The sequence below is a fragment of the Thermobia domestica genome, chromosome 9 (assembly GCF_964235325.1).
Source record: "Thermobia domestica chromosome 9, izTheDome1.hap1.1, whole genome shotgun sequence".
Taxonomy (NCBI): domain Eukaryota; kingdom Metazoa; phylum Arthropoda; class Insecta; order Zygentoma; family Lepismatidae; genus Thermobia; species Thermobia domestica.
This window is the reverse complement of record NC_137462.1, coordinates 234,967,159-235,255,516: the sequence shown is the minus strand read 5'-3', so window position 1 is coordinate 235,255,516 and position 288,358 is coordinate 234,967,159. Positions and strand designations below refer to the sequence as shown.

Genomic DNA, 288,358 nt, shown 5'->3' with positions numbered 1-288,358 from the left:
CTATCAAGCATCATGGCGAACATCTGTGCTTAGTATTCGAAATTTCAAATGCAAATGGTGTCATGTTACATGAGGGCTAGAATTTTACCAGAAATGCTGTTGTGCGGTTATTTTAACCATAAAGAAAATCATTTCGAGTTACCGCTTCTAAAAGTTTTGTAGTTATGCCTTTAGGGGCTAAGCTAGCGTTTCGTGGAGGCGGGTGAGATTTTTGTTGCAAAATTTGATTACTATTTCATAACACTGGTGCTAATAAAATTATTTTATAATAATAGGGCTACGTTTTCGAAAAGTAATGTTTGAAGCACACTTCATATTGTGCTAACTTTATATTTTCTGCAAGTCTATGTAATTGGTTGTTTTTTGAGTCAAAAATTTATTGACGAAAGGTAATATTTGGGGCGTTCAGAGCACAATAGATCCAAATCCATTTTCAATAAACTTCAGTTTTCCTCAGCAAATGAATTCTATTTCAAAAAATAATACTTCGCAGTCGGGAATCCAAAACAAATGTAACTAAAACCATGCGAAAAGGCGTGGGATAGTTTCATATGACAGCCGCTAGTAAGGGCGTCAGTGGAACAGGAGGGCAACCACCCTCATCCGCACCCTGCATTTCAGATTTTGGGGACGGTATGACAGTTTTAGAAATCTTTTGATAAGCAAAGTCCAACAGAATAAGCCTGAGGTAATTACACCGAATAAATACGAAGAACATACAGATGATTAAAACTGGGAAGTTGCTTAGGTCCAATTTCCTGAATTTTAAGCAGGCCCGAAACTCGAAAGTAGAGCCACCTTTAAAATCCTTGGGTAAAAAAATTATACAAGAAAGCAATATAGGCCTATAGCTCCTTACGGCCAATGATCAAAATCCGTATTTATTCGGTGCAAGGACTTCAATTTTTAAATGTTGGACTTTGCTAAGCAAAATGTTTCTAAATCTGCATTACTGCCCCAAAAATCTGAAATTCAGGGTAGAAGACGGATGATTTCTAAACGAACGCCCCTATCTAGCGGCAATCATACAAAATTCTAGATTCCTTTTTTTCAGGTAGTTTTTCTTTCTTTCATCTCGGATTCGTGGTTGTGAAAATATGACATTTTACGTCGATGTATTCTTTTGGACACATTCTGCATTTATGTAACGTAATTATGCATCATTGACTATGACATTCGGAGCTTGACTTGTTAATCATTCCAACGCTGCAACATACACAATACAAGTATAATGTTAATATCTTAAATGTATGAGCAAGGAGGGGGAAGGGAAAATTAGCCCTCCTCCCCATTCCGTCAACGCCCTTGTCTAGCGGTTGTCCTATGGAACTCTGGTCCACACGCTTTCCCGTGTTTTTTGTTTCATTTATTTCATACCCTATGCTACGAAGATATTACGTTTGCTGAGCAAAAGTGAACCTTTCTGAAAATAAACTTGGATCCCTTGTGCTCTAAATGTTGAGTTGAAGCCAAATTTATCCTGCAACCCAAGTTTGTTCGAAACATATAAAATTAGTTTGTTTAGTTTGATTGATTACATCTTGCATCAGTAGCAAGGCTATATTAGACAGGGCTTTTTGTTTAAAGTGGGATCTGACCCACTAATTTTGAAATTTTACGTGGGATCGCAGTCAAAATCTATACAGCAAATTCCGACGCCTCGTGTCTCTATCCTCAAAAATTAATGTTAAAAGACTGAATATTGCACCCTGTAGCGTGGCACATACATACAAACAAACAAATTGAGATCAAATTGTCCCAGACCTTGACGTTCAGCACTAACGTTATAATAAGTATCACACTTGGTTAGTTACACGATCGACTGCCATACCTTGCGTTTCTCACCTAGTCTCTTCATACAAGCTATGCCAAGTTGTACAGTTTCAAAGAAAATTTAGAACTGTGGTGGGGAAGAGGTACGAAATAAAATTTTCATAATATAATGAAAAATATATTGTTGATACAAAATTAGTTGTTACCTGAAGTTTCCAGTTGCATCTCAGCCACACCACTGACGTTAGATTCATCAGAAGCAATTTTCGGATCAACATTTTTACTATTTGTTTGGGTTTCCATTTTTACCAAGCATTGCATTTTTCATAATGATTTTCGTTCTTGGAACTAAACCACCCATTTCTTTCTTACACGTTTTGTGACAAACTCGTTTGATCGTTTACTTACCTGATTGAGTTTGAGTTACTCTAATAAATTTGTATCAAATCATGTCCTTCTTTTCTTCACGCATAATCCATGTTAAACGATTCCATGTTGTACGGAGACAGAACTAACATGTACTGTACAAACGAATGCTTGCGATATTTTAATTTCAGAACCTCAACGTCGCAATGAATACAACACAACAGTTTGTTTCCGTGATAATTATTTTATTTATTTTTTAATATCAGTTCTATAAGTAGTCCAACCTTCGACTACGACACTTTCTCGCAAGTTAACTGAGAAGCATTTAAACAATACAATATACGTTAAAAATAAGGGGGGAAAGAGAAAATAAATTGTAGATCACCACATTGACCTGCTGTAGCCACGAGAAATCAAACCATTCACATGGGAAGAAAATAGTCTTCTGATTGGGGAGCACTTTTGGACAGTTCTCTTGCTCTGGAAGATTTATTTTTTTTTTTACGAACATAAAATAAAATGCAAATAAACATATGTTTAAGACAAGTCTTCAAAATAAACGTGTTTAAAACATAAACAAAATTTGTTTTAAACAAAATCAATTGTTAAAAAAAGTTTTAATCATTTGTTTTAAATATTTTGTTTTAAACAAAACAACCCTGGAAGTTAGTAAATTTGGGACGAAGCCCAAACTAGCAAAAACTTGAACTAATTACATGAACCTTCGATTGTGCCACCTGCAAAGTCTATAAAAGAAGTGACAATTCACAGCAACTAGGTAACTAAGAAAATGTTAAGCTAAGTCAATTGAACTTAACGGCAATCTTCTGAACAAGGAATTTGCCAACTTGATCAGAAGTAGTGGCTTTTGGGGGGAGGATTCTCCTTTCTCCCTGCTGAGACAAGACTTAGCTTTTTTGGTCCTCCTGAATAAGTCATAGTCCCCCAAGAAAAACTTCCTGGGTACACCCCTGTATGATTATTTAATTATATTTGTCACTATTTTATTTCTCAGTTTCGTATCTATGCACTTTCGATCGTACGCAGTTTCGACCGTACGCAGTTTCGATCGTACGCAGTTTCGATCCTACGCAGTTTCGATCGTACGCAGTTTCGACGCTACGCAGTTTCGACCGTACGCAGTTTCGACGCTACGCAATTTCGGTCGTATACAGTTTTGATCCTACTCCGATTTTTCCCTATATAACTTCAAAAAAAAATACTATTACTTAATATTCTGTGATTATAAAATAATTGTTTTTTTATTGTTCGATCATAAGACCTTATCTGTTTTCGATCCTACGCCGGTTTTAGTTTCGATTGTCCGCAGTTTCGATCGTACGCAGTTTCGATCGTACGCAGTTTCGGTCGTACGCAGTTTCGATCGTACGCAGTTTCGATGCTACGCAGTTTCGATCCTACGCATGTAACCCATGCATATAACATTACGACTCACAAGTAATACCTCCCAAGTGTAACACTCCAATTTTGAAAAAAATAGGCATGTAGATACTACACATAAAATAAACGTATACGTGTTTTTCTGCGGAAAAGTGGTTTTAGGGAGAGGCAAAAGCCCCTACTCAAAATTTTGAAAGTTGACGCCCGAAAGGCAAGAAGAAGTGAACCGAAGGGAACGAAATTGTGCACAGATATTGCAGACTTAAAATGAGGGAATACGTGTTTCGTATTTTCCTGGAAAAAATGGTTACGTGGGGCACAGACCCCCTCCAAACCTTTGATCACGAAATATCAAAAGTACTTATAACAGTATGTCAGATGTGTGTAAAGAACATGAAGAATTGCAACGAAACTTTGGGTGGGGATAATACGTAAAAAATAAATAAATACGTTTTTTATTTTCTGAGGAAGAACGGTTTTAGGGGCAGAAGCCCCCATCCAAAAGTTTGAAACTTGAGGCCCGAAAGGTCACAAGAAGTGAACCAAAGTGAATGAAATTGTGCAGAGATATTGTAGACATAAAATAAGGGAATACTGGTTTCGTATTTTCCTGAAAAAAAAAATGATAAAGGTTTGGGTGGGACACAGACCACTACAAAACTTTGATTGTGAAATATCAAAAGTGCTAATAAAAGTATGTCAGAAGTGCTTAAAGGACATGAAGAATTGGAACGACACATTGTGTAGGAACAATACGCAAAAAATAAACGAATGCGAGTTTATTTTCTGAAGAAAAACGGTTTTAAGGGACAAAATCCCCCACCCAAAATTTTAAAATTTGAGGCTTAAAAGGCAAGAAGAAGTGTACAGAATTGAATGAAACTGTGCACAGAATTGTAGACGTAAATTAAGGTAATTGGGTTTCGTATTTTCCTGAAAAAAAAAAAAAAGCGGTTGCGTATATCACGGACCTTTTAAACTGTTGATTACGAAATGTCAAAAGTGCAAATAATTATACGTCAGAGGTTCTTAAAGAGTATGGAGAATTGCAACGAATCCTCGTATAGGGACAATTCGCAAAACAATAAACGAAACGTGTTTTAATTTGTGCGGAAAAACAGTGTTGGGGCCTAAGCCTCCTCCGAAAAAAAGTAAATATTACCGTAATAGCGCAGGAAGTAGTGGACCAAAGCAAATGAAATTGTGGGTAGACGTTTTAGAGACCCTATGTAAAATAAGGTCTTTCGTGTTTCTGAAGTATCCCTATCCGTTTTGCTTCAAATTTGACACATCAACAGCAAACAGGAAATTAATCGACACGTGTTTTTGTTTATGCGGAAAATCATTGTAAGGGTTAAATGTGCCTCCTGAAATGCTATAAAATACACTATACTGTTTGTGCTTGTTGTTGATCTGCCAAATTTGAAGAAATCAGATGGAGACACTTGTGAAACACGAAAGGCCTTATTTTACGTATCCAATATCTACATACAATTTCATTCCCTTCGGTCCACACCTTCCGCCACTCAACGCCTCGGTCCGCTCAACAGTTTTTTTTCTTTTCAGGAAAATACAATATCTGTGCATAATTTCATTCACTTCGGTCCACTTCTTCTTGGCTTTCGGGCGTCAACTTTCAAAAGTTTGGGTGGGAGTTTTTGCACCCTATAACCCTTTTTTCGCAGAAAATAAAAAACCCGTGTTCAATTATTTTTTGCGTATTGTCCATACACAAAGTTTCGTTGCAATTCTTCATGTAAATTTAGGCACTTCTGACATACTGTTACTAGTACTTTTGATATTTCATGAGCAAAGGTTTGGAGGCGTCCGCGCCCCACCCAACCATTCTTTCTAGAAAAACACGAAACCCGTATTCCCTCATTTTTCGTCTACAATATTTGTGCACGATTTCATTCATTTCGGTCCACTTCTTCTTGCCTTTCGGGTGACAACTTTCAAAATTTTGGGTGGGGGCTTTTGCCTCCTAAAACCATTTTTTCCGCGGAAAATAAAAAACACGTATTTATTTATTTTATGTGTAGTATCTGCCTGTCAAATGGTTATCAAAATTGGAGTGTTACACTTGGGAAGTGTTACTTGTGTAGCTTCTTATTTCTAAAGGAAATTTTGAAATAGAGATTTATTCCGCAATTTTCTTTTCGATAAAACAAATATATGCTGAGATATTCAGAAAAAACGTAAACGCCTGAAAACTAAATGGTCACCTTTCTTTGCTTTCATTAATAATTTTACAAAAATACAGTTTTAGCTTCGCAGAAATACAGTTGTAGCTTCGTTGGTTAAGGAATCCACCTCCCAAAATGATAAACAACCCTTTAAAGAGCATACTCCCTCTTCATTTGCGGACAACATTGCCTCCGCATGGTCTTGTATTTGGTTTGAGACTTTGCAATGGATATCTTAAATGTACTGTGCTGTACCGAGAAAATTAATATGAAAGCAAAACTATATACTATATTTGCATAAGGAGTAACACTGAAATAAAAATACAAGATAAGTTAACAATTCTGGTTTGTCATACAACTCACTAATTATGTAGAAACGTCTGCCGAAGTTACACACTATCAATAGTCTACGAATAGAAACCAGACTTGTGGTTAACCTGAAAAGATACGTATATTCTACACGAAATGTTCCAACTTTCATCTTATATTTGTCAATCACTTTTTACAATGTTGCAGCCAAGAATGTGACTGTTTAAGAGTATTGTCTTTGGACACTAAGAATATATTTCACACATGTGTATTTTTCTATTCTCAGTATTTCTTCAAAGATACTTGACACATAATTTTTCACTTTTCTAACACAAGGGTTTGAATACCTAATATTTAACTTACTCAAATTTAAACTCCATTAATTTTAGTTACCGGTACTTATTTTAGAACTATTTCATTCACAACATGAAAATTTTAGATGTCATGTTAGCAGTTATTACAGCAACATACTTCACACTGCAACCTTTCCCTCACTCCTGTTGTTCGGCCATCTTGTTTTCAGGCGTTTACGTTTTTCTGAATATCTCAGCATTATTTGTTCTATCGAAATCAAAATTGCGGAATAAATCTCTATTTCAAATTTCCTTTAGAAATAAGAAGCTACTGTCATAATGTTATATGAATTACTTTTACTCTTCTAATAGAAACAAACCCTTGACTCCCAAGCGTTACCGGACCAAATGTTCTTTGGACGAAATGTGCTTTGAACTAAACATCCCTGGACGAAATGTCCTTTGGACCAATTGTCTTTTGGACGAAATGTCCTTTGGACCAATTGTATTTTGGATGAAATGTCGTTTGAACCAATTCTCCTTTGGACGAAATGTCCTTTGGACCAATTGTCTTTTGGACGAAATGTCATTTGGACGAATTGTCCTTTGGACCAAATGTCTTTGGATTAAATGTCTCTGGACGAAATGTTCTTTGGACGAAATATCTTTGGACTAAAAGGGTGGCCACCCGGTGGGCCAGTGTGAGTCACGGTGAGTGGTGTTTCGCAGTAGGTCACGTCCTTTTGACCCACGATCCACTGACCCACTCGCAAATCTTGACCTATTTCACCCACTTACCAACCGACCCATTTACCCACTCCATCTTTGATTTTAACATGTCTTGTTTCATTTAAAAGACGAAACATACATCCACATAATTTTTTCATCGATTGCGAAGGTTGACTTAATATCATAGTTGTAATGGTAATTTCTTCTTAAGGTGAGAAATTGATATTATTAAAAAGCCCATTTTGAAGTGGGTACAAATTACCTTCCAAAGTTATTAGAAACGCTTTCTCACCCCGAAAACTATGAATTCGACAAATATTTAAGTAATTTTTGATATTTTATTTTTAGCTCTCCCAGGCCATCATCCTGTGAAGATGGGGATGAATTTGGATGTAACCTCCATTGGGTGCATCACTATCCATCTCAACGACCGAGAAAATTATGGATAAAACACTAAGATCAGTCGTTTTACATTATTTTTACATGTCACACCTCCCAACTTCCGTAACTTCATACTACTACAATATTTTCTTCTTAGATTGAAAGTAATATGTCCCCCAAGTTTGGTAAAGGTTGTCCCAGACATTCCAGAAATACGCTGGAATATTCATTTATACAGGAACATTAAAATACATAGAGTTGTGCGAGCAATGCCTTCGATGCTGCCGTTGTAAATTCAAAATCAGGCTGACATGTTCGTTCAGAAGTGTTGCTATTTATCTCGGTGATAATGAAACGATGAACTCTACACTAATATTGGTCGTTTTGAATCATTGTATATGTTACTCCCTTCGACTCTCCTTAGATGTGCTGGGGGATCTTACTCCTACTGGAAGTTGAACTTAAACTTAAAGGTCATCAGAACTGCTCCCAATGAACTTGGGGACCACGAAAGATATGGCTTGTATACTAACATTGGTCATTTTCAATTATTTCTACATGTCACAAATTTCTCACACTCCTTCATTGTGTTAATGAGGGCTTAACTTACATGGCATCGGAAGTGCCACTCTTTATCTAAGAGACCTCCAAAATTATAGATTCGACACTAATGTAGGTCTTTTTTATAATTTTGATATCAGCCCCTTTCATTACTCTTAGGACAGCAAGCGGATACTGCTACCGCTAGGACTAAATTTGGTCTTAAATGGCATTAAAATTTCTACCAATTAATTTAGCGAACATGCTGCATATAGAAGCTCGGCGTTCCTACGCACTTTTGCTCTCGGCGCCCCCAATAACTACATATTTCTCCGCCCCTTGATCCCTAACTTCAAATAAAACTTAATTCTAATATGCTTAATTAGTGAATTTATTGCAGTTAAATACCACTTACTAGATGCTACAGCTACAACTACGTAACAAAAAATAAATGGGAAACATGTTCTCAATTATTTTCAGATTTCTTACGCTATCATTAAATATATTAGAATAGTAAAAGAGGATTGGTCATGAAATAGTATATTTGCTCTCGATTTTTTTAAACTTTTTCATACGAAGAAAATTAAAATTTTAAACTTTGCGCTCTTCAAATATGTTGCCCTCTAGGCACGGGCCTAGTTGGACTAATGGGAAATACGGCACTGAAAACTTACGCTTCGGCTCTAATATCGGTTGATTTCGATTTTTTTTTTGTTTTGTCGCTGCGTAACCACCCTGGGTGCTAATGGGAGCTTAATTGGACTTGAATTGAAAGTAGAACTGTTTACCTAAGCGACCACGAAACTATGGATTCGATACTAATATCGATCCTTTTCTAGCATTTTTGATATGTATCCCGACAGTACTCTTTTCCAGATTGTAAGAAATATGGTTAAAATTGCTCTAGACATATCAGAATTATGTCGAAACCACACATACATCCACTTTCATATATATATAAATACAGAGTGAGCGAGCGAGAAAGTGAGAGAGAGCGACCAAAGGCATCACCACTTCCACATTGCAAAAGCATATATCAGATATTGAATTGAAAATATATGTAAAGACCTTCTGCTGTGGCATGCTTCATAAGGACAATTCCAGTCTGCTCACGTGACCTTTGGGGTTCATGAATTTCTGGCGAGCGTTCCGACTTTGGATTCTCTGTTTACACCCTCTTTTAATGCCTCGGATATTTTTTCAAGAATATCAGTGACATGCTGTAATACGAATGTTGAGAAGTAACCTCTATATGACAAATAGCTGCAAATAAATACACTACATAATTTATTTATTGCGATGATATTATTTTCTTAATTTGAATTTAACATTCACATATATCATAGAATACCAACGTACTGTGAACACCTGTTATATTTTAAACATAATAATCACTATGTTCTGCAATGATTATATGTTATATATATACACAACTGACGTATTTTAATGTAATTATTTTATATAATTTTTCATGCATTGCGGAAAATAGAATTTCATAAAAAAACGTTGACTCAGATGGGAATCGAACCCTTAACCTTAAGATTTGAAATCCAACGGCGTACCAGTGAGCGCTCATCGGAGAATACTTCTAGTGATATATAGCTGTATTTAAGATAATAATTACATTCATATCCACTGCAAACGCTGTTTTTGTTCTACTTTGACTTTTATTTTAGTAGTCAGGAGAGAATTATGTTCTGTCTTACCTTTCACCATTCTTTTACATATGGAAAGATTCGTTTACGTATCTAAATGTTCCATTAAGTACCGGTATGGAGAGCAAAATGACAAACAAGCTTGTGCTCACATTAATACAAAGTTTCGAAATATTGTATCATTAAGAATTTCAATCCATGTTGCTTTTTATATATTATTGGTAACAAGTCTTATTATATTTAAAAGAAGAAAAACACATCTGCAAGATTTTTCCCGATTGCAAAGGTTGGCTTCGAGGTTCGAACCTGGTTTACTTTTTCCCGAAGATACCCGAAGTTGGACTTAGAAAATTTTTGCCTCGAAACAGCAATAAAGAATGCGCTCAACCTTTTTGAGACAAGGTGTACATTTGTATTATTGTTTATTATAAATTGTCACACTTGTAAATTATATTGTATTATATTTTATATATGTGTTTGTGGTAATAAAGGAAAACGTTTTACCTCAACTTAAGAGATCTGAAAGCATTACTATAAGGTGCAATAAACAGTACACACAGTATACATACAAACATATTTATTTCTCTAGAAAGAATAAAGCGATTATTAGGAAACTTGGAGGGTTTGTTAAATATGAATCAAAGTATACTTAGGTATAATTTTTATGTTAGTATATGCAAGGGGACAAGATCTTGGGGTGTAAAATAAACAAAAAGGGAAATTTTTGAGGGATTTTCCCGAAAATCCCTCTGTTACGGGAAAATCGTACGTGATGGAGAAAAACCGAGTGCATATTCGAATTCAGCGCAAAAAGTTCCTTTAAGAACAGGTATTTCCTTTTATGTAACAAAACCTTTGTTAACTAGTGTTATCAGCGTGGAAGATTCGGTTCGATTCCCGAGTGAACTCAGGTGGTTCGGATTCCACGTTAATCCGTAGGTCCCGTTTCATGTAGCTTCGCTGCTCAGAGAGACGTTAAACTCAAAATAAACTGAAATCTTTTTCCATTATTTAGCGTAATCACTAAGGAGGGCTCTCCGGATTCCATACTATCACAGTTCTTTATTCAACTCTCCTACCTAATAAATATACCCGTTACAACATAGCTCTTTAAACACTGACTAATACCCAATTAAGCGCAATGTGTGCTAATAGTATACTATCTAATAACAAGAACATAGAAACCTGTGTTCAATAGGCTTTAATAAATACTTCAGATAATCCCCTGAATTGTGAGTATAAGTTTCTTTTTAAAATTTTCGTAGTAAATTGAAGGTGCGAATTTGTCTTTGGAAAGGTCATGTAATTGTCACTTTTCTTTTGAAAGAAGTTGTAAACACACACACACACATGGCGCGTCCTCAGGTTGCGGATCGAGGACGTCCTCTAGATATAGAGGTTAGCTGCGAATATACTGAATAAGCAGAAGCGGACAGCCGACTAGGAGTGGTCCTTCAGCTTGGGGGTTTGGGTAAGGCTATCAACCTCATCCTGTAAAAAAAAAAAAAATTCACAGAAGCCTCGGGCAAGGACTGATAACTTGGCACGACCTCAGCAAAAGAAAATGGTCAGCAGATTTGGAACTTGGAATATTAGAAGACTTTATAGGCCAGGCGCATTAAAATCCGTCACGAGTGAGTTAGAGAAATACAGGATGAACGTAGTAGGAATTCAGGAAGTTATGTGAGAAGGAAATGGATCTGTGAATTCCGGAAATTTTACGCTCTTTTACGAGGAAGGAAATAAAAATCACCAGTTAGGAACAGGGATTTCGTTCACAAACGAATATTACCAGCAATTAAACGGGTTGAATTTGTTATTGACAGACTTTCTTTTGTTGCTCTTAAGAGACGGTGGTGTGACATTATTGTTTTAAATATACATGTCCCAACAAAAGACAGCTGTTACGAAGAAGTGGAACGGATATTTGACCAACTTCTGCGATACCATATGAAAATTATATTTGGGTATTTCAATGCGAAGGTAGGACGAGTGGATATTTTCAAACCGATTATAGGGAAAGAAAGTCTGCATAAGGAAAGTAATGACAACGGTGTCAAACTCGTGAACTTTGCAACATCCAGAAACCTAACCGTGAAGAGTACGAAATTCCCTCCCACATCACGACGTTCATAAATAAACTTGGACATCACCAGACGGAAAAACACATAATCAAATTGATCACGGTTTAGTAGATAGAAGAAGGCAATCTAGCATAATTGATGCCCGGTTGTTTAGAGGTGCTGATTGTGACACTGATCACTACCTGGTAACAGCGATAATCCGACAGAGATTATCGTTGAATAAAGGTACCATTCATTGTCCGAAAACAGAGAGATTTAATTTAGAGAAATTAGAAGAGAACCACGTAAGAGAGAAATACCAGATTGAAGTTTCGAATATATTCTCGGCTTTAGAAAATTCGGAGTGCACTAGTGTTGAGGATACCTGGATTGAAATTAGAGATAGCATTAAAATGTCAACAAAAGAAAAATTGGGAAATGCGGAAATATGTAAGAAAAAACCATGGTTCGACCAGGAATGCATTAAACTAACAGAGAAGAGAAAAAAGGTAAAATTACGATAGCTACAAAATTCGAATGAAATAACTACACAAAATTTCGCAGATATCAGGTGGAAGACATCCAAAACGTTTAGAACGAAGAAACGCGATTTTTTGAAAGCTAAAATTAAGGAAGTTGAAGATAATAGTAAAAATAAAAACTTCCGGAACATGTATGAGGGGATCAGCGAATTTAAGAAAGGCTATCAACCTCGCGCTTATATATTAAAAAATCTGATAGCACAGTTCTCACTGATACGGATAGCATCTTAAATAGATGGAAAGATTTCTTTGACAATTTGCTTATCACGCAACCAAAAACTAGTGTGCGTGGAGAAAGGGAGATGCACACCGCAGAATCGTATATTCCAAAACCCAACCGAATAGAAGTAGAAACCTCCATTAAGAAGTTAAAGAAACACAAATCTCCGGGTGTAGAAGAAATTCCGGCTGAGCTAATTTTAGCTGGAGGCGAAAAATTGTGGAACAAGATACACAAACTTATTCTCTTTATCTGGAACAAGGATGAATTGCCACAAGAGTGGAAAAGATCAATCATTGTTCCAATTCACAAGAAAGGCGACAAAACTCACTGTAATAATTATCGAGGCATTTCTCTCAACATTCTATAAAATCCTTTCAAATATTCTATTAGCAAGATTGATCCCATACGCAGATGCAATTATTGGAGATTATCAGTGCGGATTTAGACGAAATCGATCAACTATCGACCAAATATTTACCATTCGCCAAATACTCGAAAAAAGTGGGAATACAATACCCCGGTACAACAACTACATTGATTTTAGAAAAACGTACGACTCAGTTAGGAGAGAAACATTATACAACGTTCTTACAGAACTTGGAATACCGAGAAAGCTAATTAGATTAATTAAAATATGTTTAAATGAATCCCAAAGTAAAGTGCGGGTAGGAAAATTTTTATCCACGAGCTTTCACTTCGAAAATGGCCTGAAACAAAGAAACGTGTTATCGCCATTATTTAACTTTGTTCTGGAATACGCTATAAGGAAAATCAAAAATAGCAACCAGGGCCTAGTCTTGAACGGTAATTACCAGGTTATGGCATATGCTGATGATGTAATTTAATAGGGGATTATAGGAGAACAATAGAAACAAATGCAGAGATGTTATTAAACGCTTGCAGGGACATGGGTTTGGAAGTAAATGCAGAGAAAACTAAACACATGGAAGTGCGTCGGGACCGAAATACAGCAAATTATGGATGCGTTAAAATAATAAATAATGCTTTTGATAAAGTGAATAGTTTGAAATATATAGGATCAATATTAAGAGAGGAAAATCATATTCATGAAGAAATTAAATGTCGAAAAAAAGCAGGGATTTCTGTTAGTATTCGGTTCAAAATCTCTTGTCGTCGTGAATTCTTTCGGGGAGTTTGAAGCTTAATATATAAAAAATTACAATCATGCCTGTTTTTCTGTTTGATTGCGAAACATGGTCGCTTACTCTGAGGAAAGAACATAGTCTAAAAGTATTTGAGAATAAGGTCCTGAGACCAATATTGGGACCTAAGAGGAACGGGAATGGGGAAGGGCGGAAACGTCATAACGAGGAACTACATAATTTATAAGGTTTACCCAACATTGTTAGGGTTGTCAAGTCTAGGAGGCTTAGGTGGGCAGGTCATGTAGCTGGAATGGAAGAAAGTAGAAACGCTTTCAAAGTCTTGACTGGAAGACCAATCGTTAAACGACCATTAGGAAGACCTAGGCGTGGATGGGAGGACAATATTAAGATGGATCTCGCAGAGATTGGAATACAAAGTAGAAACTGGATGCAGTTAGTTAAGGATAGAAGTCAGTGGAGAGCTTTCTTGAACGCGGCATTGAATCTCTGGGTTCCATAGGCCATAGAGTTATATATATATATATATATATATATATATATATATATATATATATATATATATATATATATATATATATATATATATTCTTATAAATGTTATTCAAACGAGTCACTTTATTTGCATTAATTTCTCTCCAATGAAATAGTGTGCAGTAATAATTTATCTTTACGTGCTCACGGATCACAGTTTTATATTATCAGAGTATGTGCACTCTTCATTATTCGGAGTAGTGGGGGATTTCACCCGATTACCCTCTTTAATGCTCTATAATATTCCGTCATTATTGTTAACTAAGGTTCACTGAGGACAGATTTTGTAAAAGAAATCTAGTAGGAGCCCCGGTTGAAATGTCACTCGATAATAGAGTTTTTCCTCTCTGTCAAAAATAAGTATGTGAACAATGTTTTATTATGTTCTTTTGGTTTAAAAACGCTTTGTTCAAGTTTAGGGTAGCTAATAGAAGCAATGGAATAATCATGCAAAGTGAACAATGAAAATATAGCTGCAACGTTATCAGAAATAGTCAGAAATGTGATCTCCGCAAATCAATATTTTGATGCTCTTTATAAGAATACAGGGAGTCCAAAAATATTGGTAAAAAGTTAATTCCTCGCACGAAACCAAGACAAAAGTCTGACAAAACGTCGAAAAAACAATAGTGTTGCTACATGGCTTTAAAAGTGAGGGAAAAGGAATTCACACTTGGCTACCATTATGATGATAGGAGCTAGGAAGGTGTTTTATAGGAACTTACTAAGAAACTATTTCCTTTACTTGTTAAATGCATGTTCAAATTTGTACCATAACCGCGCGCAAGAAATTCTCGGTATCCCAAACAAATGTACAACAGAGAGAATGAAACGGTTCAGTGAAAATCAATCTGTAATCTATGGATGAAACCCGCATTTAAAATGGCCATCAAAGCAAATTTCATTAAGCGGGGTTGAATAACCTCTGCGAATGGAAACTTCTATATAAGCTTATGAAACCACGCCCAGTGCTTTTTGCTTATTGACTGCCATTTTCAATGTGCGTTCATTTATGTCGTTTCAGTTTTTACATCTTCACTGTTACATTTCCTTCTCCGTACATTCATTCAGTAAATTCACAGACTACACATGAAAAATCTTTGCGCAGATTATGACACAGATTTGAACATGTGTTTAACAAGTTAAGCAGATATAGTTCCTTGTAAGTATCTGTGAACTGTCTTCATAGCTTCTATCGACATCTAATGGCCAGATGCGACGTTCCTTTTCCTTACACTTTCGAAGGTGTAGGTCTTACTCACATCTGGATTTTTGGCCGATTAGCTTCGGTTTCGTACGAGGAATCTCTCATTTGAGTTATTATTATTTTTGGGACGACATGTACACTTTTCTTTACCATGATCCTTCTATCTTTTGTCGTAAACCGTCCACTTACCCTTCACATTTTCGATTCGGTACTATAAGGAAATGATCAAGAAACATAGCGTTTAGGGACCGAGTTCGTAGTTGAACACAAACAGGGGAGAGGATTAACGCAATGTAATACATGCCTAGAATCGGGACACATATTCACTGCTTCCCCACTGACAATTTATTCTGAATGGAATGCATGTCCTGTGAGTCTAGATTGTATTTGTTACTTATAGTGTTCATATGGTATAATGAAAGTTTATATTGCATTGGTAGTACATATAAAGCATTTTTCAAGTTTTCAAAGTGTATTTTTTGTGAGAGTCTATATTGTACCTATTACTATACTATGTTTTCTGACAATTTATTCTGAATGGAATGCATGTCCTGTGAGTCTAGATTGTATTTGTTACTTATAGTGTTCATATGGTATAATGAAAGTTTATATTGCATTGCTAGTACATATAAAGCATTTTTCAAGTTTTCAAAGTGTATTTTTTGTGAGAGTCTATATTGTACCTATTACTATACTATGTTTTCGTACGACATTTCAAGGTTCACGTTACATTGCGACGCTTTTTCAAACTTCTATAGTGCATTGTTCAAGCTTCCATAGGGCTGAGACGTATACCTCTGCCTTTGTAGTTACAAATAGCAGTGTTTCATTGTGAAAAAATATACACGAACGAAATTGCACATTTGTGGTATAAATTGAAACAAAGTTGCTATTCAAGAATAGAATACAACAGAGCAGAATAGTTCTTATACAAGGGCAAGATAATACTAATTTACTTTCTGTTTCAAGGCAAGTCTCCATTTCTCAGGACCAAACTACTTTACAAAAGCTAGAAAAATGAGTCGTATACACTATAAATGCTATATAGACTTTCTAGACATCGTACGAACAGCCACATAGTATAGTAATGAGCGCAATATAGTCACTACACACATCGTACGAACAACTATAAAGTATAGTAGGGGTACAATATTGACTTCCAAGGCATGGTGCTAACAACCATATATTATACTAATTGCTACAATATGAACTCTCGAAAGATCGTACGGACAACCATAAAATATAGTTGGAAGTTCAATCCAACATCTTTCCAACAGTAATATAATATAGTGAACGGTAAAATATGAACACCAAGGATATTGCATTACCAACAATGTAGTATTGTTACAATTGATATGTTGTATGGTTGCAGACAGAATATAAATGGTGAAAGTATTGTCAGTTGTACCATACTCTATGGTCAAGACAAGAACAATATATTGTAGCAGCAACAATACAGTGTGCTAGGCGCTACAATCGTCGCTCCATAGATATGGTATTTCTAGCAATGGAATGCTGTTTATGTTACAATACTGTATCGTCCTCACAGCACCACAGCTTTGCATTTGCAACTATATAGTATTGATGTGCGTATCGTAGGTTTTACAGATGTGGTTTTAGCAACAATATTGTATTGTACTTCCAGCTACATACTGCATATATAGTTGGAAATACCAGATAAAACCGTTGTTCATTGAACAATAATATAGTTCCTTTACCATAACTTTATTGAATATCACGGTGGCTCAGTGGTAGAGCGTTCACCTCTGGTTCTTGGGGTCCCGGGTTCGATCCCAACCCCCGCCAAGTGAACTTTGTGGTGGACAAACACCGTGCTCGTGGGTTTTCTCGGGGTACTCCCGTTTCCTCCCACTTTCTTCATTCCACCATTTCACTCATCTCTCATTATCACCGTCTCCTTTAGCCTAACCGGCATAACCGTGGGACGTAAAACTTACAGATTTCATTTACAGATTTCATTTTTATTGAATATCGACCTATATTATTTCAACAATATTTTATTGTATCAGTAGCCTAGAAGCATGGTCTCACTTTTTCAACCATGCAGTGTTGTAGTTGTCACCCATTTTCTGGCTTTTCTAACCATACTTGTTTTTTGCGTGCACCTATTCCCATTTGAAGAACCGAAAGTTTAATCCAATATGGCGGATCTAACATGGCGGGCGGGGTGGTTAAAATGTGTCAGAAAAGTAGTACTTGATCCAATTTGGTTTGCATGTGCCCACATTCATGTCCAGTTACATGTAACGAAACTAAATGGAATTTTGTATCCGAATGAAATAAATTTTACACGAATAACGAAGGGGCATTTATTGAATGTACCTTGTATGTGAGACAGTGATGATAGTATTGAAATCGTGAAAGTAACAAAGTGGAAGAATCTTCGTGAACTCTAAGCACATGTTTACTCACCATAAAATGCAGTTGATGCCAGCTGGGATGAACCGGATATGAGGTGAGCGTTCTACTTGTGATTAACCCTCGGGCTCCAAATATTTTCTCTTATATACAATTGTAATGATAATGATACTGTTGGTGAATAAATTCAATCACATTTTAATTTTAATTCCTTATACCTAATTTGAATTACATTAAAATTTTTGAAGTGGAGTAAGTTAAGAAATCCACATTAATGCATGTGAATAATCACCCTAGGGTGCTTCCCTGTCATATAATTAAGAACTTAAATATATTAGGAGTTTAGATATGTTTTAAATTTATACTTTTCTTCAAAAGTAGAAAAACGCAGACCTTTTTAAAAAAAAAATCTACTTCAAAAAATTCACAGCACAAACATTTTTCTTGTATTTAACCACATACATACCTACTGAGTATCGAAAGGGTTTGCATGTCCCGGATGTACAACTGGATGTCCATAGATGTAAGATCGGAAAAGCATTTAGTGAACAAATTTTCATTGTAATCAAAGGAAAAAGAAATTTTCAGAGCTACAAATTGAGGGGAACCATTGTCGTTTTGTTCTGAGGTCATACTATTTCAATGCTGTTGTGCTTTTTGCTGATTGTCAAATTCAAATTTTTGATGTCGTGTTTATTCACGAAAACAATTGATGCACTAAATAATGTTATGAATAATCAATAAAAGTCAGTCGCTTTGTTAAAAATTTGGAATTTTTGCACACCTAGTTACATCCTCACATATGTATTACTTAGAAGTCGTTACATGAAATTATGATTTTTAAAAACAAACATATAATCAGAAACAATGCTGTGACTATCCACGAACACCTTAACTCCTGTGTATTGTGGGTTTTGGGGTTGGACAATTTTGTTATGAACAAGATTATGCGTTCTGTAAAAGAGAAAATATTGTATAAACACATTCTGTGTGCAACGAACTCGATAGACACTTTAAATCCCTATGGACTGTGATGGAGACGTCAATACCGAATATCATAAGTGATGCCTTACTATTAAAGACATTACTTTGTACTTACCCCAGCTAGTGTAATGGGCGCCCAATGGTAATATCCTTAACACTGATTGTCTTCTTGTGTCGCTTCTTTAAGGCAATATTTCCCTAATTCAAACACATGAAGAATGTTCACGTGTATGAGAATATATCGTTCTGTGCTAATTTTCAAGATTAATATGAGTAATAATCCTCGTTAGTGCTCCACCCAATGCGACGCCCTTCAGGGACTTCCATTTGCACAGCTGTCAACAACAACATGGTGTTGTTATTGCTATTAGTTAATATGAAACTTCGTTGCGCTTTTGATTGTTCGACATGCGATTTCTACTTCTGTCTGTACAAAGTATCTCTTTTTAAATTTAACTAATTAAAAATAAAAATGTTTTTTTTTTTTTAGTTTTACATCACACGATTATGTCGGTTAGGGTAAAGGAGATAGTAATGATGAGGAATGAATGAAAAAATGAAACGAAATCTTCGAATTTTACGTCCCACGGTTATGCCGGTTAGGCTAAAGAAGACGGTGATGATGAGTAATGAATGAAATGTTGGAATGAAGAAAGTGCGACGAAATGGCACAACCCCGAGAAAACCATGCACACGCTGTTTGTCCATCACAAAGTCCACTTGGCGCGAGGTGGAATCGAACTATGGACCCCATGCACCTGAAGTGATCGCTTTACTACTGACCCAACGCGGCCCCAATACTATGTTGAGTGAGAATACGAGTTGAGCAAGAGTAACTATGCATGTTCAATAATGTTTAAGTCGAGAATTTACCAACAAACAGAATATATTAAACTTCATTTTTGTTCACGACGCAAGCATACAGCAGCTTATAGTTTAAGTCCACGTGAGTGCATTGTATAAATTTGATAGCGAGTAGCCAATAATCTAAGATAAAAGTATCATTATATTTTACGTTCCAACTCACGAAGGACATACACTGCTTCCCTTACCTTGAAATAGTACGTTATTTCTTGGTAACTACTGGCAGGATCTAAAGCAAAATTTGTGGCCAAATAGCTGATAGTCTAGGTAATAAAATTCGGTACGTTGGTGGCAGGACACGGCTTGGTTCACCTTGTATGTGGTGCTCTATTTTTTGTAACTATTAAATTATGTTAAAAATGATCCATTGCCAATGGAATAAAAATCGTTATATTTGGTGGAACAACTCGGTCAGGCATAGACTTGTCTCGGCTAGGCTCTATTTGTGTGTGGTATTATATTTCTCGGTAGCTACTGGACGTATGTGAACAAAATTACGAAGCAAGAAACCTATCGTCTAGGTGATAATAATTCCTATATAAAGTTTTTCAATTGCGACATAGCTAGGCTCGGCTCGGCAAGAAATGCCTTGCGCACTTGTGCGTTCACTTTTCTCGGCTTGTTAAATTGTTGATACTATATCAGCACATATATGAGTGGTATGCATTACCGAATTGTTATCTTGTAATACTTCGTTGTTATTATACAATATCATCTTTAACATACATCATCAGGTAATCTAAAACTTCCACACACAAACCGGCAGTACTTATGTCGTAGATTATGCTTTCAGCAGTAATAACAGGAGCAAATGAAATCACGACAGCAAGAAATGGTTACTCTCGAGTATAAAGTTAGGAAATAGGCGTTTAGACGGACGCCATACATAGACCAATATTATTGCTAGAAACTACTCGATGCATTCCAATTCTGTAATTACGTAAACTTCCTCACTTTCTTGTGCTGACTCTTAGCAGCTGATTGGAATAATGTGCGTGGCCTGGAAAGTCGCCAGTGACTGTATAACGTTGCCTTACATATTGCCCACAGTTCGTCTACATATGTTTAGTTATTACGTAAATTAAAAATATCTTGAAGAAATTTGCATCAGTTCAGAATGCACACGAACTCTATATTTTACCATAATAACGTATTATATAGCGATATTCAAATTTATGCATGTATTAACTATGGCGAAACTCACAATTATATATTATAAACTTCCCCTTAACAAGGGCTAACACCACCATAGTTACACACAAACAAACTATATATATCAACCTACTAAATATGTTCTTCTTCTATAGATACTGCTTGAGCACTGCTGGCCTGATCATAATCGAAATAAACAATATACAATGTAGTCGTTGTAATTGTCACGTGCTCAATGTCTCTCTCTAAGATTAAACTGAAATGGTTCTTCTGCCTGTGAGAGGGCCGCCAACAATTTAGTGCTAGTATTCGAGCTTTTTTCTCGACCCTTTCCCAGATCGTAGAAGAGATTTGGAGGTGAAACTAACTATAAGACTTTTAAGATAAGACACTGGTCGACGGAGAAAGATAATGACCTTGACGCAATGACATGTTGTTAAAAGTTGATGAAAATGCGAAACATGACAGCTATAATCATGAGTCTAACGATGAGGGTGGTAACATTTCTCCTGTTTCCGATAAGAGTCATTTGGAAAAGGACAAGTGGAGTGGGTGGAATGTTCCCCCACAACAAGTAACACGTAGAAGAAGATGAAGTATTGTTGTTCACGCAACAAGTATAATAGAAACATAAAAGTGTGAAGTCTGGAAGTTATTTCCGAGACAAAAGGGGAAATAACAAGCTACACTATCGATCATCTTCTCAGTACGAGAAAGGGCTGCAACAAGAACAACAATATTACTGATTAAAAATGGATGAAATTCGTGATTTCATAGGATTGCTGTAATTGGCCGGAGTTCTCGGCCTTCCCATTAAATAAGGATGTATTACGTATAAATATGGGCTAGCATTTGAATAATTTCGTCTCGTTTCGTTAAATGGTACCTCCAGTGAAAATTATTTACTAATTTTTGTTTGTTTGAGAAATATTCAAGTGTTGCGATTGGTTGTCTTTATTTGTAAGATAGTTGTTTAAATGTTACTGCAATATACTGAGGTTGTGAAAATTCACGCGATCTTCTGCTCTCTATTTAGAATTTACTTTAATGTACGCTGACCATTACATTCTTTAGAATATATTTTTATATATGATTTTCTTATATATCTTTCTCTAAAATATTACATAGAAAAGCTTAGTAAACGTAGTTAATACGGAAATGTTTCATATTTCATGTTTAAATAGTTTTCGAAAACTATCGATTTTCTGTTACAATGTGAAAAGTTCATATTCTCCAAAACATAAATTGAAATTACCAAATTACAATCATAAGAATAAAGTAAACATATATTTCGAACGTGAAAGCACGCAGCAGAAAATCATCTGACAGTGTTAAAATTATAACTGTAGGGGTTCAGCTAATCCTGATAGTAACTCTATGAAATAAAAACGTTAATAGCAGCACTAACTATCCATCAACCATCGTTTTGCTTGTTACATGGAAATTTTGCAACAGTTTGATATTTCTGTTTTACTTCCTTGTGGATTTGCTTACCAGAAGTTCAACCTAATACAAACTTTTGATCTCCAAAGGCTTTACTTTGCAAATCACATATCTTTGTATTAATATCTTCACCATTCACAAGGTAAACCTTTATAATATCACTGAACTTGATTTTCTACCCCAGCATGAATTTGTGGCTCTGACCATCATCTCTTTGTCGTTATGAGCACATGAAGATCTTGCTTATCCGCCATACAACCTAGAGTTTTGAACCGATGGTGACAACTCGAAGAGAAGCAAGTTTCATCAGTGGGATTGAAGAAGCTCGGAGAGGACTTCTGAGGATATCGTCACCAAATGTATATAAGCACAACAGGTGAAGCAGTCATTGATTGTACGTCATAACTGAAACAATTAGGAAAACTTTGAAACTTGATAAAAGGATCATTATTTCGATTGTAGTCGATTTATCATGCGTGGTGATTGTCAATTTACGAACTATGTAGTTTAAATCATGGCCCTAATTATATTTAGAGCATCCAAAGATGAGGGGACATACATTTCTAAAATTTCAAAAATATCTTACTTTATTGTTACTATTGATTTGTTCCTCTTTTCTAAATCATTAACTTTTATTTAATACGTTTGGTTATCCTTAATTTTAGTACTAACATTATGTCTTTTTGCAATCTTAAATCTTCGAAGAAGATATTACTTCCAAACTAGTTCTCTTCATCCCGACCCGACCCGTGACCCGAATTGACTGACCCGACCTGACCCGACTGACCCGAACCGTGATCCGACCTGATTGATGTGACCCGACAACCCGACCCGAGCTGACCCGGTTGACCCTACCCGACAACCCGACCCGAGCTGACCCAATCCGAGTCGGGTCGGGTCAACCCGATCCGTTTGAGAGCACTATGGTCACGACACTGGGTGAACGCCAAAATGCATTCCCATTGGGAATTAAACCCGAACCACGTGTACCGAAGTCTTACCGAGCCTTCATAATCAGCCACTGGAGTAGCGCAACTCGATGGAACAACTGCTTGTGAAGCATTGCTTTAAATTGTTGCCTTCGTACGAGGTAACTGCAGTTGCTTCCACTAAAACGGTTGCCGCCACCGACCGCTCTCGCGCAACTGTCTCGAGCAACTCTCAGTGTCCGTCACTCGAGAAAAAGCATTGCTTTAAATTGTAGCCTTCGTAGGGGGACACTGCAGTGGCGGTCACCGCACAAGGTTGCCAATGCATGTATATGTTGTAAAAAAAAAGAAAAGAAAAAAGAAAGAAATAAAAGAAAAAAAGGTGCTGATCAGACGAAAAATGCACACTTGATCTTTCCGTGCCTCCCCCTAGTCGCGGGTTTACTACCCCTCCCCGATGTAAATTTTTAACACAATAGAAAATAATAATAAAACACTTATTTTATGCATACCTTTATTTCAGTTTAGTATAAATTTTAATGAATTTTCATTTTACATATGTTGTGAAGAAGGACTTTAATTACTATAAATTCACGATCTTTTCTTCTTTGAAATAGTTACAGAGAATGATGAGTTTTACTATATGCGTTTACAATGAAATAAATTCGTTTTGAATTTTCGCCCGTAATAGTTTGAATATTCGAACACTAAGAATTTCATTAAAGGGAATAAAATAATCGGATTGTTGAACTTTATCTAGATTTATATTGTGACAAGGTGTTGAGGAGAACATGCACAGAGGGTTGCGAGGGAAGTGCTGTACACCATAATTACCCGCCTCTTCGCTAGTGTCTACTGCAAGTAGAACGTTAAAATTCTATTTAGCTTCGACGACCAATGATTAACGCCAATAGACTTGCTAAATCAATTATTATTTGGAGACTGTTTGACTTCTGTTATTATTATTATTATTATTATTATTATTATTATTATTATTATTATTATTATTATTATTATTATTATTATTATTATTATACTTTTGCACTTTTCTTCGTCTTGATAATTAAATTTTCATTCAAAGTGCTGCCCTCAAAACGTTGCGCCCCGAGCCTCGGGTCTAGTGGTAAATCCAACTCTGCCTAGTCGTCTATTATGTTTTGTTCTTTGGGCATTAGACATTTATATTAATCACTAGATTAGCAGCCACCCTTTATGCCAAATGAATCATTTCCGGATACGTTTGTAACTATTATTATTATCACTTAACGGGACTTATAATATTGTATTCTTAGTCCGTCCGTCCGTTACTCCTACGATAACTCTTGGACAAATACCAAATTGTTATATCCTGATTTTGCAATAGATGTGTGGAGCGATTATGGTATCTCGTCCGAGTTCGTTAATGGAGACGACTAATCAACCGGACGTGGTAAAAATCAACCATTTCCGGTTTTAACGTTGCCATTATAGAGCGAAAGCCATAATAGATTGTGAGAAGGTGTTTTCTCAAATCGATTAAGTGTTCCAAGAATATCTTCCATGTCCATCCTTAATACTATATTAGAACCGGAAGTAGTAGAAATCCAGTACGACTTCCGGTTTCAATATTAATCTATATAAAGAAAACCGATAAGAGAACAAGTTCGATTTCCTTGGAATCGACTTAGCGTTGTAAGAATAGTTCGCATTTTCTCTTTTAACACTTTATTCAAATCGGTAGTGGCAGAAATCAACCATTTCCACTTTCAGTGTTGATCGCCATAGAATAAAAACGATAATAGATAGCGAAAAGTGTTTTTGTAATCAATTTAGCATTTCAAATGTACTATCTCCCCTCTTAGCCTTCTATTTAAACCAGAAATGGCATATATCAACTACTTCCGGTTTAAACGTTGATTACTATAAGGTAAAAACGGCAATAGGTAGGGAGAAACGGTTTTCTGTAATCAATTGTGTTCCAAGAATAATATTCCATCTCGACTCTAATCTGTTTACTAAAACCAAATCTGGTACACATGTACCATTTGTGATTTCCAGACTATTTTTTTTAAAAAAATTGGCGCGCTCCTCTTTATTGTCTTTACAGACCCAAGAATTATGTATTATTATTATTATTATTATTATTATTATTATTATTATTAATAATAATAATAATAATAATAATAATAATAATAATAATAATAATAATAAATCATTAAGGAAACAAGTAAAGGATGGAAAAATGTTGTTGACAAAACCAAATATATATTGATGGGGTTTTTTTGTGGCTAAGTGCTTAGAACTTTGCTGCCCTTGCAGGAGAAGCGTTCGATTTCCGGTTGCAGGTACTGTGGTTTGTAGATCTACGTCCCATGTAGCCTAGTAGCGTAGGTGTTGAAATGAAGTTGAACTCTAAGTAATAAAAATGAAAAATGAAATAAAATCTTTAAGTTTTACGTCCCACGGTTATGCCGGTTAAGCTAAAGGAGATGGTGATGATGAGAAATGAATGAAATGATGGAATGAAGAAAGTGGGAGGAAACGGGAGAACCCCGGGAAAACCCACGAGCACGGTGTTTGTCCACCACAAAGTCCACACGACGCGAGCTGGGATCGAACTAGGGACCACAAGCACCGGAGTAAGTAATAAAAATATATAAACAAAAATATTGGTAAGTGGAAGAGTATTACTTGCGTCTAACAAAAGAATATAAATTGAGAAATTAATGATACAGGCCAGTTTGCAATCTCGTTGATAGCATAGGATGCACGGACATTCGTTTTTTCCCTCTACGTTTCTTCTTTTTGAGCAGCAAAATAAGAAGAAGTGCTTGCTTACTATTAACAGCCATTTCTCAAATTGGAATAACTTGAGACGGTGCAAATGCTTCTACGAACTATATGAACCGGATAGTCGCCGAATGGACACTGAAATCTCGAACCATGAACGGCTGTGTGTATGTTTCTGCGTGTTTCATGTATTTCTGTGTGTCCTGGCAACACCACTCATAACTTGGGCAATAAAGGGGGGGGGGAAGCAGAAAATAACAAGAAGCCTTGGTACCTGCTGTATTTTTATAAGCAGTGGCGCAACTCAGTGTTTCCACTCAGTGGCCGCGAACGAAGGGGACCTTACACGTTAACCACTAGCTAGATCAAGCGGGGGATTGTATATGCATCTTAATGAATATTTGGAACTATTGAGGTTTGGTTATTTCTTTTTATAACTGATACCAATGTCCGACGTGGGAGATTATTTTTCTTGCTTTAGTTCTATGTGACGAAATTTTTCTTCAAGGTCAGTGTTCTCACCTGCTCGGACGGCAGGGGGTCTTCTCGGAAGGCAGTAGCAAGAGTCTCTTGGCGGAGACCAAAGGAAATCGTTTAACTACAATGATAAGGGTTAAGGAAACAGAACACCTGTGATTTTTTCCAACCCTTCAACTTTCATTTCAAAATAGGTTCTTATGATTCCGGGACCCGTGACACTTTGATTTTTCTTTCTCGGTAATTAAAACGTATTTTACAGCATATATAGTTGCACGTAAGAAGATACATAATATGAATTTTGTAAATTAAAATTTAAAAATACAGTATGATAATTAATTATAAAGTACAAATTTTATTTCATCACTTTCAGCCCAACAACTGAAATTCAAACAATTCGCTCCCTGGGTCTTGGTCATCAATATTGCGTTTTATTCTTTGTCTTGCAGTCAAGTCTTGGTTCTGCATTTCGTAGTCTTGGTGGTCTTTCATGCTATACAAGAGCCAAGAATGCTCGCCTCATCGGTACAAATGAAGACCAAGTGTGATTTTGATTATGGCCTTTCATACTATACGGAAAGCAAGAAAATTCACTCATCGCTACTTGGTGATAACCACAACAAGGCCAAGAGCAAGATTACTATGCAATTCGTCTTGCATATTTAATCTTTATCTTGTTCTTGTATCGATGTCCTTCGGCTTGGTGAAATAAAATGAAATATTCAGTTTAAGGTCCCTCGATTCTGCACCGAGGCTAAGAGATACGGTGACCATGAGAAATGAATGAAATTGTGGAATGAAGAAAGTAAGAGGAAACAGGAGAACCCCGAGAAAACCCACTACACGGCGTTTCTCCACCACAAAGCCTACTTAGTAAAATCTGGGATCGAACCATGGACACCATGCACCAGAAATGAATTCTCTACCACTGAGCCACCGCAGCCCTGCTTGGGCTTGGTCGTCCATATCCAATCTTTCTTTTGGCCTTACTTAAACAACTTCTAGTTTTTTTCTAAATCCAGACTCCATATTGGTGTAGATATTAATATTACAGTCGATTGGTAAAATCAATCTTCAACATTTAAAAATTAAAGTAGACACAATTACAAAAATAAGCATTTACCATAAAAGCACTAGCTGCAAGTCTTCAAAATAGATTTATGATTTCTATAAAATCAATTGAAAATTGCTATTTTTAATTAGGCAGCTAGTGAAAAACAGCAGTTTTCGACTCCAGCCGAGTTTAAGCTCAACCTAAACTCAGTTGACCAAAGTAAACTGACTCGACTGACCCGACCCGACAACCCGACCCGACTGACCCGACCCGAGCTGACCCGATTGACCCAACCCGACCCGAGTTGACCTGACCCGACCTGACCCGTTTGAGAGCACTATTCGAAACAGATAAATCATAGTGAAGATGCCCCGTAATCGATCCCTATGCCGTAAGCGTCGGTGGACCACCGATGGGTAACTAGAGAAATCTCGACAAAAATTGGCGGCCGCGAAGCGACGATCCGCGTTGGCCCTCCTTCCGTTTTGAAAATTATACCACCTGCGGCAGAGACGCGACGAAACGCCAATGAACAACAAAATTACTCCCACAAAATATGTTCAATCGACTATATCCGTAATTTGTTTACATTAAGGTGAGTCTAAGAACACTAAAAATAAACCAAATGCCACGGGTGGGCGTGAACTACAAATCTTTGGATTACTAGGCACGTGCGCTACTGACTTGGCCACGAAGGCAATGGGGAAAAGGTCGCTTGTAAAGGTATAAATTGTTCAGGTCTTTTTAATTTGGCTAATCAGAGTGCTTTTATAAACGTGTATATTCGACGATAACAATTTGGGATTAGCATAAAATGCTCGCCATGTAATTTTACAACACATTGACGTGCGTGTATTTACATTATTACATAGTTCTTACTTATTCACTTTGAAAAGATCGGCCACAGTTGCCATCTAAATTCATACAATTATACGCACTCAACAAGATTTTTCACATCATGATGTAGAAGCAGGGGTTACTCTTAACACCCTTGCTCGCTTTAGGAACAATTCGTCACGAAAAAATAATATATAATAATAACTACATGCACATGACTGGCGATAATTCGTGTTGGTCTCTTCGCGATTCTCCGCGACGAATCGAATAAGTGCGGACCAAAACGAAGTCCTCGATGCTACGGGGTGGTAACTTCAATACCCCGACTCGAGATTTCTCTTTCGACTCGACGAAACCCTGCCACCAGTGGAACACTAGCGGCAGCCCTTCGACGCGTCACTATAACGACGATCGACATTTACTAGCAAGTGGGCCAGCGTTTACGGCATGGGGATATGTGTATTCTTATGGTTCCTTTACAGCATTTTTCTTTGATACTTACTGCATGGTATAAATTTCTCCACTCACCTCTTTGCTGTTAAAGTGGAGCCAATCTCTGTTTTGTGTCACTCCAGTAATTGTGATTTTGTTTATTGACCTTTCCGTGGACGAAAAATAATGCCTCATTACTGAAAAGAACACGCTGTGGAGACATAAGATCCTCCACACACCTTTATGTGGCCCATTCAGCAAACTGCACTCGCCTGTCTGGATTATCCATTTTTAACCGCTGCTAGAGTTGTAGCTTGTATGGGTTCTACTCGTTCACATGCAGCACCTATAGCACTGATCGCAGACTAATTCCTGATATGGATGCCACAGGAAGAGAACTGAGCTTTGGGATTTTCACAACAGCGCCCATCACTTCTGTCACCTTGTCGTCGGTAGTAGCGGTCCGTGGGTTTCCATCTACCGAGCCTGTCTCATGGAACTTCTGCAACAACTTGAATACTCCAACGTGTGAGATGTTATCTCTCTGTGAGTGGAATGCATTTCAATCAACCTCAATCATCTTGGCAAATCGTCTACCACTCTTCTCCAAGATTCATTCTGGGATTGTTAGCTACATATTACATCACCTGGAAAAACAGAGGGAAACGTGTTGTAGTGCAAAATGTTCACCATTTGTGACGCAATAACTTCTTAAATATTAGCGGTAGTTGAAAATGGACTCTACCACTGTTTCCTTGAGATCATGCCCGTGCCAAGTAATACCCCACATGCCCCTTTCCATTTAAAAATCCGAAGTTGAAGCCAAGATGGCGGCTTCCAAGATGGCCGTCATGGCAGCGATGACGAGCAATATGGTCCATTACCCACCCAAACAACATATACCACGAATCAAGTGTGAACGCAAAACTGTTCGTGTCCTACAGGGGTGCCAACCGACTTATGCCTAACGCTATTGCAAACAGGAGTTATAGGCATACTACTTCAAGTTTGAATATAGAATTCCTACAGTTTGGAAGTCTTAGGATCCCATTGTGAAATGAAACTCGCTTGTTTCTTTTTATAGTTTTTCATTCAAATATTTACCATATATATACACACACACACTCATATACAGGGTGGGCCATTTTAATCAATCCACGGAAATATCTGAAAAATGATGAAACATAGAAGAAATGTTTGAAGTACACGTTATATATTGCTAAGGGGGAAAACCAATTCCGCTAGAAGTACCCCTCCCCACCCCCCCGTAAATGGGGGTAACGGAGGGTAACTTTGAATTGTCAAATGGGAACATGGGTCGAGTAATACCTCGTTCGAAAGGTCTTGGAAAACTAAGTAACGCTGTATCAAAAGATGTTTCATATGGAACAATAGTTTCAAAATGGCCGCCATAATATGGTTCGGAAACTCCAGTACCGTAGTATGAAAACCATGGAAGGCAAATGAATGGAACAAAATTGAAATATGTAAATATCATAGGACATATCGAACGGGGGTGACATCCAGAAGTCCTAAAGTGCAGAAGTCCTAAAATGCAGAAGTCCTAAAAATATGGGCACTAGACCTAAATTTTAGGACTTCTGCACTTTAGGACTTCTGCACTTTAGGACTTCTGTATTTTAGGACTTCTGCACTTTAGGACTTCTGCATTTTAGGACTTCTGCCGTTTAGGACTTCTGCCGCGATATGATTTTTAGGACTTGTGCCTTTTAGGACTTGTGCCTTTTAGGACTTCTGCCTTTTAGGACTTCTGCCATTTAGGACTTGTGCCTTTATCATTCACTTGCTTTAGTTCTGAAATTCGCCACCACCACACGAAATTGGGACGATGCAGCAACTAGTTGGCAATAATGTTACGAACGTATCTAATTCAAACAGTAACAGCTATATTTGTACTACTAAGATCGTTATTATCACTATCTGTTCTGCACTTATACACGAATTACATAATACAACCTATTTCATTCTAAGAATTAATTACATAATTTGTTAAGAAATTCGTTTCTTTCGAATGGAGATACGAGAATCCCAAGACAAATTCCTAAAACAAAAATAAATAAATAAATAAATAAATAATAAAAAAATGTTTAAAAAGCATATTTTACCAAACTTCTGGAACCAAGCAAACATTCAGAATTGCAATATATACTGTGCGGAGCGTATTTTATTAAGAGTAGGACAAAAATCCACCAAAGTTTACTTAATTAGGACAAAAGCTCACTAGACACTTCACGAGTGAACATTAAATACCAACTGTATACATAAAGAACGCAGTAAATTTAAAATTGAGCAAAGAACATTTATTATGCAATACAGTGGGTGACATTAATAAGTCTTGAACGTGTAATGTAATTGTTTAAACCACCAGTATAGGATTCTTCGTTTGTTTACTGTAGACTTGAAGTGGTAATATCACCGTTGAACAGCAGATGGCATTAGTAGAGGGGAAAGAGTTCTGAAAGTGGTATTCAGCTTAGACAGCTGTTGTGATTTCGAACAACAAGTTACAATCTGAAGTATTGTGTCGTAAGCGGTTACGACATTCAAAGCCTTCAACAGGTCGTATGGGTCAGTTAGAAGTGATCTTGACGTGTTTTGTGTATTAATCTTTTATTCTATGAAGTCCTGTAATCGCGGCATAATTTGAAAAGCCAGAGACCTTTCTTCCCGTAAAGTGGAAGTTGTCAAAACACTTCTGGTGAAAGGAAGATATACACGACAAATTTCTATTAGAGTTGGGGTAGGGCAAAAATTTGTGAGTAAAATCTCCGTTGCGATGAGCAAGAAGCAAATGTGTCAGCAAAATAGGCTTTGGAACAGTGGGTGAGATCCAAAGCTATTGCTAAGAGGTATCAAAAAACTAAAAAAGATTGGCTCTGGGAAACAGAAACGCAACTTCTAGAGACTTAAACATTAAAATGGCTGATTATGGTGTAGACATTTAGCCTGAAAATGTTCGAAGGGTTCTTTGTGTTAAGGGAATAAAAGCACTCAGGCCAAGAAAGAAAGCAAAAATTACTCCAATCATTACAAAGAAGCGCCTCGAATGGGCACGTGGCAAAGAACATTGGACTGCTGATGATTGGAGAATAGGAGTTTCACTGATGAATCATATCTTCGTGTCTGATGTATGTTACAATATGTGCAACTAGTGTTGCAAAGGTCTAGAAAAAATAAAAAGGAAATTTTGGGTAAAAAAAAAAAACAATTTTTTACCGTTTTTCCCGAACCTGAAAAAACGAAAAGATTGGGAAAAATTGAAATATTCGAATGTTTCACACATTATGCTTTTAAAATGAAAACTACACTATTTTATATTTACTGCTTTACAGTTAAGATCATTGAGTAGATATGTTTCTTGTATTAGAATAGTGAAATTTAATGGCAATAAATATATTTACACCATTTCTTTAAAGTTAGCACGTGATAGAATGGAGTTATGGCTACAAAAAATTCTGAAATATAATCGAAGTTAGATTAAATAATATAGACGCATTTAAATTATCTTAAGTAATCTTATAAAGTTACCGTTTCATAGCAGGGAAGTGTTAAAATAACAGGGCCAGAATCATTTTAGTTAATACCAGTATGTTAAAATCAAATATCTATTTTATGGATACACGTATCTTCCTTGTGCTGTGTAAATTTTTGTAAATTTTGAACCCATTGGAAAAAATCTTTTGTTCGGAAATATTGGCAAAACCCGGATAATGTAATTTAAAAACTATTTATTCGCCTGATGCTAATCTTATTTGCTGTAACGTGTCTGCAGCATCTATACATACAACGTATTTCGCTAGGAGGAAAAATAGTTAAAGCAACATCTTTTAATTTTACTTTTTAGTTTTCTGATAAAAAAATACCTCTTTATTATTTGTATACTTTTCGAAGAACTCAAAAAGAGAAACGATTTTCTTTACATATACACACATACACCGCATAAGTGCGTAAATTTGAGCAGCGACATATATATTAAAGAATATAACATGTGAAACTTCCGTTCGTTATTCTTAAAGACTAGCAGATTACCCGTTCTTCATACGGGGAGAATAGTTTCATTTTCGGTATAAGGAGCGTCAACACTGTCACCGGTGAACTTAGGGACCCAAAACTATGAGTTTGACACTAGTATCAGTCATTTTCACTTACTATTACATGTCATCCTCTCCCTTTAGGAATAATAATGGAGGCTGAATTTGGATTTAAACGGCATCGGAAGTGTCACTGTTCACCTCAGCCACCCAGAAAAGTATGGATTCGACACTGATATCGACAATTTTCGACCATTTTTATATACCCACATCTTCTCCCGCCACAAGTTGCGGTGCTGAATTTGGATTTAAATGTCATCGGAAGTGTCACTGTTCATCTCAGGACCCCAAAAACCATGAATTCAACACTAGTATAGATCATTTTGGATCATATATATATCCGCCTCCAAGTTGCGGGGATGCATTTGGATTTAAAGTGCATCGGAAGTGTTACTGTTCATTTCATCGACTCTAAAAACTATGGATTCGACACTAATATCGGTCATTTTCGATCATTTTTATATATCTCTCCGCCTCCAAGTTGCGGAGATGAATTTGGATGTAAACGGCATCGGAAGTGTTACTACTGTTCATCAAAGCAACCCCAAAAACGATGTATTCGACTATAATATCGGCCACACACACACACACACACACACACACACACACACATATATATATATATATATATATATATATATATATATATATATATACTATTTCATATATATACCCCTCTCCTCTGTCCCCAGGTCACGGCGCTTAATTTGGGTTTAAACGGCATTAGAAGTGTCACTGCACATCTCAGCAATCCCAAAAACTATAGATTCAACACTAATATCAGTCATTTTTAATCATTTTTTATATATCACCCCCTTCCCCCTCCCTAAAGTTTCGGCGTTGAATTTGGATTTAAACTGCATCGGAAATGTTACTATTTATCTCAGTGGCCCTGAAAACTATGGATTCACACTAACATCGATTATTTTCCAACATTTTAATATACCACCCCCTCCCTCAATTTGCGGGGACAAATTAAATTTTTTTAAACAGCATCGAAAGTGTCGCTGTTCACCTCAGCGACCTCGAAAACTATGGATTCACACTAATATCAATTATTTTGCATCATTTTTATATACCTCCCTCAACTTGCGGGAGTAAATTTGAATTTAAACGGCATCGAAAGTGTAACTGTTCACCTCAGCGACCCCAAAAACTATGGATTCGACACTTATACCGGTCATTTTCAATCATTTTATACATCTTCCTCTCTTTCCTCCAAGTTGCAGTGCTGAATTAGAATTTAAGCTTCATCGGAGATGTCAGTGTTCATCTCAGCAACCCCGAAAACTATGGGTTCGACACTAAGGTCGATAATTTTTAATATATATCCGCACTTCCTTCCTCCAAGTTGCACCTTCAAAGTGAAATGATAAAACCATCTCAGGCCCGAACCTCATCTATGTTGAAAGTTTTTGTCGAGATCAGTCTGGTGGTTCAAGTGTTGTTAAGTTACAAATATAGTTACTTTCATTTTATATATATATATATATATATATATATATAGGGCTATATATAGAGTTACATTCTTTCATTTCCAGTCTAGTTAGTTACATTCTAGTATACTTTCATTTATATATATGTTTATAAAAAACTCAGCTATTGCTTCTGCACTATTTCAATGGTTCGTACTTTAAGACATCCCTTCCTCAACCATGGTTGCGGAATTGATTAAACGTAATGTTCTTGTATTAGATAAATGTATTTTAAATATATATTTCTCATTAATTTCAATTAAGTTGCTTTTCAAAGATCCTCTAAAATTTCAGTGAGGCAATATGGGCTATAAGCCATTAACTTCTATGGCCACCCTGCTACAAACTACAGACTTAAATATTCGATAAAGCATTTCAGTACTAAGTAGTTGCCACAATACCAATATGAACGTATTTAATTCCAACGGTAACAACTATGTTAGTAACACTAAAATTATTATTAATAATGATAACGAGTAAGAGTTTAGGATATTTCGGTGTAGGACGTTTCGGTGTAGGATGTTTCGCTGTAGGATGTTTCGGTGTAGGACGTTTCGGTGTACGGATGTTTCGGTGTACGGACGCTACGGTGTAAGGACGGTTTGGTGTAAGGACACTTGCTGTAAAGGACGTTTCGGTGTATAGCCTAATATTTGATTGCATTAATCATATGCTTGTAATGAACAGGCATGAAGTGTCATAGTGTAGCCACTCTGGAATGGTGTAAACTGATTAACATTGTTACTGAGTCTCATTGTTATTGAGACAGGATGATAATACAACACCAATCCATTCGCAACAATAATTTCTATTCAGAGATGTCCATAGGCGAGTTTTATAGAATAATAATCAAATTTACTGCAAAATATTCAGCATTATTTCTAAATTGAAATAAATATATTGTACAAAGTTCCTGAGACACAGTGATAATATATCCAAACTGAATAATACCTCAAAGGAATTTTTGGCGTGGGAGACCCGGGTTCGATTTCCGGTGAGAGCTCATGTGGTTCGGATTCCACGTTAATCAGTATGTGGACGTCTCATATAGCCTCACTCCTGAACGGGACGTTAAACTCAGAATCAACTCATCTCAACTCAAAGGAATTTTGTTGAAAAATATATAATTACATAGAATCACTCAACTAAGAATCTAAAATTGTACACAATTCCTTTTAAGACTGTAATCACATCGTCAGATTTGTAATTTTCACAAACGTTGTTCAGTCTCTTCGTAACATCGGCGTATTTTTTCTTTGTTCTGACTTCATATCCGCCAATTAACTTATTTTTTCCATTTGAACAGCACTAACAAGGAGACTTATGGAAGTGTAATTTACTGATTTGAATGAAACTTTGCATACTTGTAGAATATCAAAAAATAATCGTCACTTTTTTTTAATTTTATTTTTGGCAATGGCGCGGGTTTAAGGGTAGAAACCACTCTTTGAACGTTAGAGGTGGCCTCCAAGCATAAACAGAAAGCAATCATTAAAATAGAAGATTAAATGATACGATCAGCTTACTGTCAAGGAGGTTTTAGGACAGGTGATTCAGAACCTGACGTTGAAATTACAAAATTCAAATTGGCGGATCCAATATGATGATTACAATTACAAAGTCTTCTGGTTTGAAATGTTCTGCATTTAGCCAAGAACAATTATAATTGGCAGGGGCTACTGAGAGAAGGTGCAGACTGATTTGAAACCCCTTTTTGTACTTATTTTAACAGGACGTTTGATTAAATCTATAGCCAAAAAGCTAGAAGCCAATGCCAATGCACTTGTCGCGAATGTGAAGCAACACATATTGGAAAATTAAATATTTATAACTCTGATCAATAGGTTTAATTTTTAAATGCAGACGGGACGTACTCTAGTGTTTACAGGGACACAAACAGTAGAAAGGGTGGTTCAGTCAGTAAATTCTATGACTCGTAGCTACATCATACAGCCTTCAATTTCTACAAATAGTGTTTTGTTATCACCACTTTTAATTGTTTTGTAGGAAAACAATGGAACATTTGGTCTTATAGTCCAACACAACCTCTTTAAATTTGAAGATATCCTTGTAAAAGCATCAAATTCGGAAAAATTAACATCAAGTCTTGTGAGATCATGGTTCCAAGAGATTTTTCTTCAAGCGTCTAATGCAAAGTCCATTTTGTTATTAGTTTCGTGGAGTGGTCACAATTCAACTTTGACCTATTTTAAGAACAAAAGAGTAACTCATAATAGAAACAATTTCTGCAGGAACAACTGGTAGGATTCAGCCTCTTGTTGTGTTCTTTAGGCCGTTAAAAAATTTCTTGAGACATTTTTCTGACACTGTCCTTCTCTACAACTATAACATGAATTTACATCTCCGTAATAATATAATTAAGATCTCATCACTGATTCATAATTAGTTTTCTTTTCCTAGATTTGCTAATCTTATTGGGTATGCATGATATAAAAGCGGTTATTGGAAGAAAAACCATCTGTGTTTGAAAATTTTCTTTCAAAGATTGTGCAGCATTTTGCGATTTGTGCACAGTTATTGCCGTAATAAGGTGTGTGTGGTGTACACAATGTTTATGCATCACACACTTTTTTACTATATATCATTACCGTAAAACGTTTTCCCAATCAATTAATAATTATAACATTTGAGGATATAAGAAGTTCTGACATAGAGTGAAGCGAGGAGACTCACTATAAATAAGTAACCCTTGCCAATTACAGAAACATTTAATTTTTATTTTATTTATTAATTTATATATTCTACTTCGTGAATTTATTTCTCCCTAACGAATAATTTTCATTTTGAAGAGTGGACGTTTCGGTGTAAACATTAGAACTTTTACACCGAACCAGCCTCACACCTAAACGTCCTTACACCGTTAAAAATCCGTACACCGAAACGCCCTGCACCAAAACGTCCTACACCGAAACAGCCGTATCCCAGGAGTAGTTAATTACGAATATGACAATTATTTGCTACAGAAAGACTTCTGTACAAGAAATATATGTGTAAAAATAATTTACTTCAAAACAACACAAGGAAAGCAAAATTTATGACGTACATAACTAAAACACAATATTATGTCACTAATATGAAGTCAATGGTGTGGAAATAGAGAAAAAACAGACATTATGAAAGATCTGGGAATCACATTTGGTAGAAAGTTAAAATTTTGTCAACATAGAAATATATCATGGAAAGAGTAAGAAAGGACAATAGGCTTCATTTATATATTTATTTATTTATTATTTCAGAACGATAGAATATGTATTTATACAAATAACTTGTAAGAACTAAGGCTCTGTAATATGAAACAGTATATCTAAAACTTGACTAACAGATTGACAGTATTCTTCTTAAGGACGCGATGGTAGCGCCACAAGAGATTTTTAGGACTTCTGCACTTTAGGACTTCTGCCTCGGTATGATTTTAGGACTTCTGCCTTTTAGGACTTCTGCATTTTAGGACTTCTGCACTTTAGGACTTCTGCATTTTAGGACTTCTGCATTTTAGGACTTCTGCACTTTAGGACTTCTGCACTTTAGGACTTCTGCACTTTAGGACTTCTGCCATTTAGGACTTGTGCCGCGAAATAATTTTTAGGACTTGTGCATTTTAGGTCTAATGCCGTTTAGGACTTCTGCATTTTAGGACTTCTGCCATTTAGGACTTCTGCCGCGTTCCCTCGAACGGTGTGGTCCCTGTGATCCCAGTGGCCTCTCTGAAGGGGTCTTGGGGGCTAACTTCAAGATTTCAAATAGTAACATGAGTCGAGTGGTACCTCGTTCGATAAATCTTGCAAAATCAAACATCTTGCAGGAGAAAACGATTGAGGTGAAATGGCAGTGTTCTCAAAAGGCCGCCGAAACATAGTATCCGTGTCAGAGAAAAGGTTTAGTACCCGTAGTATGAAGCGATTGGAGGTAAATCAACAGAAGTAAAACTGGAGTATGGCACGTCGAGAGGTGTTATCGGGGTGACTCCACTGAAAGGTATTCGGGGCCAATTTGAAACAGAAGGAACGTTATACAAAAGAAGTTGTCGAATAATGCAGTTGGTGGAACTTACAAACGTGTGAATTTGCTAATATCCGTCGCCACAGAAACTTTTATGCAATGCGTGTTGGTTATTCGGAAAGCATTTCCGGGATATACGTACACACTGTTTCGTCCCTCAAGCTCACAATATGACATGAGTGCTAATAGTTAATCAAAATGTAACTGTGGCCATCCGCATTAACTCAGTGCACCAATTCTCTATCCCTGAAGTCTGCCTTCCAAACAGCATTGGGTAGGTCAAGCGTACGCCCGAACGATTCTCCGGTCGGACATTGAAATTTTGAAGTTAGCCCCCAAGACCCCTTCAGGGAGGCCATGGGATCACAGGGACCACAACATTTGATATGCCCTATGATATTTACGTATTTCAATTTTGTTCCATTCATTTACCTTCCATGGTTTTCATACTACGAGTACTGGAGTTTGCGAACCATATCATTGCGGCCATTTTGAAACTGGTGCTCATTATGAAACACCTCTTGGTACAGCTTTACTTAGTTTTCCAAGACCTTTCGAACGAGGTATTACTCGACCCATGTTCCCATTTGACATTTCAAAGTTACCCTCCGTTACCCCCATTTACGGGGGTTGGGGAGGGGTACTTCTGGCGGAATTGGTTTTCCCCCTTAGCAATATATAACGTGTACTTCAAACATTTCTTCTATGTTTTATCATTTTTCAGATATTTCCGTGGATTGATTAAAATGGCCCACCCTGTATATATATATATATATATATATATATATATATATATATATATATATATATATATATATATATATATATATATGTGTGTGTGTGTGTGTGTGTGTGTGTGTGTGTGATTCTGTGTGAATAGCTTAGCAGAATGTTCGTTTTATAATTTCTAGTGTTTATTTGCTTTAATTTGAGTTTTGTTGGATATATACATATTTTCTTCTATGTTCATGCTTTATGGATCAGATTTCTTGATCGTTCGTCGCGATGAGTACCGATCCATTCATCGCTCTCTTCTTAGATTTTCTGTACTATGAATATTAATGTCATTCATCGCCGGTAAATCTGAAGACGTAAATGACTTTTAACTTGAATCTGAAATAGATGTCTTCAGGACGTTGGTCCTAAAATTTCAATCACCCAAGATCATCAAGATTGCAATTAGTACATCCATCATATACTACATATAATAACTGCACATATAATAGTCCAGAAACTGCACTTTTAGTTAAAGAAAGAATCTCTCTTTCAAATGTAGAGTTGCATCCTAATGGTAGAATTTAAATGTTCAGGTTTTTGATACCATACTTATCTATGTTTATGAGCCCAGTGGTAACCAGTAAAGAAAGGAATACTTTGTAACCAATGAGGTAGCATTCTATTTAAGTGGTACAAATAATGTTATATTTAGAGATGATTGTAATTCAGTTATAGGTAACAATACGGAACCGACTTATATTTATTATTCTACATTTCGTAGATTAGTAACGAAGTTGTTTTTGGTAGATATGCGGGATTTTAACACCCATACTTACCGTACGATATATCTATTACAAACATGGAACACCTGCCTAGACAGGCTGCGTCAATGATAACTTCAACATTCCCTAAGAGAAAATTAAAGGGATTAAGCTATATAATAAAGTTCCATGGTTTCCAGAGAAAGAAAAATGATCTCTTACGCATGTGTTACAGGAAACAAAATATGAGAGGAAGAAACTATTCACTTCCCTAAGCGATGATCAAGGCTCTTGCAACCAACTCAGAATACTATTCGCAAATTATTATGACTATACTCCCGTTTATTTGCTACTAGTTGCGAAAATAAATTAATTGACAGTAGGTAGTAAATAACAAAAACAGACAAACGTCATGTGTTCGATCTGCAAAAGACAAAGTCGAAAGATCTAGAAGGAAATCTATGAAGAAAGGAAAATCTCCTGGCAACGACTCTTTTAGATGTTAAATGTTTGGACATAATTGGCGATACACTAACATTGATTGCCAATCAGTGGTTCTTTGTTCAGAAACTCTAAAACGACCTAATTTATTACGTCCATAATTTATTACGAAAAATGCCAAATTTTTAACGTGAGTCATAAACCTATATCTCTTCTTAATATGGATATCAAACATTTTAATACATCTATCAAAAATTGACTCATGGAATATATGGCTAGCCCACTTCATAAATTGAACTATATGGTAGTTAAACAGGAAAATACATGTCACCTTATTTAACTGTCAAAAGCAGTATTACTATTTTCAGTAATTGCGAATTGTTAAATTTATTTATATTTTTAAAGTACGATTGATAATATTGAGAACTTCTATGTGCTGTTTTCCGAAAATTTGGTTTTAGTAAGCAATTTGTAACATAGATGCAACACTTTTTATAAAGACAACCACAAAACGTTATATATATGTGTGTGTTAATTGTCAACTTACCAAATAGTACAATCACATTAATCTATCAACAAACCAAGGCCTCTCTTTTCGATGTTGGCTTTTGCTGTTAGCCTTGCCTCCCAGTTATATGCAATAAATGATTGATTAACCCTTATCATACCAAGGTAAGTTGATAAACGTTCCTAACCAAGGAGCGTCCCTAAGGGACCCACGATTTTTTTCACTCTATGTTTGTTTCATCAGTGTTACTTTGATGCTATTTCCCACGTTTTTCAATCTCAGGCTTCGTAGGATCTTCAGTTTTATAATTCTAGAAAAAGTGTATAGATACATATATACAGTGTGTGCAAAAAAAGTGTACCCTTAATAATTAAACATGAATGTCAATACTACTGCATCAATATCGATCACTGTTAGAAATGAAAAAATCCTAGAAATGAAAATTAAATGTAGGATTATTCATTTCTAACAATCATCGTTTGTAAAGTTTTTTACCTCTACACTTAGTTTACCCTATTACGTTTAAGATACATAAATAGTAGATAAGTACGTATATACGGGGTGTCAAAACGTATCTGAAGAGACACATCTGCAGCTTGAAACTTACTATATAAATTTTGATGATTTTGCATAGTTTCTTTATTGTACATATTAGCGTTTCTTATACAAATAATGATAATTTGTGCTACATTCTTATATATTGTATGATTTACTTTGATATCTATACAATAGATTATTACATGGTTTGTAAATCAAATACTTTACAACACTACATTTTACAATAATGGGACATATTTATTAATTTCTACTCTACAGACGAAAAAAACTGTTCACTTTCCTTTACAAACATGAAGTTTTCATTTTACGAGTTGGAACAACATTCCGAGGAAACACTGCAAGTTTGACCTTTCCTGTGATTTTTGCACATAAATCGATTACAATCATCACACTTTGTGTTTTCCTTCCTATCCAAATTTCGTGGACAAAGGCAGCATCGTCCTCTTTTCTTCTGCTTCTATACTTTTGGATTAGTTGCGACGCGATTTTGGGATGCTTGTAAACCTGTTGCTTCTATGGCCTGTGAGTATTCAACCAATGGGATCAGCAGCTCTTCGTGCAATGTTTCGATTTATTAGTTCTTTTCCCAGCTGTAACAAGAACTGGTATCTTTTATTATGTTCTTTCTTCTTCCAGTCTGGGTTTTACAGGAGAAAAATGATGAATTTAGTGCTGAAATGTCAATTATGTTCATAAAGAGTCCAAAAGGCCAGCTGGAAGTGCATCTAGACCATGAATATTCTCGAATCAATTCCTGTTGATTGTAATGAAGAATCATCATTAGAGTTTGATTTTCTTCATCGGACAAAGAATCATCAATGATTTGTGTTGATAGCACACGAACAACTTTACTTTCTTGAGTACGTAGCTGACCATGGCCATGTCATCAGAAAAGGTAAATATTGATGATAAAATCTCCCTGTACTTCGGAGTGTCCATGATTGGAGGTGTGTCTAGTTTCTTTGCTCTGAGTGTCCCAGTAATAGTAATATCCTTTGTCAACAGAAAATTTCCAGTTGGTACAGACGTAAGAAAAATTGTTTGTTGTGACACCTCTTCCTGTTCCGTACAAAGGTTCCATCATGTCGCATACAACGCAATGTGCCAAATTTTTCTGTGGAACATTTCCGGAGAGTTTCCCTGTGTACATTTGTAAACGGTTTAGATACGATGTCTTTAAATCAGCCTTGATTTTGATGCCATACTTCACTGGCTTTGACTTCATGTACTCGTCTACTGTTAACGTATTGAACGGTTCATAGGACTACTTGCAATTTTCAACGAAGTGGTCTCAGACATCCCTGATAGCTGCAAGCTTGTCACCCAGTTTTCGATGAGCACGTGTAGTTTTATAATCAAATTGTATGAATTGACTGATATGGTCAAATCTTGCCTTGGCATGGTTGCTGTGAAAACTGCACGTCGAATGTTTTCGTGTGTGCTCCACATTTGGGAAATGTTTCCTTTTCTGCAGCGCAGAGCTTCTGCTGTCACTAAAACACCAAAGAAAGCTCGAAGTTCAACTGGATCTACATTTTTCCAAACCTTAGCTTTTCCTGGAACAAACGTTTTGTTAAATTCGTTGATTGCTCCTACGGTTTCCTCATTTGTGTACTGGCAAATTATATGTATCATTTCATCGTCAACTAAGAGATTGAACACATCAAGAATGTTACTTGTATTCCATGTGATTCTTGTAGGCCCTGGGATCCCTTTCACAATATTACATCTTCGACGACGGGTCACAGGTGGAGCTGAAGTTTTCCAAACTCTTCCAGATTTTGCTACAAATTTCTCATCATTATCTGGAATCGTCTCATCATCATCCACATCACTATCTTCTCCTGTATTTACTTTTAAATTATCCTCAAGTTCTGAGTCATTCTGTCTACCAGGTATAAACTCATAATGTAAATCACTCAAAGTATCCTCTCCACCACTAATTTTAAGTTTTCCTAATAAGTCAGAAATTGCATCATCTTTCCCAAGTATTCTCTTTGCAATATTGCCCTTACAGAGCTGCCGAACGTTTATTCACAAACGAGTAATAAAATAATTCATCAAATTTAGACAGCTTTTTCTTCCGACTGCCTGCAAGATTGTAAGAACGCACAGTAAAACTTATGCCACAACCAACACATTTTATTCAAATAACCAGTCTTGTTTGTTAAAAAATTAATAGAAAAATCTGAGAATTATTTAGGTGTGTATATAAAATATATTTTATTGTCCAAAATCACATAGGACAAATAGAGCGTGGTGTGATCTAGCAAAGACATTTTAATTATCAGCATATTGAAAAAGAACATAAAATACCATGTGAGATCCTCGGAGAATGTTGTAGTCAGTAAGTCATGTACCTACCAACAGACAACGTATTTTTTTTTTTTTTTTTTTTGATCCTTGATGAGATTTTTTGCACTAATTTTACTGTGATTTAATTATAGCTCTGGGTTTCACCAAGCCTTTTTTCGTGGGTTCCTGAGGGACTTGGAGCGAAGGCGCGAGAGTGTGTTGTCGTACAATGATCACACTACTTCCTTTCAAAAACGAAGTTGTGAAAGTGTAATGCTGTATCCTCACTATCCTTGGATATTTGTCCAGCCTGAAATGGAGATTGTACCAATCCTTTCTAGTGTATAAAAACACGATTTTTATGGAGTATTTGTCCCGAGTTACAACTGTACAATTCATTAAATAAGTCACCTGTTTCTAAATGTAACTACTGAATCAAAGATTTATTTAAATATACACAATAAATATCATAAATACATTTCGAACATTATAATTGTATAAGATTATATTATTTTTCTTTTCATTAGTTTGGTCTATGTTATTTCGAAATATTCTATTCTAATAAAAAAAATACTCCAGATTTAAATGGAAGGCGTAATATTTCCTTACAGAAACGGTTGCTGTGAAAGTAGAAGAACTTCTAAATATGTATTTCTGTAAAGACTTCCTGATTTCTGTGGAGAAATATGCGCATTAGGTATATGACTTTCTTCAAAATGAAAAGCCTGGGGTGGCAAACAATGAACATTTGGCTCCAAACCTCAGAAATGTATTCGATTTTGTTTAATTGTAAAAAAAGCTCCCGCACCTACATTGATGTTGTTTTAGCATTAAAAGAAAATTCGTCTACTTACACAGTCAGCATATGGCACTGAATATTGTATACAGTATGTTAGCAAAAGGGTTTTAAATTTGTGAATTATTGTTAATGAACTTGCTGTTGAGATATTTGTCACTTTTGATAGTGTTGTGAAGCTCTTTCATCACTTTCACAGCTCGTTCGGCCACCATATTTGAGCGAGGCACTTCTAGCACAGAACGTTCTTTTACCCAGTCAGCGGAAAAACACTTTAAAGCTTTAGGTTACTTTAGGTCGGAGATAGCAGTATGCAGTTCATGCCCTATGTACAGTGCTGATTTGAAAACCATACCTTTGCCCATGTAGTTGCGATGAAGTCGAAAATACGTTGTAGCTGATGTCTCCATTTTAAAAGGAGAAAAAAGGCAAAAAAATGTTCCTAAATTGAACGTGAATTCCACCTAGCATTGTTGAGTGAAAGTAGCTTCTGCCAGTTCAACCGACACCACTTGTTCTCATAACATCTTCAATGAATTGATAGTTGAAGCTGGGTGACCATGATTTTATTAAGAACACTAAATTCATTCAATTCGCAAAACCAGGTCAAGAATATGGTGCTGACATTCTATACACTGTGGCTCATCGAGACCCATTTGTTAAAATTGTCTTTGGAGTCTAACAACAGCACCACTTTTGTGCCCTATATTCACTGCTGTGTCAGAGATGATCATTTTAATACTCATCCATGTATTACACTCATCCAACAAGGCTTGCAGTAAAATACAGGTCCTCGGCAAATCCGGTTTCACAAACCAAAACTCCAAGGGTAAGACTTCTTGCACAATTCTGCAGAGAAACTACTTGATAATCTTTACTTCATATTCTCTTCCCATCAAAATGCAAGCAGAATTCCTCTTCACCGAAAATTTCTTTCAACCGGTTCTTCATTTTTCAGCTTCCTTGATCACTCGACGCCAAATCCACGACTGTGAAAGTGTGGGTACATTTATCTCTTCCTCAGCCAAGTTCTGAAGAACTTTCGCTGCTTTTCGTGTTGACAAAGACAGTTGTGACACGAGCTTGGCTGCAGTTTTGGTTCCTTCATACTTGCGTTTCAGAGGGAAAGCGCTTCTGAAAGTTCAGAGTCACTGCTGATCTTAACTTCTTCAGTATCACTGATACTCATATGCTGCACATGGCTTGTACAAGGACCAATTAGCTACTTCGCCTTTTTGAAGGATGGATCGATGATATAGAGGCAACTTTCTCTCTAGTGTATCCGACTTGGCCTCCAGATTCAAGTTGTTTTCTGTACAATTCTTTGTCTTCACTGCAATATCAGTTTCCTTTTACTTTTGTAACATCAAAGATACTAATGAAAAATTTTTCAAATACCTCATTCCTCCTTTTTCTATATTTTACAAACAACTGTATCAGCTCGTCATCTTTTGCTGAAAGTTGCTGCTTAGAAAGCAAAGGAAAATTCAGCTTCTCCCAAAGTCTACACTGTTCTTGAAAGATCTTCTTTACTTTGTCCGACTGCCCTTTCAATTCATCATACAACTCCAAATATCAACCAACTCTGTTTCTGTTTGTAGGCATTTTATACATTTCACTCATGTCTGTTTTTATTTCTGGTATGCTGCGACGACATTTTCTATATGTCGTTAAATTCTGTGTCCATGTTCTTTCAGCTCATTCAACTGATGATTTTGATCTTTGGTTTTGAATGACATTTTTCAATTTGAAAATAGAAGAGATCACAATTAGAAATACTATTGAAGGAAGCACTGTTGCAAATACATATGAAAGCAAAGAATACTAAAGTTGTATCACCGGCTATTCAATCTGCTAGGCTCGCAATACAATAAAAGTGATTTGCAAAAGTGTTTATTGTGCATAGTATAAATTAAAATTTGGAAAATAACTTGTATCTATATTGCTTACTTATAACTTACAATAAAACACAGTGTGCTATTTGCATAGAAATCTTCGCGTTTCTGCGTGCCTGATAGATTGATGTGCAGACAAAGATCTGTACATTTTGATTGAAAATATACTATAAATAGATTACATTACGATTTATATTATACAAATGTCCATTAAACCATTCTTAGATGCCAGACTTCTTTTCATTATCATGTTTTGGAAAATCTTATCGCATATTATTTTTTCATTTACCTCGCATATGAAAATAGATTAGGTGCGGGACGTTTTCCCAACCCCGAACGAAAATAACACCAGAGAACTAAAGTATAGGCAAAAGTTCATTAAATACAACATCAGGAAAATTAAAATCTTGTAAAAAGTTAAAAAGTCATATCCCTAATGCGCATAAATACGTTATTAGTAGGGAATTGGTCATAATGTCTTTAATTTACAGAATTAAGTTTCTGAATATGTTGGCAGCATGCTCTGTGAATCCGTACCTCTATAAAATGTCTTGAAAGAGAAATGTCTTGACTGCTTTGAGCCGTGGAGTGCCTCCCTTATCTTTACTCTGTTCTTATGATTTGTCTAGTGATGTACTCCAGAAGTGGTCGCTCTGGTTGGATACTCTTGGCCGTGGGGTGATCCTTTACCATAAATAGATTCTATTCTGCTTTTTTGGACGGTTGAGCGCTTTTTATTGCAAGATATTTTCGACAATTACGATTCGTTGTTTATGAAATACCATGTGCAAAGCGAATATTCAACTGGAATAAAATACTTAATTTGTAACGTGATAGGTGCTTATTCGAGGTATTTATAAAATATATAATCTAGGATAGTATATGTCAGTGAATGCTGAAACTTGCAAGCCGAAAATTGCAAAATTTTAAAAATTAAGATCTACGCAAAAAAAGGATGGTAAATTACAAACGGAAAGGTGCCCTAAGCAAATTGTAAAATGACTCACTAATACTATTAAAGAAGCGAGAAAGATTGCCACTATTATTCGTTTCTGTACTTCAGTACGATTAGCAGAAGGGCTGTTTTAAGATAATAAAGTAACAGTGTAGGTACCCAAAAAGTAAATATTAAATATTTCTGAAGAGTATGGAAGAGGGTGATCTCTATTATTCTATACATATATGCATTTACTGATCTAAGATCTTAAAAGCCACCAGCTACCTTAGTTTCAAATTCCACGGAAAATCCCAGTGCAAAATTTTGAAATGCAATCAAGTTAGCAACAAGATGATGAAAAAGACTATTCGGATAAACACAACATTACATCAGAATTTACTACAATTCTGCGAAGGAAGGAGTAGTTATCATAAACGAAATGGTAAGGGATGTTATGCGAAAATAGGCACAAATAGATATCCGCTGTTTTGTACTCTTTTCGATAATACTGTTTTGCTCAGTTGCACATTGCGTCTCCTAAACAATCTAACATGGGAAGAAAATAAAAGGCCAAAGCTTAGATTATTTGTTCCTGGGCTATTCAGTCTGTTGTGATAGCTTACGTAGAAGAGGGATGTCGCTTGTTGAGAGGTTTACAGTCAACATTTTTTGCAACAAACATATCCTTGGAAGAACTCTAGAAACTGAATCATCCAATCAAATCACTATGTAACAACGTTGATCGTGAAAACAACAATTTCAACATGTTCTGATCAGAGAAACAAAGTGGATAAAGGACGCTCTAAAGAACTTACGAACCCAATGTTCAATCTGTGACACTTTTTGTGTGAAAGGAATTCAAAAGAAAACATAATGTACCTTGCATATGCAAATAAGTGAGAAGATAATGATCAATACATGTTATTTTTTAGAAATGTGTTAATAGTTAGGAAACTTCAGTATTACTTAAATAATGTGTTTGTAAACATATCTATATATTGAATGGGTGTGTAAGCTAATAGTATACTTTGAGACATTGAACAAACTTAACAGTGGAATATTTAGTATCGTAATTTGTCCACAAATGGTAATGTATTTGAAGGTACTACATTCCTTCAAAACAAATGCCGCTGAAACCTGTACCGGAACACATATTCGTGGTATTTCAATTAAAATAAAATCCCAAAACAGTTAATACAATTTTAAAACTCACACTTATTAGTACACCCTATTAACCCTGGAACCGTACACGGGGTACACCTGTACCCCAGTTATTATGAGAAGTTTAATATTAAATCCGTAGTTTGCTACACTGAAATCACCCTGCTGCTAGTTTCATTGTTTGAGTAGCCGGTTAGTTTGTTAATAGCAGCCAGTGTGTATTGTTGTCTGTAACTTCTGTGTGGCAATTTCGGGGCACATCTGTACCCCTGTGTACGGTTAGCGTATAGTGATTTTTGTTGTGATCTTAGTAAATAGCAGAATGGAAAGTCTCAACGTTCAGGAAATCCAACAGTGTTTGATGGAATATTCAACTGACACTTCTGCAACAGATGGTTCGGATAGTGAGGAGAGTATTGTTGTTGAAAATACTACGTCAAGTGAAGAGCCAACTGATAATGGCAGAGAAAAAGCTCCTGGGAATTTGGATCGTTCTTGAAAGAACTTTAGTCAAGGAAACGTCCATGTGAGTGAAAAATCAGGTCATTCAGAGCAAAATAACTTACTAAAAGTGTGTGAGACTCCAGTGAACCTCTATGGGAGAAATAAATACAAGTGGAGTTCATCTAAGCCTGCTAGAAGTCGAACGCCAAAACGGAACTTGGTTGTTCATTTGCCTGGATATAAAGTAGAGCTCGACTTATTACATCAGAAAATAAAGTTTGGTCACTATTCTTCGATGGAAACACAGTAAATAAACTTGTTACGTTTACGAATGCTGCAATTCAAGTTCAGCGTCAAAAATATAACTCTAATGACGCTATGGGTGGTAATGTAGGTCCAAGTTTCACTCGAGATACAAACCTCGTAAAAGTGAAGGCACTATTAAGTTTATATTATTTAGCTGGTGTGTTCGAAATGAATTCAATAAACATTTCAGAGCTTTTCAACAAAAACACAGGAATATCATACTTTCGCACAACAATGTAAGAAAAGCGATTTGGATTTCTGACAAACTGTCTTCGTTTAAAAAAGAACGAGCTAGAGATGATCGTTTTTCTCCAATACGAGATATGTTTGACCATGTTGTGAAACGGTGCCAGGAATTATATTGTCCTTCCGAATATTGCACATTAGATGAGCAGTTATTGTCCTTTAGGGAGATGTCCGTTCCGTATATATATTCCCTCAAAGCCAGATAAATATGGAATAAAGATACTGGTGTTATGTGACGCCAAACCTTTTTATATGGTCAATGCTGACGTATATACGGGAAAAAGATCAATACCAGGCAACGCACCTGTTTCCGCATATTACACCGAAAAATTGACATTCCCCTTTCAGGGTACAAACAGAAATTGTACCTTTGAAAATTTGGTTTACAAGTATTCCTACAATAAAAAAATCGTACCTTTCTGTGACGGTAGTGGGTACATTGAAAAAAAAAATGCAAACCCGAGATTCCGCCTTCATCTTTGTCTGTTAGGATCCGAGAGAGGAATACAGCTATGTATGGATTAAGTGGTGCCAACGCTCTCTTATCATATTGTCCTCCCAAGTCGCAAAAGAAAAGATAGACTTGATGCTTTCTACGATGCATGACCAACGTGACAAGAACGATTCTGTTCATATTCCAGAAATTGTTGATTTTTACAATACCACAAAATGTGGTGTAGACTGTTTTGATCAGATGTGCCATAAATACTCTGTTTCTCTCAAAACAAGACGTTGGTCACTGTGCTTGTTCTACGGGCTACTGAATACAGTTGGGATTAATGCGCTCATCGTATTAATGGGATCACCACAAAACAAGAATAAATCCTTGAAAAGAAGAACGTTTCTAAAGAATTTGGCCATTTCACTAATAACTCCACATCTTGAAGAGCGTTGTCAATTGCTACATTGCAATCACATCTCAAGGAAACTATTCGTGGGATTTTGAAGATGGACCCAGTTGAGGTTCCTCCTCCTCAACGGTCATGTGGATCCACAAGGTGTAGTTATTGCCCAAGGAGCAAAAGCAGAAAAAACCGTGTTAGCTGCAGCTTGTGTGGGAAATTCATTTGTTTGGAGCATCAGAAGAAGATATGCCGATCGTGCTCTAAATGAACACAAAAATGGTGTTGACTTACGAGATGCTCAGTCGTTGTTATATGTTTTATGTAAAATAAAATAATAAAATAACAATGTAAATAATATTCTTGATACCGGTCATTTCTTTTTTGGAGTACATTTGTACCCCGTGTACGGTTTGTGTAACATATTTGTTGTGTACCGTTCTAGGGTTAAGCAACTTAATAATATATTAATAGACGTCAAAATGGATTTGAGAAACGTTGGCAAAAGTGATCACCCATGCGTCTCCCGTGTGACAGATTATACCTTGTTTCTTCACAACATACTGATAGTATTCCGTGAAATAAAAAATCTTAAACTTTATTAAATAATTATAACACATTACACTAACAAATTGCTGAGATACAATCATTATTATATCACATTTAAAATTACATCACATTTTATCACAGTAACACTCTCAATATTTAGTTTGTTATACGAAAGTGATGCAGGACATAAAAATCTATTAAAGAGTGATATAAGTCCAATCATTTAAGCTGAAGAACATTTTATTATTAAATAATTCCGTGAAATATTTTCAGATGTTTCACCTGAAAATAGTATGTTCAAGGTAGTTGTATTATTTTCGCAGTGTGCTTCATGACTTATGCCATATAGAATTAATATTGCGTCTTGTTTATTTAACACCTAGTGAAAAAATATGAAAAATATTTTTCCATTATTAATTGAAGGGCTTAGGGGATATAAGTGTTATTTAACAAATTATACATTTAGGTAAAATTGGCTGTCACAACTATGTGTGTGTATACCCTTCATCGTTTCCAAATCTCTTGACTGGGATGTGGACTAACTAAATGGTGTGTTATGTAGCTTGAGAAACGTATAACACGTGCATGAAAATTGAGTATTCAACGTTTCGAAAAATCTAACATAATACTTTAATCCTGTAAGCGCTTCAATTAGTAAATACTGTTTTACAATATTAGAAATAAAAAATAATCTTGGTACAAATAAGTAAAAGCTAATGCTTTCCGTATTCTTTCCCACTATTTACTCACTCAGTCCTAAGTAATTAACATGATTACGATTAAAATTAACCTTTAAACTGATTTTAGATGTACACATGGCCTTTTTGAACCCACAACTCTAAATTATTATTCAATACAAATAGCAGTGAAAAGGATTTCTAGTAAATTACACTACAAATTTTGAGAGTAAATCACAGTAGCTGTATTGTATATTATTTAGGCTCAAGGTAGTTTTGAAATGTAGTCACATAATAACGTGACCTCCTAATCGGAATGAATCGGAAGAAAATCATATAGAAACAAAAGAGTTATTAATATATACTTTTGTATGCAAATGAGAAACGACCGAGCGCAAATTTGAATTATTTCAATATGGAGCCTGGAACCTAGATTTGTAACTAAGAAGATATGTATATATATAGAGTGATTCACAATATTTGATGTTAGCCTTTTTTCAAGTAGTCTTATATTTTTCTGTTGGCGGCCCTTTAAACTTCTAGGCATAAATACAATGTATTCACACGTTTATCGTGACCGCAAATGTCTTCCTTTTATACGTTCTTGCAGCGAGTGTAGGTAGCGGTAGAAGGAATAGGGTGGATCCAGCCTTTATGCTCTTCGTTGATCACTTATTCAATGAGAGAAAGGAAGGGGTTTATTCTATTTCTCGCGACTGAAAGACTGACTGCTTATGTGAAAGAAGAGTGGTCCCACGTGTTTTTTTTAAAGAATAATAAGACGCTCCTATAATGAACAATTATGAGGGAAAAATGCACATTACTATTTGAAAATTTAATAACCACTAATGTATTGTTTGCAAAAAGAATATAATAAGTGTATTTCAAAGCATTTTAAATTGATTCATGTTTCAAATATTGCAGTGAAAGCATGCATGGGAATATGCTAGTGTTATACTTTTAATACAAATTATTTGCAAGCAAATACAAATAATTAGTAAATATGAAAATATGGAAGAAACAACGTTTACAATTTAAAATGAAGTAAAGTATATAAACTGAATTTATCTTGCGTTTACAGACCTAAATGCCACAATTATTACTATTTCGCGTAATTGTCTAGCTCTATTGGGTATATTTTAGACGAGAAATATTCCCAGAATCTTAGTAAATTAAATCCTTCCTACACTTGCGATACTCCATGCATATTTTTAGGTTTCTTGTAGATATATAATCAGTATTCACGTCTTTAGGGTGGTCATAGGCTGATTAAATTCCGGGTTGTAATACATATAATTGAAGCTCTTTAGTTTTATGCCTTAGTGTTATAAGGAAATAGTCAAATTTATTACTCATTTTATTTATATAAGATTTGGTTTTAAATGCATTATGAGAGAATTATTCTGTTTCTCTGTTTTCTCTGTTTTCGACGGTAATGAAAATTATAGATACAAAAGAAATGGAATTAGTTAATTCTTGACTCTTAATTTTTAATACCCATTTCAAATTACATTCCTAATAAGTGCGTACAACCACCGTACATATGCTTATCAGTACGCAACAAAATAATTTTTACAAGATTAATTAAACAATTCAAACTAAAGAAATAGATACAATAATGTTGGCAACAGCAATCGTTTTTCATTTCCTGAATAGTTTGGATTCTTTTTACTGTCTCATGTACTTAAAATTAAGTTCACCAATTGGGTAGGTAGACTTGGATAATATTATTATTCAATGTCACATTTATATATTTTCTGTAATATTGCAGTTCAAATAAGAGTTTAAAGAACATATTTAATGTAAAAATAACTGATTAATCCTGGGTTAATCTGTTATGAGGAGAAGAGGGAAATTCGGCTTCACTGGCATTAACGATGTTGCTTTCTTCTTATGGAGCTCTCAAACAATCACTGCATATGATTCTCATCTTCATTTCTTTGAATAACACAATGGATTTATGTTTATCTTCTCCGTCTTCCAATCTTCTTTAGGTTGCAAGCAACCTTTATTACCACAAAGTAAAAGATCTCCATAAGACTAACAATGCTGAATCCAAGACATAAACCTAACACTCCTCCACAGTTAGCTGAAAAAAATAAAATTATAATCATTTTCTGAATTGTTTAAATGGCATGCAAATTCTGTGATAAGGTGCTTTTAAAGTCAATTATTAACATCAGTTCAAGTGTGTCATCTTGTAATATTTCAATTTAACACTCCAAAAGTATATTAAAATGAATACATATGTATATACGATGAGAAAACAGAAGTGTGAAAAATTCGTCGGTATATGACATACTTTATTATATTACTTTTATTCGTACAACACAAAATATAAAAAGATATGAAGATAAATATAACATTTAAAATATAAACATACAACATAAAATAAAATCATACAACAGTATATACACTAAGGTAAAATATGCGACATGAAATTATATGGAGTATATGGATTTCTTCATACTGAAATGTCAGTAATATATTGCATATTTGATAAACCCTTTATTAACCTCTTTCTTGGATATACTCGATATTCTGTTACTCGATTCTTTAATGTTTAAAGGCTTTTTGATATTCTCGAAATGAATGTGTCGCAAGAATATTGTTGCACCTAAGTAAAAGTAAACCCAAGTTATGTTGTATTGAATGTATTATATTTGCAAAGATTACTTTGATAAGACTTATTGTATTATAATATATAGAACTTTATAATGTAGTATACACATTGTAAAAGTAACAGAAATATGTGATTAAGATGCAAATTCCATTATTAATACTATTTTCGATCAATTCTAACTTAAGTACAGAACTAATTTGTCATCGAACAGAAGCATAGAACTCATTAATGGTTTTACCAGAAAAGTATTGTTATAAGTCACTCGTTTCTGCCACTGAGGCTTGGGTAGGAAGCAGAGATAATTTCTGGAGTCTGGTATTAACGTTCAATAACTTTAAAGTCTGTGAATTTTTGGGACAAGTAAGAATTATATATGATTCTGATCTGCGTGAAACATCGCTCGAATCTCCAGCAACATGAGTTCACTCATCTTAATTTTGAAAATATTAGTAACTTACCTGGTTGAACGATATGGACCAAACAATGAAAATATTCTCACATTGCACTTTTACATAATCACTGAATGTAAATGTCAACATAATCATACCACACACCAAATATCATAAAATTTCATCTAAAATCATGAGAGAGCCTACAGCATATTTACAGGATTAGATGATACATTTTGGAACACAAACTCCTTTGGAAATCTGCCACATACAAACACGCGGCCTTTAATTGAACACTTCAATGAATGTTTATAAACACTTCAACCGGATGATCCCGTTAAGAAAATCGCATCGGAGTTTTATTGTAGTAGTAAATTGCTACGGGTGATGATTGGCTTCGAATTCTCCACCCCATCATCACATACTGTCTATGATCCTTCGTGACAATCTTCTTCAATGCTCGGCGATTCAATTTACTAAAGTTTATTTTCTGTACACTATTACTCTTCGTTAATTTTGTTCTGCACTGACATTTGTATGTCGTTATCATATTCGGGACTATTCTTAGCGACACACTTATGCATAGATCAGTTCATATTTGCTCCAACTCAAAAAGTAATCACAATTTATCTTTCTTGTAATTTAGAATGGTTTCCACTTTACATCAACACAAACTTTTTGCCTCACGACATGCCTTCCTGCCTCAGAACAATACTTCACCAATAATTAACACATTACTAATAAAGGCCAGGCGTTGAAACATATGCTGAGACTTGCCAGTATGCATATTTCATACTGGCTGTTCCCATTATTTAAACAGACCGAGTCGTACAGTTCTTCATGTATGAGTGCAGTATCATAGGAAAACAAGAGGAAAAAGAGGCAAGTCAGCTTTTTATAACTTTACACAATTGCCCCTTTTTCATTGACATGCCTGCTTCTTCTTTTGTGAGCGAAATCTTTAGCATTAAATTTCTTAATTACTAACCTTCTTCTTAGTGTGGGATTTAGCCATGCAAACTACACCTTTCAGGCTACCTAATTCTGCAGTTAACTCGTTTTCGACAATTTCTTGACTTAACTACTTTTTCCCATGTGATCTTCATATAAAGCAACAATTAATTACCAACATTTTCTTATTAACGGCAATATTTAAAAACAAGGTGAACAGAGCCCAAAAGTGCCGGGCGTTAATAGCTGTGCAACACAGCATCAAGTGCCAAGCTGAATTGATCTCTATCCAAGTCTGTCCACCAAATCTATCGAGTTTTATTTACTAGGTAATGGACTACTTTTCATGACCTCTGTTCAGATCCGACAAGTAGTTATCGGAAAAAATCATATGCAAGACAAGACAAGCCTTTCCTTGGCCAGCTAACCTACAAATCACAGCAAGCTTTATCCAAGAGACGATTAGCTACTTGCCCAATGAACTTTTTATAACCAGTTAGTAGTTACCGTGAAACAAAGTACCATATTAGAGACGAGCCAAGCTAACCAAATATAGCAATCTTTATTCCCTAAACAAACTACGTGTCTAGCAAATTTCACCCAGATCCAGGTAATACTTACAGATAAACAAAATACCATATATAAGGGGGAACAAATCTGTCGCATCCAGAGCTTGACCTGTATATACAATATTTTTTCTTCCATAGGCAACGGGTTATTTTTCAATAATTTGGATTTAAACTCAGTCAGTAATTACTGATAAATAGAGTATTAAATACAACATGAGACCACCCTTTCCGTGGTCGAAAACAGAGGCAAAATATAACACTTTTTATTCCCTCTCAAGTGAGCTAACTGCTCACCGAACTATTTCAAATATGGCCAACAGTTTCTGAGAAATAAAGTGTCAGATTCAACCTGAGTGAAACGAAGCCGATTCTGCCTCCAAGCTTCATTTAGAACCAGCAATTAGTTATCCAAGAGCAAACTACAGCATAGATGGTAAGTTAGAAAAAACTTGCTGTGTTCTGTGGTAAGTACAAGACCGCAGGAATGAAATTCGGTAATTAAAAGTATACTGTGAGTACTACTGGATGCTACACAGAATAGAAAACAAAGTAGTTTGCAAGTAAATGTACAAGGTATGTTTCAGGAATACAGAATGTTTTAGTGAATTCATATCATGAGTTTAATCCGATCATTTATACTCAAAGTAGGAACAACAACATTTTGTTTACAAAAATGAGGTTGAATGTGTGTTGCAGTGAGTAGTTACATACAATATATTATAAAATGGATGATGGATATACATAAGCAGATATATTATTTACGTTTGAGAGTTGACATTTCTGACACTAAAGCGGTTTTGAAATATATTTACTGTGTCAGCACTGTTGCCTGTCTCTACTCAGACTGTGTACGACTCCAATTAAAGTTGTGTATGAAGATAATTAATATTTGTTACTGAAGTAATTGAAGTGTATTTTTACTGATGTGTATCTAAATAAGTGATAGTTGAAGTATGACTGTATGTACTGATAATTGAAGCATTGTATAACCGTAATAACAATCAGAGTAATTTAAGTAGGCAAATCCGTAATTTCGAACTTCATTCCTTTTTATTTTAATTTCACTAGTCTAATTATGAATTCTATTTGTGTCGTGTAAAAAATGTGTTTATGGTAAAGGATTCATTATAATAAATATACATAGATTTTCATTTAACTTCCCATTTTATTAAACACCTCAGGTGTTTATTTATTGATTTACGCTGTTACGGAGAATTAATGCATATATGATGTTTTGTATATCTTATGCTTCATTATTTACATATGAAATTATTCAAATTGAAATTAAATTAAAATACTGTGCAGTGAGTGGAGACAACGGATGTTATAATTAGACTCTAACTCAGACTTCTTGGCCCAAAAGTTTATTTCGTGATGAGTTGGAAATCCAGCAACCTGATTTCATTTCTTTTATATTTTAACAAGTGTTCCATTCAGTATATTAACGCTTTATGAAAAATAAGCGGAACATGTCTTAGAAGTTTTTAGATTTTGTTTTAGGTTGAGGGCATTTGCTATATATTGGAAATTAATAGTGAGTTGTGTTCTAAAAATAATCGAAAACGATCACTGTTATTTGAGAAACAAACTGAGAAACAAAAAGTGCAGTGCTTCTCATTTTATATCCACTTCTTTCTAATATAATATTTGCTGAAAGTTGTATTTAGTATGCGGAGCGTTCAAAGCATAAGCAATCAAATCATAAAGTTCTCAGAAAAAATGACATAAAATTTGTTCTGTAACCTTAATTATATGGGAACGTTAACTTTGTACAGGATGATAATTAAATGAAAACAATATTTTGTTTTTCTTTAGGATGATTTGAGACCTTACCTTGATTTGAGACTTTTAAATGTTGTCCTATTTTCTACTGAAAAGTATGTGCAATAATTATTTATGATAAATTTAAGTTACCTTGATAAATTATGATAAATTATAAATTAAGGACCTGACAAACGCTCTACCATTGTGTATCGTAAAGTTCAGATTCACTGGTGTTATAACAAGCCGTGCTTGAGCAATTGAATGAAGAAATTCAAATTCCAGTGATTGGTAATTTCATAGTCTTGTCTTATTACAAGTATAACCTCTGTAGTCAGTAGAGAGAAAGACGTGGGTCATGGGTCAGAGCTGATGACTGCGGGTTTTGGTGGGTCACAGTTGGTCGCAAAGAATCAAACTGGTTCATAGTGGGTGATGGGTCAAAGTGGGTTACGTTGGGTCAATAGGTAACAATGAGTGGTTTATCAAGTGTCGTGGGTCAGTGAGACATGATTCACGATACTTGGTGGGTCAGTGAGTCATGGTTCAAGTTTTCATTGAACCACGTCATCTCTACTTAAAATTGTACTAAAGAGGAGAGGCTCCGAAGGTGCATATCGGCAATTTTGCTCAAATTTTGCTCATAGATAGTACCCCGTCAGAAAACAATAAATCTGAAACGGCTCACAGGTACCACCACACACAAAGATTCGAGTTATAAAGATTTGCCTGCTTGTCTAAATTAAGACTTCAATGATTTATGGTTCAATAAGCGAGGTTTTACATTCCAAGTTCCACGGTTGTGTCCTTTAGGCTAAATGACGATCCCATTACGAATTATGAAATTTATATTAGAATATAGAAATTAAAGGGATGCTGGGATATCAATCTTCCTGGACTAGGGCTAGCCCTTAGTTGGCCAAAAGCAAAACGAACTCAAACTGTGGATATTGTTAAAATTTATACCGAACTGTCTCTTCTACTAGGAAATAAAACTCATCCATATTATACTTCGCATGCAACAGAAAAAGTAGAGGAAAATTAGGAGAAAATAGAAGAAATTATAGATAGGGAGAAGAGGGGTGCACGCGTAATTGTAATGCGATATTTCAATGCAGTTGTGGGGAAAAAAACAGGAAGGTAGTATCGCAGGCAAATATGGTTTAAACGAAAGAAATAAAAGGGGAAAGGGAATAGTGAATTTCTGCAGAAAGAATGCACTAGTAATTGGGAACACTTGGTTCAATCACTACAAGAGAAGAAGATAAACACGAAAATCACCAATAGACGCTGGAAGATATCAAATAGAGTATGCTATGATTCAGGACAGGTACCGGAATAGCTTAAAGAAAGCGAAGACCCTTCCCGGGGCGGATATTTCCTCTGATCATAATCTTGTGCTGGCCGAAGTAGATATTCAACTGAAAAATGTAGACAGGAGAAAAGTAGGTAACAAAGTGTTGAATACTGAAAAGTTGAAAAACGAGGAAATAAGAAAACTTTTCTTTGAAAACATTCGAGGAAAAATATTCAAACGAGTCAAACAACAGTTGCAGATAGTAACGCACAGATGGAAAACATTAAACTTTGCTTACAGCACGCTGCAGAAGAAGCAATAGGTTACCGCAAGCACAAAACGTCTAAGAAACCATGGGTTACAAAGCAGATGTTGCAGAAAATGAGGAATATGAAGAAGTGGAAACAGGTTGATACAGAAAAGGGCTGAAAGATGTACAGAAAGTTGAATAATGAGTTGCGGAGAGAAACAGACAGACTGAAGGAAGAGTTTTACGAAAGAAAATGCGAGAACAAAGAAGAACTAGAAAGAGTTAGGAAATATGAGAAAATGTATAAGGTGAAATCTTTGGAATTTCGGAGGAAACATGGGAGTACTACGATGGCAGTAGAAAATAAGAATGGGGAGGTAGTCAGCGACAGCAATTAGGTCATAAGAAGATGGAAAGAATACGTGGAAGACTTATATGAGAGTAGGGATAGACCGTATCCCCCAAACGTAGAAGTAGAAAAAGAAGTAGGCGAGGATGATAAAATATTTAGTATTCTTCGGGATGAGTTTGAAAATTCTATGTTCTAGATTAGGAATGGAAAGGCAAATGGGATAGATAATATACCAATCGAATTCATTAAAAATATAGGAGACAAGAGAAAGAAAGAATTGTCTCAACTATGCAATGAAATACATGAAACAGGGGAGTCGCCAAAAGACTTCCTGAAGACGATGGTGACACCGATGGCTAAGAAATTGACCCCAAATTGATGTGATGATTATAGAAATATTAGTCTCGTAGCTCTTGCAGCTAAAAGACGCTCCGAATACTGAACAGAAAGTTATATGGAAGAACAAATGAAGAAATTGAGGAAGAGAGGTTCGGGCTCAGAAGAGGTAAAAGCACAAGAAATGCTATTGGATTATTAAGGGCGATCGGTGAAAGATTTATAGAAAAAGAGAAAGAGGTGTATGTTGTATATATTGATCTAGAAAATGCTTTTGACCGCGTGAATTGTTAATTGTTGTTGGTAGTTCTAAAGAAGAAAGGGTTGGAATAAAAGATCGAAGACTCATAAGAAACTTATATATGAACCAACAAGTAAGTGTTACAATAGAGGAAGAACTGACGGAAGAGAGTGCAATTGAAAGGGGAGTTCGACAAGGATGCTGCCTCTCGCCAATACTATTTAATGTCCATCTAGAAGAGATAGTGAAAAAGAATTTACATTATGATGACGGCATTTCGGTAGGAGGTAGAAGGATGTGGAAGCAAACACGTTTATCATGATAGAGACGATTTACGAATGTTGGTTGCGAAAGGGCAAGGGATTTACCGGGACATTCCAAGCACTTCATTGAGCTGCAGTAAACACTTTTCGTGTTTTCGTTCTCAGAAAGAAATACTACAATATTTGTTGGATAAAGTTTGGCTAAAACAATCGGTGGTGTAGTGGTAAAGTACCAGATTTCCAAACGGAAAATCTAGGTTCGATTCCCCGTTAGGTAATATAACTTTTTCGCATAAAATAATGGCTGCAAACAGAGATTTATCTTCTGCTCGAGAACTTACAATGCATCACTGGCAGGAATTTGAATAAACAGTGTGTGCGTTCTTCATCATACACTGTAATGATAAGTGTTTCATATTTATATTCATATTTATAAACTCATGTTGCTCCAGAGATTACATTATTCTCACTGTGTCCTGATCATACTCAAATAACACGGAATTGTACAGCACACATTTCAAATACAATAGCCCAACTTACTGTTTGACTTGTCAAGGTCGCCATCAAACGAAGGATCATCAAATCTCCACATCGCAGCGCACCTCATTCCAATTGTAAGGTACACTGACGAACATTTGATGTTTTTTTTAGACGTGGTCGATATTATCCTGGATAAATTTAAACCAGGAAACATAAATCTCCTAACCGTACTTGATCATATGCCACAAACCACATCAAAATCGGACTTAAGTTAGAAATTCTAGACGTAAATGAAATTCGTGAGTTTTAAGAAAAACAGCCTGTATTAGGAATTCTTATTATATAAGCGTCTATTTGTCATCTCGTTGATTTGAAAAGAAGCATCCCACTCTTAGTTCCGGAAGCATATCTCTCTCACACCATATATATATATATATATATCAGTCAGGGTGGTCCTTAATTTTTGATTTTCGAATTTCTTTGGACTCACCCCCTAAAATGGTTCCATATGAGACTATATTAAGCCACGAGAAAAATTAGCTTCATTGAATAATATTAAATGGTGCCCCAAGCGACCTAAAATTTTGAATCCGATCACCGTACATAGTATATGAGAAAAAACTGGAGTAAACTCATGTAGTTTAGAAACGGCAAAAGGGAATGCGAAGATACCCTGGATAATAGAAATACATGAAGAAACATATCTAATTTTTATAGTACTGTCATAGCGGCCATCTTGAAATCCACTATCTTGGATTCAGGTCAAAATTTTCAAATAGGAAGAGAGTCACGTGACATATCGTTTTGAGGTAACGTTTTACCAAAAGCACAACTCTGGCACTATTTTAAATATAGTTTTAGTCGTGTAAGAATTATTACCCGTGAAAAGATTTCCCCTTTTCAGAGGTTATAATTCTTACACGTCTAAAATTAAAGACATGAGTTTGGCCCGAAAATAACGAAAAGGATATGCACGCCTTAGAAGAAAGAGGAACGCGAAAAAAATGCACTTCTGAAAATGATTTGTTTGAACTTTATACACCAAAAGACATGGAGCAGTTCAAGTAATGAAGAGGAACATCCAGTTGAGAATGTTGGAAAAAATGTAAATATGGATGCGTGTGTGCCCGGAGCCCCCAAGATATGTAAAAGGGGAAAAATTAATTTTATCACTCAAAGACTAATTTTATTATTGTGTTGCTCTTGATCGATAAAAGGACACTGCGAGCAGCAATACATATTCTGACAGCGACGGCAGAAGCATTAGCCCATAATGTAGAGAAACTAGTAATAAATGGCTCTTCCATTCACCAATGTTGAGAGAAAATTCATAGCGAAGTTGCACAGAACCACAAAAAACAATTTCAGAGTGCATCAAGTGCGAATAGTTGTGCATTGGAACGGTAAACTACTGCCGAATTTAACTGGCAGGGAGACTGCCGACAGGTTATCAATAATTATTACAGGAGATGGTCATGAGAGGCTAATTAGTGTTCCCATTTTGTCACCATCAAGAGACGAACATATTGCTTCTACTATAGTACATTCGCTTGAAGAATGGAACTTGATAAAGTTCGTGCAGGCAGTATGTTGTGACACTACTCCCTGCAATACGGGTCATGTCAACAGTGCTTGCATTCTGCTAGAGCAGTAGCTCAAAAATAACCTTGTATACCTTCCTTGTAGACACTGCATCTGGACCGGACGTTCTTTTATTGAAGTGTTTTTAGAACGAGTGGTAGAAAATAGATTACACTAACTTTATTCCAGGAATTGATGATGATGCAAGGAATAATATTTCCGATGCAAAAAAAATGAAGTTTTGAGTTTTACTATCAAACTTGTAGAAGCAGGACACCACAGAGACGATTATGGGGAATTTTCAGAACTGACCATCATATTCTTGGGTGGCATACCTCCTTGAGGATTTTTCTTTCGTTTTCTTGGAGCAATTCACCATGTAAGATGGATGGGAAAAGCAATCTACTATTTAAAAATAGTACTCTTTCACCAACAATTTCGTTTAACGAAGCAAATAGAAATGGGTCTTCGGAGAGTATGCATTTTCTGATACGACTATATGTTCAAGCTTGGCTTAAATGTAATTAAGCATCCCATTCACCATTACAAGACCTGCAATTTTTGAAAGGTTTGTACAGTTATAGACAAATAGATGCTGGATTATCTGAAGTGGCTCTTTCTAAATTTTCACGCCAACTCTGGTACTTGACGGAGGAACACGTAGCATTAGGGTTTTTTGATGATAGTGTTACAATAATGAAAAAACAAAAAGTGGTTGAAAGAATTAAAACTATAAGGGGAAACCGTGGAGCAGCAAAGAGGCTTGAGGCAAGAGATGATACCATAAACATTTTTGGAAAAGAGAAAACAGTGAATTTGTTACAACGAACATACGAATTTTCATCAAGCGAGACAAAATACAGAAAAGATTTCTTGAGTGTGATCCGATTTCATGGCCAAATAACAATGAAAAATGAAATTATTGAGTTTTACGTCCCATGGTTATACAGGCAAGGCAAAAGGAGACGGTGAAGAAGAGAAATGAGTGAAATGAAGAATGTGGGAGGAAACGGGAGAACCCCGAGGAAACCATCGCACATGGTGTTTGTCCACCACAAAGTTCACTTGGCTGGGGGAGGATTTGAAACCGAGACCCCACTCACCAGAGGTGAACGCTCTACCACTGAGCCACCGCGACCCCCACCAAATAGCAATGACTATCTTCAAGGAAAGACAATTCATCCATGTAACAAACGGTGCAGCAGAAAGGGAAGCGTAACTAATAGAAGATTACAACAACTGTCTTAGGAAAAATGAGCAGAAACCGCTTCTTTTGCAGATAGTGAAGGCCCACAGATAATCTTTTCCTAGATGCGACAAAAGTGAACTATGTAGCATATAAGATTCATAACTTACCAAAAAGCTACTACATAAATAAGGGTACCGCAATTTCTTCCAAGTTATATTTTTTCCTCATAATGGTCTATGAATCAACTTGATGGTAAAAGTTATTTGTAGTTCAAAGCGAAACAAGCAGTTTGTTTTAATTTATGTAAAAGACCTTCAAACGGGGAAAAAGACCTTCAAACATTACAAATCTGTGTTCCATAACTCCAATAAAATAACATTACATCGAAACATTTTGTTTTTCACACGTAATAGCTCTTACATGAATATAGGTAACTTGAAAATAATACCAGATTTGTGCTTCTGGTGAAATGCTACCTCAAAAAGATGTCACAAGACCCTCTTCCTATTTAAAAATTTTGACCTGAATTGAAGATGGCGGACTTCAAGATGGCCGTCATGATAATGCTATACAAGATTAGGTTGGTCTCTTCCTCTAGTTCCATTATCATTCCATTCTCTTAAGCCGTATCTAAATTGCAAGAGTTTATTCCAGCTTTTCCCCATATACTATGTGTTGTAAACGAATTCAAACATTTAGGTCGTTTGGGACACCATTTAAAATTCTTCAATGAATCTAATTTTTGTCCTTGCTTAATTTAGTCACTGGAACCATTTTAGGGGGTGAGCCCGAAGAAATTCCTAAATTTATTTTGATGATCGGCAAAAGTGCTTAGACATTTCACGGCATTTCCGACATCATGGTCTCTTTAATAGGCACATTTCTGCAATAGGCGAAATCCCCATTTTCAGCTATTATATACCAGGCGATGTAGATGAAATTGTGATACATATCAGTATTACAAATCAGTGCCGTGAACACATTCTGAAATCTGAATACATGCGTATTCATAATTGAATGTTTCTATTTGCGCACCCACAATGATCTACATCAAAATTTTACGAAACTTGTTCTGTAATAATATAAATAATGACTTTCCCAAAACTATGAAAGAAAATCAACTATGTATGACGCAACAATACTCTTATTTGAGCAATAGAGTATGATGATCACAATAGCATTATAGGAATCGTTACAGGAATTAAAGAAATAGTTGAAAATAGGCAAACAATAATTAATAACAATGAAATATTAAGGAATACGATTCTTTTTTAAAAATAAAACAAGTCAAAGGGCATCAATTTCATCGCACTTTCCTTTGTGGCAATCGGATACAAATCATCACAATTACAAATCGGATTATTGGAGGGGACATATCCTTCTTATCTGCCCCGGATATGTGCCAATGACTGAAGGGCTTAAGCTATCTTTGCGAGGGGCGGGGAGTGCTGTCTCTCTTGGCCTACCAGATCGGTGACCTTGATTCTAAGGAATGCTTTATATTTATGCTTGTCTGTGTGAGCTCCCTCAAAGAGTTTCTGTCACGCCACTGGACATACTATTTATTTATGATGAAGATTAATAGTTTGTCTTTAATTATGATTACAATTACGATGCATTTAATTACAATTAAAACATAACTATTTTTATAGTATTATTTACATAACCAACATGTTTCAAAAAGGCATTGAACTAACCATTTCTATTTTGTTCTATCTCCTTGATGTTAGCGCTCGTACGTTCTGTACAGAAACTATAGCATAGTTCAAAATATATAGGGTTGGATATACTTGAATATGACAACGGGTATACAGCCTATAAAGCAAAATGTAGAGTTGCAAGGGATGAGGAGAGTAAGAAACCAAGTGGTTGGGCATGCACATTCGACAGAAAGTAGAAGAAAACCCCGATGCTTGCAGTAGGCCTGGAAGTCTAATGAACATAGCATACAACAGCAAGAAAAACAGAAAACGTGCATTTTAGTGAAACGCATGCGTGGGTTCCTCTTGTCAAAGTAAGGCGAGCGAGCGAATCCAGAAGATTGTAGTTGAAATAATTGTGATAATTACAAGCAAACAATTTATATATAATGAAATACGTAGCTTTTTATTAACAGGGGATGCCGGGCATACCGGCATTCCCTTACGCTGCGCCACTGATACATACACCTGATTAAATATACATCTTTGTTGTTTTCATTGTTTTGCCTATCTAATAAATTTCACTGGAATTTTTAACTCGTTTTCGCGTAATATATCAAACGGGTAATACGCTCTCTTTTACCACCTCTCATGTGCTGTATGCAATATTAAAAACAAAGAAAAATATATACTCCTTGGAGTAGATTCGAACTCTTGTCCTTTGGGTTTGTAATATCTCGCCATCCCTTCCCTTTATTCGGCTTATTACTAGGCCCACGGTCAAAATAGCACTTACAGCGTATTTTCCTGAGTGAAGCCCTTTCTGTAGTGTGTAGTTTTTTTTTTTTTTTTTTTTTTTTTTTTTTTTTTACAACTTCTGCGCAAAGCTTACATCATCAGTTTAGTGTATCACGAAAGACGTATTAATTCGCTCAACACAGGTAAATTAACTACACTGTATACGGGAGCGTATTATTACGCCCGACACAAAATAAGCTACAACGACCAGGAGCGTATTATTATGCTGAGTACACTGAACAGAAGACCCCAGTCAGAAAGTTACCTAGGGAAAGGGTTAACCGCTACACCAAAATCGTTGCTTGGTGAGCGCTTGGTTGTTCGCATTTGTATTTTATGTTTCCACTTCGACAATTTCTTCTCTTTTATTCTCTGTTTACCATCAGTTTGTGACTTTCTCTTTCGGTGTCGTCCTTTATATACACCATGCACTATTCGTATTCACAGCATGTTCCCCTCTTCAATGTCTTATTCAGATTAGGCTTTTCTCCTTACCCTTGCACTTTTGATTAATTTAATTCTCATATTCTTCAGAAATGCCAGACTCAAAAAAATGTACATTTACTTGTATGACAGAGAGTACATAAAATACATGTATGGAAGTATGAAATATAGAAGTAACTGATAGGATATTGTTATAATCTACTTACCTAAGAAATCTGTCAAATTGTAAGATTCAGTTCGAACTTTCCCAATATATTCTCTGTTTTCGTAGTAGAAGGTCAGTTGTACCACACTGTAAAAGGGAATATCAGTAAAACATAGCTACAAGAATATTACTGTCCTTAATAATAGCAACAATATTTATTACCTATAATTTATTGATACATGAATCTAATATATATATGTTTGCTTGTCAAGAGAGCTACTTAATACATTTCGAAATAAAATATTTGTATTCATATCACTCATGTTGTTAGTTCTGATTCAATGCAGATTGACCACTAAGTGACTATGAATTAGCTATAAATGAATACGACACAAACACAATGAGAATATTCTGCATTCATCTGTCATCTTCCGCACTCTTTTCTCCACAACTATTTGTATTCAGTTGAAAATATAAGGAACCAAAACATACGCTATATTTGTTGTTTTGCCTCACAGATAATATAGATACTAGATTTTTGCAACATTCAAAATAAGTCTCAGTGAATTAAGGTGGATCACTACCCGGAAGTCAGTATATGCATTAGTTCATTGTCTTAACTAACGCGTAAAGAAATGGCACATATTATAAGTATTACACTATAAAATAGAGTTATGCGTCAGCTACAACATGAGATACTATTTTCTGTGCTTATGTATTCTGTTAGCTAAAAAAGTAACATATAAGAGAAAAACTTGATCAGTTTTAAGATGAGTACACAAGATGGCGCTTGCTGTTAGATTTTGCTACTCCTGTGCTCAGTTTTATGAAATTTTTACTTACAAGCATAAATTATTTTACAAGTAGTTGTCTCATTAGGGAATATGGATATTATATTACCGTTTTTCGTGTTATGTTTTACATTTTATTCAAATATTATTTTGTGTTTACGGAAATAGTTTTAGCGGCTGAATCTCATGCTTACGCAGGACGCCATAATGCTTCGTTGCCAAACTTACATGTGTACTGTTGCAGTCACAGTAGTAGGGCAATTCCTTGTTAGCGTTTGAAGTCCAGGGGCGAAACATGTGAATTGTGACAAAACTATTATAGTTAATAAAAGTGGAAAATGGGGAAAGGGAAGGAATCATATATATATATATATATATATATATATATATATATATATATATATATATATATATATATATATATATATATATATATATATATATATATATATGTATGTATGTATGTATGTATATGTATATAAAAGAAAAATCCAACTCTAAGTAAAAGATCGAAGAGCCAAAGAAGCAAAGAGAAAGGGAGAATAAATTGAAGAAACAGATAAGCACTTTTCAATTTTTAACTGTTTGTTTCCACGTAATACAAAAATAATAATACAAAGATAGTTTATTTTGACGATCATTTTGAACGTTAAATATGTAGCCTAATATGTTTTCTTTCTTTTTCTCTATTCTTTCCTTTCTTTCTTTCTTTATTTTTTTCTGAAACTTAATTTGCTTAGGTAAAATATTATATCTTCTTGAAAATAATCTATATATGTTTTTGAGCTTTCATACATACACGAATAATTGCCTGAACCCGTTAGTGGAAAATAGTAATTAATTCCACTTACTAGGGAAGGTCGTGGGGTGTTACTCTGACATCATATTGATACTATGCTCAGTCGACTCCTTTTTACATATGAAACAATTAGGCAACCGGAGAAATCCTCGATCGTAAGCTTGTTCGAGAGCGTTAAAATTTCAAAATTGAACAGATTTTGAAAAAATTTGAAGAAACCATTTTTTGAGATACATGCTTCATTTTTGGTACTGGGGAGTTTTTTTTTTTTTTTTTTTTTTTTTTGGTACTCGACGGAATGGTTAGGTCAAAACGTACGCATTTTGCAAGATAAGGGAACTTATTCAGGAAGGGTTGAAGGATAATGGCGTCTTACAACTTGCAAATTGTATCCTATTTGGCACACCAGATAAATAGGCTAATAAAATTTATTTGAAACCAACTGTATTGTCATTCAAATGTCACTTTCCCGTGTGGCCAACTAAACATTAAACAATGACATTTGTCTCCGAGAACGCTTAGCCTCGGAACTAACTTCAGCGGGACTTCCAACCCAGCCAGCCTCTGTGCATTGTGGAAAAAATGAAATATTTCAGTTTAACATCCGATGATTATACCCTTTAGGCTAAGGAAGACGATGATTAAGGAAGTGAATGATGATGGAAGAATTGATGGAATGAGAAGAAGGGAGGAAACAGAAGTACCCCGAAAAAATTCATGGACATGATGGTATTCATTGTGGAAGACGGTGTTTCAATATCTCATCCCTAGCCATTTTTTAAAATTTTCAACGGATTTTAATGGCGATTGTTTGAAAATAGTGGCCAAACTTCAGACAATAATTTACGGTATTTCGCGAGAAATGTAACCAAAAAACAAACAATCGGCTAGAGATTATGTATGCAAACAGCGGTTTTCTCGAGAATAAAGTCACCTGGTTCACAACTTTGAGCGTACATTCCCGCTAACCTTTTTTTTTTCTTCTTTAAATTTTTCGGTCTATTTTCTCGTTGAATATCTTAAAATATTTCCTGGAGTTTGACCAATATTTCCCCATAATCGACATTCCAATTGCTGAAAACTAAGCACATGGCTAGCGATAATGTATTCGAACACCGTATTCTGCGATGCATAAGCATAGGCCGACAGGATTCGGAGTACCGCGGCAGGGTAAGCCTGTCTGGCACTGCTCGAGCTGTTTGGACCTAGCTACAGAAGGGGAAGAACCAGGCCACTAGTCAGTTCAAAACTGCAGGGGAGCAGTAGAAGTTAGGGAGACCGATCCAGCCATGAAAATGAAATGAAATCTGAGTTTTACGTCCCACAGTTATGCCGGTTAGGCTAAAGGAGAGGTGACGGTGTTTGTCCACCACAAAGTTCACTTGGCGGGGACTGGGATCGAACCCGGGGCCCCAAGCACCAGAGGTGAACGCTCTACCACTGAACCACCGCGGCCCCTCCGATCCAGTCATATCATAGTTCATCACCATATTATTGTTCATTTGCAAGCTTTTCGTGAAAATTTTAGGGGAGCAGTAAAAAATTTAGGGGGAGCCCGGCTCCCTAGACTCCTCGGGGATACGGACATGCGAAGACAACAACAATATAGATCATCACAAGTTTAATTATGAATATCACGTCGTGCTTCATTGAATTTTGCACGCCTGGCAAAGCGTTTCCAAGACAAATGTGATTGTTCAATTTGAAGGTGGCCACACAGGAAAGTGATATTTGAGTAGCAATATAGTCGAATGGGGGTATCAAATACATTTTATTAGCCAATTGGCCCCAGGGATAAAAGTGAAGGAGAATGCGGGAACGCCGCACCCCCACCTCGAAAAAAATTAAGGCGTCCCCTCAGTTCCGAAAAAACTATAGTGGGTATAGATAGGCAGGGGGACGGCGTGGCGTCATGCCGCTACCTACCGTCCCCCCACCTTTTCAGATCCACTTTTACTGTTGGTTGGCCCAGTATGCCAAATGGGAGGCAATTTGCAAGGTGTAAGACGCCATTACCCTTCACACCATTCCAAATAATTGCCCTTATCTTGCAAAGTGCATACCGGTAAGTTTTGGTCTTACTACTGTGTTGGGTATCAAAACTGAAGTGTCTATCTCAAGATATGGTACTTCAAACTTTCTGCAAAATCTGTTCAATTTTGAACTTTTAACGCTCATAATTCGAACACGCTTGCGATCGAGGATTTCTCTAGTTTCCTAATTGTTTCATATGTAAAAAGGCGTCGACTGAGCATAATATCGAAACGAAGTCAGAGTAATATCCCGCGACCTTCTCTAGTTAGTATTGAAAAATTCATAAAGCCGCAAAGCTTGATTTTTTTCCTATAATGAAAAGAAAGTATTCAGACCCTATAGCTTTACTTGAGAAACGCAACCACTCATGTAGAAATGCAAATCCTTTTTCTACTCCGGAGCTGCAATGACTCCGTGGTAGAGCATTGACATCTTGCATGCGGGGTCACTGGTTCGATCCCAGCTTAGCCACGTGAGCTTTTTGATGGACACACGCCATGTGTGTGTGTGGATTTTCTCAGAGTTTCTCTTTGTGCTCCTACTTTCTCATTCTACTATTTAATTCATTCTTATCATCACCGTCTCGTTTAGCCCATATGGCATAACCGAGAGACATGAATGTTTTTTTTTTCTGTAACGTCCTATCATTGTGCTTTGAAGGAAAGATAGAAGGTGATGACAACGAATGAAATGGTTGAATGAAAGAAAGGGAGAAAACTCCACTTATGGTTTGTCCACCACAAAGCTCACTTGGCGCCAAAAACCTGATCCAGTCAAAAACCTGACCCACCAGAATTGAGTGATCTATGTCTAGCTCTTATTGATCCAATATTCTGACGAATATTGTCCGTGAATTTCGAATTCTAAGTGATATGTTTACCGCTTGCGGTTTCAACATAAGAATAAGGAGCGGAGATGGAACCCATGCTTGGGACGCTGAATCTATATCAACAAATAATTTCTTGCTATCGCTTAACGTTTTGCTCTATTGAAATGTAAATTGAAAGTGTGATAAGGGGCAATGCAGAGTGACTGGATGAAGTAGCTACAATCATTGGCATAAGTCACTATTCAATCTGTAACATTATCCACGCTGTGCTCAGATTTCGGAATGTTAGTGCCAGGATGGTATCACGCCAGTTGATAGACGAACTGAAGCAGCGATGTGTTGATGTGTCACGAGATTTTGCCACGCCGTAAACGAGAAGGTAGTGAGTTTCAGAAGAGATTCGTTACTGGGTATGAAACATGGGTGCACTATTACATTCCGGAAATAAGAAAGCGAGCATGCAATGGCAGTATCCATTATCGGACACAACCATCTACCGGGAAGTTAGTACTTTATTTTGGGACCAAAAGGGTGACATTTTGGAGCGTTACAGCATAGGGAATGCATAGTTAATAATATCTTGTATTCCGATCTTCAAAAACATCCTAAACTTTCTATACGAAGTAACACGGACTTCTGAAAACAAATTTCCTTTATAACATAACAATACTCGGCCTCATACTACTGCCTGTGCAATGGCTGCGATCATTGAAAATCTTCATTTCATCCTCCTTTCGTATCGAATCTCGCCTCAGATGGTGAAAGGCACTAAAGATAAAGAAGTTGCAATCTGATGAAGAGGTGTAACAAATGGTGTATGACTGACTAGCAGCGTTCACCCCGCTTCGCTGCGGTCACCCCGGAACGCAATAAACTTTGTTACTTAGATAATTTTTACTTTTTCGCTTTCAAGTGATATGATAAAAACCATAGAAGATTGCAGTAAATTTTAACATTATATCGCCTGTCATTTATGTTAACCCGCCCCGCTTCGCTGCGGTCATCCCGGTGCTGGCATATTGTAAAAGTGTCTGTAAAAATAAGCAAATCAATTAAAAAATTTTAAACAGAAGATTCAAGCTATTTTCCGCTGTATATCGCCTGTCATTTATGTTAACCCGCCGAGTGACACGGTCATGCGGGTTGCATATAAATACGTTTATTTTTACCTATGATGAACTAATAACAAAGGATTTGTACGTTATGGACACTTGAATGGTCAATTATCTCAAGACACTGGTAATTAAAAATTAAAGTGATATGATAAAAACCATCTAGGGTCCAAATCCTAATAACCCCCCAAAAATGAAAGAAATTGGTTCAGCCGTATTAGCGTGATGAGCGGACAAAATTTTGTACGTTCTCTTTTATATATATAGATTGCGTATCCAATTAAAAAAAAAATCTTTAGAAGCATTGGGACACTTTGTAAGTAATGGGAAACTTATATTGAGCGTAGAGTGGATTGTGTAGAAAATGAAATTCATTTGTTCCATACTCACTCATTATTTTCCTTTTTTTTTAAGTTTTAAAGGTTTTTTGACACCTCGTAACACTAGAAAATTGTTGTTTCCGTAAGCACCGGATATGGAAGTGGAGATACAATTTTAACAACCGGTTCCAAGAACCTGAGAAATTTTAATAACCGGTTCGGGCGAGCTAAGTGAATGACACCATTCAGTAAAGCAATAGACCCGTATGCGCTGTCAACGATCAGGCCATGAGCGTCTGCAGCGGAGGCAAGGGGAAAATCGCTTTACCCTGCATTTTCGAAAGGTGTTTGGTTGTTTCAAAACGCTTTTACCCAGAAACACACATGAAGGAACATTATATTTGGTTACACCTATAGTCCTATGTAATGTAGTCCACAAAGTTATGCAATATGCCTCAATAATAACTGTTTTGCATCATGCATTATGCGCATCAATGTGTGTCGGGCTTTTGCCGCTTCCCCGACCTTAGAAAAATCCTGCTGGTGTTTCTGGATAAAAGTGTTCCTATTCGGAACTGTTATTATCTTCAGATGTGCATAGTATCAAGTATGAACCAGTACTAAAAGATAGCGTGAAATTGTTTTGAATATATGCCACTATAAACAAGAATTACAGAATTCATACTTGAGCTTATTATTGTTGAAGATCATGTGATATATGAAGGACAGCAATCAAGGTGCAAAAGCAAGTACTTTCAAAACACTTGGAGAAATGAAGTAGGTTAAATATACTAGTAGATTTTAATAAAATTTGCTGTAAATAGCTTGGTAGATAGATCACCTCTGGAGCACGAGATCGCTGGTTCGATCCCACTTTTCGCCAGGAAGACTTTCTGTAGGACCCATAGTGTGCGTGGATTTTCTCGGTGTTTTCCCACTTCCTTCAGTCCACCATTTCTATAATCATCGTCACTGCTCCTTTTAGATTCGGATTATAATCGTGGAATATTAAACTAGAAAATTTCAAATAGCGCCTTCGGCATCCTAACACCCGTGCTAATCGCGTAGTTTTACTCGCTGCGGGAACTTATGCAAAGTCATTATGACCCGTGATTACTAAAGAGTTCGACTAACATATGTTTCCTGCAGTAGTCAGGCCTTTAGTATGACGCTAATCATACGTCAAAACGACTGCATAAAGCCCTATCTCAGATTCCTCATTCCACCTGGATTGTGGAACAAATCTGTGTATGTAAATAAGCAACCTAGAAAAGTTGATGATAGTTTTCATTTAACGTAGCCATGTTTGGTGCAGAAAACGTTGGAATTTTAGCCATAATGATTATCATCCCGGTAACCACTCCAAAATTGTAGGGGGGGGGGCTCGATCCAACAATATTATAATTCATCTGCAAGCCTATCGTGAAAATTTTAGGGGGCTAGCCAAAATTTAGTGGGGCCCGGCCCGCCAAACCCCCCTGGATACGGATCTGATGATTATGCCATATAAAGTAAAGTTACACTAAAACATTCAACTTACAAAATATATGCACTGGGGAACACAACTTACAAAATACCTGCACGGGAATACAACTGACAAAATACCACGCTTGAAAGAACTAAGTCTGTTTTGTTGAAAAGATCGGATTTGTGTAATGGTTTTGTATTTGTATACTTATTCTTAATTTGCACCTTTGAGACATTTAGTTATGGATAAACGCATATCTTTGTAATTTGCAGATAAAATTTTACTATAAATTTAGTTTTCGTTACCCCTAAATGCAGTTTGAGTCGAATTTTGTCCAGAAAACGCTGGAATGTTAGCCATGATATTTAAGCTCCTAAAGTAAGCTGCTCCAAGGATTGCAACTTCGGCTATAAAATAACATTTTTGAACATACTAAGAATCTGTTTTGTCCCATCTACCTAGGTAATGATTTTGTATTTGCACACGTATCCTTAATCTGCACCGTAGAGGCATCTAATTATAAATAAATGTATAACGTTTAACTGCCGTTTTCTAACAAACTATTACCGTAGAAATGATATAATTTTCCCCTAAATGCAAATTGAGTTGACCTTTGACCAGAAAACAATGGAATTTTAGCCATGATATATTAAATCTCTAAAGTAGAGATAAGTTTTACACCAAGGATTACAACTACGCTTATAAAACACCATTTTTGAGCGTACTGAAAGTCTGTTTTGTCCAAAAGATGAAATTTATGTAATGATTTTGTATTAGTATAGGCATTCTTAATCTGCATCATAAAGACATCTAGTTTGAGAGATACGCATAACGTTTCATGAGTTAAAAAATCACTTCTGATCAAAGAATATAATTAATTCCTTTTTTAAAGCAGGCAGTATTGAGTAAAATGGAAATAAAAGCTCTCATTTCTCTTTGTTGTAAATCATGTATAAAATGCGACCGTGTCTAAACACTCTTTTACCCGTAACTCATGTGGCAACACCGCATGTGTCGCAATGTGCTCTGCCATCTAGCGAGAAAGTTTTACCCTAAAGGTGACTACCGATCCAGCTTAAAATCTCTAGCGTTAACATTGAGTGTCTGTTGTTCCACAAGATCGTTGATCTCAATCCAACATCTGTAAAACATGCAATTTGCTTTACTATAGTTTTTGTTTATGAAGTTTCATCACAGATTTCATAAATCATGTTGGACTATCACCGATCGTGTCAATTGCTAATCAGCAATTATCACAAAATCATTATTAGTATATTAAAGTACAAAATTGTATAATTGTATAAATTTCAGAACGTAACAACATGAAAATTTTACAGATAGGTACAAGACATCTTGACTAACAATATATAACCTAACTTTGATGAAACGAACATACATAAGAAAGGAAGAAATAATATTATCAACGCAGCAGAAAGGAAGAAGACAAGAGACAGAATACAGAAATATGATATATATGTAGATAACAACATGGCAACACACTCCAACTATATATACCACGGTTTAGCACTAACTAAGAAATAAGAGCAAATGAGAGAAGAAGATAAAACCGAAAGACATTAAATGGGTAATATGTCTAATTTTTGAAGGTGTTAAAATGAAAGGACTGTACTTAACTTCGTACACAATTAAAACGGAAATACTCAACTGCAGAAACACACCTTTTGATAATGCAAGAGATATTTTTGAAAGGGATAATTTATAGGTAATTTTAAATTAACTGAATCATTATTTCTCTAATAACAGAGAAATGTTTCTCTTGGTTGGTTTTAGGCTTGCAATTTTATTATTATTCTAGCTGAAAAATGAAATTCCAATTTTTCAACACTACAAGGATAACAGGATGGCAGAAATTATTCTGGAAATACATAAATCACAGAGCTAAACTTTGATGGTTGTGGTTTCCTACGGGAAAGGTATTGTACGGAAAATGTGGTTGTACCATCCACAGGAATTTTGTCATCACCGATAGTGAATAATGAAATTAAGAAATATAGGGAAAATAGTGAAATCTGGAAAACGGATATTCTTCCTAATTCTACGTCGCTATGCCATTCTCCATGTTCTGATACTCAAGTTCATAACAAATCACGAATAAACATGTCAAAGGAATCACCATAAACTTCGCCTAATCATACCATTCGATCCCCCCTTTCTTACAATTTACATCAATTAACATTGTGTAACTGTATGTTCCGGCCAACACCCTATCTGAAAAATATATAAGCTAAAACATACCAAAATACTAGGACCAGTCTCCAACTACCAGCAGCAGAGGTTGATCCTCGTGCGACGTCACCCTATAGGAGGTAAATATGTCTTTGACTTTGTTATTGACTAAGTTGCTATAATCGTAACTTCTTTTCCCCTAGACAACATTAATCATGTCATAGCTCAAGTCACGTTTTAAAATTTTCTCGGAGCCACGACTTACAAAATTTCAAGGTAGAATTACTAGAACAGGTGCCACTTGGCATACACATTTTGCTAATCATATTGCCTTAGAGGATCTTTTGAATTAGAGAGAATGAACTTTTTACTTTTAGTCTGGCAGCCAGTCCATAAGATTTACAGAGTATCTTGCATTTTGGGGTGACCAAGGTTTTTTGATGTTTTCTTATAGACTTTGATGTGCTGAATCCAAAACCCTTGAGCATTTCCCACAAAACTCACTAACGATTTCCCCTCCCTCCTTTTTATTAAAAAAAAAATTGACTTCGAGGAAATTTTCTGTAACTTCTACAATAGTTAACGTAGAATAAAAATTCAAACCTCGTTCTGCTTCTAATGAAACAGTCTTTCCAACTATGTTAATAACTTGGGGCTGCGACTAACCGGAAAGGGAAATAAAAGGGGAAATTCTGGAAAATTCCCTCCCAAAGCATCTTTCAGCTCTTAATATTAAAGAGCCGTACCTCGAATCTCCATCCGGAAAGAAAATACTTTTATATTTTCATGAACTTTCGACACTAGCAAACAATATTAGGAAGGGTACCGTCCTGGCAACCTTGAACATTTCCCACAAAACTCACAATTTCCCATCATTTGTATTTTACCAAAAAATTATTGACTTCTGGGAAATTATCTGTAACTTCTACAGTAATTAACGTAGAATAACGGTCAGACCTTGTTGTGCTTCTATCGGAACAGTATTTCCAAGAATGTTAACCACTTGGGGCTGCGATGAACAGGAAACTAAAATAAAATGGGAAATTTCGGAAAATCTCCTCCCGAAATAAATATTATTATATTTTCATGAACTTTATACATTTGAAAATATCCGTACACACGTGAACTGTAACCGTGCGATACACACTTGAATAATGAAAATTTAAAAGGAATTTACATTTATAGAATTGATAAGTAGCGCAATAGAGTACAATTATCTTCCTAATATAATTTGGGCAGTAGGATATATTTAGTGCTTGTATTCGCTTTTGGTTTTAACAATTTAAGTTCAGTTTACGATTCCTGGCTAAAAGTTCATGGATTTTAATGTTTAAATTTCCTTTTATCTTTTCATCGTTATTAATTCTAACGTTCCTTCATGTATTAATTCAACATTTTTATATATCTACAGGTAGCAGCCATCAAATAGACATAAAAGTTTTTAGTGAACATGTGGGTGAGTTTACAACTGACTAGTGCCAAGTGAATAAACTGTGACTGTTTTATGTGTTTTAACACGTTTCTAAGTAGTGTTTCATAGTGCACTTTTTAAAAACATGGCGGAAGAAAAGAAGTGCATTTTCACCTGTCAGAAAGCACAAGAGCGGCTTATAACTGGAGGACCAGCTCGAGTCCGATCAATTATGTTGGCAAGTAGTCTTAGACGTGACGGACGGTTTATTTCTCTGGAGGAAATTGTGCCAATATACTTTCATAAGGACTGCGTATCAACATATACTTCGCAGTGGCATATCAAGAGAGCCAAAGAGCAGTCAGCTTCAATCTCCTCTGAACCACAGGTGAAACGGATTAGAAGATCAAACGCAAAACCTTTCAATTTTCGTACTGACTGTCTATTCTGTGGAGAGATCTGTTCCGATCCTGATCCAAAAAATCCAAGTCGATGGCGCAGATATCACCTTCTTAGAACGGTCGATTGTCCAGGGCAACCGACTATTCAAGAAGTTATCCTCAAAATATGTGATGTTAGAAATGACGAATTATTCGAAGCTGTTCGAGTGCGTGTAAATGGAGCTGTTGGAGATCTACATGCGGCAGACGCTCGTTACCACAAAGACTGTTATAATCAATTCTTGCACAGTAAGTCAGTTAAAATTTGTTCACTGAAACGCAGCATAAATAGAGGAAGTGACGAAGATGGAATCAACGCAGTCACGACAGCTTTAAAAGAGGACACCTCTCGTATTTGGAACTCCATCGAAGTTAACCATCTTTATCAACAGAACGGTGGATCTAGAACTGATCGTCTTGCAATTATAAGAGATGTTCAGGAAAGAATACGTAAAGACCTAATATTGTCCTCTTCTGGTGTATCCACCATTCCTGCCTTTAAAAATCAAGCTCCTCTTGCCATGAATATTACCGAAGATAATGACGATGATGGAGAAACAATAAAAGAACTAAGTAGAAAGATAATGAATGAAGTGGGGAAGCCTGATGATAGATTGAAAAGTTACGAAACTACCCTCTCTGAAGACAATATTAAAAATAATGTTAGTGAAATTTTACTTTCCCTATTAGAGATGCTTGGAATTACTGAGCTACCTGCAACACTCATTGGAAATATCGTAACTGTAGCATTGACAAAGCAGCCAACTACTCTCCAGATTGCTCTTGTTATGCTTCTGAACAGCAAACGTCTCATTGACGAATTCTATAAGTTTGGAATCACTTGTAGTTACAGTGAGACCCTAAGATTTAAAGCGTCAGCTACAGCAGAAGCCAACAAAGCAGCAACTTTGCAATGACTTAATCCGTCAACAGACGGATTTGTGCAAGCTGTTGGTGACAACTTCGACACATCTATTTCATTTCAAAATGACCTACGTCAAACTCACTGTATGGCTCTGCTGATAAATCAAGTGGAGAAGTCATCGAGTTGCAACAGTAACAAAATTTGTCACATAACAAAGGAAGAAATGAAGGAACGTGTGACTAGTGGAGTGCCTGTACCCCGGTACATAGGGCCAAAAAAAGCCACCAATGCCCCAACATTTCTCAGTAAAAGAAGTACCAACTCTAGAATTACTTGCATCTCAAGTTTATTCAGTGCACAGAGCACAGAGAATAGATTTCGAGTTTTTAAAGTCGATCATTAGGAGTCTTGAAATCACTCCTGAATATGGTGGGTATAACACAAGAAAATCAACAGCCATTAAACAAGTGTTAAAAGGAGTTAGGTTGAAAAAATTGGGGTCTCAGGAAGAGATAACCATTGATATAGAACAAGAAGCAACTGACTTTGTTGCTACGTGCTATGGTGTAGCAAGTGTGAAGTCTATGATAGCAGTACATATTAACGTTTGGAAGAAAAAACTGCATCTGCTCACACAAGAGCCCCACTACTATGCTCTCTTCCACCCACGTCGGAAGCTTTTAAACTAAATGTAAAGCGCGCACATCTACAAATGCTAATTTGGCTGAGTGCAGACAAGGCAGACCCACCAAATGTTGATCCAACTTGTTATGGATGGACACGTGATGAAACAACCAAATCGTTAAGGCCAGTTATGCTTCCTCCAAATGTTGAGCCACCTCCTGCCGATGTACTTCACCTCATCAAATGTTCCTGTTCGTCAGAAAAACCTTGTTCAACAAGAAAATGTAGTTGTGTAGGTAAACTACCTTGTACAATGTTCTGTAAATGCTTTAATGGTAGATGCTTCCACAAACTAAACACGTACTCACACAACGACGCTGATGAGAGTGAAGAAAGTGATGAGAAATAATATTACAAATAAACATGACATACTTTAGTCATTATGTAAGTTTATCTTGAATAACCATTTTTTACAGATAAGTGTGGCTTTTAGAATACCACTTCTAAGTGTGTGAAACCTCTCGAATTACAGGTGCTACATTTTAATTAAAATCATAAAAATCGAAGAAAATTATAAGAATATTTATTTTTTTAAACATACGATTTATTAATACACTTTATTGATAATATAAAATTTTGGAACAATCTAAATACATTACATTCATGCTTAATAAAAATGTCTCGAACTTGCACATGTTGCCCTAAGGGCTGATATCGTTGGAAAGATTGTTCGAACAAAAGCAGATGAAGCATTATTCTTTGTTAATTTGTATAGAAGTTCAAGGTACAGTTCCTGCAATGAACTGGTTTTAATATAGATGATGGGAAATCATGAGTTTAATGGGAAATGGCCAAGGTGGCAATCTTTCTAATATTGTTTACTAGTGTAGAAAGTTCATGAAAATATAAAAATATTTCTTTCGGAAGGAGATACTCTCCATCCCTTTGGTGCTTTACGAGCTGAAAGATGCTTTGGGATGGAATTTTCCGGAATTTCCCATTTTATTTTAGTTTTCTGTTCATTGCAGCCCCAAGTGGTTAACATTCTTGGAAAGACTGTTCCGATAGAAGCATAACAAGGTCTAAACCGTTATTCTACGTTAATTACTGTAGAAGTTACAGATAATTTTTCAGAAGTCAATAATTTTTTGGTAAAATACAAATGATGGAAAATTGTGAGTTTTGTAGAAAATATTCATGGGTGTCAGAACGGTGCCTTTAGTAATATTCTTTGCTAATGTCGAAAGTTCATGAAAATATAAAAACATTTTCTTTCCGGATGGAGATTCGAGGTACGGCTCTTGGATATTAAGAGCTGAAAGATGCTTTGGGAGGGAATTTTCAAAAATTTCCCCTTTCATTTCCCTTTCCGGTTTGTCGCAGCCCCAAGTGATTAACATGGTTGGAAAGACTGTTTCATTAGAAGAAAACAAGGTTTGAATTTTTATTCTACGTTAACTATTGTAGAAGTTACAGATAATTTCCCCGAAGTCAACGATTTTTTAATAAAGAGGGGGAGGGGAAATCATTAGTGTGTTTTGTGGGAAATGCTTGAGGATGCCAGCGTTGCACCCGGCAGTTCTGGATTCAGCACATCAAAATCTATAAGAAAACATCAAAAAAACTTTGCTCACCATAAAATGCAAGGTTCTCTTGCTCTGCTACCAGACTATTTATGAAATGTTTCGTTTTATTTAAGTCATTTTCTCCATTCTCAGTTATTGTTGTTCGTACTCTTTCCATATTTTGCTTATTTGTATTTATTTTAATAAATAATCATTAATAGTAATTTGTATTTGTTCTGTTAACTTCTGTTCTCCCTAAGCCTTAAAGACTTGAAGTAAATAAATTTTCTTTGAAACTTGTCCGATCTGAGATTTCTCGGGTTCGTGACTCTTGGTATTGTTCGGGGTAAACGATGGTAGTCTCCTATTTCAGCCTGGACAACCTAAAATATCGTTTCAATAACGAATAATGCTGTCCAACAAAAAAAAAAAAAAAAACCTTTTTTATATACTTTCGCAATCAAAATAGGTGATTCTTGGGGTAACGGTCATGCTGATTACGAAAATCAACATAAGAATGGCCTGTCAAAACAGGTTCAAAAGATATAAACATATTTATTATTCACATTATGTCCACCCAGCCACAAAACTATCTCCCTCCTAAATGCTCTAATTCCATTACTTCGGGTCCTGATAATTTGCAGTTGTGAGAACGCCTAGACAGATGCAACCCAACTTACACGTAACTTTTCTCGGCACTGACAGCAGTTGTTAGCCCTGATCCAGGTGTTTATCCAGGTAAAATTGTAAAGTAGGTGACTAACAAAACAGTTTTCCATTCTAAGATTAATCTCCATGGTTCAGATCGTACGTTCCAAAGAACACCATATTAATGTTAATATATTATTGTGTATCTAATGTATTATTTCTTTATATACTGTATGTTGAGAGAAATAGAAATACTGACCATGCGAGAATCAGAAAATGCTTGAAAGTAGCTGAAAATATCAAATATAGAACAACTGCTGGAAATAAGTGAGTAAATGATTGCCTTCATTGAGAGACCTTCAACAATTCTCCTCATTCCGTATTGAAATTTGAATTGAAACATTTAAAAAAAATCAACCTGGCCGGGATTGGAACCCGGGCTTGCCAAACAGAAGATCAATACGCTAACCACTTACCTACCGAGCCGTTTAAACTTTTATATAAACTTTTAGCTAGTTAAAATCGTTGCATGGAAACTATACAAAATACTAAAGCTCGTATGAGAAGACGTTCCTTATGAGTGGCACAATGACTTACTCAAGATTTCCTTCTTTAACTCAAAAGAAAATTATATAGACATTCGTCAATGAAGAAAATATCACGAAACGTTCAAGTTGAGGCTACCTCATCGTTTTCAAATGCGCCCTATGTAAATTACTACTATTCTTCCTCATAGTAACTTCTAATTTCCAAAGAAGAAGAGCTGACAGCATTTACGCCGATGCCAAGAGTTTCAGTATTCGCGCTCTACCCTAACCAGCTGTTTGAAGTTGGTCATAAAATGTACATAAAAATTTGAGCAAGAGAACAGAACCTAACCGACCCTTGCGAGCCCGTCACTACTACTACTACTGCTGCTGCTGCTACTTGTATTATTATTATTATTATTATTATTATTATTATTAATAATAATAATAATAAAAATAATAATAATAATAATAATAATAATAATAATAATAATAATAATAATAATAATAATAATTCTTTTACTATGGATCCGAATAATAAAACTGGAAGCTTGTTTTAATGAAAAATGTGTTATAAAAAAGCCTTGGGCAATGTTGAACCCACGCTAAAAGCTATTTCTTCACTAGACCGTTGCCGCAAGAGGGCCGACAGAAGTTGTGTTAATTTCCGCTATATGTAGGTCATGACTCTTGATGTGCTATCTGTATCGTCCAATAAGATCAGAGGATATCTGAAATTCTTGGTATCTGACGCACACCAAGGTCTACGAGATCGTTAGTTACGCCTCTAGGCCCGTTTCATACACGACAAATTAATTAAGGGGACAATATTGAAAAAATCTGACAATGATATACGAATATATATTCTTTGTAGTGCCCCTAATAGTAGACTTTTTTTCCTGAAACGGGCCCGCGAATCATTATTGTTTTACTAACCTTTAGTGTGCTGTTCTGTTTATGTAATGTAGTGAAAATGTAGGTGCTTTACTTATAATTTCATTTTCGTATCGTATATGGAGTAAGACAATTTTGTCTTAAAATGGGAACCCCTCGAACGGCTGGGAGCTTCCCTGGGAAACACTGGCCTCCTGTCCCCACAAATTACGACCCTGCGTCGTGGCAACTGTTTTTTTCTTAATTGGAAAGTATTGTTTACGTAATTGATTTTGTAATTCTGTTATTCCTTTATTATTTTTATTATTATTATTATTATTATTATTATTATTATTATTATTATTATTATTATTATTATTATTATTATTATTATTATTATTGCAAAGTCGAGACTTGGCTAATTATTTTATATCTTATGAATTTCCTGATTCTATTGTTTGTTTTTTTGTTGAATAGACAACACACTACACTTTAGGTGGTTTGGAGGAGAGAAATAATATTCTGTTGCTACACCAAGCCTGGATACTGCATTTCATCTTTATATATCTACAAGAAGTACCGTAAAGGTTTTGATGATCATAAGAGAATAAGTGAAGAAGTGATGAGATCAATGAACTTTGCGTATTAACAACATTTAAAGTATCAGGTTGTCAGAAAAGTAACGACGTGTATTAATAACATTTAAAGTATCAATTTGTCAGAAAAGTCACGACGTATTTCGATAAAATATGACAAATGATGGTTTGTAGATATACTAGAGTTATTCGGATCATGTAATAGTTTGTCATGAATAGCTAAGATGTTGAGCATTTTGTGTAGTAATATTGCTCTTTGTTTTGTTTGGTTTTACAGATTTGATCAGAGATTGCATGGGCCAATGAAAACATGATCCACCACCCACCGTGACCCATTCTGACTCATGATCCACCACCCAACTTGGCCCACTCTGATCCACTGTCCACCATGACCCACTCCGACCCACCACAAACCAGGAACCACTGACCCACCAAAGTATATCGTCATCACCTCTGACATATGACGCACGTCCTCTTTTCTACCGACTAAAGAGTTTCTACTTGTAATAAAACCAGGTTGTCATATTCTAAATAATCGGAGTTTGAATATCTACGGTCAATCCCCCAAACACCACTCGGTTACAGTAATGATGGATCTGACCATTATGGTATAAAATGGTAAAGTATTTGTCATGGGCACGATTAGGATGAATTTCAATTAAATTATCCTGGTCTATTTATTTCCTTGTTGAATTATCAATACTTTTCAGTGGATAAAGGGATGTAATTTGAAAATCCCAAATCAAGGTACGTAGACCAACATACAGAAGCTTACACTACAAATTTTATGTCTATTTTTCTCACAACTTTATGGGTTGATTGCCCTGTGCTCTAAGCGCTCCATATAATAAACAAGATTCAGCAATTATTATCAAGCCCATGGTAAGCATATATGGATGATGCGAAGCACTGTATTTTTTCTTAAGTTGTGTTGGTTTTGAATTTAACGTCTCCTTCAGCACTGAGTCTATATGAAACATGGACCTACCATATTTCGTAAAAGTCGCCAACACCTAGTGGCCCACTTGAGGGTAAATGTCGATCGTCAATATAGAGACGAGTCGGAGGAATGCCGCTAGTGTCCCACTGGCGGCAGGGTTTCGTCGAGTCGAAACAGATATCAAGCGTAGGGGTGTTGAAGTTACCACCGCGTAGCAGCGAGGATTTCATTTTGGTCCGCGCTTATTCGATTCGTCGCGGAGAATCGCGAAGGGACCAGCACGAACTATCGCTAATCATGTGCATGTGGTTCTTATTATATATTATTTTTCCTGACGAATTGTTCCTAAAGTGAGCTCCGGGGGTCAAGGGTAACGTCTGCCTCAACATCATGAAGTGAAAAATCTTGAATGCGATAATGGTATGAATTTAGATGGTAATTGTCGTCGATCATTAGAAAGTGAGTAAGGGCGAACTATGAAATAAAGTAAATAGACACGCGTCATTTTGTTATAAAATTACGTGGCGAGCGCATTTTATTTGATCCCAAACAGTTATCGTCTCATATTACGGTTAAGAGAGCAGTCTGATTGTCCAAATTAAAAAGATTTATTCCTTTACAAGGGACGTCTCCTTCATCGCCTGCGTGCCGAAGTCGGAACAATACCCGCCCAGTAATTATAAGGTTGGTGGTTCGAGCCCCCTATGGGGTACTCTTTGGTACCTTTTAGTGTTTTTTGACTCACCTTAATGTAAACAAGTAACACATACAGACGATCTAACATATTTTGGGCGAGTAACTTTGTGGTTCATTGTTGTTTTGTCGCGTCAGAAGATGCTGTCTACTATGCAGTGAGCAGAGAGGGTCGGCGAGTCAGAGTGCATCATAGTGAGTGGTGGGTGGTGCATCGTACTGCGTCAGGGTGGATGATCGTTCGCAGTTGGTCACTCAGAAAACTCCCCACTGACCCACTCAGGAAACTCGATCAATTTGATCCAATGACCCACTCGAACTCTGGATTTGTCACCACAAAGAAAATGGAAGACCAAAAATTGCATGTTAAGTATATTTTATTGTTTTACTTCAGGCAAGGGAAGAACGTGCGAATAATGTTTGTGATTTTCACTGTCCTCCATGTCTCTGTATTTTTGTCCCTGTTCTTAAAGAGTTAGTGGAAAAACTGTAAAACTGAGTAAAACGCGTCAAAATAGGAAACGAGGTATTGAGGAACGTTCGTTAAATTATTTAACTTAAAAAATAATCCTGTGCCCTGAAACACCAGATTCCAATCATTATAAGTATTTGTCCAATGCCGTGCCGTGAAAAATCAGGGCTCCAGGCGAGAGCACCCGGCAGCGCCTCATTAGATATGAGTTGACAATTTAAAGTTGATTTCTCTGGACTATTCGTTCTGCATAACACTTTACTATTTTATCATGACTGAAATCAGAAAGTTTCCGCATTATTACAGTGGAATCGTAAAAGTGTATAATTACTGAAATCACTGCGGGTTCATTTATTCCTTCCCCCAGCACAGTGATGTCCTAGAGTAGTGGCTTAAGCGTTAGTTTCATAATGTTGAGGACGCGAGTTCAATTCCGGCTGTGGCAATTCAGGAAATTTTTATAATCTACAAAACTGATACTTCTGATGTATACTAACATGAAAAATCTTCAATTCTCTCACTCTAAGAGTTGAGACAACTTCCTTTACAGGTGAAATGCCAACAACACGAAACTACGTCATCCGTATCATCCTTCGTAACTTTCTGGCAAGTAACGTGTTTGGACAAGAATTGATGAACACATAAGGGCTAAACACGTCATTTCTGCTGTAGTATGGGCCAAAAATGAGTTCCATGGAATTGTTCCTAGCTGTGCACAAATTGCAAATAGTGATCGAACTCACAATAGGGATCACTAGTCACAAGAATGATCCTATTTCTGATGTCACCTTACCTGTCTACTTAGAAAAAGAGCGAAAAAATGCAATACTGCTGTCAGCTAACAAATGTTTATATTCCATTTCTTGTTGTCATAAAATGATAATTCTATCTGTAAGTCCATAAGCGTAATAATATTACTGCATTCATGTGTAAACCTAAGAAACATCTGACATACTCTATATCTTTTCTGTTCCTATGAATACTTTCGACTGTTACTTTTTCTTTCCATTGTAGTAGTAGTAATAATAATAATAATAATAATAATAATAATAATAATAATAATAATAATAATAATAATAATAATAATAACATTTATAACATTAAAGGAATAACATAATTACAATACAAATTACATAAACATTATCTTCCCATTCAGAGAAAATACTACTTTACACGACGAGATTCGAGCCTAAGTAGGGGGCGCGGTGGCTCAGTGGTAGAGGAGCGTTCACCTCTGGTGCCTGGGGTCCCGGGTTCGATCCCAGCCCCGCCAAGTGAACTTTGTGGTGGACAAACACCGTGCTCGTGTGTTTTCTCGGGGTTCTCCCGTTTCCTCCCACTTTCTTCATTCCACCATTTCACTCATCTCTCATCATCACCGTCTCCTTTAGCCTAACCGGCATAACCGTGGGACGTAAAACTCAAAGATTTCATTTTATTTTTTTCGAACCTAAGTACCTGCAATGGAAGTTTCCTCTTTTCACAATTTTTTTTAAGTGGAGTGTTGTTCGCCACTGGCACCTCATGCCCTTTCGACGTATTCCAAACACTACTGGAACAGGAACACAGAAATACTGAGGATAATTAAAAATCCGAACTTGCTCTTCAGAGGAATTCGAACCCCTAGTGGATTGCGGCTCAGGATCAGAAGCCAAACGTCCAGGATCACTCGGCTAGTGCCACCGGTTCAATTTTCCACAAACTCCTTATATTAATATAAGAAAATAAACTACTAGTTACGGAACATAAACATAGAACTGTCTATTTCTACATGTACTGATACAATTCAAAGAATGTTAAAATAATTTCTGTCATCTTTACTTCATTGCAATTAGAATTTATGGTAAAGGCGAAATGTAATGTAAATCGGGACAATCCCTGCAACCGATGATCAGCACCGTTACCTAGATTCTTTTCTGGGGAGCAAGCATTAATAAGCTTATTTGGGCACCTTAGAAAAAGTTGATTTTATAATTATTGGGCTCCCTCTCTCCGACTTTCTCTTAATCTTTATGGGCCCTTTGGAACCTGTGAGCCCTTCCGCACAGCAAGGTATGCTTTTCCGTTAGTTACTTCCTGGGACCATTATATACATGACAAAATTATTAAGGAGACAATATTGATAAATCTCAGTCATACGAATAAATATTACTGAAATGGTTCCACGACTCGTTTTTGTTTTATTTACCTCTTGTGTGTTGTTTTGTTTATGTAATGTAGCGACCCTATTTGATGCTTTATTTCTAATTTCATGTTCGTATCGTATATGCAGTAAGAAAATTTTGTCTCAAAATGGGCCCCCTCGAAAGGCGGGGAGCGGGGGGCAATTGCCTATCCACAAGTTACTGCTTTGCCGATGACGTGGGCTCAACTTGAATAGCATTTCTGGATACTTTTTTTCATTGAGCAACGTCTATATAACTTGTTTTTAAGTTAAGCGAGAAAATTTCGAGTGTCATTAAGCCGCTAACACAAGTTCATTATATTTTTTATTTACATTCTGTTTATATTTGTTTATTTTTGTTATATTTGAGTATACGGTTTTTATTTTTTCATGAAACGATATTAACTAGATATTAGTTTGGGTGGAAATTTAAATGGCGCGGTAGATGAGAATTTAGCGTATTAAACTTCTATTTGGTGAACCCAGGTACTAATCCCGGCCAGGCTGACACATTTCAAGTGTGCCTGTTTCAATTTCAATGCACACTAAGGGTGAGAAGCAAGATCTTCTCTCCTCCAGAAAGAAAAAGATGTTGGAATGAGGAGAAAATTTTGAGAAGGTCTCTCAATGAAAGCAATCATTTAGAAAATTATTTCCAGCAGTTGTTCTAGATTTGATATTTCCAGCTATTTTCAAGCATTTCCTAATTCGTATGTGATCAGTGTTTTTATTTCTTTGAATATACAGTATACATTACATTCACAACAGTGTTGAGATTAACATATGATATTCGTAGGACAGCACACTCTGAACCAGAGTGCTACCAACTGCTGTCAGTGCCGAAAAAAGTTACATGTAAGTTGGGTTGCATCTGTCTAGGCGTTCTCACAACTGCAAGAGACCTGGACCCCAAGTAATGGAATTAGAGCACTTAGGGGGGAGATACTTTTGTGGTTGGGTGTACAGTATTTTCCGGTTATCGGAGACGGTTTTCGGGACGTTTTCCATTCCCCGTGAAAGGTATTTAGGGCTATCTAGATATGTCCTGCAAAATTTGAAACAGATCGGTTTAACAGGGGCGGAGAAATAGTCCGAAAGCTGTGTCGGATAATCGATTTTCTAGTGCATTATGTATACATTAAAACATTTCGATACAAATTTTTATATGGTCTGGACTATAAGATTTTAACAGACTTATAAAGTCAATGAACTCTTTTATTAAATCAGTTTAATAATGCTAAGTGATATACTTGCAATCATAAGGAACGATGACGTAAAGAAGAATTGAAAGAATTTGGGGTTCACGGAGATAAATTTTTGAAATGGCCATAGAAATATCTATTCAAACTTTTGATGAATCGATACCTACATATTTGATAGTGAGAGTATACCTACATATTTAATATCCTAGATTGAAACAAAATATGCCTCTTACCTTGCTTACAAACGCTTGCTTTTGTGCTGCCTCTTGCAATCCTGTTTACTCTCGCGAAAAAGAAACCAACAATAGCCTCTCATCATTGCAGGATTCTTCGTATCTCTTCTCCATCACCGAAATATCTTGATGAAACCTTTCTACTTGTTTATCACTGACATCTCCTAGATTGTCAGCGGAAACGTCTAGATGTGAATGAAAGACGTGAATTTTCAAGAACAAACTGCAACCCATGATTTTGTAACATTCTAAACAATCTGTAACATTTTATAGCATTTCTGACCAACGTTTCGTAATTTTCTTCTTTTCTATTTCCCCAAAACCCGCGTACGACGCTTTTAAATCACTCCTAAGCTGCTAACTAAGCTTCTTGCAGATTTTCAAACGTTTCGTCCAAAATGACTTTTCTGATAATGGAGCCCAATAAAATTTCATTACCTCAATTTAGCATACGTGATCTCAGGAGACATTTTTTTTCAGATATGTAAAAGTGTCACTATTTCTGTTGGGTTCTTTCACAAGGTTCTTCATCAACTGAAGTTTTATATGCAAGGGAGGAAGAAGAATCTCGTGATGATGAACTAATGCTCTCCTTTTATGTTACATATTCCTCGGATAAATTCTTCCCTCTTTTCCCAGTGTTGCACCACATAATGTTTATGTTTTGCACCCATGTCCTACAAACACAACAGCGCTAATATATGATGAAACCAGTTTGTAATCCAAGCAGCAAATCAATCACATTCAAAGTACCACACAATATTCAACCGTGATCCTTGCATAATATTACACGAAAAATGACAGACATTTTCATGGGTATTGTTTAAGCTAATAACTTGTAGCACAGAACTGATGGGAAAGCATTACCATTTTGAAGCAATGCGGCTTTCAAACTAAATTTTGAAGAATCGATAAACAATCACCGCTAATCTGGATTGTACAAAACACCTTTTCGTTCAGCAAACCAGCAACGTCCGTACAGAAACACATATTATCCTCCTTAGCAAAATATTGTGCCAAGTTTTGACGTCTGCGTTGATACTGAGAAATCTTTATACCAATAGAAAGTAATTTCTATTGTTGATGTTCAGAACCTAGAAGTTCGGATGATTCTTTCAAGAAAATTATGTTCCGTGCTAAATCACGTAAGTCTTTCTGCCCTACTAAATATGGATCGCTATCTGCATGTATTGGTACATAGTCCGTAGAAGGCACTGCCTCCGGTAAAACATCTGGTTTATTCTAGTCATTTTCTTCCACTGTCCATGTGTAAGTTGTTCAGGTATTGGTAAATCGTCATTGTGAGGCACAGATCGTATGGCCGAAGGAATATTGCGATACTGAATGACGTGTTCACTTTTTCTAGATATGGCGGAGATCTTAGTCATAAAGAAGTAACACCAATTAAGGTGGTTTAATGGGTTCTCCGCACCACGGTATAACAAACAGCAAGGTGTTTAGTTTCCCATGTAACCACAATCTAAGATTTGTTAGAAGTTATGCAGCATTGATGAGGAGCCCATGACGTGCGTGAAGCCGGTCCATCCTAATTGAGCACATTTTTAAAGAATAGTCCCAAAAATGTGCTAAAAATGTGCTTCAGAAAATATTTTTTTTTAATGTACTCTTCAAATTACGAAGAAATTAGAAGATGAATTTCGGCAGGGGGACCAAACTAGTGCCAGAAATGTGCTCCCAGAAAATCATGAAAACAAAATATGTGCTTAATTATTTACCGCAGAAACAGGGATGCCAGGTTGGGGGCCAGCGTGAAGTTAGCCGCGCCCACCCAATGGAGGACCCCAAAACTAGTGACAAATAATAGTTCTAAAAATGTGCTCCCAGAAAAACATCAAAACAAGAAAAATGTGCACAATTATTTACCGTAGAAAAGGCTTGCCAAGTTGAGGCCAACGTGAGGCTACTCCCGTCCACCCAACCGAGCCCCAAACTAGTGCCAAATAACAGCTCTAAAAATGTGCTCCCAGAAAACGAAAGATATACTCAATTATTTACCACAGAAACAGGATTGCCAGGTTGGGGGCCAGCGTGAAGTTAGCCGCGCCCACCCAATGGAGGACCCCAAAATTAGTGCCTCATAATAGTGCTAAAAATGTGCTCCCAGAAATGCATCAGAACAAAAAATGTGATCAATTATTTACCGTAGAAATAGGGTTGCCAAATTGAGGGTCAGCATGAAGTAATCCGTCTACCCAACGGAGCTCCCAAACTAGTGTCAAATAATAGTGCTAAAAATGTGCTTCCAGAAAAGCATCAAAAGAAAAAAATGTGCTCAATTATTTACCGCAGAAACAGGGTTGCAATTTGGAGCCAACCCATCTAATACCAAATAATCTATCTAATAGTGTTAAAATGCACTTCCAAATTCGGTGTCAATTTTTCTACTATAAATATTTAGAGTTTATATAGGTATGTATATCTTTATTCATTGGTGGATTGGTAAATCTTGTTGATGCAAAATAGGTGTAAGTTGATATACTTTGTTTCTCTGAAATTAGTTTGGAGGGATATATTGGCAGCGCATAGTCATTATTTTGTAAGTTTTTTTTACCACGTTATTAAACGTAATGTATACATGCTACAGTGATAATGTGTTTATAATAACTAGTTAATTGTGATATCTGTCAGACGTTAAGTTACCTGTCTTTGCTACTGCATGTAGTACATCGTGTATGAAGAAATTCGTTAAATGAATATTCCTGAAAACGTTCTAAACATTTACTTATCGCACTTTTCAACTTCATTGTCGGAAAAAATACACTTTTCGTTCAACAATCCCTTCACAGCGGCCCACCCTCTCCTTATCTTAATGTTTGACTCGCCTCTGAGTTATTTTTTCTACTGTGCTTACAACAATTCAATTTATTGGAAGAAGGAACTTGAAAGATACTTCTGAGTAACTTGCAAGAGTTCCAGACGGTTTGCGTTGGTTGCTCTATAGTAATTTATCGTAAATTGGCAGTAATGAAATTTATATTCTTTCCTGGAGAACTTACAATTTAATGAAACATTTTCTTGAGAAATTTTCCATTATGATAAAAATACCGATAGTATACGTTAACCGGTTTAGGTTCGGTTTCAGATTTAAACAAATCTGTCGGTTTCATTCAGAAACCAACCCATATTTCTATTCAACTGGAAAACGGACACATGATTGAAACTTTTCCAGGATGTTCGTAAATCTTTAGAAAAGTGACCTGAATAATGTAATGATTTCTTTCAGGTTAACTTTGAATCTGATTCATTTTTGAAACGAAATCACGACTTAAAGTTTTTTAGATTTTTGGTATAATATATATCAAGCAAAAAATAAAACCTTTATCCGGTTTTTGGTTACCTCTTTAAAACAGGCTCATATTAGAAAACTGCACTATGGTTTACGATTCCAGAAAGTGTCCAGGTGGCGACATCTTCAAAACTGAATTTTAACTAGCTCAAAATTTGGTCCAATTTTTGACCATTTGTGTCCAAGCCAAGTAAACATTTTGAACAATTCAAATAAACGAGGGAGGACCATTTCAAAATTTGTCCGTTTCGATTCATATTGTGGGACATTTTCAAATTCGAATCTTAAATATTTCAGAATTTTACCCAAGTTTTATCCAGTTTTGTCCAATCGAAAAAAAACATTCTATTACCATTCAAATTAACCAAGAAGGGCAATTTTATAATTTGGCCACTTCAATGACCTATATCGCGACATCTTTAATTTCGAATTTTAACTAGCTTAGAATTTTGGCCAGTTTTGGCCCACCAACAAAAATTACCACTGAAATTAACAGAGAAGGATCATTTCAAAATTTGGTCACTTCGATTACCTGCAGTGTGACATCTTAAAATTCGAATTTTATCTAGCTCAGATTTTTGTCCAATTTCTGTCAACTTTTGTCCAAACAAAAAAGGCGTACCATTCAAATAAATGACGGAGGGTCATTTCAAAATTTTGTCACTTCGATCATCTATGGTAAATCTTCAAATTCAAAATTTAACCAGCTCAGAATTTTGTCCCATTTTCGTGCATTAGAGAACCATCAAGAAAATGATTTGTAACATTCGAATTAACAAAAAAAAAAAAAAAAAAGGCTTCAGAAGATTCGGAGTGCACTAATGTTGAGAATACTTGAAAAAATTAAATGAAATCTTTGAGTTTTACAGTTATGCCGGTTAGAAAGAAGAGATCTGTGATGATGAGTAATGAATGAATTTGTGAAATGAAGAAAGCGGGAGGAAACGGGAGAACACCGGGAAAACCCACACACACGGGTTTGTCAACCACAAAGTTCACTTGGCGGGGATCGAACCCGGGACCCCAAGCGCCAGAGGTGAACGCTCTACCACTGAGCCACCGCGGCCTTTAAGAATACTTCAATTGAAATTAGAGATAGCATTAAAATATCAGCAAACGAAAAAATTCTGACAAGCGGAAATACGTAGCAGCAAACCATGGTTCGACCAGGAATGCATTAAACTAGCAGAAAAAAGAAAACAATGATGGCTACAAAATCCGAATAAAATAACTACACAAAGTTTCGTAGACAACAATCGGGAAACTTCCAAAATGTTTAGAACAGAGAAACGCGATTTTTTGAAAGCTAAAATTAAGGAACTTGAAGATAATAGTAAAAATAAACACATTCGGGACACGTATAAGGGAATGAAGGAATTTAAGAAAGGCTATCACCCTCATGTTTATATGTTAAAGAAAGCTGACTGAACAGTTCTCACTGATACGGATAGGATTTCATTGGTGATTTCCTGAATACGCAGCCAAAAACTAATGTGCATGGAGATAGGGAGATACACACCGCAGAACCGTATATTCCAGAACCTAACCGAATAGAAGTAGAAACCGCTATAAAGAAATTAAAGAAACACAAATCTCCGGGTGTAGACAAAATTCCGGCTGAGTTAATTTTAGCTGGAGGCGAAAAATTGTGGAACAAGATACACAAACTCATTCTCCTTATCTGGAACAAGGAAGAATTGCCACTACAGTGGAAAGAATCAATCATTTTTCCAATTCACAAGAAAGGCGACAAAACTCACTGTAATAATAATCGAGGCATTTCTTTTCTGTCAACATCCTATAAAATCCTTTCAAATATTCTATTAGCAAGATTGACCCCATACGCAGATGAAATTATTGGAGACTATCACTGAGGATCTAGACGAAATCGATCAACTATAGGCCAAATATTTACCATTCGCTAAATACTCGAAAAGAAGTGTGAATACAATTCCCCGGTACATCAACTATTTATTGATTTTAGAAAGGCGTACGACTCGGTTAGGAGAGAAACATTATACAACGATTTTATAGAACTTGGAATACCGAAAAAGCTAATTAGATTAATTAAGATATGTTTAAATGAATCCCAAAGTAAAGTCCGGGTAGGAAAATTTTTGTAAACGAGCTTTCACGTCGAAAATGGCCTGAAACAAGGAGATGCGTTGTAGCCATTATTATTTAACTTTGTTCTGGAATACGCTATAAGGAAAATCAAAGATAGCAACCAGGGCGTAGAGTTGAACGGTATTCAACAAGTTATGACATATGCTGATGATGTAAATTTAATCGAAAATGACAGGGGAAAAACAGAAAGAAATGCAGAGATCTTATTAAACGCTCGCAGGGACACGGGTTTAGAAGTAAATGCAGATAAAACTAAATAAGAAAGTGCGTGGAGACCGTGATACGTCAAATTATGGATGCGTTAAAATATTAAATAATACTTTGATAAAGTGGATACTTTCAAATATCTAGGATCAATATTACAGACGAAAATCATATTCACGAAGAAATTAAATGTCGACTAAAAGCAGGGAATTCGTGTTATTATTCAGTTCAAAATCTCTTATCGTCGTGAACTCTGTCGAGGAATTTAAAGCCTAAAATATATAAAAACGATAATCATGCTTGTTGTTCTGTATGGCTGCGAAAAATGGTCGCTAACTCTGAGACATGAACATAGACGGAAAGTATTTGAGAAGAAGAACCTGAGACGAGTATTCGGACCCAAGAAGAACGAGAATGGGGAATGGTGAAAAATTCATACGAGGAACTAAATAATTTATACGGTTTACCAAACATTGTTAGGGTCATCAAGTCTAGGAGGCTTAGGTGGGCAGGTCATGTAGCTAGGATGGAAGAAAGTAGAAACGCTTTCAAAGTCTTGTTTGGGAGACCAATCAGAAAGCGACCATTAGGAAGACCTAGGCGCAGATGGGAGGAGAATATTAAGATGGATCCCGCAGAGATTGGAATACAAAGTAGAAACTGGATCCAGGTGACTAAGGACAGAAGTCAGTGCAGAGCTTTTGTGAACGCGGCATTGAACCTCCGGGTTCCATAAGTCATAGAGTTAGTTAGTTAGTTAGGCTACTTCGATCGCCTGTAGTGCGACATTTTCAAATTCGAATTTAATTAGTTCAGAATTGTGTACATATTTGTACCAGCCGGAAGAAATGTTGTACCATTCAAATTAACATAGGAGAGATATTTCAAAATTTCGCCACTTTGAATGCCTGTAGTGCAACATCTTCAAATTTGAATTTTCACTAGCTCAGAATTTAGTGGTCAAAGTGGCCCAAATTTTAAAATAGTACATCTTTGTTAATTTGAACGGTACAAATCTTTTTCTTGGTGGTACAAAAATGTACACAAATTCGACAAAACTTTGGACTAGTTAAAATTCGAATTGAAGATATCGTACTACAGGAATCGAAGTGACCAAAATTTGAAATTGCACTTCTTTGTTTATTTGAATGCTATGAAATTCTTTCTTGGTTGAATAAAAATGGAAAAAATTCAGAGCTAGCTAAAATTAAAATTTGAAGATGTAAAACAAGTGATAAGAGTGGCCCAAATTTTATGACAGTCGAATAAATTCTAAAACATGCAACAGACAGAAATGAAATGTCACTAGTCATGCTACTTTCAAAGGAGAAAACGTCATAAAACATATTCCGTTTCTAGCGGCTATCCTAATATCCACGATCTTGGATTTAACTTCAAAATTTCAAATGGGAATGCATATATGTGTCACAGAATTTTAATCTTCATTTTCGTTCATCTAGTACAGAATTGTCTCAGAAATTCAGATTTGCAATCGTTTATTAACTAACTCTAACGGTTTTTACGATATTTAATGTTTTGTTTCGATTTCTCTCGTTTCAGGTTCACTGATAGAAGATGGTCCTCACGAAGTCAGAATGAATAGAGATTGTAATGTTGCACCCGTACAAACTGCAATTACTTCAGCATCTTACTGAAGATGACACTGATCGTCAAGTACAATTTGCAGAGTGGGCCACGTAACAAATTCAAGAAACACCGGGTTTCGCACATCAGATAATTTTGTCTGAAGAACTTGTTTTGTACGTCAATGGCGAAATTAATAAGCAAAACAATCAATATGAGGAGCCGAATCCGTAAAGCTATATATTTTTTCCAGATTGGAGTGTTATTCAGAATTCATACAAAGTGGGAGCGCAGATTAATATTGAGAATTGAACAGCATGGACAGCAGGTGGAACACACATTGTGACGACAAGTGATACGTGTTTATCATAAAACCGTTAGAGATAGTCAGTGGCATATTCAGGGGTCATCCGGTCTTAAGCCACCACAAAATTGTATTTACTATATTAATATAAATGAAATATCTTGCAGAATTTTCACAATTTCCAGGAACAAAGTTAGCAAAGCCCGCACGAAACAAAATCGTATACGCCACTGGAGATACTAAAACCAATAACAATGTAAATTTCTGAGAAAATAATAGTGCTACATAATGTGTCTCACATACCTCTTCCCATTTGAAATTTTGAAGCAGAATCCAAGATGGCGGATGTCAAGATGGCCACCAGAAACATGGTATGGTTTGTGACATTTTCCTTTGTATATGATATGCCTATCTGTTTCACTCCACTATTTTAAAATTTTAAAATTTACTCCACTGTCTTAAGATTTTTGACCCACCCTGTAGAAGAAATCACTCTAGACAAAACTTGTTGCAAGCTTTCTTTCTACCGCAAACTGTTGAGCAAATGCCGAGAATAGGCAAGAAATTAGCGTTATTGTCTTAATTCTCTTAATCCTTGTTAAACCCTTCTTGAAAATACTTTCAACGTTTTCTTAATGTTTCTTCAATTTAGCACGCTTTTCCAAAATTTATACGATTATTGAATTTTCCCCTCTTAAACAACTTTAATCTCGTGACGTTCAAAATAATTCTTAATTTTGAACAATAAATTGCCATTCACGGACAAATGAACCATTTCTCTTCTTAAATTATACAAGGCAAAACATTTCTGACTTCTTTGAAATGTAACGCTAGTGTTTTTTTTTTTCTTTTCCTTCATCAGGAACTACAACATAAGTAACTAGTGAAATGTTAAATCAGTACAGTCTCCACTTTCATTTTTGGACCGTGCGACATCAATCAATCTTGGATATAAAAACATCCTTAAATTACTAACCGAAGAAGAAACAAAATTCATTAACAAACTTATGGATTTCGTACCATGTGATTTTCATCCGTAATGATCTAAGCGACATAAACAACTTTATTTTTTAAATTATTTGGTCGGACTAGCAAATTTCTGGGAACTCTATAAATTACTATCAGTTTATTAATTTCTCATCCAGGGCCTACTGCAAAATATCATCAATGACACGCTAATCAAAACAAAACGTGTCTGGAAAATGCTTGAAAATAATCATAATTTACTTCATTCGCTAGGAGGGTCCGACTCTCGCCTCCTCTGTTTATATTCAAAGGCTTAACTAATTTAATTTGAATCAGTATTGCTATATCTCGATGTTATTTTTCGGACTTCTATTAGAAACAATAAGGAACAAATGGATTTTCGACCGAGACTATTTACATCCACCTCCAAATAGCAAATTATACTCTTGGACAACTGAAGGAATCTTAGATTTGGATCTATCAATATGTCACATCCACAGTGTGTATTTGGTATGTAAGATTCAAATCCATGATAGATGACAGGAGACGATTGTTTACGTTATCTAGTATTTATAAATATAAATACAAATTGTCAGTTAAAGCCTACACTTTCTGAAAATGAAGAATTTTATATATATTAGTCAACAATACAACATTTGACAACCAGAAAGCCAATTAGTCACAAGGTACCGAAGCCAAATAATAACTGCAGATAATGTTAATTCTTCTTCCATTTTTTTTCAAATACGAAAACTTTAAAAGACACACGGCTAAATGTAGTTGAAATTCGGCTCGCTAGAAGTGGTATTGAAATTATCTAGCCGCTAAATGTAGTATTGATTTTACCAGCCTGCTATAAGTGATGTAAGTATTGCTCACAAGCTTCTAAATATTCAACAAACTGTACCTTCCATGCATCATTTTTTAAAAATGGTGAACAGAACTTACTTTCTAATCAGTTTTTAGATTTTCATTTGACGGCAATTTTCTCCTAGATACTAGTCTCCATTACACTCTTAATTATCTTACTATTAATTTTAATTAGCAATTTTATTTACTATCTAAACAAATGAGATGCAAGTACCCCTTCTTACAGTATGCATAAATTTCTCCTTTAGATCAATATAAAAAGCGCCATAGTCATTTTAATCGTAGTGTATGTGTATTCTCTATAGACATCTTAAGATCCAAACCACAGTAAAACTTAAGCCTGCAATCAAGATTTCTAGACCTATTTAGTTTTATTTCTCCAAATGACGTGCAAACTTTGCCATAATATACTACAGCCATTACTATCGAGACCTCGTGTATAAAGATTAATTAACAACATCAAAGCTTTTCCAGCCTCTTGTTTGAGAGAAATGGTGTACTATATTATACTGACCGAACGTAACATACAGGAGAAATACTTAATCGCTTCTACTTTCAACTCTCTATATATATATATTTATAATGTGTTATGTTTAGTGTTTCTTAAGTAAATATATATGTTTAATGCTCTTGCGTTTCTTTTCCAATAGTTACCTTAGGCAGTGAATATATTCCAAAACATAATCCTGTAGCTTATTTTTAATTTACATCACGGAATGCAATATCCTATATGTTCTCCCATGCGTTGGCGCGCCAGTATTAGTAGAAGAAACAAACGAGAAAAAATGGCCTAACCCGGAAATAATTGCAACACAAATGTTTTTTTTTTGTCTATCACTTCCAAATAGCGTTGCTAATAATATATTCAAAATCCGCTTTCGTAATGCTTGGGGAAAGTCCGCCATCTTGGATTCAATATGGCGGCCACACCGAGACATCGACTCACACTTAAATGACAATATCTACTCACAGATTTAAGCTGAAAACTTCGTTCCTGTGCCATTTTCAAGATAATAGCATACCTTAAGGGATGCAAGTTTGCATGTCTCTATGTACCACCGCCATATTGAAAAATGGCGGCGATTATTAAAAATATAGTTTCTTTTTCAATTGGCAATAATGTTTTATTGGCAGATAACTCAGAAACTAACAGGGATATGCAGAAATGTCTTGAAATAAACGTAAAAGCTCATGATCTTAGCTTTCCAACGAGGGTACTTACGTTCGTTTATCTTACAAAGTAACGGAGCTAGTCGAATTTATGTGGCACTGGGTGTGCGATTTTCGATAATATGACTATTTTCTCAGGTTCCTGCTAGAAGCTAAGTAGACGCAGTATACGGATTGACCAGTAAATAATTGCAACACAAATAATTTTTAAACCAGGATTTGTAACAAGGTGTATTTAGCTACATATTAAAAATCTTCTACTCACCTCCTTGGGGAAAGTCCTTCGAAATTTCGTTGAAATATGACTTCTGAGATTTCGTTCAGATGTCGCTACAGATCGCGATAATCCATCATTGAAATGAAAGAAGATGTGAAAAATTGCTCAAAATTACGATATTTCTTCAGTCCTTGTTATGGTTAACGCTACATGTCTATTTGAAAGGCAAGAATTAAAACAGTGTAGCAACCTCTTCACTGAAAAAATTGTCCTCGTCTTTACAAAGTTTACACCGTTTTCCACATTATCACAAGTTTCTTCCAGGCAATTGTCACTAATTTATATTAGTAATAGATCACGTTTCTGGCATGAATACTTCATGTCTCTATTGTTTTCATGTATGTGTATATATAATGGATAACAATTAAAACAGTGTAGCTATCTAATCATTAAAATGAATGATCATCTTCATAAAATTTTAGAATTTCTTTACACATTGCACAAGTTTCTCTCACATAATGCCCACATTCAATATACAAACTATATCTACTTTGCACCGCATACGTGTATGTTCATACCTTATATGCATATTCAATACATAAAAACTACATTAATAACTAAAACTAATAATTTTCATTTTCAAAAACTTCAGTTTTGTCTCACATTATCAAAATATTTAACCAGAAACTGGTCACAAATTGATGTACAAAACTGTCCATACTCCTTGCATCAACACACCATACTGACATAGTTTTCTGCGGATATGTATATTTAGTAAATGGCAAATAAGCAGCACACCAACCTAATTACTAAAACAAGTCGTTTTCATTGTCAGAATGTTCTGATTCCCTTTCTACATTATCACAAGTTTGTCCCAGACACTGTCCATAAAATGATGTACAAAACAGACCATACTTCTTGCAAGAACACTTCATGCTTATACAATTTCCATGACAATTACAATGAATGATTTCCAGTATATCGTCAGGACCAGGTTTCCTGTCCATCATCACTGGAAAATACATTCCCTTATGTAGTCGCCATCCCCAATCTTCTGGTCGCATTTGAGAGGATAGACTTTTCCATTCCATGATTTGGTAGTAAACACGCAGAGAATGATATTTAAGTGCATCAGGAGTGGGGAGAAGGTTTTCTGGTCGTACAAAATCTGTTGCTGTACTGATTTTGCTAGAAAACATTCTTATTCTTAAAGCAACAAGAGATTCATCTTCCTTGCATTTGTACAGCCTTGCTGTTGCCTGTTCTCCAGCACGAATAATTTCTTCTTTAAAGGCATTTTTAGAATTAAAAATAGAGATGGATTTCTGAAAGGCCTCATCGGAATTAGCTAGTTGTAATGCCACTTGTTTTCCTTTTCCAAAAAATCGTGATGTTGTATCACAACCAAGAAATACATGGATACATAGAAAATTGTTACAGAGTTCGCCAAGGTCTGTTTTCGTAGATTTAATGTCCTAAAGCCTAGTTTCTGTTTTATAAAACAAAGCATTCGTGTTTGACGGTGATAGACTTAGGAGAAGAATGAGTAGATCAGTATCATTTCCAACAACATAAGTATCTTGGTTTCGTGATTCTTGAATAGCTGTGTTGACTATCAGTGTGTCAGCATCCCTGTCTGAATACAAAACTTGAAATCCAACAGCAGAAAGCTCCAAACCCAATTTTCGAATTAGTCTCTCCCTTTTCATAGAAAGTTTCATTTCTGGAGAAAGGAGCACTTCAGGAACGCTCAAACCGTATGCAATCCTTTATCGATGCACCACTAATGTAACCATCGAAAATAACTGAAGCGTCACTGAAGTGTGTCTTCATGTAAGAAACGTAGAACTCAAATACTGTTTTGAATGTATGATTCACTGGCCAATTGACCTGGTGGAGCACCACCCACCGTCAATCACATATTTACAAAACGTTGGTGTATTTGAAGGTGAACTTGTCATTTTCCATAAAGCATTAGCCAGTGCTGATTTATTTGCTGGTCGCAGATTCTCAAAACCTTCAAATAAAGTTCTTGGAACAGAACAAAGCTCATAGGAGAAAACGTCTTCTAGATTCATGTTTCCTCTCAGAACAACAATTGCTAGCCATTGTAATGGCTTTATCCTTCTTCGAAAATATGAATGAGTCTGACGAATTTTCCTTCATTTTCAGTAAAATATTTTGTCCAACACATGTTGCTTTATCAACATAGACACGATCTTGGGCAGTTAAACCGTTCGTAATATTAATAAGTTCCTCTTCAGTTCGGAACGGCTGACATAATGGTAAGAAATTAAGTATTTTTTTCCTATTTTTTTCTTTTCTTTTTTTTCTTTTTTTTTAGTATCAGCTGCATCCCTACTCATCCTCTTCAATGAAATATCTCTATGCTGGTTGGTGTGCTGCTTATTTGCCATTTACTAAATATACATATCCGCAGGAAACTATGTCAGTATGGTGTGTTGATGCAAGGAGTATGGACAGTTTTGTACATCAATTTGTGACCAGTTTCTGGTTAAATATTTTGATAATGTGAGACAAAACTGAAGTTTTTGAAAATGAAAATTATTAGTTTTAGTTATTAATGTAGTTTTTATGTATTGAATATGCATATAAGGTATGAACATACACGTATGCGGTGCAAAGTAGATATAGTTTGTATATTGAATGTGGGCATTATGTGAGAGAAACTTGTGCAATGTGTAAAGAAATTCTAAAATTTTATGAAGATGATCATTCATTTTAATGATTAGATAGCTACACTGTTTTAATTGTTATCCATTATATATACACATACATGAAAACAATAGAGACATGAAGTATTCATGCCAGAAACGTGATCTATTACTAATATAAATTAGTGACAATTGCCTGGAAGAAACTTGTGATAATGTGGAAAACGGTGTAAACTTTGTAAAGACGAGGACAATTTTTTCAGTGAAGAGGTTGCTACACTGTTTTAATTCTTGCCTTTCAAATAGACATGTAGCGTTAACCATAACAAGGACTGAAGAAATATCGTAATTTTGAGCAATTTTTCACATCTTCTTTCATTTCAATGATGGATTATCGCGATCTGTAGCGACATCTGAACGAAATCTCAGAAGTCATATTTCAACGAAATTTCGAAGGACTTTCCCCAAGGAGGTGAGTAGAAGATTTTTAATATGTAGCTAAATACACCTTGTTACAAATCCTGGTTTAAAAATTATTTGTGTTGCAATTATTTACTGGTCAATCCGTATACTGCGTCTACTTAGCTTCTAGCAGGAACCTGAGAAAATAGTCATATTATCGAAAATCGCACACCCAGTGCCACATAAATTCGACTAGCTCCGTTACTTTGTAAGATAAACGAACGTAAGTACCCTCGTTGGAAAGCTAAGATCATGAGCTTTTACGTTTATTTCAAGACATTTCTGCATATCCCTGTTAGTTTCTGAGTTATCTGCCAATAAAACATTATTGCCAATTGAAAAAGAAACTATATTTTTAATAATCGCCGCCATTTTTCAATATGGCGGTGGTACATAGAGACATGCAAACTTGCATCCCTTAAGGTATGCTATTATCTTGAAAATGGCACAGGAACGAAGTTTTCAGCTTAAATCTGTGAGTAGATATTGTCATTTAAGTGTGAGTCGATGTCTCGGTGTGGCCGCCATATTGAATCCAAGATGGCGGACTTTCCCCAAGCATTACGAAAGCGGATTTTGAATATATTATTAGCAACGCTATTTGGAAGTGATAGACGAAAAAACCATTTGTGTTGCAATTATTTCCGGGTCAAACCGTATATTGCCTCTACTATATAGGCTGTAAACGAAATCGGACGACGACCACAGCCACGGCGTCGACAATTGCCGGAAATTGCTAAATATCGAAGTTCAACCTAATCACACGATATTTTAGAATGAAGGAACAACACCACAGGAGGAATCAATCTTCACAGAAGGAATTAGTCGCCACTTCCATTCTCTAGGATGCCCAACCTCTGATGTCTTTAATTTGGCAATCACATGATATTTTAGAATGAAAGAAGGAACAACACCACAGAAAGAATCAATCTTCACACAATTAGTCGCCACTTCCACTCTCTAGGATGCCCAACCTCTGATGTCTTCAATTTGGCAATAACCTCAACACTGTCTACGACGTCTAATCTTTGAGTTTTATCCCCTGTATAGGAGACTCGATCTCTGATAGGTACCTCAAAACTACTCCTTGGTAACAAAAGCTTGGATCCTATCATCCCAGGACGTTCTGCCTCTAGGTCTGTACAAGTCTCACTAGCAAAATGCATCATACAGTTAAAGACTTAATATTTCAAGTCTGTAATTGTAATTGCTTTACATAGGATGTATTTCATAATGAAATGTGAATGAGAGAGACAAAAGATTCCCGTGAACCATTTTGGCTCTACCCTAAAAGTGAACTTATACAATAGAATCGTCAGCGTCTATCACAGAGACAGAACCTAACAGCAACTATAATCATATCTTGCAGCCTCACTCACGTTACGTGATTCGTACGATCGGAGGTATTACTAGTATGAATGTCTACAGAGTGGTTAGAGACCTTGAGATAGATTTTGATTTGTATTGATAGCGTTAGGATTACACTGTTTATGGTTTAGAGGATATCATATGTTCACTACCCATAAAGTATATTTTAAAACAGTAATAATTGTATACAAAGATGACTTTCTGGTGATTACATTGTTCATTCACTTCACTAATTTTGAAGCAGGTGTATATCTTAAATATGAATTCCATATCGTCTCATTTTGAAAATGTCACGGTATATTTACTTTGCTAGATGAAAAAATTCTAAAACGAACATTTCTGTAATACATATTTAGTGAAAAATATTTTCACGCCATCTATTCTAAGAGTTATAAAAATATTCAATCGAAAAATAAATTAAACTTACCTCTTGTTAGAAATTGGTATTAACTTCATCAACGTAAGTAGCTTGTATTGAAGCTTCGAATTGTATTTCCGTACATGCATATATACAGTTGCATTGTTTTAGAATGTTAGACTTTTCACCTATTAAAAGAAATATTCTGTGATATAATTGATTCATATTATACACATATATTCTAATAATATTGAGTGAGTGTATTTTATATGATGTACTTAGCTTTGGTAATTCCAATATTGTTGAAAAGTACATGAATGGAAAATAAAGTTTACACTGGATGATACAAGACAATGGCATGTGTTTTCAATGTGCCGCGATTGTCAATATGTTCACTAAACTAAGTGAAGATTATTAAAAAATATTGATAATGATGGTATGTATACAGGACAGAGATACTGAAAAGGTTTTCAAAACCTGATAATATTACCATAAATTGACAATGTTCTTGATTTTGATTTACTTGATATGAATTTCCGGTTTTAAGTACTATATAAAGACAATTTGAACGTGCAATTGTAATTCGTTATGAAAAGATAAATCTTTATAAAAATAATCTTCTAACATCTTGAGAAATTATCCCATTGACAAGACTGTAACGTTTCATATTTGTTGTATTCACGGTCTTTCTCAATTTTAGTCTTTCTACCTACGACTAATTTTGTACTTTAAACAATGTGGAATATCAACGTCTTGTCACTTACGTTCAACAGTATCAGCAAAGCCATTATCAGCTTATTCTTTCAGAATGGCCATCTATAGTTTACTCAGATTTCTGATATTGAAAACAATATAAGAAATCTTTCCACATTATTCCCAATAAACGGGTATCTACATTATCTTTTACGTCATTACTATATGGGAACTAACTTAACATTTTTTTCAGTCTTTAGCTTTCCGAGTACAAGCGACTTGTTAGTTTCACTACGAAATGTATACTTTGTGTTAAAAAAACAAAAATGGACAGTGATCTGTTTATTTAGAAAGTTGTTTTCAACTCTCGATTAAAAAGAGAAGGTTATCGTTAAGTTAACCGCACCCAATCTTTCCTTAATAAATGCTACTTTTATCATATATTTATAAATATATCTTATTATTATTATTATTATTATTATTATTATTATTATTATTATTATTATTATTCTACAACATATTAGCATAAGATACTTGGATATAATTTTCACACTATATGTAATTTCAAGATATATTCTTATCTACTATTTAAAATAAAAATAAGGGCATTGTTATAAAGTAAATAGTAGCTTTTTGTGCAATTTATTTTTAATTTGCACTTCAAATGTACCAAACAATAAATAACATGAGAATCAGTAATCTGAGAGTATACAAAAGTTTGATTATTGTTTCCAAACATTATAAGTTTTGTTTATGAATGTTATTCTTGTTCAAATGTATTTGAAGTTTCGAATATTTGTGCGAATGTACATCGTAAGCAAAAAAATAAAATAAAAAAAAATAAAAAAGTTAAAAATAAAATAAAAAATAAAAAAATAAAAAAAATAAAATTAGAATGCTCTATCAACATTGCCAGAATGAACTTAAAAAGAACAGTTTGTTTTTTTTATATCAAATTGCTTATATATACGTTTCAAAAAGAATATACGTATTACGAAGAATTATTTTGTCAAACTATCGATCGCTGTGCCTCGGCTCGGCTATTGGTGAAACGAATACCTAGTCTAGTTTACATTAATAGCCGCTAGATGTAAGTTGTCTTCTGTTTTGTTTGGTAACCGTCATATGTTTAAAATGGCTACTTCGCAGCAGAAATCATTTTGTGTTCTCGAATTTGCGAAGTGCAATTCCGTGATTAGAGTGAAAACACGTTTCAGGTTGAGGTACCAAATTGATCCTCCGAATGAGTGGAACATTCGCGGATGGTATCGACAGTTTGTAGATACTGGATGTGTATGTAAAGGAAAGAGTCCTGGCCGCCCTCGTGTTCCTGAAGAAAATGTTGCACGAATTCAAGCTGGTTTCCAACGTAGTCCTTTAAAATTAACTCGTCGTGCCAGTCAGGAGTTACAAGTGCCGACAACAACAATTTGGCGTGTTTTGAGAGTCGTTTGTTATGAAGCCGTACAACTTACAGCTGTTACAAGCTCTGCGTTTTTATGACAAACGCAAACGTGTGGCATTTTGTAACGAGATTCTGAATGCTATTGACAATGATAACACTTTTGCACAAAGCATCGTGTTCAGTGATGAAGCGACTTTCCGTGTTAGTGGTCAGGTAAACAAACAAAATGTTCGAATTTGGGGCCTACAGAACCCACATGCAGTGATTGAACATGTACGAGATTCGCCAAAAGTCAATGTGTTTTGTGCAATATCCCGATCATCTGTTTACGGCCCATTCTTTTCAAATGGAAACACGGTTAACAGTCAGCAGTATCTCGCTATGTTACAAAACTGGTTGTTTCCGAGGCTGCACGAAGACAACTTCGTTTTTCAACAAGATGGTGCACCCCCTCACTGGAGTCGGCAAGTGCATGAATATCTGGAATGAAACTCTACTAAACCGTTGGATTGGTCGTCAAGAAGCTTCCGCTGGCCTCCACGGTAACCGGATTAGAAACCCTGTGACATCTTCATGTGGCGCTTCGTTAAAGACAACGCTTATGTACCATTACTCTCACAGAACCTAGAAGAGTTTAAGAACCGGATCCGTACTGCCATAACATCAGTGACACATGACACACTTGCTCGAGTATGGGATAAATTTAGTATCGATGTGATATTGTTCGTGTCGCTGTTGGAGGACATATTGAACATCTGTAATTTGAGCTTTGAACTGTTATTTGAACTTGAGAAGTTCGTAAATATGCGTGTAAAATTTCATATTCATATGTCTTAAAGTTTAATAAATATATGCATTAGAAATACGTATATTCTTTTTGAAACAGAGAATATATATATATATATATATATATATATATATATATATATATATATTGTAGGTACATGGAAAATAATATTACATGATTATAGGTTATTTATTGGTGATTGGCATAATTGTAATTTAAATAAAGTCAAGTTTTGTCAAGTCAAATAAAGTCAACTATAAAGAGAGATGTGAAATTGTGATATGTTGGAATGGCACGTTACAGTTTTTAATTGATCAGAATACATGAGATTTACAGATGAAGTGGAGTGTTTTTTGATTTACTGAATTATCCTCTTGCTACTAACTAGATTTATTGAAACCTGCCCATTTCAGATAATGGGTAGAAGCAACTTCTCCGCGTCACAACGCATTCATCCCCAAAAACTATGGACACGACGCGAGGAGGTTGTTAATATATATATATAAAGTCAGTAATGATTTAAGTTCGTTGATAAATTATTTGCTATGATTTTTCACATATGAGTTAATTTCAATGTAAAGCAACAGCGAACGAAATACAAATAGAAAATCAACAGACGGAATTAGAAGCATGCCCTGTCCTTCGCCAAGTTCGAAAGGATAATGTATTACTCTGGATAGCTAGTTGATTAGTCTTTCAGCTTTCCATCCCTACGAATAATGTGTAAGGTATCATGTTCTTTGTCTACCTGGTAGCACGATGTTTATATTGTAAAAAAATCATCGGATAGCGTGATTATTTTATTCCGTTGTGCAATTCGTTGCGTACTGATTGCAGTCTGTGTTTACAATATACCTAGGTAGCTGTGAGACCAAGAAATATTTGTTGTACAACAGAGTGAGTTCGAAAGTTGTTGTTTTTGTTGTCTGACAAAACTGACTGTTATTTAATCTGTCTATTCACAAGTCCTGGAGTTTTTTGATGTTGTATATAGTGGAAGGTAGGCTGTCCTCGCATCACTCGTGTTCCTAGTTCCCCTTGGTGCACATGGGACAGCTATAAATGAAAGATATTGGAGCATTTTCGTTTCTATAACATGATCATCTTCGCCACTTTCCATCCCTAAGAATATCTCCAGTAGTGGAGGTAGAAAGTGCTCATTATGTACGAATAGAGTATGGTATTGTTCGTCCATTAATTATATCTACTTGGAACTTCTTAATATTTGTATCAATAAGAAATCTGGAATATCTACATTTTTCACAAGATTAACTCCTGGCATTCCGGATTATTCTATTAAACATGCTGCATCCGGAGAGTATGTAAAGTACGCCACATATACGTTCTTTCGCCTATTTTGTGCTCCACATTTTTTTTGGGATATTTTACGAACTCTATCTTCCATAAGGATAACGCAGAAATGCTGCCATGGGAACTCAGTCTGCTCTATACCTTATATACCTTCTAGGCCTGCTAGGGCTGCAGAACAAACCTTATTCGAGGATGACGCATATGTATTAAAGGGACATCTATCAGTCTGGACTAAGATAAACCATACACCAACTACATTTAGCAAAACTACAAAGGAGTATGGAATACCATCCGAAACAAAGTTTACTAACTGCAGATAAAACAAATTACCTGCAGAAGCAAATATATGTCTTTGGCTTTTGGATCACATTTGACGATACCATTGTGTTATGTCTTTATGAATTCCAATATGCTAGCTAGGGTGTATCATAGTTTGAAAATTTATTTACTGTCAGGGCAATTCAAGTGAAATTATATTTTTGTAAGCATAAACTTAATATGATTATTCAGATTTATTTCCTATGAAGTAATGATTGTAAGGATTATTTGAGAAATTTATATACAAATTGATCTAAATAATTTTATTTTATGTCATTAATCCAGATATTAAGACTTTAATTGAGGGTTTGGGACTTTTCGTCCGAAGTATTCGAATGGTGTAACAAGTGTTATTATGAACATCAGTATTAATTGTGAATAAAATCGTCTTTTAGAAAGGAGACAAGTCACATTTAAGAAAAAAAGTCTTAATATATATAAAAATTGTTCAAATTGAAAACAGTAAGTTTGGTTTGAAATCTTCCTATGCACTCTTGAGAAAGATACCAAATTAAACTTTACAGAAGAGTTTTAGATTTCTGGTGTTAAAACGGTAGTTTCTGTTTGTGTTTATGAGTTGTTGATATAGAGTCTATCCAAACTAAACAAATGTGAAATGAAATATTTGAGTTTTATATCCCACGGTTATGGCAGCTAGACTATAAGAGACGGACCATAATAAATAAAAGAAAACTTAGTGAGAAATAATAGAATAGTACATAATATGACAAAATTAACTTTGTTGAGTGCTTCACTCAAGAATAAATGTACAAAATAGTTACAATGTAATTATACGTTTTTAAGAGAGCGTTATTTTTCTCAAACTCCGTTAAGTAACCAGAAGAGAACCATGTAAAATGGCGAAAGAAGTACTCCTTGGGTGCTAAAGATACTTCAAATACAAACTCCGTCGTTTAATTAGTGACGAGTGGCAAGTATTGAAATGTATACAGTGTAATGAAAGTGTCAATTATATGTGAATTCGATTTTCTCAGACGGATATTTAAATCCAATTATCACATAGTTCTAACTGGTTCACTAAATATTCTGTGTCGTATAAAGCTTGAATATTCAATGCTGTCTTCAGAAACGCTAAACATTGACTTCCATACTTAGGCAACCGGATCCAATTTCTACTTACTACTCATATTTCAGCGAGGTCTACCTTAAAATTGTAATGCCATACGCGATTATGTCTTCCTAGTAGCCATTTTCCGATTTAATTTTTAGTAAAGCTTTAACATGTTGTTCCATACTTCAATTCTTAACATGATCAGCCCACCATAGCCACCTAGACTTGATTACATTGACAACGTTCGGTAAATGTTGCAAATTATGCTGTTCCTCGTTATCATGTTTTTGCATTACCCCACTAGCCTTCCTGTTTGGTAGGAATATTTGTCTCAGTATTTGATTCACAAATACTATAAATGTTCGTTCTTTCCTCAGAGTAAACGACCATGTGTTTCATCTATACATTACAAAGTGGACTAGGGAGCGAATAAATGTGATATTGCACTGGGTAGAGGGGCTGTGGTACACAACTCTCCCACGGATCTCTAAAAGTCCTGCTGAGTGCCAGTATTTTGAAATGTGTACAAGGTTATTTCAAAGATAAGCTTGTAATGTATTAAAGTGTAATACTATAAGAAAGTTGTTGAATGGATTTCTCGGTATACTCGCTAGGTGAAAGAAGTGTAAGCATTATTGTACATCTTTCACTTTGTAGATATTAGTTTTTCTTATACTTAGTAGGTTATTTATGTTGATTTATTATTATTATTGTCATTGCTTTGGTATATTGATCTCTGTATTAATTGTTTCCATCAAACTGAGGCATTGAATCCTAATCACTTCAAAAAATATTTTGTGAAAAACAACTGACTCCTTCACCTTTAAAGAAATTGTGTGAATTTGCAGATTGTTATATGGAAGATATAAATATTGGTACTAAGATATTGGAAATCAATACTTCAGATTCACTTGTGATTGATTTTGGTATAATTCTTAATGTAATGAATCCTTCGGCGAGACATAAATTGTTGCAAAGGGGAAAACAAAATTCTGTTCAAATGTTGAAAGACTGGGTATATGATTATATGAAATTCATCACAGTAAGCTGGATTACAATAGAAGAGTTAGTGGTAGGTGTGATAATCCGTATATTCTTGTTAGATGTGATTTAACTATATTGTTAAGGAACTGGAGTTAAATGGATTTATATTTTAAAAATCTATAATAATTGGCTCAAATAAAGACAAATAGATGTAACAAAATTGAAGACAAAATTAAAGATAAAATTAAAGACAAGAAATTACAAAACGCAAAATTAAGTAAAAGAAAATACATTTCAAAATTAAGATGAGATTGTACTGTTGTCCAAGTTATTGTTTTGTTTTATGTAAGATGTAAATACAGACATGTAAATGTGTAATGTTTTGATGACAAAGGACAACAAAAGACTAATGTAGAGTAAGAACTATTGTGAGAGTCATTATAAAATTTATTTGTTATTTGTTAACATCAACACAATTTTAGGATGTGACAAAACTGTTAGATTACGGAGATATACGTCTGGAGATTTTGTCTATTTGATGATCATTGCAGAAATGTGAATTTCGGCAATGAGATAAGCAAGCAGGTGGAGTGACGTAGAGTCAAGGTGGCAGTTTAGAAATTGACATGTTCGAAATAAATACCCTACCAAGATTGGAAGGAGATCATTCGAAGAAGAGCATTCTAAGACATTCATTTGAAGGAGAGTATTCCAAGAAGTTCACTCGACGGAGAGCATTCTAATTCAGAGAGAGAGAGTTAGTAGTCAGCAGATAGTCACAAGTCATGGTGAACTATTCTTCATTATAATTTCTACAAATTATTCAACGTTCTAAAGTGTTGGTAGTTTCATTATTTTAATTAGTTGGAGTGTGTTGAACTGCTCCTTGCTGCCAGAGGACCATCAACGACATCAATTCAGAAGGTATGTGTTTGCTATCTGATCATCGTTGTCAAATAGATAAAATAATCAGACTTCGCGGGTTGTGATCTGATCATGTTTTGTATATTCTATACACACCACACAGTACACTTTAATGACGAAGTTCTTTACTGAAAATACAAATGTTTATTACTGAAACTTGGCAGGTTGTTTGTTTTCATGAAATTAATAGCTAGATTTTCCTGGACATTACAGAGAATGTTTGGAGGACAATCTCCCTGCGTTTTGAGCTACGCATTTGCTATAGAAGGCACACGAAGGTGCGTTGACAATATGTAGACCTCAAGTTATCAATTCAGGTGTGAAGCGTTATGCAACGGAGAAAGGCACCCGGAGATTCGGTTCTGGATCGTTTTCGGGATCCGCGTATCAGGGAAATCCAAGTGATAGGAAGCATATACTTTCTGCACAGTGAGATGAAACTTATTACATCATTTATAAATCGTTTTGTGAAAGAAATTCCTTCACATGTTTGCACTGACTGTGGATACTCCTCCAATGTATTTATCTTGCAGTTAGTTCAGCATTGTGCGGTGGAGGAATGTCAAGTTGAAAGAACTTCTGAAAATATTACTGCTCCTTAAAGGCTTAGTTATTTCAGAAAAGGTGAGATTGTTGTAAATATTAATGTTGCCGGTTCTATGACGGAAAACTCAGTAATAGAATTCATTATGAATCGTATGAATAGAAAGATCATTAGCATTTGCTATAGTGGATATAGCTGGTTGTTATCACAGCAATGGTGATAGAAGATTGAAATTCGGAGATTGTGATGATAGCTGCCAGATGAAGTGAAATGGAAAATAGATGCAGGCAACACCTTTGGGAGGAATTCAGGATCAATTCAATAGGTCATGCTGGCTACGTTTTAGGTTATAATAATCCAGTCCAAATTAGTTCAAAATTTCAGAAATACGCTTATAAAGTGATTAGAATTCAAGTTAGGAGGTCACGCTGGCCAGACTCGTACATCAGATACCCAGCGTCGATTACCGACTTAACTAAGTCAGCAAAAGTGAATATGGGACAGAAACGTTGAAAGGACAAGAGAGAAAAACTAGCACTAATCACTTTTTGTGTGCCCTCTACTTGTCACTACTACTTTCTAATGTATGATTTTACAAAATATGAGAGACAAATATATACTTAATTATTATATCTATGTAGTGACACGTGCATATGCGTGATAGTTTCACAATTTACACTGAAACCATACCAAACCATGAAATATACAATATAACATATATTAAGTCTTGTGTCTTTCGATTTCTTTTCATTTCTATAACATTTAATTAGCCCTAATCTTCGTTCCTGAAATAACTTACATTCGCAAATAATAAAAATACTGTATTTATTTTCACAACTGAAAAGATTAATAATAATAATAATAATAATTAATCTTTTTATTAACTCTTCATTATTCAGCTCTATACGTTTAGTTACCTTTGGAACGATACTCATGAAAACGTTATAAATATTTAGATGTACAATTTTCTTTTTGTTTCTGAAATCCTTGAACTCGATGAAGGTGTATTTTCTTTTCTCTATGTAATCTAAGACATCTACATTCTTATCCCACGGTCCTCGGCATCGATTTCTGTCCTGCAGGAAACGCTCTTTTGTTTTCTGGTAGATTTATTATTCTTTTATATAAGTTTTCTTTAGATTGCTCTTCTCCAACAATACTACACTTCTCACTAGAATGTCGCAATGTTATGAAGCTGTTGTTCCCCGGTGTTTTTCTGATTCAATTTGGTGTGAGATTAAAAATATATGAAATTTGAATTGTCTGTGTTAATGTTTGGGTTTGCTCCTACTTGTCCAAACGTTTGAGAAAGAAATAGCCAAAAAAGCAATTTTGAATTATTTTTAAAGTTTTCATAAGCATATTTCTACAGCTTGAAAGATGCATTATAATATTTTTTAAAAATATTTTTAGAGCCGTGTTGTATCTGATATGAAGCGAGAGGAGTAGACATGTATCCCTAAAGTTTAGGCCTAAACAATTGTGTCGGAACTTGTTCATCAGTTGTTCGCATTGTAATGAAGAAAAGGAAGGAACTAATCTATATTGAGAAGAGGATGACAGCATGGTGGACTGTGTGCTCTTCTAAGGATTAATGAATTGCATTGTTTTTTTCTTATTTTACCATGAGCTATAATTACACAAAAACTGCGTCCTGAGTCAAGTGTGTGGCTTCTTGGAAGTGTGGTGGGAAAACTACCCTTATCTCGAATTGCAACAAAAGGTGATGTGCTAAGATATTTCTCTTTTTGAAAGAAATTATTTCATAAAAAGTCAACTCGTGAGTGGCAATGGGGCAATTAAATGTATAATTGTTGAATAAATTCCAAAGCAGTGGCTAAATGCGGAAATACCCCTCAACGAAAGTATAAAATCAAATGTAAGGTGATTGCTCTCTTTCACCAGTACAGATCTCTGCAAAGACATAAGGGTTCAAGTATTAAGCTGGATAATGAAAAGAACTTTCTTCACACACTCTCCGAGTACCTTTTAAACGTGGATCATAAGGCAGAATGAAAAGTGATAACCTTAGGAATAATCAGCAGAAATCCAAGAAACGAGAGTTTGTAAACGCGTTAAGGGACGACAGTAAAATTCTGTAAATTGGGACTGATGCAAAACTGTATACAAAATAAACACTGGTGAATAAGATTAAACGAGATGAGTCAGCATTGAAAACAAAATTGAAAAATCAACAAGAAGCCGTTTTACGTCATTACAGTGCAAATGAAAGTGATGTTGAAGAACATAATGTATTTAAAACAGACTCTGAATCTAACAATTACCCGGACCTTTCCTTGCCCTCAACATATTTTCACAAACCTAAAGAAGATACTATTGAAGTAACGATGTCTCCTTCAAAAGTCCAAAAATCTCTCAAATGTCCGATCACCTTGCCAAACAACTGCTATGTTAGCACCTATTGCAGTTGAAAGCGAGGCTAGCCTTGATGACTAAAGATTAAGTAGAGTCAGTTAGAAGAACTAATAACAAGTTCGGCTTTGAAATTTTTAGTAATTTCTGAGACCATTTTTAACCTCCTAAACACTGTATGCTTCGTTGGAATGGCAAAGTATTAAAAAGTCTAAATCAGGAATCTGACAAGAGACTAGCGATATTAATATCAGGGGTACCCGATTATAAGGAGAGATAACTTTTAGGGATTACAAATATACCTGACGGATCTGGTAAACTGCAGGCAGACAATGTTTTTAAATTGACTGAATAATGGAGCATATTAGAAAAGATAATTTGTCTTTCTTTTGACACAACTGCATCAAACAGTGAGTGGGTAAATGGAGCATGTCCAAGAGTAGAAACACTGTTGGAAAATAAATTATTCTACCTCGCTTGTCGACTCCATGTGTTTGAATGCATCCAATCTGCAGTGTAAAAGTGTGGTTTCAAACAGTTTATGAGTCCAGATAACTTAGATTTTAAGGAATTTCAGTCACAGTGGAAAGCTATTTCAAAGAATCTAGACAGATTCAAAACGATTGACTTTAGTGACAGAAAGCTACAATCTGTTGCATTCTTAAAATACGTTCTGAGCCAACAGAAGGAGCTTCTTGCTCGTAAAGACTATCAGAAGGTGCCGAAATTTTACTTATAATATTAGGTGAAATTCCATCTCTAAAAGTCATTGACAAAAGCCTGTAGATTTCCATAAAGCAAGATGGATGTAAGAATGTATGGGGCAAAAATGTATGCATTTAGTGAGCAACTAACTTTTGAACCAGACAAAGTTGGAAAACTGAGCAGGATTTGTCTTTTGAATGCCCTTATTTACATAACATGTTGGTTGAACGCTCCGAAAGCTGCAGACGGTCCTATAAATGACATTTAGCTAGGACACTGTTTGAACAGGTATAAAGGCATATATTCTCAGGTTGTTCAGTCTGCTTTGACAGCCTTCAATCGACACTTGTAGTGGAGAAAACAGTACCTTTTTCACTCTTTTCATATAAAAATTCTGAAAATGAAATAAAACGATCATCGCATCCTCATTGCATAAGTTCAAAAGTGAAGTAAGAACGTTACCAATTGGCTTTCTTTTGTTCCCAATTCTAAATTCGGGAACAACATTATTTCACTTGGTGGTCTCCAGTTCATGGCTATCTTTTGAAAGATTTCAACAGAATGGATCCTGGCTGAAAAAATGTACATTGATTTGGGAAGAGGATCACTACAATGAAATGAAATTGTTTGTAAGGTGAATTCAAACTAGTACAGGATTTTACAGGAATCACAAGCAGTGAACAATGGAGGCAATATTTGCTACAGTCGGTTGAGCACCGACATTCAATAAATCATGTTTAAATCATTCGTGACATTTTGAAGAGTAATCCACGTTTCCTGTTAGTAGGTAATTAATTTATGCAAGTAATAATAATACACTACATTAAGCTGAAAACATGTATGGAAAATATAATACTTTTTTCATACCTTAAAAAGGGGATTAAGTTAAACTCTTAATGAACCTTGACGTTTAGCTGTAAAAGGAAATTATTTCTATAGGCCACTTGAATATATATATATATATATATATATATATATATATATATATATACATAGATGGATAGATAGATAGATAAATAGAGGGGGAAAGATTACTTTGTAAATGATGATATTTTTAAGTTTTGCGCTGTCAACAATAATATATATGTATAATCAGTGTAAGAATAAAGTTTAGTTGCTTGATTGGGATTTACTTCATTCCATTGTATTAATTACTAAGTACACTTTACTGATACTCTATTTGATATAATTTTTTATGTTCAAATTTCTTTTTTTTAGTACTTAAGAACACAAAATATAATTCCAATCCAAGATAAGTATTGAAAACGAAAATCGAAATATTGGAAAATTACATATTTCTTTGAAAAAATAAAAGTTTAATTCTCTAGTGGCAAATCCAAACGATAACATAGAGTCATCAACTCTTATATAAATGTTCATTTCACACGGATGTAAAATAAATAGGAAGCAATAGTTTTAATACATTATTATTTTATGATACATCCTACTTCTAACACGTATTGTTCCTTCCAAGTCTAATGTCAAAATCAGGAGATTTGTTGCCTTGTCACTTTAAGTTCTAAAAAGAATCAACTCGACTTAGACGCCAAAAGACACCACTTTCTAAATTTCAGAGAAAAATCCTTTCTCATCTCCTACCTCAATTTTTGAAGCGTTTGCAGTACTTCCCAGTTTCCCTCTAAAAATCCGCCAAATTCTGTAAACAAATCAAAATTACCAAAATAGTATCGTGTTAAGGAAATAGCGAATGAACTTTAGAGAACTTTGTTAGGAAACCAGTAACGGGGCTAAGTTCTTTCGTTGAACTTTGGAGTTTAAGATATTCAGAACAATTTTGACAGTGGACAATGTGTGCTTTGAAGTGATTGCGACATCGTATTTATAGTCAGACGGCTTGACAAACTGATAAAGTCGTGTAGTTAAAGTCATCAGCATGAGCAGCAAAGAACTCAGTTCATAATTGAATAAACAGACGAAGCCGCCAGAATAAGGTGATTTGGAACTGTGAAGTGGCAGGAGGTGAACTGTGTGATAATTCTAGTAATACTGTCCACAAGTAAAACTGTCACACGTAACAAGGAAAAGGAGTGAGTTATTTAACAAAACTCTTAAAGCGATTCACAGATTTTTAATCACGGAAATTCATCCCGCTATATGCATATATATTGATAAAATTCTAATGTGCTATCAGTTTAAGAAGTTTCCCCCGTATGAAGTTGTTTCGTTGCATTAAGTAATATAATTTTATTTTTTTAAAATCGTTTGTATTTCTTGTTTATCATTTTATTGTTGATTTTTTTTATCTCAACCCGATCTACTGTTCACTTCACACCTCCTCATTTAGTGAGAAATTTGCAACACCATTTTCGTCAATAGTAATTACACAACAAGGCAAGGTGTTTCTATGCATTTGCCTGAGCTTTACAAGATTAAAAATGTTTTTGCTATTAATATCTTTCAATTACAATAGTTCGTATCGGTTTTGAGTGTCCTCGTATCTATCCTTTATAGTCCGTGTATCACAATTAATAAATTTTTATATTGCCGTTACAAAAGTAATGTAAGTCCGAACTTCTTTGATTTCTTATTCATTCTATGACTTCACGGTATTGGGTTGTCACACGATATTTCAGTTTTGTGATTCACATTGGTATGAATTTCGATATATTTTGATTTTCTGACTGTGGAAGAACTGATGGTATATACATGGTAGACAGTTCAATTTTTGGGAGTCAAATGTTTGTAGTACAGTACCTTACCGTACCCTGTTGCGTACATTTCTCATTTGGGAGTTATTCAGTTTCACGACGTACCCCTTGGGTTATTACTAATTTCAGTGTCCATACTCAAAATTAAGTTTACGAGCATCCTTGGGCGAAGTGCAATTATATATTATATTATTTTGTCTGGCTTACATTACATCATTAGCCAACTAACTTTCACTAACTCCATTAATTTCGTCAATTACTTTACCATAAAGGGGCAATTGTAGACAAGGCTTCGTTCATGTCAAGTTTTGGTTTCACATTGAGAACACATAATATTATTACTGCTGATGGTGTTTCCTTGATGACTGGCCATAGGCTTATTTTCGTCCAAGTGACAGGAGAAAAAGATGTTACAGGATACTGCGTACTAGCTCCAATTGAAAAGAATGAATCATTTTAGTTCTGTGCTTTCAAAGTGTTGTTCGGGTATCATTACATAAACTGGAGGATAGTGTAACATGGGAGTTCTTAAGGTGACAAGGTAAAGGTGTCTCTCTTTTATAGTCCACATTGAATAGTTCCATATTGAATAAATATAATCCATATTTTTACTCTTCACCACATTGTTTTGCTAGAATAATGATTCTATGGCTAACATGTATATTATGCCACTGTATTTGTGTACCAAAGGTGTGATTCCATTCGGGGAACTAAGTTTTTGGAACAACTGCGTTCTAACAACTGAATTCTCATTGTTGGAAAACTTTTTTATATCCTTTCCTTTATATTTATATCGTATACCATTAATTATATACGTTGCTTAGTTAATATGGACATTAACAAATAACTGAGCCTATTAATTTGTTTCTTGTTTCGGATTTATCATTAGTATCATTAAATGTTTTTACGAGCATACCATGTAGTTTAACAGAATAGAAATTACAATTCAACTATGATAATTTAGATATGAAATTAGAGTACTGGAAATAGCCCATTACACTATAAATCCTTTTCTTACATTTTGACTAATCAATACAAATGTCCTTATATATTTTCTAATTTTCTCACTAATCACAAATTCCTAGTAAACATTCCACCGTAATTAATCTATTCTTCATCCGTTTCTTAATTATCTAGAGTTGCCAAATGGTTTAATTTGTTGCTGCTTATAGCTCCTTCAATTCTGTTTATTAGTAATTTATGACATTGTTTTTATACTAGACTTATAATGAAAACTCGCATTTCTCCGTATCCCCATTTATATAATTTGAGAATATACCTTGGCTTCAATTTCCACTGAGGTTTTTTTTTTTTATATTTTACGTTATATCTTAATACGCCATTTCTCGTTATTCTATTAATCTTTAACGATCTAAATGTGATATTTAGACTTAAAATAGTACTAGTTGAACATGCGCTCTCCACTCAGCGCATCATTTACATATAAGCACGAATCAACATGTCATTCTTCACAGCATCCGTACATGTCTCTTTACAGACACAAGTAAAGAATATCTTGATAAAAATCGGCGAAGGGTACCATAATGTTAAGAATGTTTCGATTATTTGTTCAATATCCTGTACTATTTGCAACATTGAGCCTATTTCCAGTTGGAGTTTCGAGCTCATGTATGACCAGTGTTTTCTTTCTTCTTGAATGCAGTATATAATAAGCATATATATTACATACACAATGAACTATAATGCCAGTGATATATGGTGTTTATTGGGCAAAACCCTCCAAACAATAAAGATTAATCTTAGCCTAGAGAAATAGTTATCTTACGTTTTTCATTATTATTTGGACATGAGACGAATGCCTATGCAATACTACCAAGTATTACTATAAAATATAATAATGAAGTAACGAGCACGTTTTTAAATATTCAATTAGAACTGAACAATCTACACAAAGTTTGCAATTGACCAGCAAAAACGGCACGTGTCTAGCACTTGTGGTTCTCGAGATCTCATTGTCTATAGGATTGGAGACAAACTCATAAACCTAGCATTTTAATATATGGATGATGTTTCCCAATGTAAGTAATCTAACTGCTATATTCTTTATAATATGACTTACATATTTATTCTTCTTTATACCTACATTTTAAATTGTTTCTTCTCAGGCTTTAGTACTATCTTCCCGGGCACTGTACAATTGTAAATACTTTAATTTGACTAGGATCAGCCTTTAAAGAGTTTTGCATTGAGTTGATTCCACATACATTTTTGGTGAATTTAGAGTGAATTTGGTGTTATGCTGGGCTTCCGCTGCAAGTTCTTTTGTCCCTGGGGAGTCCACGGTATGTCACAATATCTCTCTCTTGCCAATTAGGTGATCGGTCAGCGTACACCGATCTTCTTGCTATTTTAATCGCTTACTCTGGTGCTGTGCCTTCTTAAAAGGACTTTTCGAATTAAACGTAACTACTTTTTATGTATCTTTAACTAAAGCTGAATGTTAAACTTGTTTTCTATAGACTTTTCTCAATCCGATATCATTTTTTTTTCGAGGAAGATATTTCTTTTAGTGGCGTCTTACCCATGGAATCAATGTCTACCGGTGTCATCGAGACTGACATCAGGACAGATTTGACATCTGGACTTTTGCTTCATTAATTGAAAGGTTCTCTGCCGTTTAGGTGCTCTTGACTGGTGAAAATTACTTGGTACTTTCCTTTTCTTTCTTTTGCTTACTAATGTGGCTTTCTGGTTTGGGGTTCAAGGTCTCTGGCTTCGTTTCAGTTGTTGGTCATCTTTATACCTCTACCAACACCATTGTATTGAATATTACTGCATTGGGAAAAACTGTCAATATAGTCTAGTTTTGAAAATTGTCAATGTTTCACAGTTCTGGATGATGTAGCATTTTCATTCTCGTGTGTACCTTTCATCGTTCTCCATTGGGATTCGTTTGCCACCAGGTCAACACAGCAAGATTCAGAGGCAATTTCCTATTGATAACACATAATGTATTAAGACTTAATTTGAGTTGCTGATGGATTGCGTACACGTTTTCCTTCGGCTCTTCACAATAGATTATACCGAAAATTGTCCTTATCGTCTACGGTCTCGAATTATTTGTTTCCCTTATACTCGTACAATAATTCTTAGGAATTTCATACCCCGAATTATCTGGTATTGAATAAAACTGATACCCATTTCTGTTGTGGCAATAAATCTCCTTCTTTTCACTCAGTACCTAAATTTACATTGTAATAGGATTACATGCAAACGTTCTGATGGTTTGTGTATCCTCTGCGGTTATTATTGTCCATCTTAGATTATTAATAATAGAGAAAATGTGTTAGGAAACTTTGAAGAAACGATACTATTTTGAGTATCCGAATAAATAAGCGCTGTCCTTAATCTCCCAATCACCCAAATCCTGAGGTGGTAATTTTTCGTAACTCGGATCATGTAACTCGCATCACATATTATTTCCTGTGTTCGGTCATATAATGCTTCAAGAAAGGCCTACTCTTGCAAGTTGTATTTTCTGTGTTAAATCTTACAAATGTTTATACAATACTTCTATTCTCAACCTCATCTTGTTCTTTGTTTAATTTCTTTATGGAGTATTTGAAGGGAAAGGGGAAAAAAGAAGGAATGTCAGAAAACTACAGTTTCGAAAAAGGGCGTTTTAATATCGGAAACCGCATAAAAAGAATAGGGTTCGTTAAATCATTGCCCCTTTACATGAAGATTTCTGCATTTACGCATGCATGTCATATATAGTCAAATAGTATCAACAGTCACCCCGGCAGATAGGACAAAACACCGGAAAAAGCACATACATGGACATTATTTGTTTTCCCCTTCATTTGGTCTAGTTCTCTTTAGATCCCTTACTAATCTATATATAAATTCCCATCTGGTTTCGGACAGGGATTGTTGTCTGTCATGCTGGTAATTTTTAACCGAATATTTATTCACTAGAAAAAGGGAGTTTTCTAATATTTTCTTCGATTTCTTAAAGGACATCTTTTGAAATTTCTTGTTACCAATATACTAAACTAAGGTAGATACAGATTATGAAATGTAGAGAGATATCTAATTCTTTGATCCTCAAACCATCCATGAATAGTGATGGATAATTTGAACGAATGTTAATCTGTTTATGGATTCTATTGTACTTCCAAGAAACTTCGAAACTGGAATCAGTCAGATATTTCACTCATTCATCCACCCCTTTCTCACTTAAATAGTCCCTAAGGTTTTAGGGGGGAGATGGCAACTCAGGTGCCCGTTTTACATGCGATGCTCCTGTATTGAGGTTGTGATTGGTTGATTCTTCCGCTTCTCTTTCGGTATTCCCAAGCTTGGAGGTGCCTCATCTTCAGTTATTTCAAATGAGGTGGGTTGAGTGTTTTCATTTGGCATGTCTTTACCGATAACTTATTTTAACATTCTATGTTTTTTACTAGATGGAGACCTGGATGTTCAAGTTTAACATCTGGGAGTTGTCCTGGAGTTGTCACTTTGCTAAGGAGTCTTTCTCGTTTGCTGGTCTTTAATTAATCATATCCCACTGGATTATTCATATGAGAGGGAGGGGCCGGTATAGCTGAATGACAGTGTTTATCTCTGTGGGTGGCATCCTTGGATCGATCGAAGCTCTCGCCAAGTGAACTTTTTGATTTACAAATCCCGTGTGTCAGGATTTTCTCGTGGTTTCTCTGTTTCCTCCTACTTTCTTCATTCCACTATTTCTTTCATTTCTCATCATCTCCGTCTCTTTTAGCCTAGCCGCCTTTTATTTTGACTATCGTGATCAGAAAATTTTCTTGTGGTATCAGAGGTCTTGCTTGGTAGTCCACGAACGGCAACTTAGTCTGTTGTTTCTGTGTTATTGCTTTCTATTTCACTGTCATTTAATTTAAGTTGCGCTTGGTCAGAACCTGATTTTTCTTCCTCTGATCGATACCCACTCTAATTTTAATTAAATACTCGCTCTCCGAACAACACACATCAGCACTCATATTCCGTCATAAAATCCATACTGTGGTACATTGTCTACAGAGGTTATTACTGGCTATGGGTCGTTCAAAATTAACATGTATTATTGTTCAGTTTTCAAAATCCATCTTATTTGTGCTTGTTGTTTTCCAATCCCACTAAGGATCTAATAGCTATATTTTTATATGTGGAAACGGTGTTTGCTTATACTCTTTAGCGATTTCAGTTTGTGCGGCCTGCGTTGCATACTTTTCATGGACCATACTTTTCACTATATGTATATTATCAAATATAGTAGTTAATAACGAATTTTCGTGTTAAATAGTGGCATTGACCACACTCACTATTGTGTGTTTTCCGCAATCTTTAAAACCTACATTCATAATTGATTCTGTGTTCGACGGAATTTCATTCCTTTTCTGTTATATTTCCTACTGTTTCAACCGTCCTCTGGTGAAAAGTATTCAACCCGATAATAAGTATATTTTTGCTTGTCTGCAATTTTTGCTCATTTAGGATGTATGGATACTTCACTATACTACATCCAACGACTTCTTTCTACGGTTCTGATTGGATTCGGTGTAGTTTATGTCTGTCTGTCTGCGTATTAGAGTCTCCGTATTCCCCTTTCATCACATCTGGAGTTGGTGAAAACATCAAGCAGCCGGGATGTCAAGACAGGATTTTGAGACTTTTCATTCGAAACTCTATTTTGAAAATTGAACTTTCTATCTAAAAAGACATAGTTTATTTTTATCAAAGATTCACGTACCACAGTAGAACTTAATTTTAGCTAATTTAATCTGTTCTGTCTGTTTTCGTTTAAGCACTACGTTATTCTCTAGAACAAACAAATAATTTCAGTAGATAATGACAATTTTCCCATCTCAATACAAATTTTACCTTCCTAACTTATTTTTTGTTACTCACCTTTTATATTCCAGATGTAGCAATATAAATCTGAGCAATAAGGAACATCCTGATCACCTGGAAAATAAAACAGCAGAAGTTTTATGATCTTTTAATTTTAATGTGTTTATAAAGTACGAATTACAATGTTGTTTATAAAGTATAAAATGTAACACGTATAGAAGTGTCTATGACCACCGTCCTTGAGGGATTCATTATTCCTGTGTGTAAAATATAACTAAATTTCTTTATGTTTTTAAATCTATTAAAGAATAACTAATGTTATGTAGTTATAAAGGAAGGAAACATTAAACAAGAAAGCGCAACGCCGAGTGGTCCCACTTGCAAACAAGCAAGACAAAACAATACAAAATCTATACATTTATTGAAATAACGATAAATTCAATCGTAACATAATATAGTGCAACAATGGAATATTTTATAATACAAGTACGAGAAGAGTAACACAAATACTTATCAATAGGAAAGAATTTTATTGTATGACATCTACTAACCTTAAAAGTAAACGAATGACATTTGAAGTGTATATATCTGTAGAAGGTAACACATTACAATGGAAATAAATGAGACAGAAATGCACAAATGACCGATATTAAGATACTCCCGTATAATGTTTACTAACAATCAATAGTAGTTTTGAACATTGCCTCGATACAATAATAATAATAATAATAATAATAATAATAATAATAATAATAATAATAATAATAATAATAATAATAATAATAATAATAAATATAATAATAATAATAACCATTTAGTTTAAAACTACTGTCACAATCAATTGGACTTCATTTCCTTTCCTAACTTCTCTATATTGATATAGACTACTACCGCTATTTAGTTATAATGCGGATTCATTGATGAAGAATCTGAGATGTTATGTGTAGTTAAGAAATTTTAGGTCTTACTTCTTCTTCTTCTTTTAATTCTTAGTCACTATAGTTTTACGAATCTTCCTTGGAAAATGCAAAATATTTATATTGTTTCAATTTGACGGTTCTATACTGTTCTTTTTATCAACGCTGTATGTAGAGTATTTTTAATATCAATTGCGCAAATTGTATATTCTTGTTACAATTATGCTTAAACATGTGCAGACTCAAAACAGTAAATAGATGAGGCTTCAATCTCTCAAGGAACGTTTGTAATATCTTCGAATTACTGCCACGTTTATTACAGTATTGCAAAATATATGGTCCATATAAAGAGTGATCGGGTATCATAAATTGGTAATAAGAAGTGATATCACATCTTACCGGACGTGGAGTAAAGCTGATCCATGGGAACGTTATTGTTCCCCATAGTGATGAAGATAATATTATAGCGTTGGTAACTCAAAGTGAACAAAAAAAAAAAAATAAATGTTACTAATTGGAAACAAATGGTTTGAAACTAATAAAATATGACAACAGAAAAGTGTAAAAGTGTAGAACGCAAATATTTCATGTTACAAAAGGCAGTCATAACATGAAGCATTAAACACGAATCCAAACAAACAGTGACAATTACAAAATAGAAGAGGTACATAAACCCTCTAAAGACAAGGGGCGTATCTCATTTTCTTAACTTTCCAGGAGACTAGTTTACCACTGCTACCGAAATCCTACCCAGATTTACGCTAACCGAAACCCTCGGACTCTGAGACCTCAATTTGAAATTCATGGTTTTGCCATTAATTAATATTGTCCTAGAATAGAGTTATCACATAACATTATCAAAGTAACCAAGTTTTATTGTTTGTAATAAGAAGTATCCTTATTAACTACGTAAAACAGTCTAAATAAATACACAAACATTTGGTATTCTTCTAACTGATGACCTACAGGGCTATGTCTATAACTATAACTTAACCTAATCTAAGCTAACCTAACCAGTTATAAGAATACTCGTTAGGTTAGGTTATAAGTCTGTCGGTAACTAGTTACAAAACTACCAAACATTTTGATGAGAATAAACATTTTTGGGAAATTTCTCAATATGAGAAATAGTATGCTATATTTAAAATAAATCCAAATGTACTATTATAAGGAAGTGAACTATATGTGATTGATAACACATAAATTTACAGGAAGAAAACTGCGGTTACATTTATTTGTTCATAAAAACTCAACTTCAGAAAAAAGTCCTTGCTTTCCTCCTACTCTTGCATGGTATTTTCTCAAGAAAAATTGGCCCCCTTCACATGTTACACTTATAGGCTGTTTTGCGTTTTCTCGCTGATGAATATGTTGAACAAGTTTTCCTTTTCTGTAAGCGGTCGCTGGGCCTTAGTTTGTCACTCGGGACTGCTCCCTCATCTTGTGGTTGTTGTTCCTGTGGCACGATCTTCCTTATATTTTGTTTCAAATCTCGTTGAAGGCTTGGCATAACTAGTTTTTATTACGAAGGATGAGAACTATGAGGTCAAATGCAAGTTGTTTGACAAAATCAAATTGCATCTTTATATGGGTATGCCTTTGTTAACATATACAAAATACAAGCATTTACAGGAGCAATGTTCAATATTCTGTAAAACAGAGCCAGAAACGCCTTGCTCTTCGTCTGGAAAAAGACTTCGTCTGTACATTTCATATCTAAAAGGTCGACACCAGCTTTCGAACCGTTGTAATAACATATGATTTCAGGCTTCTGCTCTTCATCATGAGTTTCAATAGTGTGGCGCATTGTTGATGCAAGTACAACTGCTCTGTTCTTCTTTAACCAGCACAAAATTAAATGGATCGCTCCTTACTACTACTGCTTTGACGGAATGGTTAACGACAAATGTGTCAAGTGTAACTCGATTGCCTTTGTCAGGTCTGCTCACTGTGAGCAGAGCATTTGAGCAAATCATACACTCTTTTCTGAACTACATATTGATGGTTAGTTGAGTACTTTTCTGGAAGAAAGACCCAAGTTCAATTATGACTCAATTCCACTTTGGTCATTTTTCTCTTAAATTAGCAACTTGTTTATGCGATAACAAATGCTGGTTAATGATAAAGTAAAAATGGTTATACCGTTGGATTTATGGTAAAATTTGCTATTAATAAGGTGTCAACGTTATGCGTTTTGTTTAAAACTTTTGTCTGATTCAAAATGGCGGATTTGAACATGGCCGACATCAAGGCAACTCTTACCATAGACCTAATATTTATCCACCTGCTTTTTATTTAATTATTATCATTAACACAAAATTTACAAGGTTGGGTAAAGGACTAATACATATGCTGCAACAATATTTAATTTCCCTGTAACTTTTTACCAATTGCGTGTAAATCAAAATTAACGTCACCATTGTTCTTCTGATTAAATTTGCGCCTTAAATCATGTATAACATGACCCTATTCCTATTTTAAAAACTTAACCTTAATTCAAAATGGCGGAATTCAAGATGGCCGCCGTTAAATATACCCTCAGTATATGACTTCCCCCTAGTCCTAATATGCACCCATATATTTGTTATTCACCTTTTATCATATCAAGAGGTCTTACAGAGCTTTTACCTCCAACTGTATGAAGACTATTCCTTACTTCTATGTGATGTTCTGGTAGCTGTATCTCATAAACCCCTGGAGCTTCGCACCTACAACTTCACTGAAATACTGACCACATTTAGTACTACTTTTTCACATGTGTCTCAGTCAGCAATTCAATTCACCCAAACGTAAGGTTTACTTGTCAGAGCTTTTTCTTCTTTACTTAGATCAGTGCTCTCATTGCCTCTCCCTGTGTAAATGTAAATATTTATGAGGTATAATGTTTTGAAATCACATGAACTCATGATTTTTATTCTATATTTTCGGCCTTTATTTGGAATGTTAACCCTAAACAAACATCTACCTCGAAAAGATACTAACATTTCATCAACTGTTACTTTGGTGATGCACGATACACAATACACACTCTGGCTGTTTGAGATAAAATGTTCGAACAGCATAGGTGCAGCTTTGTTCATCTCTCTTCTCGCAGGGGGTGTGTGACGTCATTAAACCCCAATGTAACAATATCTGAAAACGTTGTTACTGTATGTAGTATTTCTTTAATCATTTTCTAGGCAATATATGATATTTCTTTAAATATATACTAGTCAGCTATTTCTATGGCAGAAGAAGAAGAAGACAAAATAATTGTATTCTAAAAATCAATGTTTTCATGTACGTATTTGTTTTGTTTTGGTAACCATGACGATATGTTGAGTATTGATATAGAAACGAAGTTACTGTTAGCTATAATATAAATAACGTCAGAGAGATCACAACGAACATAAAAGGTATGATAAACGACATTTTGATACCATATTAATTTTTTTATTTGTGTTTCTCAAAATATATATCCAAGGATCAGGGCTATAGAACATTGATTAAGGGTAAATATATTTACTAATTCGTTCTGTAAATGGTGCCGAAATGCCAGGAAGTTGTGTATCGTTTAGAAGTTAAGTAAAACAATTACATCATTGAGCCAAGCGTTAATTATACCATTTTAAGAAGTGGCACGATAATAAATAGAAATATTATGATGAATGCTACCAAAAATGAAGTAAACAATAACAGTGTTAGAGAAACCGGAACAAATTCTGCGGAAAATATAGTTGATCTTCTAGAGCAATTGTCTCAGCAAATTGATAATAAGCTAGACGAATTACAACAGCGAAATGACGATAAATTGGGTCAGAAATTGGACCAGTTACAACGGCGAAATGATGAGAAATTGGATCAGAAATTGGACAAGTTACAATGGCGAAATGATGATAAATTGGATCAACTTCAACAGAAAATTGACGACAAACTATCACAACAACTTGACAACAAATTGGGTCAAGTACAACAGCAACAGATGAATCGGCAAATTAGTGCAAAATTCGAACAGTATGATCATAAGGTGGAACAAATGTTACAGAGGCTTACTGTGGTACAGTTGAAACCATCGAAACTGTTGTGAATGAACATTCAAACCAGATTAGAGGATTACAGGATGAGGTGAAATTCCTCAAAGAAAAGTGTATTTCTGCGAATGAAGAGTGTGATGGTGAGCACAGGCATGATATTCGTCCATACCTTATTGAAGTGGAACCTGTACAGTACCCCAGAACAACGTTGGAAGATACCGAATCTTCAGGATATAGTGAAGATAATACAGAGAGGGAAAGATGAACGAAGAGTTCATCCCTCTAGATGTAAAAACGCACCTGGTGGTTCCAGATATTCGAAGTCCAATAGTACAGGCAAACCATTACGATTCAGTGAGATCAGATCTCTCACAAAATTTAGTGGTATACCCGAGAATATATCTACTAGGGTATTCCTCGAGAAATTCGAAGATGAATGTGAGTTAATGGGAGTAGAAGAGTACAAATTCCTAAAAATCCTACCTCATATATTATTACTTCGTGTTTGACCTGGTTTAAAGTTATTAGAGGTAACCTTAGTAAATATTCTGATTTTATAGATGCGTTGTTATCCTCTTATGAAAGTGTTTTCATGTTGGCTAATAGGGACGCTTTACTACGAACAAGGCCTTACAATCCTAAAATTCATAAAAGTGTTACAGAGTATGTAGTCTCAACTTACAACGAATTAAAATCTATCAATTCAAACCATCCTGAATCACGAATAATAGCTTTAATCCGTATTTTATTGCCCTTTAGATTGCAGTAAATGTTGATGTCGGCCCAATGTATTAATTTCAACCATTTGGTCGTGCCTGTACAGAATTCTGAAAGTCAGTCTTAGTTGCAAAATAGTAACAGCGGGCATGTTAGTTTTGATCGTAATCAGGTCTAATACGCTTCTATCCGCAGCTTAAATATCCAACTTAAAATATTTCTAGTTCACAAAGCAATAATCATTATTTTCACAATAGAGCAAATGGGCAAAATGTTGCCGGTATTGAAACCCAACCTCATTGCAGGAATGGTAACAGGAACTACAGAAATATTAATGGTGAATTATAGAAAAACTAATCGTTGTATTTTTTCACAAAATCGATTCACAGATGGCAGAAATGCGCAAGATAGAAATCGGAATACTGATGAAGTACGTAATAAACAATACTGTACACAAGATTGCGCTACGCAATGTAACTTAACTCAATCTTCTGGTAACATAACGTAAGCAAATGTTGTAGCGTCCGAAAGAATATATTCAATTGATTCTTGTTTTATTTCTTCGTAAATACTGTTATGATATCGTTTATTATTTGGACGTTATTTGAAATTTATGAAGATAATATAAATAAATATCAATGATAAGAATTTCATAATATACTACAAAAGATTTAGAATATTAATAATGCTTATCAAAGTTCTGATAACTATACTAATTCTTAATATCGTAAAAGTCCAGCGTGTAAGACCATGCATAACAGATGGTACTTTATCTCAAAAGAAAAAAACGAAGAATTTTATGGATATGTAGCCTGACTTATTGTATTTTAATTTCTTACACTTAATCTTTAAAATTTATATTTAATCTGATAATTTCTCTATTCTTGTTAATGAGTATCTTAGTGTTATATTGCATTCTCGATGTTATCAATGTTTACTTTTGCCTTTTGTATTTCTTTTATATATCTGTGTTATGATTATTTCTTGTTTAAATATTAACCATGCGACATGTTGGTACCATAAACAGAAGATAATTGGAATAACTCATAAAATACATCTTTTTCAAAACTTTCTTGCCCAATATAATAGTTTAAATTTTGTTAACAAACATTTTATGGCCGGGAACGGACTTAAAATAAGTTTATAGATCAGACTTCCGACATTCCATATCGCTGTTATAATATATAAACATATATATATTTAATTATGAAATTAACGTATTAATATTGTTAGTAGGGGACATATGTATGTTCTACCCCACTTTCCCCCTCCAACCTCTGACTGCCAAAAATTATGAAGTCGAAATTGACCATTACACTTTAACACAGAAAGTACCCCCCAAAGTGAGATCGCATATGCTTTTATGACATTTAAAATCATAAAAACTTACATCTAAAACTTACATCTAAAACTTATAACTTATAGTGCTGTCTTTGATTGAAAAAATAGTTTTTGTTTGGTGTAAATCGGATCATAAATAACTGAATTATAAAAGTTTAAAGTTTAGTATGTTGTATACAGCTGTTACAGATATATGTATATACACTCCCGCTCAATCGCACACACACATTTACAATATCAGCTCTCGAGCATACATATACATATATAGCAAAGAAGAAGAAGGAGGAAGTAAAACTTGTACGCTTGCCAATTTTTTTCTCTCTCTTATTCTCTCTCTCTTTCCTTCCCATCAGCTCTGAACGACAGAGAGGTTTATGCAATAGAAACAGAGAGAGAATAATTAACGGTGCAGTATTGCTCGCTTCCTATATAGTTAACATTGAATTCAACGGCTGTATATAGCTCGGGCGCTGTATTCTTCGCTAAACTTTTCTCTCGTAACGATCAGAATTCGAGCGAAAAATATCGCGCTCTTACACGGTGGACTTTGGCTGTGAGCATCCTTGTCGACAGAGCCACTATTTAGTTCTAAAACGTGCCACATGCACGCGCTAGTGTTCCATATACAAAATGTATTTCTCACATCTTCTGTTTTTCTCTCCACACACATCTCTAGAGTTGAAAGCATTCATTGATACCAGATTTCAATAACTGAGTTGTATCTGTATATTCAAAGGCCTTAGCTTTTATAGTGTTGATACTATGAAAACACTTATACAGTTAAAACATACTTAAAATTACAAGTTCGGATACTGATAATGGAACCTTCTGCTAACCTCGATCTCAATAGGAACCAATGACTTCTTAAACTCTGTCCGCTGATCATAATTCAAGCTGAATAGACATCCGTTAATATCAAAAACAACTTGAACTTCGGTTTGTACATTTTTTACAATTACATTAAAGTTATTAATAAGAATGAACTTTTTTTGAGGATCCATTTCTAACCACTCCATTTTTTACTTCTAACGGCATATTTTTGTTCATTTTTGTTCATTTTTTGGCCTTACATACAGAACTTAACAGTTGGATAGTTATCTTTTAGACCAGTGTATTTGATTTTTATTCCATCTTTAACGATCTCATCGATCATTTTATCTGTTAAGTGTTTTGTAAATCTAGGCGGAAGAAAAACCTTGAACTCCTCACACTCGACCAAAATGTTCTTTCCAAACTTAGTTTTAATCTTTTCCATTTTTACAATTTTATATTCCGTATTTAATTCTAATTCTCTTAATCCAATAACCTGTTTTTGTTCAAGACTTCCAAGCTTGTTTAAAAAATCAACGTGTTTTGCCATCGTATTTATTATATAGAAAATCAATGAACACACTTCAATTTTTATTTTCGCCAAAAAATATTTAATCATTTTTTATCAATTTCGTTTTATGGAAAAACTTCAATAAAACAATCGTTAATGAAAACAGTTTGAGGATGCAAGGGTATCTTTTCGATACCCTTTAAAGTCGAATACTGTTTTTGATATTTTTCTCTTACATGGTCGCCTATGGCTAACTGATAAAGGTCCAGCGCTTGTGGACCTTAGATTCTTTAACCGTAAGGTGAGCAAAACGCTCACCTTTAAAATCTCTATATGTCTGTTGATATTTTGTTAACTATCTAAAACTCTTCTACTACTTTCTCATTCTTAGGGTCATATGTAAAGTTCTTTCGCCCAATTAAAATCGCATAACATATGGTATCAGCAGCCACAGCTTCTGCAAAGTCTACAACAATCTATGTTTGTTCTCTCATTTACCGATACATTTTTCCTCTTACTACAATTAATCACATACATTGGTCTGTTATCTATAAACTCTTTAGGGTCATAGTACATTTCGGTATTGCCACACGTTATTCTCTTAAACGCAGTATAATCTTCATACATTTTAAAATAATCCTTGTTAGCAATATCTAAGTTTCTTGATTCTTTTGGAAATACCTCATTCCTCCCATTCTTAAGATAGATATTCTTTACCTTACAATGATCAAACTTACTTGTATCTGCTGTTTGTTTGCCACTTCTATCAGTTTATCATTACACCTACAAAATCAGGCATATCAAATTGTCTAGAATTAAATTGAGTAGTAACATCAAACTCCAAGAAAGAACCTGTAACAGTCTTTTGAACACATTGATAAGTATGGAATGAAAACATGATTTTGGGTTCTTTAAGAATATTCAACTTTAACTTGTTTTCATAATTAGATTAGTATTCAAAAATAGGCATTCTTATCTCCATACTTTTTATTGTTATTTTTCCATCATGAGGAGCTGCTCCTGATCCAGTCCATTTGTACAAGACATCGTTATTGTTGTTAGCTTTTGTAAATGTTATTCTAAATCCGCCTTTCCACATAACCTCTTTATAATCACTTAAGAAGCCCGGAATTAATCTTAATGGGTACAAAACGCTAAAGTCCTTTCTTAGACCAAGTTTATCATCCGTCTCAAATCCTGCTTGTTTTAGATATTCAACTTCTGGTTTGGAAATCTTTAATGTTCCGACAGCTGTAGATGTTATTCCTGGTAGTTCAACCTTATCTATAACAACTCCATGCTTTCTAACCTCAATTTGAGAAAAGAAGAATGGGAAGAAGTTATCTACAAGTTTTATAGTATCATTTGCACCAAATGTTCCTCCGACTGATGCACCAACAACTTCAAAAGTCATATGACAATCTGCTTTGTGTGGATGTACGAACCCATCGCCCACATTGAAATCAAACTCAATATCTTTGTTAGCTTCATTCAAATTATTAAATGTTCTTGTGTTAGCTTTAAAACTCTGTAACTCGTAACTCTTAATACTATCCTTTTATTATAGGTGCCTTCCATTTCAACTCAGGGAAAAAAATATAAAATTGTACCATCACCATCTCAGATATTGTTGAAACTTTTTTATAGCAACTAGACATGTTTTTAAGAGACCCATATTTTTTTGTTTTGTCGAAAAAAATTTTCCCGCCAAGTAATGGGCCATCAAAGACGGGGAGTACAATTTATGAATTGTAGAAGACATGGAAAATGGTCAACTTCGGAGCCTCACCATTCGCCTATGGAGACAGGTAGCGTTATAATAGTTGTTGTAGTTTGTACATAGGGATATAAATAAACTACATTTTATTATAGTTTGGTTTGCGCATGCGTATCTTTTTGTACATAAATTAACAAATGAACGTCAATTTATCTGAAAAGTCGAAGTTCGCGAATTTTTTTCAGGCACTTATGGTTCGAATTTTAAAACTCTGTTTTCGCGGTTGGTAAGACCTAGCTACCCGCTTTCTGAAAAATTTTTTGTATCGCTTCTGTGTGCAACCGTTTTGTCGCAAAAAATTCGAGAAATTCTAAAATTTTCAAAAATCGCCATTTTTGGGCGCCATTTTCTCGAAAACACCATTTTTTGAAATTCTGAAATTTTGTCAGATGGTTCAACTTTACATGAGTAATAAACACACCAAATACCATTCTCGACCAATGCTTCATGAATTAACTACAGCCTTTTAAAGTTAGCGAAGTTTCGTTAACTTTGATGTCACAGTTAGCAACACTGGGAACAATAAAAGTGCAATGATTTGATGATGTTTGTGGTTCACATTCATTAAATGAAGAATAAAAGGTTTTCTTGACTGTTTTGTTCATTATTTTGATCAAGAAGGCTCTCTGAAATAGTAAAATGAACCCCCCCTACTCCTCCGTTTTCTTAAACCGAAATAATCTTAGGTGGAAATTACAATTACGAAACGCACAAATTTCAAGTTCACTTACTTAAAATGGTCTTCGGAAACAAAATTTCACTTATTTTTTTTATTTTTTACGTGGACCAATCATTTGCTTGGTTGGTCTTCTTCGCTAATAGCATGTAACCGTGAAGGTGCTCCAATAGGTGTTGGCTAAACTCACAACTCGTCCAGGAGTGGGTCTAGGGGGAAGAAACTTTTTTATTTTATATATAAATAAAACTGATTTCAGAGTTTGGGCTTTTAAAAGTAGCTCTAAGTAGCAGTATTACCCCCCCCCCTTCCAGAAGTCCGTCCTGGGTCCGCCCCTGCGTAGCACATTGTCGATAGTCACAAATGCTGAAGGTCCATGTGGAAGCATAACAGCACTTCAACTTCACGTAATTCATGATTTATTCATAATATTTCTGCTACGCACCACTGGTTATCATACATATATGTATGTAACGAAAGTTCCTTTTTGCAGATTTCTTAAATCTACCCTTTGAATTGCAGAAGTTCGATTTTGGGAGAAGCATGAAGTTAGTTCATGGTGACCCGTTACTGCCATAAAAACTTCGCTATTTTCCGAAAGCCAAAGATGATTTCGTTGAGTACCAGTTACCGGTCGCATACTTTCCCTTTTTTTCTTCCGGAAGTCGTCGAATTCAGTTCCAGGCACACAGAACGAGAGTAATACCCGGAGTTTGTACTTGCACTATACTCACGAATTCTTCTGCGGTTTTAGTGGGGGCACGGTGGCCTAGTGGTAGAGCGTTCACCTCCGGTGCTTGGGGTCCCTGGTTTGATCCCAGATCGCGCCGTGTGGGATTTGTGGTGGACAAAAACTGTGCTCGTTGGTTTTCTCGGGGTTATCCCGTTTCCTCCCACTTTCTGCATTCCACCATTTCATTAATTTCTCATAATCACCGTCTCCTTTAGCCTAACCGGGATAAGCGACGGACGTAAAACTTAAAGATTTCATTTTTTTCTTCTGCGGTTTTAACACTGTGTATCTGTATTTGCCTAAGGTTATGCCGCGTTGCCACATTCTTTACACCTCTCCCCCCTTCAATAACGTCGCTGAGACCCTTGCATGGCCAGTTTCACTGCAAAACCACTGCTTTATCGGACCTGTCTGCATCTCGAACATCTGAAAGTGACTTTTAAAGTGGGATGCAGCACCATCAGAAATCACTGACACGGTTTGGGAAATTGTAGACACTTATTTTCTCGTATTCAAACCTTTTTCTATAAAATATATTTTCGCTTTTCTTCAAGTATTTTTAGAATCTTGTCTATGGCTATGAGTACATGAGCCGAATCGTGTGTTTTATCGTCGTTTATTACAACAAAACTGTCAGTTGATTCATATTCCGGTGATAACTCTGAATTTCACTTTGCAGAATAACAGTCCAGTTTTCAGCGAAGTCCACATGAAGTAAAACAGAATTTGTATCTTGAAATTTTATACGGTGCTTTTCGGTAGCAATTAATTCTCTTCGGATTTTCTTGATGTAGTCATGAAGTACAGTTAAACCAGCAATGTACGATACGAAAACAGAAAGTGGCACAGTTTTTTTTTAACGATATTATTGTTTTCCCATATGGCATACCTAACACTTTCATTTTCATCAGGATCAATAATTAAAGACTCCACACTTATTCCTTCCACTCCAGGACATTTACCACATTCTTGAAGAAGACAGTTGTCATTTTCTACGGATCATACTACTAAAGGAAATAGGTTACTCATGACAGCTTCAATACAGGCTGCACCTTTGATTTGTAGCAACGCAGTAGCAGCTAACTTAAAATTTACACAATACTCACACACACATACACACTTCCCTCGCAGGTTGCGAACTGACCCACTTTAGTCGAATACTGTAAAATTCTGAGAGACCCATTCTTATGTTGGGATTGTTCTGTTTTAAAAGTCAGTAAATTTCTTTGGAACGCGTAAGAAAACGTTTCGATTTTTTAAACTTTTTATCCTTTTTCGATCATTAATGACACCGCACTTAATTGAGATTTTGTTTGGAGCATTCCAAATCATCACTGAGGTAATAGTTCAGGCTTTGTGTAGATCATCAGAATTTATTGGATGGATATTTCAAGTCAACTTAAAATTTATGTGTTTCATAATCGTAATTTCCACCTAAGATTATTTCGGTTTAAGAAAACGGAGGAGTAGGGGGAGGCTCATTTTACTATTTCAGGTAGCCTTCTTGATCAAAATAATGAACAAAACAATCAAGAAAACCTTTTATTCTTCATTTAATGAATGTGAACCACAAACATCATCAAATCATTGCACTTTTATTGATCCCAGTGTTGCTAACTGTGACATCAAAGTTAACGAAACTTCGCTAACTTTAAAAGGCTGTAGTTAATTCATGAAGCATTGGTCGAGAATGGTATTTGGTGTGTTTATTATTCATGTAAAGTTGAACCATCTGACAAAATTTCAGAATTTCGAAAAATGGTGTTTTCGAGAAAATGGCGCCCAAAAATGGCGATTTTTGAAAATTTTACAATTTCTCGAATTTTTTGCGACAAAACGGTTGCACACAGAAGCGATACAAAAAATTTTTCGGAAAGCTGGTAGCTAGGTCTTACCAACCGCGAAAACAGAATTTTAAAATTCGAACCATAAGTGCTCGAAAAAAATTCGCGAACTTCGACTTTTCAGATAAATTGACGTTCATTTGTTAATTTATGTACAAAAAGATACGCATGCGCAACCAAACTATAATAAAATATAGTTTATTTATATCCCTATGTACATACCACAACAAGAATTATAACTCTACCTGTCTCCATAGGCGAATGGTGAGGCTCCGAAGTTGACCATTTTCCATGTCTTCTACAATTCATAAATTGTACTCCCCGTCTTTGATGGCCCATTACTTGGCGGGAAAATTTTTTTCGACAAAACAAAAAAATATGGGTCTCTTAAAAACATGTCTAGTTGCTATAAAAAAAGTTTCAACAATATCTGAGATGGTGATGGTACATGCTCTGCCTGAATTGAAATGGAAGGCACCTATAAAGAAAATCTTGAAACAACGCTTTGATGGGATATACCCATAAAAGAATCATACATAATAATAATCAAAAACTTATAATCCCCATCCCAACTTAACCTTAGCATTCATAGCAGTACCAACCCCAAAAGCAGCTAATCGTTCACCAATTGGCGCATCACTACTAAATGCTCTTTTCCATGCTTTAGTTTCTAGTTCCTTATCTGCAATATATCTTGACTCTGTATCTTTATTGTCTCTGTAGTATATATCGTGTTCTTTACAAGCCTCATCTAATGGATTAATACCTTCATCACCTCTTTCTAACCTTTCTTGAAGCTTCGTAAAAGGCCCGCAAAATCTGAAGCCTGGTATATGTAACTCTGGTATCCCCTTCATGTTTAAAATCTTATTCATTAGTCCTTTCCCAAGCTTCTCATCATTCCAGAATCGTGATGGTAATGTATTTAAGATCTTAATCAAATTACCTATACCTTTTGGATCATTAGGAATAAACTGTGAAAGCTTATTATTAATCATACTCACTATACCTACTTTCTCATTGTAAAAGTTATTATTGCCAGCCTTTTCTTCTCCATCTATAGCTATTAACCTATCTATAAGGTTTCTCACATCATCCATCCATATATATTCTTTAGGCATCTCTGTATATTGTTTAATTCCTTCACCAGTCCTTTAAGGTGTCGTGTTCTTTTTAGGAGTTGGGGGTAAAGTTGGTTTAATATAATTATCCCAAATAGGCTTGATAATATTAATGTACTTTGAACCTCTACTAGAGGCTACCTTTTTATCTCGATTATATTTTTGGAAGGCAGCATCTGATTCTATTATTATTTCCTTGTACTGTTCAAAATCGTCATCGTCATAATCTTCAATGGTTTTATTAGTATTTATCGTTAACAATTCCCATAGGCCTTCTGTTCCTTTATAAGTTTTACCATTAATTATCAAATCATCACCATTCACTTTAACTTCCAAATTTCCTATCTTATTTATTATTTTTCCATCTTCTTCTACAGTTCTTATTCCAAATACACCATCATTTCTTTTACTATAATATTTCGTTGCAATCTTACCAAATGATTGTGCTGTTGTTAAAGGTTCTACTCCTTCCACTTTGTCTTTAATTTGTTTTCTCATCTGCTTTATTTCTCCGGTTATAGGCGTATCGCTACTACTTGGAGAACTATCATAAATTATCTTTTTAGGTGTTTCTAATAGACTAGGATCTATTGAAGCCGTCTTATGTGCAACTGGAACAAGTTCAGTTATTAGATTTTTATTTTGTTCTGCTACTTCTTTGATCTCACTCCCTAAGTTTTGAATAGCATCAATTACAGGCTGTTCTTGTGTCTTAAATTTATCGTATATACCTGCTCTTTCTTTCTTCCAAGATTTGAAGCCCTTTATCAAGAACTCCTTCAACTTAATATTCTTATCAATTTCTTTCTCATTCATTTATTGTATAGCAAACGAACAAACGTCAATAAACGTCAAAGAATGTCAATAAACGTGAAAAAACGTCAATAAACGTCAAAAAACGTCAAACGTTAAAACGTCAAACATCAAAAAACGTCAAACGTCTATAAAGTGTTTTATCTTGTTCCTATACTTACCATTGTTTACCTTCCTTGTCATATCAATTACTATGAAACCATAATCTTCTTGCCAACATTTTGAACATATCTCTTTAAATTTATCATAAGACATATCTCCTCCAACAAACTCATTACACACATGTTTAAGATTAGTATCATATTGCCTGAATATACATAGGAAGTTGACGTTATCTCTTATAAGCTGTTTAGGTACTTTTGAATATGTTTGTGCAAGATAGAAACAGTCTAAATGTCTATGCCTACCTGTTGTAAAGTAATTTCTAACAGTATCTTGATTCTCCAAAATGTAATCGTCAAACACAACAACAGAGTATTTTTCACATTCATCAATAGGTATGATCTGTCAGGAAAGTAAATGTACACCTATTTTTCGAGTCTGGCATTCCTGCGCTCCATCCGTGGAGAGTATGAGAATTAAATCAATCAAATGTTTACTGAGGGGTAAAAAGAAAAGCTTAATCTGAATAAGACATTGCAGAGGGGCACAAGCTGTGAATACGAATAGTGCATTGTGTAAATAAAGGACGACACCGAAGGAGAAAGCCAGAAACAGCTGTTAAACTTACAAAAAAAGAGTAAAAATTGTCGAAGTGGGAACATAAAACACAAATACAACAAATACGCCGACAACTAAACGGTCACCATCCCATGATCTTGGTGTAGTGGTTAAGGTGCTGGCTTACAAATGCAAAGGACGCAAGTTCGAATCCTCGGCAAGGACATTTTTAAAAATTTTTGTTAATAATACATACAACTCATGAGAGATGGTAAAAGAGGTCGTATTTAGTTTTTCGTAGCAATTATTATTGATAATGTTTAGTACTGATAATACTTTTTGTCTTTGCGTATTGCTTTTGTTCTTTTCTTCATTTCCAAAGAGAAGAATATTCGAACAAATGCCACCAAATTCCTCATATTTTGAATGTAAACGCCATTTGCAATTAGTGAAGAATAAAAATTGAACGTTCCGATGTAGCTGCAAAAAGTAAAAGGAAAAACATGGAAGTGGACCATACTCATGGTTATTAAAAATACAATTTCTACATGCCTTACACCTCCCGACCACGTTTCTACGTCAGCAAGTAAAAGGTTTGTGTTTAGGTTAGGTTGGTCAATACGTTTTGCAAAGGGGCCCGGTATAGTTCTGACGCACCACAGGTGCGAGAAGGGAGAAAAACACTTTTTCTCTCTCCCTCTGTGTGTCTACTTATCTATCTATTTGTATATATATAACGCTATTTGTGAATGCCATAACCACCCTAATTTTTAGCGGATTGAGACGAAACTTGGCACAAACATTAATTGTTGAAATATCTTGATGAGTTCGTTAACCAGAATAATCAGATGAAAATGTTCAAAATGGTGGCCTTTCAAACTCTTAAAAAGTTCCAAGGGAACCAGATTTCGCCCATAAATAGGTATTCAGAAAGTTTGAATAAATTTTCCTCTTTTACTGAAATATTTGTGTGCAGAAACTTATTGAAATATTGGACCCGATTAATCGCCTAAAGAAGGTTCACGCCCTTTCGCTACGGTCAGTATTTTTTTTTTTTTTTTGCAGGAGGAGGTTATTTTCCTATCGGAACAAGATGATTGTTACTGATGACATGAAATTTCACATTGAAAGTGAAGTAACTTGTGTAACGTGTTATTTGAAAGAATAATATAATAAATGTGCATTCCTCTAACACAGAGAACTGTAAATCATGTATTTCGAGTTCGGGAGCCTGAATGGCGAGGAGTGTTATTTGATTTGCTTTTTAGTAACACATTGCATAGCAAATAAAGGTAGGCACCATTAGTGGTAAGTAAAATAATAATAATAATAATAATAATAATAATAATAAAAATAATAATAATAATAATAATAATAATAATAATAATAATAGGTGTTGTTTGTGGCAAGGTAATATCTTAATCAATTCTTCTTCACACGTAATAATTGTAATGCCATATCTCCCTTACCAACAAAATATTAGCAATTTATATCGAGAGAACGAGAAACTGTAGAGCGATTGGAGCAACGTTGGACAGTATGCACTCATAGTACTCAGAAAAGTAAGCGATTTCAATGAAAGGAACGAAGAGTCATTGTCATGGGTAGTCATGGGGCCACGGCAGAGCCCTCTTTAGGCAAAGTGTCTATAACTTATATCGAGAGGTGATACTGGGATGGGACCAACTTTGGACACCGTGTACCCATAAAGCGCATCGAAAAAATAGGGGGGGGGGTTCGCCAGCCAGCCTTACTTATTTCCACATAATAATATAAAATTATGTTGTCGAAATACACACACGAGTTAGCTACTAATATTTCATATTATTATTATTATTATTATCGACAGCGTCTTTTCATTACGTGTGCGTGTTTGACATGAAGCCAAAGAGAAGATCCATCATTCGTAGAAAGAATAATAGTCAGTTACTTTAACTGTGAACGACAGCGAAAAATACGAAAAGAGTGGACTACCTGTAGAGTAAAGAAGCAAAATTTTCTCTCAAATGGATAAAAAATCAAGCCGAGATTAATTCGAACTCGCATGGACGGCGCGAAAAGCCAGTGCTTTGTCCACTATTTTTTTAACTGACTCACTGAACGTGTTTCAGTAACTTACTTATTGCTAATTTTACTTGCTTCACTCGTTTAACTTGCTTTTTCTAATAACTTATAACGACAGAGACACGAACACAGAAACATCGAGAACAGTTAAAAATCATAGATGCTCTCCCGCCGGGAATCGAACCCGGAACTCCATAGACCAAAGGCGCACGTGCTAGCGACTAGACCAGCGGGAAGGGCACCACTCTCTCCCTGTGTCGTTAGGGATTACGACCACTGTCTTGCCAGCTATCACTTCTGTGGGTTGTATACTATGATCACATGTTTCTTCTCTGCTGCAAGAGTAAAACCTACATTATATGTAATACATGAGGTATTTAGACCTACATGCTCTTCATATAATGTAATAAAAGGGTCATGCTGGGAATAAGAAAAAGAACATTTCTTGGACAAAACGGAAACTATTTATCATCAGAAATATTTATCTACGAGGCATGCGCAGTAGTATATTTCAGAATAGTTACTGTTTTGTTCAGTAAACGAAGAAAGGGGTATAAAAAAGCAAATATGTCGCGTCAACGAGATCGACCAGATTTGACAGGGGCGGAAGCAGATGTATAGTAATACAACAACTTCGCTCAGTTGATACGAGCCGAGCCGGTTATATCACTACCCGAGTTGGTCTTCTGCTTGGGCTCGACCGTGCATGAACATGTTTGGAACGAACCAATAATCTTATTGCAATGATATTTCCACCAAAGTGCATGCCGTAGTTAATTTATTCGTTGATCTGGAGACAATTTAGTACCCATTAATAAACTAAATAACATACAATGGAGTAAAATTACAGAAATGATATCGTATTATACAGTAATTTCGCCGTGCAAGTTCAATAGTATAATAATAATAATAATAATAATAATAATAATAATAATAATAATAATAATAATAATAATAATAATAAAACATTTTCATCGGTCGTGCGCGGAAAGTGAGAATTAAATCAATCACATGTGAAGTCAATGTAAGAAGAAAAGCCTAAACTGAATAAGACATTGAAGCGGGTCACAAGCTGGGAATAAGAATAGTGCACGATGTAAATAAAGGACGACACCGAAAGAGAAATCCAGAAACAGCAGGTAAAAGGAGAAAAAAGAGTAGACATTGTTGAAGTGGAAATATAAAATACACGAATAGGGATGAGCACAAGTCGAGCCAAAATTCAATTCAACTCGAGTACAATTTGAGTCGAGTCAAAGGTAATTTTCTTGAATTGAGTTCCGAGCCAAGTCGCTGTTTTCGAGGTCTAGTTTCGAGTTGAGTTGAGTTTGATAATGGCTCTGTCGCTCGTTCAGCTCGTTTTAACTCGTTTTGAAATATTGGCCTGATCAGACTGGAAAGCAAAAGCCATGAGAAATGTAAGCAGTAATGTGGAATACTTTTAGTGTTGCTCACGACAGAGATGCGTCTCATCTCGTAATTTTAGTGCATCTCGTGGGACAATTTTAGTGTATCTCGTCTCGTCTAGATAACGAGAAGACAAGAGTTTATTATTATTATTATTATTATTATTATTATTATTATTATTATTATTATTATTATTATTACGAGACAGCCTCAAATGTCGTAATCACCAATATAAGTATATACTGTAGTTCTTAAAATCAAGGCTGAGATGTGCACGGTCGAATTCTTGAGCCCAAGCAGAAGACCAACTCGGGTAGTGATATCAACCGGCTCGGCTCGTATCAACTGAGCGAACAGCTCGAGTCGGCTCGGTTGGGATGAGCCGATGACCCGAGCCGGCTTAGTTGGAACAAGCTACCGACTCAGCTCAATTGAGCCGATGGCTCGAGCTTTCTCGGTTGGGATGGGTCACCTACTCGGCTCATGTGAACCGGTTCGAGCCAGCTAAGTTGAAACTAGTTCATCAGCACGTTTCGACTCAGCTCAACTAAGCCGATGGCTCAAATCGGCTCGGTGTGGTGAGCTGTTGGCTCGGCTCACTTCTCGATTCGGTTCGATATTGAATGAGCTGTAAGCCGAGCCGCTCGAGCCGTTGAGAAGCCCAAACCCGGTCCCAGCTGTTTTGAATATGTTTGGATGAAGCCTATAACTTTTAACAATTTTTTGCTCGAGCCCGAATACTTGCCCCTTCGGAACTCAAACCCAGAACGTGACCGATGTCCTTGCCTCCTGAAGACTTCCAGACGACCGAGATCGACAGTCAATTAGCTTTTACTATTCAGATACAAACCGTATATCTTTTAAAGATTATACATGGAGTTGATATAATAATAATAATAATAATAATAATAATAATAATAATAATAATAATAATAATAATAATAATAATAATAATAATAATATAGTTTTAAACTTGCCCTGAAATTTGGCAAAACTTACTTAAAAGTAGAGATTTCGGGGAAAGGGTTCCTTACCTTCAAGACACACTTCTGCAACTACCAACATTTTAAACTAGAACCTTTTATTGAAGTTTCATGTAGAAAGAATGTTTTGAGGAAAATAACTGTAATAAATATAACTGAATATCATGCGACAGTAAGGCATATAATAAACTAATTTTTAGAATATGCAGAGGTAAATATAAAAGCTTTGCTACAAAAATACCTACACAGAGCATAATTCAATGAGCTCTGAAATACAATGTAACGAAATAGCCTATGAGATTCAGTCTACAGAGCAATTGTTACTTAAAGAATGGACATACACTATTTCGAGAATCGAGACAAGACGGGAAATGTTTACGATACTTTTCGTCTCGTCTAGATTCTCATCTCCAAAGAGAGACGAAAATTTTGATTTAGCCCTGACCCGTCTCGAATGTAAAATGTTAATTCTCATGTTATTTTATTTGTTTTAGAAACGAGATGAGAAACTCCTCTTCTCGTGAGCAACATTAAACCAAACCGAAATATTCTTTCCAAATGTCACGTTTCTCCTTGTAATGGTATGACCTGAGCGATAATTTGGCTTCTAGCTTTTAATCTTCTACGAGATAATAATAATTATTATTATTACTATTATTATTCCTGAAGATTTGATAGTTCAAGTATTGAAACATCCGAGTATTCAAATATCTGAATATAATAAAACGTATGTTATCGCTGATCAATCGCCATCAAAAATTCTAAAGTAAGAAAAAAAAATTGCAACGCGCATTCACAGAAGCACGTTGACCACTGAACCGCGATCGCTACGCGGTAAACGATCCGTCTTTAGTCTGGTTACGTTAGGTTTCTTTGTCTCCGCTTGCAAACTTGTATGTTATATTTTTCGATTCAAAATGTCTTTCGTATTTCTTTTATGAAGTCGGCAAAGTTTACATTAATAACTTGAGTTTTTCTTAAACCACTGGTTCACAAGTTCGTTCTTTCTCCACACGAAACTACAAATATGACAGATTGAATTCTCATACTCCCCATTTCTTTCAAAGCAGTCCCCATTACCTGGTCAAAGACTTATTTCCGCCACGATTCATATTAACCAAAATAAATTCATTTTTCGGAAGCGGAACTTTCACTTTCCGGATTTCGAAAAATTATGGAATTCAGTTATACTCCGGAATTCAGAAGAATTTCGGAACTCGGAAAGAATCCGGAATTTAGAAAATTCCGGAATTGAGAAAAACTCCGACTTTCGAAAAAATCCGGATTTTCCGAATTCCGGAATGTTAACGAAATCAGAAATTTCTAAACTGCGGATTTTTCCGAATTCCGAAATTATTACAAAATTGGAATTTTCCGAATTCCGGAATTTGTCAGGCTTTACTTTCGGGAGTCCGAAAACTAATAATTCCGGAACGGGCTATCCCTAGTTTATACACAACCTTTCAGAACACTAAGCTAGTAGCTGTCTACAAACAAACAAGTAATGCAAAGCATTTTGTATACTGCAATACGTCATGTATTAAAATCCGACACCATGACCCTTTTATTACATTATATGAAGAGCATGTAGGTCTAAATACCTCATGTATTACATATAATGTAGGTTTTACTCTTCCAGCAAAGAAGAAACATGTGATCATAGTATACAACCCACAGAAGTGATAGCTGGCAATACAGTGGTCGTAATCCCTAACGACACAGGAAGTGAGTGGTGCCATCGCCGCTGGTCTAGAGGCTAGCACGTGAGCCTTGGGTGTATGGAGTCTCAGGTTCGATTCTCGGCGGGAGAGCATCTATGATTTTTAACTGTTCTCGATGTTTCTGTGTTCGTGTCCCTGTCGTTATTAGAAAAAGCAAGTTAAACGAGTAAAGCAAGTAAAATTAGCAATAAGTAAGTTACTGAAACGCGTTCGGTGAGTCAGTTAAAAAAAATAGTGGACAAAGCACTGGCTTTTCGCGCCGTCCATGCGAGTTCGAATCAATCTCTGCTTGATATTTTATCCATTTGAGAGAAAGTGTTGTTTCCTTTCGCTACAGGATGGATTTTTTCTTTGGTTTCATGTCAAACATGCTCACGTAATGAAAAGACGCTGTAGATAATAATAATAATAATAATAATAATAATAATAATAATAATAATAATAATAATAATAATAATAATAACATAATAATAATAATAATAATAATATGAAATATTAGTAGCTAACTCGTGTGTGTATTTCGACAATATAATTTTATATTATTATGTGAAAATAAATAAGGCTGGCTGGCGCCCGCCTCCCTAATTTTTTCGATGCGCCTTATGGGTCCACGGTGTCCAACGTTGGTCCCATCCCAGTATCACCTCCTGTTTTCTCGATATAAGCTATCGACATTTTTCCTAAAGAGGGCTCTGCCGTGGCCCCATGAGTACCCATGACAATGACTCTTCGTTCATTTTGCATTGAAATCGCTTACTTTTCTGAGTACTATGAGTGCATACTGTCCAACGTTGGTCCCATCGCTCTACAGTTTCCCGTTCTCTCGATATAAATTGCTAATATTTTGTTGGTAAGGGAGATATGGCGTTACAATCATTACGTTTGAAGAAGAACTGAGGAAGATATTGCCTTGCCACAAACAACACCTATTATTATTATTATTATTATTATTATTATTATTATTATTATTATTATTATTATTATTATTATTATTATTATTATTGTTGTTGTTGTTGTTGTTGTTGTTGTTTTACTTACCACTAATGTTGGCTACCTTTATTTGCAATGCAATGTGTTACTAAAAAGCAAATCAAATAACACTCCTCGCCGTTGAGGTTCTCGAACTCGAAATACATGAGTTCTCTGTGTTAGAGGAATGCACATTTAATATATTATTCTTTCAAATAACACGTTACACAAGTTACTTCACTTTCAATGTGTAATTTCATATCATCAGTAACAATCATCTTGTTCCAATAGGAAGATAACCCCCTCCTGCAAAAAAAAAAAAAAAAAAAATACTGACCGTCGCGAAAGGGCGTAAACCTTCTTTAGGCGATTAATCGGGTCCAATATTTCAATAAGTTTCTGCACACAAATATTTCAGCAAAAGAGGAAAATTTATTCAAATTTTCTGAATACCTATTTATGGGCGAAATTTGGTGCCCTTGGAACTTTTTAAGAGTTTGAAGGGCCACCATTTTGAACATTTTCATCTGATTATTCTGGTTAACGAACTCATCAAGATATTTCAACAATTAATGTTTGTGCCAAGTTTCGTCTCAATCCGCTGAAAATTAGGGTGGTTATGGCATTCACAAATAGCGTTATATATATACAAATAGATAGATAAATAGACACACAGATGGAGAGAGAAAAAGTGTTTTTCTCCCTTCTCGCACCTGTGGTGCGTCAGAGCTATACCGGGCCCCTTTGCAAAACGTATTGACCAACCTAACCTAAACACAAACCTCTTACTTGCTAACGTAGAAACGTGGTCGGGAGGTGTAAGGCATGTAGAAATTGTATTTTTAATAACCATGAGTATGGTCGACTTCCATGTTTTTCCTTTTACTTTTTGCAGCTACTTCGGAACGTTCAATTTTTATTCTTCACTAATTGCAAATGGCGTTTACATTCAAAATATGAGGAATTTTGGTGGCATTTGTTCGGATATTCTTCTCTTTCGAAATGAAGACAAGAACAAAAGCAATACGCAAAGACAAAAAGTATTATCAGTACTAACATTACCAATAATAATTGCTACGAAAAACTAAATACGACCTCTTTTACCATCTCTCATGAGTTGTATGTATTATTAACAAAAAATTTTAAAAATGTCCTTGCCGAGGATCCGAACTTGCGTCCTTTGCATTTGTAAGCCAGCACCTTAACCAGTACACCAAGATCATGGCATGGTGACCGTTCCGTTGTCGGCGTATTTGTTGTATTTGTGTTTTATGTTCCCACTTCGACAATTTTTACTCTTTTTTTTGTAAGTTTAACAGCTGTTTCTGGCTTTCTCCTTCGGTGTCGTCCTTTATTTACACAATGCACTATTCGTATTCACAGCTTGTGCCCCTCTGCAATGTCTTATTCAGATTAAGCTTTTCTTTTTGCCCCTCAGTAAACATTTGATTGATTTAATTCTTATACTCTCCACGGATGGAGCACAGGAATGCCAGACTCGAAAAATAGGTGTACATTTACTTTCCTGACAGATCATACAATAGAATCATTACCGCTTAAGAACGTTGCTATTTGCTTCTTAAACTTTAGTTCTGCTTTTTCAAATCGATCTTTTAACTGCTCATACTTTGGCTGATTCATGCTTTTAGAATATATGTAGAAGTAATTATTGTTTAACCAACCTGGCTGTAATAAGAAGTTAAATAGCAAAAAAGTTTTACCACACGCCGACGGACCCACGATAAGGCATCGAACATCATCAGGTATAAGTTCTCCATTTCTTTTCTTAGCTGTTGTTTCTTTTATCATCTCTTTTACATCCCAATTAATAGTTTTCTTACTCATTTATTATAGAGAAAATCAGGGGGTGAGCGTTTTGCTCACCTTTAAAAATCCGATGATTAATTTTCTGCTCATAGTACTAGTACAGACCCGGTTCGTTGATGAAAGTTGTGTGAGGTTGTTCATTTGGAAGGGTGTCCGTAATGCGGACGCCATTTTTAGTCTCCAAGTCTTCAAATCTACTCTGAAACTTTGGTCTTACGCTGTCTTTAAGGACTTGACTTGTATTTACATAGCCTATCTTATATCTTTAAGTTGTTCTCTAATCTTAAGCAACGTATCTTTTATATATTCGCTATCCATTTCACCATTTAATGTTATTATCACCTCTAACTGTTCTTTAAATGAGTCAATACAAGTGACAATGCTTTTATATCCGTCTTTTCTTTTGCTTATGTTCAACTTAGAAGACAAACCTGTTACAATAGCACTTCCAGTTGCGAGAGACGTTGTTAATATTGAGTAAATTGTTACAGGTATAAAAATATTAATAAACCCAGTTGTTGCAGAAAGTATAACCGACAACGCGATCAAAGTGTAGTATGCAAATTTAACAATTCGTAGTTTTCTCTTTTTCTTCTTTAAACTGTATTCTAACTTTTGAATGACATTTTCTATTAACTTGATTACTTTCTCTCTTGGAATATCTCTAGGTAAATCAAACTCGTTCATTTATTATATAATAAATGGCTAAGGTATTTAAGCTAACGAGTGATACTTCTGTTTTAAAGAAGAAACTCCATTACGAATTAGACAACAGGAGCAACTATTTAAGTATAGGACTAGTTGGGTTTTACAGTACATATCTGACACCAAACATAACAACACAAAGAAACAGTTTCTCATATGGTGATAGACAAGTTTTTATACCAGAAGGACAATACAGCTTAAACAGTCTTAATGAATATTTAAAATCTCAATCCATCAACATAACATTATCAGATCATTTAAGAAATAGAGTTAAAATTGAAACTGATAGTAATGATGTTACAATTGGGAGTATAGGCACTGTCTTCGGGTTTAATGTTTTTGAAGTTTTAGAAAAGAACAAAACACATATTGGAAGTAAGTTGCCAAAGTTTCATCCGTTTGATACTATAAATGTTCACTGTAATATAGCTGATGGCATGTTTGTTAAAGATACAGAATACACACATAGAGAAACAGGAATTATTGCATCATTTAAAACAGATGCTGAGTTCAAACATTTATTATTTACGAGCCTACTTATCCATTATTTTTCCCTATATCCAAAGACAAGTTTGACAATTTTGAGATAAGGATAACAAATGAGAATGATTCCTTAATTGATTTTGGTGGAGCAACAACAACTGTACTTTTGCAAACTAAGATTTTCTCTTAAATAAATAGAGAAGATGTGCTCCATTAAAGGTTGTATGTTTAGTGTTCCTTATAACGAACTAAAGGATTTAAATATTGATCATGTATTAACAAAGAAACAACTTAACGATAAATCTAAGAAAATTAAAGAAGGTAAAGGAATGAATTTAACTTTAACTACTGCACAAATGAAAAAGATTAAGAAAGAGCATATGGGTGGTTTTATCTTTACAATCCCAGCCATTTTAGCAGCTTTAGGAGCAGTTGGCTCATTAGCAGGTGGTGCAGCAGCGATTACTAAAACTGTACTGGAAGCTAAGAAGAATAAACAAGAACTTGAAGAACAAAAAAGACACAATATGGCTGTGTAAGAAAAGCAGGGGGTGGGTAAACCAAAGAAGTCAAAAAACTAAAACCAATTACCAACTTCGATATAGAGAGGTTGGCTAAAGAATTAAAGATAAAACGATTTAGAGGTGTATTTATGAGTGATGAACTTCCACAAAAACCTTATGTAAATGAGTGTGGTGTAGTTAACCTTGATAAATCAGAAAACATTGGTACTCATTGGATATGCTATTGGAAAGATAACAACATAAAGTACGTGTTCGATTCTTATGGCGGTGTGCCTCCTAAACAACTAGTACAATATTTTGGTACTGAAAACTTATTCTACAATGACGAACGAATACAAGACTTTAACTCAGTTATATGTGGTCATCTTTGTGTTAAGGTTTTAAATCTTCTAAATCAAGGGCATTCTTTTAGTGACGTTATGTATATGATTAAAAATGATTAAGTGCTTTTATGGTTTGTATCCATAAAAGTTTTATCCATCTCTTAAACTCTCTGGCTTTTGGCTTCTTTGATGATAACACTAAGGAATACAGACCAGATTCGTTGATGAAGATTGTATGAGGCTGTGAATTAACAGGTAGCGTTTCCTGTACACCCCCTTTATATGTGACAGTTGTGTTTTATCATCTTCGTCTACATGATCTTGAATAGCATCTCTTGGTCGTGAATACTTTAAAATTGTGGCGACGTCTTTACGAGATAAGGATATCCATAAAAGTTTTGCTTTAAGATAAATATGGAAGCTATACACAATAGATTTTTAGATTATTTTGAGAATCATGAGGATGAACTAGATGCACTAGATAGATATAATTTTTATCAGTATTTTCAGGATGTTAGCGAGATAGACTTAAAAGATAAAAACAACGTATATAATGTTATTCATCTATGGAAAATGTTAATACCAAAATTTTTGTACAGAGAAGAAGAGTTGGAAAAGTTACGCCCAATAATTACCTTGAAGGACTTGTTGTCAAATTATAGCTCTAGACCATTAGAGTGCAGTTATTGTGGTAGTAAGTCATTAACAAAAGGTATGAGTAGATACATTTGTGATGATTGTTCTGTAGAGAGTGGTTGGGTTTACAGTACTTGTGAAGAAACGAAAGCTGCTTGTATAAGAAAACCATGGTATGATACTATAAAAAGACTTAAGTTACAGCTACCTCGTTTGCAAGCTTTACAGGATAGAATTATTCCCGAAGAGGTGCTCAAGGTGTTAAATGATGAACTTAGAGATATACCAAGAGATTTAATATCAACAAAAGATGTTCTAGAAGTACTAAAGAAAAACAAATACACAAAATATTACGATGATGTCTATTTAATACACTATCACCTTACCGATCAAAAACCATTAAAATTACGACATATGGAAGAAACACTTATAAACGACTTCGAAAACTTACACGAGGTCTTTAGGGAGTTGTATCCGGAAAGAGCATTGTTTATTAACCTAAAATGTGTATTGCACTATCTGTTGAAAAAGCATGATGTTCATGTTGATATTGATTTTAAACACTCACCTAGACAAATAGAAATGTTAAAGAAATGTTTTGAAAAATTAGGATGGGCATTTTCTGTATAATAAATGAGTATGGATATATTTGGTAATGTTAAAGATAGAAAAGATAATGTTAATATTAGTGAAGAAAAATTAAAATTGTTGGAGAATTTAAATGATCTTGTTAGCGTAAGTCAACTTAGATCAATAGAAGCCCAATTAGAGAACGATAGAAAACGATTTGAAGATGCATTAGAAACGTTACAAGACACATACATAAAGAAAGAAGATTTTCAAAAGATTAGGATGGATACTACTAAATTGATTATGCAGAAAGAAACCATACCTATACTATATCGATTAAGAGCTAAAAACGTTAAGGAGCCAATCTTTAGAATATTTAATCTTTCTAATGGTTACAAATTTCTCTATAATGGGGAAAATAATGCACATGGAATTAAGTTTGGATAAATATTTTCTAGATATATATTTGGGTGATACTTTGATTAAAGAGATACCTTTTGACTTTAAGAAGAACGATATAATTACGATTAAACCAAATAAAAATTCTGCTATGGAAGAAGGACAATTATTGTTTGTTGTAATGTACATAGAAAGAGAGCTTTCCTAAAGACGTTTGCTATATAATAAATATGGATATCTTTGGTAATGTTAAAATGACATCAGAGTTAGATAATACAGTTGTGAGAAAAGATATTGCTATGTTGAAAGAAGAGCTTAACTTCATCAAACGGAGTTATGTTATAGAGCTTCATAGTCGATTGATATCAGAAAATGTTGAAACTCCGTTTTTTTAATACATAATCTATCTATCGCATACAAATTTCTTTATAAAGGTAGGATAATGCATATAGAGTCATCTTACAATACGTATTATATAGATATATATTTAAATGATTCTCTAGTTGAAACTTTTCCATTGCACTTTAATACAAATGATAAACGACAGTTAGACCATCTAAAGATTCTGATCTGAAACATGGTAAATTATTATTGCTTAATATGCATGTAGAAAGAGAAGACGAAGATAGTGATGATGATGGTGAGAATGTTGATAGCATAATATTAAACAGCGGTAGTTATTGATTTTCTATATAATAAACAGGATGTATTGTGTTAAGTGTAAGAAATCGACAGATACGGAGAAAGATACTATTAGAATTGAACAAACAAAGAATGGAAGATATCTAAAGAAAGGTAGTTGTTCTGTATGTGGTGTTACTAAAACTCAATTCGTTAAAAAGCCTGATTGACTAGAAGAAGGTAAAGGTGTTAGAGAAGACATTATAGAAGAAATTCACAAACCATCTAGAAAAAACTGACAGATTAAGTGTGGTTATAAAAGGTATCGATGATCTTTGGCAAGCTGATCTTGTAGAAATGGATAGTGGAGTATTAAAAGGTGTTTCCAAATTAAATAAAGGTTATAAGTATTTGCTAACGATTATAGATGTGTTCTCGAAATATGCGTTTTCTGCTCCTGTTAAAGATAAAAGTGGTAAGAATGTTACAGAAGCATTCGAATCCATATTAAGAACGAGAAAACCTAGTAACTTACAAACAGATCAAGGTAAAGAGTTTTACAATAAAGAGTTTAAGAAGTTAATGGAGGAAAATAAGATTAATCATTACTCAACCTATAGTGGTAAGAAGGCTTCTGTTGTTGAGAGATTTAATCGAACACTTAAACAGAACATGTGGAAAAGATTCACAACACAAGGGAATTATAAATGGATAGAGATATTACCAACACTAGTTAAAGAGTATAATCATCAAATTCATAGAACAATTGGTTTAAAACCTATAGAAGTTAACAAGAAGAATGAGCAAACAATATTGGAGAAAGTGTATCAAAAAGAATATAAGCGTGTTAAGCCCAAATACAAGTTAGGTGATCATGTTCGTATAAGTAAGTCGAAAGGGTTATTTGAGAAAGGATATACACCTAATTGGTCAACAGAAGTATTTGTTATTAGTGAAGTTATTCCATCCAATCCACCTACATATAGAATTAAAGATTTAGAAGATGATGTGCAAGGTAGATTTTACGAACCAGAACTATTAAAGACGAAACATAAGAAGACGATGAATACTTGGTAGAGAAGGTGTGAGAAAGAAAGGTGATAAAGTATATGTCAAGTGGCTAGGTTTTGATGATTCACATAACAGCTGGATAGATAAAAGTAATGTTGTAATGTAAATATAAATGTTTGTTTTTTATGGTTATTATTCCATAAAAGGATAGTTTAAATGAGATTAGGGGGTAGCGAAACGATGCCTCATAACATATATTTCCAGCGCTCGTATTCGAGCTGTGAAAATTATCAAAAAATAAGCGACTCCTCATATACGAGGGTCGCTCCAAAACAAAGTTACATACAAACAAATCAAGGTCCCGGAAACGGGAACCCACGTTAATCCACAACCTCCTCCTTTTATTGTTTTGGTAATTTCATTTCCTATAATTATAGGAAATGAGATAAAACTTGCAGGTAGTTACAGGATACTTCAATGCTAATAAGCTGTGTGAGAGTTGTGGTAAGAGGTTTGATCATTGGTTAGAAAATAAACGATCTAAGAGACGAGTTGAATATTATGAGAAAAACCATAGCTCCCGGAAAACCGGGAACCATCATCAGTCATTATATGAGATTAAGCTACTACAACAAACTTCGAAGTTCCTCTGATTCTAGGAACTTCAGAAACTCATCTTACACAGTAAAACTAGCTGGTAACGAAAATGAAGTTAAAAATAAAGATTTTCTATATAATAAATATGAGTACTATGGATAGTTCTCTTAGTTTAAACGATATTTGCTATGAACAGATTAAAGACAACTATTGGTACGGCGTCTTTGGTGACTTCAAGCTGATTATAGATAAGAACACTGGGTACTTCAATGCAACCAAGTTGTGTCAAGATGGAGGTAAAAGGTTCGATCACTGGTTACAAAATAAACAATCAAAAGATCTAATGAGGTATTATGATGAAAAATTCAACTCCCGGCTTCCTGGGAGTTGCTTTTCCACATATCTAGTAAAAGGAGGTGACAGAGAATCGACCTCAGTTATCTCAGGAACATATGTACATAAGAAAATATTTCTCGCTATTGCCATTTGGATATCACAAGACTTCTATGACAAGTGCTATGATATCATCGAAGACTATTTCGTTTCTAGTTTTAGACTGATTCAAGAAGATCAAGAAGAATTGCAATCAAGAATAGAAGAGACAGAACAAGTTTTGGAAAGATTAAAAATTCAAAACGAAGAACAAGCACAAGAAATATCAAAACTCAAATCAATAGCCGCAGAACACACAGAAGACCCAAATAAGGTACACAAGTTAATCACCGTTAAAAAGAACCTCACGGCTACTCAGCTTCAAGACATAGTAGACTAGTACGACACAGACAAGCACGATCAGGTTAGGCTTTACGAGTCATACAAATATTGGGTTGGAAGGGTTCAGCAGCGAAACATCAAAGCAAGACTTCAGTGCCTCAAAGAAAAGTATCCAAGCATGTCAGTGTTATCAGAAACCAAAGATCCAAACTCGGTCAACCTCCTAAACAAAGTAAAAGAAAAATACAGCTGTGTTGTTTCGTATGGTTGCCATGTGGATATTGAAGAAGACAACGAGTTTGTTGTTGATTTGTTTTTGAGTATAAGAGACAATTAACAATAAGTTGTGTGTTTAGATATTTGTAAAGGTAACAACTTTTGTGGTTTTCTATATAACAAATATGGAAGCACATTTTGATTTATTACATGATAGACTTAAACTAATTCATCATGATCTTAAACTCTTAGCAGCACTACTAGAGAAGCAAATACTGTTAAAGGAAAAAGAATTATTAATAATGCAACAAAAAACATCTGATTTGAATAGTGACGATGAATATAAATATGGTAGTGATGATTATGATGATGATGATGATGATGATGATGAGTAAGTTTACAAAAATGATTTAATTTTCATATGTGTATATGTGACTTTGATGGGTTAATCCCATAAAAGCCGTGTTCTAATACAACGCGTAATATGTAGACAATGGCAGGGGTGTACAATGTTAAGCGTTCTACTAGGACAAATGAAAATGAACTGAAATAATCCTGTGAAGATAAAAATTGAAGAGTAATAAAGATTTTCTATATAATAAATAAGATGAGTAATTATAGTAAATTTACTGTAATAGAGTTAAGACGCCAATGTAAAGAGAGGGGAATCAGAAGATATTCCCGATTAAGAAAAGCAGAACTGATAGACCTACTTATACAATATGACGATGAACAAAGCAGAAGGCAGATTAGAGATATATTCCCATTTAAACAAGAAGTAATTGAAGAACCGAAACCAGCACGTATACCTATAAAAGTAGAATTAGAAGAAACAGCACTCAAAAAGCGTTTACAAACCATTAAAGTCGAAAACACAGAAGGATATAAAGACCCAATAAAATTTTTAGATACAAGTGGAAGAGTTGCTATTAACAAAATCAAAGAGGAATTAAAATTTCACCCTGTTAAAGTTAACCTTGTTTTCATTTGTGACTATATTAAAGATAAATAAATACAAGAGCACAATTTCAAAACATCAAACGAGAGAATATTAGAATCAACTGACTTAAGTGAATATATATCTTATGCCAAACAAAAACTTCGTAGAGAAATGGAAGAATTTCAAGGTCGAGGATCAGAATGGACGTTGCATCAAATTAAACACCTAGAAATCAGATTAAATAAGTATGTACCATTAAGAGCTTCTTCCTATATTGAACTTCCAAAGCAGATTAAAGATAAGAAAGCAGTAATAAATATTCAAAATAAAGATAATAAATGTTTCTTATATTCTATTGCAAGTTATTTAAAACCTATTGATCAAACCGTTTCAAAAAATCCTCAAAGACCCTCCCATTATAAGCAACTTGTTAATGAATTACAAAAGAAATATTGTAATGGTATTGAGTTTCCTGTACAGTTAAAAGATATAGTTAAATTTGAAAAAAGAAGTAATATCTCCATCAATGTTTACAGCTATGACAAGAACTATAATGTATATCCACTTCAAATCACAAAAAATAAGCAGGAAACTCATATCAATTTATTATATGTATAAGATGAAAAAAACAATCATTTTGGTTGGATAAAAGACCTATCACGGTTAATAAGAAGTCAAGTGACAAAACATACTGAGAAGTTATACTTTTGTGATAGATGTTTAACAAGGCACTTTAGAAATGAGAAGCAGTTGCAAAACCATGAGCTATATTGTAAAGAGCATGAGGCTGTTAGAATAGAACTTCCTAAACCATACGACAATCAAATAAAGTTTCAAAACTATAATCGATCATTAAGAGTTCCATTTACGATAATAGCTGACTTTGAATGTATCTTATGTAAGTTAAAAATAGAACACAATTGTAGTAAAACAGTAAAATATCGAAAGCATAAACCAATGAGTTTCTGTTACTATGTCAAGTATTCAAATGGAGACTACAAAGCCCCTGTTAGTTATATAGGTCCAGATGCTGCGAAAGTATTTATTGAAATGTTACAAAAAGAAGCAATAGAAATTATGAAAATATATAACAGAGTAGTTGATATGACCCCGCTTAGTGAGGAGGAAATAAAAGCTTATAACAGTTCAGATACTTGTCATATATGTGAGAAAAACTTGAATGACTTACCACCAGCAGTTGAGAAAAAAAATAAATATACTGAAGAAGAAAATACAGTTCTACAAGGATAAAGATGATATGAGTGAAAAAATAGAAGAATGGAAGCATGACTTAAAAAAATGTTTGTATAAGATAAATAAAAATAAAGCAAAGGTAAGAGATCATGATCATTTAACTGGAAAGTTTAGAGGTGCAGCTCACAGTTATTGCAATTTAAACTATAAAAATCCCAACTTTGTTCCTGTATTTCTTCACAACTTAACTGGCTATGATACACATTTGTTTATTAAGGAGTTAGCTTATGACACACAGAAAATTAAACTGATCGCTAATAATGAGGAAAGGTACATAACATATGAAAAATATGTAAAAGCAGGATCAGAAAAAGATGGAATAAATTTAAGATTTGTTGATTCATTTAGATTTATGCCAAAGAGTTTAGCAGAGTTAACAAAGAATTTAAAGCCAGAACAATTTCGAGAAACATTAAAGTTTTTCCCGATTGATAAACTTGATCTAGTTAATACTAAAGGTGATTATCCATTTGATTATGTTGATTCATTTGAAAAATTGAAAGAACCTGTTCCATTATCTCCAGACAAATTTACAAACAGATTAACAGGAGAAAAAATGAGTCCTGAACGTCATAAGCTTCATGTACGAGTTTGTAAAGAATTCAATCTAGAGTTATTGGAGGACTTAACTGAACATTATAACAAAACAGATGTCCTTCAATTAACATATATATTTGAAAACTTTAGAGATGTGTGTTTAAAGGCATATGGATTAGATCCTGCTTGGTATTATACAGCACCAGGTCTATCGTGGGATGCAATGTTAAAGATGACTAAAATGAACTTAGAAATGTTAACTGATTATGATAAAATACTAATGTTAGAAAAGGGTATACGAGGAGGAATCTCACAATGTAGTAAAAGATATGTAAAAGCTAACAACAAATATATGCAAGATTATAATAAGGATGAGTGTTCAACATACCTAGCATATCTAGACGCAAACAACTTATGTGGATGGGCTATGAGTCAATACATGCCTTATAAAGATTTTAAGTGGGTTAAACCTTACATAGATATAATGAACATTCCAGATGATTCAGAAACTGCCTACATATTAGAAGTAGATTTAGAATATCCAAAGCATTTACATAACAAGCATTCTGATTTACCATTAGCTCCAGAGAACATGTGTCCACCCGGCTCAAAACAATCGAAATTATTAACGCTTTACAATAAGGAAAGATATGTAATTCACTATAGAAACTTAAAACTTTATATGTCACTTGGAATGAGGTTGAAGAAAGTGCATAGGTATTAGAGTTTAAACAATCAAACTGGCTAAAGAAATACATTGATTTAAATACAGATATGAGGACGCAAGCTAAAAATGAGTTTGAAAAAGATTTTTATAAGCTCATGAATAACTCGGTATTCGGAAAAACAATGGAAAATATTAGAAAGAGGCAGCCCATACAATTAGAATGTGATCCTAAGAGGGTAGAAGCATTAATTGCTAAACCTAACTTTGATTACAGAACAATATTTAGTGAGAACTTGTGTGCTATACATATGAAAAAAGAGCGATTAACGTTTAATAAGCCAATTTATGTTGGTATGAGTGTGTTAGAGCTATCGAAGCTATTAATGTATGATTTTCACTATAACACGATGAAGCCGAAATATGGAAACAATATAGATTTATGTTATATGGATACCGATAGCTTTATATATGAGATTGAGACTGAAGACTTTTACAAAGATATAGCAGAAATAATTGACCAGTTTGACACGAGTGAATACAAGGAAAATAACATATATGGACTACCACTAATAAACAAAAAAGTAATAGGTAAGATGAAAGATGAGAATAAAGGCAAGATAATGACAGAGTTTATTGGATTGAGATCAAAGATGTATGCTTATAGAGTAGAAAATAAAGAAAAGAAAAAAGCTAAAGGAGTAACTAAATGCGTAGTTGCTAAGGAGTTGCAGTTTGATGATTATAAAGAAAGCTTATTTAAAAATGTTAAAACGTATAAGGACATAAACCTCATTAGAAGTTATAAGCATGATATATATAGTATAACCGTTCATAAGCTAGCATTAGATTCCTCAGACGATAAAAGATATATACTACAAGATGGTGTAAATACGTTAGCTTGGGGGCATTATAAGATAGAAGAGGAGTAAATATAATTATATGTAGTGTAGTTTTAGTTATAAGTTTTAGATATAAGTTTTTATGATTTTAAATGTCATAAAAGCATATGCGATCTCACTTTGGGGGGTACCTTCTGTGTTAAAGTGTAATGGTCAATGGCGACTTCATAATTTTTGGCAGTCAGGGGTTGGAGGGGGAAAGTGGGGTAGAACATACATATGTCCCCTACTATTGTTATGTAAAAGAAATATGATACATAAATTTTATTATGAAATGTAATTTTTATATACAGGGGATGTCCGAAGATTACAATAATTAATATGGACCCTTTTCTTTTAATTGTAAAACAAATAAAAGAAAGTCCGTATGTTCGAGGCGCCATAATACAAAGGTATGTGTATGTGTATTTCTTTCAAACTTTTTCTGGGCAATTTTTGATATTTCTTTAAATATGCACTAGTCAGCTATTTCTGTGGTAGAAGAAGAAAAAGACAAAAATAATTATATTTTAAAACTCAATGTTTTCATGTACATATTTGTTTTGTTTTGGTAACCATGACGATATATTGAGTGTTGATATAGAAACGAAGTTACTGTAAGCTATAATATAAATAACGTCAGAGATATTACGAAGAACATAAAAGGTATAATAAACGACATTTTGGTACCATATTAATTTTGTTTATTTGCGTGGCTCAAAATATATATCCAAGGATCAGGGCTATAGAATATTAAGTAAAGGTAAATAGATTTACTAATTTGTTCTAGCTAGAAAAGTCTTTTGTAAATAAAGAGTTTATATTTTCGTCGTTTGAACTCATTATTGATGAGAGCAACTCCAAACCAATTAGGGTTTAGTTCCTTCGATATCATGGCACTATGGTTACATCGCTTTGTCTGAGCTGATAATCCAGGTTATACTTTAGTTAAGTGTACATTAGTATGTCTTACAATTGAATCTATCGTAGTAGGATCGAATAAAATCTCCGAAATTTATGATCTTACCGGGTTCTTGCCTAGAATCTTTGCATTTCCTTCGCATGCCAAGCAAGGTGCGGATTAGGTTCCCAGCAGGAGTTTTGACATTGCATTTTTGGTTCTCTACTATTCCAGGCATTTGGAGGTCAAATTTCTTCTTTCTTCGTTCTTTCCAAAAGGAAATGTTCTTCTGTTTGTGGGGGAAAATTATCAACAAGAGATTGCTTTACCTCACTTTCCAAATACGCTTCTTACTCTTCTCTTTCTTCTACTTCGAGTTCCTCATTTGTAGATATATTTTTCCTTTTTGTTCGTTAGGTAAAATTAAGTCTGGATCTTCATCTGAATCGTATAAAGCGCTGTCACTGTCTGAGTCATCAACACCCTCTTCCATTAATAGCGGTCAGAAAAATCTGAGTCACGTGGATCCAATTTCCTACTTGGTCTCCGTCGTACATTTTGTAAAGCTAGTATATTTTCAATTACTATGTTCATATCTGTGCTTGATTTTGGCTATCAGCCACCTTCCATTGAATTCCTTTCGTCCTAGTCTACAAATGAGATTTTGCGAAATTCCTTCCACTCAGACACACTGAATAAGCGTTTCAGTTAAGTCCTCTCATTTGCTCACTATCGGTAACATAAACATAATCAAATTTGAGCATTTCTACCGGAGAGTCTGCATAGTAGAACCGGCACTAACGAACTAATGTGTACCACTAACGGAAGCCCTCGGTATAAGAGACCGCACTGCAAAATAATATAAACCGATACCCTCGGTCTCAGAGACGGGTATGTTTCCGACGAAAGATATATTACGGTCAAACGCCTCCCTCAAATTAAACAAAAAGTGGTGATTTGGGACCAGAGAGGAATTAGCGGAAAGTATTGGGTTTCCTGCCACTAACAATGAACACGTGTTGTCAGTATAACAAGATAAAATTATTCATTGTTCATTCTATCCTGTTTTTTTTATTTATTCTATCCCGTATATTATTTATTCTACCCTGTTCTATTAAAATTTAATTTCATTTCGTAAGTTATATCGGCCTACTTGTAAGGAAGGAAATGAAACTAAATTTTAAAATAAAACGATACTAAAATAATGAAGAAGGTTTAAAGTTGTCTCCTGGAAAAGGTAAGAAAATGGCATCCGCCCTTTTGTCTCGATAGGGACAATATATTTGCTGAGAAAGAATGTTTCGGACAAAGTAGAAGTACGCTCGATAATACCGCCGTGTTGCCGTACTACCGTGTTGCTAACACAGTGGACTACCGCTATGTTATACCATGGTGCCGGGTAGCTCACGATGTGGGCACATATAGCTGCTGCTCCTCAGGCAGAGCTTCTTACGGTGTGGGTATAACGGTTATAACTAAGTTGTAATTCATTAATTAGAAAGAATGTTGTTATAACGAACACCTGCAGCCAAGCTAAACATAAGTTTAAAAAAAAACATATACATAACTTGCGAGTTACAAAATAATGCCCATTGACTATACAACGTTTGATACTTACTGTGCTGTCCTTGGCCTGCGAAAGACGACATGTTTCTTATGCGGCAGAATAAGCAATAATTGTCATTGGTTGTCAATTTAGTTATGATCTGGATGTTTCCGATACGAAAAGGAATGATACTACTGCATTATGGCATTTTCGCTCAGTTGTTAGTGATGGGAAGTATATATCCATACTATAGTGCCACTTTGAAAATTAATACTACTTAAAATATATCCTATGATATGATATCAACTTTATTCCCTAAACCAAATGAACTCTAATGCTTTGGCCACCATCTACCACCTATATAGTCACCATCTGAATGAGATTAAAAACTTTCCATAGTATAATGATCAATCCTTAAACTTATTAAATGCAGCTGTAACTTTCTCTAGTCTATATAAAAAAGTACGTGAATTATTTGATATGTCCGACGAGATAAAATATACTAACAAGCAAAACGATTCAAGTGAAACACGAAATAGTGGGTGAATTTATGCCAAATCGAAGTGCTTTTGTAAACAACGAATTCCATTAGAGGGAATAACCCTCGATCTCAACCGTTCCGAATATATAGAGGGGAAGGCTAGTACTCTGATATTTTGTATATTTTCGCCTGTGTTGCGAGTTAATATGTTTGAAAAATTGCATTAAAAGTACTGTTCAACGTTGATGTGAGTGGTGTAACTTTTACCCGGTGCCCGAAAAAGAAGGGTCTATGAGTGATAATAAACGCCATTGTCACCAAAAACAAAATTCTACTTTCGTAGAGAATGAGAAAAGTGATATGAAAATGTATGAACTATATTGCCAAAGGATCAGAGACGTTACTATGTGAACACAAATACGTCATATTACGTGCAAAAACCCTTTAGAAAAACAAGTCTAATAATACAAAGCATAACACATGTAACATATAACGTAAGTACAACAGTGAAGTTGTTTGACATGTATTAAAACGCAAAGTATGAATCAATAAACAAAATAGTATTTTCCACTTAAAAAAATAAGAATCTGTACGCCTGATATACTGCATATCACATAAAGTTGTTGTATGTAAACTACACTTATGTTACAAAGTAAATTAGTTTTTCATACGACAGTACGTAGGAACATACCTTGTGAAACGATACAAAGTTGTAAACACTAGATCAATAAAAAGTTCCGACGGCCACCATTTTTTACATTTTTAATCCTATTTGACCTGACGATGCTCTTATTCGATTCAGTGTACCAAAAGAAAAGTACGTAGACACCTTACACGGCTAGTTCAGGCAACAATGTTAATTTCGCTTTCTCTCTCCAAAACCTTTTTCCTCCAGAATTTTTATGGACTCTTTGGTTTCATAACTCTCAAGTCTAAGACGGCGTATCACTAAAGTTTCGTGGATGATAGAATTCTTCATTTTCAAAAGTATATTTTGGTTGCACTATCGCTACACATTCAAAAATTTGCAAAGCGTCGGAGCTCCAGCCTTTCCCTTATTCCTCTATATCTCCGGATGGTTGAGATCGAGGGTTTCTCTGTAACGGGTTTAATTGTACACAGAAACACTTCATTGGCGCATAAACTCGTCCACAATTTCGTGTCACACTTGAATCGGTTTCCTCATAAAACGTTTCAGGGTGTCAGCATTAATTTAGTTTCAAACTTGTATGTTGTTTAGTAATTCTGTCTGTCACTTTCAGAAACGTTAATATTATTATCTTAGAACAATATCGGAAAAAAGAGTTAGTATCCTTTCCTTCAAAATGTATTTTGTGTATCATAACCAACAGTGTGTCCAGATATACGACATGTCGATGTAATTAAATATTGTTAATTCATTCGGATTCACAACTTCTCCACTAGCCCCAGTGTAATTAGCCCAAGAGGAACTGATGGTGAAGGTTCACAAAATCAACTCTCTGCATACTTATTTTTTAAATCTCAAACATATTTATATTAAGTAATATTTAGTAACCGAAACATAAAGTACAACTACGGACCTTCAATTTTAAGGTGTTATCCCGAACATTATATTTTCATGTGAAGTTGTTCATACGTGTATTTTTTCCATTAATCTTAAAACAATATAGGGTTTGCAACTTCAATAAGTTATAATGCTTTATTGAAACCACATGCAGACTTGGTTTATATGTAATTATACTGCAAAACAAATAAATTAAACAAACACTAATCTCAGGGTGTAGATGAAATTCTGGCTGTTAGTTCTAGCTGGAGGCGAAAAATTGTGGTAAAAGATACACAAACTTATTCTCCTTATCTGGAACAAGGAAGAATTGCCACAAGAGTGGAAAGAATCAATCATTGTTCCAATTCACAAGAAAAGCGACAAAACTGACTAATAATTATCGAGGCATTTCTCTTGTCAACATCCTATAAAATCCTTTCAGACTTTCTATTAGCAACAGTGACCACATACGCAGATGAAATTATTGGAGATTATCAGTGCGGATTTAGAAGAAATTGATCAACTATCGACCAAATATTTATCATTCGCCAAATACTCGAAAAAAAGTTTGAATACAATACCACGGTACGTCAACTATTTGTTGATTTTAGAAAGCCTTATGACTCGGTTAGGAGATAAATATTATACAATGATTTTACAGAACTTGGAACATCGAGAAAGCTAATTAGAGTAATTACGATATGTTTAAATGAATCCCAAAGTAAAGTCCGGGTAGAAAATTTTTTGTCCTTCGAGTTTTCACGTCGAAAATGGCCTGAAACAAGGAGGTCTTGTAGGAGGGATGATAGGAGAACAATAGAAAGAAATGCAGAGGTCTTATTAAAGACTTGCAGGGACATGGGTATAGAAGTAAATGCAGAGAAAACTAAATACCCGGGACCGTAATACAGCAAATTATGGATGCTTTAAAATATTAAATAATACTTTTGATAAAGTGGATAGTTTCAAATATCTAGGATCAATATTACACACGCAAATCATATTCACGAAGAAATTAAATGTCGACTAAAAGCAAGGATTTCGTGTTACTATTCGGTTCAAAATCTCTTGCTGTCGCGAATTCTGTCAAGGAATTTGAAGCTTAAAATATACAAAATGATAAATATGCCTGTTATTCTGTATGGTTGCGAAACATGGTCGCTTAGTCTGAGAGAAGAACATAGACTGAAAGTATTTGAGAAAAGATCCTGAGACGAATATTCGGACCCAAGAGGAACGGGAATGGGGATTAACGGAAACTTCATAACGAGGAACTACATAATTTATACGGTTTACCCAACATTATTAGCGTCGTCAAGTCTAGGAAGCTTAGGTGGGCAGGTCATGTAGCTAGAATGGAAGAAAGTAGAAACGCTTTCAAAGTCTTGACTGGAAGTCCAATCTGAAAACGACCATTAGGGAGACATAGGTTCAGGTGGGAGGACAATATTAAGATGGATCTCGCAGAGGTTGGAATACAAAGTAGAAACTGGTTGCAGTTAGCTAAGGATAGAAGTCAGTAGAGAGCATTTGTGAACGCGGCATTGAACCTCCGGGTTCCATAGGCCATAGAGTTAGTTAGCTCGTTAAACTGCAAAACTTCTCAAGTTTGACTCAAGTTGTGGAGTTGACCATACCTGGCTCCACCGGTCAGTCGTTGAAAGTGGATATCTTCACTGGTGCGGAAAGAGCTATGTTTGTGTTTTGGTTTAAAGAAACGAAATGAGCAACGAGTGTACAGCGTAAGTTTCACACGCAGTACGGCAACGAACTACGCAGGAGAGTAACAGTGTACAAATGGCACCAGCCATATGTTGAAACAGTTTGTTGTGTACGACAGAAAAAGACTCGAGGGTGCTTACCCGTGACTGACGATGTGGTGCAGGCAGTTATGGAGAGTTCTGTCCGCAGTGCTCGAAAATCTACAAGACGTGCATCACATGAAACTGGTATCCTGCAGACAATTGTTTGGCGGTATTGCATAGACGTTTGTCCGTGAAGCCATACAGACTGTACTTGTTCACACATTGAACTAGGTAAACATACCCGACATGAATACTGTGATACCATGTTAGATCGCATTCGTGGTGATGAGTCATTCTTGAACATTGTGGTATCTTGTGACAAATACGATCTTTCCCGTCCAATCAACACACACTATTGTCGTATTTGGGGCACTGAAAATCCACATGTGCATGTGAAGCAGGTTCGTGACAGCTCCAAAATGAACGAGTTTTTGCTCTTTCCAGAGCAAAGGTGTACTGACCATTCTTCTTTGCTGTGACGCCATCAGCGGCTTCGCCTATTTCGATATGCTCCACAACTTTGCTTTTCCTCAATTAAAAGAAGATAACCATGATGGCAGTTTATGGTGATAAGATGGCCTCCGCCGCATTTCTTGATAGCGATTCCCAGATAGTGGATCGGTCATCGTTTGCCAATTACCTGGCCGCCATTGTCTCAAGATTACAGAAGACTTGACTTCTTTCTGCGGAGGTTTGTGAAAGACAAGGTGTACAGTGGGCCACAAAAATTCTTGAGGTACGAAATCTGTAAGATTGGCAACCTAACTAACGCTTACTCCAATATCAGTTATACCTGGTAGTAGCTAGAACAGCAACATGAAATTGCCCCCACATGTTGAAAGCCCAAATCGGAAAGCTGGTTGTTATGTAGGAGTGTGGCGAAATGCTGACTGTCGAAATGACAAAAGAGAGTCTTTGGATACTTGTACTCACAATACTTCTCGTTTGTATGATACATACGTAAAATTATACACAGGATTTGAAAAATATACAGATGCCAGAGGCGCCGATGATAACAGTCGGAGGACTTTGTTAATCTTATAATTAACTCAAATCAGTTATTATATAAACAAGTTAACTTACTCCAAATGACTTTCATGACTAATATGTACGTATCAAATAATATACGGATGGGTAATGATGTATATGTAGTAGGTTATTTTTAACTAATTCAAGGTTTTGCGCTGAGTTTTGAAATTGTTAACAGTAATTTTACCTGTAACCAATTAAAGGTATGGATTTATCATTTGGGGGAAAAACGCATACCCCAATGGAAAGTTTGTTGGTCTAACAGGGCGTGAGCTCTTGGGTTCCGTTGCTAATGATTGATACGTAATACTACTTCAGAAGAAGAAATTGTTGATTTTGTTGTTCGTTAAATAATTTTTGAAAATGCTACTTATTGGTAATTTATTTGTAAATATTAAAAAAGCAAAATCCGATAACTCTAGGGATGCGCTCGAGTCGAGACATGTCTCGAATCTCGACTCGACTCGACTCGAATTCGAGTCGAGATTCGAGTCGAGACACACTTTGTAAAATTCGAGACGAGTCGAGACAAACGTATTTCTCGACTCGAATTTTCGAGTCGAGACACGAGTCGAGTCGAGACAGCTCTTAAAAATCTCGACTCGACTCGAATGTCTCGAAAATCTTTCTATAATTTTTAATATTATTTTGAAGAAAGTATTCACTCAGAAACAGCCTTGAAACCAATTCCAGCTTTTATTCCTTCAGAAAGGTACAGAACGCATAAAATTAATAGTTAATCTTTAAAGATCAAGATTTAATTTTCAGCTCAATTCAGTTAATTAGAACTAATAGTTAATGTCGTTGTATTTGGTTGTACTGCAAATATAATGATAATAATAATAATAATTGATTATCTAGTTTGTATAAAACTATTATCCGTAGTCTAAATCTAGTTTGTATAAAACTATTGCGATAAAGTGAACTTCATAAATTCTCTGAATGAGCAGTTGGTAGTCTATAGTAATTTAGCATAGTTATAATTATTGTGTTTTCGTTCCCATGAACGCAATAGGGTTACGTGACTTCTGGATTATTCGCTTGCCCAACTATTCTGAGGCTTTAATATGTTGCAGCATATCACGAGCTACGGATAATATATAATGTAACATTTGTTGTAAATCACATATTATGATACGAGACTATTTTACATAGTATATCTTATCTAATATAAATAAAATAAAGAGTTTGTTTGTGTGTTTGTCTGTCTGTCTGTGTGCGACCTGGGGACCAGACGAGTGGACCGAGAGTTCCCAAAATTTGGTCACGGGTACCTTAGTCCAGGCCCCAGATCAAGACGGAGCGTTTTTTCTTAAATTTCGAACCAGGGGGGTCTCGGGGGGGGGCGTTCACTGGGACCGACCTGGGGACCAGACAAGTTGACCGAGAGTTACCAAATTTTGGTCACGGATACCTTGGTCCAGGTCCCAGTCTAAGGCGAAGCGTTTTTGTCAAAATTGGAAACAGGGGGTCTCAGGGGGGCGTTTAGCGAGACATGTAGTAAAAGTAATCAAAATTGATCGACATTAGTGTTAAATCCATAGTTTTCACGGTCGCTGAGATCAATGGTGACACTTTCATCAGCGATGACTTGCAAATTCAGCTACTACTGTATGCGGGCCGGGTGTCAGCGGGTGAGGAATACCGAGACATGTATAAATAGCCCATATTGATTGATACTAGTGTCAAATCCATAGTTTTCGCGGTCACTGAAATGAATGGTGATACTTCCACAGGTGTTGATTTCCAAATACACCCCCCGTGCGAAGAATGGGTATATTAAGCTAGTATCACAATAAATGGACTGCTTGGATGCCAAGAGCTAGTACAGATAAGTACCATTCACTTCTATGAATAGGTATTTTTTAAAAGGATTTTTGTAAACACTAAGTTATAAAACAATGAACTACATGCAGTAGTTATGGTTTTGGTTCCCAACATAAAAGAAATATGGATTGTTCATGAGATATTGAACTCCAACTTTCACTCCTTGAAAATTTCAATTTTGGAGTTAGGCCACTTGGCATCAAAGCAGTTCACTGTAAGATAAATACATTCTGCACATTAGTAACATAGTTGTTCAGGGGCCTTCGATTTCCATCCTCTCAAATGAAAGCTGAACGATTGCTTGATACATGCTGACTATATAGGAGAAATAGTGTATTAAGTTTTCGAGCTTTGGTGCGTATCCGTATTTACACTCTGATATAACTTTAAGTTCACACTCAAATCGAGCTAATTGTTTAATGCATTTCGAAAGCTTTTGTTTTTAGGCAGCTCATTAAGGAAAATCTATTTCATAATCGTAACATTTATGTACTGAGAAACTATGAACGTAAAGTGGACTCGACCTAGCCCCGTGGCCGCTGTGACTCAGTGACACAGCTCTCACCCTTGGTGTGTGAGGACTCTGATTCTGTGTGTGTGTGTGTGAACTCCGCGGCTAGTGTACGCGTCTTTGCCGTGGAAGACTCGGGTTCAATTCCCGGCGCGAGCTCATGTAGTTCGGATTCCACGTTCATCAGTAGGTCTACATTTCATATATCCTCGCTGCTGAAAGAGACGGTAAAGTCAAAATCAACTCAACAATATATATGTGTGTGTGCTTATGTGAATTTCCTCATGGCTGTATGGTTAACACATACGCCTTGATCGCGGGAGACTCTGGCTCGATTTACCGTGGAAGCTCATGAAGTTGTTACCGGTATCCCACTTTAAACTGTAGATCCATGCCTCATATAACCATAGATATAATATATATGCCTTTGATACACTTATTTTCCGACTTGGAAGCCATCGAAAATTTCCGGACACAGAGCCCCGTAGACCGAAAATGATAAACATGGGTACAGAGTAAAACAGCCATAGAAATTTAAGCTTTTTAGGCTAACTTAATCCTTACATATAATGCAACTAGCTTGGCCAAGTTATAATGGAGGAAATGCTATCATTGCAACACTCTGAGAATAGAAAATGTTCGTCAGGTATCACTATCCCCCCCTCTCCTGCAGAATGAAAACCCTGACTAAAACTCAATATATATATAAAACTATTTTGTGTAATGTAACAAACAGTGGCGGATAGTATTCATGTTTCCTTGCAGAGGTCCTTACGAGGGTTCGCTTCCATCTTCCTCTCCCCAAGAACTAAAATAAATTAAAAAATTGCTATTACTTGTTAATCTTGTACAAAGGACGCAATTAAAGTCCCAGTGTAACACCCCTTCACATTTAGATTTTTCCCCTGGAAGAAAACCAGTTATTATTTTTTCTTGATTTCTCAGTCTCACCTACATAAACATACGAATAGATTTACAGGATAGGACATGTTCAGATTGCTTGCACGTGACATCTAACTATATTTCTCATCAAATGTGTCACAGATGAAAATTTCCGTTTGTACTGCCTCTATTTTCTGGTTTACATGTTTCATTTATGTTATGTTGCTAAAATTCGTTAGGAAACAAGTACAGACTGCGCCTGTGTGCCTGACAAAACGTAAATGTACTGGATAATTATTTCTTCACTTTCTTCCAGAAAAAAAAGTAACCCATCTCATGTCGGCTAACAAAAGGAGGTAGCGGACCAAAGATAGCCGTTGTTTACCTAAGGTCGTTACACAGCAGAGGTTTCATTCAGTCAGAGGGAAAAGAAAAAATAATTTAAGGTTTCTACATTTGTTTTGAACTGCAATATACTTCTTCCTTTTATTTTAAGAACCATTTCCTTCTCATTTGTCTGCATCAGAAAAAATGCAAAAAAATCACTAGAATGTGCCTATTTACCCAAAGTACGTATTAGATCACTAGTTCAATAGTAAAATCACTAAATCTAGTACGAAATCATAAATGTGGCATCCCTGGATTGGAGCGAAAGTAATGATTGGAGTAAAAACTAGTCCGTATTTCTACTGCGTTCTGTTGTTGAATTCACAGAAATGTTCAAAAATAAATTCAAGAAGTAAAACACGATCCTACAAAAGACTGTTTAGTTGCTCACTGGTTTTCGTATTGTGAACTGGAACTCAAGTGCGCAGTCATGTTGAATACTTCTGTCCCTTTCTACTTTACAACTTGAGGTGGGATGAGGGTCAGGATAGATCTAGTGATATACCGCTAAAGGAAGTGCTTCAGTACAGAGTCGGAAGCGGTAGGTATTGTTTATACTTCTTACAACGTTAACCCCCACATAAAATATAAATTCACCCTTTCTCCCTTCCCTTTTTCGAATACAATGAACCGACTCTTTTGCTGAAGAAAGATGCTAAAAGAAAATTGAAACATCTGTGTCTAAACTTTCTTTGAAGCGCAGTCTTTTGTATTTGTAAGGTTTTGCGAGAGTTTTCGAGATAGCCAAATCTTTTACCATGGACTCCTGCTGCGAACTGACCGTGAGTAAACACCCGATCTCGCTGTGCTCAATTTCTCTCGCACACGTGAAATGGGTTTGTTGTTTCCAAAACAAATAGGAAGTTACCTTGTGCTTTTCCATTTCTGCACGCACACAGGTACCATTGTTGTTTTAATGATCAGAAGAAATATCAAAACCATCCGATATATATGATACGAAACAGCTAACAGAGGGAGGCAAAGATAAAAGTAGGCCTATACCAAGTTTTCCGCATGGTACCATTACGGAGAATAAATATTTGATAAAGTCACGTAGATGCGCTTAAACCTATTCCATCTGTCCTTATAACTTTTCTGGTCTCATCAATTTCTCAGGAGAATACGTACAACATATGTCCAAATTCCATATATACTCTTTCTAAGCTAATGAGTAAACTCATTAAGAACACCAACAGATATCAAAAAACAGGAAAGAAAACAATACTTTATACTTCTATCATTTGGTACACATCTCTAAGAAGCACAGCTTGTTTCTTTTCGAAATAGCTCCTTCGTGTCACAGCTGTGGTTAGTTTTGTTTTGTGTTAGGATGAAAGAGAGAAATGCAACATTTGCTTCGCGGTGAAGTTATATATATTATTAAGATGAGCGGTGATAAGCGAGGTTTAACAAAGAGTGCCTTTCGGATGCACAATTTAACGGGTAGTTGCAGTCCGTGTTGAGAATCGAACCAAAGCTATGTAAGACATGTTATGACAAATCCAAAAGGTGTGTTGCATCGGTGCAGTACCAGTTTTTCACGTTTTTCAAAATGTTCCAAAACCCAAAGAATAATCTTTAAATTCTGATATTTTAGTCGTCACAAATTACAATTTTATAATGTAGTCAATGCTTATAATTACTGGGCAGTTGGGCGTTTAAACTAATGACATCATAATAAAGTCAAAACCATAATTTTGAGTTGAATTGATTCTGAGTTTAACGTCCCGTTCAGCAGCGAGGCTATGTGAGACGTGGACCTACTGATTAACGTGGAATCCGAACCACATGAACTCCCACCGGAAATCAAGCCCAAGTTTCCCACGCCAAAGGCAAGTATGCTAACCGTTAGCCACGAAGGAGCTCCACCATAATTTTAGTGGGCGTTACGAAATATCTCGCCAGTGCTTTTACAATAAATAAAATTTTATAAGTATTAAAAAATAGTGGTAAGAGATTTTATAATAGCTCTTTTATTTATGAAATATGAGTATTTTGAAAAAAACTAAAGAATAGGTTGGCGGAACCACAAAAGACTTTCTTATACACCTTACTCACCTTTTATAATTGCCATGCTTACGTTCTCCATAAAAACAGAAAATCTCTTTTAGTGATACTTTACACAAGATCATAAAGTGGGTTCAAATTTAATTAAAGGCAAAATACAATACAATAATCCACAAATATTGCCTGAAGTGAGTTTAAAGATTTCTAAACACTAGTGCGAAACCGGGCTCTGCCGTTGCGATCGATTTACAGGTCTTGAGAAGAAAGTAAGAAGGGACTTACGCACACAGTAAGTAAAAACAATTAATATGCCTGTAACTTTCCCCCAAATGGGTGCATCTTAAAACTAACCTCACCATTATTTTTCTAATTAAATTCTAGCCCGAAATTATGTATCATATTACCCTATTCCCATTTTGAAAACTTGACCTTAATTCAAAATGGTGGATTTCAAGATGGCTGCCATCAAGGTCATATCTATCATATGATTTCCCCCCAGCATTTATATGTATCCACATGGTTTTTCTTCACTTTTCTTCATTAACGCTCCGTTTACAAAGGGTAGTAAGGGACTTCTGTAGTAATCTCTAATAACCACATCACAACTCTTAAAAGTTATTAAAAAAATAGAAAACATGCACCATGGCAAAAATTTGTCATCACAAGTAATGATGCATACATGCCTTCTATCAGCAAAAAAAGTTTCATTGAAATTGGAGCCGGACATTTGAGTGATGTCCCTTGTGGGATGTGATTGAACGTGACGTCAGAGCACATCGCCCCCCTTCCCGGAATTTACGGGAATTAGGTGAACTGAGTGAGCACATGTGGTGCCAGCTCTCTCCAGCGACCTATCAAGGATCATTGCGTGTATGCCAAGACGTGTCACCGTTTTTATCCATGCCAAAAGTCGACATACTGACAATTAGGTAGGTAGTCATGATGGTCTGGCTGATGTGTGCGTATATTTTAACTCGTACATTTTGTCTCGACTCGAATTCGAGTCGAGTCGAGACAGAGACTGTCGAGTCGAGACACGAGTCGAGACAGAAACATATTTTCGAGTCGAGACACGAGTCGAGACAACATTTTCTCGAGACGAGTCGAGACAGGCTTAAATCTCGACTCGACTCGACTCGAATGCATCCCTAGATAACTCTCTAATGACTTGGAAAACTTATCCGTATTAACGTATTTCAAGTTAGGTTGCAAATATAACTAAGGGTTTTGGTTTGTATAATATTTGTGAAAATTTACACATTGAGACACAAAGAGAAAAGAGGTGAATATAGTATCAATAAACAACAACTTAAATATGCACGAAATAAAACGGATAATATCAAATATAGAACCATTAACAGAATTAACTGTGCAACTCGTTTCCTCTATTCATTTTTCTTGCTTTATTTTCAGGATAACTGAATTTATCCACTGGACATTATCTTTCATTTAGCAGCATCCAACTGGAGCTGAGCCTTGTAAATGAAACTTTTTAAAAATTGTGTAAAGGGGGAGGACGTGAGTTGAACCCGGACTGCCACATTAGGAAATCACAATTCTAACCACTCATCTAAAGTGTTACTTCTTTTGGGTTACTTATAAAAGGGTCTTTTCAGTTTGTTCAAAACACTTGGTTGTTAATAGTCAAATTGATTGGCAAAAAAAGGAATATGTAATTGGGGAGTCGGAGGTATTCAATAAATTATCAGCATTACAGATTTTTTGAAAACAAAATTCAAATCTCCTTTATTGTGAATCAAATATTATGAACGTTTATTATACTCGTACAGAAGAAAAGTGACCGAAAATAGAACTAGAGACAACTGGAACGACAGCCGATCACTCTACCACTAACCTAATTTTTAACTGAAGTACTGCGTATTCAAAGACGATACACACAGTAGATTATCTTGCTTTTCTAGAATCGATCTAAACATCCCTTGCCTTTCCTCTTGAAAAAGGGTCCTAATAAACATGAAAATCAACAAAATGCCGATGATAGCCTAGAAAAAAGGTGTGATATCCCATTAAAGACAGTGGAGCTCTTAAAGCGCCAAGCAAGCGACCGCCAGGAAAATTACTGAAGGCAAATAAGTCTGCCAACTGCCTTTGTTCTTTTGTGAAGTGAAGTCATAAACACTTGGCAAACCGCAGATAGTAGAAAACTGTACTTTACAAATAACATAATTTCACCTTTATAGGCTACCCTTTAAGGTACTTGGTTCACCTTGTGGCAGGCTCACTCTTTTTGATGGGATATGTTTTACAGGAACTGCTTGAAACTAAGTACTTATTTAATCTTTTGAAGGCATCATTATCTATGCGTTCAAGCATTTACACAGTACCAAATTTGACATAAGTAGAAAATCATCCCCAGATTAAGCGGGTTTGCACATCCAGACTTATAACTATGAAAACATTTACGATCACTCTAACCAAAAATATTTCAAGGATTCAAACTGTTTTATATAAGTTATTAAGACGTAAAATCGAATGTGTTTTATTCGGAAAATAGTTTTATACATTGCAAGACCTGTAACCCCCAAATATTCACCGCAAACTCATAGTCGTATTATCTGTCACTCAGGGGCGCCATTTTAGACTTTGCTTGAGGGAGGCAAAACTTAACTGACCTAAGACTTTCACGTTTTGTACTAATATATTAGTAGACAATCGATTAAAGTACATATAAACATCAAATTTTTGGGGGGAGGAAAATTGCTGCAACCTCCTGCCCTCCCTAAATGACAAAACCTGGTATAACAACAAAATATATTATGTTTTCAAGTGCAATTTACACAGTAAATAACACGAACAATATGACAAGCATGGGAAGCATAGAATCTTTTATATGGTAAGACGACAGAATCAAAATTCTCAAACTGAATTGTTTAAAGTATGTACAAGAAAATGACCATCTGAGTATGTCGCGTAGTGGGTAACGTTCTAGCCTACAAACATCAGCTGATCCGTGTTTGAATCTTCGTCAAGTACACCTTTTTTCTTTTCTTCGAAGGAACAGCAATTGTTTCTTGTATTTACTTTTCTTTTTTCGTCAAAGGAACAGTCATTACTTTTAGTATTAAAGCTATATAATTCATGTCATTGTGTTAGATTTTTCTTATTCTTTTCTAAGGCAATAATATAAGGCTGTGGGAATCATTCTATCTAGGCAGATCATAAGTAAGAATGTTCTAGATTTCTTTTCATTAATGAAATATAAAAAGAAACTTTAATCCGAAACTAAATTACAAGTAACTGAAATGAAATAGCAAGTGTCTGCCAGCTGACTCAACCAGAACTTCTGTAAATGTCCATCTATCTGTCTGTCTGTTTCACCATAACTCTCGTAAAACTTACTTCATTTTAACTAAACTTGTTATATGCCTTCCTTCAACTTTTCAAAACAACTTTATTGTTTGATGTTACCAGAATCAAAATAAGGAAGTAAAAGGATATACAACCTTCTCCGTGCTGCAGGTTTCCAAATACAGAAAATCATTTTCTGGGAGAAACTACGTAAATATGATTTGATTTCGATAAAACGTAACACATGATTTCCTTAGTGTATCCCACTCATTCCCAATGGTTGTAGCTGAAACCGACGAAAGTAGTTCTATGCATTTTTGCTGACACTAAGTGAATCACAAACGAAATACTCCATAGAATGAATGGATGTGAAGGCGTGCGCTGAGGACCATAGTAATACTATGTGTTAATTATTTATTGAAACATGTTCATTAGGGGTATTATTAATTTTATTTGTGTAAAGAAGCACGTTATTACACACAAATATAAATATAATTATAACTATATTCTTTTTCTATTTTTGAAGAAAATAATATGACGAGTGTGGATTATTTTGTTCATTTCTGGATCTGAGCATGTTGACCCAATGAAAGCTTCTTCACTAGTAAGCAACTATGTTTCAGTGAGTCATCACTAAACGCTAGAGGCAAAGAAAGGAAAGCAATATTGCTTGAAACGTTTTTCGAATTGAGTGTCTTGTCTCAGTTTTAACTGTGACGTGAAGGAACTTTGCTTCTAAAACGAATTTCTGATACACATTACGTCAATGGAATATTGGTCTGTCTGTGAAAACAAAGACGAGAGGAAAGAAAAAATATGAGCTATCCGCGTCACTATATTAGATCTTTAAGCATGTTTTAAAAATAAATCATGTCCAATATTGAACCAAAATATGGTAATTAAGCTAGCGTTATCATCGAGTGGAAAGACAGTATGTGTCCTAGAACTTTATATTATAACCGGAAGAGTTCGTGTCAGATCCAGAAGAAATATACCTTTTAATATAACATTTTATGATTATGACGTTTAGGCTAAAGAAGACAATGACAAATTGATCATGAACTTGCAAATAATTTTTACAACGATAAATGTGAAAAATGGATGTACAGTCTTAGAGTTCAGTGCGGAAGACCTGGGCTCAATTCCTAGTTTGGTTTATCTTATTCAGAGTCCCATATTAAGCTGTAGGACCACCTCTCATATAGTCTCGGTTACGCTACGCTAAACCCCTAACCATACAACTCATCAGAATTATAGCTAATAAAATTGTGAGAAGGTGATTGATTTGTGATCCATGATGAGTTGCAGTTAATCCAAAGATCCGAAAGAAGAATCAAAAAGCTGGGTATAAAAATCTATCTCTTGCTGAAGCATCGTGACTCATAATTAAATTTCAGATTTCTCGCTTCCAAAATCGTGCTTATGGGTTCCTAATATAAGCTTGGAGCAGTAGTTTCATGTATTCTAAAACTCATGAAATAAAATCAACAATTCCTTTAAAAATATTGACTGGTAAATACTTTCAATCAAGTGTTTGAAAAGATTTCTGTAAAAATAATTAGACACATTCTTGCATTGGTCTGGATTTTCAAGGCATGTTTTCACTCTTAATGTCATTTTAAAAATTATCAACCTACTAGTTAAAATTGTCCTTCTTCGCATGAGAAGAATAAGTTTATGAAAATGTTATTTGTGAAATGTTTAAACTCCTTCTTCTGTGAAAAAACTGAATGATAAGAGCTATGCAATTCAATCTACGTGCTAAGTATGTTCAAAATTCATTTTATGTGATATTAGGATCTTGTAGGAATTACCCCTTTTCCACACACCCTACATTCTACACGACAAATTTTACTAGCTTCCTTGGTTGAATTTTGACAATCCCTTAAAATCATATAATTTATCTTGTATGTAATTCTAAGCGTTTATACTCTATAGGCCTTGTATTTATCTTTCAGTGTAATGTGTTGACACACACACACAATCACACACAGACGCACACATCGCGAGAGAAAGACAATTATAAATTTAGTGAGAAGAGAGGGGAGAATCTTGTTCTTAGGATTACATTAAAAATGAAATGAACATTAATGAAAAATTAGGTTAACGTTCCACGTTTAAGTTTAAGATTAAAGGATCATCAATGAAAATAAATGCTAGTTAAAGTAAAGTTTTAAGGATCTCTTAACTGAAATCGAATCTGAACCTACACGAACCACAGGCGCCCACGCTAGCTACTAGACCAGCAGGTACGTTTAGGACTACTTTAACTGTGTCATACAAATTTTCGTTTCCGTCGTCTCCAGGTTTGTTGCGGTCCTACCGGGTTACGGGTCTGACTGCTTCCAGGTCATGAAATTCTTAACCGATTTCACCATTGTTTCCCAATACCAAATATAATACAAGGTTTGTTCAAACCCTAACGGGTCATAAATGATTGTTTTCAGATATTTTGTTCTAAAAGCGGAGTTCCATTCCTGGCAGGAGCTCATGTGGTCCGAATGCCACGTTAAGCTGTAAGTTCATGTCTCAAATAGCGTCACTCCTGAACGGGACGGTAAACTCAATTTCTAATTAACATTCTTTTCGTCTTCACTAGACCACTGAACGATCGTAGGGAAACTTCTTCGGGTAGGATATTTTATGGGGATATATATATATATATATATATATATATATATATATATATATATATATATAGGGAGGCAATATTTCCTGGAATTGCGGATCTCTTGCAAAATGGGTGCGGCTAATCCATTGGATATTCCATAGCTAACTGTATTTTCGCCATGAATCGCAAAATATAGTTTTTCATTTCTTTTCTTCCTTTATGGTACCCGTAACTAAGCATGTGTATTCTTAGGTTAAATATTTCGAGTATATTTTATTGTCTAGTAATATTCTAGTGAATATCGTAATGTTTATGAACCGTAATACTATTATGTGTATTTGTACGCTAATGTGTTGTAATGTTTTTATTAATTTTGAGAAAATTATATTTTAGTTCTACTATGTCCTAGAAACTATTCGAATTCGATATAGATCCCCAAAATTAAACTTATTTCCTTTCTTTCCAACAGCATGAAGCCATAACGTTTTATGAAAATTACTTTCTATCAATTATTTCTATGCTCGATGACTTTGAATTGTAATGTGTTAATGAAACCATTTTGAATATTTTTAGTGGAGATGCCTAAGAAAGTGTAACTGTCGTGCTATGACATAAAATTAAATTCTCAATTTTCACGTGGCAAGCGGATGTCATCTTGTTCTTATGGCTTGCCGAATTTTCCTCACACAAGTCAACGAAATCACAATCTTTTCTTTGATATGCAGAATCATGCTTATTTCTTGGAATTACTATGAACGTCATTTTTGACACTTAAATATTTTTTTTATTCTGCAAAAACGATTTTTCGTTCTTTTCTGCGAAACAACACAAGGCACGATTTAAAAAAGGGACATACAGGTTAAAATCTTATTTTGTTTACATATTGTCAGTTTATTATGTGTTTAAGATTTCATTCATTTTATTTTGCAATGATTTTAATATTTTTCAAATATATTATAGTAATATTAAAACTTAATAATTTTAATATTTCAATACGTTTAACATGCTTGCTATTTACATATTTATTCATATTATTATATTTTAAATACAGATATCAGTATATTTTAAAAAGAAGACATTTACTAATTTTCATTACAATGTTTGATGATTTTTTAAGTCGATATTTCCATGAATAGTTATTGAGTATATATATTTACTTCATATTATATTAAATAGAGTGATCGAAACGGAACACTTAAAACATTTTACGAAAAGTATTTTTTTTTCGAAAAAAGTAAGAATTCAATAGCCCTATAAACGCTTTCTGTGCACTTTCAGTAAAAAAAAAGTTATCACACAAATGTTTAAAACATATTTCGTTTCTCACATCAGTGTTAGAAAAAATCTCCTCTTCCCCCTCATCAACTCATCGTTGGAGAACCATGGAGGACATTCAACACAAGAAGACAGCTTGGTTTCAACATTTGAAGAAACGGAAGATAAGGAAATCCAACTCCACCAATTGTTCAAGAGGATCTTATTACTTCATGGAACACTTGGATTGGACTTTGCTCATGCAGGAACCTGAGTTATTACAGTTATATAACTACTTTAAATAGCCCTTTTTCAGGTGAAAAAGCATTCATCGTTTATGCACGTAAGTCTCACACCATATCACAGTGTTGTCAACTAACTCATTTTAAGTTTTTGCTGAAAAACCTATTTTTATTCATATCTCACTATATCTCTCAACCTGCTTCCGTGTTCACTTAACAGGTCGTTCCCGCTCGGACACCAAATCTATAACCGCCACCAGGTTATAGAAGTACTTTTGTGGACGCTCTGTATATTTCGTAAAGACAGTGACTATTTTTTCAATTTATACTTTATTCTGCGACGCATATAAGTTCTTTCTTCGGTGGGAATTGCTTCTTTCCCACACAATTGGACAAAGAAGTCTTTCATTATTTTTTCATATATATATTTAAAACATTGCTTTTGGTCAGAATATTTCAGTCTGTGACGAACCATTTCAGTGTTTCTCCCTGACTTATTATTATGCACAGTATATATTTTGCAGTTATTTGGAAATAAATTAAGTGCTTTCTTTAATCACTTATGGAAATATTGCAGTAGTTTAGAGAAATACTGGCTGACCAGATGTTCAAGTGACCATAGTGGCACCAACTGGGTTGCTTTTGCAGCTCGTTATCTGTACTATCTCACGCCAGAGTTATCGCAGTGTCCCATGCATTGAAGGCAGTTGACTAAAATTAACATAAATTATTTTCCGTATTCTGTTTGTATGTGCATACAGGTGAGTTAACTGAGTGGTTTTTGGAATGAGCTGCCAACACTCTTCAGTCGACCACCGCACCTCGTACCTTGAGCTTTATCGCTCAGGGAGTTTGACTCCGGTATTTTACGCAGCCACCACGCACGTCGCGTCGGGAACCAAGTATGATTTTGTGTTAAGGGGCACAAGCTATTAGCTGGCGAAGGACGTTTTCTTACGGCTAGCCCCCAACTAGTGAAGTCCCAGGTCCGAAGACCTTGTGCGTACATGTCAGTTATTTACGCGTCCTCCAACATCAGCATTCAGAGAATTTCTTATTTAATTTGCTGAAGACTCACTCATCTTTACGCTTCAGGATTGTTTGGCGCAGCAACTGGATTCATATCCTGGAATTGTCCCGACAACTTTTCCACAGTGCTAATCCCCCAAGTGCGTCAATGGTGTGAGAGGCATTTGCAGTGAAATCTGAATTATAATCATATATATATAAAGGGCTACCGTGCATTAGAAAGGCAAAGTGTGATTTTAATGATGCAAATTATCATACATATTCTGTGTTCAGTGTTGTGTTCCTTCCTCTTCGTTATTTTTTTCATATAATAATATTCTAATAAATAAGTATAGTGTTATTTAATCCAGTGTGTTTTCGTTGTTTGTGTGGATGATGTTAGTGTGCGTTGTGGTCTGGATGACCGTCTGATCGTCCGTGAGGTTTTCTAGACGAGGCACCCGAACCTCTCGGCTCCTAATGCGACAACATTGAGACGGACGAGCGATTTGGAAACAATTTGTAACCCTTTCTAGAGAGGTCTTTCATCGTTCTATCCAGGTAAGTTAAGGCATCTGGAGAATACTTATTGATAGGACCACGAACCACGAACAGCGACCAGATTACATGGAGTGGCTACAAATAAATGTCCGCCCAAACTGAGATCTCGAACTCAAGTTGGTTACAAACCGATTTTCCGCAGAAAACACAAAACGTATTAGTTTATTTTGTGCGTATTGTCCCTACGCAAATTTTCATTGTAATTCTTCATGTCCTTTAGACACATCTGACATAGTGTTAATAGCACTTTTGATATTTCGTGGTCAAAGGTTTGGAGGGGTCTGTGCCCCATCTATTCTTTTTTCAGGAAAGTACGAAACACGTATTCCCTCATTTTACGTCTACAATTCCCTCAGTTCACTTCGCTCCACTTGTTTTTACCTTTCGGGCGTCCATTCCAAAATTTTGGGTGGGGGATTTGCCCTAAAACCGGTTTTCAGCAGAAATTAAGCTTAAACACATATTCGTTTATTTTATGTGTAGTATCTACCTACCAAATTTTATCAAAATTGGAGTGTTACACTTGGGAAGTGTTACTTGTGACTAGTGTTATTAGTGATGATATGACAGGCAAACGCGAAATAAAAGCAAGGATAGGAATGGCGAAAGATGGGTTTAGGATGAAGAAAATACTATTCTATGGGACAATGAATGAAGAGCTGAAAAGAGACTCATAAAATGTTGTGGGTACCGTATTTCACTATATTGTAAAAGGTAGGAAAATGGCATTACGCAAAACTGATGAGAAAGATGGATGTGGAGAAGAATATAGAAAATTAGCCGGGTCGAGAGTAACAGAAATGTGAGGTTGTTAGAAACGGTAGGAAAAAATATTATTAAGAAAAGGAAGACAAACCGGTTGGAATATTGGTTAAGAATAAACTGTATCATGGGGACGTGGTAGAGGGTATGGCGGCAGGAAAGACATGTAGGGGACGAATTAGGCTATATCGAAACAGAATCAGGCTATGGGCGATATCAAAATAAAAAAATCGTATGTGAAGATGAAAAGGTTAACAGAAGATCATGGAGCATGCCAGCTTCTGAGCTGCGGCAAGTTACCCGGTAATAATGGCGGAATACTTCTGATGATAATGATGGTGATGATGCACAGTAGAAACAGAAAAATCAACTTCACTGACATTTCTTATACGAATCACAATGCAAATTTCTACAGACTGTCAAAATGACTCGCTCTAAAGGCTGTTGAGAACTATCTGCTACTCTGCGAGGAGAAATTATAGGTCGAGTAACAGTTGGACAAACTCATTCATATCGCTTGGGTTTTGGGCTGGGACGAGAAAACAGAGAAGGAATTGATTTAGCGGTATGAATATGGTGGTGAATATTTCACATCTCGGCCCATTAATAATAATACCGGCAATAATCTCAGGAATTTATATTTATTTGCAGCAAAACTTTTGCATACCCTCGTAGTGCAGTATTATTTTTTAAACGGCCATTATAAAATTGTCTAGCTAAATTTTAAAGCGTCATTATAAATGGTGCTTTATTCATTTCACAATTCATTTATGCCAGTAGCTCTCGCTCCTTTACTCGCTCTTCACGTCTACCCAGGAGGAAGCTGCTCGCCCCCGGGTTGGGAACTACTGCTTTTCATTGATACATCCTGACAGCTTGTTAAAAATTTCATTCGGACTACTATCAGTTAACTGGATCCTTTTGTTTCTACTGCGCACGTACTAGTGGACTTTCCATGAAAGATCATGGAGAATTCTGATACTTTATATAATATTTCTGGATGAATATGTAATAGAATCTATATAAATAACATACATCATTCCTCAAAGTAATAAATACGGCGAACATAAACATATGATCAATAAACATATTATACCAGGATGAAACAGGCTTACACTCCAGACACTACAAAATACATTTCATTCGCTCTCCCTGCCGTCTAATGACTAGTACGTGTGCCTTTGGTATACCGGGTTCCGGGTTCGATTCCCGCTTGAAGAAAAAAATAACTGTATTCAATGATTTTTATCCGTGTTCCTGTCGTACAAGGATTCCTGAAATAACTGTAAAATGTATATACTGAGTAGAAAATACAGACAAGTTACGGATACATTCGGTGAATCAGTTAACTTAAAGAAAAGGAAACAAGTGGTCTAAAGCGCTTGCGCATCTGTCGCATTTCTAGTGACTTCTGCCATGACAGGAACGGAGTATATATCAACTTTATCCCAAATTTACTATCACACCACAGTCAAGCGAACACTGCACCAACACACATTTAGCTTTTGTTCTGGTAAAGAAACGGGATCAATCAGCTGCTAAAATTCAGTATTATCAGCTTATTGCCACCGCATGCCAGACTGCAGTGTTCCTGGATTATAACCGTTAAACAAATCAAATGCGAGTTCGCCACCGGAAAATAAATAAAGCGTGACTGCAACTTATCAATTGAGTCGGATTCAAGTTATTTTTGAACTTGTAACGTACCTGGGGACGAATTTGTCATTGCAGTGAATATTGTTTAAAATTTGTAAAGTTTACATTGTTTCTAAGGGCAAGATAAATATAAAATGCAACAGATGCATCAAAGTGAATGATATACCAATATAACATTATAAGAAAGGCTGTGTTAATCATTGTTGGAACAACATATCCTACAGAGAAGTAGAAATTTTCAAAACCAGAGTGTATGGCATTATCAATACATTGAGGTGTAATATTTTACAGTAATTAGAATTTTGGCTGTGTATGCCAACTTGAAAAGCGCTATATATTTTAAATTGTATTTTTAGCGGATGTTAGGCGAAAGGGAAAAAATTGGGTTGCCGATATTATTTTTTTATGCTATAATTATAGATTAGTAAGCACAACGCTATTTAATTTTAGACTTTTGTACACCTTGTCTCAAAAAGGTTGAGCGCATTCTTTATTGGTGTTTTGAGGCAAAAATTTTCAAAGTCCAACTTCGGGTATCTTCGGGAAATAGTAAACCAGGTTCGAACCTCCAAGCCAGCCTTTGCAATCGGGAAAAAGTTTGCAGATGTGTTTTTCTTCTTTTAAATATAATAAGACTTGTTACCAAGTGTACAAAAAAGGAACATTGATTGAAATATTTAATGATACAATATTTCAAAATTTTGTATTAACGTCAGCTCATGTTTGTTTGTCATTTAGCTCTCCATACGTGATGGAACATTTAGATACGTAAACGAATCTTTCCATATGTAACAGAATGCTCAAAGTTAAGACATAGAATATAATTATCACCTGAGTACTAAAATAAAAGTCAAAATTGAACAAAAACAGCGTTTCTAGTGGGTATGAATGTCATAATTTTCTTGAGAACCGTTATACATCGGTAAAAGTAGTTTAGCAGAAGTCCTTGTGTTAGCTCACTGGTAAGCTGTCGGATTTCAAATCATAAGGTGGTGAGTTCGAATCCCATCTGGGTCAATGCTCTTTTAAAAATTATATTTTCCGCAATGCATGAAAAATTATATAAAATAATGACATTAAATACATCAGTTGTATATATATAACATAATCATTGCAGAATGTAGTAATTATTATTTTTAAAATATAACATCTGAAATAGGTAGGTGTTCACAGTAGGTCTGTATTATATATATGAGAATGTTAAATACAAGTTAAGAAACTCGTTCACTAGCAATAAATAAATCATGTAGTGTATTTATTAGCAGCTATTTGTCATATAGAGGGTAATTCTCGACATTCATAATACAGCATGTCATTTATGTTCTTGAAAACTTATTCGATGTATAAACCGAGGGTTTAAACAGAGAATCCAAAGTCGCAACGCTCACAAGAAATTCATGAACCCCAAAGGTCACGTGAGCAGACTGGAATTGTCCTTAAGAAGCACGCCACAGCAGAAAGTCTTTACATAGATTTTCAATTCAATTCCTGATATATGCTTTTGCAATGTGGAAGTGGTGATGCCTTTAGTCGCTCTCTCTCGCTCGCTCGCTCACTCTCTATTTATACAGAATATAAAAGTGGATGTATGTGTGTGTTTCAACATAATTCTGATATATCTAGCGCAATTATAACTATATTTCTTACAGTCTGGAAAAGAGTACTGTCGGGATACATACCAAAAATGCTATAAACGGGTCGATATTGGTATCGAATCCATAGCTTCGTGGTCGCTTAGTTGAATAGTTCTACTTTCAATTCAAGTCCAATTAAGCTCCCATTAGCACCCAGGGATATTAGAATCGAATCGTAAGTTTTCAGCGCAGCTAACATTGCCGCATTTCCCATTAGTCCACATTAGTCCACATTTCACATTTGTCCCATTGCCTAGAGGGCAATATATTTGCAGAGTGCAAAGTTTAACACTTTAATAATATTTAAATTTTTTCCGTATGAAAAAGATAAAAATCAAGAGCAAATATACTATTTCATGAACAATCCTCGTTTACTGTTCTAATATGTATAATAATATCGTAAAAAATCTAAAAATAATTCAGAACACGTTTCACATTTGTTATTTTTTGTTACGTAGTTCTAGCTGTAGCATGTAGTGAGTGGTATTTACATGTAATAAATTCACTAACTAAGCATATTCGAATTAAGTTTTATTTTTAAGTTAGGGATGAAGGGGCGGAGAAATATGTAGTTATTGGGGGCGCCGGGAGCAAAAGTGCGTAGGGGCGCCGAGCTTTTAAATGCAACACTGGTCGCTAAATTAATTGGTAGAAATTTTAATGTCATTTAAGACCAAATTTAGTCCTAACGGTGGCAGTATCCGTTTGCTCTCCTAAGAGAAATGAAAGGAGCTGACATCAAAATGATATATATAAAGACCGACATTAGTGTCGAATCCATAATTTTCGAGGTGGATTAGATAAAGAGTGGCACTCCAGGTGCTTAATGATATAGAAAATTAGTTTTTCTTTCTTTTTTTACGTTGGTCTACTTTTCCTTGATTTGAGACTTTCAAATTTCATCCTATTTTCTACTGAAATGTGTCTGTAAGGCAACAAAGAAATAATTATATATGATAAATTTAAATTCATTTTAATTCGGAAGTTGAGAGACACTTTGCCATTATATATCGTAAAGGTCAGATCCACCAGTATTGTAACAGAGAGGTGCTTGAGCCATTGACGGTAGAAATTCAAACTCCGATAAATGATAATTTCACAGTCTTGTTTTATTACAAATGTAGCCTCTTTAGTCAACGGAGAAGAGGACGTGGATCATGGGTCAGAGTTGATGTCGATGGGTGTTGGTGGGTCGGAGTTGGTCGCAATGGTTCAGAGTGGTTCATAGTTGGTGGTGGGTCAGAGTGGATCACGATGGATGATGGGTCAGAGTGGGCCAATGGGTCATTTGGGTGGTGGGTGATACTGGATCATGGTGGGACGTGGATCAAATTTTCATTGACCCACACCATCTCTGGTTAAAATTGTACTAAAGATAAGAGGCACCGAAGATGCATGTCGGCTATTATGCTGAAATTTTGCACATAGATAGTACCCCACCAGAAAGCAATAAATCTGAAACGGTTCACGGTATCACCTCCTAGAACTCGAGATGTAGGGGTTTGTCTGATTGGCTAAATTAAGACGTCAATAATTTATCCATCAACAAGCAAGCTTTTTATGATCGTTTCCGTGGGGAAATCAGAAGAACACGTGCCTAGTAATCATAATATTGATAGTTCGCGTCCACCCCGGGGTATTTGTTTTGTGTTTTTTTGACTCACCTAAATATAAACAAATCACACATATAGGCATTTTAACATATTTTGGGAGAGTAATTTTGTGGTTCGTTGTCGTTTCATCGCGTCTCTGCCGCTGGTAGTAAAGTTTTCAAAATGGAACTGGGGCCACCGCGGATTGTCGATGCGGGGCCACCAATTTTTGGCGAGAGGTCAATAGTTAACCATCTGTAGTCCACCGACGCTTACAGCTTAGGGTAATGAACGATGTCTTTGCTTTGTAGACGTCATGACTACCGACGTCTTCAGTCAACTAGCTTTTAGTATTCCTTTATTAACAATCTATCGTTCATGTTTATACACGGCGTTGTAATAATAATAATAATAATAATAATAATAATAATAATAATAATAATAATAATAATTATTATTATTATTATTATTATTATTATTATTATTATTATTATTATTTGTAGTAATAGTAGTATAATTGATAATAGAATAATTATATTGTCTATGTATGGTCTAGGTAGGACTACACACAGGATTTGGCTCGTTTTAGTTTGACTCGACTCTAATCCGAGTCGAGTTGGAGGATATTTTTCGCGCCGAGTCCTAGAGTAGACCTCAAAGATGTCTGTTTCGAGTCGAGTCGACTTTCAAAGAAAAGTCGCTCGTGCCCATCCTTACTAATGAGAGCTTAATCGGAGTTAAGCGAAATCGAAAGTCATACTATTTATCTAAGCGACCCCGAAAACTATGAATACGACACTAATACCGATCATTTTCTAGCAATCTTTTATATGTATCCCCCTCCCATTCAGCATAGGTAACCCGACAGCATTCTTTTTCAGACTATAAGAAATTTGGTTAAAATTACTCTAGGCCATTGGTTCTCAATCTAATTCCTATCACGATCCCCTTTTATCACATCCTCTTGCCAGCGACCCTTTTATAATTTGTGTTTTATAATAGGCTTGTGTGGGATTTTTAACATACCTATTTCTATAATAGTAGAATCAATTTCTTGTTTATAGTGAACAGTGCCGTGGCATGGAAAATCAGCGCTCGGGGCGAGAGTATACGACGATGTCTCCGTATATATGAGTGAGGTCGACAGACTAGCTGCAAAGCGCCACCATGGTTGGCACGAAGCTCAATAAAATTTTCAAATGTAAACCCTGCCTTTCCTTGATTTTGAGCACATTTTATTACGTTTTTCCTTCTATTTTATACATGTGCACATGCACTTTTCTATAGAGATGCACGCGAGACGTCTCGTCTTGTCTCGCGTCTCGTCTCGCATTTGCGATACGAGACATGAGACGAGAGTGAAAATTTTATGCGAGACGCTAGACGAGACGCTAGACGAGACTCGGTTAAGCCTCGCACGAGAAGTCTCGCAAACATTTATGAATTACATTTAATTGTATATTTAGTAATTTTATATTTATTGAGTTTTCTAAGTTGAGCGTTAATGCCTCCAGGAAGAAAAAAGTGATCGGGGCAATAGACATTTTATGAGATTTATTATTAATCAAGATTAATTTTCAGAATTAAAGCCTTCTTTAGTTTCTAAAAAAGAAAATGTTTGTAAATTGGAAATTTATTACAGCATAGATTTAAGACTTTTTTTTTTTTTTGCGACACAAACACATACACGCAGGCGCGCACGAATACATGAACTTCTATTTTTGGTCTGAAAAGCGAATAAGACTCCCTATTGCTGCGAAATATGATATTTCTGTTGTTTCTGTCTTTTACACATTACTACTAGCGATTAATGTTGGGGGATGGCGGGGAAATCCCCTCTCATCAAAGTTTATCCCCGGCCCGGCTCGCAGAAATAACATGATATTTTTACATGTAATAAGTATTTTCTTTCTATATATTTATCAAAAACATCCCCCTCTAGTTCGGAAGTTTAATTCAAATACTGGTTTGGCAGGATGTCCCTATAGGTTTCGTGGGAGATGGTAGGAATGGCCCTATATCTGTCAGTAATTCCATTTTCTAGATCTGGCAGTATAAGTTGAAAGCGAAAGTTTATAAAATGCGATAATCCAACATTGCTACAAGCGCGAACGAACCAAAAGAATTGGGTCGTATTGTGTTGTGAGGAGTTCTTTTGTTGTATACAAGCGCTTTTGGTGGTATAAAAACATCATTATACTGGAAAATCGCCCTTCAAGGAAACGACCAAAACTTGTAAATGTTGATAGTGGCGACGATATTTTAGAAGAGCCAAATATTGCTGGACACCTATAAGCTGGAAAACAATGTTGGATCCAGCAACAATTTATGCTGGTTTTGCTGTAAATTATGCTATTAATTTGACGAAAAATAATGGTCCAGCGATCAAATTCCAGCACAACTTTTCTTTTAATTTGGAGCGGAGGGGACACAAGTTCGAATACCATCTAGGTTCCGTCTCCTTAGGATGTTATGAACATTCATCCGATGGAAAGCAATGGCAAACCACCATTCACCTTGCCAAGGGACTTTTAGCTCAAATACCTGCTATCGGACAGAATATCACATCATCATTCATTAACAGCCATAGAATAACACATTGCAAAATTTTGACCTAGAATATATGCTTGACTGCGAGACCATACGAGAAAGTTTCGCGCGAGACGCGAGATGACACTCAACATTTTATGCGAGACGCGACTTCACATTTGCGAGACGAGACCTTACGCGAGACGAGACCAACGTTTGAGGTTGCGATACGAGACGAAACTTTTCCATTTCTCGTCTCGTCTTGTCTCGTGTACATCCCTACTTTCCTAACATGAGTAACACACTTCCTCCGAAATTTGTGCCCCCTTTTTTCGGCGCCCGGCATTGACAGTGGATACAGTAACTGTACTGTCTATATTCCCAACGACGAAGGTGCTGGTTCAAGATGGATGTTAAACTCCTTCATTGAAGAGGCCATTAATGTATCTGATCTAAGCCCACAACTTCTTGACCAAATAATAGAATGATCATGCTACAAGTCTTTGCAACTGGTTTTCTGTAACGAAGACTTGGACACGTTCTGCCTGATGAGAAGAGAAGAATATCCTGGTCTGGTATCTGCTGCTTTAAACGTAATAATTCCATTTGCTACATCGTACTAGTGCGAAAGTTTTTTTCATGGTAAACATTAAAACAAAGACAAGAAATCGCTTATCAGTTGAAAATGGCTTCATAATGTTCGTCACGAAGATTGAACCGGGCATTGCTAGACTAGTGAAATTACACCATGCTTAGGTATCTCATTAGGTTTCAATTTTAATTGTATTTCAATGTGCAGGTTTCGTTCCATGTGTATTTTTCTAGTATTTCTATATACAGTTCTCATTAGTATCATATCATACGTCTTTCATTTAAATTCATTTTTAAACAACTCTGCACCCTTTGACAATGTTCAGAAGACTTATTTTTTATTGTTCTTTACAGTATGTATAAAAAAAATAAAAGTATGCCTATCAGAACAAAATTCAAAATAATTTCCGGTATTAGATTCTAACTATATTTATCTCTTCCGCTTATCTTCGCGACCCCCTAGGGGCCACGACTCCCAGGTTGAGAAACCCTGCTCTAGGCATACATGAGTTATGTTGGAACATGCATATATACACTTTTATATGTATAAATGCAGATAAGAGAGAGCTGAGAGAGAGCGATTAAGGTATTACCGCTCTCAATCTCTTCACTTTACTTTTGCGATTCGTGAATTTCTTACGTGACAGTTTGGGGCTAGCTAGTTTTTTGTCTTCAACCACGATCCGATTTTCGATATTCTCTACCTAAATGCTGTAATGCGAATATTGAGAAGTTACCTGCGTATGAAAATAGCTGCAAATAAATACATTACATAACTTATTTATTGCTATTACACGATTTTCTTAATTTGTATTTAATATTCACTATAACATACGACGTTCTGTCAATAACTCAAATGTTATATTTTAAAGATAAGAATTACTTATGTCGTGAAATGATATGAATATATATTCAACTGATATATACAGCTGATGAATTGTAATGTAACTATTTTACATAATTTTCATGCATTGAGGAAAGTAGAATATCATAAAAGAATCTCACCTCAACGGATATCGAACTCACGATTTAAACGCTCGGGGGTGTACCTCTGAGCTAACATGACCGCTTTTCGGAAGCTGCTTCTGAAATATAACTGAGCTCATACGTAAATTATTTTTTTTCGTATGGAAATCACAATGACGAAACGAGAGTGTGAATATATAGTTTCGAAATATTGTATCATTAACTATTTCAATCAACTTTACTCTTTTTTCTACACTTAATACCATTTCAACATGTCTTATTATATTTAACAGAAGGAAAAACATATCTGTACATTTTATCCCGATTGCTAAGGCTGGCTTGGAGGTTCGAACCAGCAGCTTTAATTTACTGTTTTCAGAAGATACCCGAAGTTGGACTTCGAAAGTGTTCATCTCAATACAGCTATCATCATATCGCTCAATCTGTTTGGTATATGGTATATGTTTTTATACGTGTAAAGTCAGTATAAAAATTCATTCTTTAAACAGCTTTTCGTATGTATTAATACTCCTTTATAAAAACTGTTTTTAATATTATTATTACGGCGCACCATTTTCAGATTTCTTTCGCGAGTCGTTGACCAAGTCGTTCCCCACAACAGGCGTGTCGTGCAATTAACCAACCACACGTCAGGTACTAGCTTTTACCTATTGCTTCCTGCTCACAGCTCAGAACATTGGTAACTATGGATAGACGTACAGCAGTGATTACTTTATGGGAGTTGGAAGGCTATTCTGCAACTGCAGCTAGCAGGCGAGTAGGTGTCCCGGCCTCTACAGGAAGGCGATGGATTCGGAAATATGGTCTTACACGTCAAAATGGTAATTTACGATCTTCTGGTTGTCCGCATGTGTCAACCGAAGCCGAAGATACGAGACTACTAAACGAAGCCCGGTTAGACCCACTACGGACGTCTAGACAGCTAAGGGAAGCTTCTCTCTTTCCTGGTAGTAAGCATACAGCTCTGCGAAGGCTTCGTCATGCTGGGTTACGTGGCTGTGTTCTGCCGTGAAGGAAAAATTCTCAGAGGACCACAAAATTTACCGTCTCGCGTTTGCACAGGCGAATGTGGGTCGCAATTGGGAAAACGTAGTTTTTTTTAGATGAATCCATATTCACAACATCAAATGAGGGACGCCGTTTTCTGTATCGCCCGAGAGACACCCGATATGACCCTGGATGTGTTGCTGCTTGAAATCGCAGTGGCCATGTATCTATTTCATGTTAAGGTTGGATTTTCAGGCGCGGAGCAGAACAGCTTCACAGAATTGAAGGACACCTGGACAGTGCTCAGTACTTAGATATTATGAGTAATATCATGGTGCCATCTGTACGAGTATTTCCGCCTGATGGTGTAATTCAGTTCCAGCAAGACCAGTCGCCAATACATACTTCCCGTGTGGTTCAGGAATGGTTCGCAGGGCAGCCTGAGATTGATTTAACTGACTGGCCGCCTCGTGGAGCAGACCTCAATCTCATAGAAAATATGTGGGCAGAAGTGAAGCGTACTCTAAGGGATAGTTGACCTGAGGCAGATCCACCAAGAACCCTGGACGACCTGTGGCATCTTGTTTCCGAAGCATAGCTGGAGGTAGGGGAAGGAGATAAATTTTTCACCCATTTAATAGATTCCATGCCCAGAAGAATGGGGCGTGTAATAAATTCAGAAGGGTATTGGACACAATATTAATGTCCACGCCTCAACTCCCGAAAACAGTCCTTTTCAGGGCTACCTAAACGCTTCTGAAAATATTTCTAGAAGTAAACCACTCCTTGAATCCGATTTCTGTGCAATTCTACTAACAAAAAAAAAAAGATAATTCTCTACAGGCTTTGAACTCAAGACGACCTCATTAACAAGGCCGTGCTCTACCAGTGAGCTAACATGAACACGCAAATCCAACATGAAGAAACACGACTTTCAATTTCCGGTATTCTATGACACTGATGGTCATATACTTTGCAAATGTTGTATTCAACTTGGGATATTCCGCAACACATAAACAAAGAGAGAGAGAGAGAGAGAGAGAGAGAGAGAGAAATGAATATACAAAAGCATATTCAACGTATTCGAATGAGACTCCAAGTAACGATATTCCGTTCTAAAGAGAATTTATGTTTCTTCCCGTGACGTTAAGGGGATCGGGAAAAGTTATGTGTCTTGAAGCAGGATCCGACTTTGGATACTCTGTTTACGCACTTTCTATATCCGTAGGAATATACTGTATTTCACGAATGTAAATGACATGCTGTATTGAGAATATTGAGAAGTTACATCTGTATGACAAATAGCTGCAAATAAATACACTACATGATTTATTTATTCCTAGTGAACGAGTTTCTTAACTTGTATTTAACATTCTCATATATATAATACAGACCTACCGTGAACACCTACCGATTTCAGATGTTATATTTTAAACATAATAATTACTACATTCTGCAATGATTATGTTATATATATACAACTGATGTATTTAATGTCATTATTTTATATAATTTTTCATGCATTGCGGAAAATATAATTTTTAAAAGAGCATTGACCCAGATGGGATTCGAACTCACAACCTTATGATTTGAATTCCGACAGCTTACCAGTGAGCTAACACAAGGAATTCTGCTAAACTACTTTTACCGATGTATAACAGTTCTCAAGAAAATTATGACATTCATACCCACTAGAAACTCTGTTTTTGTCCTATTTTGACTTTTATTTTAGTACTCAGGTGATAATTATATTCTATGTCTTAACTTTGAGCATTCTTTTACATATGGAAAGATTCGTTTACGTATCTAAATGTTCCATCACGTATGGAGAGCTAAATGACAAACAAACATGAGCTGACGTTAATACAAAATTTTGAAATATTGTATCATTAAATATTTCAATCAATGTTGCTTTTTTGTACACTTGGTAACAAGTCTTATTATATTTAAAAGAAGAAAAACACATCTGCAAACTTTTTCCCGATTGCAAAGGCTGGCTTGGAGGTTCGAACCTGGTTTACTATTTCCCGAAGATACCCGAAGTTGGACTTTGAAAATTTTTGACTCAAAACACCAATAAAGAATGCGCTCAACCTTTTTGAGACAAGGTGTACATTAATGGCATTGTTGACACTGAGGAAGAAAAGATGGGAAAAGAAAAAAATATTTTAGAACAACAACACATATTTTGCAACTTTGTTTATTTTATTTATTTATTTTTTTTTTTGTAATAAGGTATAATATTGGAATTATTATTAACCTTAGCGATTATGGACAGCTAAGTTTGATTGTTAAAAAATATATATGTATCTAGTTTTAAAAGATTTTAGAAAATTTTTAGCGCTTATAGAAATAACTTAAAGATGAGTAATAACAATATTTAAACAGTATTTTTAAATAAGAGAGTTGTTTATATTTTTTGATTCAATATAAGGATATAATTTTTGGTAGGTTATTTTATAGAGAGGAAATTACCAATTACATTATTGTTTACAAAACATTTTACTGCAGAGGGAGTAAACATGTGGCTGTGTTGATTAACCTTTTTTAGACACATAACGTTTTTATTACTTTTGCAACCAACTGTTAAGAGGGCATTTCCCTCGACATAACTTATAAATTAACAGCGGCGGTAATAATAATACATATTGTAGAAACATTATAGGAAGTACAAGACCAGCTAGTAAATTAGATTTTACCCTTGATACCATTACATTAAAGTGCGAGTGTTATTCTATACCCACTGTTTTTGATATGCCTTACTGAATTAGTGAATGGCATTATAGCCTAAGATATGACATAAAGACAATTTGAGGATTTACATAGATTATTGTTGTGTGGCAACTTAATACTTGAATTATGAACTATGTATATATATATATATATATATATATATATATATATATATATATATATATATATATATATATATATATAGACAATACGGAGTGCCTGCTACTGGACAGACATGAGCTAGCCATTGCTAATCAATTGTTATTTTATTAAATGTATTATTTGAAAAATAGACAATACGGAATGCCGGCTACTGGACGAACATGAGCTAGATGGTAGCGAGTGATACATTATACATCTACGTAACTTGGGGAAATGATTCCATTTAAAGCAAGAGAGAAACGGTGTTGATATTAGACTATTTCGTTGGCGTATGATTTGACTTATTGGGTAGAGACTTACTTTTGTTTACTTAGACATGTTATGGACAGGATTTACTTTAGATGACATTATAGACATTGTAGAATTGATACACATATAGTATGTAAATACGCTGAGGAACCAATGATTATTAAATGTATGTATATTGTTTTGCTTTATAAAACGATTTGAGACAATAGAGTAAACACACGACTGTAATAATATAGCACTAGATATTGTAAACAGAGACAACTTGGACAAATTATATGAACGGTGGACAAGTTCCTTTACAGCTTTCTGGACGACAGTACTCCTTCCATGGAGTGAGATAGAAAATAATGAAACATAGTTACCTCGGACGGTGACCAAAGCTTACCCAACCTTTTTTGCTTTATAAGTAGACAATACTGACACCACGGGCCAGTTCAAAGGGCTCCATTTTGGGCACCATCCTAGGGTGGCAACCGGTTTCCAACGACTTCTTAGGCATCTCACCACGTAGTAGCCGTAATCATAAGCTCGGGCGCAGATTGATCAAATGGTAACCTCTTCTTGGTTAATAGCAACCGAGTACACTTTACCACTACTCTTACCAGATGAACAAGATTTCACTGCAAAGTTGCTGTAACGCTCACGTTTACAACAACGATTTAGCGAGTGTCACACCAATCCCAGCAATATCCTGAACAAGCACAAGCTGAATGTTTGTAGGTGAATTATTGTAGTTTACTGCATGTACACTAATCTAACATCACTGTTCGATCATGGCAGCTCTTAAAAAGACGATCGTGATAGAAAAAGATCACTTACTGCACGATACGCAGTAATTTCGTGTCTAAAGACAGAACACCAAACTACACTTTCATTCCGACTCCCGCCATGTTTTTTAGTGCAAAGAGCTGAGACAAAGGGGGGCACGCTTTTGCAGCCTGCTTGCTTTTTGATTGGTTGCTCCTTACTACGCATCAGAGCGCGGTGCCGAAACCACAATTTTAATAATAATATATATATATGACTAAATAAAAAAGAAATTATATAAATGAACGTTTATATATGTTCGTTGATAATAGATCCCTCCGTTTAAACGAAACACAAAATTTCAAATTATTTCAAGCAGTCAGCGCTATCTCATGAAAACCGCTTCACGCAAGACATATACATACAAAGAAAAGTAGCATATTCTGATTACATACACTAGTCCAATTGTCGACCATCTTGAATCCTTCATGAGAGTCGAGAATTGAGAAAATATAAAAGAAAATAACACTAACTTAGAGCTGATTAAACATTTTTATAAATAATTTCTTTGAGAAAATGTAACGCTCAAAGAGGAACGTTACAACATCGACAATAAAGCACTAATTTTGTTAAACTTTAAGTCGGTTGCGCAACCTCTAAATATTAACCCTTAGCTGGTAACATCCAAAAAATAAGCTATAGCAGTAACATCCGCCTGAGAGACGGAGACGCACAATTGAGACGCTTGAAGCCAAAGTGGTGTAAGTAAGTTTTCAATAAGGTTTAGTTACACCCAGAGAATTGATTCTACGTAACAAAATTAATAAACTGGATAAGAAGCACATTGTAGTTCACTTGTAAATGTACCCATGAGTTCAATGCAACATGCTTCGCCGCTAAGAATTAATTTCTATATATAAACCTTGTAGTGTTTAATCAACACTTATATGCACAACAATAGAATATGCCGTTTGGCAATTAGAAATGAACTTATTGAAAACATTGGACATTTCTGCTGGAGGATTCTTTCTAATCCTTAGTTCACGAGTAGATGAATCATCAAACAGAAACTTCACACCTTTTGAGAGACATGGTTGCATGAAGATCATGAAGTCCAGTGCAGTCAGTTGATAAAGGTGACACCAAGCTCTCACGCCCCGACTTGAAAATGGATCACAAAATCATGAAACCAATAAGCGCTTCAATTTTAGTCTTATCGGTATTCTTACAACTTGAGAAGGAGTTATGTAACTTTCTTCTCATCACTTCCATTATACACTAATGCAGTTCTCAGTTTCGTTCAAAGTGTCATCAGTAAGGGATAAATGCCAGATGTCCTCTGGATTTGGAAAATTCTATAACTAATTCGCGGGTCCTACCCATAATGACAATTTATTTTTATAACGTTTTACTTAGGTGTTTTAGTACCCAAATTTGGCTTCTTGCAACTCTATCTGATTGAACTTTATTTTGTGCAATAAACACTATCAGTTTCTGTTGTACTTTCGTATTATTCTGATCACCTTTTTGATCATTGCTGTATCTCTTATCAGATATGTTATTGGCATCATTAAAATCTATTTCTGGATTGCTTTTATGAACTTTTGGATAAATGATCTTGTTTAGGAACATACAAATCATCGGATCCGTAATCATAATCAGTTTCTGGTCTATAGCCATCTCTAACTGTTCTATAGCCATTTGTGGTATAGCCTTACTCCTTTGTGGTAGACCTTTGCTATTTCACATCTTAAAATATTCAATTTTCGAAACGAAAGAAACAACCAAATATTAATAATTGTCAGTATAAAGTAATATCCGTCCCTTAGATGGATAAAATATATTTCCTTTACAGTAATATCCGCTTGCGAGATGGGGAGGAATTACTTTATACACTTCGAGTTTGCAACAAGGAGCTAGACACACAACCACCTGCTGAAAACTGCACATTCAACCCACAACTGAAGCATAGGTGAAGTATCAGATCATACTTCCAATATAAGTACCAAGTCTGAAGAAAAAATTATCGTATATCCGTCTAGGAGACGGATATTACCGACTAAAGGTTAAGCTATTGATTTGAAACTTTGCAGGCATTATTTATTTTGAAAGGAGGACAAATTTAGGGGGTGCCACGTTAAAATTTCAAACTTTCGAAATTTTGGACCATCCTAATATATATATATATATATATATATATATATATATATACATCTTGCACTTCATTTGTATCGCCACGACAGGTCGAACTACTCATAGGCAGTCCTCCAATCCACGTTTAAAGCAGAGCTGACAGTTACAGCGAGTCAATTCAGCTCTATGTTAAATTAGACCAACAAATTATTAATAATAGTTTATAGCTCTGCAAGGCATACCTGTAAACACTGGGAATAAAACAAATTTGGTGCAGTGTATTCATTGTAGTTGCCACTGCAGCGACTTTCGGCGGAATAGAAAGGAAACGTAATATTCAAATTCGTTATGAAAATAGGAGTGCCCAAAAATGATGTAAAAATCACATCGTACGAACTATTAGGGTTTCCGTAACGAAGCAGCTAAGGAACATAAGGAACGTAAACAGTGAACTAAAATTTTGAAAACGAGGCCATTTCAAAAATTCTGCATACTGAAAAATATTATGAAAGTAAATAGTTTATTCAACAAAATAATTTACAGGCATTCAATATAATCTCAATTCTTGCTTATGACAATTTCCCAACATTTTAGAAAGTTCTGGATAAGACACCTTCGTCGTTGAGCTCTCTAATCACTCGTTTCACCTCGCAGGAAGCTTCGTCAATTGTAACGAACCATTTTCCTCACAGTGGTTCGTACAATATGGAAAATAAATCAAAGTCTGATGGGTTCAAAACAGGATTGTATGGTCAGTGGAGGAGTATTTGACATCCATACGTGTCGAGTGTTTCCCTCACTTGTAGGGCAGTATGAGGTCTTGAATAATCGTGCAAAACGAGGACACAAGCTGCAAGTATGTCAGGCCTTCTTTTACAAATTTTCGAACGCTAAACATTTTGGACAATCAGCTTGTAATATTCGCCTGTAACAGACGTCTCATTTGGCCTTATATTTTTAGGTATGATCCCATTCCAATTTTACTCGAAGATCATGATGAGTCTAACCTTCGATTGTTGGCGACGGCATTTCTTCGGACGTGGAGAGTTAGAACTATTCCCTTGTGAGGACTGATACTTCAATTATTGTTGAAAATCTCGTATCAATTGTAAAACTCCTTCGTAGAAACTGATCTCCTTCTGTTCAGTAACTTGAAGCATTTCTGCGTTTCTTTTAAGACATGCTTACTGCTCTTCACTTAGATTATGCGGAGCCCTAATGGCAGAGAATTTTCTCATCTTTAACTTTCCAGTAACGATTCTGTAGACTGAAGTGGCATTCATTATGCCCTTATATACAATTTGGTCACATGATTTTCTTAATGTTCTCTCAAAATATCATTTACAGTTATCTGAAATGTGTAGTCTCTTGCAGTTGGTGGTCTTCCAATTCTCGGTTTGTCCGCAATGCTTACACGACCTTCGCAGAAAGGAACGGAGCACCGTGATACAGTGCTAGACTATCTCCACACTCCACTACACTATTTCCACAAATCTGTCGCAAAACATTGTAAATTTGAGTTGGATTCTTTCCACAAACATTTTGAATTTTGATATAGGAACGCTGGTCACTACGGTAACCCAACATGGGTCTGGTTCACCTTCCATTTTAACACTGAACTTCTCACATCACACTCAAGCGAACCAGCAAACACAGTCACAATCGTCAAGCCTAAACTCTCACTCACAACTGAGACAAAATTGAATTTGTTCACACCACTCAAACGGTCATGCATCCAGTGTGTGCAGAACATCTTTTTAAATAACAATGCATTATTAAACTATGAAATGAAATGAAATTTTGAGTTTTACGTCCCACGGTTATGCCGGTTAGGCTAAAGGAGACGGTGATAATGAGTAATGAATGAAAATGGTGGAATGAAGAAAGTGGGAGGAAACGGGAGAACCCCGAGAAAACCCACGCACACGGTGTATGTCCACCACAAAGTTCATTTGGCGCATTATTAAACTAAATTGTACATCAAGAACTCAGAATCAAATTAACTTCGAATCACATTTAATACAGCAAAATTCTAATTAATAACGTCGGAAACGGAACACCTTCTGCATCGTATTACTTTCTTTTAGGCTATCCTTCCATGCATTACAGCGTTTGGCGATAAGCTTAAGAAAATATCCGTTTTTTTTAGTTATAAACTGAGAAGTACCTATTTCTATAGTATCGTAGGCGTAATAGATATTTAGCAATAGTTAGATTTAATATAATGAATTTTATAAGTGTTCTAGGTTTAAATTGATTATTTTTTTATTTTACTAATATTTTCTATTTCTTTTAAGACATTTACTCAAAATTTCAAAATTCCAAGCACCGCAGTCATTTCTTATCACCACAAGTAATTATATTTTATTTTTTACTTCTCCCTATTACCGTTGAATTTCTTATATACCTTTATCATTCATTATAATTCTTATTTATGTTATAATAAATGCAATTTTATGTTATTGTTTTTCATTATAATGAGCGTGCTATATATTAAATATTCGTTAAAACATTATTAATTTGACTGGTAACATATGTTCCTTTCAGAAGTTAACTTGGGTCGATGCTCGATTTGCTATTTATGCTCGTCGGAACAGGTAAGCATGTTTTAAGTCTACCTATGGACTTGTTAGAAACACCATTGAATTGATTTATAGTTATTGCTCAACTATGTAGATATGCATACATTTTACGAGCCGAAGAAAACTTTATATATCAATACATGAGATTGTTAATGACCGTCAGAACAACTGTTACTGTACCTTCTTGATGGTGAACCATACTGATGCTTACTTGCATAGAATTCATTTATACGTTAATCATAGAAACTGAAAATGACACCAAATCTGAATGTAAAATTGGTACTTTAAGGGACTGTTTCAACTTTGATGTAATGTAGGGATGTATATTTAAAAATACTGATAATTATGAAAATAAAACGTTGATATATTAAATTTATTTCCGTATAATTCGTAGCGGCTGAGTGGAGTTCTGGGGTTAGAAAATGCTTTAATCGCTTACTTTGCTAATGACAATACATTTTTAACTATATCATAACTTAAATATTCAGGGATATTTTACAAGAAGGTGTTTTACAATTTTACCTTGCAAACACTTGTTCAAGGCAAGTATTACCTATATATACCACTTTTACAGAAAATATATTAGTTATTAAATATCCTTTCTTATATTTGATGATAATCCTTTCTTAAGCAGGGGTTATGACGCAAACTGCGTCATTGAAATATTGGGGGGGTTAAAAATCTATATAAATATGTTTGACGGGGGGGGTAAAAATTAATCGAAAATATTTTTTTCATGGAAGAATACCTATGGATAGACAATTGCGGGAGGTGCGTCATGGACATAAGGGGGGGTGGACACCACTGTCTTAAGGCAAACTTCGTTGTGTCTTTTTCTACTTTATCCTTCAATATAAAGCTCCATAATTTTAACCCTTTTCGCCATGTGGAACTTCTAATCTAGTATATTCATACGGTATTTCTGGCACAGATTGAGAATAGGGGAGGAATTGTATAACACCTCAAAAACGTAAAAGAAAATTAAATCAATAATTACAACAAAAGATATAAGCTAAATGTAGCGAACAAAACGAAGAAACAAACAAAACAAATTAAACCAAACAAAGTGTAGTGATCGCTGTAATGGCAAGGCATTACAATATATATGCTGTTAATGTAATAGGTGAGTTATTTCATCAAAATAAGAGAAAACGTTCATATGGGCATGTGGGGGGAAAGTGAATAATTTCAGAGCTAGTGCTGTCCAGAATCGAGAAAAAGCAATATTTCAACGGGCCATATTTCGAATTCTAGAAACTGTGGATGGTGGTCCTTAGGAAGTCACGCATACACAATCCAAAAAATGCATATTTCATTAATTTTTAGTGTTTGTAAAGAGTATTTCATACAGGGTGAACTTCCCTGACCGAATTATGAGATCTGCTCTGCCATTATGATTGTTCCTAAGTAGGCAAACGATAAGCTTTGATAGCAGTAAACACAAAATCCTTTGGCGAGAAGTCGGAAATGTTAAGGATAGTCAGCAGCATGTTTGTCGTACTCGGGAAAACGCATGCTGCAATGCTTTCTTTCACGCTTATAAGTGAAGAAAACGTAAAATATACCGTGACGAATTACATCGCATCACACATTATTGCAAAAGCAAAAAAATATTGAGCTGCCGGTTCCTAACACTTCCACCTTCTCTGCAAAGCATTGGATGTCCAATATTGTCAAGGTTTACCTTCTGCTTACTTTGGACTCTCCTTAAAATCAGGGTGTAACTGAAAACTCTATTGAGAGTATATTTAAGAATTACACCCTGGAGGGAATACCTTGTATACATTTTGAAAATTGACGAAATATGCACTTTTAAATTGTGTTTCTGTGGCTTCCTTTACGCTGATAAGGACCCCATCTACAGCTTCTGGAAATAGGAATTCGAAATAGGGCCTGTTGAAATTGGGCTTTTTCGCGAGTTTGGGACAGCCCTACCTCTGAAGCTATGCAATTTTCACAATAGGTCCATATGAACTTTTTCTCTTAGTCTGATGCGAGGAATCACCTGTTACAGTTTGTCGGTATAGTTCATTAAACCTATATATATATATATATATATATATATATATATATATATATATATATATGACGATGACTAACTTTCCAGGCCGCTTCTTTACTTCCCTTTGCCCGGAGAGTATGATCGCCGAGGGACGTCACCCCTCAAACGTAACGGGCTAAATGGCCTTAGATGCCGAAAGCCCAGAAATCTTAATTCTAAATCCCCTGTTAGAAGGTGTCGTTATTTCACAGTAGGTTAGATATTTTAAAGTTCCAAATGTAGTAGTCGCGCATATTGCGATACAATCTAAAACACTACGTTTTGTTTTAAAATGGGCTTCAAATGAGGTCACAACCTAGTTATTGCTGCAGGAAACTGACCCGAGATCTAAAATAGAAACACATCAAAGATAATGAATTTCACTTAAATATATGTTATGTATGAAATAAATTATTCATAAGATATGTAGTAATCTATAAGTACATATTAAGCAAGACGCCTATTGTTAAGAAAAGATTATCCAATTAATTAGTTAAGACTACGTTGTAATCACTTGTAACTTACGTGGCATATAAAACATTACACATCCACAATCTTTAATAGTTGCATTCACCAGGCATTCATACTGACAATTTATATAGCTGTATATTTTGAAGAACTTCAGTTTTCTTTCAGTTTGTCTCAAACAATTTCGCTTATCTTGCGAGTATTTAAGAATCTTTCTATCAGTTATCGTGATTAAAGGAGTAATAGTTACAAATGTGTCCTTATGGATTTCAAGAGATATAGTATTTTCCATTGTAGGAAACTCCCATGGACTGTGTACCATAACCTATAAAATAGTAACATGAAGTTAATAATCAACAGTAATAAAGTCTATGCTTCCCAACCAAATAGCCATAATTTGAGATTATTCAGGCATTTTACTTCATTCAATAATATGTATTACCCCTAAGACTTAATATATAGTCAAATATTCTTGTGCTTATATAAACATAAATGTAAATCTAGATGACTCACTAAATCATGGTTAATTAAGATTATTAATTTCTGTTAGTTTAAGTAATATAATTTTATGTTTTTGGTACCCTCTAGGAGAGTATCAAACTTCGTTTACTCTGCTTGTGGCAGTATTCAATATTGCATTAATATTAGGTGAATAAATAGAATGTAATCCGCATTAATTTAAAAAAAATGTATAGTGCGTAGTTTAAACATAGACAATTTTTCAGCTCCAAAGTTATTTGTTCTTCTGTTCTCTTTGCCAATTTTTATTTATGGTCAATAGTTTGCTCCTGAAGTACAATTAATGAATAAACACGTGGATAAAGTTCAACATATGAAATTCACATGACAGGTTAAATGTTTCCTTTTTGAATCTCTTAATACAGCACAAGAGTGAGAATAACTAGATTAGACAATACTCACATAAACTGAGGAAATTCATAGGAATATCATTCAGTATTAAAACCAATGGACGTTTAAGTAGAAACTAAGGCATTGGAACAAGACTCGATTTCCACCGTCCAGAACATTCAACTTTTTATTAACAAATACGGTTCTTAGTAACTGCTACATCAATTTAATTTGTATTTATTCTAACTTTTTACCTTTATTCTAACTTTCCACTTTTTACTATTAATGAAATTTTGATGTGAATAATGTAATTAATATTTTTTCATTAGCAATACATACAGATTTCTCTATCTGATATTTGAGGCTAGAAAATCTTACAAGTTCCCATTATCCCTTGAAAACCTTCGGTTCTACTACAATTTTTACTGATCTCTTATTCAATTACAAAGTAGTAATAAATGTTTTCATATACAATTTTAATACCTTAAATATATATAGTGCTATATTTAGCATTAACAACGACTTGGTAATGAACTATAGCGACAATGTTTGTAGGTACCTGTAAGATGAAGTGCAGGTTTCACAGTTAGAGCCGTCCAAAAACTTCGAAAAAGTACATAGTAATATCCACTTTTTTCCATGCGCTGTTTTTGTTCATGTGCTGTTTTTATCCACTCGCTGTTTCCATGTGATGTTTTTGTCCAGACGCGATTTTTGTCAATGCGCTGTTTTTGTCCTTACGCGATTTTTGTCAATGCGCTGTTTTTGTCCACGCTGTGTTTTTACACGATGTTTTCGCCTATCATTGTTATTGTTTGCACTGTTTTGACCTGGAACCATATGATCTGTTCATTTAAAATCGGCCATAAACGCAATAGTATAGTCAAACTATTGTTTGCCCATCAACTGTTCAGTAGTGTATACCGGCATTCATAGTCCAATTTAGACCTTGAAGGTACTTACACTCTAGGTACTCTATGTACATACTATAAGTACTGTCGTTGAAGGAATGAATATTTTGATTACTTTAAGTACGTACGCTCTAATTACTCGAGTACACTCGTTGAAGTACTGAATATTTTAATTGAAGTACATGGACTCATTTGTAATTAAACTTGATTGTTACTGATTTTCTATCGGTACTTTAGGAACAATTACTGGCATGTAATTACACATGCTTATAATGACGTCTTACCGGATTGTAGTCTCATTACTCCATTGTTGCCTTTTTGCGTATGTAGCATTTAAAATACTTAGTTTTTATACTTATACTCATTACGTGTAAGTAGTATTACTATGTGTACTTACTGTATTGCCCTTTGAACATATGTTACATCCAAAGTACTTACATTTTCATTACGCGTATGCAACTCACCTTTTCACGTATGTAGTTTCATTGCCGAACTGTAATTAAAGTTCATAAGTACCTTTTTATGTGATATACCTTTTATTTGAATCAAACTTGTGGTAGTATGCTAATTACTAACCTTTTGCCGTTAACATTAATATACGGCTGAAGGACACTTACTCACCCTTCCAGGACAGCAGAAAGCATTCTTTCTTCTTTGAAGACCACTAACTTCCAAGGTCAAACCTCATCGGTTTTACTGCTTCGTACTCTCTTATATACAAATACGGAATTTATTTGTATTTAAGAATTGTTAATTAGTGATATTTTGTAATTGTTGGTAGGAATTATCATAGTTCTACTTTTACATAAGTTCAGAATAATTTTGTTGCGTTTAATGACAACATTAAGTACATAGGATATGTATAAAGAATTGGTAATACATTAATTTATTATTTAATTTTATTGCATGGATCTGGTACAGCATGGCAATTTTCCTTACTTGGTTGGAAGAGAAAAAACGTGAATGAATTTTTTAGCGATCATCCAGAAAGACGGATGAAAAAAAGCGAAAAATCACACTTTTGTTTGGCGCAACTAAATAAAGTATGTCCATTGAAAAGTTTCCAGAAATTGGAATAGGTGGACTTAATTCCAAGCAAATGAGAGGTTGCTTGTTTTAAGATAGCACTGGGTAAATTATACCCTTTAACTACCCTACACACCGTCACAAAGGATGTAATAAGTATCTAAGTAGCTCTATTAACAATTAGGATCGATGCATTTTAGATATGACGAAAGCTTTATGCAGTATACTTGATATTTATGCTAAATAAAAATAACGTGTTATTTTTGTTGCTACGTAAAATATATTTTCTAAGTTTGTGATTTCTGTGACAAAATGTGCATTAGGAAGTGCTGCAATCTATTTTGTATTTGTATAATTATTACTATAATTATATTTGCTATACTTCAAACAAAATCAACGAGACGTAGACAAAATAAATGACTGCTTATTATTTTTTAACAAAACATATTGCATTCAAATTGTTTCGTTTGAAATATAATTGTGTTCTTATATTTGATATTGAGGAACTTCCGGCTGTACTATAATCATAAGACTTATAAGATGGAAGTGAAAAATAGCAAGTGAAACGAAAATGGCATCAACTTTGTGTAAATCAGCAATTCTCTACTTTTAATGCAAGTTGACTACTGACATACTGTTAGAGTCTTGCAGATGCTCGCTTGCTGCTAACTTAGAGATCAGAAATCTTTTTAAAGTCCGCAAGTCTAGTGCAAGTGAAGCGAAAACTTATGCTATGTAGGAAGTGATATACTATGCAATGAAACAGAAACGGAACTGGCGAGTTACATACCTAAAACTGATAGAAGATGGACGAGAAATAACATACATTGGATTTTCCAGAGATAAGAAGAAGAGATAAGATTTTAGTTATCGGAAGAAACAGTATGTACGTATTCTCCTGCAAAAGAAAAGTTTTCTGGAATTTCGTTTAACAAAAAAGTTAGTAACAAAATATAATAAAACTTTTAGTGCAAAAGTTAATGTATATTGTAACCAAACGTTTCGACACTTTAGTTTATCAGTAGTTAGGGAAAAATGTAGTATCAATTTTCTGCAAGAAAAGTTTTTGGAATTTAGATTAACAAAAAAGTTTGTAACAAAATGTTCGTAAAACATTTTTAGTTACAAGAAAATACTTTGGTTTGTGTAATATTTACCTGTACCTTGGGCAGAAAGTACTCATACATATGCACTATACTTAGTAGAATGTTCATTTCATATTAACAAAAGAAGAATGTTTTTAATATATGTAAGTGATTATTATGGGATAGTTGATGATATGGACATGCTTTACGGTTACCTAGTCAGTGAGTTTGTGTACTTAACAGTTTTAAGAAAAGGATATTATAAGTTATATCAAATAATAAACCAGTTTAACATCGTTTATAGACGTTGTCAGTTTTATTAAAAAGGTGAGATTAATGGTATTTAAATATCGAAGCTAATATTTTTATGCCAAAGAATTACTACCACTTCGGATTTTTATTTCAGCAAACGAACCAGGTTTACGACTATCTTTTTGATAAATCGTTGTAAAAATTTGGTGCCGAAACCCGGGACTTTGCAAATTCAATTCCCGAAGAAGAGTAAGGCTGAATTTACTTTCATATTACAGTTAATGAATACGAACTTAACTATATTGCGAAGTGGTAAGGTAATCATAAGAAAAATGGACAACGAAACAATGCAGCAGGAATCAAATACTAGTGACAGCGATGAGACTAGTGTAACACCAGGATTGGCATCGGAAGATATCTTGTTAGCTTTACAGCGACAAATAATGCAGATGTCTACCGAGATAAAGCAAACCATAGAGCAGAAGTCTGACGAAGCTAACAAGCAATATGAAGAATTAAAGCAGACCATAGAGCAGAAGTCTGACGAAGCTAACAAGCAAAATGAAGAATTAAGTAGACGAATGGAACAGAAGTTTGACGAAGCTAACAAGCAATATGAAGAATTAAGTAGACGGATAGAACAGAAATCAGATGAAACGAAACAGACAATTGTCCAGGTGGTGAACGACATTTCCTCACAGTTCGAGGAAAAGTTAAAAAGGATATCCGATGATTGTCAAGAAAAGCACAATCAACAAAACCAAGAAATTAGTGCTGTAAAAAAAGATTTAGAAGTAATAGAATCTTCCATTAAACAGCAAAAGATCCAGGTCAGCAACAACTCTAATAACATACGTGTAAATACACAGTTGTTAGCTACCATTCAGGAAGAGATTAGAACGTTACAGGCTAAAGACAACATTTACCGTAATAACTTGGGTAGTGATCGCTTTGAGTTGCCTCACTCACCAGAGATGAACTCGCCTTCGCCCGGATCTGATGAGGATATTATACTAGAAGAAAGTTGTCCGAAGAGCACTGATGAGCGAAACATAGATGGTGTCATAGCACAGCACGTCACGGATAGGAACTATCACTCAACAAGAACAAGGAATGAGAAAAAGAAGGTAAAATAAAGTGTTAAGATGAGTGAAATTAGAGCTATGAGCAAATTCAGTGGTAAGTGTAATGAGAATGCTACTTCTTTCTTAGAGAAATTCCAAGACGAATGCAATATAATGTCTATCGATCGATCACAATATATGAAATTAATACCCCATGTATTACTCCCACCTTGTTCCTTATGGTTTAAAGCAATACGTGATCACATTAGTACCTATGAGGAATTCAAAGCGGCACTGATCGCAAATTATGAAAATGACGTTTTGCTGGCAAATAGAGATGCCACCCTTAGAAATCAACACTTCAATCCTCGATTGCACAAATCTCTTGTAGAGTTTGTTGTAAATGTCTACAACGAATTAAAGGTCGTTAATCCTTTGCAATCGGAATCGAGAATAATAGCATCGATTCGAAATTTGCTTCCATTTAAACTGCAACAGATCTTATTTTCCACACAGTGTATGAGTTTCAGCCATTTATTGATGCTTGTCCAATGCTACGAAACTCAATACCATGCCATGAACCCACAATCAGGAATGGGTAAAAATAAGAATAATTCAGATCATTTGGTGCCTGTTCGGAATTTAAATATTCGGAGTGTGAATAATACAGGACCTAACCTAAGCCGAGTATACTCTAGCAATCAAAATGCGCACAATAGGCAAGGTTATGTAGAGAATCCGCCTAACCTAATTAATAGTAGCAATTCGTATGTTAGACCATATAGTCAAAATAGATTTAAAAATCGACGTAATGTATGGCGAAATTCCAGAAATGCAGCGAACTACGTGGATAGACGTAATTGGAGGACAAGAGAGGGCACTTCATACCAAAATCAGAATCACGATGAAAGACATGTACAACACAATGTAGAACCTAATCATGATAGCGCAGTACAGTGTACTTTATTAGAACCGTATGCAAGTTCGAATGTAACCTGATTACCGTTACTGAAATTAGGTTAAATTCATGTTAGTTGTAGATTCTTGTAAATTTTCATTTTAAGTTTATGTGTTAATATCAATAATGAAAACGATTCTTAAAAATACTTGAAATGCTTAAATAGAGCTTTAGGTAGACTGGAAAATTAATTTTCAAATGATTTTTATTCTTTCTTGTTAATATGAGGAATTATAATTCGATTTATAATTAATTAAAAGCAAAGATTATTTATATTAGATTGATTTGTGTTGAAAACTTAATTGTCAAAGATTATGTTAAAAAGAAGCTCTATTCTATAAAATCAATTATTCAACGACTACCTTGAAAGAAATTCTTCTTTATTATAATATTTTAGTGCTACGATGTATACCTTTATATGCAACATCTAACTTATTTATTATATAATGCGCTCTGACTATTTGTAACCAACGTTTGTCCTTTACGATTTTTGAAATCGCACCCTTCGACGACTAATTAAATAAGCGTCGATATTTTTAATAAGAAAATGTAATAATAATATAATGGATAATAATGAAATAAATATAATTAATGTAATTAAAGATAAATATTGATGAAATGAAAGAATTGTTACGAATGTATTTATATATATATGTATATGTGAAATATAATGAATAAATATACAAGGTGCGATCAAAATATGATGGACATATATAATATAAGAACACTAATGTAAACGGACCAGTGGTTCTTGAAGATAAAAGCCAAGCCTACTCATGACTTTTATATTCAGTCCCTTTGTCGAGCGACATTTTTTATACAACAAAATACTTTGGTTTGTGTAATATTTACCTGTACCTTGGGCAGAAAGTACTCATACATATGCACTATACTTAGTAGAATGTTCATTTCATATTAACAAAAGAAGAATGTTTTTAATATATGTATGATTATTATGGGATAGTTGATGATATGGACATGTTTTACGGTTACCTAGTCAGTGAGTTTGTGTACTTAACAGTTTTAAGAAAAGGATATTATAAGTTATATCAAATAATAAACCAGTTTAACATCGTTTATAGACGTTGTCAGTTTTATTAAAAAGGTGAGATTAATGGTATTTAAATATCGAAGCTAATATTTTTATGCCAAAGAATTACTACCACTTCGGATTTTTATCTCAGCAAACGAACCAGGTTTACGACTATCTTTTTGATAAATCGTTGTATAGTGCAAGATTTATTTTTATAGTGTTGTAACAAAAAACGTTAACGTAAAGTTCATTTATTTCTAATTTATCAGAAAATTAAAGAGAATATGTAGTGTAATTTTCTGCAAAAAATTTCTGGATTTCAAATTAACAATAAGTTAGTAACAAAATAGGCTAATAAGTTTTTAGTGCAAAGGTTAATCTTTAATGTTGTATCAACATTTTAGTTTTTTTGAATCGTTAGAAAAAATATGTAGTGTAACTTTCTGCAAGAAAAGTTGCTGAAATTCAGTTTAACAAAAGGTTAGCTGCAAAATAGGTTGATAAAATTTTTTAGTGCAAGAGTAAATGTAACAATAGTGTAACAATAGTGTAAATTAGTGTAACAATAAACTTTCTGCATTTTAGTTTATCAAAAACGTTAGAAACAATATGTGGTGTAATTGTCTGCAAGAAAGTTTTCTGGAATTCAGTTTAACAAAAAGTTAGTAGCAAAATAGCTAATTAAAATTTTTAATGGAATAGTTAATGTTTAATGTTGTAACAATATACATTTTGCATTTTAGTTTATCAGAAACGTTAGAAATAATATGTAATTTAATTTTATACAAAAAATTCTGGAATTTATTTTAACAAAAAAGGGTTTGTAACAAAATGTTAGTAAAACACTTTTAGTTCAAAATTTATTTGTATAGTGTTGTAACAATAAACATTCCGCATTTTAGTTTATCAGAGAAGTAAGAAAAGAATATGTAGTGTAATTTTCTCAAGAAAACTTTTCCGTAATTTCGTTTAACAAAAAGTTAATAAAATAATAAGTTAATAAAAGTTTTTTAGTGCAAAAGTTAATGTTTAATGGTGTATTAAAAACATTCTGCATTTTAGTTTATGAGAAACGTTAGAAAAAATGTGGTGTAATTTTCTGCAAGAATAGTGTCTGGAATTTAGTTTAGCAAACCGTTAGTAACAAAATGGGTTAGTGTAATGTTTTAGTGTTATTTGTATAGTGCTGGAACAAAAAGGTTACTGGAAAGTTCCACTTTTATAGTTTCAGAAAAGTTAGAAACAACGTGTAATATATTATCCTGCAAGAGAAAAGCTTCAGAAATTTAGTTTAACAAAAATTTTAATAGCAAAATATGTTAATAAAAATTTGCTACAATAGTTAATGTATAATGTTGTAACAAAAAGTTTCTGGAAATTAGTTTAAGAGAAAAGTTAGTAACCAAGTATGTTAGTAAAAGAGTTTTAGTGCAAAATTAACTGCATAGTGTTGTAACAAAAATGTTTCTGAAGGTTTCTCTATTTTTAGGTTATCAGATAATTTAGAAACAATGTCTAGTGTAATTTCATGCAAGAGAAGAGTTTCTGGATTTCAGTCTAATAAAAAAGTTAGTAACAAAATATGATAATAAAATATTATTTGTACAAAGGTTATTGTATAATGTTGTAGCAAAAAGTTGATGCATATTTTTTGTTTAAACAAAAAAGCTTTTCGATTTTATTTCGGCGAAGAACAATGCAAAATAGTAAAAAACAATTTCTGCTGCTTTGTTTTGTATTGTGTTGTCAGAAGTATTTCTGAAAAGTTTCAGTTGAACAGAAAAGTTATAAATAATGTACAGTATAATTTTCTTTAAAGGAGGAAACACTCTTAAATTTATTTCAATAGAAAATTATGTCTAAATAATGTACCAAAACTTTCTTTGCAAAAATCTTGCTGTATAATGTTGTAACAGTTAAATTATTAGAAATGAATTTATCGAAATAATGTACAAATTTTCGCTCAAATACACTATATATTCTTTTTTTATTTCTCTGATAAACTAAAATGCAGAATGTTTATTGTTACAACATTAAACAATAATTTTTGAACTAAAATTGTTTATTAACCTATTTTGTTACTAAGTTTTTGTTAAACAGATTTCCAGAAAATTTTCATGCAGAAAATTACACTACATATTGTTTCTAACGTTTCTGATAAACTAAAATGAAGAAAGTTTATTCTTACAATATTTAACATTAATTTTTACACTAAAATTTGTGTTAACATATTTTGTTACTAATTTTTGTTAAACTGAATACCAGAAACTATTGTCGAGAAAAATATGCTACATGTTGTTTCTAACGTTTCTGATAAACTAAAATGCAGATTGTTTACTGTTACAACATTAAACATTTACTTTTGCACTAAAAATGTTGTATTAACATATTTTGTAGCCAGCTTTTTGTTAAACTGGATTCCAGAAACTTTTCTTGAAAAAATTATGCTACGTATTGTTTCTAATGTTTCAGATAAACTAAAATGCAGAATGTTTATTGTCACAACATTAAACATTTAGTTTGCACTAAAAGCTTTTATTAAGCTATTTTGTTGCTAATTTTTTGTTAAACTGAATTTCAGAAACTTTTCTTGCAGAAAGTTACACTACATATTTTTTCTAACGCTTCTGGTAAACTAAGATGTTGATACAACATTAAAGATTAACCTTTGCCCTAAAAAGTTATTAACCTATTTTGTTACTAACTTATTGTTAAATTGAAATCCAGAAGTTTCTTTTGCAGAAAATTACAATATATATTCCTTTAACTTTTCTGATAAATTAAAAATAGATAAACTTTACGCTAACGTTTTTTGTTACAACACTATACAAATAAATCTTGCACTAAAAATGTTTTACTAACATTTTGTTACAATCTTTTTTGTTAAACTAAATTCCAAAAACTTTTCTTGCACAAAATTAACACAACATTTTTCTCCTATCTGCTGATAAGCTGAAGTGAAGAAACCTTTGTTTACAATATACATACAATATACAACTTTTGCACTAAAATATTTATTATATTTTGTTACTAACTATTTTGTTAAACGAAATTCCAGAAAACTTTTCTTTTGCAGGAGAATACACTAGATATTGTCTCTTCCGATAAAAAAATACAAAAATTTTATTTTCATTGAAAATTTATTATAGATAGTTGTAAATAGTATGAATACAAACATTTATTTATAAAGATAATAAAGAAACGAACTTTAAAGTAATACTTAAAAATGAAACTAAAATATCAAAAATAATCATGCGAATTGCACTTACAGTTGGAATCCAATTTTGAACAATTGAGATAGTTTTGAATTTCCACTGCTACAGACTTAGAATTAATTGATTTGCTCAATTATGATTTATTATGATGTGATGTGTTCTTCACAATAATAACTAGTTGGTTCATAAGTTACAAATTTACTGATTTAAATGTGCAACTGATGTATGTAATTTAGTAGTGAATAAACGAGATAAGTTCATGAAATACTGAAAAGTTTATATCACGTATTAGGGACTTGCAAAACAAGACATAGAGCTAAAATACACATCAGTATGAATGCTTTTCAGCTATGTAGTCAAAACAATTATATATCGTTGGAAATAATATTCAGACATATCTTTAAAAAATGTATGAAAAGTACCACTAAATGTCTTCAAATGTCTAACTACATTACTTGTGAATAACGTGCGCATTTTTAACTGGATATGTCAGATAAAATTATAGTAAATTTTAAAAATCTTTATCAAATATCTTAGTTTAATAACTAAATATGATTTCAATTGTATCTCTAAATTCACGAATCTCTTATTTCCTTACACATTCTTCTACGAATTTTCATCATGATTCTTTTTCATCCTTCTCCTGTAACTTAAAAACATGCTCATATCAGAATACTCTAAGGCTTCCGTAATCGTCCAGCTACACAAAACTTTTCAACTATCTTCTAGTAATTTAAATAATATACTAATCAGTACAGTATCAAATATTATCAAATAATTAAAAGTAGCCGTATAAACAAAATGTCTTGCATGTTCATGTTTATAATAAAGAAACATAAATACTATGGATGTATTTGAGACTTAAATCTATTAGGTCGAAAAAATAAATAATTTAAACCATTCACCGTCTGTGCTTTTAACGTTTGTCAGTGTTACCAACTGATAGATCATTTTCCTACCAATGTAGAGAAATTGTAATGTTCAGCTTAAATATAAAATGTGTAACTTTCATATGTATTCAAATGATATCAATCATCTGCTGAACGAAGGCCTCCATCATTTTCTTCTACATATTTCCGGCAGCTGATCTTTTCCATTTGTACAGTTTCTGCTAAACGACTGGTTATATATATACATTTTTATTTGATTGTCTTCTATGTACATTGGTTCTTATCTCTGAAAAATTCAATGTATGTTATTTTCGTCCTTCTTCTATCAGTTTTAGGTATGTAACCCCCCAGTTCCGTTTCTACTTCATTGCACTAGACTTGCGGACTTTAAAAAGTTTTCTGATCTCTAAGTTAGCAGCAAGCGAGCATCTGCAAGACTCTAACAGTATGTCAGTAGTCAACTTGCATTAAAAGTAGAGAATTGCTGATTTACACAAAGTTGGTGCCATTCTCGTTTCACTTGCTATTTTAACTTCCTTCTTATAAGTCTTATGATCATAGTACAGCCGGAAGTTATATTTCAAACAAAACCATTTGAATGCAGTATGTTTTGCTAAAAAAAATAATGTCATTTATTAAGCCTACGTCTCGTTGATTTTGTTTGAAGTATAGCAAATATAATTATAGTAATAATTATACAAATACAAAATAGATTGCCGCACTTCCTAATGCACATTTTGTCACAGAAATCACAAACTTAGAAAATATATTTTATGAAACAATAAAAATAATACGTTATTTTTATTTAGCATGAATATCAAGTATACTGAATAAAGCTTTCGTCATATCTAAAAATGTACCAATCCTAATTCTTAATAGAGTTACTTAGATATTTATTACATCCTTTGTGACGGTGTGTAGGGTTGTTAAAGGGTATACTTTATCGAGTGCTATCTTAAAATAAGCCAATTCTCATTTGCTTAGAATGAAGTCCAGCTATTCCAATTTCTGGAAACTTCCCAATGGACATACTTTCCTCGGTTATAAATCACAGTAATAGCTGAAATTCTACTTTAAACCACGACGCCCTTCTCATGTAGCCTTAATCTTAAATTTTCGTCATTCAAAAAACCAGTGAAACAGTAACTCAACAATTTCCTGAAATAGTTAAGTTCAGTAATTTAATCCAATAAAATAGCAATGGGTGAGAATATTTTCTAGTTTATCTAACATATTCCATTCTTAATTCAAAAGCACGAAGAAAATAGTTTAACACATTCAATACTTAAGCACACTTCTCAACTAAAATAGTATCAGGCTGCCGTGAATACCATATGCAACCCACAAAACAGTTATGAAATGTTGATTGCATAATCTTCTAGGTGTCAAAAATTTGATAATCATCCTTATTATTATATACACAAAATATTTCGGTCTCTCATTCACACTAGATCCTATAGTTTAGTCATGCTAATAGTTGTCGCCAATTGTGATGCTGTTTGCCTTCTACCTAATGCTGTAGAACAATTTCACTAAACTATATTGTTCCAAGTAGTATCCCTTATTATAAATCAAATGTTCCAATTTGTATATAAAGCTAATCCAAATATACACAATCATACTATTAATGTCGCTACCTACTCTTTTTAGATGATACCAAAGTTGTCCTAACGTGCATTACATATATCTCCTTTACTAATCAATTTTTATACATATAGTCGCTATTGAGCTCTCAGTGGAAAATAATTGTGGGTTTTCAGTGTTAAAAGCAATATTCTACAGTCAAGCAATCAACTTCAATAATGTAGGACAACTTATTATTTTCAATCCATTTTCTTCACCGTAATATATTATGTATACGGATAGATACAAAATCTATTTTCATATGCAGAAATTCATCCGTTAACTGTACCATATTAGGCTTGCAACATTATTTACCTACAATATTTTTTCTTTATAAATTGTTTGCTACCAAATCTTCTTAAACAGTAAATAGTATTGTCCATAAAAATAAGTCACTTCTAAAACGAAATGCTTTCTCTTATTCAGAGTATATTTCTATTTCAAAACATTGTGCCCGCAGTTCTCCCATTTCCTCCTACATTCTCCTTCTACCAAATTATTAATGCGTACTTCATACATTCCTCTTTTTTATCCGAATATATAATCGTGAGAGAGTATAATCGTTGTCATTACACGAAACAATATTATTCTGAACTTATGTAAAATGAGAAATATGATAATTCCTACCAAACAATTACAAAAGATCACTTGTATTTCTTACATACAAATAATTTCCGTATATGAATATAAGCAAGTACGAAGCAGTTGAACCGATGAGGTTTGACCTTGGAAGTTAGTGGTCTTCAAAGAAAAAAGAATGCTTCCTGCTGTCCTGGAAGCGTGAGTATGAAGGGTGAGTAAGTGTCCTTCAGCCGTATGTTAATGTTAATGGAAAAAGATTAGTTATTAGCATACTACCACAAGTTTGATTCAAATAAAAGGTACATCATGCTTACTTATGTACTTCAACTACAGTTCGGCAATGGAACTACATACGTGAAAAGGTAAATTGCATACGCGTAATTAAAGTGTAAGTACTTTGGATGTAACATATGTTCAAATGGCAATACAGTAAGTACACATAGTAATACTACTTACAGGTAATAAGTATAAAAACTAAATACTGTCAATGTTACATGCGCAAAGAGGCAACAATGTAGTAATGAGACTACAGTCCAGTAAAACGTCATCATAGGCATGTGTAATTACATGTCAGTAATTGTTCCTAAAGTACCGGTAGAAAATCAGTAACAATAAAGTTTAATTACAAATGGGTCCTTGTACTTCAATTAAAATATTCAGTACTTCAACGAGTGTACTCGAGTAATTAACGCGTATGTACTTAGAGTAATCAAAATATTCATTACTTCAACGACAGTACTTATAGTATGTACATAGAGTACCTAGAGTGTAAGTACTTTCAAGGTCAAAAATGGACTATGAATCCAGATGTGCACTACTCTTTTCTACCTGGATAATATTTGAAGAAAGTGTAGCAAATGTTGATTTTTGATTTCTTTCTAAAGGGACTTTTTATTTGTTCCTTTTTGATAATAATATGGTTTGTATTGATTTTTTGTATTTATAATCATCTACATGTATTCCGATTAATCTTACTGAAAACTGAAATGATATATAAATAACCGTCGATGTTCTTCGAAAGAATTATTAAGACTTATTCGTAAATGAGATATTTTAGATAATATAATGTTCTTCTCACTTTCAGGTAGTAAGTGATTAATATAAGTCAAAAACGTGACCAGGATTATTTCAATTAGAATTCAGTTACCATGCTCCGATTGGGAAACTAGATCTGATGGTAATTTTTAGGAATAAAGAAATGATATTCGACATTTATAGAATACCTCGTATATTGTTTTCGTTTTAACAAAAGAAACATTGACCAAAACTTTAAACCCACTATATTTTAAACTATAATAGTAAAGATTTCCGATATCTAACATATCCTTCCTCAGACATTATATAACATAAATACGTATATCTTTATGTTATATAGGGTATGAGAAAGGATATCTTACATATCTGAATCCATTACGATTATAGTTTAAAATATGTTGAGTTTAAAGCTTTAGTTAGTGTTTTTTGGTAAAATAAGCAATCCTAAGCCATGGATTGTTTGCTATTGTTTTCGTGCCTCTACAAATCCCTCCATTGCTTAGATTGAAAATCAGAGCTGAATGTTGAATACAATTACCTTACCATTACGACTACAATAGAAAATGATGTTACAGGACATGTCGTAAAATTATGTAAAATTATGTCACAAGTATAATTGTTTTAAAACTTCATGATATAAGTGAGCTTCAATTCTTTCCACAACTCTTACAGCGTGGGGATGAAATCCGTCATAAATGATGTGCTACTTCTTTGGTAATGCTAGATATGAGAATTAGTCATAAATGTAATTACACTCTCCCTATAGAAACGAATGTTGATAGTTATCAAACTATGCTAAATGATGTTTATTTTATTTTACATCTGGGTCTAAAGTGTCGCAAACAGTTATATCTTCATAAAATAAAGTTTAGTGAATGGATGAACAAGAAACGTGTGGCACCTTTTCTGGGTTGTCATAGTGAATCTGAATTGCCAGTAATCATATCTTATCTTATGGCATACGATTATATGTCTTTTGTTCGGAGATGACAAAATCATTGAATCACAAACGTTTGCATGATGAATCAAACATTAAGATTTTACATCTTATGACCAACATAGCATTATACGATATTCTTGCAGAGAGTAAAGACTATTTGTAGATTATTAAAAGTAGCTATTGATTAATGTAGATATTGATACGGAGTTTTAGCATATTATACACTTACATCTAGTCTATGTTATTAAAGTCTTGTGACTACTAGTGAAGTTATTATTGATTCTCAATAAGAAGTCATATTTTAGAAAGTACGTACATATTTCATTAAAATTATGTTTATGTAGTAAAATTAAATAGATAAAATATAAAACCTGATACTTTTGTTTGGGTTCCACACAAGCTAACTCGTCTATTCCGTGCTCAACCTTCAAGATAATGAAGTAACTTGACCAGCAATATGGATATCGAATTGAGTCATTGATGAAACACTCAAAAGTATATCCGCATTCCATGCTCCAATTAGCTACTCTTGGCAGCCGCTGATCAAATTGATATGTCACGCTGAAGAAGAAATATTCAACAATAAAATGAATACAAAAATGTGCGAATAAGTGGCTAGGAAAAACATGATGGTATATCGCATTTTCTAACCTTCCAATAAACTGGAAGCGAAGGTTCAACACCCCTTCCTCGGAAGATGAATTTCATAAAACAACAATACCAAACGTGATTCTACTGCTACCTACAAGTACCTTTCCGATATTAAACTACCTAATATACTTATAAGTTTGATCACAACGTATTTCATCTAATAACTCAATTTTACCGAAAGTTGTATTTACCATTGGGTTCGACCTAGCTGATCATGTTTAAATAAGAACTAACTTAATTTCTCAAAATAAAACAACAATGTCACTTTTATTAAGAACTAAATCTACTGAGAGTTGTACATTCGTCCATCCAGAAAAAATATTTTTTTCCTCTGGGAATACATTTGTATCTCTTATACTTCATTATACTTTTTCTTATAATATGTTCCCATTTTAGCACCCACAGTTCGTTATTTTTGCTATTGATCTCACAATATTGTTCGCTACTCAATACATAAGTAATAACACAATAAACGAATTGTCGTTAAATATCTCTGATATTATTGTTATTCGACCTCAATACATTAAATGGTTTCTTACACTTCATCGTTCGAAGCGTTATATTATTGCCACTATCACAAAATAAACAAGTACGTAGATACTGCTTCCTAGAAACCGCAAACAAAATCGAATTACTGTCGCAAATCTGAAATATATAACTAATAATTCATCGTTAATATGTATAAATTTAAATTACTTGATTCCATTTTTCCTCTCTCTTCCGGTTTATGCAACATGTAAGACCAATGTTTGATCTTATGCCGAATATACACGAATATTAATATAAATAATGTCATTGCAAAAAGTGGTTCCAGAAGATGCGATTTGTTAACTTGTGGACAAAACAAAATAACAAAAGAACCCTGGACCATAGCCTAACAATCATATAAACTTTGCTTACTTTTTGAATGGCCCTCTTATAAAATTACAGATTAATTGATATTCAATTTTCTGTTTTTTAATATTACAATTATTTCTTATTTTACATTATCATTACTTATAATTACAAATATACTCCAATAAATAACTCACACAAAGGCATATAAATAAATAGCATCTATAAGTTATAATAAAATATTGGCAGATTTTTGCATCATCAATTATCCCAAAAGTATAATAGCTTTCTATAGGAGCCAAGTAAAATAAAGTTGATATGCAAGTCGGGTAAAGGTGTAATATGCTAGTTCATATCTTATTTGGGCACTAAATATATATCAGTGAAAACAAATCATGATTTGAACTTTACAAATAAATTAATGTTACCCGTAACGTAAATTCTTATCAAAGTTAACATTGTAAGTAGACGTAACAATAAAACTAACTAGTTTGTATTTTGCTGTAAACACATGCATCAAGAAATGTAAAGCGCTTAATAATTCCATACAGTTGAAAAATTATTTTGCACGAAGTTATTATCAGGTAAACAAGTGTCCTCTATAATATCATCTAAAACCTAATAACAATTAAGTACTGAAATATGTTGGCATCGACATATTCTAAAATCTTAAGACCAGCTTCATTTTCAGAAAAGTCAGCCAAAGGACTTAAACTACTAATACAAGAGTATAATTACTAGTAGGTTACTGACGTAATTCTTACTCGTTCCACTCAGATATCTTTAGCATCAAGTAACGTTACGTAAATGGTTGAATTAGGTCAAACTGAACAGCGAATTCTTGCCTAGAATTTCGTATAAAGTGTGCTGCATTGTTTCCTTGTACACGATTTTAGATATTTCTGTTGCCTCTAGAAATGTTATGGAATCTAAAGTTGCATGTTGGATTGAATCTACTATTTCGATTATTTCTAAAATTTTGGATATCACTATCTCTGTTGACATTAGATTCGGTTGAGTTATTCCTGGCATTCTGAAAATATCTCTTGCTTTTCAACCTATTACTATCATCATTGTTGACAATTATAGGCAATTAGTTACCTGTTTCCTGTTTGAACTATTATATATCACAATTAGATTTTCAAAATTTTAAACTATAAAAAGTAGATGATTAAAGTTAATAAGTTAGAAGCATACTATACAGGCGATGATACGGAATTCCAGTTGAAAGTAACAATTTTAAATCCTTATAGGCTGTTATAACAAAGTCAGTAATGATTTTATCTACTTTCCAATCGTAACGCTATTCCTTTTCTTAAACTCCTGACTAGCTAGAAGAAAATTGTTCTCAAAATTAGTTATTAATGCTCTATTAAAATCACAATAACTGTGTAAGTTATTCTGAGTAGCTATAAACCACAAAAAACGTTGTAACGAATATAATCTAACATTGTAAGAACACTATACCTATCTACACCTATCAAATCACACTCAGCTTCCAATTTTTCAAGAAATGTGCTAACTGGAATATAATCAGAACATCCACTAGTCTTTGTCATTGATCTTATTTAACAACATTTAAAAGGTGTTTTAAAATTCGTTAATTTGCTATTATTTACGTGAGCATGTATTATCTGTCACGAAAGTAAATGTACACCTATTTTTCGAGTCTGGCACTTCTGCGCTCCATCCGTGGAGAGTATGAGAATTAAATCAATCAAATGTTTACTGAGGGGCAAAAGGAAAAGTTTAATCTGAATAAGACATTGCAGAGGAGCACAAGCTGTGAATAAGAACAGTGCGTAGTGTAAATAAAGGACGACACCGAAAGAGAAAGCCAGAAACAGCTGTTAAACTTAGAAAAAAGAGTAAAAATTGTTGAAGTGGGAACATAAAACACAAATACAACAAATATGCCGACAACTAAATGCTCACCTTGTCCTGATCTTGGTGTAGTGGTTAAGGTGCTGACTTACAAACGCAAAGGTCGCCAGTTCGAGTCCTCGACAAGGACGTTTTAAAAAATTTTTGTTAATAATACATACAGCTCATGAGAGATGCTAAAAGAGGTCGTATTTAGTTTTTCGTAGCAATTATTATTGGTAATGTTTAGTACTGATAATACTTTTTGTCTTTGCGTATTGCTTTTATTCTTTCCTTCATTTCAAAAGAGAAGAATATCCGAACAAAGGCCACCAAAATTCCTCATATTTTGAATGCAAACGCCATTTGCAATTAGTGAAGAATAGAAATTGAACGTTCCGGTGTAGCTGCAAAAAGTAAAAAGAAAAACATGGAAGTGGAGTGTTCGAATCCATACTGATAATTATTAAAAATACAATTTCTACATGCCTTACACCTCCCGACCACGATTCTACGTTAGCAAGTAAGAGGTTTGTGTTTAGGTTAGGCTGGTTAATACGTTTTGCAAACGGACCCGGTTTAGCTCTGACGCACCACAGGTGCGAGAAGGGAGCAAAACACTTTTTCTCCCTCCCTCTGTGTGTCTATTTATCTATCTATCTGTATATATATAACGCTATTTGTGAATGCCATAACCACTCTAATTTTCAGCGGATTGAGACGAAACTTGGCACAAACATTAATTGTTGAAATATCTTCATGAGTTTGTTCATCAGAAGAAAATCAGATGAAATTGTTCAAAATGGCGGCCCTTCAAACTCTTAAAAACTTCCAAGGGAACCAAATTTCACCCATAAATAGGTATTCAGAAAGGTTGAATAACTTTTCCTCTTTTACTGAAATATTTGTGTGCAGAGACTTATTGAAATATTAGACCCAATTAATCGCCCTAAAGAAGGTTCACGTCTTTCGCTACGGTCAGGCCTTTTTTTCCAGGAGGGGGTTATTTTCGTATCGGAACAAGACGATTGTTAGTGATGATATGAAATTACACATTGAAAGTGAAGTAACTTGTGAAACGTGTTATTTGAAAGAATAACATAATAAATGTGCTTTCCCTTAACACAGAGAACTGTAAATCATGTATTTCGAGTTCGGGAGCCTGAAAGGTAGGCAACATTAGTGGTAAGTAAAATAATAATAATAATAATAATAATAATAATAATAATAATAATAATAATAATAATAAAATATGTTGTTTGTGGCAAGGCGATATCTTCTTCAATTCTTCTTCAAACGTAATGATTGTAACGCCAAATCTCCCTCACAAACAAAATATTAGCAATTTATATCGAGAGAACGAGAAATTGTAGAGTGATGGGAGCATTGGACAGTATGCACTCATAGTACTCAAAACAATAAGCGATTTCAATGCAAAATGAACGAAGAGTCATTGTCATGGGTAGTCATGGGGCCACGGCAGAGCCCTCTTTAGGCAAAATGTCAATAACTTATATCGAGAGAACAGGAGGTGATAGTGAGATGGGACCAACGTTGGACACCGTGGACCTATAAGGCGCATCGAAAAAATTAGGGGTGCGCCAGCCAGCCTTACTTATTTCCACATAAAAATATAAAATTATATTGAAGAAATACACACACGAGTTTCATATTATTATTAATATTATTATTATTATTATTATCGACAGCGTCTTTTCATTACGTGTGCATGTTTGACATGAAGCCAAAGAGAAGATCCATCATTCGTAGAAAGAATAAGAATAGTCAGTTACCTTAACTGAGAACGACAGCGAAAAATACGAAATGAGTGACTACCTTTAGGAAAGGAAACAATACTTTCTCTCAAATGGATAAAAAATCAAGCCGAAATAGATTTGAACTCGCATGGACGGCGCGAAAAGCCAGTTCATTGTCCACTTTTCTTTTAACTGACTCACCGAACGTGTTTCAGTAACTTACTTATTGCTAATTTTATCTGCTTCACTCGTTTAACTTGCTTTTTCAAATAACTTATAACGACAGGGACACGAACACAGAAACATCAAGGACAGTTAAAAATCATAGATGCTCCCCCCCGGGAATCGAACCCGGGACACCATACACCAAAGGCGCACGTACTATCCACTAGACCAGCGGAGAGGGCACCGCTCACTCCCTGTGTCGTTAGGGATTACGACCACTGTGTTGCCAGCTATCACTTCTGTGGATTGTATATTATGATCACATGTTTCTTCTTTGCTGGAAGGGTTAAACCTACATTCTATGTAATACATGAGGTATTTAGACCTACATGCTCTTCATATAATGTAATAAAAGGGTCATGCTGGGAATAAAAGGGTCATTCCTTGGACAAAACCGAAACTATTGGCTTTAGAAATATTTACCTACGAGGCATGCGTAGTAGTATATTTCAGAATGGTTACTTTTTAGTTCAGTAAACGAAGAAAGGGGTATAAAAAATCAAATATGTCGCGTCAACGAGATCGAAAAGAATTCACAGAGGCGGAAGCAGATGTGTAGTAATACAACAACTTGTTTAAATTGATAATTAGTTCTTTATTCTGTAGTAGATCTATCACAACTTTACGGGAGAGCAGAGAAAGACTTACTAACGCTATCATATAGTAAGCTTTAGTAACACGATCATATACACACAAATGGATGTAACTGTGAGTACTACAACTTGGATTTAACGAAAGCCGTTTAGATATTCAGTGGTTTTCAGGATTGTATAAGAGACAAAAAGATAAGACACAATACAATTCTTCATACCTCAGCTTCCAGTAGCTAGATACATGCAATTTGTGGTTAGATACTGAAAGTGCTGTCGGATCTTAATACATGACGTATTGCAGGATACAAAATGCTTTGCATTACTTGTTTGGATGTAGACAGCTACTAGCTTAGTGTTCTGAAAGGTTGTGTATAAACTAGGTAAAGCCAATTCCGGAATTATTACTTTTCAAATTCCCGAAATTCGAAAAATACCAATTTTGGAATAATTCCAGAATTCGGAATAGTCCGGAATTTAGAAATTTATTTTTCCGTTAACATTCCGGAATTCGAAAAAATGCGGATTTTTTCGAAATCCGGAGTTTTTCTCAATTCCGGAATTTTCTAAATTAAGGATTCTTTCCGAGTTCCGAAATTCTTCTGAATTCCGGAATTTAACTGAATTCCATAATTTTGCGAAATCTGGAAAGTGAAAGTTTCGCTTCCGGAAAATAAATTTATTTTGGTTAATATGAATCATGGCGGAAATAAGTCTTTGACCAGGTAATGGCCACTCCTTTGAAAGAAATAGATTGTATGAGAATTCAATCTGTCATATTTGCAGTTTCGTGTGGAGAAAAAACAAACTTGTGAACCAGCGGTTTAAGAAAAACTCAAGTTATTAATGTAAACTTTGCCGACTTCATAAAAGAAATACGAAAGACATTTTGGATCGAAGAAATATAACATACAAGTTTGCAAGCGGAGACAAAGAAACCTAACGTAACCAGATTAAAAACGAATCGTTTACCGCTTAGCGATCGCGGTTCAGTGGTCGAGGTGCTTGTGTGAATGCACGTTGTATTTTTTTTTTAGTTTAGGATTTTGATGGCGATTGATCGGCGATTTATTATATTCAGATATTTGAATACTCCGGTATTTCAATACTTGAACTATCAAATCTACAGGAATAATAATAGTAATAATAATAAACTAATAATAATTATTATTATTTCATAGAAGATTAAAAGCTAGGAGCTAATTATCGCTCAGGTCATGCCATTACAAGCAGAAACGTGACATTTGGAAAGAATATTTCGGTTTGGTTTAATGTTGCTCACGAAAAGAGGAGTTTCTCATCTCGTTTCTAAAACAAATAAAATAACATGAGAATTAACATTTTACACTCGAGACGGGTCAAGGCTAACTCAAAATTTTCGTCTCTCTTTGGAGATGAGAATCGAGACGAGACGAAAAGTATGGTAAACATTTCTCGTCTTGTCTCGATTCTCGAAATAGTGTATGTCCATTCTTTAAGTAACAATTGTATGTCCATTCTTTAAGTAACAATTGCTCTGTAGACTGAATCTCATAGGCTATTTCGTTACATTATATTTCAGAACTCATTGAATTATGCTCTGTGTAGATATTTTTTGTAGCAAAGCTTTTATATTTACCTCTGCATATCCTAAAAATTAGTTTATTATATGCCTTACTATTGCGTGATATTCAGTTTTATTTATTACAGTTATTTTCCTTTAAACATGCAGTAGAATACTTTCTGCATGAAACTTCAATGGAACGTTCTAGTTTAAAATGTTGGTAGTTGCAGAGGTGTGTCTTGAAGGTACGGAACCCTTTCCCCGAAATCTCTACTTTTAATTAAGTTTTGCAAAATTTTAATGGCAAGTTTAAAACTTTTATTTTTATTATTATTATTATTATTATTATTATTATTATTATTATTATTATTGAATGAAATGAAATTTTGAGTTTTACGTCCCACGGTTATGCCGGTTAGAATAAAGGAGACGGTGATAATGAGTAATGAATGAAATGGTGGAATGAAGAAAGTGGGAGGAAACGGGAGAACCCCGAGAAAACCCACGCACACGGTGTTTGTCCTTCACAAAGTTCACTTGGCGGGAGCAGGGTTTGAACCCGAGACCCCTAGCACCAGAGGTGAACGCTCTACCACTGAGCCACCGCGGCCTCTATTATTATTATTATATCAACACCGTGTATAATCTTTAAAAGATATACGGTTTGTATCTGAATCATCATCATCATAGGTATTCTGCCTCTATTCGCAGGTCACTTGCCGCAGCTGAGAAGCTTCCATGCTCCACGGTCCTCCGCTAACCTTTTCGTCTTCGCGTATGATTTTTCTGTTTTAATGTCATCCATTAATTGTAGTCTCCTTAGCCCCCTCCCTCTCTTTCCCGCCACCATACCCTCTAGGACGTTCCTCATGATACAATCTCTTCTTAGGCAATGTCCGAACCAGTTTCTCTTCCTCTTCCTAATAATATCTAAAAGTGTTCTTTTCTCACCCACCATTTCTAACACTCTCTTATTCGTTCTCCCCTCTACCCAACTAATTCTTTCCATTCTTCTCCACACCCACATTTCGAAAGCTTCCAGTCGATTTTCGTCACCTTTACGTAGTGTCCACGTTTCCGCCCCATACAGTACAACACTCCACACGAAGCATTTTATGAGTCTTTTTCTCAACTATTTATTCAAGGTACCACAAAACAGACTTCTTCCTCCTAAAGGCTTCTTTCGCCATTCCTATCCTTGCTTTTATTTCACGTTCGCATTTCATGTCATTACTAAGAATACTACCCAGGTATCGAAAAGTATTCACTTGTTCTATTTTCTCCCCTCCTACTTTTATATTTGACACAGACCCCTTCGTTCCAATCACCATGGCTTTTGTCTTTCTAAAATTTATTTTCATCCCATATTCTTCAAAGCCTTTTCTCATTTTTTCTAACATTTTATTGATTTTCTTTTCAGATTCTGGAACAAGCGCCATATCGTCTGCAAATCTTATGCATCTAATCATTCTACCTCCTACCGAAATGCCATCATCATCATGTAGGCTCTTTTTCACTATCTCTTCTAGATAGACATTAAATAGTGTTGGCGAGAGGCAGCATCCTTGTCGAACTCCCCTTCCAATTGCAATCTCTTCAGTCAGTTCTTCCCCTATCCTAACACTTACTTGTTGGTTCCTATCTTTCCATTCCAACCCTATCTTTGTTAGAACTCCCAACAACAATTCCCAAATCACGCGGTCAAAGCCTTTTCTAGATCAATAAATGCAACATACACCTCTTTCCCTTTTTCTATAAATCTTTCACCGATCGCCCTTAATAATCCAATAGCATCTCTTGTGCCCTTGCCTCTTCTGAACCCGAACTGCTCCTCCTCAATATCTTTATTTGTTCTTCCATATAACCTTCTGTTCAGTATTCGGAGCAGAATTTTAGCTGCATGAGATATGAGACTAATAGTTCTATAATCCTCACATCTCTTTGGGTTCGATTTCTTAGCCATCGGCATCGGTAGCCGTGCGGGTCTCAGCCTTGATTTTAAGAACTACAGTATATACTTATATTGGTGATTACGACATTTGAGGCTGCCTCGTAACAATAAAAAAAAAACTCTTGTCTTCTCGTTATCTAGACGAGACGAGATACACTAAAATTGCCCTACGAGATGCACTAAAATTACGAGACGAGACGCACCCCTATCGTGAGCAACACTAAAAGTATTCCACATTACTGCTTACATTTCTCATGGCTTTCGCTTTACATGTATCTGAATAGTAAAACCTAATTGACTGTTGATCTCGGTCGTCGAGAAGTCTCCAGGAGGGAAGGACATAGGTCACGTTCTGGGTTTGAGTTCCAAAGGGGCAAGTATTCGGGCTCGGGCCAAAAAGTGTTAAAAGTTATAGGCTTCAGCCAAACATGTTCAAAACAGCTGGGACCGGTTTAGGCTTCTCAACGGCTTGAGAGGCTCGGCTTACAGCTCATTCACTATCGAACCAAGCCGAGAAGTGAGCCGTGCCAACAGCTCACCCAACCGAGCCGATTTGAGCCATCGGCTTAGTTGAGCTGAGTCGAAACGTGCCGATGGACTAGTTTCAACTTAGCTGGCTCGAACCGGTTCACATGAGCCGAGTAGGTGACCCATCCCAACCGAGAAAGCTCGAGCCATCGGCTCAATTGAGCTGAGTCGATGGCTCGTTCCAACTGAGCCGGCTCAGATCATCAACACAATTGGGCCGAACCGTTGGCTCATCCCAACCGAGCTGACTCGAGCTGTTGGTTAAGTTGATACGAGCCGAGCCGGTTGATATCACTACCCGAGTTAGTCTTCTGCTTGGGTTCAAGAATTCGACCGCGCGGGTTTCAGCCTTGATTTTAAGAACTACAGTATATACTTATATTGGTGATTACGACATTTGAGGCTGCCTCGTAATGATAAAAAAAACTCTTGTCTTCTCGTTATCTAGACGAGACGAGATACACTAAAATTGCCCCAAGAGATGCACTAAAATTACGAGACGAGAAGCATCCCTGTCGTGAACAACACTAAAAGTATTCCACATTACTGCTTACATTTCTCATGGCTTTCGCTTTCCAGCCTAATCAAGCCATTATTTCAAAACGAGTTAAAACGAGCTGAACGAGCGAGCGAGCGAGCCATTATCAAACTCGACTCAACTCGAAACTCGACCTCGAAAACAGCGACTTGGCTCGGAACTCAACTCCAGAAATTACCTTTGAGTCGACTCGAATTAAACTCTAGTCGAGTCGAATTTTGCCTCGACTCGTGCTCATTCCTATTCGTATTTGTATTTTATGTTTCCACTGCAACAATTTCTACCCTTCTTTCTCCGTTTACCTGCTGTTTCTGGCTTTGTCTTTCGGTGCCGTCCTTTATCTACACCATGCACTATTCTGATTCCCAACTTGTGACCCGCTTCAATGCGTTATTCAGTTTAGGCTTTTCTCCCTACCTTGACTAATCGTGTGATTGATTTAATTCTCACTTTCCGCGCAGGACCAAAAAAAATATTATTATTATTATTATTATTATTATTATTATTATTATTATACTATTGAAGTAGCACGGCGAAATTACTGTATAATACGATATCATTTTCGTAATTTTACTCCACTGTATGTTATTTAGTTTATTAATGGGCACTAAATTGTCTCCAGATCATCGAATAAATTAACAACGGCGTGCACTTTAGTGGAAATATCATTACAGGAACATTATTGGTTCGTTCCAAACATGTTCCTTCTCGTCTCGATTCTCATCTCCAAAGAGAGACGAAAATTTTGAGTTAGCCTTGGCCCGTCTCGAATGTAAAATGTTAATTCTCATGTTATTTTATTTGTTTTAGAAACGAGATGAGAAACTCCTCTTTTCGTGAGCAACATTAAACCAAACCGAAATATTCTTTCCAAATGTCACGTTTCTGCTTGTAATGGTATGACCTGAGCGATAATTAGCTCCTAGCTTTTAATCTTCTATGAAATAATAATAACTATTATTAGTTTATTATTATTACTATTATTATTCCTGAAGATTTGATAGTTCAAGTATTGAAACATCCGAGTATTCAAATATCTGAATATAATAAAACGTATGTTATCGCCGATCAATCGCCATCAAAAATCCTAAAGTAAAAAAAAAGAACGAAAAAAGAAAGTGAACCTCGACCACTGAACCGCGATCGCTACGCGGTAAACGATTCGTTTTTAATCTGGTTACGTTAGGTTTCTTTGTCTCCGCTTGCAAACTTATATGTTATATTTCTTCGATTCAAAATGTCTTTCGTATTTCTTTTATGTCGGCAAAGTTTACATTAATAACTTGAGTTTTTCTTAAACCGTTGGTTCACAAGTTTGTTTTTTCTCCACACGAAACTACAAATATGGCAGATTGAATTCTCATACTATCTATTTCTTTCAAAGCAGTCGCCATTACCTAGTCAAAGACTTATTTCCGCGACGATTCATATTAACCAAAATAAATTCATTTTTCAGAAGCGGAACTTTCACTTTCCGGATTTCGGAAAATTATAGAATTCAGTTAGGCTAAACTCTCTAATTAAGAAGAATTTCGGAACTCGGAAAGAATCCTTAATTTAGAAAATTCCAGAATTGAGAAAAACTCCAGATTTCGAAAAAAATCCGGATTTTTTCGATTTCCGGAATGTTAACAAAAAAAGAAATTTCTAAATTCCGGATTTTTCCGAATTCCGGAATTATTCCAAAATGGGAATTTTCCGAATTCCGGAATTTTCCGGTTTTACTTTATGGAATCTGGTAAGTAATAATTCCGGAATTGACTATCCCTAGTTTATACACAACCTTTCAAAACATAAGCTAGTAACTGTCTACAAACAAACAAGTAATGCAAAGCATTTTGTATTCTGCAATACGTCATGTATTAAAATCCGACAGCACTTTCAGTATCTAACCAGAAATTGCATGTATCTAGCTACTGGAAGCTGAGGTATGAAGAATTGTATTGTATCTTATCTTTTTGTGTCTTATACAATCCTGAAAACCACTGAATATCTAAACGGCTTTCGTTAAATCCAAGTTGTAGTACTCACAGTTACATCCATTTGTGTGTATATGATCGTGTTACTAAAGCTTACTATATGATAGCGTTAGTAAGTCTTCCTCTGGTCTCCCGTAAAGTTTGATAGATCTACTACAGAATAAAGAACTAATTATCAATTTAAACAAGTTGTTGTATTACTACACATCTGCTTCCGCCTCTGTGAATTCTGGTCGATCTCATTGACGCGACATATTTGATTTTTTATACCCCTTTCTTCGTTTACTGAACTAAAAAGTAACCATTCTGAAATATACTACTACGCATGCCTCGTAGGTAAATATTTCTAAAGCCAGTAGTTTCGGTTTTGTCCAAGGAATGACCCTTTTATTCCCAGCATGACCCTTTTATTACATTATATGAAGAGCATGTAGGTCTAAATACCTCATGTATTACATAGAATGTAGGTTTAACTTTTCCAGCAAAGAAGAAACATGTGATCATAATATACAATCCACAGAAGTGATAGCTGGCAACACAGTGGTCGTAATCCCTAACGACACAGGGAGTAAGCGGTTCTCTCCCCGCTGGTCTAGTGGATAGTACGTGCGCCTTTGGTGTATGGTGTCGATTCCTGGCGAGGGAGGATCTATGATTTTTAACTGTCCTCGATGTTTCTGTGTTCGTGTCCTTGTCGTTATAAGTTATTTGAAAAAGCAAGTTAAACGAGTGAAACAAATAAAATTAGCAATAAGTAAGTTACTGAAACACGATCGGTGAGTCAGTTAAAAGAAAAGTGGACAATGAACTGGCTTTTCGCGCCGTCCATACGAGTTCGAATCTATCTCGGCTTGATTTTTTATCCATTTGTGAGAAAGTATTGTTACTTTTCCTACAGGTAGTCACTCATTTCGTATTTTTCGCTGTCGTTCACAGTTAAAGTAACAGACTATTCTTATTCTTTCTACGAATGATGGATCTTCTCTTTGGCTTCATGTCAAACATGCCCACGTAGTGAAAAGACGCTGTCGATAATAATAATAATAATAATATTAATAATAATATGAAATATTATTAGCTAACTCGTGTGTGTATTTCTTCAATATAATTTTATATTGTTATGTGGAAATAAGTAAGGCTGGCTGGCGCCCCCCCCCTAATTTTTTTCGATGTGCCTTATAGGTCCACGGTGTCCAACGTTGGTCCCATCTCACTATCACCTCCTGTTCTCTCGATATAAGTTTTGCCTAAAGAGGGCTCTGCGGTGGCCCCATGACTATCCATGACAATGACTCTTCGTTCATTTTGCATTGAAATCGCTTATTGTTCTGAGTACTATGAGTGCATACTGTCCAACGTTGCTCCCATCACTCTACAATTTCTCGTTCTCTCGATATAAATTGCTAATATTTTGTTTGTAAGGGAGATATGGCGTTACAATCATTACGTTTGAAGAAGAATTGAAGGAGATATTGCCTTGCCAAAAACAACACCTTATATTTATTATTATTATTATTATTATTATTATTATTTTACTTACCACTAATGTTGCCTACCTTTCAGGCTCCCGAACTCGAAATACATGATTTACAGTTCTCTGTGTTAAGGGAAAGCACATTTATTATGTTATTCTTTTAAATAACACGTTTCACAAGTTACTTCACTTTCAATGTGTAATTTCATATCATCACTAACAATCGTCTTGTTCCGATACGAAAATAACCCCCTCCTGAAAAAAAAGGCCTGACCGTAGCGAAAGACGTGAACCTTCTTTAGGCGATTAATTGGGTCTAATATTTCAATAAGTCCCTGCGCACAAATATTTCAGTAAAAGAGGAAAAGTTATTCAATCTTTCTGAATACCTATTTATGGGTGAAATTTGGTTCCCTTGGAAGTTTTTAAGAGTTTGAAGGGCCGCAATTTTGAACATTTTCACCTGATTATTATGGTTAACGAACTCATCAAGATTTTTCTACAAATAATGTTTGTGCCAAGTTTCGTCTCAATCCGCTGAAAATTAGAGTGGTTATGGCATTCACAAATAGCGTTATATATATATACAGATAGATAAATAAATAGACACACAGAGGGAGAGAGAAAAAGTGTTTTGCTCCCTTCTCGCACCTGTGGTGCGTCAATGCTAAACCGGGTCCGTTTGCAAAACGTATTAACCAGCCTAACCTAAACACAAACCTCTTACTTGCTAACGTAGAATCGTGGTCGGGAGGTATAAGGCATGTAGAAATTGTATTTTTAATAACTATGAGTATGGATTCGAACACTCCACTTCCATGTTTTTCTTTTTACTTTTTGCAGCTATACCGGAACGTTCAATTTCTATTCTTCACTAATTGCAAATGGCGTTTACATTCAAAATATGAAGAATTTTGGTGGCATTTGTTCGGATATTCTTCTCTTTTGAAATGAAGGAAAGAATAAAAGCAATACGTAGACAAAAAGTATTATCAGTACTAAACATTACCAATAATAATTACTACAAAAAACTAAATACGACCTCTTTTAGCATCTCTCATGAACTGTATGTATTATTAACAAAAAAATTTGAAAATGTTCTTGCCGAGGGTTCGAACTGGCGACCTTTGCATTTGTAAGTCAGCACCTTAACCACTACACCAAAATCAGGACATGGTGAACGTTTAGTTGTCGGCGTATTTGTTGTATTTGTGTTTTATGTTCCCACTTCAACAATTTTTACTCTTTTTTCTAAGTTTAACAGCTGTTTCTGGCTTTCTCTTTCGGTGTCGTCCTTTATTTACACTATGCACTATTCGTATTCACAGCTTGTGCCCCTCTAAAAGCTTCTAGGGACCGGGTTCGGATTTTTGACTGACTGTATATACAATGTATTTCGCTAACGGAAAAATACTTAAAGCAACAGGTTTTAATTCTACGTTTTAGTTCTCTGATTTCTGGTAAAATCCCTCTTTATTCTTTGTATATTTTTCGAAAAAACTCAAAAAGACAGAGGATCTTATTTACACATACACACATATACCGCACAAGTGAGTGCATTTGAGCAGCAAGAAATATATTAAAGGGTTGAGTATGTGAAACTTCCGTTCGTTATTATTACAGACTAGCAGAATACCTTGCATGGGGAGAATACGTTTCATTTTAGACATAAAGGGCACCAAAGCTGTCACCAATGAACTTATAGAGCCCCAAAATTATGAATTCGACACTACTGTCGGTAATTTTCAATTACCTTTACATGTTCCCGTTAGCCCTTAGGAGTACTAATGGGGCTGAATTTGTGGATTTAAACGGCGTCTTCTGTTCATCTCAGGGACCCCGAAAAGTACGGATTCGACGGCCATTTTCGATCATCTCTCTCTCCCCCTCTCTCTCTCTCTCTCTCTCTCTCTATATATATATATATATATATATATATATATATATATATATATATATATAAACGGCCGAAAGAGTCACTGTTCATCTCTCCGACCCTGAAAACTATGGATTCGACACTAATAACGGTCATTTTCAATAATTTTATACATCTTCTCCCTACTCCAAGTTGTGGGGCCAAATTTTGATTTAAACGGCATCGGAAGTGTCATTGTTCATTTCAGCGACCCCGAAAATTATGGATTCGACACTAATATCTGCCATTTTCCCCTCTCCCTTTCCCTCAAGTTGCACCTTCAAAGTGAAATGATAAAAATCATCCCGAACATCATCTATGTTGAAAATTTTATCGAGGTCGGTCTGATGATTCAGGAGTTATTAAGTTAGAAACATAGTCACTTTCATTTTGATTGTAATAGATAATCTGTCGCACTAGAAAACATGTATTTGTTTACATACAGGTAGAGGTCTGCGCGGATACAAAATATCGCATCCGCAGCATCCCTATCTGCACCTGCATCCGCAACATCTCTATCCGCATCCGCATCCGCAGATAATGAGATAACAAATATATACAACTTACATATTCTATAATACACGTAGTTTTCCGAATAAAACGAAACAATGTAATGTTAACTACTTTTTTAAAAAAAAAAAAAACGGTCGCCAGAACTCTTCGTAAATCATGCAATGACCAATTGTCAAATATTGCTGTTTAACAAGTGCATTTATCATCAGCTTAATGATAATCTTTCTATTCAAGACTAATATTTGAATTAGTTTAATTTTGACCGTGTATTTGAAAGACAACAATATTTGCGTCAATATTGATTACGAGGAGTTCGAAAATAGGAAGAGAATAGACAAGAAAAGAAGAAAAAGAGGAAGGACGAGAAGAAAGTTTAAAGATATGAAAAGAAAACTAGAGAAAGACGAGAATTAGAAAAATTAATTTAAACACCCGTGACACAAAATGAGAAATAAATCCGAGAAGAAAAAAAAAAGAATCCATTCTGAGACAAAAAGGTCAAACTTGGGATGAAACCCCACTGCAATCCGACACATGTTAACTCATCTTTAGTGATCAATTAAAAAAAAAATCATCTTTGATTTGTTGCAGATAGACTAATTCGTCGGAAATGGAAAACTATATCATCTACTAATTATGATTTTTTTTTTCAAGGAGATTTACTAGAAAAATCTTGTAGTTCCATTGTTACTACGCAGATAACTTCATCAGTCACTTCCAACAGCTTATTACTTGCTATATGAGAGATCGAAGATTTCAGCTGACAAACAAATATTACTTAAGTTAGGTTCCCACATATAACTAAATGTACTTCTTAACCTAAAATGACACTCACATACACACCACTCTCACTCATGACATAAACCAAAGCTTATAGGGTACATTAAGCAATAAAACGAAATCTATCTACAGGGTAACAAAGGTTTTATTACAATAATAAAAAAAATCAGTGAGAAACACTATCAACTATTGTTCACATCAAGTTTGTGAGACTTATTATTTCACGAAACCCCTATAGAGTTATTATTATAAGCATTATTCCTTACAACTTGAAAGAATGAACATCTGGAAATTTGGTAGCAATCTAATTATTATAAAATAAAAAAAAATATTCCAAGTGTGACGTATTAGCTTTCTGAGACTACGTATACATAAACCAATAAAATAGTTGTAGATAGTTTAACATTCTTTTACACATTTTATAAGGATTAAAAGCAAGAAAAAAAATGTGGAAAGTAAAAAAAAAAGGTTCTAATAAATTTTGCAGTTCTTATGTACATCACTTCTGAAGAAAATGTTCGGAAATTCGTATGTGAATCTTTATATCAAACTGTCTTTCAATTTAGTTCGCCCATACTTATAGATTCATATTTAACGTTATTGAGTCCTGTCTCATTGGAAAAAACATTTATCCTATTATGTTGGCAAAGGTCACTTTGACCTTCAATCACTTCAATATTTCACCATTTCTTCGAAGAAAAAAAACAAATTTCTTGGTACAAATACCAATATTTTTATATTGTTTCCAAAAGGTACAGACCTTGTGACGAATTTTATTTTTTTTTTTTTTCGGAGCGATTTACACTGGGAACTCTGAGGAGTCACACCATCACTTTTGGGTTAGATTAGTTATAATTTCGAAAGAAATATTTTGAAGCTTTTTTTTTTTTTACACTAAAAATATATATCGTCCACCTTTTCGGAGATCTATATCCATAGAAAAAGACGTGAGAATGAAGTTAATGTTGGATCACTGAGTTACTTTTTACTATTAAGTTCGTGGAAGGAAAGATTTTCATCGTAGCCTGCTATCTTATCCAAATAATTACATGTATGTTAGTCATATTGGGGGTATTAAACACATAAGGTTAATACAAACACATTTATAACATAGATCATACAATTTTATCAGAATTACTGAATATGGCATCTTATTAAAGAAAGAAAAAAAATAATAGAAGGTCGGGACCGTTTCTGACATTATCGAAGATAGGCACGCTATTTGTTAAGAAACTCTACTCAATTATATATTTATAATTCTCACTAAAATAAATCAACAAAATATTCTCATATATATATTTTCGAGATATATTCATATATTCATCTATTCATATTCCTTCCGCGTGCATAAGAATACAACTTTGTATTACAATTTATAGTAAATCATTTTGCCTACTTTATATCTTTAAACATATATACATATATCCCGACAAAACACAAAAAATAAATATTATCATTCAATAAGAGGACTATCCTAAAGTACAATACATTCCAAAAGAAAAAAAACACATCTAATAGCAGGTTGATAAAGTAATCCCAAATGGAATTTAGATATTTTGGAACTTAATGAATAAAATGATCAAGATATTTCATGCTAGTACAGTTAACATAGTATCTCAGGAAAGAAAAAAATCGATATATCTTATGTTACCTAAAATTCACATCACTGCAAAATTATAAACTTATGTATTTGTGGGCCCACAATTCTAAACTACTGAGTTCATCTCCGAATTATGCTATTTTGAACTATGAACCATTGGATTCTAAGTGGGACCTACAATTTTGTGCAAAAAAATAGGTGACTCGCTCCAGAAGGAGACACGTTTTAAGAAGGAAAAATTTAAAAAAAGAATATTTAGCTTGTACCAAAACAGGCGGATAAAAGATCATCGCTCCGGATGCACGACAACTAGTGCAAGGAAATCCAAAAGATGAAACCGAAATTTAAAGTTATTTATAACTGTCTCTCGGACATACACAAGAAGCATCTGACCCTACGGGCTAACACTCTGCACGGTCAGTGAAACAACAAAAAATATATTTCCTTGAAAACTACTAAGATTTAAAGTAAGGTTTAAAAAAAAATGTAAAATTATAAGGGGAATGGGGTTCGATACTCGTTTGTTCCAGTTCGAGAAGACTAACTAATAATAATATTGGGATTCGAACCTTGGATCTCTCAAAAATCTCCTTTACATCATCATTTAAATGCACAAATTAGTAAATTGACGTAAGAGACTAGCAATAAACAAGTATCTTCACTCCTCCGCGATCCTAGGATTCGGGCGTAGTACTAACTAGAGACATTTGCCGTTTACCCACCGTCGCTGATGCGTCAGCTTCAAGGTATATCAATTATTACCTGTAAAAGAATACAAGTGGGGCAGCAATGCATGATTTACGCCAGATGAGTAGTGGGAGACGAAAGTAAATGTTTGAACTTCTCTATTGATAGATACCTTACCTTCTGATAAACACTTTATGCCGCATACACTTTAACTTATACACATTGAAGCGCTAGAAGAAAATATGACTTATTAAACACATTTGGTTAGCACTATCATCATTTCATGAATAATAACAAGAATTTTAAAGTAGCACTATATTATCACTCATTTTCACTGTATTGATTACATATAAATCAAAAATAATAACATTTGCAAATTGTGGATAATATTTTACTCAATGATGTATTGGCCCAAAGAATTCGGAACGACACGAACCGCGCACGACAATTTCGGCAGACGTAACGGCGAACATCCATACACGTTCATGAGGAAGATTTCATTTATATTGTCACTTGAAGATGATAACTCGATGGTTTCGTTTCAGGAATACACGACGAATCAAAGAGAAGTTTCTTCGTTGATTTTAATGTGGTTTTCATTATTCACTAGTATGTGAAAAGACACTACTTTGTTTGTTTAAATTCGAACGTTGTGTTCCACCAATTATTTTACATTAATTTGGGAGTTAAATACTGAAACTTTACTTATATCTGTAATTTAAGTGAAGACAGAAACTTGGTACCTTGTACTTCACATGGTGGCTAGAAAAACACACACGCTTCTCCTCACGCCTCACATAGTTGCCAGTTCACAGCGCAAGAATACACTGACAAAACTAAAATATAGTTCGTAGAGAACATTAAGTTTTTACATTATTACAATGTTAATAATATATAATGAATAGTTCATAAGTTCATAGAAATCACACTAAAAACACTGATTGTTCGAATAAGTTGTATAATCGACGATTATTGATAGACTTCACATTGTCACGTAAAACTCTGTCATCGTCATGAGAGTTCACTGCGTGGGCGTTTCTTTCGAGGGTAGCTAAATACCTCAACCATATATGGACTGACGAGAGGAAGCAAGACTGTCTGGACAAGTGAGGTACCTTTTGGGTGACAAATTCCTGAGTATTGTTCTCTTCCAACTGTTCGCTGGCTGCTTTCATTTCTAAGAATTGGAGCTGGGGAAATACGAGGGTTGGTTTAAAAATCCAAGCCAATCCATCTTGTCACATATGGGGCCCGACGGACTGTCCACTGAAGGTATCACAGAAGTGGGCAAGAACCCTGGAATCCAAGTCTTCATAACCATACTGCAACACAACAGCAATCGCAGCACTCCATTAGTCCATAGAGGGTTAATGACATTTCAAGTTCGTTCACTGAAGAATAACAGTTTGTAGCTTCACTCGAACGCACATAATCGCGAAATTCGAAGAATAACGAACGCGAGGGCCATTTACGATAACGCGAGGGCCATTTCGTAAATGTCTATTGAGTCCTTTCATTTTTATTATTTGTTTATATATTTTTTTTTTGAAATGTAAACACAAAGGTAATTTCAATATTTAAATATAAATCAATAGTTATTTGCAATTCGAAATACTATTCAACATCGTATTTCAAAATATCTTTCAAAATTCAAACTAAATTACACACACATTAATATATTCAATACAATAAATTTTTCAATGAGTAAACAGCATATTCAATAAGAGAATACATTTGGTAAGGTACCGTATTCAATGCCATATTTAAAAAATACACGACAATACAAACTAAATGTATACCGATAAGTTTAAAATAGTAAAATTGCTTTAATATTTTGCAATAATGCTTCTTAATTTCTAAAATGAAACACACAATATCACTCAAGAATAGCATATATCACTAAATAATTCAACTTATCATTATTTTATTTTTCATGAAAATAAAATATTCATTACTACTATATGTGTAGAAAATGTATTGCAATGAAAACATCAACATTATTCATAAAATTTAAAAATGTACTTTCATTGATATGTTAACACAAGACATTTATTAAGAATATTCGAAATAATTCAACACAACTAAAGCATATGATATAATACACACAATTGGTTCATTTTTATTAAGATTATATATTAAAAGCACATAAGTAAATATAACACTAAAAATATTTCATTTACTATGAAATGAAATAAACTAGGCATATGCGAGCTCGTCACGCTCGAAGTATATAAAAATATACTGCCTGCATAAAATATGCAAGAACCTACCCCAATTATTTATTAATATTTCCATCCCCGAAGCAAAGTGAAAAAATAGAACGTTTGGTTAAGATTCAAAAATAATATAGAGGGGACTAATAAGAAAATTGCCTACTCCGGGCATTACATAATATGAATAACCCATAATAGTGGAGGGACCTTTGCTTCAATGTCTTCAAGTACTGCTTGAAATATTTTCGTATTCAACGAAAAAATTAATACAAAGTAAATGCAACAATAGTTGCTAACAATTATCATGTAAGTATTCATTTTACTAATCTCACATTTGCATTTGAACATTGATTCTGTGATTTTTTTTTTTTTTACTAAACAACGCGCCATGAAGGTGGGTACAGGTGTAAAATACTACTACAATAACTTACCACACCAAAATTCAAGTATCCTCAGCTGATTAGTAATCCCAGAGGCATACTGATTGGTTAAAACAAATAAATTGAGATAACACATCGTAAGTATACATTACTATTAATTGACGCATGGTTGTTGTTTAAAAGTTGAAATCTTTAATTCGTTAATTTAAAATATGCTTATTCAGGTTTTATTACTGAATGGTTTCTCACCAGCATATTCAAATTTGTGATTCAAAACATTTTTAATTTTGTAAAATTGCAACACTGTGATGGAATATTCTGTAAAGATTTCCCACACCTTCACAATTTAAATTTTATTTCCTTTCACTATATTTGAAAATTTTCACTGCGCAAATTCACTCTTGCACTTCGAAAAGAAACACTATATTTTCTAAGATTCGAAAAATGAAATTTCATCGTGAACGCATTGACGAAAAAATATACTATTACAAGTAATTTCGTATTACGTATATTTGAAATATCAAGATTTTAAAAATAGTATCTCTCATCCAACATTTTCAATATATTATAAGGTGCAACAATCTATAAAGTGAAAAAATTAATATTCAAAATTTTCCTGAATCTATCGGCTACAGCCATTAACGTGATACACACAATAAAATATTATTGCTTTTATTTAAACATTCAAAATTTTGTAAAACACTAACAGTGTTGAAAAATATTTATGGTATGAAAAATAATTACTAACACCAAAAGAAATTTTGTACAAAGAACTTTTGCAATGGATATATATATATTTTCATTGCCATGTCAAAAATATGGAAAATGGGCAATCCGGCTATGTATTAATGTCGTTTACCCAATTCCTTTTCGTATTGGATTTATCACAACATCGTAGAGTAAAATTCTCATGCAATCAAAGATTTTAAGTTTAACTTCCATACACGGCATCCACCGATTTTTGTTAGTACAAGAACGCAACATTCTGTAAACAGTAGATTTTTGTGCTACCTTACTATGAAAACTAGCAGTTACCTTACGAATTGTTTGTACACTCGGAACATTTACCACTTGAGTGTCATTACAAATATTGGTAGCAAAGAATTTACACTTTCTACGTATGTGTAATATCTTACTTACTTTACGGACCTTTTTGCCAATTTCCACATTATTTTTCATTTTCGCACGGTGGAAAAACCTTTGCCTACCTCTCTTGGTTGCCAAATTGAAATTACTGTTCCTGAACTTCTTGATAATATTTCGAGTTGAATATAAAGTATTGATTGGTGGGTAGTCAATCTGAACGTTTTGACTTAGTTCAATACACTTTTTCTTACCTTTTCTAGATCTAAATATCATCGATTTACAAGTTGCACGATGTATGCCAAGCGAACATGGAATGGTTTCATTTCTATTAAAACATACAATTACGAATATACATACTGTACCTTTCAGCAACGCTAAAGATATATTACCACTGGAAAAATAATGCAACTCACCAATCTGAATTGGTTGCCTAATGCAGCTTACTTTGGGAAAACTCGTAACATGTCGTGTATACACCACAAAAATTACAGGACTTACAGACAAACATCCTTTACGAACAAGTAGCATTGGGCTGGAGGGGGGAAACAGCTGATCCACCCACTTCCTATCACATAAGGGACAAGTGCAGACATTAATCTCGTCTGAAAATACTACAACAGTATCACCTTTTATTTCCCTAGTGGTGGTTACGTTAACCACACTCATACTACTGTTGGAGGTAGCCTCCATGAAGTCAACCTGCACGGTGTTTACATTTACATTGACATTTTCATTACTTACTTCGTTTCCCTGAGCAAAGACATCATTACTCTGTAGAACAGAAATATTTTCCAGCTTAGTTGTAATGCTTTGTAATTGTACGGTGTTATTATCCAACAACTGAAACAATTCATTCCACCTATTTTCACTTTCGTTAGTTTGACCAAAATGTGATTCTAGGACCTCAGATAACCTACCTTTCTTAACAGGGTTTGGATATAAATCAACATCATCGGCAACATTTTCCAATTTTCGTTTACAACTTTTAGTTCTAACCTCAGAAGGACAACTATGACGAACATGTGCTAACGGGTACACGTTAAATTCATCAGTAAATCTAACCTTTTTAGAGATTTTATTTTCCTTTTCGGTTTGACCCACATTATCTGACATAGTATGTAAATTGACATCCTTGCTATGCTTTTTGAGGATAGGTTTGATACTGCTAACCACACTTTCAGGAGAATTTTCAACATTGCTTGAAAATAATTCTTTCTCCTTTTCATTGAACGTACTATCATGATCACTAAGAGAATTAACGTCATTGGAATACTTTTTCTGTAGCCGTTGAACTATTATTTCAATAACCTTATTCTTGACATTAACGTCATCACATTGAAGTTTCAACTTTTTTGCTACATACTGAAAATATACATTTTTGCCGCGAGCACACTTCTCTTTCAATTTTTCGTATTCCTTACTTCTACGTATACCACGTACACGGAGATTGACCTCCTTTTCTACGTTTTTCCTATATTCGCAATTAAAATTAAATACAAATTCACAAATAGCAAGTTTCGCTACCCTATTGAAACTATGAGTTTCCGCATCGAGGCCTAAAACATTTTGAAACTCTTCTAAACTAAATGGAACAGTACTATATTTGTATTCATTTATTACGTTAGTGTATTCTAATTCTATCTGTGCTCTTACATTCATTAAATTCAGTGCTAGCATTTTGTACGTGGATTTATGAATTATATTCTAAAACGAACACAAAAATGTAAAAATGTAAATAACACTACATGTGAAAAAATGCAAGGAAGTATTTCTTTCACAGAACATTAATTGCTAGGTTTACAATTTGATTTTTCAGTGGTTGTTTCGCATTCTTGTATGCATAAACTGGAACCTACCTGCGCTTGTTCGGCGGTGTTTGGCTGACTTAACAGCTCCTGAGAATTAATTGCAACCTTTTTGTGCGTTTCATACTTTTCTCGTAATTCAACCACATCTGCTTTTATGTTCTCGAATTGTTTAGTCAACTCTTCATGATTTGATTTTAGCATTTGGTTAGTTGCAGCCAAATCTGCGGATAACTTTTGTACTGCTTCAAGCAGTGTTTCCATTTCATTAAGCGTTGACATTGTAAAATATTATGCTTGAAAATACAACATGCAAATTAGTGGCATTGAATACAACAGTGAAGTTCAAAAATCTGCTTTCTTCCCACTAAAACATCTGTCTTTGTTCGGTGCGTCAGATATAAGGTCTGTTCCTGTGAGGGAAGCCAGATATAAGGGGAATGGGGTTCAATACTCGTTTGTTCCAGTTCGAGAAGACTAACTAATAATAATATTGGGATTCGAACCTTGGATCTCTCAAAAATCTCCTTTACATCATCATTCAAATGCACAAATTAGTAAATTGACGTAAGAGACTAGCAATAAACAAGTATCTTCACTCCTCCGCGATCCTAGGATTCGGGCGTAGTACTAACTAGAGACATTTGCCGTTTACCCACCGTCGCTGATGCGTCAGCTTCAAGGTATATCAATTATTACCTGTAAAAGAATACAAGTGGGGCAGCAATGCATGATTTACGCCAGATGAGTAGTGGGAGACGAAAGTAAATGTTTGAACTTCTCTATTGATAGATACCTTACCTTCTGATAAACACTTTATGCCGCATACACTTTAACTTATACACATTGAAGCGCTAGAAGAAAATATGACTTATTAAACACATTTGGTTAGCACTATCATCATTTCATGAATAATAACAAGAATTTTAAAGTAGCACTATATTATCACTCATTTTCACTGTATTGATTACATATAAATCAAAAATAATAACATTTGCAAATTGTGGATAATATTTTACTCAATGATGTATTGGCCCAAAGAATTCGGAACGACACGAACCGCGCACGACAATTTCGGCAGACGTAACGGCGAACATCCATACACGTTCATGAGGAAGATTTCATTTATATTGTCACTTGAAGATGATAACTCGATGGTTTCGTTTCAGGAATACACGACGAATCAAAGAGAAGTTTCTTCGTTGATTTTAATGTGGTTTTCATTATTCACTAGTATGTGAAAAGACACTACTTTGTTTGTTTAAATTCGAACGTTGTGTTCCACCAATTATTTTACATTAATTTGGGAGTTAAATACTGAAACTTTACGTATATCTATAATTTAAGTGAAGACAGAAACTTGGTACCTTGTACTTCACATGGTGGCTAGAAAAACACACACGCTTCTCCTCACGCCTCACATAGTTGCCAGTTCACAGCGCAAGAATACACTGACAAAACTAAAATATAGTTCGTAGAGAACATTAAGTTTTTACATTATTACAATGTTAATAATATATAATGAATAGTTCATAAGTTCATAGAAATCACACTAAAAACACTGATTGTTCGAATAAGTTGTATAATCGACGATTATTGATAGACTTCACATTGTCACGTAAAACTCTGTCATCGTCATGAGAGTTCACTGCGTGGGCGTTTCTTTCGAGGGTAGCTAAATACCTCAACCATATATGGACTGACGAGAGGAAGCAAGACTGTCTGGACAAGTGAGGTACCTTTTGGGTGACAAATTCCTGAGTATTGTTCTCTTCCAACTGTTCGCTGGCTGCTTTCATTTCTAAGAATTGGAGCTGGGGAAATACGAGGGTTGGTTTAAAAATCCAAGCCAATCCATCTTGTCACAAAATATAATTTTTCTTATAAAAGTTAATTGTAAGCTTTGTAAAGTGGAGGGGGGGAAGGTAAATAAAAAAATATAGAAGGAAGATAGACCACTGCCAGGTAAGTTGGATCAAAAAAAAAATACGACAAGCGTCGATTTCAAGGCCGAAACATAACTCTTTACCGAAACAGGGCGGGCTTAAAATAGCGCCACGCTGATAAGTCCCCTGATAAGAAGGTAAGCAAGTCTGTGCCCCGATTAATACGTTTATAGGGAGAACATAGTCCCTATAAATATATCAATACTCACTGTAATCCGGCCCAACCCATCAGGGTTTCTCCGAATCTCTCGGCCAGTGTAGTAGGAATCTGCCTTTAGAAATTTCTAACACTAAAAAAATTATCCAACGCCCCAACAGTAAAAAAAAAAAATCAGTAAAGACCCGAAGAAGGAATCCTAAAAGAAGAGAAAAATGTCTACGCAGTTGGGCAGCCGAAACTAAGAAAAAGAAAAAAAAGAGAAAATTTTGCGCTAGCAATTACTATGAACCAAACATTACTAGCCACATCCCAATTCGCAGAGTCGTGACTCTCTGAACGCCTTCCAATTTTCACATTCACTATAGTGAAATAAAGAAATTTGAAAATAAGGGGGAGGGGTACAAAGGCGTTTGGGACGAAACTCAACGAAGAGTAAAAATTGGAAGAACTATTAGATGTCACACAATGTTTCGTATGAACTGGGTGACCAGCAGTGTATAAAAATAACAAAATAACGCGGGAAATTTAATTGTAAAATTCATCAAAGCAAATCTATACATGAGTTGTAACCTTGTACTCCAACTCTCGCGCGTTGTCTGTTCACTTAAACCATTTTGTACATCAGAACACGGAGATGTGTCCATGCAATCGCATATGCTATGCCTAACTCAATAAATCTTTATTTGCTAAGGTGATTACCGCCGTAATCGCACCAGAAAGCTATCTCGATTTGCAATATTAATAACTAAATTCTCTCAATTTTTTCAGAAATGTGATACTAAACGTTAGCGCTGACTTGATTAAAAAGAATTAATATACGGAATTTCTAATCAGAAAAGGTACTCGAAACGTATACCAGCTATTAATCTTACTACTCATTTCACTGCATAAGTTTAGCAACATAGGGCGACGTTCATACTCTTTCACTAACATTCCACATATTCCCTCGCATGTATACCAGTAACCTTTAAATAAAAGGAAATTATCACAAAAGACTCTACAAGTCAATTCTACTACGGCGCCTTTATTCAGAAAAAAAAATTGAGGAGGACGATACTTCAGTCCACCGTTGTACCTAGTATACCTTGGAGGTAAACACCTCGAGACACCGAAAGTAAACAAACCATATGTGGGTTTGTTAGCACCCTTGTGCTATAGTATCAACTACTCTACGTCGAAAAGGTTACTATTTATGGTATTCATATAATATGTAATTATCTCTTAGGTTTTGTGAAAACCATTTCCTAACGGACGAGGTAAATTAAAGAAACCTAATTAAAGTAATAGTTACGCCGAAACGTCTAGTTGCTATACTAAACCTGCACTTATTGGATAACCTAAACACTTGCAACCCTCCTAATTATATTTTAAGTACCTAACTTCCATCTTTTATACGTATGAGCGAAAAATTATAAGTTAGAAAATGTATTTCTTCCATATAATCTAAATATCAGCACTAACACGTCGACTTAAAACAGTAAATACATTCTAAAACTGCAACAATATAATGTTACGATATCAGCTCGATATAGCTTTCTGTTTACACCACGGAACTAGCATCACCTAGTTAACGCAAGACCGAAAGTTTAAATTTTCGATTTTTTAACAAACTAAAACATTTAAACTAGTAAAATTTACCAGATAAATCAATCTATTGTTCTGCTAGATATATATATTTCTTGTATTCCTGTTAACTACCAAATATTCATGAAAAATGGAAAAAATAAGTGTTTCTAAGATTGCCTTTTATCTTAATTTCGCTGCATGGCTTTTGTAAACAAATAACGAATACGACTCGCGCTGTACTACTGATAATTCTAGATAGATGGCGCTCGAAATTATTCTTGTGTTCTGCTTGTTACGTGCAGGTTGACTTTCAACGGACCATAGCCAGACGTATTGGTTTAGTAATTTGCATTTTTTGATATCAGTATTGATTATAAATGAGCAATTTAAAGAATAAAGAAACAAAATAAATCTCCCACATTCCGAGATGAACGATTTTTCTTTAGCAGATACTAATGCACTTCTATTTCTGTATTCACAAGTCAACAAAACGCATTCTCATCACACACACACTGAACATACAGCACACGGTTACATGCAATTTATTATATATATACATATCACTTAGAACATAGATACACGTATACATGAATTGTGGGAACTTAACTTGTTTAGGTTAATTAATAAAATTTCTAACTACAAACCTGTATTTAAAAGATTATATTTTCATTTCGTAATGTCAGCTTTCGTGGGGGAGGGAGGGCTATGGTATTTGATTTACATCACTATTACCTAGGTGAAAACTTCTACTCTTCCCAGGCCCTTCCTGAGTGAAAGGAACCCTTCAGAGGCTAACCCGAATTTCTTTCAACCCATCCCGACGTACAGGAGCGATCGTTGTGAAATTAATGCTGCATAATGAGAATGAAACTTCTCAATAAGAAAACATACTCTGCCGCCATAGTCCTAACACAAACACAAACTCTATAATTAACTACATGAAATTTTTACCCCCAATACAGGCTACGTTAAATTGGAAAAATTTAGCTTTCTGACGAAACTTCCAAAATTAAAACCAAAATCACTAATATCGAAGAAATCTCCGTTATCAGTTTAATGTTGTAGCACTAAATACTGTCAATTTATATCACTGGCCACTTGGCTTCCCTTTCTTAACTAATATGGCGGTCCGACTACAATTGATAACTTTCAAGAGAACATTTTTGTATAGCTCCTGTTTCAAATTTTTGAAATAGTAACAGTTATTTCTCCCTTTTCACCACTTTAGCTTGTCACTGTTTAATTAATTATTCCAAGTAGACGTTACCTTTTAGTTTGTAAGCGTCCTCATTACCGTCGTGTATCAATGATGCTCACCAAATCGTAGCCATGAAGAATGATAGCTAGCGCCAACTAGCTACTTAACATCGCACCAAAATAGTTAAAACCGGATCTCTCACCGTTTCTAAGATCTAGGTATATGCTCAAGGGCGAGGGGTAAGATGATTTTTTTTTACTAGATTGGCAGAAATTTTGCAAATTGGAATTAATGGTCCTTTGCAAAAGTGAGGGATAAAAAAGGTACTATACTTTCGGTTAGCAACAATATTTTAAAAGTTTGTACGGGGTGATTTCTTGATTTCGACTGGTGATAGCGATGAAAATAATGAAGTATAAAATTTCAGATGATTGTAACCTTCTGGTTACAATTCACCGGGGTCATTAATAAAATTTTGTTACGACGATAACAAAATTTGATAAGACTTTTTTAATCAATGAAATAGGAATGAAGATATGCATATACATAGTAAAGCATGCTTATTCACTCACACATACACTCGCATACATGTATTGACTTGCAAATAACAGTAATGTTTAAACTACGGTTTAGGGAAATAGTCCTTTAACAATTCTTCTCTCTTCTCAGGTGTACAATTAAACAGTTTTAAATTTTGAAAGTTATGTGTACCAATACTCGTTCCATCTAAAGAATGCAAAATAGCACAATTTTTTAGAATTTTTGCTACCACATAGGGACCCATAAAAACTCATCCACGTTGACCGTGGAATTAATTTAAAATCTTTACAGCAGTCTCATTGCTACTGTTTCCTCGCATCTGCAAAATCCCAGGCTCTACTCTGGCTTGATTTCCTGCTTGCGAACAGACTTGATTTCTAACGCTGTAATTATTGGTATTATTATTATTATTTATACCGTTCCGTCCTCCCCTTGAAGTATTTCGCCTATTAAACCCTCTTTGGTTATTATTTACTTCCAAGTTCGATCCTTCATTCGAACGGTTATACGGTTGGTAGCCCCTTCGATTGTTGTATCTATTATACCTTCGTCCCTCATTATTATTTCCCGAAGCACGTTCATTGGGGTACCTCCATCCAGCCTGTGTGTAAGTCAAAAAATCGGTCTGGCAGCTCGCACTGACCTGACTCTTCCCTGGGTTTAATATCTTCGCTTGACGAGCAAAATGTCTTTTAGGTGCATAATGCACTTCCTTTCCGCATAAAGCGGCAAGTCGTGACGTTAGGTCGCTCACATTTTTACATAAATGTGATGCTATTGCTCTCGACTCCTCCGGAGGCAGTGCATTTACAATGATGTCTACTAACTCAGCTTGCGAGGGGTGTTCCGCTATCTGATAGTAGAGTTCGATTATTTTCCATGAATAATCTAACAACGTGGCATACTTAGTTCTGTCAAATCTCATAGATTGTAACGCTCTCTTCTGAGCTCTTTCTATATGTTCGTTGCAATACTCTTCTTTGAAGTACCCAACGAAGTCATCGTACGATTTAATCCGGTACTTCATAGACGAGTACCACGCGTTAGCTGCCGCTACGAGACACCTCTCAACAGTCTGAAGACGTTCGTAATCGCTCAACTGATACATGGTCAAACATTGTTCCAGTTTCCTAAGGAATACTCTCGGTAATCCGTTTGCTATGTTACCATCAAAAGACGGAAATCTTTCCATATCACGGAGTGTCACCTTCGCACCTGTGTGCAACGGAAGAGGAATGTAATTTGTGGGGGCCAACGCATTACTGCTTATAGTGGATGTAGTGATTGGACCCGCCATAGCAGACGTCGTCACAGTTCCAGGCGCTCCCACGCATGTTGAGGAGACACCATAATTTTGACAAGAGGAATACATGTTAAATTCTGGATTCACAGCACCATTCACCGTGGATTCGCATCGATTTACTCCCACTGGATTAAATGGCCACTTCAAACCATTTATACTTACCAGAGAGGGAGCATTGACTTTTGTTACGGTATTGGTCACAACACTGGAATTCAACAAAGTGTTGTATGTAGTGGGATTATTTGCTGATACCGACACCGACATGGGATATCTGATGGTGGTATCACCTACAACTGTTGACATATTTTCAAGTCGCGTTCCCTTCCTTGTGAAATTATCTGAATCGTAAAATTGGGTTTTCTGCATTTCTGGATTCTCTACCTTATTATCGCGTTCCCTTATCCTACTTTCTTTTTGTAAAATGGTCACGTCATCCCTGATCCCATCGATCGAATGGTTCATAGTTCGAATCTTCGATTCAACCTGCTTAATTACTTCGTTTGTAACTTCGGGTGACGATTCCAAATTACCATTTGTTTCTAATTTGTTTAGCCGGGCAGCTAACCCATCAATATCAGTTTGATGTTGTTCTAATTTTGTCTTACACTGTACCACATCTGTTTTCATGTCCTCTATTTGTGTGCGTACCTCGCTCTCGACAATAGTTACCTTTGTGTTTAGCTCTTCCTTAACAGATTGCAAGGAACGAGCAAAGTCTCGGGTAATCCCATCGATTTTTTCGCTCAAAGCTTCGAAACGAGTATCACTATCCCGTTTTGAAGCTTTAGCTTCCTGTTCAAATTTTTGGTTCATTTTATCAAACTTTTCATTCATGTCATGACTTAAATTCCTAATTTTTTCATCAAAACTATTCATGTTTTGGTCCATCTTCTGAGCGAAGTGCTCAAGGAATGACCTGAGGTCATCTCTTCCCGGAGTTACGGGTTTTTTGCCAAGATCACCTTTTTTGTCAGCCTCGTCAGACATAAGATCACCCTCAATTTCGTGATCGCTTTTGTCATCCGAACATCCAGTTACCTCTTTACAAGGCGTAGAGTGTAGATTTCGCACTTCAGGAGTAAAGTTTAGGTAACTATCTTTATATTCGGATTTATCTAATTCCTCTCCCTCTTTTTCCTCTGTCCTGTGCCTTTCCTGGCAGTCATTGCAGAGGCGTGTTATTTCCCTTCGTGCGATTTTCTCTTCGATGTGTTGGGTGTCCTCCAGGTCGGCACACACGAGGTGAAACCACCTCTGATGGCACCCATCACAGCGAACCAATCTCCGAGAGACTCTCTTTTTGCGCTCTCGATCATCAAGTCTACACTCACTACATGGAGTATCTGAATTATCAAATTTAACCGACCTTCTATTTACTGCCATATTTTCCATATTATTTTTCCAAATACACACAAAATAAAATTGCAAACAAAATTCTTAATATAATGTAGGCTATCTACTACACAATACAAATATACCTTCATGTGTTGATCACTCCTGCCGCCGAGGGTTATTCAGGTTATGATATATTAATTTATTCTCTCTCCTCCCCACTTAATATTTACTCAAGCAACAAGTAACTGGAAGTGAGTGATGCTTCAAAATGATTTCTTTGTAAACTCTTCTCTTATTTTCACACTCACAATATTTACCGCAGTGAAGTTTCGTACCCAAGTTTAATTTAACTGTATTAACAATTCACTAATTTATTTAAACATCCTATACCAAACTTCCTACAAAATTGTGTCACAAATGTAAGTTTTAGTTCGTTCCCATAAAAACGCATTGCTTCCATGGAAATGGTGTCCTGTATCACGGTTCGCCAATTTTGTAATGTTAACTACTTTTTTTTAAAAAAAAAAAACGGTCGCCAGAACTCTTCGTAAATCATGCAATGACCAATTGTCAAATATTGCTGTTTAACAAGTGCATTTATCATCAGCTTAATGATAATTATCTTTCTATTCAAGACTAATATTTGAATTAGTTTAATTTTGACCGTGTATTTGAAAGACAACAATATTTGCGTCAATATTGATTACGAGGAGTTCGAAAATAGGAAGAGAATAGACAAGAAAAGAAGAAAAAGAGGAAGGACGAGAAGAAAGTTTAAAGATATGAAAAGAAAACTAGAGAAAGACGAGAATTAGAAAAACTAATTTAAACACCCGTGACACAAAATGAGAAATAAATCCGAGAAGAAAAAAAAAAGAATCCATTCTGAGACAAAAAGGTCAAACTTGGGATGAAACCCCACTGCAATCCGACACATGTTAACTCATCTTTAGTGATCAATTAAAAAAAAATCATCTTTGATTTGTTGCAGATAGACTAATTCGTCGGAAATGGAAAACTATATCATCTACTAATTATGATTTTTTTTTCAAGGAGATTTACTAGAAAAATCTTGTAGTTCCATTGTTACTACGCAGATAACTTCATCAGTCACTTCCAACAGCTTATTACTTGCTATATGAGAGATCGAAGATTTCAGCTGACAAACAAATATTACTTAAGTTAGGTTCCCACATATAACTAAATGTACTTCTTAACCTAAAATGACACTCACATACACACCACTCTCACTCATGACATAAACCAAAGCTTATAGGGTACATTAAGCAATAAAACGAAATCTATCTACAGGGTAACAAAGGTTTTATTACAATAATAAAAAAAATCAGTCAGAAACACTATCAACTATTGTTCACATCAAGTTTGTGAGACTTATTATTTCACGAAACCCCTATAGAGTTATTATTATAAGCATTATTCCTTACAACTTGAAAGAATGAACATCTGGAAATTTGGTAGCAATCTAATTATTATAAAATAAAAAAAAATATTCCAAGTGTGACGTATTAGCTTTCTGAGACTACGTATACATAAACCAATAAAATAGTTGTAGATAGTTTAACATTCTTTTACACATTTTATAAGGATTAAAAGCAAGAAAAAAAAATGTGGAAAGTAAAAAAAAAAAAGGTTCTAATAAATTTTGCAGTTCTTATGTACATCACTTCTGAAGAAAATGTTCGGAAATTCGTATGTGAATCTTTATATCAAACTGTCTTTCAATTTAGTTCGCCCATACTTATAGATTCATATTTAACGTTATTGAGTCCTGTCTCATTGGAAAAAACATTTATCCTATTATGTTGGCAAAGGTCACTTTGACCTTCAATCACTTCAATATTTCACCATTTCTTCGAAGAAAAAAAACAAATTTCTTGGTACAAATACCAATATTTTTATATTGTTTCCAAAAGGTACAGACCTTGTGACGAATTTTAATTTTTTTTTTTTTCGGAGCGATTTACACTGGGAACTCTGAGGAGTCACACCATCACTTTTGGGTTAGATTAGTTATAATTTCGAAAGAAATATTTTGAAGCTTTTTTTTTTTTTTACACTAAAAATATATATCGTCCACCTTTTCGGAGATCTATATCCATAGAAAAAGACGTGAGAATGAAGTTAATGTTGGATCACTGAGTTACTTTTTACTATTAAGTTCGTGGAAGGAAAGATTTTCATCGTAGCCTGCTATCTTATCCAAATAATTACATGTATGTTAGTCATATTGGGGGTATTAAACACATAAGGTTAATACAAACACATTTATAACATAGATCATACAATTTTATCAGAATTACTGAATATGGCATCTTATTAAAGAAAGAAAAAAAATAATAGAAGGTCGGGACCGTTTCTGACATTATCGAAGATAGGCACGCTATTTGTTAAGAAACTCTACTCAATTATATATTTATAATTCTCACTAAAATAAATCAACAAAATATTCTCATATATATATTTTCGAGATATATTCATATATTCATCTATTCATATTCCTTCCGCGTGCATAAGAATACAACTTTGTATTACAATTTATAGTAAATCATTTTGCCTACTTTATATCTTTAAACATATATACATATATCCCGACAAAACACAAAAAATAAATATTATCATTCAATAAGAGGACTATCCTAAAGTACAATACATTCCAAAAGAAAAAAAACACATCTAATAGCAGGTTGATAAAGTAATCCCAAATGGAATTTAGATATTTTGGAACTTAATGAATAAAATGATCAAGATATTTCATGCTAGTACAGTTAACATAGTATCTCAGGAAAGAAAAAAAATCGATATATCTTATGTTACTTAAATTCACATCACTGCAAAATTATAAACTTATGTATTTGTGGGCCCACAATTCTAAACTACTGAGTTCATCTCCGAATTATGCTATTTTGAACTATGAACCATTGGATTCTAAGTGGGACCTACAATTTTGTGCAAAAAAATAGGTGACTCGCTCCAGAAGGAGACACGTTTTAAGAAGGAAAAATTTAAAAAAAGAATATTTAGCTTGTACCAAAACAGGCGGATAAAAGATCATCGCTCCGGATGCACGACAACTAGTGCAAGGAAATCCAAAAGATGAAACCGAAATTTAAAGTTATTTATAACTGTCTCTCTGACATACACAAGAAGCATCTGACCCTACGGGCTAACACTCTGCACGGTCAGTGAAACAACAAAAAATATATTTCCTTGAAAACTACTAAGATTTAAAGTAAGGTTTAAAAAAAATGTAAAATATAATTTTTCTTATAAAAGTTAATTGTAAGCTTTGTAAAGTGGAGGGGGGGAAGGTAAATAAAAAAAATATAGAAGGAAGATAGACCACTGCCAGGTAAGTTGGATCAAAAAAAAAAAAAATACGACAAGCGTCGATTTCAAGGCCGAAACATAACTCTTTACCGAAACAGGGCGGGCTTAAAATAGCGCCACGCTGATAAGTCCCCTGATAAGAAGGTAAGCAAGTCTGTGCCCCGATTAATACGTTTATAGGGAGAACATAGTCCCTATAAATATATCAATACTCACTGTAATCCGGCCCAACCCATCAGGGTTTCTCCGAATCTCTCGGCCAGTGTAGTAGGAATCTGCCTTTAGAAATTTCTAACACTAAAAAAATTATCCAACGCCCCAACAGTAAAAAAAAAATCAGTAAAGACCCGAAGAAGGAATCCTAAAAGAAGAGAAAAATGTCTACGCAGTTGGGCAGCCGAAACTAAGAAAAAGAAAAAAAAAGAGAAAATTTTGCGCTAGCAATTACTATGAACCAAACATTACTAGCCACATCCCAATTCGCAGAGTCGTGACTCTCTGAACGCCTTCCAATTTTCACATTCACTATAGTGAAATAAAGAAATTTGAAAATAAGGGGGAGGGGTACAAAGGCGTTTGGGACGAAACTCAACGAAGAGTAAAAATTGGAAGAACTATTAGATGTCACACAATGTTTCGTATGAACTGGGTGACCAGCAGTGTATAAAAATAACAAAATAACGCGGGAAATTTAATTGTAAAATTCATCAAAGCAAATCTATACATGAGTTGTAACCTTGTACTCCAACTCTCGCGCGTTGTCTGTTCACTTAAACCATTTTGTACATCAGAACACGGATATGTGTCCATGCAATCGCATATGCTATGCCTAACTCAATAAATCTTTATTTGCTAAGGTGATTACCGCCGTAATCGCACCAGAAAGCTATCTCGGTTTGCAATATTAATAACTAAATTCTCTCAATTTTTTCAGAAATGTGATACTAAACGTTAGCGCTGACTTGATTAAAAAGAATTAATATACGGAATTTCTAATCAGAAAAGGTACTCGAAACGTATACCAGCTATTAATCTTACTACTCATTTCACTGCATAAGTTTAGCAACATAGGGCGACGTTCATACTCTTTCACTAACATTCCACATATTCCCTCGCATGTATACCAGTAACCTTTAAATAAAAGGAAATTATCACAAAAGACTCTACAAGTCAATTCTACTACGGCGCCTTTATTCAGAAAAAAAAATTGAGGAGGACGATACTTCAGTCCACCGTTGTACCTAGTATACCTTGGAGGTAAACACCTCGAGACACCGAAAGTAAACAAACCATATGTGGGTTTGTTAGCACCCTTGTGCCATAGTATCAACTACTCTACGTCGAAAAGGTTACTATTTATGGTATTCATATAATATGTAATTATCTCTTAGGTTTTGTGAAAACCATTTCCTAACGGACGAGGTAAATTAAAGAAACCTAATTAAAGTAATAGTTACGCCGAAACGTCTAGTTGCTATACTAAACCTGCACTTATTGGATAACCTAAACACTTGCAACCCTCCTAATTATATTTTAAGTACCTAACTTCCATCTTTTATACGTATGAGCGAAAAATTATAAGTTAGAAAATGTATTTCTTCCATATAATCTAAATATCAGCACTAACACGTCGACTCAAAACAGTAAATACATTCTAAAACTGCAACAATATAATGTTACGATATCAGCTCGATATAGCTTTCTGTTTACACCACGGAACTAGCATCACCTAGTTAACGCAAGACCGAAAGTTTAAATTTTCGATTTTTTAACAAACTAAAACATTTAAACTAGTAAAATTTACCAGATAAATCAATCTATTGTTCTGCTAGATATATATATTTCTTGTATTCCTGTTAACTACCAAATATTCATGAAAAATGGAAAAAATAAGTGTTTCTAAGATTGCCTTTTATCTTAATTTCGCTGCATGGCTTTTGTAAACAAATAACGAATACGACTCGCGCTGTACTACTGATAATTCTAGATAGATGGCGCTCGAAATTATTCTTGTGTTCTGCTTGTTACGTGCAGGTTGACTTTCAACGGACCATAGCCAGACGTATTGGTTTAGTAATTTGCATTTTTTGATATCAGTATTGATTATAAATGAGCAATTTAAAGAATAAAGAAACAAAATAAATCTCCCACATTCCGAGATGAACGATTTTTCTTTAGCAGATACTAATGCACTTCTATTTCTGTATTCACAAGTCAACAAAACGCATTCTCATCACACACACACTGAACATACAGCACACGGTTACATGCAATTTATTATATATATACATATCACTTAAAACATAGATACACGTATACATGAATTGTGGGAACTTAACTTGTTTAGGTTAATTAATAAAATTTCTAACTACAAACCTGTATTTAAAAGATTATATTTTCATTTCGTAATGTCAGCTTTCGTGGGGGAGGGAGGGCTATGGTATTTGATTTACATCACTATTACCTAGGTGAAAACTTCTACTCTTCCCAGGCCCTTCCTGAGTGAAAGGAACCCTTCAGAGGCTAACCCGAATTTCTTTCAACCCATCCCGACGTACAGGAGCGATCGTTGTGAAATTAATGCTGCATAATGAGAATGAAACTTCTCAATAAGAAAACATACTCTGCCGCCATAGTCCTAACACAAACACAAACTCTATAATTAACTACATGAAATTTTTACCCCCAATACAGGCTACGTTAAATTGGAAAAATTTAGCTTTCTGACGAAACTTCCAAAATTAAAACCAAAATCACTAATATCGAAGAAATCTCCGTTATCAGTTTAATGTTGTAGCACTAAATACTGTCAATTTATATCACTGGCCACTTGGCTTCCCTTTCTTAAGTAATATGGCGGTCCGACTACAATTGATAACTTTCAAGAGAACATTTTTGTATAGCTCCTGTTTCAAATTTTTGAAATAGTAACAGTTATTTCTCCCTTTTCACCACTTTAGCTTGTCACTGTTTAATTAATTATTCCAAGTAGACGTTACCTTTTAGTTTGTAAGCGTCCTCATTACCGTCGTGTATCAATGATGCTCACCAAATCGTAGCCATGAAGAAGAATGATAGCTAGCGCCAACTAGCTACTTAACATCGCACCAAAATAGTTAAAACCGGATCTCTCACCGTTTCTAAGATCTAGGTATATGCTCAAGGGCGAGGGGTAAGATGATTTTTTTTTTTTTACTAGATTGTCAGAAATTTTGCAAATTGGAATTAATGGTCCTTTGCAAAAGTGAGGGATAAAAAAGGTACTATACTTTCGGTTAGCAACAATATTTTAAAAGTTTGTACGGGGTGATTTCTTGATTTCGACTGGTGATAGCGATGAAAATAATGAAGTATAAAATTTCAGACGATTGTAACCTTCTGGTTACAATTCACCGGGGTCATTAATAAAATTTTGTTACGACGATAACAAAATTTGATAAGACTTTTTTAATCAATGAAATAGGAATGAAGATATGCATATACATAGTAAAGCATGCTTATTCACTCACACATACACTCGCATACATGTATTGACTTGCAAATAACAGTAATGTTTAAACTACGGTTTAGGGAAATAGTCCTTTAACAATTCTTCTCTCTTCTCAGGTGTACAATTAAACAGTTTTAAATTTTGAAAGTTATGTGTACCAATACTAGTTCCATCTAAAGAATGCAAAATAGCACAATTTTTTAGAATTTTTGCTACCACATAGGGACCCATAAAAACTTTCATCCACGTTGACCGTGGAATTAATTTAAAATCTTTACAGCAGTCTCATTGCTACTGTTTCCTCGCATCTGCAAAATCCCAGGCTCTACTCTGGCTTGATTTCCTGCTTGCGAACAGACTTGATTTCTAACGCTGTAATTATTGGTATTATTATTATTATTTATACCGTTCCGTCCTCCCCTTGAAGTATTTCGCCTATTAAACCCTCTTTGGTTATTATTTACTTCCAAGTTCGATCCTTCATTCGAACGTTTATACGGTTGGTAGCCCCTTCGATTGTTGTATCTATTATACCTTCGTCCCTCATTATTATTTCCCGAAGCACGTTCATTGGGGTACCTCCATCCAGCCTGTGTGTAAGTCAAAAAATCGGTCTGGCAGCTCGCACTGACCTGACTCTTCCCTGGGTTTAATATCTTCGCTTGACGAGCAAAATGTCTTTTAGGTGCATAATGCACTTCCTTTCCGCATAAAGCGGCAAGTCGTGACGTTAGCTCGCTCACATTTTTACATAAATGTGATGCTATTGCTCTCGACTCCTCCGGAGGCAGTGCATTTACAATGATGTCTACTAACTCAGCTTGCGAGGGGTGTTCCGCTATCTGATAGTAGAGTTCGATTATTTTCCATGAATAATCTAACAACGTGGCATACTTAGTTCTGTCAAATCTCATAGATTGTAACGCTCTCTTCTGAGCTCTTTCTATATGTTCGTTGCAATACTCTTCTTTGAAGTACCCAACGAAGTCATCGTACGATTTAATCCGGTACTTCATAGACGAGTACCACGCGTTAGCTGCCGCTACGAGACACCTCTCAACAGTCTGAAGACGTTCGTAATCGCTCAACTGATACATGGTCAAACATTGTTCCAGTTTCCTAAGGAATACTCTCGGTAATCCGTTTGCTATGTTACCATCAAAAGACGGAAATCTTTCCATATCACGGAGTGTCACCTTCGCACCTGTGTGCAACGGAAGAGGAATGTAATTTGTGGGGGCCAACGCATTACTGCTTATAGTGGATGTAGTGATTGGACCCGCCATAGCAGACGTCGTCACAGTTCCAGGCGCTCCCACGCATGTTGAGGAGACACCATAATTTTGACAAGAGGAATACATGTTAAATTCTGGATTCACAGCACCAATCACCGTGGATTCGCATCGATTTACTCCCACTGGATTAAATGGCCACTTCAAACCATTTATACTTACCAGAGAGGGAGCATTGACTTTTGTTACGGTATTGGTCGCAACACTGGAATTCAACAAAGTGTTGTATGTAGTGGGATTATTTGCTGATACCGACACCGACATGGGATATCTGATGGTGGTATCACCTACAACTGTTGACATATTTTCAAGTCGCGTTCCCTTCCTTGTGAAATTATCTGAATCGTAAAATTGGGTTTTCTGCATTTCTGGATTCTCTACCTTATTATCGCGTTCCCTTATCCTACTTTCTTTTTGTAAAATGGTCACGTCATCCCTGATCCCATCGATCGAATGGTTCATAGTTCGAATCTTCGATTCAACCTGCTTAATTACTTCGTTTGTAACTTCGGGTGACGATTCCAAATTACCATTTGTTTCTAATTTGTTTAGCCGGGCAGCTAACCCATCAATATCAGTTTGATGTTGTTCTAATTTTGTCTTACACTGTACCACATCTGTTTTCATGTCCTCTATTTGTGTGCGTACCTCGCTCTCGACAATAGTTACCTTTGTGTTTAGCTCTTCCTTAACAGATTGCAAGGAACGAGCAAAGTCTCGGGTAATCCCATCGATTTTTTCGCTCAAAGCTTCGAAACGAGTATCACTATCCCGTTTTGAAGCTTTAGCTTCCTGTTCAAATTTTTGGTTCATTTTATCAAACTTTTCATTCATGTCATGACTTAAATTCCTAATTTTTTCATCAAAACTATTCATGTTTTGGTCCATCTTCTGAGCGAAGTGCTCAAGGAATGACCTGAGGTCATCTCTTCCCGGAGTTACGGGTTCTTTGCCAAGATCACCTTTTTTGTCAGCCTCGTCAGACATAAGATCACCCTCAATTTCGTGATCGCTTTTGTCATCCGAACATCCAGTTACCTCTTTACAAGGCGTAGAGTGTAGATTTCGCACTTCAGGAGTAAAGTTTAGGTAACTATCTTTATATTCGGATTTATCTAATTCCTCTCGCTCTTTTTCCTCTGTCCTGTGCCTTTCCTGGCAGTCATTGCAGAGGCGTGTTATTTCCCTTCGTGCGATTTTCTCTTCGATGTGTTGGGTGTCCTCCAGGTCGGCACACACGAGGTGAAACCACCTCTGATGGCACCCATCACAGCGAACCAATCTCCGAGAGACTCTCTTTTTGCGCTCTCGATCATCAAGTCTACACTCACTACATGGAGTATCTGAATTATCAAATTTAACCGACCTTCTATTTACTGCCATATTTTCCATATTATTTTTCCAAATACACACAAAATAAAATTGCAAACAAAATTCTTAATATAATGTAGGCTATCTACTACACAATACAAATATACCTTCATGTGTTGATCACTCCTGCCGCCGAGGGTTATTCAGGTTATGATATATTAATTTATTCTCTCTCCTCCCCACTTAATATTTACTCAAGCAACAAGTAACTGGAAGTGAGTGATGCTTCAAAATGATTTCTTTGTAAACTCTTCTCTTATTTTCACACTCACAATATTTACCGCAGTGAAGTTTCGTACCCAAGCTTAATTTAACTGTATTAACAATTCACTAATTTATTTAAACATCCTATACCAAACTTCCTACAAAATTGTGTCACAAATGTAAGTTTTAGTTCGTTCCCATAAAAACGCATTGCTTCCATGGAAATGGTGTCCTGTATCACGGTTCGCCAATTTTGTAATGTTAACTACTTTTTTTTTAAAAAAAAAACGGTCGCCAGAACTCTTCGTAAATCATGCAATGACCAATTGTCAAATATTGCTGTTTAACAAGTGCATTTATCATCAGCTTAATGATAATTATCTTTCTATTCAAGACTAATATTTGAATTAGTTTAATTTTGACCGTGTATTTGAAAGACAACAATATTTGCGTCAATATTGATTACGAGGAGTTCGAAAATAGGAAGAGAATAGACAAGAAAAGAAGAAAAAGAGGAAGGACGAGAAGAAAGTTTAAAGATATGAAAAGAAAACTAGAGAAAGACGAGAATTAGAAAAACTAATTTAAACACCCGTGACACAAAATGAGAAATAAATCCGAGAAGAAAAAAAAAAGAATCCATTCTGAGACAAAAAGGTCAAACTTGGGATGAAACCCCACTGCAATCCGACACATGTTAACTCATCTTTAGTGATCAATTAAAAAAAAATCATCTTTGATTTGTTGCAGATAGACTAATTCGTCGGAAATGGAAAACTATATCATCTACTAATTATGATTTTTTTTTTCAAGGAGATTTACTAGAAAAATCTTGTAGTTCCATTGTTACTACGCAGATAACTTCATCAGTCACTTCCAACAGCTTATTACTTGCTATATGGGAGATCGAAGATTTCAGCTGACAAACAAATATTACTTAAGTTAGGTTCCCACATATAACTAAATGTACTTCTTAACCTAAAATGACACTCACATACACACCACTCTCACTCATGACATAAACCAAAGCTTATAGGGTACATTAAGCAATAAAACGAAATCTATCTACAGGGTAACAAAGGTTTTATTACAATAATAAAAAAAAATCAGTCAGAAACACTATCAACTATTGTTCACATCAAGTTTGTGAGACTTATTATTTCACGAAACCCCTATAGAGTTATTATTATAAGCATTATTCCTTACAACTTGAAAGAATGAACATCTGGAAATTTGGTAGCAATCTAATTATTATAAAATAAAAAAAAAATATTCCAAGTGTGACGTATTAGCTTTCTGAGACTACGTATACATAAACCAATAAAATAGTTGTAGATAGTTTAACATTCTTTTACACATTTTATAAGGATTAAAAGCAAGAAAAAAAAATGTGGAAAGTAAAAAAAAAAGGTTCTAATAAATTTTGCAGTTCTTATGTACATCACTTCTGAAGAAAATGTTCGGAAATTCGTATGTGAATCTTTATATCAAACTGTCTTTCAATTTAGTTCGCCCATACTTATAGATTCATATTTAACGTTATTGAGTCCTGTCTCATTGGAAAAAACATTTATCCTATTATGTTGGCAAAGGTCACTTTGACCTTCAATCACTTCAATATTTCACCATTTCTTCGAAGAAAAAAAACAAATTTCTTGGTACAAATACCAATATTTTTATATTGTTTCCAAAAGGTACAGACCTTGTGACGAATTTTAATTTTTTTTTTTTTCGGAGCGATTTACACTGGGAACTCTGAGGAGTCACACCATCACTTTTGGGTTAGATTAGTTATAATTTCGAAAGAAATATTTTGAAGCTTTTTTTTTTTTTACACTAAAAATATATATCGTCCACCTTTTCGGAGATCTATATCCATAGAAAAAGACGTGAGAATGAAGTTAATGTTGGATCACTGAGTTACTTTTTACTATTAAGTTCGTGGAAGGAAAGATTTTCATCGTAGCCTGCTATCTTATCCAAATAATTACATGTATGTTAGTCATATTGGGGGTATTAAACACATAAGGTTAATACAAACACATTTATAACATAGATCATACAATTTTATCAGAATTACTGAATATGGCATCTTATTAAAGAAAGAAAAAAAATAATAGAAGGTCGGGACCGTTTCTGACATTATCGAAGATAGGCACGCTATTTGTTAAGAAACTCTACTCAATTATATATTTATAATTCTCACTAAAATAAATCAACAAAATATTCTCATATATATATTTTCGAGATATATTCATATATTCATCTATTCATATTCCTTCCGCGTGCATAAGAATACAACTTTGTATTACAATTTATAGTAAATCATTTTGCCTACTTTATATCTTTAAACATATATACATATATCCCGACAAAACACAAAAAATAAATATTATCATTCAATAAGAGGACTATCCTAAAGTACAATACATTCCAAAAGAAAAAAAACACATCTAATAGCAGGTTGATAAAGTAATCCCAAATGGAATTTAGATATTTTGGAACTTAATGAATAAAATGATCAAGATATTTCATGCTAGTACAGTTAACATAGTATCTCAGGAAAGAAAAAAAATCGATATATCTTATGTTACTTAAATTCACATCACTGCAAAATTATAAACTTATGTATTTGTGGGCCCACAATTCTAAACTACTGAGTTCATCTCCGAATTATGCTATTTTGAACTATGAACCATTGGATTCTAAGTGGGACCTACAATTTTGTGCAAAAAAATAGGTGACTCGCTCCAGAAGGAGACACGTTTTAAGAAGGAAAAATTTAAAAAAAGAATATTTAGCTTGTACCAAAACAGGCGGATAAAAGATCATCGCTCCGGATGCACGACAACTAGTGCAAGGAAATCCAAAAGATGAAACCGAAATTTAAAGTTATTTATAACTGTCTCTCGGACATACACAAGAAGCATCTGACCCTACGGGCTAACACTCTGCACGGTCAGTGAAACAACAAAAAATATATTTCCTTGAAAACTACTAAGATTTAAAGTAAGGTTTAAAAAAAAATGTAAAATATAATTTTTCTTATAAAAGTTAATTGTAAGCTTTGTAAAGTGGAGGGGGGGAAGGTAAATAAAAAAATATAGAAGGAAGATAGACCACTGCCAGGTAAGTTGGATCAAAAAAAAAAAAAAAAAAATACGACAAGCGTCGATTTCAAGGCCGAAACATAACTCTTTACCGAAACAGGGCGGGCTTAAAATAGCGCCACGCTGATAAGTCCCCTGATAAGAAGGTAAGCAAGTCTGTGCCCCGATTAATACGTTTATAGGGAGAACATAGTCCCTATAAATATATCAATACTCACTGTAATCCGGCCCAACCCATCAGGGTTTCTCCGAATCTCTCGGCCAGTGTAGTAGGAATCTGCCTTTAGAAATTTCTAACACTAAAAAAATTATCCAACGCCCCAACAGTAAAAAAAAAAATCAGTAAAGACCCGAAGAAGGAATCCTAAAAGAAGAGAAAAATGTCTACGCAGTTGGGCAGCCGAAACTAAGAAAAAGAAAAAAAAAGAGAAAATTTTGCGCTAGCAATTACTATGAACCAAACATTACTAGCCACATCCCAATTCGCAGAGTCGTGACTCTCTGAACGCCTTCCAATTTTCACATTCACTATAGTGAAATAAAGAAATTTGAAAATAAGGGGGAGGGGTACAAAGGCGTTTGGGACGAAACTCAACGAAGAGTAAAAATTGGAAGAACTATTAGATGTCACACAATGTTTCGTATGAACTGGGTGACCAGCAGTGTATAAAAATAACAAAATAACGCGGGAAATTTAATTGTAAAATTCATCAAAGCAAATCTATACATGAGTTGTAACCTTGTACTCCAACTCTCGCGCGTTGTCTGTTCACTTAAACCATTTTGTACATCAGAACACGGATATGTGTCCATGCAATCGCATATGCTATGCCTAACTCAATAAATCTTTATTTGCTAAGGTGATTACCGCCGTAATCGCACCAGAAAGCTATCTCGGTTTGCAATATTAATAACTAAATTCTCTCAATTTTTTCAGAAATGTGATACTAAACGTTAGCGCTGACTTGATTAAAAAGAATTAATATACGGAATTTCTAATCAGAAAAGGTACTCGAAACGTATACCAGCTATTAATCTTACTACTCATTTCACTGCATAAGTTTAGCAACATAGGGCGACGTTCATACTCTTTCACTAACATTCCACATATTCCCTCGCATGTATACCAGTAACCTTTAAATAAAAGGAAATTATCACAAAAGACTCTACAAGTCAATTCTACTACGGCGCCTTTATTCAGAAAAAAAAAATTGAGGAGGACGATACTTCAGTCCACCGTTGTACCTAGTATACCTTGGAGGTAAACACCTCGAGACACCGAAAGTAAACAAACCATATGTGGGTTTGTTAGCACCCTTGTGCTATAGTATCAACTACTCTACGTCGAAAAGGTTACTATTTATGGTATTCATATAATATGTAATTATCTCTTAGGTTTTGTGAAAACCATTTCCTAACGGACGAGGTAAATTAAAGAAACCTAATTAAAGTAATAGTTACGCCGAAACGTCTAGTTGCTATACTAAACCTGCACTTATTGGATAACCTAAACACTTGCAACCCTCCTAATTATATTTTAAGTACCTAACTTCCATCTTTTATACGTATGAGCGAAAAATTATAAGTTAGAAAATGTATTTCTTCCATATAATCTAAATATCAGCACTAACACGTCGACTCAAAACAGTAAATACATTCTAAAACTGCAACAATATAATGTTACGATATCAGCTCGATATAGCTTTCTGTTTACACCACGGAACTAGCATCACCTAGTTAACGCAAGACCGAAAGTTTAAATTTTCGATTTTTTAACAAACTAAAACATTTAAACTAGTAAAATTTACCAGATAAATCAATCTATTGTTCTGCTAGATATATATATTTCTTGTATTCCTGTTAACTACCAAATATTCATGAAAAATGGAAAAAATAAGTGTTTCTAAGATTGCCTTTTATCTTAATTTCGCTGCATGGCTTTTGTAAACAAATAACGAATACGACTCGCGCTGTACTACTGATAATTCTAGATAGATGGCGCTCGAAATTATTCTTGTGTTCTGCTTGTTACGTGCAGGTTGACTTTCAACGGACCATAGCCAGACGTATTGGTTTAGTAATTTGCATTTTTTGATATCAGTATTGATTATAAATGAGCAATTTAAAGAATAAAGAAACAAAATAAATCTCCCACATTCCGAGATGAACGATTTTTCTTTAGCAGATACTAATGCACTTCTATTTCTGTATTCACAAGTCAACAAAACGCATTCTCATCACACACACACTGAACATACAGCACACGGTTACATGCAATTTATTATATATATACATATCACTTAAAACATAGATACACGTATACATGAATTGTGGGAACTTAACTTGTTTAGGTTAATTAATAAAATTTCTAACTACAAACCTGTATTTAAAAGATTATATTTTCATTTCGTAATGTCAGCTTTCGTGGGGGAGGGAGGGCTATGGTATTTGATTTACATCACTATTACCTAGGTGAAAACTTCTACTCTTCCCAGGCCCTTCCTGAGTGAAAGGAACCCTTCAGAGGCTAACCCGAATTTCTTTCAACCCATCCCGACGTACAGGAGCGATCGTTGTGAAATTAATGCTGCATAATGAGAATGAAACTTCTCAATAAGAAAACATACTCTGCCGCCATAGTCCTAACACAAACACAAACTCTATAATTAACTACATGAAATTTTTACCCCCAATACAGGCTACGTTAAATTGGAAAAATTTAGCTTTCTGACGAAACTTCCAAAATTAAAACCAAAATCACTAATATCGAAGAAATCTCCGTTATCAGTTTAATGTTGTAGCACTAAATACTGTCAATTTATATCACTGGCCACTTGGCTTCCCTTTCTTAACTAATATGGCGGTCCGACTACAATTGATAATTTTCAAGAGAACATTTTTGTATAGCTCCTGTTTCAAATTTTTGAAATAGTAACAGTTATTTCTCCCTTTTCACCACTTTAGCTTGTCACTGTTTAATTAATTATTCCAAGTAGACGTTACCTTTTAGTTTGTAAGCGTCCTCATTACCGTCGTGTATCAATGATGCTCACCAAATCGTAGCCATGAAGAAGAATGATAGCTAGCGCCAACTAGCTACTTAACATCGCACCAAAATAGTTAAAACCGGATCTCTCACCGTTTCTAAGATCTAGGTATATGCTCAAGGGCGAGGGGTAAGATGATTTTTTTTTTTTTTTTTTTTTTTTTTTTTTTTACTAGATTGGCAGAAATTTTGCAAATTGGAATTAATGCTCCTTTGCAAAAGTGAGGGATAAAAAAGGTACTATACTTTCGGTTAGCAACAATATTTTAAAAGTTTGTACGGGGTGATTTCTTGATTTCGACTGGTGATAGCGATGAAAATAATGAAGTATAAAATTTCAGACGATTGTAACCGTCTGGTTACAACAATATATTATATCAGTTTCCTCGTGATCAAATACCAACTACGATAAATAAAATGCAATATAAACCGCGCAGATACAAATTAGAAATTAATGAATTATTTATGTACTTACCCAAGATCTTCAAATGCAGATATCGGGCCAAAATAATGCCACGTAGGTAATATCCCCTCAATCGACTAATTTTAGAGCGTCACTAAGTTTTTAAACTTGATCATTACTCATAAAAAGTTGGCATTTGTTCTAAACACAAAGTCGAAATAGAAATAATCGTTACTAAGAAATAAAAATTAATCACAGGACTGCAAACACATCCACATATCCCGAACTGACACTGGCACCAGTAATTGCACTAAATTAATAATAATAATAATAATAATAATAATAATAATAATAATAATAATAATAATAATAATAATAATAATAATAAGTGACGAAACTAACAACGCAATACAATGCATGCTTTCACGACCAAGCTCCTTCGTGTCTAAGCGGTTAGCGTACACGCCTTTGGCGTGGGAGACCCTGGTTCAATTCGCGGCAGAGCTCATGTGATTCGGATTCCACGTTAATCGGTAGGTCCACGTATCATATAGCCTCGCTGCTGAACGGGACGTTAATCTCAAAATCAACTCAAGCTTTCACGTCCAAGCTTTTACAGAAACTAGAAGTGAAAATAACTTCGAATACAAATAGGAAGTCTATACCGTTAATTTCGGGAAGAGGCAATAGGGGGAGTTTAGAATTTACTGCTTTTCTTTGCACCCCCACTCATTGTTGGACACATTTAGGGTAGGAGAAACAACGCATTGGTTGTTCTTTCTTTCTTTAGCAGAGGCCCAGAACATACATACATATACACATACACACAAGAAGAAAGAGAGAGAGAAAACAATTGCTGTTATAAAACTCCAATCCCTCGGAATGTTCAATGAGGTCCGTGGCACCTCTCCGAAGAGAGAAATCTGTGGGATCGCAAACGTGCATTCAGTATCTGCTGTACTTCAAAGGAAACAGTGAAGAAGATTTTTTTTTAAGAGAGAGGGAGAGAGAAAGATGAGTGTATGATTTGATTTGTTTACTATTTCGGTGACCTACGCGCTTCTCCAGTTTGTCACAAAAGGCAAAGATAATTCTGCTGACCAGTTTTCAGTTTATGGAAGGGAATGAGGTGTTTTAAATTAGGGCTTGGTTCCTGACCTCTCAGGCTAGAAAAACTTTATTTGAAGACATTTCTTCCTCTTCATGGCGAATGGTCTGAAAATTTTCACCTTTATCAGAGGGGCTTTGGCGGCAATTATTTTTCTTGTTTACAGTAATTAGCGGTCCTTGAGGATTAGCGATGGGGCCTGTCGTTTCTTTCTGTTTAGGTCAGAGATGTCATTCACCTACAAAACGGCTGCTAAAAATATTGAAAACAGCAATAAAAGGACAACTCTCTAGTGTCATTTTTTGTCCTTTTGCTGTCACTGAGTCACAAGCTTCAATTTTTTTTTTTTTTATTTTAGTATTTTCAACTGGTTTTAAAACTTTTAATTCAAAACGAACGTTTCTAATGCTCTTTCCACCATTATCAGAAAATTCACAGCATTTTTTTTTTTTTGGTACAAAAAATGTAGGAAACATTATCCGCTATCCGAACAGAAAAGATACCCATTTTAATGCGGATATCCGCATCCGCACAGACCTCTACATACAGGATTTTGAACATAAAGTTTATATAAGTTCTATATTAAAATATTAAATAATAGTAATTATATGTTTTAGCGCATGAGTATTAGTGAAGTTTGCCTACAGTTCTTTCTCTGAAGAAGTGATTTGGTTAAAATTAACAAAATTTCACCAGACCAAAGAGCATATTGAGAACTGAGTTTTATTCAAGAGACCTATTTGTTGCAACAGAACACTTCATGTTGGTAGGATTGTATGTAACTGTAATTAATGCATGTAACTGGATGTAACTGTAACTTCTGTAATTAATGCACATCCACGAATAAATGGCATAATAGAAATAAGTGCAGACTATTAATTTTCAACTAGCTGAACCTGCGCTCTCTACACAGCGCATCATTCATATATGAGCATGAATCTCTTTATCTTCCTCATATCTGTACATGTCCCTTTACAGATACAAGTGAAGAACGCCTTCATAAAAATCGCCAAGGGGTATCATAAACGAGAAATTTTTTCGATTATTATTTTTTCAATATTTCGCACCGTTTGCAAGATTTGAGCCCACTTGTAGTTGGAATTTCTAATTCATATATGACCAGCGTTTGCTTTCTTTTTGCATGCATTATGTAATAAATAAATAAATTACACACATAATTAATTATGTCAGAGATATACGGAGTTCATTGTGAAAAAACTCCCCAAACAATGAAGATTCATCTTAGACTGGAGAATCGTTTTCTTATACTTTGGCCAGTAAACAAACACCTGAGAGATATACAACCAGGGATGTAATGGGACGTATACGGGAGTATACGGCGTATATCCACCTAAAATTTTGTAAGTTCAGCGTATATTCACCTTGAATTTACGACAGAATGAGCGTATATTGGGGTACGTATACGCTATACTTTTGAAAGTGATCGAGCGTATACCTACCAAAAATTCTAGCATTACACCACTGTATACAACCCCTATAAACAACTATGCGACGTTGGAATATATAACTCATAGAGTAAGATGCTTTACTTTTACAAAAAATTCAGTACTTCCACTGTACCCCTAAAAATGTAATAAAGAACTAATGGCCATGTTGTTTTTGATTTTAAATATTCAATTAGAACTGGACAATTTACACAATTTTAGAATCGACCAATGAAAACGGCACGTTTCTAGCACTTGTGGGTTCAAGATCTCATTGTCGAAAGGACTGGAGACAAACATATAAACTTTTCTGTGGGGACAAACATATATGCGTAAATCTAGTATTTTAATATATAAATAATGATTGGAATAGTTTTATTTTCGAGTGCTATTTTTTAATATTCGCAATATTGAAATTTTTGAACTTATGCGTTTGAAGAAAAAAGATATGATTACTAGTAAAATTAATCTAATACAAATATTTTTATTTTTTCAATTTTTCCAATTTTTCAAGAAAGAAATAAAAAAAAGTTTTTTTACCAACATGTTTAAAATTTCCGGAAACTTTACAACACTAGTTCAGACACACTTGAACTTTGCCCACCATTAATTAAACTCTGATGTTGGTTCCGACGCAGTTCGCTGCCTGTCCTGTTTTACCAGTCTGCCCAGCCTACGACGTCGGACAAATGTAATGAGGTGGGGGGCGCCCAACCCCTCGACGTTTGGACGTCGTTTCCCCATAGTTTCGCCACTTGTTGAAGACACTCACCATAACACTCCTCGAACACCTGACAAGTCCTGCAGTTTCCGAAATTCTCGTGCCAAGTGTTTCTGAATGAGTATTTTCTTCAAAATAATATTAAAAGTTATAGAAAGAGTTTCGAGACATTCGAGTCGAGTCGAGATTTTTAGGAGCTGTCTCGACTCGACTCGAAAATTCGAGTCGAGAAATACGTTTGTCTCGACTCGTCTCGAATTTTACAAAGTGTGTCTCGACTCATGCGCATCCCTACCGAAGACAGTCACCAACTTCAAATAAGTTTGCGGCCCTTTCGAGTGCCACTGACACTGAGGAAGCAATGGCCCTTGCAGAGGACTCCCAAATCCGTAAGACCGCGGCTCCAGTCTCACTCCGACGAAAGATAAAATCTTTTTATGTTTATGACTACTCCACCGATAAAGGATACAAGATCAGCCACGGTGCTACAGCCCGCTGTAAAGAGATACCTTATTGTGCAGTCACCAAGAACGGTATGAAGTTTCAATGCGCTAATCAAGAAGATTACCAAACCTTGGAAAAGTTTTGCCAGGAATATAAATTTTCCTATTTCATGGACACTGCACCTACCGACCGCTACCTTAAGGTAGTAATCGGCGAAATTCCAATTGACACCCAGCTGGATAATATTAAAACAGTTTTCACTAACAGAGGCTACGATGTCTTAAACGTCCAATAGATGACGGGGAGAAGTAAAAATCCCCTCCCATTGTTTCTCGTTACCTTATCCAAGACGTCAAAGATTATTTTTGAACTCACTTATTTGGAAATCCACAAAGTTTCTGTAGAACCATACCGACCCAAGTAATTTATCCAGTGCTTTAGATGTCAACGTTTAGGGCATACACAGTCATTCTGTTATGCCACACCAAAATGCATGTGATATGCAGATGTCCACTTTAGTTATCAATGCACCCAAAGTAAAAACGAAACCACATCTAAATGTGCTAACTGTGGTAAATACCATCAAGCCAATTTCAAAGGATGCCCTATCGTTAAACGCTTCCAAGCACGCCGTGCTCCAGCTGACGTCAAACTTACTGAGTAAGACTTCCAACCACTGGTGTCGAAATCTACTTCTTCTCAACCGACACGCACTGATTCTGCACCTACTTATGCACGTACAAATACATCCAGAAGAGGAGGGCGCGGTCGGTCAGTGGTAGAGCGTTCACCTCCGGTGCTTGGGGTCCCTGGTTCGATTCCAGCTCGCGCCATGTGGACTTTGTGGTGGACAAACACCGTGCTCATGGGTTTTCTCGGGGTTCTCCCGTTTCCTCCCACTTTCTTCATTCCACCATTTCATTCATTTATCATAATCACCGTCTCCTTTAGCCTAACCGGCATAACTGTGGGACGTAAAACTCAAAGATTTCATTTCATTTTTACATCCAGAAGACGACATCTCTCTCAGCTGACTGTGGACTCCTCCTACGACTCCAGTTCTTCAATCAAAGAACTCCTTCAAATTTTCCGAGACCCATTTTCAGATTTTTTACAAGCTGCCATGAAGAAGATACCGCAAGTCCATCAAGCGGCTGACACTTTCAGTAAAATTACTATTTTACTGGAAATTTTAGCCGACTTTATCTAAATTCTCCGTCAAGCAGTGGTACATCTGGTCAAATTTTGGCTAGATGACAGAAGATGATACATTCGGACCAAACCTTCATGAGGGTCACACAACTCTTCGTTCTATTGGCTTCTCCAACTGCCAAGCAGGATTCATCTAAATTCAAACTACTAATTCTAAATTCAATGGACTTCCTGGCTTCCCCAGGCATTCTACAGTTCCTTCGTAGCTTAATATAGGATTAGAATAATTCATGATGATGGTAGCTAAATTTATTAAGCTGGTCTCTATTCGAATACTACATTCATAAATGTAGATTGAAAATGAAATCCATGCTAAATGTCAAAAATGAAAAAGTTCAGTTTAATGTCAGAATGTGGGCGATGTGTCTAACACTGCTCAGTTAAAATCAGGCTATCTAGTATTCACTGGAGAAGTAGTTCAAATAATCGCCAGAAGAATGCGCGTGGACCTATGTGCTACCAGTTCTTAAGTACAATATGAGCTTTTTACTCAACATTTTCATTCTGGCACTTAGCATGGATTTTATAGTCAGTCTACAAATCATGTTTATATCGCTTTAGTTTAAGGTCATATGGACAGTGTTAAAGTAAATGATCAAACATGTCCCAGCATCAATTGCTTGATTATTGTGAAATACAAGAATTCAATTTTTGAACAGTAGCTAACACCTGTTCAATTTAATGAGTTATCACAGTTTGATACGAAAACTAATTTGTCTCTATCACAAACACGCTCTTTATCATTGAAGGTGGAAACAAGTTTTTTTTAAATCAAAACATGTAGAAGGAAAATAGTAAATAAAGATAAAATAGCTAATTGCACTCGAATTGCAAACTGACTATTGAGATTGAAGCTCGATATTGAATTCTATAAAAAGAACTACCACCTTTCCTCTGCAAGTGTGTTTGCTTTATCTATCCCTAACATAGTAGATTATTATTTAAAGGAAAAAACAGATACAACGAGATTGTATTTGTAATATTTAGGCCTTCCTGAGTGCGAGTGCTATTTCCTTCTCCTTTCTTGATCATGATCGGGTAGCATGCTTAAAATTGTGACTTTTAAGGTTTGTTCTTTCTGAAGAAGGAGGGGCGGAAAATGATGCAATTGTACGGGGCAACAAACTGCCTAGGAACGGTCCTGGCTATATATGTAACAATATAATGAGAAGTTTCATTAGCAAACAATGATGAGTTTCTTTGGCAATGAATCTAAAATGTATACATAAAATAAGGATTGTTGGTATAAGAGATAGATTGGTACTTTTATTTTATTTGTTTAACTTATAAACAAGAAGTATGCATATATGTGTTGGTGCGAAGTGTCAATAAAGGATGGATCTAAGAAATGGAAATTCTAACGTATTTTATCATGTAAACTAACATATAAACCTTCAATAATAGATAAAAGTAACAACCTAAAACTCCATCAGATCCTAAAAATCAAGAAGAACCTTTTTAACATTAACAACTAAAGCTTCAATTAAAGGATTTTGGCGATCTAGGTCAAAGGTCTACACTAAGAAAGAAGAAACCTCGAGAGACCTCAAAATGAATGAACAAACGATTTTATTTCTTCACATTGGGTGACAAGAGTGCTGTCAATCGAATGACGTCCTAGAAAAGTGAATGTAACTGTGTAGAAAACCCCGGGTATTTGGAGTTTCAAAAAGGAAAGGTGAAGGAAGAAAGGGTTTGCCTTTGGTAAGAAAATTTTACGTTGTTATTCTTATCCATAACTTCATAGATTTCTTTTGGAAATCATACAGGTTTAGCCTAAATGATTCATTAGGTTCAATCAAGGCCCTTGGGCCGGGCTCTACCCCACGTGCATGTGGAGCAGCAAAGCCTGTCATAACTATATTATTCAAAATAAATATTTCTTGTTGGAAACAAACTTAACAATGATGGTAGTTAAATTTACTAAGCTGACCTATTTGAATACTATATTCATAAATCATGTTTAGGTCACATTAGTATAAGCTTACATGGAGAGTGCTAAAGCAAATGGTCAGACAAATCCCAACGTGAAATGCTAAATTGTTATCAAATACAAGAACACAATTCTCGAACAGTAGCGAACACCTGTTCCATTTAGTTAGTAATCACAATTTTGATATGAAAACTAGTTTTGCCTTTTCATAAATAAGTTCCATATCATTGAAGGTGGGAACAAGTTTATATACACATATATATATTTAACAAATGTAGAACTAAAATCAAGAAATAAAGATAAAAGAGCTAGTTACACTGGAATTGCAAATTGATATATTGAGATTGAAGCTCGATATTGAATTCTATTTTCTCTGCAGGTGTTTTTTTTTTATGTCTAACATAATCGATTATTGGTTAGAGAAAAAAGACAATGAGATTGTATTGTATTTGTAGTGTTTAGGCCTTTCTGAGTATGAGTGCACTTCCCCTTCCCTTCGTTTATGATGGAGTAGCTTACTTAAAATCGTGTCTTTTAAGATTTGTTCTTTCTGGTGGCAAATGATGTCATTACAATGGGGCAAATTGCCTAGGGCCGGCCCTGCAAAGGAACCCACATCGCCAGATCTCATGCTATGTGATTTATTTCTGTTGGATTATGTTTATGTACCCCCAATGTCAACAATGCTGCATGAATTATAGAACTTCTGCTGTGACGGACATAAACGAAAACTGTTAGTGAACGTAAGAAGGAACTGGATTACGGTTCGGATATGTACCGGGTGACGAAGGGCGCACATATTGAACATTTGTAGAATATAGCAGAAACTTGGTGAATGTACATATATATTTTCATGTATAACCTGTTTTTGTAGAGTACGTCGTATACTTGTAAACAAAAAGTGGTTTGAAACCCGATGAATCCTTTAGGCTAAACTTGTATATTTAAAAAAAAAAAAAAAAAAAAGTAAAATATTTTAGTTTAACGTCCAACGGTTATTCCTTTAAGGCTACGGAAGACGGATGATTAAGGCAAGTGAATGATGACCAAATAATTAGTAGAATGAGAAAGTGAAAGGAGACGGGAGTACTCGAGACACGATGTTGTCCATCACAAGCTTACTTGGTCGGGGATCGAACCACAGATTCTACACACCAGAGGTAAACGCTCTACCATTGTGTCACCGTGCCCTCCTTATACATTGAAAAAAAGAGAAAGGACTATGCTTTTGTTGCTATAGAATTTATCAAATCCCTTGAATTTAACGTTTGATTTTATTCATATTTATGTTGTAGCAGGACTTGTCTACAATTCTAGTGCAGAAGAAGTTCTTTGGATTATAATGTAATGAGTTTGAGTCAGGTGGTGCAGAAATCTTTCAGTTTAACGTCCCACGATTATGTCCTTTGGGCAAAGGAAGATGGATGATTAGGGCAATTGAACGATGATGGAAGAATTGGTCGAATGAGCTAGTGGGAGGAAACGGGAGTACCCCGAGGAAACCCACGGACACGATGTTGACAACCACAAACTCATTTGGCTAGAGATTGAACCAGGGACCTCTGAAGCACTCTACCACTGAGCAACTGTGGCTCCACAGAGAATAATGAGAATGAATATTTAAGCGTGCTTGTAAAGTCACTGTCAATATATAAAAGTGAAATCGATATTGTAATTATGTCTTTTGTTACGACAAACAACTGTACTATTTGAAACCTGAGACGTGAATTTTTGAACATAGCATGTGGATCGACATGGAGTTTTATAATTTAACTTTAAGTGAAATAATATCCTAAGGAGAGAATTTTTTGTCAAGGATATGCATCTCACAAACCCTTTTAGCTAGAGAGATGAAACTCGGTATATAAACTCGTCATTAAAAGTAAGCGAACACTTGCTTCAGTGTTTTCGAAAATTCCTCTTCTAAACGATAAAAAGCGGAATTTCTATAATATTCTACTAATTCTAGAAAAAAGCGACACTGTTTTATCCCCGTGCAGAAACTTTTGTTTGAATTGCTGTTAGCAACACATGTAGAGGGTGGGTGGAGCTATACAACTCGGATGGCGGCGCTAGTGTAGGTACTGCAGTGATAGTAGTGGAGTCAAATCACACCTCTCTAAAAGGGCTGTTTTCCAAGGTAGAACAATATGCATTGATAAAGATCGAAGTGACTGGTGGAAAAAATGCCAAGGAATGTCACTCTGGCCTACCTGAAGCATGCGGTAATGACGCACTGCCGTATCGGGCTGTGGCGCATTGGGTTGCAACGTTTCGTGCAGGACGTGATAGTGTGCAACAGGAACCAGGTGGAGGTCGACATGGGGTCGACAATCGAGTCATTGAATTGATTCAATTTTTGCTGTATATGGACAGGAGGTAGACTGCCAGGGAATTGGCTAACGAGGTAGGAACATCCCACTACAGTGTTGAATGTGATGCTCAATGTCCTTGGTTGCCGAAATATTGCATCCTGGTAGGTACCGCACCACCTAACAGATGTTCAAAAATGGCATAGATGATAATTTGGCATGTTACAGGCGGGAATGTGGCGTGTTTCTGGTCAGGATCACCGCACTTGACGAAACATGGGCGTGCTCTTATGAGCCAGAACTTAAGCGCCAATCAAATGAATGGCGCCACCCATCATTTCCCCGACCCAAGAAGCTGCGTCAGGAACCGGGGAATGGTGAAGGTGATGCTGATAATGGCATACGATATACGTAGTGTCATATTACGGCATGCAGTTCCTCCGAACCAAACCGTAAATGCAATGTACTACCGCAGGTTTCTGGAACAACATCTTCGTCCTGCACTGCGTGCTTTTCTGGATCTTGGGAAAGTAAGGCATTTCTACTCCATGGATTACTGCTTAGTCTCTAGGCTATAAGCAAATTATATGTTTAGTCGAAGGTATTACAGATTCCAACAAGCCTAGTTCCTTTTCGATGTATTGTAACATAGCCGTACACAATTCTTGAAGCGCTGTCTTTGTTTCTGCCAGATATTTTTTCGGCATAATCTTGGAACAGATTTTCTCCATCTTTAATTCTTTTGTGATAATTCTTCGAACAAATTCCCTGTCCAAGTTCAATTAGTTCAGCCATTGCATCGTTTTTTTTTTTTTTTTTTTTTTTTAATCACCTCGCATATCTGTGGATGTTTGTGTCAGTAACTGAAGATCGTGGTTTACCTAAAAAAAAATCATTCTCTTGAAGACTTTCTTTCCCTTCAGATAACGCTTACGCTACTGAAAAACTTGTACTGTGGACATACAAACGCCATCACACGTTCCGATCATCAGTTGGAATGTTTTAGTTGACAACTTTTCAACTTTCACCAAAAAAAAAAAAAAAAAAATATGTTAATCCTTTGTTTCACTTTCACACTCACAGCGTGATTATACATGTTGACGGAGTAACATCCTATTCGGAACTACCAAGATTAGGCGAGTTTAAACTTCATGCATTAGAGCTGCCGTGTCGTGACAAAACGCTGTAACTTTGGCGGAGCAGTTTTGCGAAAATGAGCCGTAATGTTTTCATCCGAAAATGTGATCTGTATCGTGTAGAACCAGTGTAACTAGGCAATAATGGTCAACCAATCAATTTTCACCAAATTTAATCACACAACATGCATTTACGTAACATTACGTGTAACCACGTGTTTCCAGAGTCAAGATACAGTGGTTCTACACGATACAGATCACATTTTTAGATAAAAACTTTACGGCTCTTTTTCACAAAACTGCTCAGCCAAAGTTACAGCGTTTTGTCACGACACGGCAGAGAGCAAGGATGGTGCTTCAATACAACATTAACCGATTTAGTGCATCTGCTTCCGTTTATGAAATATAAATTTAGTACTACTTCTATGTAAGTCACGCTTTGCATAAGGAATTACTTACCAGAAAATAATGGAAACATGATCACAACACTGAAATCTGAATTAGAGATCTTTCGCTAAATTACTTCACCATACGGGGATGAAGTTGGGGAAAAAAGAAAGATATAAAGAACAGATGAGTAGCTGAGAGGTATCCTGATGGACGCCATATTGAAATGCAAGATCATGTAGTAGTGCTATCGTAGATGCAATTTGGTGAAGGAAGATAGTGGGACGAGTAAGAGTGCAGGAGAGCAAACGAAAGTATCGAAAATAATAAATAAAATTATGAAAATATCAAGAGAAATATGAAAATGATAAGGTTTTATCATTTTTATTTTTAGTTTATTTTTATTTTTCATTAATGTTTGTAATTTATATAAAAAAGTACAAGAAAAAATATACGGCAGTTCATTTCATACTTACACTTTCACATTGTAAAAGTAATAGCTTGTTAGTAAAGTAATAGCTGGAGCAGTTGAGCCATTTCAAACTTACATTTTATTTTTTATTTGCCAAAGATGAAAGAATTACAATTCTTGATACTATGACCGAAGAACATGTGCAAAGCTTGGAAACTTGTTTAATATTTCTCTTTCACTTCTTCCTCTACCGTTGAGGATGAGATTTAATTATGCGCTATACAGTGGACAGCAGCTAATTCCTTAATTTCTACACACCACTCATCATTGGAATTTTATTATATCACTAGACTCAAGATATATTTACGTCCAAATGCAACTTTTCAAAATATCATAACACTACAATTGCGATTTTAAATAAAATCGCACTTGCTATAGAACATGTGCAAATCTTTTACATAAATTTCCAAAATGTATATTTTTTTTTTCAACTCAAATCTACTAAGTCATTTTTAAAATTTCTCTTACTCTTCTGAAACATTTATAATGAATAACAATAGTTATTTTATCTTCCTTTCACAAGTTTTTTTTATTTGTTTGTTTGCTTAGAGTGCTGAACGTACAGTTTACTTTAAGATTAGAATTCATTGAGCTTCCACTGCGAATCGAATCCGGATCTAAAAAAAAAAAAAAAAAAAAAAAAAAAAAAAAAAAAAAAAAAAAAAAAAAAAAAAAAAAAAAAAAACTGTTAAGCTAAGCAAAAGTTTTAGTACCAATATTGTGTACCACCTACCTTCTAGGTTTGAAGCAGGCAACAGATGATCTGATATTGAATGACTTGGAACTGGGATGCACTGATATAATATGATCCTCAGGTAAACTGTTCGTTTCTAAGATTGTGGGATCATATTTAGCTAATAAATGCAACATAAACTAAAAACTTCTATTACACTTCTCGCCATCTATTCTTTGGGTCTTCTAAATGCGATCTGAATAAATCAAAGAATTTCTTGAAACTCTCAATCAAATGTAGAACTTCAGAATTCTTTTACTTTTCAGCAATGATAAAATTCCTTCAACGTAATGCATTTACCGCGCATAAGATATTCTATTCTTTTAATTCGTTTCCTTTCCTCTCTATTATTGGGTTGGAGCGATTGAAGTATATAAATGGCTTGCATATAGTATATTCTGTTGTATATCTTTTATAAAATAAATATTAAATTACCCAAAATTTTCTAAATAGCTTATTACAAAAATAAAGGTTGATTTTTATACCGTGCACACGAAATATTACAAAGTAAAATTCTAACAAGTGAGAAAAGTGTATGTGAGTTGCAGAGATCCACTGAGAAAGGTCTCATGATACGCCGAAACAGTTTGTTGTAAATTTTATCCTTCAGTTCGCCGGTTCCTATCATGTTTTTCTACAGGGTGATTTTTTTTTTTTTTAATTTACGAATTTTATTTCGATCTAGAATTTCTAACTGAAGTCCGATTTTCATGCGGTTTGTTACAAATGATCAAAGATGGATGGGAGATTTATGGAACTATATTTACTAGTTTAAATTCATCCGCGCTAATATCGGCCACTCCTCAAGAAAAACAGAAAATATTCGCCAGAGTATCTTACAGTCTGAATGAGGTGCGTTCCGGTGTGGAGATTTGAGTTTTCTTCGTTAGATGGCAACATGGCCAAGGTCAATAAGAAACAAAAAGGTGGGTCGTTGTATTGGGAATTGTGCTGTACAGTTCTGTGCTACTGTCTGAATACGATCAGGACATAGTGAGAATAGTGTGTTCTTTGGAGCAATATGAGTTTATAGTTATAAGTTTTTGGAGAATGGAATCTGTTGTTGTTACGCAAAGGGCATTTAGAAACAAATTCGTCTCACGTTCGGCTCTAAAGAGAAACATGATATGGTCGCTAGTGAATAAATTGGAAGAAACAGAATCGCTTCGGAGTGAGACAGGGAAGCATCGGACTCCGCACGGGGTGGTTGTGGAAGATGTAAGCTATCGACTCGTTAGGTCGCCCAAGAAATCTCTTCGAAACCGGCTATAGCTATTCAACATGTGATTTATGGGTATCACCACTAACATTTACTTTGTATTCTCACTAATACTTAATTTGTATTCTGCAATTTCGCTTTAACAATCCAAAACCTCATTCCATTGTGTTACACTTGCGAATATTTGCTGTTTTTCTTGAGACGTGGTCGATATTACCCCGGATGAATTTAAAACAATAAACATAGTACCATAAATCTCCCATTCGTCCTTGATAATTTGCCACAAATCCCATGAAAATCGGACTTCAATTAGAAATTTTAAACCCAAATGAAATCAGTGAGTTTAAAAAAAAAAAAAATTAGCCTGTATAAAAACATGATAGGAACCACCGAACTGAGGGATAAAATTTTACAAAAAAACGCCCCGACTGAAATGTGTTAACTGTACTGTTTCGGCGCTCCATGACACCTTTCTCAGTAGATCTCTACAACTTACGTACACTTTTCTAACTTGTTTAAATTAAAAACTTAAAACTTAAAACTTAAAATCTACAAAAAAAAAAAAATTCTAACTTGTAAAACTAAGAATTATACTTTGCAATATTTCGTGTGCACGGTATAAAAAAATCAAATCAAATATAATAAAAAAAGTAAAAAAAAATTGTTAGTGTGATCATGTAAATTTCTTGCACTAAAATCACCTTTCAAAAGTGTTGTTACTGTGAAAAACTTTTTTCAATTGTTTGTGTTGCGAGGTTTCCTTGTATCTTGTTCGAGTTTTAAGATTTTCGAGTATTTCGATTTGTGTTACTAAACCTATTTCTGGATTCTGAGAAGTATGTTTGGCTTACGAAATGCCTAATATAGATAATTTTCTCTTTCACTTCATCTGTATGTGAATATTGAACTTCATTTGAGTAATAAACATTTATTACTTTCATATTGAAATCCCACTGAAAGCTCCCCTTGTTCAGATTCAAACTTCGAATCCTTGTTCTGATGAAAAGTCATTCATACACATTTCTTTCAATGTGAGATGACGATCTATGTAACACTTTTGAACTATCCATTATTGTGTCCAAATACGGACGTTTAGAGATATCTGTCACAGCAGTATCTTAATTTCATGCGTCTCTAATGTGTTCCTTTGACTTTGTTTCTATGTTTCTTTTTGTAATTCTAATATAATATTCCCAACACTCACAATTTGCTTGATATACTCCTGAATGAGTCCATTTATTTAAAAAAAAAAAAAAAAAAAAAAAAAAAAAAAAAAAAAAAAAAATACAGACTACAACTTTTTAAAACTTATTGACAACTTTATGCGAAACTTTTGCTGCAAAATCGAGACTCGTCACTCAACACGATCCTATCATTCATGAGGATTCTATGCTACCCGAGTGCGACGCCACTCCATACGCTTTCGCTTATGCACTGATGTTATTGGAAAACTACGCAGGGGACATAAGCTGTTCTACAGAGTTTATTATTTTCTTTGGATGGCAGTCATGACAGGGTTACATAATGCTTCACACACAATGCGACGATTCTCCCGTGTTGTGATCGGTGGTGATCGACCAGAACCTTCATGTCATGCTTGTTGTTTTTATGCATCCACTAGCTCCAACATCGGGCCACAGTTACAACAGAATGTTACACATTATTTTCAATCGCACGAAATACCCAACCGGACTCGTGGTGGCGCATTTCGAACGCTTTCAAATGCTGGTAATTCCGTCTAATGCGGCGACAAGGTATTATGTGTTTCTTGACTTTCTTGCACTGTGTTGTTCGTGTTGTTCCTGATTTTTGAATTTCTAATCATCTGCACATCCTCCATAGCGTTACAAATTTACTGAATCAAAGTTGACTTGGACGACTCCTTCCTGGCGGTTTTTTTTTTTTTTTCAGTGAGTGTTATTGCTGGTGGTAAGGCAAGGCTCCAAAATTTTTACAATTTCCCTTATTTCTAAATCGTTGAATAGGATTAATTTTGAGTCTTTTCTGAGTGCATTCGATAGCAAGATTGACCGGAGTGGAATTATACACGTGCACAACGTCCAACGTCGTTTATTTTCAACCACTGACATTGACTAATGAGCAACTTCCTATTTTAACTTCAACACTGTTATTTATATTTGATTTCTTCCGTGTTTAAAAATAGGCCTATAATTGGATAACCACTTCGCTTTTCTATAAATGGAAGTTATAAAGTTCCTATCAGGAACTATGAATCATATAGGGACGCCTTCTTTATGCACTTTCGGTAAACCAAAGATTAGTAGCAGAAATGGGGGATGTGTTTTTACACGTTATTACAACTAATTATCAGAGCACCTCCATTTGCCTCGTGAAAGCCGCTATGTCACACGATACAGCTACATGTCTGCAGTGTTGCCACACAATTTCATCAAATAGCCTTTAACTGAAAATATTTACGAAGAAGTGCAATTAACTTTCTGACTGATCCACGTATTTATAGAAGCTATAGGACACGTATTCATAAGAAAAGTGACCTACTTTGTGCCTGCCTCTATGTTTAATATTTTAATTGAATATTTTCTTCCTCTCTGGGAATGTCAGCAGCACCACTTTTATTACTGTCACCGGATTCTTACTTTTATATGTCATGCAAAAATTCTTTAACTTACAAATTGGCTAAGTCACTAACATCTTTCATTTCTGACACCACACCTTTTGAATACTCCATCAAGAATGGTATGGAAGTCATTCCAGACATCACATTACTAGTTAATTTACATCTACCTTCGCTGGACGTCAAAGCTGTGTTTAGTTCAATACTAATCAATTTAGCTATATCCTGCACACAGAGGAAACTAAGAGAAACAAGGTATCCGATCTCATCATTTACGAAGTCATAAAACTCCTTTAAAGCTATCTCGACAATAATAATCTAATTTGAAGAATATATTCACAATCAAAAAGATCTTGGGATGAGAAGCCCATTTTCTCCTCTACTTAACTATATAGTTATGGATAATTTCGAAAAGAAAATTTTTAGCAATGAGTGCACGAGAACCCACTCCTCCTGCAAGGCGGTTCCAAGTGCGGCAGGTAAATTTGAACGAGTTGGTCTGGACTTTAAACGCCGCTCCAATTCATCCCACAGATGTTCCATGGCGATTGAAAAGGCCACTGGAGTCGTTGCACATTGTTCGCGTAATACCACAACATAACATTGACAGCTTTATGACAAGGGGCATTATCATCCTGATAGTAACATGGGTCCATTCCAAAGAATTTCCACAATGTGGGAAGCACTGAATTGTCCAAAACTTCCAGGTAATTTGCACTCTTCGCGTTACCAGGTACAACAACAAGCGGGCCTGAGCCAAACCCACATCATTATACCATCACAACCAAATTTCACTGTTGGCATAATGCAGTCTGGTAAGAAACGTTCCCTGGGTTGTCGCCACACCCACACTCGACCATCTGACATGAAACACATGTAGCGTGATTCATCACTCCATAACACATGTTTCCATTGGTCTAGGGTCCAATTTCGATAAGCCTTCCACTATGCCAACCTCCTGGCTTTATTCGTTGGAGTGATGTGTGGCCTGTGGGCACCTGCTCTACCATGGAAACCAAGTGCAAGAAGTTCTGTCCTGACAGTGTTCAGTGAAACTGATGTGCCCGATGCAGTGTGGAACTCCGTTTGGATGGCAGATGCAGTTTGACGGCGACTGCTGGATACCACTCGTTTCAGCAATTTCCGGTCCCCGTCCGTCAATTTCTTGGGTCGTTCGGGTCGTTTATGAACACTGATGACACCGTGACGTTTCCATTTCAGGATTACATCAACCCACCGCTGATTTTGGGTGGCTTAATTGGGCAGTAACGGCACGATTCGACAAACCCGCATTATGAAAACCGATGCCGACTTCCCTATCGAATTCACTAAATTCTTATCTGTCTACCATTCTCAGTCAAATTGACTCCTTGCATGACGCACGATCACTGATAATGCGTTCTGCACTTAAACAAATGACTGGCGTCGTGCAAGTTGCTCTGGATTTCTTACAGCGATGTCCTAGCAGACTGACCGGTGACTTTTTGGTAGATAGTGTATGTTGAGAATGTTTTGATCTACAAAGATAAGAACACTTTCTCAGACCTAATCAAAGAATTCAAGGGCATTCACAATACTATAAAATTCATCACAGAAGAAAATTCAGAAAACAGCATTAATTTTCTGGACATAAACATTTATAGGAAGCACAACAAATTCTTCATTTCGGTCCATGAAAAAAAAAAAAAACTCAGATTTTTTTTTTTTCTTTTTTCACAGAGAATCGGCACATTTGCACCCCATCAAAGAAATTATTTAAAAAAAAAACTTCTTTTGAGAATCTTCAGGTATTCTACAAAAGGAACAGAACTCAATGAGAAGATCGAAACACTTTTTGAATAAGGAAGAAAAATGACTAGAAAAAATGGAAAAGCTCAGCATGGGGATATTATTATTTAAAACAAAAATAAAAACGAAAGTTGACAAAAAAAAATGGTTTCTTATCTCTCTGGCCAGGCATTTCTGAAAGGTTAAAGAAAATAGGCAATGCCTTTGGAATTAATTTCTCGTAAAATCTGGTACCACTTTTGAAAGTTTCTCATTAACATACAAAAATTATTTTAAAGATGAATTGGTTTCAGGGATCTATAATATTTCGTGTGAATGTAATGAATCCTATATTGGTATGACAAAGAGGAACATTTCAACCAAGGTTAAAGAATATATCAAAAAAGGGAGACCCCTCCCACTTTCGGTCTCTCAAATCATCTGCAAGATACAGGACATAACATAGAATGCACTACGTTTTCATACCTTATTCCAATAAGGCAGAAAAAAATATTTTTGAGTTCTTTTTCATCAGACCCAAAAGACCTAAACTTAGCTTAGATAAGGACATCCTAGATCACAGATGAAAGTTCTCATCAACATCTCAAGAAAAATATAAAATTAATGGAAATATTTATTTATATTTTATTACATTATTTACATTTTTGTCGCGGATTGTTTCCAGTTTACACAACTTCACCGTTAAGATTCATAGTCTTATCAAGGAACCTAAATAGGATCTCAATAAATATTTTCTGAGGATATTTTACATTACTTCAAACATTGAATCTGGACACATTGCCTTCGCTTGGAGTTGAATCGTCAATTGAATATTATTTCACAAATTCACACTTTGATGCCAACAAAAAATTAAACTAGCTTTCAGAATAAATCTAATTGACAAACTACACAAGCTACAATAAGCGTTGAATGACGTTAGTCCAAAAATTCACTAAATTTGCGAAATGTTAAATCTGCCAGTGGAATTAGTGTTTACAACAACCAAAAATGAATTATTGAGGAACAACAACAATTGAGCATAAATTAAAGACATATTGTGGAAGTCTGTTAATGTAAATCGTATTTTTTATAAACATAGCAAATTGACGTAAAATACACAATTATTAATCATCATCATCATCATAGGTATTCTGCCCTTGTTGGCAGGTCACTTGCCGCAATTATTAAGGGTAATCAAAAATCAAAATTAAGTCACTGAATACTTTGCACTAATTGTTAATTAAAGAAAACTAGATTTACAATAGGAAATATACGATGGTGGTTCAGCATGCTCCGCTCCTGACCAATTTCTAGTGATAGTAGAGACTTGTAATTTTATACATAATACTGAGCATACTTTAGACTAATATTCACAAAGTTTCAAGAATTTCTGTTTGTTACAGGGTGATGATTAGTAAGAAGTGTAGTCACATTTGAAGAAATGGAAAAATCGAAAGTTCGAGCAGTCATAAAATATTTACTCAAGAAAAATCCAACACCAAAGGACATCCATGCAGATATGGTGGGAACTTTTGGAGCCTCTAGCCCTACATGTGACCTAGTGAAGAGAGAGTGCCATGAATTTAAATGTGGTCGGCAGACCTGTAAAGATGAGCCGCTGCAACGGTGACCACATCAGAAATGATTACAAGAGTGCATGACGTGATTTTAGTAGAACGGCGAGTGACTGTCCGCCATATAGCTGAGACATGTGGCATCTCAACTGGCAGTGTGCATTCCACTCTACA

The 288,358-nt window shown here is 35.0% G+C and overlaps 1 protein-coding gene across 12 annotated transcripts; it reads right to left on the bottom strand.

The window, feature by feature from the left end:
• Nucleotides 1-50,738: 50,738 nt before the first annotated feature.
• LOC145660619 (pickpocket protein 28-like) lies at nucleotides 50,739-252,452 on the bottom strand. 12 transcript variants are annotated; one of them, XM_081725896.1, is made up of 7 exons: nucleotides 249,753-250,449; nucleotides 220,273-220,462; nucleotides 204,496-204,763; nucleotides 124,775-124,831; nucleotides 105,170-105,288; nucleotides 66,757-66,842; nucleotides 50,739-53,475 (listed from the first exon to the last, which is right to left on the bottom strand). In XM_081725896.1, the coding sequence occupies exons 2-5, from the start codon at nucleotides 220,411-220,413 to the stop codon at nucleotides 105,176-105,178; spliced, it is 579 nt and encodes a 192-aa protein (XP_081582022.1). In that variant the 5' UTR covers nucleotides 220,414-220,462; nucleotides 249,753-250,449; the 3' UTR covers nucleotides 50,739-53,475; nucleotides 66,757-66,842; nucleotides 105,170-105,175. The 12 variants fall into 12 exon arrangements, 3 of the variants coding, with proteins under 3 accessions (XP_081582022.1, XP_081582023.1, XP_081582021.1); XM_081725897.1 differs by lacking the exon at nucleotides 105,170-105,288; XR_014126853.1 differs by lacking the exons at nucleotides 105,170-105,288; nucleotides 124,775-124,831; nucleotides 204,496-204,763; nucleotides 220,273-220,462; nucleotides 249,753-250,449 and adding an exon at nucleotides 89,489-89,665.
• Between the last annotated feature and the right edge of the window lie 35,906 nt (nucleotides 252,453-288,358).

Bases quoted from the DNA above. Each gene is read 5' to 3' on its own strand.
- LOC145660619 (XM_081725895.1), bottom strand. From the start codon at position 252,414: ATGGACCAAAACATGAATAGTTTTGATGAAAAAATTAGGAATTTAAGT.